The sequence below is a fragment of the Canis lupus genome, chromosome 11, assembly GCF_011100685.1.
Source record: "Canis lupus familiaris isolate Mischka breed German Shepherd chromosome 11, alternate assembly UU_Cfam_GSD_1.0, whole genome shotgun sequence".
NCBI classification, from domain to species: Eukaryota; Metazoa; Chordata; class Mammalia; order Carnivora; family Canidae; genus Canis; species Canis lupus.
Genome location: NC_049232.1, coordinates 68766736 through 69010528, shown reverse-complemented (window position 1 = coordinate 69010528; position 243793 = coordinate 68766736). Strand labels below are relative to the sequence as shown.

The following is a 243793-nucleotide window of genomic DNA, read 5'->3' as shown; positions in this document are numbered from 1 at the left end:
AGCTGTTGCCCTCAGGAGCCACAGTCACCCAGGAACCCCACAGGTCGTTCAGCAACCACCCAGTGCACCCTCACGGGCAGTAACTCCTTGCAGAAGCTGGGGCAGGCGGTGCTCCCCCCCTTTTACAGGGAGGGGAGGTTCCGCTCGGCCGTTGACGATGAAGCAACAGCACCAGACCTGCAGCCTGGTCTCCACCCCAGCGACTTCTCTGTGGGCCGCCCAGCGAGGCATGTCCTTATCCCAGCCCGAGGCTGGCACGTGGTTGGCACCTGAATGTGTTTGTCAACTGACCCTCTGACTGGCCGGCTGGCCGGGCCCGGGCTCCATGGCACTAGGGGCCAAGGCTTGCGTGGCAGCCAGAGGCCTTGCTCAGGAGAGGCTCACGGGTTTCAGGGCCTGGGGAGCATGTGCACAACTGCGGCCAGTGACCGCAGCTCCCTCTGCTCTGATGTGCAGCTGCCCCTGGTCGCAGCGAGTTTCAGCGAGGACTGAGTCATCCCAGGAGACAGGATGTTCCTCTTTGTACACCCCTGTGATTGGACAGCCGGCTGTGCCCCATGGCTAGAAAAAGCCCCTTTAAAAAGTCAAAAAACCACATGCCTCGCCAGCCACCCAGAAGTTGCCGCCAGATTTCGGGAAGAGAAAGAGCAATGGCCCTCAGCACCTCCAACACCCCCCGAAGTAGCAGGGGCCAGAAGGCCTAGTCCATCCCCAAAGGGTGGCCTTGCCTGGGGTGGCCCCTGAAATGCAGATTCCTGTGCCCTATCCCAGGGGCCACTGAGTCCGGCTCTCATTGGGTCAACCTAGGACTCTGCATTCTTAGAGAATTCTCAAGCACAGTCAAGCTAAAGGCCCGCTGGCAGGGATTCCTGAGGGGAGTACAGGCCCCCGGAGATACGGTATGGGAAGCAAGGGTTAGAGCTTCTCTGTTTTTTTTTTTAAAGGTTTTATTTACTCACGAGGGACCCAGAGAGAGAAGCAGAAACACAGGCAGAGGGAGAAGCAGGCTCCGTGCAGGGAGCCCGATGCGGGACTTGATCCAGGACCCTGGGGTCACACCCCGAGCCAAAGGTAGATGCTCAACTGCTCAGCCACCCAGGCATCCCTAGAGCTTCTCTTTAAAAGATTGATTTAATATTGCATCTTTTTTTAAAAAAAAATTTTATGTTATTTTTCCTAATACATCAGTATGAGGATACGTACCTGTAAAGGTACCGAGAGGGAGAGAGCGCATGAGAGCAAATATACTTTCCTGATGTGTCTTGTGATAGATAATTGGAGATGCCTGGCCCAAACTAATAGTTTCAGGTCTTGCTCTGTCACTGACGAGCTGGGTGATCTTGGCCAAGTCACCTTTCCAGGCCGCACTTCAGTTTTCTCTTCTGAAAAATACTGTGCCTGTGACCTACTCGCCTGCTCGGGATGAGGGCAGAGGGAGGACGCCTGGCTCAGTGCACACAGCATATGTGGTGGCGGGGGTAGGTGGGGGTCGTGGGGAGTCCCGCGGGGTCATCTGGAGGCAATTCTGGGGGGAGAGAGGCCCCTGAGCCCTGGTGCAGGAGCAGGGGTGGCAGCCAGAGGCCGTACGGTGTGGTTCCCTCCCTGTCCCTGCCCCAGCCCCGGGAAGGCTGCAGCCTCTCTTGTGAGGCACCGTTCCCCGGGGAGCTTTCTGTCCAGAAATAGCTGCCTGCTGACTTTTCTCCACCGTGTAAATCAAGGCTCTGAGCAAGACCCAAGTGCTCACGAAGCTGCAGGGACACAGACCTGCCCGTCCTCCAGGGAGGCCTGGGATTAGACACCATCATCTAAGGGAAGAGCCCCGGCCTAGGCTGTGAGGTGACCTTTCACCCCAGCCTTGTGGGTGGCTTCGGGTGCGGGCCCTGTGCTCTCTGGGCCTCAGTTTTCACACCTGTAGAGTGGGGCTTTTGCATGAGCTGCCCTGGAGCTAGGCAGGTGGGACCATCGGCTGGGTGCTTGCAGGGTGGGTGGGAAAGAAACAGGAGATGAGAGAGCGGGAAGGGAAAGAGGGAGAGGAGGAGAGGATGGAAGGAAGGAGCAGCCCCGCCAGCCGTCCTGCTCTGCCACAGGCCCCTCTGCAGCCAGACTCCGTCTTCTGGCTCCTTCTCCCCAACCAGTCACAGAGGAACTTCTAAGCAGCCCCTGTGCTGTGCTGTCCTGAGCGGGGGCTGCACTGACTGGGACCCGAGAGGCCCTCCTGGATCTGGCCGTCCCCCTCCTTGCCCCCACCCGTATCTCGTTCCAAAACATTTTCATCACCCCGAAAGGAAGCCTCATACCCGCGAAGCAGCCCCTCCCCATCTCGCCCTCCCCTGCCCCCCGGAACTGCCAGCCTGCTTTCCGTCTCTATGGATTTACCTATTCTGGATATTTCGTGGAAATGGAATCCTACGTGTGGCCTTCGGTGCCTGGCTTCTTTCACTTCGCCGAATGTTGGCAGGCTCACCCTCCGGGTGGCGTGTGCCAGCACTTCTTCCCCCTTGGCCCGCCGAGCGGCGCTAGGTCGTGCGTGTGCACCACACGGTGCTGCTCCACTCACCCGTGGATCGACATCTGGGCCCTTTCCACCTCCCGCTATTGTGAATAGCGCTGCTCTGGACGTGAGGGTACGCCTACCGGTTTGAGTACCTGTTTTCAATTATTTGGAGTCCTGGAATGTTCTTTTCACCCCCCTCGCAGTCCGCGTTCTTCAGGCCCGAGAGGGGGTCAGGGAAGGTTTCCCGGAGGAAGCGGCTTCTGGGCTAAGTCTTGCCTGCATCCCGGTCCTGCTCACCTTGATTTGTAGTTGCTGCCTGTTTGTCCACTTCCGCCTGGGCTCTCGGTTCTCAGGGGGGCAGGGCCACTGTCCCCGCACCCATGCCTGGGGCCTGGCCCACCGTGGCCACCACTAGCGCACAGGCACCTCTTGCCAGTGTGCTGGCCTCTGGCTCCTGACCCTGTATCTCGACTGATTTATGAAAGCCTTGAGGGAGAAGAGGAGTCATCCGTCATCCTCCTGGTTTCTCTAAAGAGAAGGAAGGTGGCGTGACTGGCCGGGGTCACGGGCTTCGAGGGGCTGGAGCTGGGGCTGCCTGCTGCCAGCGTTCCTGTCAGGGAGCCGCTGTGAAGCAGGGAGGGGGCTGGATGAGTGATGCTGTCCCTTGGCTGTGTCCCCCCAGGCTGCAGGCAGGATGGCTGGTACTGAGAGGAGCTGGCGGTGACTCGGGTACCCACGGTGGCAGCTCCGTCTCCTGAAGATGAAGTGGCCCAGGTGAAGCGCAGGCTGGGCCCAATGGCCAGCTCCCGGACGGAGGTGCGCTGGGCCCAGCTGGGCCTGGGGAGGGGGCCCCATCGGCGACGCTGGGCCTGGCCCGAAGAGGAAAAGGATGGCGACGGGAGCGGGGGAGAAGAGGGGCCCTTTCCCGGGGCCACCAGCCCCGAGCTCCTGGACGACTTCCGGCTGGCACAGCAGCGCCTGCAGCCGCTGGAGTGGGACCCGGGCCCGCAGCCTGCAGAACGCCAGGATTCCGCATCGGGAGAGTCTGCGGGCGAGGGTGAGACTGACCCCCCAGCCCCACCCCCGGGGGACCCGAACATGCCACCTTCCGGTGGGAGGTGGGGAATGGAGGGTGTTTGGGTGATTTTTTAAAAAAAATTAAAATGCATAAAACCTATAATTTAAAAATTTCAAAGATTTGAATTACACAGGTAGTAATGTTCATTGCAGAAAGATCAGCAAATAGAAGCAAAAAGAGGAAAATGACTTATTATCCAGATAACTGCTCTTTTCCATATGTATGTATGCAAATGTAATATGCATTTGGAACAGTGCTCTGCAATAATGATAGGGTAACCTGCTTTCTTTTGTGACTTAATAGACGTGAACGTCTTTCCAGCTCATCATGTGTCCCTCCACAAGTCATTCCTAATGCATGCAAAGCAATTCCAGGGGGTGGATGTTTTGTGATTTGGGGACCAATCTCTTGCTGGGCACTTAGGTGGTTTCTAGTTTTTGCTGTTATAAATAATGCAGAGATGAAGATCAGTGCACACGTGATTTGATAATAACCTTGGTCATTTGAAATGCTTGGTCCCGGGGTTACGACCATTGTTAAGATTTTTTTTTTTTTAAAGCCCAATTAACGATGACAATGCTGCCATCCTTTGTTTTCTAAAATGAGTGCTTCCTTTGCATGGAGACCAGCTTAGACTAAATTCCTAGTTTTGCCAAGAAGTCCCCGTCTCTGAATCTTGGTTTCCCCATCTGTGAAACGGAAGCAGTGATGCCTCTGAGAATAGCACGAGCTTGTGATGTGGTGCTGGTTGCACTCCCAGCGTGAACGAAACGCCCGGACTCAGGATTCTGTGAATCAGGCAGGCCCCTGTGGCTGGAGGCAGATTGTGGGGGCTGCTTCAAGTGGGGTTTTCCCAGTCAGGAGCCACTTCCAACCCGAAGGGAAAGGTCACTGGCGTTCACTGGGAGGAAAGGGCAGAGGCAGCTCTTCCTAAGGTCACATAGTAACCCCTTGCTATGACATAATAGCCGCTGCTGTGTCCTTTGCCCTTCCTGTGTGCCAGGCGCAGGGCTGAGCATGGAGCAAGCCATGTCTCCTTCCCTCCTCCCCACCTCCTCCCCACTGGAATGAGCTTCCAGTCCAAGTAAGGGCTGCCAGAGAGGTCAGCCACTTGCCCATGGCCCCCAGGAAGGGATCAGAGGAGTCACGATGGAACCCAGGACTCCCTGGCTCCAAAGCCTGCTTTTCTCACGCCCCCTGCATGACCCCCCATGATCGGGGACGGAATAGCAGAGACTAACTCGCTGGGACCTTGGTACTAAGTCCACGATTACTGTGAGCCACTGCATGATCTTCGGCAAGTTACTTAACCTCTCTGGCCTTCACATGTGCTGCTGTAAACAAGAGACACTTGCTGAAGGGGATTTTAAGGAGTTGAAGGATGTAGAGGTGCCCGGGGAAAGGCCACGGGGGAGCAGAGAGTAATAAAAGGTTATGACAAAGGTGTATCTGCCCGGAGCGCAGGGTCTGTGTTTGATGGTCCCAGGTTGTGTTTTATGAAACTTTGGGTCTATCCCAGAGGCTGAGACAAGTTCTAGGACAAAAAAGGTGCTCAATAAACCTTGACTGCATGGAGGATGCATAGTTGCATGCATGAATGGGTGGGTGGGTAATGGATGGGTGAGTGGGTGGGTGGAGAGGTGGACAGATGGGAGAGTGGGTAATGGATAGATGAGTGGGTGGTGGACAGGTGGATGGATAGATGGAGGAGTGGATGGATAGATGGATGGCTGGGAGGATAAGTAGATGGTTTAAAGGGGGATAGATAGAGGAAGGGAGAGATGGGTGGATGGACGAGTGGATGGATAGACGGGTGAGTGGGTACTGGATGGGTAGGTGGATAGATGTTTGAAAGGATGGATGGTTGGGCCAATGGGTGAATGAATGACGGATGGGTAAGTGGTTGGGAGGATAGTGAATGGATGGGATGGACAGATGGATGGTGGATAGATGGCTGAGTGGGTGCTGGATGGGTGGATGGGTAGATGGATGGCTAGGAGGATTAGTAGGTGGGTGGATAGGTGGACAGAGGAAGGGAGAGATGGGTGGATGGATGGATGGGTGGATAGATGGGTGAGTGGGTGCTGGGTGGGTAAGTGGTTGGCAGGATAGTGAATGGATGGGTGGATGGATATGTTTTGACCACATCATCCTCCCTCCCTCCCTCCCTTCTTTCCTTCTTTCCATTCAGTCAACAAATATTGAGCATCTACTCTGCAAATACAATAGTAAACAAGAACAGAGGTGTCCTTGCCCCCAAGGAGATCACAGTGCGGTGGGGGAGAAAAATACTAATGAAATGATCGTGTAAATACCTGAAAAACCGGAGCTGTGATAAGTGTTCCAAAGTAGAAGTATTCAGCCCTATGAAAACCTATAAAAGGGAGAATCTGACCCAGTTAGGGAGATCTGAGATTTCCCTGATGAGGTCAAGGTTGAGCTAATGCCTGAAGGACAGTTAGGAGTTAGTTAACTAGGCAAAAGGAAGGAGGGAGGAGCCTGGCAGAGAGATCAGCATGGGCAAAGGCCCTGTGGTTGGAGCAATGTGGCATGGTTAGAGCAGGGAAGGGGGGGCAACCATATGAGAGAGATGGATCAGGAAAGCTGATGGGGGGTAGAGACAGGGATCTTAGGAGCATACTCTGTCCTGGGAACAGCAAGATTTTGCTGAGTCTTCAGAGGAAGGATGAGGGTGAGGATAAAGGAGATTATTACGTGGCTACTGCAGGGGTCCAGGCAAGAGAGGATGTTGACCAGCATAAAGGTCGTGTGGGATTAAGAGTACTAGGGGGGTTTGAGAGGTCTGTAGGAAGTGATCGTGACAGGATCAGGGTCCGAATAGACTATGGGGATGAGGGGGACAGATGGCCAAGGTGCTGCCCAAGCTTCCGGCTTGTGCAACTGGATGGGGTGGTGTTTTCATTTGCTGAGACAGGAAATACTGAAGGGACAGCGGGGTTTGGGGATCAGGATTGAGGGACCGGAGACAACTAGAAGAGGTGATAGGTGAGTACCTGGCCACATGGGGGGGACCAGTGGGATTCTTGCCATCATGAAAGCCCAGCGGGGTGAAATGACTCTGGGAATGTTACACAGCGAGTCCAGAGCTGGTACATCCTAAGCAGTGACCTGTCTTTCCAGAGTTTGAAGCGGAGGATGTGGACAGCCCAGAAAGTTCCATCGTGCCTCTCAGCTGGCTCCCTCAGCAGGATCCTCAACTGGCCGTGACTGAAGAGGAACCGGATGAGGCCCCTGAAGGTCCGGAGGTGGAGGAAGCTGGAGAGAGCTCCCCAAGACTGGAGCATGAGACTGGTCTCAGCTCAGGGGGCAATGGAAACACCAGCCCCGGGGCTCTGGGGTGGGGTCAGGACACAGGCCGTGTGGCCGCTGGCAAGCAAGCCGGTGGAGACAAACTTCCAGAACATTCTGAGGTCAACCCAGCTATTGACCTCAGCTCTGCAAGGTCCTGGAGCAGTGGGACCGTGAGCCTCGACCAGCCCAATGACAGCCTCGAATCTACCTGGGAAGGGGAAACTGATGCCCCCCAGCCCGCCGCCCCGGCAGAAACTTTACCACGGAGCTCCAGCCACCACCGGCTACACGCAAACCCCAGAACCGGAGGCAGTGTTGCTTTGGCAACGCCCACGGAATTCCAGGACTCCTCGGTACCCCAGGCCCAGAGCCTCCAGCGTCCGGCCAGTAAGTGGAGAGAAAGTACCAGCCCTCACCTGGAGGACCATGCTTGGAAACGGACACGGACGTCACCCAAGCCACTCCCTTCTCGGTTCACCGGCTCCATCAGCCCCCTGAATCCACCCAGGCCAGCCCGGCAAGACAGGCTGCCGCCCCGGCAGGGGGCCACTCTGGCTGGCCACTCGGCTGCTGATGCCTCCAAGTACGGGCGGGGGCAGCTGAACTACCCACTCCCCGATTTCTCCAAGGTGGGACCGCGGGTGAGGTTCCCCAAAGATGAGAGCTACCACCCCCCCAAGGCCAAGAGCCACGGCAGGCAGCCTCAGGGCCCTGCCAGGCCTCTGATCTTCAAGTCACCTGCTGAGATTGTGCGGGAGGTACTGCTGAGCAGCGGTGAAGCCTGCCCGGCCAAGGACCCACCTCCTGCCCACCCCATCACCAGGGTGCCCCAAGAATTTCAGACACCCGAACAAGCCACCGAGCTGGTCCATCAGCTCCAGGTAAGCTGGACTCACGTCTCTAGGCATGTCACCAAGGCACCTGCCGGCCCCGGTTTGTGGCGGTTTGGGTTTGAGGCGGTTTGGGTAGGAGGTCTTAGGACTGGGCCAGGAATCCCCCGCTGGTAGATGGTTGTTAGGGAAGATAGTTCTAAGCCCTTTGCTCAGAAAGAGCAGTGCTGGGGCAGCCCCGGTGGCTCAGCGGTTTAGCACCCGCCTTCAGCCCAGGGCCTGGTCCTGGAGACCCAGGATCGAGTCCCACGTCGGGCTCCCTGCATGGAGCCTGCTTCTCCCTCTGCCTGTGTCTCTGCCTCTCTCTCTGCATCTCTCTGTGTCTCTCATTAATAAATAAATAAAATCTTAAAAAAAAAAAAGTAGTGCTTGCAGCCATGCCACAAGGATAGTCTGCGCTTTTGTTGGTTTTTAACTTCTGCTGTGAGAAATTCAGAACATACATAACACAGAACATGGTATAATGAACCCCCAAGTACCAGCCATGGGGTTCCACCCATGTACCTGCTGCTCAGCCCCCAGCAACCGTCTTCACTCAAGGCCTCGCCTCTTCTCCTACTCACCTTATTGGAATATTTTGAGGCAAATTTTCAGGCATCAAATCATTTTCCCCAGAAGCATTTGAGTGTGTATGTGTGATGATAAGGACTCCATCTGAAGCGTCACGATACCATGAGCGTGCCTGAGAGCCAGCACCAGTTCCTTAATACTGTCCATACCCGGCCCGTTATCTCCGCTCGTGTATTCTGATTGGTTCGAACCATGGTCCAAACACAGCTCACCTATTGCATGTGAGCAATGTGACTTTCAAGTCTCCCCTGTCCCCATTTTTTTTCCAAATCTCTTTCTTCCTTATAATTTTTTTAAAAGATTTTATTTATTTATTCATGAGAGACACAGAGAGAGAGAGAGAGGGGGCAGAGACCCAGGCAGAAGTAGAAGCAGGCTCCATGCAGGGAGCCCGACGTGGGACTCGATCCCGGGTCTCCAGGATCACGCCCTGGGCCGAAGGCAGGTGCTAAACTGCTGAGCCACCCGGGCGGCCCATCTTCCTTATAATTTATTTGTTGAGGAAACCAGTTCTGTCCTGCAGAGTCTCCCACATTCTGGAGTTTGCCGACACGCCGTCTCCTATCTCTTCCCAAGCTCCCCTGCCCTCTCCTCGTCCTATTTATCGTCGGCCTAGAGCTAGAAGCTTTGTGGGCTTGCAGCCATCTGTTTATTTCCCCATTTCCCCCTCCAGGCCACGAGCTCCACGCGGGTAGGGTATTTTTTTTGGCAAGAGCACGTCACAGGTGGCTCGTTGAAGAGGCACCTGCTGCTTGCTCGCCTCTCATTTGTGATGTCAGTGGCCACCGGTGGCCGTGGCCGTGACCCAGTCCTCCCTTTGGGGGTGGCAGAGTGGTAGTAACCGAATGCCACCATTCCTTCTTGCTGGAAATCTTCTATAAAGTAAAGATTTCCGTCAGCAGCTATTTGGTTACTGGGGTCATTGTTCATGTGGGAAACACAGGAGAAGTGCTCGCTTCCGTCCTAATTCCCAGTTCTCAGAGCTGTCTTCCTCGACATCCCTCAAAGGTGACCGGGTGCCTTTGTTTTTGCCTTTCCCGTGTCGCGACTTGTTTGGGGAAGCCGTTCAGTTTTGTTTAGGGCAAGCAGTGACCCCGGGTACACGCGACTGTGCTCTCCGAGCCTTCTACGGGACCCTCGGAGGACTTATTCTATCTCCCATTAAAAAAAAAAAAAAAAAAAAAAACCACCTACGAAGCCCAGGCTCGTCCAGCGCTGGGGGTAGAGGCGGGGAAGAGTCGTGGGCCTCGGCCCGCAGCGCCGACAGGTTTGCAGGGAGGAGGCCGGAGGGGCAGGTGCGGCCCCCCGGGACGGGGCCCCCACCCCGATTCACCGTCAGCCGAGCTAGCAGGCTGTCCTGCCGCCTCTCCCACTCGGACCTTGGCCCCGTCGCGGGGCGTATGTTGCTTGCGAGCCTGGGTGGGGGGCCCTCCCGGCGAGGGCGCGTGACGTGACGTGTCGGCCTCCCTCTCCCGCAGGAGGACTACCACAAGCTCCTCACCAAGTACGCCGAGGCCGAGAACACCATCGACCAGCTGCGCCTTGGCGCCAAGGTACGGGCTGCGTAGGGCGGAGGTGGGCGGGGGGCCTGGCGCCCCGAGGTGATGCTCTCCCACGGCCTTCGCTCCTGCCTCCTGAGACCCTGGGGATACAAGGACCCGGTCCTCCATCTACCAAGGTCCCTCTGTGACCTTGGACGGTGACCTGCCCTCTCTGGGCTCTATGTCCCTCATCATCGATGAGCTTTGAGGTCCCTGAATCCTAGAATCCGGGGGTTCCCAGGATCTTCACCGGAGCAGCTCTGGGGTCAGACCACCTGGGCTGCGCTCCTGCCTCTATTACCGACCAGCTGTGTGACCCCAAGCAAGTTTCTTGGGCTCTCTGAGCCTCAAGGGGAGTAGCACAGAGTTTCTGCTGGGCTCCTGGTGCTTATTTCCTGGCCCTGATCCTTCCTGAATGTCTCCTGCACAGCCTCCCCCTCGCCCCCTGACCCCGTGCCCAGGATGTAGCAGGGGGAGTGCGGAGGGGGAAATCCATCCCCCCACCACCCTGCTCAGCCCCCACCCTGACTTGGGAGGAGGCTGTGAGTTCTCACTTGGGACCTTCCCCTTTCTGGGGGTGAGGCAGGAAGTGGGGCCTGTTGCAGCCCCTCGTGGCTTCCTGCTTCCGCCACCCCCTCTTTCACCACCAGGCCACAGAGGAGGAGGGGTGCAAGCTGAGGTGCAGAGATGCAGACCTTCCCTCTCCCACCTGGCCGGCCCCTGTCCTGCTCTGGGACCCCTCCCCTGCCACGGGCTGCTCTCAAGCCTCTAGTGGCACTTCTGGGAAGTGTCCCCGAGACAGCCAGCCGGCCGAGATAAGAAAATGGAAGAGGTCCTGCTCTAGGAGCTCTTGTCCTGCGTCCCCACACCGGCCTCAGGACGCAGCAGGTCCCTTCGATTCTGGCCTCCTGGGGCGCATCTGTTGCGGGAGTTGATCAGACCTTCCTCCTGGGAGCCAGTGGGTTCCCCCTTCTAGCTCTCCAAACTACGGAGCCAGGGTCGGGGTGGGAGGGCAGGGGAAGCTGGAGAGGATGTAGGTGCCTCTGTGAGGCACCCTCCCTGGAAGGACCATGCTCACATGGCTGCAGCCTCCTAGAAGCTCCGTGGAGCAAGGCCCTGGTGATCAAATCCAAACCCTCAGCTCCCCCATCTAACAAATTGAGAATTTGGTCCCCCCCGGGAGGGGCCGAGGCTGCCAAAGTTCAAGGTCAGGGCAGAGCCTTAGAGCATCACCTCCCTCCCTGTCCTCCTTGCTTCCTCCTTTACTCACTTAAGAGAACGAGCCAGTATGTGGAAAGCGCGTACCAGGGCCTGGCAAATGCTCCCCAAGAGATGGGGACCGTTCTTCCCTGGAGAAATATGAACATGGAGGTGTTTGGTCCACAGGGCAGGCTTGGACACCGTGGGAGCACAGCCGTGGTGCCTCTGGTCATGGGTGCTCCCCAGCCTAGTGGGGACCCGGGTCTCCCCATGGGCGGTCACCTTGTCCTGGCTGATGACCCAGACCCATCTCTCGTGTGTGTCAGGAGCAGCGTAGGAGGGAAGGTGGGAGAGGCTGGGAACGGTTCAGCACCAGCTCACTCACTCTCACTTTCTGGAAAAACAACCCCTTAGTTTGGGGGTTCTCCTCAAGAGAAGGGTGAGCCTAGGTCAGCTAGACTCTTCCAGAAGCAGGATGACTGTCCCCCGGCCCCCCAGTCTCCCAGCTGCCCTGGGGAGTGGTACAGGCAGGGCCCACCATCGCAGTGGGCTGAAGAGGACACGGAGCCCAGGGGAGGCGGGGATGGCACGGGCCTACGGGCCGAGGGGGCCTGGCTTCCAGCTGGGCTTTTCACCCTGCGCCCAGTTCGGTAGCGCCTACCCTGAAGACTCCAGAGACTCCTGAGTGGCCTCCTGCGCAGAGCCCTTCCCAGGAAGGCCAGTTCCTGCAGGCAGGAGTGTCACTGCTCCTTCATACTACCTGGTGGGAGTGGACTCCCCAGGGACCTGCTGAGCTGCGCCCCCCCAATCTGCTCAGAGCGCAAGGGGGAGGCGTGGGCCCACATGGGAGGGATCAGCCCGGGAACATTGCCCTCGGGACGCCCAGGCCAGCCCAGCAATGGGTGGGGACGCAGGGGAAGGGGACTGGCATTCACAGTAAACGGGTGCCAGGCCCCAGGCTAAGTACTACCAAGGGGACCTCGCTTGAGCTTCCCAAGAGAAAACTGAGGCACAGCCAAGCTGTGGTTTGTTCAACACCCTACAGCTGGTAGGGGATTAAACCTTGGGGGATTAAACCTATGTCTGCCTGATGCCAGAGTGGGCGCCCTTGTCCCCAGGCCTGGGTGAGCAGGACTCGGCTGTGGTGCTGTGTAGGTGGCCGAGACACGCGGATGGGGTGGGGGTAGGGGTGGCGGGGGCCTGATGGGAACAGCAGCAGCGATAGTGAGGTTTACTGACCACCGTCCTGAGTGATTTACCACTGGGCGCGCGGGCTCGGAGAAGCTCAGAAACCTGCCCATCGCCAGCAAGCAGGTGCCAGAGCCGGGCTGGAGCCCAGCAGCCTGGCTCCTAAGCCTGACATCAAGCCCACCCTCTTCTAGAAGAACCAGGTCTTGCAGCTGGCGAGGCTGCCGGAGAGTCCCCAGGCCCGGGCTGGGTGGGGGCACCACTGGATCGGACCCAGGGCTGCTCAGGAGTCACTGCCAGGCTCCAGCTCAGGGCCAGAGTTGGTGGTGATCTCACCGATGCGCTGCCGCGCCGTCACCTCCCCCCAGCTGTCCTTGGGCTCAGCTGCAGGGGCATCTGGATCCGGGCCAGACCAGATACTCCCCCAGAAAGAATTGGGGGCAGGGAGTGACATAAAGCTGCTTATCCTAAAATGTGCGTTCTGCTGACCACTCGTGGGTGGGTCCGGGAACCCCGCTAATGGAGGTGGAGGCAGGGGGCCTGGAGGTTAGTCTTCAGAGGAGTCGGGGAACATTTCCTCTTCTCTCTACTCCCCCCTCCTCGCCCCATTCATAAAGCCCATTAGCATTTTAAAGGCTGTGAGAAGCCCATCTGTGCGAGACTAGCCCGTTACTTAACCCCGTGTCTCCCACACTCGCTGGTCTACTGTTCACGGATTAACCCCCCTGAGGGAGCCGATCCAGCCTCAGGGAGCTCCGCGGGACACCCTGGCTTAAAAGGGGTGCCGGGGTGCTGGGGCGGGTGCTGGCTACGGCCAGAGACAGATCCCCAAAGGGAGGGGCCTGAGCAGCTTCGAATTACCCACACTCACCCCCCATCCTTCCCAGCCCATCCCCTGAAACAGCCCGGTCCTGTCACTCGCAAGGTTGGGCCTTGCTGGGCCAGGCCTGGGGCTGGGGGAGGGGCGGGGTGGGCAGGTGAGGCAGGCAGGAGGGCTGGGCTTTCCCCAGATTTGGGTCACCCTGGGAGGAAAGGGGTGCTGATGGAAAAGCCCCCACAGGCGGGTCTGAGCAGATGGTGGAGGGGATTATTAAAATCCAGCTTTGTTCTCATCAGAGGCTGGGTCTGAAGGAGGGGGAGGCGGTGGGGGCCAGGCCATGCTGGGCCATTGTCCCTCACTTTGGAGTAGATTTTTCTGCCACAGCCAGGACGTGAAGAGCAGCTTAAGCAGGGAGAGGCTGCCTGCCAGGGGGCTAGGGAGCGCCCTTTATCAGGCATACCCTGGGGCAGCAGGGGGCAGTAAGATAAGCAGCCTGTAGGGGAATAGCTTTTCCAAGGACCTGCCTCCTTGATGGCCGCATAAATGACAATGGTGATGGTGATGGTGATATGATGATGAAGATAATGATGATGGTAGTGATGGTGATGATGGTGATGGCGATGATGGTGGTGATAGTGATAGTGGTGGTGATGGTGATGACAGTGGTGGTGATGATAATGGTGATAAAGACGGTGGTGATGGTTATGACAATGGTGATGACGATGGTGATGACGATGGTGACAATGGTGATGATGGCGATAATAATGGTGATGTGCAATGATGGTAACAGCAGTAATAATGGTGATGATGAATGTGAGGGTGGTGGCTTCTGTTTATTGAGCACTCACTTTGTGCACAGAGAATTAGCTAAATCACCTGTTCTAGGACTCGAATGTGGGCAGGGGTAAGGCCCACTGGTCATTATTTTAGCTTTGTGGGCCAAACAGCCTCCGTGGTGATGGCTCAACCCCACTGTTGTAGCCTGAAAAACCATGGACAATACATAGGCAAGCATAGCTGTGTCCACTAGAACATTGTTTCCAAAAACAGACCATAGTTTGCCAAACCCCCACACTGGACCACCGTGCGCACACGGTCTTCTGTGACCTTGGCCTCCCCGGCCATCAGCCTGACTCCAGATGCTCCCGCAGACACTGGGCTGCTTACCATTTGGAGTCCACCCTCCAATGCTGGAGACCTGCGACGGGAGAGATCGGCTAGTTCACTTGTTGGTTTACTCACCCATTCAAACAACCCTCAATTGCTGTTACTATCAATGTGATAATTATGATTGAAAATGTTTTTATTTATGAGAAATATTATATGGTTGTAATTATAATTGCAGCATATGAAATACTACATTAATTATTGTGGTTACATTGTAAATTATTGTAACAAATGTTAAAAATTACTAATATGGAAAACCATAGACCTTAGGGTCACAGCAGGATTATAATCTCAGCCCAAGGATTTATAGCTGGAGATTTTGAGTGAGTGACTTAACCCGAATCTCCGTTTCCTCTTCTGTAAAATGGGGATGATCGTCCCTGCCCTGCCTCCCCTTCAGGATTGCCGTAGAGAGGATGGAGGGGCATATAAGTCCTTGGCCCAGTGTTTGGTTCCCCACCCAAGGGCTCCACTAAAAGTAGTATTTATCATTATGAGGCATGTTTGTTGAGCGCCTAAGTGATGGTGTGAATGAAGGTGAGGCCTGCTGCGGGGTTGCCCCAACCCTTACTTGGCTTTGCTCATGTCTCCCCTTCCTGGCAGGTGAACCTGTATTCGGACCCGCTTCAGCCCAGCCACAGCATCCACACAGGGACGATGCCCCAGGGGACCAAGGTCTTATCCTTTACCATCCCACAGCCCCAGTCGGTGGTATGGTGGTCAGGCTCCACCGAAGCCTCACAGATCTCTGGGGCCTCAGGTGAGTCTGCGAGTGGAAATGGGACTGGGGAGCCTTCTGCCTGTTTTTCTGCTCTGGGGGTACTTGGGTCACCTTGGGGTGGCACTGGCTTCAGGCCAGGGGAGGGAGGGAGATGAGGCCCTTCTCTGGGACCTATGACTTGAGGAGGCCAAATGGAGATGTGGAGAGCATCTTACCCAGAGCCAGAGCAGCCTGGGGAAAGCCCAAGCTCTGCACTTAGCGGTTGGGGGATCTCAGGCCCAAATGCATAACAGAGGACCCCACATGGGGGCCAAGGCTTGCTGGGTGCATGATCCCAATTAATCTCCACATCAAGCCTTCTGACAGTTAAGGAAACTGAGGCTCGGAGGGGCGAGGACATGCTACAGGTCACACTGCCGCGGGGGAGCGGGGAGGGTGGGGATTGGAACCCGAGTCTTTCTGAGTTAGAGCCTGAACTACTGTGCGGGAAACCAGAGGCCTGTGTTGGCTCCAGCTGTGTGATCTGGGGCAGACCCAGACCTCGTTCTCCGCCCTCCCCCGTGCACGGAGTCTACACCGCGCAGCCTGCTTCCTGGGGCCCCATGTAAAGACAGTGGAGGGTGTGTGGTGTGGAGGCGCGGGGTTAGGGGTTCAAGCCCAGGCAGGACAGCTCCTGGCCCCCGCGCTGACTGGTGGTGTATCCCAGGGTGGCCGTCCGCTCAAGGAGACCTGAGCCCCTGCTCGTCTGCCCCAGCGTGGCCCCCGGAGAACCCAGGCAGCACCCAGGACCAGCCCTCAGCAGCGCGGACCCAGGAATTGGCTTCTTGGGCCAACCAGTTCCTGGCCAAGGTGAGGACCACCCCAGCCTTCCCCGGGGGGCACACAGGACTCACCCCGAGAGAGCAGAGCCTCAGCCCGCTTGAGGGAGAAGCTCTCCGCCAGGCTGGCTTGTCCCTTCCCTGCTGGGGGGATCTTGGCCATCTCGAAACCGTGAGGCTCTCCCCCGGTTTAGAGCCCCCTCCTTGTCACTCAGCGCTGGGTCTAACTCCCTTTTTTGGCCCCATGTCTCATCCGACTCCCTCCAGTTGTGCTTGAAAGCATCTCCCGGTTCACCCCCCGCCCCAGGGGAGACTCCCCGCTCTTTTCAGGATTCTGGAAGGACAACGGATCTCCGCTGTACCTTTTCCTCTTTGGCGTAAATCACCCCACTTTTTTAGCTTATTCATTACAGAAATCAATTCTCAGTCACTTGTCAAAGGGCCTTTATGTTTTCACCAAACAGTCCAAATAACTGGGAGTTGTTTGCAGGTCTATTTATAACCATACACTTGGCCTTGTGCCAAAAGCGCTTTAAAGGGGCTGAGAAAATACTTGCATTTTAACCGTATTCTGGAGACGGAAGTCTGGAAACCAGGGCCAAGGGGAAGTAAAAGTAGAAAAAACTAGTGTGAACTTAGCGTAAAGTGACGAAACAAAATGCCCCGTCGGACCCTTTGGCAGGCCCAGGTTTGGCTTTGAGCTTCCTAGCTGTCGATGCAAAAAGGGAAATGCAACAGTTACACATATTACCACGTCCATAAAACAGTTCCCTCAGAGAAATACCGCCATGCTTTTGTTCGTTTATTTTTCTGGTAAGTTTTATTGAAGTAGAATTCACATGTCTCACACTTTGCTCCTTGGAAGTTCATGCTTCAGTGGGTTTCAGTGGACTCAGTCATGCAGCCATCCCTACAAGTCACTCTACAAACACTTTCATCCCCCCAATAAGAAACTCCCTATCCATGAAGCGGTCGCTCCCCCCCCCCCCCCCCCCGCCCCAGCTCCTGGCACCTGTGCATCTACTTTCTGCCTCCAAGAGTTTGCTTGTTCTGGACATTTCCCATAAATAGAGTCACGTAATATTCGTCCTTTGGTGCCTGGCTTCTGTCACTGAGCAGAACATCTTCCAAGTTCATCCATCACAGTAACACGAACAAGGACTTTTATCTTGTTCAATCACCACCGTTCTGAGTCCCGTAACTGGAGGGATATTGCTTCTTGTCCTGAATGTTGTTTTTTTAAAGATTTATTTACTTATTCATGACAGACACACACAGAGAGGCAGAGACACAGGCAGAGGGAGAAGCAGGCTCCATGCAAGGAGCCGGACGCGGGACTCGATCCCGGGACCCTGGGGTCACGCCCTGAGCTGCCGAAGGCAGACGCCCAACCGCTGAGCACCCCCAGGCGTCCCTCACCTGTTTCTTTTTTACATTTTAAATATGTCTGCTAGAAAATTTTATTTTGTAGAAAATTTTAAACTTCAGGGCTCCTGGGTGGCTCAGTGGTTGAGTGTCTGCCTTCAGCCTGGGGCATGATCCTGGGATCCTGGGATCAAGTCCCGCATCAGGTGCCCTGCAGGGAGCCTGCTTCTGCCTCTCTCTGTGTCTCTCATGAATCAATAAGTGATATCTTTAAAAAAAAAAAAAAAGAAAGAACATTTTAAACTGCATATGTAGCTTACATTATATTTCTGTTTTATATATCATATAACTTATGTAATATCACTGTATTATATCAACTTCTATATTATATTTTGGCAGTAACCTAGAGCTTTCCTAGAAATCCCAGAAAGCCCCAAATCCCCTTGGCCCCTTTTTTCCCAGTTAAAAAAAAATTTTTTTTTTGTTAAGGTAATAGATGCACATGGTGCAGACCCTCACAGAGTACAAAGGGCATATTCAGTGAAAAGTCTCTTTTCCCGTACTTGCCTTTCTCTTTCATGCAAAAATGTTCAACACACACATACGTGTTTATAGAAATGGTCACATGAGTATGTACGCTGTGCTGTACCCTGACTTCTCCAATATGCTGAAGTTGAATATTTCTGGGTAGGCAATGAATTCACTTTGTTCAAAGTTCGAAAGATGCATATAGTAGAAATGCCTGCTCCCGCCCCTGCCACCCAGTTCTCTGCCCCGGAAGCAATGAGCGTTTAGTTCCCTGCCTCCTTCTAGGGGTCGTTTATAATCTACAAGCCAACGTGTTTATATTTGTCCTTTTTAATTCTCGCTATATTTTACACAGATGGTAGCATAGCATAGAGCCTGGGCTGTACCTTGATTTGACACTGAGAAGTGGGTCTTAACTTATAAGAAAGCACCTGCACCTACCCCTTCCTCTTCTTGATGGCTGCATACTATTCCACAGACAGGCTTTTAGATGGTCTCCCACTGCGCCCCACTGATGCTGCAGCGAACAGCCCTGTCTCATAGGTCTCCACGCACACGAGTGAGTGTGCTTTGCTATTGATAAATTCTGGGAGGCTCCGCTTGGATGTTTTTCAAAGGCTACTGTGGCCGAGGCCAGTGGTGGAGTCAACTTCTGGCATCCGCCTTTCCGCGCTTGGCAGGCAACCCGCATCCGGAGGCGGGACCCAGCTCCCCGTGCCAGAGTGTGAATGTGACTAAGTGTGTGTGTGTGTGTGTGTGTGTGTGTGTGTGGTGGGGTGGGGGTGGGGGCCTGCGGGACTCCTCTTCCGGGGTCTGGATTCACGGAGTGTGTTTCCTTCCCCTCCCAATGTCCAGGTGGAGTCCTTCGCAGGACTGCTGCAGGCAGGACGGCTCACGCCCCAGGACCAACTCAAGGTACTGCCCCCTTTGGGAGATGCCCTTGGAGCTGCCAGGCAAGGCAACCGCCCAGCTCCCCCGGCCGAGTCTCTGAGGCCTCGTCTGCCACGAGACAGGCCAGAGAATCCCAGACACACTGTCTCCGTTCAGAGCAAACAGCCCTGGCGCGGCTTGTCGTGATCACGGTCGTTGTATCACGGTATTGCCACTTCTCTGGCAGTGGTGCTGGCGTGCCAGGCGCCGTGCAAGCCTTTGATGCCCCTGATTTCATTTTCTCATAGAAAGCCGGTAAGGCAGTTACAGTCATCGCCCCCATGTAACTGGAATGGAATGGGGCGACCCCACCGGCGACTGGCAGGCCGCTTAGCTTGTAGGCAGCAGAGCCCAGACCCAGGTCCATCTGATTCCCAAGTCCAGGGGGGTCATCGCTGCCTTGCACCGCTTGCTGCGGGGTATCCTGCTTCTCAGCAACCAGAGGAAGACTCTCTCTCTCTCTCTCTCTCTCTCTCTTTTTTTCTTACTTCTCCTTATTATAAAAGTAATTGCCCAATATTTGAAAGCCAAGGGGAAAGGGGGAGGAGAGCCCTAATCCAACCCCTACTGGCTTATTTCCTTTTGGACTTCAGTATTTCTGGGTGAACTATCGTCATATGTAAAATCTAGATTTCTGCTGTATCAGCCGGGATCCTGGGAAGAAGCAGGGGGAGCTCTCAAAGCTGGGAGTGAGGGGGTCTGTGAAGGGGCCGTTAGCAGGGCTGTGGACGGCATCGGAGGATCTGACAAGAAACGGGGGCTCGGGGACCGGCTGCTCCCTCCCAGGTCTCTTTCAGACCCCACTGGGGGCACAGAGGAGGGTGGGGGGAGGTGCTGAGGCGGGGCAGAGAGGGGCAAATGCAACACCCCTGGTTTGTAATAAATACTGCATTTTCACCACGTCATTACTATGTTACTAATGACTCTGTTACCACGGAGACATCATCTGTTTTCCAACTGCAAAATGTGCCCTATGTGTCACAGTATCTCAGTGAGCAGATGAGCAAGGACCTTGAAAATCAAAACCATTCTTTTTCCTCCCCTCATCTTAACTCCCCCCATACCCGGGGAGGCGGAGAGCTGCTGGAAGAGCACGCTTCCCCGGGAACGAGACTTGAGGTTGCCCTTGCACTGTCTGCTGTCTTCATAGAAGGAGTGGGATGGGGACGATAATAAGCCAGGGATGATGATCCGACCTCCCGCAGTTTTAGCCATCCGTGAGCTATCACCACCTTTGCTCTGGAGGCCCAGCATCATCGTTTGGCCCACGAGCCCTGAAGCTAGAGCCCCCGGGTTCAAACCCCGATTACAACTTGCTCGCTCACTGTGTGACCTTCACCAACTTGACCTCTCTGTGCCTCAGTTCCTCCTCTTCAAATGAAGATGATAAGTCACCCCTCTCACTAGGATTGTGTTGGAAATTAAATGAATGATGCAAAGCGCTTTAGCACAGAGCCTCAGGGCTCGCTCGGTAGCTGTAGCCTGCTGTTACCAGTATGGTGGTGGTAAGATCACCTGTCGTGACAGTCTCGAAGGATTTGGGAACAGACTGACTCATGTTCCCAGATCCACAGTTTTGAAACTAAGCCTGAGGATCCCTGGTCTCTCAAGAGCTAGGTCCTTATGGGGACAGAGTGATGGCACATTTGCCACTATGACCACCATGAAACATCAGAGTACTTGTAGCTCTGTCCAGGAGAGACTGGTGCTCTCTGGAGCTGGGACCAAGGCTCCAGGCCGTGCCTCCGCCTTGCCAATCTGATGGCAGACAGCTAGACCGGGGCGGGCAGGTTTTAGGGTTTGGACTCCAGCCTTCCAGGGACCTGGGAGCCCAGGAGATGGGTCTCTGCCGGCCACCCCTAGCCCCCACCCACCACCATGAGCTAGCTATCTGCTTCCCTGGATCTGCAGGGAAAGAGCCCAGCGGGCCTGGGCACTCAGTCCTTCTGGCCTGGTCTGGTTTCAGGGCTTCCAGCGCCTGAAGGCTGCCCACGCAGCCCTGGAGGAGGAGTACCTGAAGGCCTGCAGGGAGCAGCAGCTGGCCCAGCCGCCTCCCGGCTCCCAGGGGATGTCTGGAAAATTCGATCCTGGCAGGTACGTGCTGGGGAGGGAGGCCGCTGGTTCCCTTGGCCATGGAGAGGGGCGCACTTCATCCTCATGATTCATACACTACGGGAAAGGGAGATACCCTACCCCACTTAGCAGCATAGCCAGGTCAGGGGGACACTGGAGGCTGAGATTTGTGTCCTTTTAGACTCACTGCAATGAGATGTGACCTTGGAGATGAGACCTGACAGGCCAGAGTGGGGAGGGATTAGCCAAGTCCCCACAGCCTGCAGGTGCACGGGTTGGCGGGGGGGGGGGGGGGGGGGGGGGTACTCAGGTAGAGGGCTCCTGGTGCCCAGTACAGTTCCCTTTTCACCTTGTTGTTTCGAGTCCCCCACGTAATCCAAATCAGGGCATTAGGTGGCCCCCTTGGGGGCATCCTCTGGGGTTTCTGCCCTGAAGCACGGCTTCCCCGCCCTGCCCCCCCTGGGGCTGCTGTCACAGGCTCCGGGCGCTGATGTCTCCCCATTCCAGGGAGCTAGAGGAGGAGATATTCCAGCTGGGAATTCGCCTGGAAGAGCTGAAGGACCGCATGGAGCAGAAGCAGCCAGAGCCTGAGCGAGCCGGGTCGGACTCGGCACCGGACAGCCCCCCGGCCACCACGTCCCCGCACCAGCCGGCCGACCTGCCCTCTCTCTCAGGCCCAGGCCGCACGCCCGCCGGCCAGCCCCGCCGCCCTCAGGTACCTTCCTCCCAGCCATCCTGACCGTTCCTTCTCTTCTTCATTGATTGACCTCCTCACTACATACTTGCTGTGAATTATGTACCAAATGCCAGCGCGCGTGGCACACGGCGCAGCAGGGGAAACAGCCTGTGCAAAGACCCTGTGGCTCCAGTATGGAAAGCGAGGGGGCTGCTCTCTGGGAGCTGCGGCCGGAGAGGCAGGCAGGGGCCCCATGGTGTTAGGGGCCTGCGAAGCAGGGCAAGGGTTTGGCCTTAAACTCTGCTGGGTTTCTCCAGTAGGGGGTGTGAGAAGAGGGTGTGCGGGGAGGTGGGGTGGGGAGCAGGGAGATGGAGGCTGTGTGTGGACCTGAGTGAGGTGTAGAAGGCACGTTCGCCTGGCCTTGCGGTGCTGGTGAGAGGAAGGACGGGGGAAAGGGATGGCCTCCAGCGTCCCTGGGGACTGTTCAGAGATCAGGGCTCTCTAGATAAGGGCCATGTGCAGAAGGGACTTTTAGAAGTCTCTCCGGCCCTCGTCACCCTGCAAGATGGTGAACTTCATGGCGTTGTCGAGCAGAGTGAGCGTCCAGCAGTCACGCCAGTGACAGTAGTAGAGTGTCCCTGTCTGGCTGCCCTACTGCACAGATGTGTCTGTCGGGGACGGAGCCAGAGGAAGGGCCGGCGTGGTGGGTGAGGTGGGCAGATGGGGGGCTGTGCGAAGGCTCCCCCACTGGGGAAGGTCCCCCAGGGGCGCTGCATGCACTAATGGGCGAAAACCCAAGCACATCATCCCGAGGGGTCCCGCGCTCCCCCAGGGATGGTTGTTTTGGAGGCTGGGTGTCCATATCGGAATGGAGCGGGGCAGGAGAGGCGCTTCTGTGGGAGATCTGGGTTCAGATCTCAGCCCTGCCCCTCGCCTCTGCTGTAAGTTCAGGCAAATCATTTGAGCCTCGGGTTCCTGTCTGTAAAATGGGTTGCAATAGCCGTCGCTGCTGGGCGCATCATGCAGTGCTGTCTGGACAGAGCCTGGCGGGTAGTAGATGTTCAGTTAACGGCCCTCGGTAGTAAAGATCGCACAGTCCAGCCCCTGCGTTCTGCACACACGTGAAAGGGTGAGAGGGTTGGTGAGTCTAACCTACTGTCGGCATCCAGCATGAGCCTGTATAAGGCAGGTCCCTAAAACAGTAGTGTTAGGTTATCTGCTACATCTCTGTCCCTCCGCCTTTCTGGTCCCAGCCTGACGCTGCCAGCTTAGGCCTCTGTGTGTCGCACGGGAACGTGGAGCTTAGCTCCACCAGCAGTGAGGTGGAGGACAGGCCCCTGGGCCTCCCGGCCCCACTCAGGCACAAGGAGCTGCAGGTGGAGCAGGATTTCCATGGCCTCCTGGAGCGGTGAGTACCAGGACCGAGGCCCCGGTGGGGGGAGTCCGGCCCCGAGAGCCAGGGACTGGATCTTGGCTGGCTCGCCTGGACCGAAGTCATGTTCCTCTCTGTGCTCTGTAGGTATCTCAGCGTGAAGTCTCTCCCAGAAGCCATGAGGATGGAGGAGGAGGAGGGGGATGAGGCGGAGGAGGAGGAAGACGGCCAAGGCCGTATCCTGGAAGTGGATGGGCCAGCTCCAGCTCCGGGAAAAGCCGAGGCCTCCAGGATCCCCATAAGGCAGCTCCCAGCCCTGGCTGAAAGAAGTCACAGGGCCCCCCCCAAGTACGTCAGGGAGCCTCCCCGACTCGTCCACGCACCAACCCCGAAACCCCAGGGGTGGTAACCGTCGTCGTGAGCTAGACGGCTCTCCAAAGGGACGTGCCCACCCGGGACAGCGCTTGCAGTGATTTCGGGTGGCGCGGGGCAGAGGCAGGGTTGGATGGTATTACGCTCCGTTGCAGTCTCAGGCCCTCCAAGCTCATCAAGGAGGAAGCTTCAGTGCTCGTATGTCCTTAGTGCCTCTCTTGATCTTCCTTTAAAAAGAAAAAGAGAAAGAAAGACACAGAACAAGGGAGCAGGCCTCGGGCCCAGGGCCTCTGGCCGCCAACCAGATCTGTCTAGAAGAGAATAATACCATTTTCATGTTTCTTCCGTCCATTTCCGGAGTTCATTTCTCTTTGTCACACGAAATAGACTGATCTTCCATTTCTAATGAGGCCCTAAGCCTTTGAGTAGTTGGAAGTTTATAAAAGTGGCTGAAGTCGGGAAGGGGGTACCCAAGTTCCTGAAGCCTGAGAAATGGCACCGTAGCGCATTCGTTTCCCACACTGTTTCCACGGTGGTGTGTCGGGTGGGTTTCGTTGGCCATCCCCCTTTTATGTGAGGTTCAGAGCGAGGTGGTGCTTGACCCAAGGCCACGCAGCTAGAAGATGACAAAACCAGGGTGGGTGGGCAGGGGCGTCTGGCTCCACAGCTTGTGTCCGGAGCTGCTTGGCTCCCAGGACAGGGCTGCACCCGGGCTCAGAGTTGGTGTACCTCCCGCCCCCCCCCCCCCCCCCCGCCCAGGGAGACGGTGGAGCAGTTGGGGTCTGTAAAGCCAGCAGGCTTCCATGCATCCGCGGCCAGAGATGGCTACCTCCAGGGCCTGGACAAAGCCGAGGCAACTCCTCCAGGCCCTACCCGGCCGCCCCGCCCCCGGGCCACCAGGACTGCAGCATCCCACCAGAGCAGTCTGACCAGCTTGGAGGGAAGTGGCATCTCTGAGCACCCTCCGCAGAAGTCTCTGCACCAGGCTGGGGGGCCTCACCTAGAGGTAAGCATCTGCATGGGGCATGGATCTCCCGGAGACTTCTGCCCCAGGGCCTTTGCTCACACCCTTCCAGAAGGCCTGCTGCTCCCAATCCCAGTCAGTTATAGTTCTGCCCAACATTCAGGACTTATGCCCAGTGCTGCCTCCCTGGGCTGGGGCTCCCCCTACCCCTGTTGCCCTGCCAGGAGCTCTTGCTTGTCCTCCAAGAGCTTGTGGCCCATTGTCTGTATTTCACTGAGTCTGATTAGTGCAGATGGGGGGGGGGGGTGAGGGACAGTCCTTGACTCCATTTGACTCCATGGCCTGTTTGTGACATTTGAGCAGCAGTTTTTAAACTGTTGGGGAGCCACAGGTCACTATGGAAATGTCACTTATGCTGTGATCCTCCCATAGAACTGTGCTTCTACATGCCTGTGTACACACACATGCACACACACATACACCTGTGGTCCTGATGACCCCATAGTAAGAAATCTGCATTAGACTGTGAACTCCTTGAGGGCAGGCACCTGTGCCACCTGTTTGTATCTTCCCTTAGACCCAGTGTTGAGGGGGTATACACGTTTGATGAATTGGGCACGGGCATGTCTACAGTCAGACAGGACCGTGGCTTTCCAGGCCCAGGCTGGAAGACCTGTGGAGGTGTGAATCGCATCCCCAGCGATGGGCCGGCTTTCTTCTTATCCTTCCCCTCTTCCTCAGCTCGGGAAACCTGCTACAGTGTCCCTCCCAGGGCCTCGAGGGCCTCGGGGAGGCAGGACTTGCTCAGGGTCCTCTGGGGCATGGAGTCCCTGCTGTAGGCCTGAGGACCCTCACACCCCAGGGCCTGGCTGCCAGGAGCTGGGCCAGCCTCCCCGCCTGCCTGTGAGCCTCTGGAATGTGAGGCCCAGGCCAGGACGCAGGCACATTCCTCAGACTTAAAGGGACACTGCCTCTCTCAGGAGCCCTGGATGGCGTCCCCCGAGACAGACAGCGGCTTTGTGGGCTCAGAAACCAGCAGAGTGTCGCCCCTCACCCAAACACCAGAGCACCGGCTCTCCCACATCAGGTACCCTGGGCCCCCGCCACCCCATTCCCCATCAGCATCACACATGGAGGGGTAGCCTGGGAATCAAGGTGCCGTGAGCCCCAGAGCAGGGGTCGATGGTCTGGGCATTCTCAGAGCCCTCACCTCATCCCCCAACCATGGTTCCTTGCCCCCATCTTATCAATAGAGGGGAACCAAGGTGTAGAGACAGGAAAGTGACTTGCCCAGCATCACTCAGCCAATCCGCGGCAGACCAGGGAATAAGTCTTGTTGAGTGAATGAATGAGTGGATGGTGAAGGAAGATCTACAGGAGGGCGGCGCGGGGTGAGCAGTAGACGAGGATAAAGGGCAATCGGGGTGACTACCTGGGAAGAGACGAGGCTGGAACCCCAAGGCAAGGACTGAGGCAGGGGACTCAGGTGAAGGATGGAGTGACAGACAGGCCACCATGTAGAGTGACAGCCTCCAAAGCTGGTGCAGCCCCCCCGCCCCGGGAGGCCTGCCTGGAACCCCAGGGCTGCATGGGAAGGAAGGGTTAGAAATTCTGTATATTTTCTAAAAAGGAGCTTGAGCTTTATAACCTGTGGGCAGGCAGGTGTACAGCTCTGCACTTTACCCAGAAATGCATGTATAATGTGGGTGCAGCCTCAGAAACACTGTACTGCCGGGGGTGCCCAGGTCCCAAGGGTCAGGAGCTCATTGCCTTAGCAGGTGGAGGGGTTCAGAGGCCAGGGCCTGTCTGTGTGATCTCGACACGTCTCTCCCTCCACGGCCCCTCAGCACTGCAGGAACACTGGCCCAGCCTTTCACTTCATCTGAGCCTCAGGACGCAGCCTCCCACCCCCAGGACGCAGCCTCTCCCGCCCCAGACCAGGGGTCCTCCAGTCCCCAGAAGAGCCACGGAGCCCAGCACACCCAGGAGCCGAGCCCAGAGGCGCCCCTCGGGCCGGGACAGCCCTCTGCAGCAGAGGGCACCCAGCTTCCGCCTGGAACGGGCGCTGGTGGCCGAGATGGGTGAGTGGATGCATCCAGGGTTGGCCAGAACCTGGAAGCGGCCCGGATGGCCCGGATTGGAAAATCAAACCAACAACAACAACAACAAAAAACACTTGCATTACCCTTTAGGGTATGCTAATACCCTACAGGTTCATAGCAGGAAAATTTGAAACTACAGGGCAAAGAGGAAAAAAAATATGCTGAAAACCATCACTGCTGCCTTTTGGTGTCAAGCCTGCGGGCTGTCTTCTGTGCCAATGTGTGCGTGTTTATTTAGATACACTTGAAACAGAAATGGGATCAAACAGAAATGTGAGTGTTTCATGACCTCCTTTTTGCACTAAACATTGTGCCACAAACACTTCGGTGTCTATGAAGCCTGTGATTTCAGTTTTTACCTTTTTTTTTTTAGGTTTTAGTTTTTTTTTAATTTTTTACCTTTTAAGAAAAAATGCATGTATGCTTTCTAGTGAAATCACACACACACACACACACACACACACACACACACACAGGAAAGAACATAAATTGATGAATTTTCACAAAATGAACACAGACCAGCACACTCCGCCTGACCGGAACCCCAGCCCCTCCCAGAGGTGACCACTGCTCTGACTTCTGCACTGCAGATTCGCTGTGCCCCTTTCAAAGCTCATCATGGAAAACTTTTAAAATTAAACTTTAATTAAATGTTCGAGCAATCACGGATTCCCGTGTAGTTGTGAGGGATAATCCGGGGAGATCCCATGTGCCCTTCACCGGGTTTCCCCCACTGATAACATCTTGCAAAAACCGTGGTTCAGAGTTTAACCAGGATCCCCCAAGTTGCACGCTCTCCCCAGCAGCATGCAGGCAGGTGTGACTGTATTTTAGCGGGAGGTGGGGGCCGTGGAGCCGGTCCCCGAACAGCCTGGTGATGCCTGGCAGGGTCTGGGCTGGTCCACGCGAAGGAGCGATGAGCTCTGTACTGGGGAATGTTCCCAAAGACTCACATCCGGTGCTGAAGTGGTGGACAGATGGGGGGACGTCTAGGTAGAAACAGCTCTGCAGGCCCAGCTTTGCACCCCAAGCTCCCAGCAGAAACCACATCTCCTGGTTCTTTCTGAGGTCAGTGGGCAGTGACCTCACTGGAAACTTCCATTATGACCTCAGCTGGCACTCTTTGTCCATACCTTTCTGCCCACAGAAATTCGTGCTTCGAGGGTCCTCTCTGGGTAAACTCACCTTGGTCTCCTTCTGCCTCCCGTAGAGGTCCCCGGCTCAGAGTTCGAGGGGCGGAAGCGGATTTCCAAGCGTCTCCCCTGCAGCACGACAATCAGCCCCCCGCCCGCCCTGGACCCTGCCGCCGCCCCTCTGCCCCATGGAGCAGCAGAGAGCACCCACACCTTCCTCCTCACCAGGACAGGGCGAGAGTAAGTCGGACCAGCACAGGGATGGCACAGGATGCCCGAGGGAGGCTGGGGGGTGGGGTGCTCAGCAATCACATCTGGGGGTGGCTGTGCGGCGGGGGGGCCCGACGGACCCAGCTGTCCTGCCGGCCAGCACAGGGCCACTCTGTGGGACCGCACTGATGTGGACACACTGTAGAGGACACTTCTTGGCCGGTGGGAAGTGACCTAGAGGTTCACCTTCCTGGTGCTGAGACCTCGCTCCCTGTATTTCTCCTCCAAGGCGGGTCTCCACTTGCCAGGCCTGTGTTTCAGTGGGTGGTGCTGTTCCTGCATGAACCGAGGAGGGCCTGGTCTTCAGTTCTCTTCTTTTTAATCCAAGCACAATTGTTCTACTACGAAAGTTGCTCCTTGTGTGAGTGAACAGCAATGGGAGAATAGGTTGGCCAGCCCTCTTAGCTCTCCTTTGAGTTGCTTTTGGCCAATAATCGATCACATGCCTCTGCTGGACCGGGTGTCCGTCCCAGGTACACGGGAAAGACTGCTCCGCAGGACTCCCTCCGAGGCCCTGGGCCTGTGTCCCTCCTGGGGCTGGCGTGTCACCTATGTGCAAAGGCGGGCACAGGGCTGGCATTCGGCTCGCAGGCCTGAGTTTAGTACGTGCACTCCTGCGGTGTCCTGTGGCACCGGCGGAGGAATTCCAGGCTTACGTGTCAATGATACGCTAGGCCCTGGGAATACAGCAGTGGGGGAGCCAGTCCTTGGCCTAGGAGGCTCACCATCTTGTAGGATGAACAAAGAAACCCCTGGTCACCCTCCCCAGTGTAAGTGCAGAGGCTCCAAGGACCGTGGGAACGCCCACAAGGGACATCTGGCCCACTCAGAGGCTTCAGGGAGGGCTTCCTGGAGGAAGTGGCATCTCAGCTGAGAACAGAAGGAAGAGAGACAGAGGAGTGTTCCTGGGCAGGGCAAACAGCATGTGCAAAGGCCTATGGGTGGGTGGGAGAGCACCCATCACCTCTGCAGAGCCAACCATTCGTTTTAGCTGGGTCCCCGAGTGTGAGTGCAGCGGCGAGTGCTGAGCAGCAGGGAGGTAGGCAGGGGGACCTGGGGTAGGTCTCCCAGGGCCTTGAACACTGGTGGTGAACACCATGGTGAGAGATTTGGATGGTGGCTCAGCCCAGAGAAATGAGGTCACTGAATATTCACGAATGCATAGATGCTGCTGAGGAGGGTGAGGGGGATTTTAAAAGGGAGTGGCAAGGTTGGGTTCACATTTTAGGATTTCCCTGGTCCCCAGCAGGGTGAGATGGAGGCAAGGCGGGAGACGGCCACCAAGGCCCTTCCCCCAGGACGGACATGCGGGGCCAGGCAGACGGACGGAGGAGGGTGCATTTGAGAAGAGCCGTTGAGGCATTGGGCCCATAGGACTTGGAGTTGGTTAACTTCCGGGGGCGTCCAGGGAGGGAGGAGGGTCTTGAGTGACTCAGACCTCTGGCTGGCCAACCAGTGGATGCTGCTGACACAGAGCTGGGGACCTCAGGGGGGGAAAAGGTTTGCAGGGAAGACGAACTTGAGGTGCCAGCTGGCTCCCGGCACCAAAGAATTAAGTCAGGAAGACTGAGATCCTGATAGAAACACCCAGAAAGTGAGTGTTCTGGGTCCCTTGCCCGGGACAGGAAGGCGGCGCGGCCTCCAGGCCTGCACGCAGGAGTTAACTGGCCACGGGAGCTCTGGCTCTCCCGCAGGCACCCTGCCGTTTGCCTTGGAAACGCCAACAAACGTCTCCCTGGGGACTGGCGGCCCTGGACACACAGTGCACGGGCCAGAGCTAGAGAGTCCCCGTCCCTGGCACCCCCTGGGAGCTGGAGGTGGCGCCAGGAGACGCTCAGCCACGAGTCCAGGGCCACCAAGCGAGAGGGGACCCCGAGGGGAGCCCCGCCCCGAAGCCGGCCCCAGGAGTAGATGGAGAAGGTGCACCCAGCCGGGCCAGGATGAGCCCCGACTCCGGCGCTCCGCATGTGGGGTTCGTGCATGGGGATGTCGGGCAGGAGGGGCGTCCGTGACACCTGCGTCCATCGAGACCCCAGGGATCCGGGTGCTGGCTGGACAGACGTGCAAACCGTCCTTGCTCCATAGAAACCAGCGGCTCCTTGAGATGCGTTGCCAGTGAGAGGCTGGGCCGTGTTTGGGGGTCCCCCCTGGGGGTCCGGGCAGCCGCCGAGAGCGCTGTGCATGTCCAGCCTGCCTGCCTCCGGGGGTGACGGGAAGCGCCGCGGCGTCCCCTTAGCCCCGCTCCCATAAGCCCTTCGTCTGCTGCCGCTTGGGGCCTGGAGTCCCGTGCAGGACCATTTCTGAGCATCTGTGGTCTAAGGGTCTCAGGGGTGGGGGGAGGCCCGCCCACTGCCTGGCGGGGAGACAGAGAGAAGGCATCTTCTGCCGTCTGCAGACAGACGGACAGACGGACGGACGGACCGGCGGGCGGGCGGGCATGAGCAGTGCGGGGGATGTTCAGGGAGGGGCTGCCTGAGGGTGGGAAGGAGGCGGCCTGGGCTGGTCCTTAGCATTTCTGCAGACAGCGGAAAGGAAGAGGGGGCGCCCCGGCAGGGCACAGCTCGGAGTGTCGAGGGGCCCTTTATTGTGCATCCACCCCTCGATCCTGCCGGTGCGCCACTGGGGTTTGGGAAGGGCTGTGCACGGGTCCCCGCAGGACGGGTGGACGCACGAGGAAGTTCCAGGATCGGTTGAGGGCAGATGGGACGCGGTGGCCGCAGGAGAGGGACAGGGTTGGGGCGCCGGCGGGGGCTGCAGCTCAGCCCGTGGTTTATCTGCTCTCCGCTTCTGCCCTCGCCCCCCGTCCCCAGCCAGGCCATCCGAGAGCTGCAAGAGGAGGTGTCTCGGCTCCGTCTGAGGCTGGAAGACAGCCTGCACCAGCCGCCCCAGGGCAGCCCGACGTCCCCAGCGGCCGCCTTCGACCGCCCCGCCCGGCCCCGCGCCCGGCCACTGGACCCCCCAGCTGCCTGGGGCTCCCACTACGGCAGGTGGGTGACCCCAAAACACTCGCCCTTGGGCCCTGGTGCCAGCTGCAGAGGAAAACTTGGCCGCCTCTGGGTCTCTCCAGACGTGTGAACTCACACCCCTCTCCTACTCTCACATTTTTTTTTTTTACTGTGCAATATTTGATGCATGAAATAGCCAACGCGTAATCTGAACTCACCACCCAAGTGAAGCGCAAACATTTCGGGACGTCTGCTCCTTGGCCATACGTCTGTGATGACTTCTCAAACCAGCTCAGTCTTGGTTTCTAAGTGTTTCTAAGGGAGGGCGCTAGGTTCAGGTTTCTGTGGTCATTGTCTCCTTCATCCTTCCCAGAACCCTCCGAGGTATTTGCTGCTCTTTTCCCCTAACAGATGAGGAAACTGAGGGGCAGAGAGCTTGACTCATGAGTCTTTGAGTTCGACGCTCATGCTTTCCCCGGAGGTTGGCTTCCCGGCTGATCATCTTGAAAGTCTGCGTAAAATCTCACCCACTGACATCATCATCTCTCTCTCTCTCTCTCCTTTTTGCTAGTAAATCCACAGAGAGATTGTCTGGTGAGCCCGGGGGTGCGCAGCAAGCTGACCCCGCAGGAAGGCGGCGAGCCAGGTCTTCCTCAGCGCCTCGGGAGATGCCCCAACTGTCCGTGAGTAAGTGGCCGCCCGCCTGGCCTGACTTCTGGAGCCACAGTCTGGGCCTGAGCTCAGTGGTCAGGGACCCCAGAAATAGCCTTAGGAGGAACCCGGAAACGGTTCTGTGTGTCTTGTTTAGCCCGTCGTAGTGCTCTTAATATAAACGCGCTTCCAGCGATAGCCACTGTAAGTCACGCACCTGCTACGTGCAGGGATTTCTCTAAAGGCTTTGTAGGGCCTCCGTCTCCGGCGGTCGGTGCGAGGTGGGTCATGTGACCCACGCCCTGCAGACAAGGACGTGGATGGACGCCCCAAAGTGCAGGGGGATTGCCTGATGGAGAAGGGGAAGGGGGCTCCAGCCCGCCTCCTTCCTTCCTGATGGGGTGACCTCGGCCAGGTCCTTGCCCCGCTCTGTGCCCTGAGAGGGCCAGCTGACCACACAGCGATAATAGCATCTGCCCCCTGGGACGGCCGTGGGGGTGCACGCGCGGCAGGGGCAGCTCGGCACAGGTCAGGAGTCCGTGTGCGTCGGCTGCTGTTACTAAGGGACACACCTGGATGAAAGCCCAAGCTGTGCCTCAGAGCCTGAGCGTGGGATTTGCTCACTCCCTGACCTGTGCGACACCCCCATCCCCATCCTCTAATGCCCCTCTTTTTCCACCCCAGGTTCTGAATCTGAGCCAACCCCCCCGCAGCTGTTCCCTGAGAAGAGCCGGGCGTCCACGGACAGTGCAGAGGCAGCTCGGGACGGAGTGAAAGGAGCAGGGTCGGGCGCCAGGCGGCCCGACAGGGTCACCTTCCGGGGCCAGTACACAGGTGGGCTGCACGACGGTGGGCGGGTGGGGTGGCCCGGCCCCCAGGGAGGACTCCCATCACGGAAGCCTTCCCCACCTCCCCGGGTGCCATTGAAATATCGTCATCTTCCGTGACTTCTGTGACGCAGGGAGCACCGGGGAGGGGCGCCTTGATCCCGCCAACAGTTTCTGATGCGTCCCCTGCCGCCGGGGCCCACGTGTGGTTCCGGGGGAGCCCCGTTAGCTGGCCAGTCATACGGAGGGCCATGAAGCACCTGCCGTTTGCAGGGTGGACACCAGATCCCTTAGCCCTGGCCTTCCTTCAGGTCGCATTCCCCAGGGCGCCCTGTGTGTCAGGAACTAGGCTCCCAGCGCCTAGTAAGACTTCACGTGACACACAGTAGGACTTCAGAGCGCGTAACATTCAAACCAGCGTGGACACGGCGCCAACTCTCGTGAGTCTGCGTAGCAGACGATAGCAAATAAGCAATTATAGCAAGTGTGTAAGTCCTAGAGAGTCGATTATAGGTGTGACTGTCACCCCTAGCACGCTGGGAAGGAGGGGCGTTAACCCCAGATCCACGTGGCCAGAGGTGAGAGAGGCCTGTCTGCCCTGACAGCTGAGGGGTTAGAGGCGGGAACGGCGGGCCCCAAGGCGACACACACACACCCAATAGGACTCGGGAGCCCTGCAGGCCCCGGGGAAGAGGAGAGAAGTGATCGGACCCCATTCCGAAGGTATTTGAGACGGAGGGATAGACGAGGCAGCAGGTGACAGGGCGCGGTCAAAACCCAAGCATCTGTCCAACTTCCTAAAAACCTCTAGACCTCTAGCACTTTCCATCTGCCGGGCGCCGGGCTGCGCGCCTCGTGGATGTGGCCCCCAAACCCGTCCTGGGACTGCCCCCGTTTCACAGCCGCTGGGACAACAGGGAGAAGACAGGGCTGACCCCAAGGCCAAGCCGGTCCAATCTACCCCCCCCCCCGGCGAGGGGGGGCCCGGGGGCGTAGTGGCCCTGTTAGCCGTTGCTTAGCCGGGCTTCCTGGCCTGCCTCCCGGCCTAACGGAGCTTGGGTTCGCCCACTGCCTCCGCACGTCGGGGAGAGGAGACGCCTCCCCGACCTTCCCAGCCCCGAGCACCCGGAGCTAACTGTCTGCTTTCCTCCCCAGGCCAGGAGTACCGTGTTCTGACCCCCACGTCTGCCCCAAGAGGCGGTGGCACGATCTCCTGTCCCCACTGCCGGCCCCCCAGGACTCAGGACTCAGGTGAGGGGCAGGCGCCCGGAGAAGGGGTCAGCTGCCATTTATCAAGCCCCTGCTGTACCAGGGCATGATGCTAAAGGTTTTATGAACGTTAATCCTCACGACCCTGTGAAATAGGTTTTGTCCGTTTGATTATGGTGCCTATTTCACGGGTGAGGAAACTGAGGCTCAGAGAGCTTAAGTAACTTGCCCAAGGGCACTCAGCCTCCTCGTGGCACAGCCCGGGGTTGCACCCAAGCTGTGACGCCGGGGCGCTGGCTCTTCGCCATTACACTGCTTTGCCTTTGCTCAAGTGCCAGCGGGCCTCTCTGTTCATTCATTCACTCAGGCATCGAGCACCGTCCCCTACTGGGCCCCGGGCCTTGGCCCCAAGGAACCCTCAGCTAAGCAGATGGTGACAAGCGATCTGAGCCGGGCTAGGAGAGCACAGGGCGGGCAGGGAGCGGGAACCCCGCCAGGCGGGTGGGAGGCCTTCCAGCTGAGCTGAGGCCTGGAGGGGACGCAGGGCCAGCCCTGGGGAGGGGTGTGCGAGGAGGGGGAGGTTGCCCGCTCTCCGCCTGTCCCCTTTGGCCTCCAGTCCCCTTTGGCTGGGGCCTGAGGGGCCGCTGTGGGCCAGTCCCTCGGGAGAAGGGGCCCGTCTCAGGGTGAAGCGCTGGGCTTGGGCGCCCGGGCTTGGGCGAGCGCACTGCCCATTCCCCACTCAGACCTTTCGGCAAATCATTCAACCTCTGGGCGCCTCGATTTTCCGGGCTGTCAAATGGGGGAGCGACGATAGTAGCCAGCCCAGTGGCTCTCTGGCTTTGATACAACACGGCACGAAGGCTCGCCGTATGCTGACTCTCGCTGTCACAGTCCCCAGCGGAGGCAGCTGGTGTCCTCCCCGTGGCCTCCCCGAGGGAAGCTCGGTGCTGACGGAGGTCGGCTGGGGGCACCAGGCCCAGTGACCCAGACATGATATCTCTCTCCCTCCTCTCCTAGGTGGTACCGTCACCAGGGACCCACGGGGACCGTCTCCCACTGACACTGTGCGATGTCCCCTGTGTGGTCGAGGCGGGTCCTCCCCAGAGACGGATGGCCCAGACTCAGCCCCCAGTGGTAGGGACAGATGCCCACTGTCTCCTCCCAGACAGACCGCCAGCTGTCCTTGATGGGGGCTCGGGGCCCCGGGGTGGAGGTGCTCAGCTGGGGTGGCGGCTCTCCCAGTCTGGGACTGAGCAAACCGGGCGGGCGCAGGACGTGCTTCCCAAAGCGACACGCTCCCCGGGGTGGCCAGCCCTGTTCTCTGCTACATCCTGCCAAGCCGTCAGCCTGTCCCCTCTGCTGTCCCTCCCTCACAGGGCCAGAAAGGGCTGCCGCAAGGAGAAACGCACGCAGAGCCAGCAGCCCCAGCCAGCGGAGCAAGCGCACGGGGTCCCCGGCCCGGCCGCCCCCCGGACTGTGGTATCTGGCTGCAGCGCCCGCAGCGCCAGCCCCTCCCGCCTTCGCCTACATCTCCTCGGTTCCCATCATGCCTTATCCGTCAGCCACTGTGTAAGAACCTTCCTCTCCCACCTTCCTCGCCTACCTGACCCGCTTCATGATTCCCGATCAGACCCGAGCCGGGCAGCTGAGACCCCGGGCACCACGGCCTCCCGCGTTTCCCCTGCGGGTACAGTGTGCAGAACACCGAGTGCTCCCTGCCTACCACGGAGTGCGCTTGGCCCTGGCCGGGGGTGGGGGGTGGAGGGGCAGCCGTGAAGCAGCCCGGCAGAGGGCCCTGCCCTCTAGGAGCTCCCAGGGGACGTGCAGGGGACTCTTCCCCTTCCCTGTGGGTCTTCCCAGCAAGCAAGTACTTGCACACTCAGTGTTTTCCAATAGGCTTGACTGTTTAGCACAGGTTTAGATGTATAGGGAAGTGGGGCAGGGAGCACAGACACCGCCCCTGCACGCCCCCCCACCCCCGATGCCCTCATTCCTCCCATCTCACTAGCATGTGGCACATTTGCACACTTAGTGGGCCGATGGGAATACGTTATCCCTACTAACTCCCACCGTGTGTTCGGGTTTCTTCAGTCTCTACCTACGCTGCTTTTTCTGTTCTGCGATCCCATCCAGGATGCCACACCGATGCCCCTTAGTTCACTGTCACGGGCCCTTGGGGGCCTCTCTTGGCTGTGACCGTTTCTCAGACTTTTCCTTGTTTTTGAGGCCCTTGAGCTCTGGGGAGCGTACCGGTCAGGCATAGGGCAGGATGAGCACTCCGCGTTTTACGGGGATTTGGCTAGAACACCTGCCAGGAGAGAAGAGGCGCGGCGCTTGAGGCAGAAGTGGTTCGTTGGGCTTTAGAATCGGAGCTGCAGTGGGATCCCGTCTCCCACTCCCTGCTTGCTGGGGCCTCGGTCGAGCTACTCCCTCTCTGAATCTGTTTCCCCATCTGTCAAATGGGGTGACAGTCTCGACCACATACGGTTGTGCGAGGGTCAAACGAGGTGCGTGGCCAGACGCACAGATGTGTGGGGAATTGTGTAGTGCGGTGCCCGCAGGGGCTCGTTGCCCAACGAAAGGGCAGCGCTGTCATCCCTGCAAAGAGCGCCACCGCGGCGCAGTACTGTCATTGGGAAGAAGAAAAAGGAGTCAAGGTGGCTTCCACAGGACAAGCTCGTGCAGCAGGGGAAACACAGCACCCTGTCTGCTGGCGCCAACTATCACCGGCGAGTAGTGTGCCTCAGTTTCCCTCAGTGGAAGATGAGTCAGTCGGGAGTCTTCTTTGTCAGAAGCCCGTGTCTGTGGGCAGCAAGAGGCCAGTGTCGCTATGGGGCCTGGCACTTGGTGGGAGCAGGGGCGCCCGGGGCCACGCGGCCCCCAGCCCCTGTAAGGACTGTGGCGCACAGTGGTTTCTCGCTGCCCTCGGCTGAGTCTGGGAGCTCCTGGGAGCTAGGAGAGGCCTGCATGCTTGGGCCTCACTGGGCGGGAAAGCTTTTGCCTGGAATTCGGTGGCCCCGGGATAAAGCCCCAAGTGCCCACAGTTAGGCCTGGGTCTCTCTGCTGCTGAGGCTGTTCCGTATCCCTCCAGGCTCAGACCTGTGGCAGACCTAACCGGGTTGTGTCCCCATGCCTGGCCCCAGGGAAGGGGAAAGGGCCTGAGCTATAGTGCCCGACAGACCTGGCCCGTGGGGGAGCCACAGGACTGCGGACAGGGGCCACTTTGGTCCTCAGTGCCTCAGTTGTTTCCCCTGTGAAACGGGTTGTGGTAAGGACCAAGTGAGCTAATGCACGGAAAGTCCTCAATACACAGAAGTTGGCCAGGAACCGTAGTCCCGGAGATGCTGCTGGAGGGCGGGCGATGCTGCTGGAGGGCGGGCGTGATGCCCTGTTTCTCCCGCGGTCACCTGCAGGACTGAGTGGAAAGCTTGTGGGCCTGTGCTGACACCTGCTGGCCACCTGCCTTCTAGCCCCGGGACCAAAGGCTTTGTAGCTAGAAAGATTTTCTGCTTCTGTTTGGGTAGAGACCGGGCGGGGGGGGCATTGTTGCTTCTGCCTGAGGGGGACTTTGGACGACCTTGAGGCCAGGTGAGCAACAAATTACTGCCAGGGAGGGCTGTGTGGAAACCCAGCAGTTAGAGCAGAGTGTCCCCGAAGGAGGGAGCTGGAGCCAAGAAGCCTATTCATTGGGTCCAGAGACAGGTACTGGCGTCCGGGGAGGGTGAGTCCACGGCGCCTCTTCCAGCCTCTGACTCTGAGCTGACGTTTACAGACGCGCTGAGAGTGGCCGGGCGGCGCACAGAGCTTCTTACCTGAATTTTCCTATTGGGTCTATGCATCCTGGGAGGTGGCCCTCGGTGGCTCTGAGGCGGGGGAACAGTCCTTAAAGGGTCAAGCCCCGGGGCCAGCGTCCCGCAGCTGGCTAGGATTCGGGGCAGGCCGCCTGCGTCACTTGGCCCCGCTGTGCCCCGCGTGCCAATGCGTGCAAGACGCAGGACGGTACCCACCCAACAGACAAGCTGCTCAGAGCGCAGCACGCGGTCCCCAGGGGGCCCCGTCCGCTCCGGGCCACGCGCTGCGTCTAGGTGGTTGAGGAGCCGCTGGACCGTTTTCCAAAGTGGCTGCGCCGCTGTGGGTTCCCGCCGGCAGTGCCTGGGCCTTCTCGTTTCTCCAGCTCCTCGCCAACATCTGTCCTTTTGACTGCAGCCACCCCGTGGCCGGCAGGGGACAGGGGCTGGACGTGGCCTCTCCTGCGGTTTGATTTGCATTCCCCCAGTGGCTGATGTTGTTGAGCATCTTTACAGGTGCTTGTCATCCATTTGTGTCTCTTCTTTGGAGATAGAACCCCCCTTCCCCACCCCCCCATACAACAGTGTGGGTTGGAAGAAGCGGAGCATCAGGGGTAAGACCAGAGTTTAAGTTTGCCAAGCAAGACGCCAATGACGGGCTTCTGGCCGAGTCCTCGTCAACTTATCCCTGGTTCATTTTGGCAAAACCCTTTATCTCCTTCCCTCAGCCACTCACTCCGTCCCACAACACGGAGGCCACAACCCTCTTCCCGCCCGTTGCGGGTTTGGTGGCTCTGGCCACGAACCGTAGGCACTCCTTGGAGAAATCCGTGCTTCAGCTCCTGGCTCGCATGCCGTTTTCTCCAGCACTTTAAATGACACCCCACATTCCTGTAGGGCCGGGCCAGGCCGGGAAGGACACCTTGCCACCTGCTGCCCCAGAGGAGTGAAAGCAGACCCTCCCACTCCTCCAGAACCCTAATTCTCATCACGTTTCTCCACCGCTCCCCGCTTGGCAAATGGACCATCTGTTACCTCTCTGATGGAAGGGGTTTGCTACAGAGCCCCGGGGTGATCGTGGTCTCCCTGAGATCCGGCTCTCGGATGAGAGGCCCCGGGAAGGCAGCAGGTCACCAAGTAACCCCAGGGCCTGGCACACGGGCTGGCCCGTACTCTAGGATCGATAAATCTTTATTAAGGGAACAGGTAGATGGAGCTGACCGTCTGAGCACCTGCTCTGGGCCAGGCACTCCCGTTTTACCATCCTTCATCCTTCCAACACATCCCTCGAAGCAGCTATTTACTATTCCCATTTTCGAGGTGAAGACACTGAGACTCGGGGCCAGTGGCCCAGGTGGGGCCAAACCTGGTGTCCGCGGTCAACCAATGCAGCTGCCTCTCTCCTCAGGTACTACGCGCCCCCGGGACCTACCTCAGCTTCCTCGGCCCAGCCGGCCCCCGCCGAGTGGCCCCCCCCAGCCCCGCCCCGCCTGCCCAGGGCGCCCCGGCACTCCATCCAGCTGAACCTGGAGGACCTAGAGGAGCTCAACAAGGCCCTGAACCAAGCCGTCCAGGCTGCGGAGAACATCCGCTCCACCACCAAGCAGATGAGCCGCTCCCTGTCCGCCGACCTGCGCCAGGCCCGAAGCCTGCGGGGCTCCTGCCTCTTCTGACCTCACTGGAGACTCAGCAACACAGGGTGGCTGGGTGGGCAGGCGGCCTGCTGCTGTCCCCCGGGCCAGGAGGCTGGAGCCACTCCCGAAGGCCCCACAGACCCCTCCTGAGTCTCCTTCTAGCCCAAGCCCTGCCGGCTCCGTGTTCTCAGCGCGGACGGGGGGTGGGGGTGGGCCTGGTCATCGAGAGGAGCAACTTCCCAGGGGACCAGCCCCTGCAGGAAGTGCTGGACCGAGGCCGCCTTCTGCCCAGATGGCCTCTGGGTGGGGAGGGGGGTCTCCTGGTCCTGCACTGTCCACCTCTGGCTAATAATATGTATTTTATATACAGATGGACAGATTTTTTTTTTTAAACTGAGTTTTCCTGGCCTTAGATCCAAGCCAGAAGGCCAAATAAGAAGGGACACGGCCAGGGTCTGTGGTGCAAACCTGCCTCCTGCGACCAGCCACTCCGGAGTAGGCATCTCTGGGAAGGGACGTGGCTGTGCACTTTCCTCCTAGTGACTGGTGGTCAGTAGGGCCCTTCGACGCCATTGAAACGTCCAGATGTCGGGTCCCCAGGATGACGTGCACCCCACTTCTCCGCGGCTGGAGAGGCCTTTCCCGTGGACCTGCTGGGGAGGGAGCCCCCCCGGGGAGGGCCCAGGAAGCTTGTCCCCCATGGTCCCTCTCTGTACCTCATCCCAGCACCCTCGGCTCTGTCCCTGGGATCCCCGTGGCATCAGGCTAGCGGCCAGCGACCTGCCAGGCCCCGCTCTGCAGCCGGGAGGCCACCCCACCTCCGGCTCCCCACCTTGTAGCAGCGCGTACCTCAGCTTCTCTGGAATGTGTATGCATCGGTGATATTTGTATATTTGAGGCATTTAAAAATCTATTTTCGTTATGAGGGCAAATGAAGAAGAATGAATATTGATCTTTTAAAAAAGGAGAAAAGAAAAAAAAAATTCCCAAAGCTGCCCACATCTGTGGTGTGTGTCGTCGTCGACTCGTGGTTTCTTGACTCAAATTTGTGGGGCGGAAGATTCGAGGAGGAGGACCCTGACCCTTCCCCCGGGGACACGACCTCACGATGTCTCACTCTGAAGTCTCTCTTGTCACCGCTCTGGCGTTCCCAACCTCTGAGCCTTTCTCCCCAACACCTGCTGGGCCTTCCCTCCTGGGGTCTCTCGTCCGCCTCCCCCATTCACTCCTGCGCCCCACCCCCCACCGCCCACCAGGACACGCTCCCATTGCACTTGTCAGCAGGTCATCATCTGGAGTTGAAAGTGGCAATTAGCCGAGAAGGGATCTCTTGTAGGCTCTGAGCGTCCGAGGCCAGCCCGTGCTGGGTGCCAGCAGGCTGCTGCGGGGTGATGCGGACGGGAATGGGGAGCCCAGGCGGGGCGCAGGGGTGGGCCCCGGGCACAGCGTGGCTCCAGCTGTGAGCAAGGGGATGCGGGATCCTGGGCCTGGGCAGCCCGGCTCTCGGGAGGGCCACAGGACTGGGCGTCGGGTGCCCGGGCTCCGATCGGTCACCCTGGCTGGCTGAGGCCACGTGCACGGACCTGCCTGAGCCCCAGGGCCCGCCTGCCCGCCCCCAGGTGGTGCTGCTCCCCTCCCAGGGTGGCCCCCTCGACATCGTCGGGTCTGTGAGGAAGCCGCCCTCCTTGCTGGACTCTCGGCTTCGGGGGGCTCGGTTCTCTTCGCCGCACGAGGTGGGCCTGCCTCCGACACGGCCCCCTCTCGAGGGCTCCAAACGCATTTGCAGGACGGCGGGCTTCTAGGGGCCGATGTCACCCCAGTTTCCTTGTGGGCACCGGACGGGCCCCCCGAGGATGCGTCACGGAGCCCCTCCGGCTGGGCCCCCGGGCCTCTGCGCCTCCCCGTCCCGCCCCTGCCCGGCCACCCTCCTCTCCCTGGGACGCTCACAGCGTCCCCGCCAAAGCCTTTCTGCCTCCAGGCTCCCCAGACGACCAGGGTAACGTCTGAGGTGAGGCCCCTGGTGCTTGGCACCACCACTCGCCTGGCTCCTCGCTGCCCCCACCCCTCATTTCACCTGACTCCCCACCAGAGCCCCTGCCTCGATGTTTCTCCAACCCGTCCTCTCAGATCCTTGGCCTGCAGCTGGAGCAGCAGGTGTTAGCAGCTCCAAAGCTTTCTAGGCTGGCTCAGATGCCCTTTCCAGGAAGCCTTCCCAGCCTTCCGCTGCAGGAGGAACCTCCCCAGGTGCTGGGCTCCCACAGCATTCGGTGCCTATCAGGGTGCGGGCTGTGCTGGGTGTTACAGCGGGGGGCAGGGGCACACCCCGCGGCCAGCCGGGGCCCGGCTCAGGCCGGCAGGCTGCCCCACGTACGAATGAGTGAGCGACTGAATGAGCCAACGACGACCTGCCTGTTACAAATGCAGAAGCTTTATTGATGCAACTGAGACCAAAACCTGAGATGTCCAGAGGGTGGGGGCGTAGGGCTGGGGATGGGCCCCACCGTCCCCAGGGTCCTAGCCCAGCGCCGTGTCTGCCTCCTGTTCCTTCAGCCTCTCCTCCTTGTGCCGCTTCTCCACCGGCCCACACAGATCCTAGAGGGCGGCAAGCGGGGTGCACGGTGACGCGGGTTGAATGGGAAGTATCAGGGAGACTACTAGGCGGGTGATTCTCGCTCACAGCAACAATCCTTGGGGCCGTTTGGGCGAAGCTAACAACCGCAATACCAGCTGCCACCCGCGGGGGTCGGACGGCTGGGGTGTGGCCGCAGTCCTCAGTGGTGATCACCCTCGGGTGTTTCTTTGTCCCGTTCCCGCCACTCCCTCCCCAATCCCTGCCATCCCTCCTCCCTCCCAGGCCTCACCCCCGCCCTGGACGTCCTGCCTGCTTCGCAGGGACTTTTCCCTCCTGGGCCCCCATCCCCGTGGACCTCCAGAAGGCTCAGCCGTCCCTGCCGTGAGGCAGGTGCTTGAAGGTAGGACTTGGTGCCTCAGCGCCGTACGGCCGTGGCCGGCAGCTCTCCCTGTCTGGGCCCCTGGGGCTGCCCCCCACCCCGGGCAGGATCGCCCCGATGCCGGGCACCTCTAGTCCTCCTTGTGTTCACCTTTTTCTCATCGGTGTATGCGATCTCCGACTTGTGCAGGTCCATACATGCGAGAGCTTCGTGGAACACCGTCATTTGCTCCTGGGTCACTTCGGGCTTCCTGGCTGCAGGAGGGAGCAAGGGGGCTGGGTATCCCTGGCGGGGTGCGGCGGGGAGGCCTGGGGTGCTGGGGGCCCAGCTGCAGGGGCAGGCGGTCTGCTGGGTGAGGCCTGGGCGGGGTGGAGGTTGGAGGGGCACCTACTGTACAACGATAGCCCCTTGTGCTGCTCGTCTTTCAGGGAGAAGCCAAGCATGAAGAGCTCAGGATCCTTGGTGAGCAGGAGTATGCCAAAGTTTTCTTTCCCATACTCTAGAGAAGAGAACTCTGGGTGAGGCCGCACGGCACGATGGGTCCTGATCCCAGGCGAGGAACCCCGGGGGCACCCACGGCCACGAGTTCACCCGGGACGCGCACCCCTCGCTCCTCCCGTGTGCCAGGCCCTGCGCTGAGATGTGGAGTCGGGGGAGCCTTATGCGGACCGTGACTGTCAGGGCCTTTCTCCCCATTTTCCAGACAGGAAAGTAAGGCCCAGACAGGGGCCTCGGGGCTGCTCAGGGCTGTTGGTTTAAGCCCATCAGCATTGGTGTGCCCCTCCGATGCGCCCTCTCTGGGGTGACGGTGGGGGCACGAGTGAGGTCACTGCCTGCCTGACACAGACTGCCACCCTCTGAGCCCAAAGGATAAAGAGTGGTTGAGAGAGGCAGGACTGCAGCCAGCCTTGACTTTGCATTCTAGTTCTAATTATAGGCTGCGTGACTCCAGGGAAACTGCTCGACATCCCAGTGTCTCATCTAATCCCGTAATGTCCTCCTGGGGTTGTTTGTGAGTATTAAGGGATTAATTCTAGTAAAGTACGGCGAACAGCGCCTGGCACATGGAGCGCAGATATGTGGGCAGTCCTTACCGGTTACTGCAGCGTGTGGGCCCCAGGACCTCGGGAGCATGGGCCTGTCCCATGTTCTCCGAGCCTGAGCCCCGGCACTTCCCTGCTTTGGGCGGGCCCACCCCCCCCATGATGCCCAGTAGCCCTCCTGCCCCAGCGCTGGTCCTTACCATATTTGGACACGGTCCCATTCTCCCGCTGGACATTCAGAAAGCTGCTGTTATAGACGCACTGGTTCCCACTAAAGCCAGACAGAAGAGGGGAGAAAAACAGGAGAAATATGGATGATCACTGGTCACTACCATCGAGGGGCAAGAGTTGCAGGCGATTTGTCAACCCTCCCCATTCTGTGGATGGAAAGACTGAGGCCGGGAGAGAGCAGGGACCTGCTCAAGGTTTTCCAGCAGCTAGGAGCAGGTGCCTGGGGCCGGGGGTGAGCCTGCAGGTGGGGGTCTTACATGGTTAGGTACTCTCTGAGCAGGATTGTGTCATCTGTATGGTTGACATCAAAGTAAAAGAAGGCCGCGTGGATCGTTCTAGCCGAGTGATTGAACTCCGGGTCACGGAAGGCCGAGCCCATGTAAAACCACTTGCCAGAGATCTGGGGGGAAGCCAAGAGCCGGATGATGGAGGCCAGGAGCCGGATCCCCCTGCTAGCCAGCGGGCAGGTCTCACCGCAGCCCCCCCCCCCTTTTGCAGCCAGGGAGTCTGGGGCCCCCGGCGAGGAGCTCACGGTGAGGTTCCTCCTTGCCCAGGACAGAATGTCCCCTCCGAGGGACCTTGCAATGAGGCTTCTGAGTTTGGAAGCAGAAGAATGCTGCCAGAGGCTGGTCGGAATGTCGCCCCGGGACCCGGGAGAGAAATGGGCAGAACCAGGCCAGGCGGCTGACCACAAGCCAGCAGGAGGAAGGGAAGCCCGGGGCGCTGGGGGCCCAGGGACGCACCTGCTCCAGCGTGGCGTTGGTGATAGGCCTCGCCGTGAGGTTGGCGCACCCCGGGCTCTGGGCGTCCAGGAGGGGAAGGAGGCTCAGGGCAGCGAGGGCCCAGGACAGCGCCATGCCTAGACGACGGGTCCCGGAGCCGGCCGGAGCTGGCGGCCGGGCGGCGCAGCGCCCTTTATAACGGGCTGTGTGTGGGCAGAGCCCTGGGGTGCCCTTGTGACACGCTTGCGAAATGCCCCACACGCATCCTTCCCGCCTTTCCGCACAGCCAGCGCTAGCCGAAGCCTCCGCCCAGCCTCGGTGTACTCCGGATCGCTGGCCGGAAGGCCTACCGGGGCCCCAAGGCCTGGCCAGTCAAGGCCAAGGTGGGCGTGGGCTGGAGCGCTTGTTATGAAACCTGTGTGGCAAGCCCTGGGGTGGTGGTTCGGTTTTGTTTTGAGAGCTCTTATGTTCCGTGCCCAATCCGCGTCCCACTTGGGCAGCCAGACTGGGGCGGGCCCACCTGTAAATCAATTGCTGAAGGCGATAGTTCCCAGGCTAGGTGGGGTGCGTGGGCGATGGGATGGGGAGCGGGCGGGGGTGAAGGCAAACCTGGATTCTATCCCAGCTGAGTGTGGTAACAGCTGGGAGAGCAAAAGTCCAGTGACGGGGACGGTGGGCAGCAGGCGGCGGGCGGGGGGTGAGGGGGGTGGTTGGTTGCCCAACGCAGCCTGGAAGCGGGGAGCCCGTGAAGCAGTCCCTGGGAGGCAGGGATGCTTCCCAAAGCAGGAGGTGTCTAAGTTATATGTCTATTACCAGTAAAGGCAGCATTACCTGACCGAGCTCCCAACATCTGTAGCGGGAACGTGTGGTCTCCACCGCCTGCCGCGGGTGTCATCACCAGCAGGTCCCCCACCCTGGACAGTGCCCCGCGCTGCAGAATGAGCACGTCCACAGGGAGCGTCCGCCCGGCCGGGACAGATCTTTAGCCCCACGAACAGATACTTCCCCCAAAAAAAGCCTTATCACGTGACGCTTTCAATTCTGTATCCTTATTCATCTCATAGATTCTGGGTCATTTTTCATGTTTCAGTGGAAGTTAGTGGTTGTAGTTGTAATGGACGGATGACCCCATTGTGCCCCTCCCAGCTTCCAACGTCCTTAATCATGTGCTCGCTCTCTGTCTCTGGTCTCTGATTTTATTTTTCCAGCTTTATTGAGCTACACTTGTCTATGACTTTTCACATGGTGAGGTTTCCTCAGATGCTAAGTGTCGTGTTGGAAAAGTGACCAAATCGCCTTCTCAAATTACCCTCCCATTCAAGAGGAAGAAAACCACGTCATGTACAAGACTACAGTGTCATTCAGAATAGCCCAAGACAAGGAACAACAGTTCAGATGCCCGTCCTCGGGAAAATGGGAAACACGCGTCGTGGCGTCTTCATAAATGGACTATTTCTCAGCGATAAAAACAAACTACGGGTGTAGGAGACAACACGAATGACTCGGAAAATCTTAGGCTGGCAAAAGAAGGCAGACTCAATAAGGTACATAGTGTCTGGTCCCATTTAGAGAAAGTTCTAGCATGGACCAAAGGAGTCTACAATGGGAGCTATCAGATCGGTGGTCGCCTAGGGCAAGGAGGCCAGTCTAAGCGCCCAAGGTGGTAAGAGCACTTTCTGGATAAATGGGGTGGTTATGCGCATGATGTGCATTGGTGAAAACTCAGAGTTTTAGGCTTAAAATATGTGCATTTTATTGTATACCAATTATACCTCAATTAAGTTGATTAAAAAAAAAAATCTCTCCCCAAATGGAGAAGACAAAAAAAATAATAATAATGCTGTTTAATGTCCCTTTCTCCACATCCTTGTCAGAAGTGGAATTCACTTTCTTCTTCTTTTTTTTTTTTTTTTTTGCCAGCTCACTTGGTGTTTTGACTTTGCACCGCTCCCATCTGAGTCTTGAAACAAGGATCGGAGCTCGTGGGCAGGGAAGTGCGGAGGTGAGAGAGTGCGTGGCGCGTGAAGGACGTAGGGTCCGTCTGTCCTGTCCGTGAGTCCAGCAGTGGGATGACTGGGGGCTGGGGTGGGGTGGGGTGGGCGGTGCCGGAGAGGTTGGCAGGACCAAGCCTGCAGGGCACAGAAGCCGGGCTGGGGAATTCGCAGTGGACCCTGCAGGCATTAGGAGAAATGGAAAGAGTGAAAGTGGGGCGGAGATGAATGAATAATCAGATTTGCTCTTTAGGAAGATCCCTTCGTCTGCAGAGGGCAGAGGTAGGGGGACAACTTGGGGCTGTCGCAGCAGTGGTCCAGGTGGGAGACAGCAGGACTGGGGACACATTTGAGACACTGCTTGTCTCAAGGAGAAGCTGATGGTTATATGGGGACAGCACCACCACTGCCCCGGGCCACCGGGGCTCCTGCCCAGAGCCCAGAGCTTTAGAGGCTCTCGCATATCGCACACGCATCCGTACCCACGCGGGCACACGTACATGCATGCACGCACAAAACTTATTAAATAACACGGAAGCACCTCTGTCCCTTGGGATCTTGTGCCCTAAACATCCTTCTTCACGACCGATGCTCTTCAGGCCCCAGGGAAACCATTCTTCCCTCTTACACCCTCTCCTTGCATCGCATGTGACAGCCCGATGTCTGGTGAGTAGCGTGGAGAGAAAGGAATGCTTTCTCTTACAGCGGGTAGATGGAGAGCCACTCCCCAGGAGTGAGCGGTCCTCACTGTCACTCAGGGGACCCCTCGGAGAGGTGCCCTCCCCTCCCGAGAGCCTCTCCAAGTGGTTCCTCCAAGTGCACCCAGCGCTCCCCCGACACAGTGCGATTTTCTCTGTCGTCTTACATTTCAAGGATGCTTCAGTACCTCCGTGGATTGAGGGTCTGGCCAGCCCTCCCGACTGTGCCCCTCCATCTGGCCCCGGGCACAACGTCGAGACAAGGTTGGCGGAAAATAGAAAAGCGATCAGGGTCACGCAGGATGGTGGTGAAGTATCGTCCTGGCTTGACCACCTGTGAGCCATGTGACCCTGGGCAAGTTACTCAGCTTCCCTGTGTCTCAATTTACCCCATCTGTAAAACGGGGATATGGATTGTGGCTAATTGAGCAGGTTGTCAAGCGGACTAAATCCGTTCACGTTTGTAAAGTGCTTGTTACACGAAACACACTTGTTTCTCAGAGTCCGCCGGCCCTACTAACCATCACCGTCAGTGTAATGTCAAGCTGGGCTAAGGAGAAAAGAAGACAGCCTCCTGCATTACAGAAATACTTCCAGGGTTGCAAGTTACATGCCTCATCTAAAGACATCAAAATACAAAAAAAAAAAAAAAAAAAGTCAATAGTAGGCTCCAGAAAATCGGGTACTTTCCCCATCGGCTGGATAAGGAAAACAAAGGACTCAGAGCGGTCAGGTGAAAGGTGAGGTTAGATCATCGGGGCAATGCACCCGCTTGACAGGACTCATCTCCGGAAAAGCCACTTGATACGGGTTTCTCCCTCCAGGTCAGGGCTCAGCTCTGTGTCGGACGACTGGTTCGTGGTCTTCCAAGTGAACAGCCGCCGCGACTACATCGGCAGAGCAAAAGATCCTAATTAGGACCTTTGTGTCTGGGCCGAGAAAACACTCGACAAGACTTGCTCATGTTCAGACCATGTGTTGTGATCTTGGCCAACTTATTATTATTTTTTTAAAGATTTTATTTATTAATTCATGAGAATACATAGAGAGAGAGAGAGAGAGAGAGAGAGACAGGAGGAGGGAGAAGCAGGCTCCATGCAGGGAGCCCGACGTGGGACTCGATCCCGGGTCTCCAGGATCACGCCCTGGGCCGAAGTCGGCGCTAAACCGCTGAGCCCCCCGGGCTGCCCTTGGCCAACTTATGTAACCTCTTCAGACGTGGCTTCCCTGGTCTAACGAGCCGGTGCTGTGACATGTGTCTCAAGAGGGTCGCCCACAAGAACGAAAGCGTACTGCGCTCAACCGGGCTCCTGCTCGTCCCAAGTGTGCAAGACTCCGTAGCTGATATTTATGCGGAACCATCCGACACCGCATTCTTACGGAGCAGGTGGATGTCATTCATACTCAGACGAGTCGCCCTGCTGCTAGAGAACAGCAGCTCCGTGTGCGGTAGCAAGCAGGAAAGGGCATAGCACCCCCATTTTGCAGAGGGAGCCACTGAGGCCCAGAGAGAAGGAACGACCCAGCCAAGGCCACGTCCCAGTCAGGAAGCTGGGACTGGAATCCACCTGCCAGCCTGTCCCCTTCTTGCTCGCCCCCCCTCCTCCCAGCACGGGCGGCTGGTCACCAGGGGCAAGCGACGGTCCATGGCCGTGGCTCGAGTCGCTGTGGACAGAGCAAACATAGGATTGGCCCCACCTGGGAAATCCAGTCTGTCTGCTTCCTGACACTCGGTTGTGCAACAGGAGACAGGGAACCACAGCCGCTGCCGGCCCCCAGGAACTGCCTTTTCTGTTCCCCGATAACTTCTTACCCTGCCCCTGCCGGGAAGGAGCTGGCCCGGCTTCAGAGGCCTCACTGGCCAGCTCCCGGGGCCCCTGGAATGCCCACGGACAGTTGTGAGTGTCGCAGTTTTAACACGGCCATCCTTCTCGTCCCCCATCTTCCTGGCCCTCCCGTCCCCTCCGGCTCTTCAGAGCCTCGCGGGGGCTGCTGACACCTCTGGAGCTCTGACCGGCTCAGCCGCCACCCCCGGGACAGCCCTGCAGGGCCCCGCTGCAGCTCAGCCCGGCCCTGCTGTCCCCTGCCACCCGCAGCCTTGTCCTCTTCCCGGCCCAGGGCTCTGGCATCATAATGAACGGCAAGTGTACTGTTCCCCAAACACAGAGGGCCACCTTTACTCCCCAGCCTGGGCGGGCGCTGGTCCCTCTCCTCTCCGTGTCCTTCCCCCCGCCACCGGCAACCCTTTATTCATCCTCTACCGGCCTCAGCGTGGGATGGCTAATTTTACGTGCCAAGTTAATGGGGCCACGGGGCACCCGAGTACTTGGCCAAACATTCCGGGCGTATCTGTGCGGGTGTTTTTAGGTGAGACCGACGTTTGAATGGATAGCCTGCAAAACAGATTGCCTCCCCCGCCCCCGCCCCCCACCCCGCCACCAAGTGTGGGTGGGCCTCGTGTCATCAGTGGAAGGCCTGAATAACACTGAAGGTCTGAGGAAGGGAGAACTCCTCCTGCCTGACTGGGTGAGGTGGACGTCACTGTTTCCCCGCCTTTAGGAGACACCGGTTCTTCCTCGCTCTCCCGCCTGCGGGCCGTTACGTTAGAACGACGTTGTCGGCTCGCGTGGGCCGTGACTTGGCCAGCTCGGTCTGCAGATCTTGGGACCTGCCAGCGATCAAAGTCACGTGAGCCAATTCCTTACAATAAATCTCTTCAGGGCGCCTGGGGGGCTCAGCAGTTGAAGGTCTGCCTTGGGCCCAGGGCGTAACCCCGGGGTCCCCAGGATTGAGTCCTGCATCAGGCTCCCCGCATGGAGCCTGCTTCTCCCTCGGCCTGTGTCTCTGCCTCTCTCTCTGTGTCTCTTGTGAATAAATAAATAAAATCCTCAAAAAAAAAAAAAAAGTAAATGAATCTCTTTACACACACACATCCTACCGGTCCCATCTCTCTGGAGACCCTGGTTAATACGAGTGTCACCCCTGACTACCCTTCTGCGCCGACGCTGCCTCGGGCACGCTCTCATTTTGCTCCCACGTCCTCAGCCCCCCATCGGGCCTCCTGCCCCCGGCTCTCCCTGCCCTTAACCACACGAGGTCCCCCTCCTCCAGCTGCCAGCCCCGGCCCCCAGCCAGAATCAGAGCCCCTGAACCCCCTGCCGGGCCCGTCCCTGTAACTCCAACGCCCACATATGGCGCAGGAGGGGAGCTGCTGAGACATGTCAAGGGGCTGTTCCAGGGAGCATAATAGCTCAACCAGTTCGAGTGCCTCCAACGTGCCGTACTCCGTGGCTGGAGGGAGGGCAGGATCCATCCCTGACCCTCACAGAGCTTCCCGCGGGGACAACGCACGTCAGAGTGACCCAACCTTCCCATCTGCAGAATGGGAAGCATGATCGAACAGCGGGGCAGGCTCTCTGGGGGCGACCGCACAGGGCAGGCCTCAGGAAAGGATTCAAGAGGCGGGACGTCCTGTCTCAGTTTCATTTCTGGTGAATTTTGAAAGAAATGAAAAGAACATTCTTTTTTTTCTTTTTTCTTTTTTTAGATTTATTCATGAGAGACACAGAGAGAGAGGCAGAGACACAGGCAGGGGGAGAAGCAGGCTCCCTGTGGGGAGTCTGATTCAGGACTCGATCCCAGGACCCTGGGATCACACCCTGATTTGAAGGCAAATGCATGACCGCTGAGCCCCCCAGGTGCCCCCCAAAGAAATTAAAAGAACATTCTTATCTCATTTCCAAGGCTTTTTCTCCCCCCAGTTTTGGAAGACCATTTTCCAGATTTAGGAAATAGTGTAAGGCCCCAATTCTTGGGACTTGAACAGGCTCTAGACTCTTCAGGGAGGCTTATTAAATCATGGATCGCTGGGCCCCAACCTGGGACCTTGTGATTCAGTAGGTTTGGAAGGGGGCTGAAAATTTGCATCGGTAACCAACTAGCAGGCTAATCCCAGGGGGCCACGCTGAGCCCCACTTGTCAGCAGTGTGGGGTTTGAATGGAAGCTTCGCCCCAGCCTTGGGAGGTGACCTCGGGCACTGCACTGGGCTTCAGTCACAGTGTATGTAACGTGACAGGGTGTACCTGGGACGTGGGACTCTCCAAGCCCTTCCAGACCACGAATCCCGGGCTCTGCAGACGGGACTCTCTGATCCACGGCAAAGCAGCAGCACCTGGTGCTCACTGCCCGGGGCAGGTGCCAGGTGCAGACGGAGGAGGGGAGGCCCAGCTGCATGTGTACTAATGACCTGGATACTTAGAGCAAGGTTTTGGGGTTTGTTTTTTTTTTTTTAGATTTTGTTTATTTTTAAAATATTTTATTTACTTATTCATGAGACACAGAGAGAGAGAGAGAGAGAAGCAGAGACACAGGCAGAGGGAGAAGCAGGCTCCATGCAGGGAGCCCGACGTGGGACTCGATCTTGGGTCTCCAGGATCACATCCTGGGCTGAAGTCAGCGCTAAACCACTGAGCCACCCGAGCTGCCTAGATTTTCTTTATTTGTTTGAGAGAGTGAGCACAAGCAGGGGAGGGGACAGAGGGAGAGGGGGAGAGGGAGAAGCAGACTCCCCGCTGAGCAGGGAGCCCAGTGCAGGGCTCGATCCAGGACCCTGAGATCATGACCTGAGCCAAAGGCAGACGCCTAACCCACTGGGCCACCCAGGTGCCCCTCGAGCAAGGTTTTAATACATAAAATCCCAGCTATGAGTTCAACTGCTTGCAATTTGTTCTTTCTCCTCAGGGAGAAGGGCAGAAAGGCTCGGGTTCACTCAAGGTCCCACGGTGGGAGGACCAAGCTGAGGGAGGAAGAACTCTGCACCGAGGGTCAGAAGATACGGGTTCCAGGTCCAGCAGGTATAAATATGTCCTAATCTATCCCGGGTATCACATGGGGGCCACACGCATGCTAAAAATAATTAGCTATTGTGTATCTGAAATTCAAATCTATTCAAATTTATCTGGGTGGTCCTGTATGTTTATTTGCTAGCTCTGGCTAATTATCTCTCAGATCCTCACCGGCTCCAAGGCAGGTGTCGCCATGGCCTGTCTCAAGCATCTTCCAGGTAAGGAGCAAACGCTCCTATTTGTGGAAGCACCGTCCACAAGCCCCGCAAGAAGGAAACAACGCAAACGTCCGTCAGTGGGTGAATGGATAATCAAAATGCGTCCCGTCCGCACAGTAGGATATTACCGAGTCATAAAAAGGAATGAAGTACTGGACGGCTACATACCGCAAGGACGAACCTTGCAATCCCGCTACGGGAAAGAAGACAGTCACAGGAGGCCATACATCGTGAGCTTTCTATGGTGGGGAGCACACGTTAAATTGAACTTTCCCATGTGCAAAACAGGATCCCGTTTATCTGAGATAGGATTCCTCGTCTGTGAAATACCCGCAGTAGGCAGAGTCGGAAATCCGGTTAGTGCTTTTCTGGGGCTTGGGCCGAGGGAAATGGGGAGTGACTGCTTCACGGGTATGGAGTTTCCTTTTGGGGTGATGAGAATGTTCTGGAACTAGGCAGTGGGGATGGTTGCACAGGTTGTAGGTGGTGAGTGTACGAAATGGTAAGTCTCATGTGTGTGTGACTACGCTAAAAAAGAAAAAAGGAATCGCTCAAGTTAACCTCAATATACCTCCTCCCTGTGGGTCATGAGTTGAATCGTGTGCCCCCCACCCCGAAAAGATACGTCAAAGTCCTAAGCTTATTACCCGTGAACGTGGCCTTACATGGAAATAGTCTTTGCAGAGGTAATCAAGTTCAGATGAGGGCCCCTGGGGGGCTCAGTGGTTGAGCGTCTGCCTTCGGCTCAAGGCCTGATCCCAGGGTCCCGGGATCGAGTCCCGCATCGGGCTCCTTGCAGGGAGCCTGCTTCTCCCCCTGCCTGTGTCTCTCCCTCTCTCTCTCTCTCTGGGTGTCTCATGAATAAATAAATTAAACCTTTTTTGAAAAAACGTTCAGATGAGCTTATTAGGGTAGGTCCTCACCCAGTAGGACTGGTGTCCTTATAAAAAGATGTGAGGACGGAGACGGAGCCGCACAGGGAGCAGGAAGGCCGGGTGTCTCCAGAGGCAGAGACTGCAGAGCTCCTGCTAGGCCTGAGGAACGCCCGCGGCCACCAGAAGCTAAGGTCAGGGGGCTCCCCTGGAAGCGCTGGAGGGACCACGGAGCTGCCACCCCTTGGGTTTCAGACTTGCGGCCTCCACCGGGGAGAGAATGCATTTCTGCTGGCTGCAGGTTTGTGGTACTGTCGCAGCAACCCTAAGAAACACATGCACCGTGGGACCCCCCCCCGCCACCCGCCTGCTCCGGAGGAAGCAGCATCCTCTGAGCAGCTCCTCTCCCCTCCAGCCCCCCGCCCGGCCAGAACCTCCTCCGTCTGGGCTTTTCAAAGAAGCACACAGCACCGATGCGTCGTTCCATTGCCTCAGTTTTAAATATTTATTTAAAATCCAGAAGGGAAAAGGAGAAACGGAACCCACTGGGGGTTTAACACACTGACATGTGGACAGACATATAGGAGGACAGGAGAAGATCCCGAGAACGAGACAGAGGCCAGGCGGTCGCTGGCGGGGCTGGGGGGGAGCGGGGGCTGAGATGAGGCCCGAGCTGCTACAACACACTTCCGTGGGGAGCGTCTGGGCTGGGGCGGGAGGGCGAGGCGCACAGGGAGTGTCTGGTGGGGAAGGTGGGCCGGACTGAGGTATTAAATAATGAAAATCAAATCCAATTCCCAAAGAAACACAACTTTAGAGAGAGAGAGAGAGAGAGAGAGAAAATAAAAGACACAAATAGACGTTCACATAAAATTTCCCCTTCTAGAAAAATAATTCCATACTTAAAGTAACCTCCAAATCCAACCTGGGTGCCGCCTGGTTCTCGGATATAGGACGGCTCAGACTGCACTGAGTCTCCCGATCACACTGAACCCCGAGATCCCCATAATTATTCTTTCTCCTCAGTCCGCAATTACATTTGGAGCTAATGATGCTGGGTTTCTAGAGGATTGAGTGACGGTGGAAAAGCAAGAGTGACGGCTGCATCTTGGAGGGGACAAGCTCCTGGGAGGGAGGATCGTGGGGAACGGTATTTGGGGAATGGTACGGGGCCTTGTAAGGCGGCTCCCGGTTGGTAGGTCACCTCCAAGGCCAGCACCGACCCCGCACCGCTTTCTTCGAGGTCCAGGCTTCTCCCAGGACCCTCCGGTCTAGATCCCACCTTCCAAGACGAGCCTAACTTCCCTCCAAGGGGCCATGAGAGGCCAAGCCAAATCCTTGATGCTCAGGCCTCCCCCTGCCTGAAGAGGACAAACCTTTCAAAGTCCATAAATTAAAAATGTAAATCTTTCTGCTTCTGTTTCTGGAAGGTTTTTTTTTTTTTTTTTTTTTTCCTTTTCCCTTTTTTTTTTTTTTTTCCGGCTTTGCTTTTTTTGTTATTGTTGTTTTTTTTTTTCTTTTTCCTTCCCCTCCCCCCGCTGAGCTGATTACCTGACACGAGGGCGACACTAAGGACATTTTTAGATTCCCCAAACTTTGTCATTTGGAGGAGAAAGCAAAATGTGGACGATACTCCACATCAGAATAAATGGTTCTTCGAAGTCTGTAGCAAAAATGGTAGCACCTTCAAAATCTTAAATAGGCTTTTTTTTTCCCTTAAAAAAAAAATCACATACACTATGAGACAATTGCGAGCACCAGCGATTTCACAGTGGGAGGTAGCTAGCATGGGCACCCCCGGCCCCGAGGGTCGCGCCGCCCCCCTCTCGGCCTCCACAGCATCCCACCCTCTGGCTGCTCCTTCTCTCACCTCTTTCCCAGGTGAAAAAAAAAAATAGTAATGCACCTTCTTTGTGTTTGTTTAAATAAAATATATATACTTCTTTCTTTCCTTTTCTCCTTTTTCATGTCTCCTCTCTAATATTGCACATCAAAGCTCCCTGGCAGGGACCAGCTGGCGAGATGCCCCCTCCCCTCAGGCGGGCTGGAACGTGGGGCTCTTTGGGCAGGAAGCTGGGGAGGGCAGGGGGTGGCCGCAGAGCTGGGAGACAGGCTGCGGGGCTCAGGCGGGTTGCAGGCCCAGCTCGCTCTGGCTGGCTCTTTGGTTGGTCTTTGGGGGACTGAGCCTGGATCAGCTGGTCCCAAGGATACCCAGTTCCCTGCCACTGCCCCCCGCCTCACCCCCCCCCCCCGGCCACTCCTACAGGGCAGACAACAGCTGGGGCCTACCCAAGGATGCTTGGGCAGGTGAGCTGCCTCTCCTGGGCCCACCTGCCCCTAGGTACCCTCCTCTGGCCTCCTCCTCCTCCTCTTCCCTCCCCGTGGAGGCCTAGAAGAGCCAGGAGGTCAGAGGTCAGAGGAAGCACGCAGGTCCAACTTCGAGGCGGTACTGCTTCCCTGATGAGGCAGGAGGGAGGTTGTCCACGCCAACAATGGGCAGCTGCTGGGGGTCCTGGGTCCGGAAGGTGAAAAGCGTCTGGTGCCAGCGGCCGTCCTGGACCTGAGGGAGGGAAGAGCATCACCACCCTCATCGTCGACACGTGCGCGTCCCCATCCTGTTTCCCACCGTGCAAGGGACCCCTGGCATGTCGCTGCAGCCACGACCTGCATGCGTCCACTGAGACTGCTTCTGCTACCTCCACCCTGGGAGGGAATGCACTCATGAATATCACCGTAGCTGCCTCCTGGGCTCCTTTCCTGATTCCCCAGGACACAGTCTAGAAGCGGATCGGTGGGCTCCAAGGATCCGTACGTTTCTGAGGCTTTGCATCTCTGTGGGCTGCACGGGCCTACCTGGTTCCATTGCTCTGCCCTTTCCCGAGCTGCCCAGATCTTGTGTTTTTTAATACATTGAAATTCAGTGGCAACCTTGTATGGAGCAAGTCTGTCCCGTCATTGTTCCAACAGCATTTGCTCACTTTGCCACACCTTTTGAGAATTCTTGCAATATTTCAAACTTTTTCGGTACCGTGACCTTTGTTCTGGCCACCTGTGATCAGTGATTTTGACTCACTGCGAGCTCAGGTGATGGTCAGCCTCTTTGATCGGTGACGTATATTTTAATTAAGGTATGGACATGGCTTTTTGTAGGCACGGTGCTGCTACACACTTAGTAGACTGCACTGTAACGTAGACGTAACTCCGATGTGCGCCGGGAAACCAAAAAATCCATCAGACTTACTTGATCGCTGCCTTCACATTTTTGCCGTGGTCTAGAGCCAAACCCACAATCTCTCTGAGGTATCCTCGCGTATACACAGCTGCAATCCCGAAAGCCTCTCCCAATTTTTTTTTCCCCCCAAATAGCTTTGTGCAAGAGTGTGGCTTTCCCCACACACTCTCACTAACGCCGTGCATTACTAGTTTTGTTTAATCTTGCGAAACTCGTTTTGGGGACAAATGTCTGACTCCCTCTCCACCAACAACTCACACACTTGGCGGTATTGAAAAATAAGCAAAAATGTTAACAGAAGAAATTAGCCTGGCCAGGGAGGGGGCCGAGAGCATAGAAGTACATTCTTCTTCTACAAGCAGCCTGGCAAAGAGGTACAGCATCTATCAGCCCGTGCTTTTTTTTTTTTTTTTTTTTTTCAATCAGCTGGATCTTCTCTCAGTTTGCCCAGAGAGGATAGTGGATAAAAGGGATTTTATAAAACTGTTATAGGGACGCCTGGGTGGCTCAGCAGTTGAGCACCTCCCTTCGGCCCAGGGTGTGATCCTGGAGACCTGGGATCAAGTCCTGCGTCGGCCTCCCTGCATGGAGCCTGCTTCTCCCTCTGCCTGTGTCTCTGCCTCTCTCTCTCTGGTCTCTCATGAATAAATAAAATCTTAAAAAAAAAAGACTCAGAATCTCTAATAATAATAATAATAATAATAATAATATACTAATACAATATACCCTTCATACTAACATACCAAGGCAATACAGCAGTATGTATTGTGCTGTCATATACGATTTTATTATAAAAACCCATCTTTTCAACTTGAGTGGCCCCACGGGTTACCTTGCAGCCATCCATCGATACTTCTGGCCTGAACTGACCCCCTGCTTCAAAGATCTGCCCGTTCCAGGCCCGGAAGCGCACAGCCCGCTTGGCTGGGGCCTGCCCGGTGCCCTCCTGCCACACGGTCATGTTAAGGCAGTGGATGGTGATATGCTGTGTCACCTCAGAGCTCAGCAGGTGCAGAAAGTTCATCTGAACCCGGCTGACAGCAAACTCGACCTGTGGCAGGGACACGGCAGTGAGGGAGGGTCAGGCCTGCTGCCCAAGGTTCTCGCAAGCCCTCCCCTCTCCCTGGAGGGCGCGCAGAGAAGCTGCTTCCTCGTAAGCATTTCCCAGCTTTGCTTCCAGACCAGTGGCCATCGAGTCGGGGAATTGAGGTCTGTGTGAACTGGTCCACAGCCAAGGGGGAACAAGGAAGGGAAAAAATACCAAGGCCTGGCCGACTGCAGGGCCCGATCTACGAGGGTCCTGAGGGAACCCGAGCCACCCTCCACTGCATGGGTGCAGCCAGGAGAAGGGGAGGGCATTGTGTTTGGAGCTGAGCTGGGATCCCAAAGCCCGGAGATGAAGAGGAACTAGCCCAAGGTCTGGAGGCTCTACAAGTGCAGGAGAAATGAGAAGTGCCCTCCCCACTCTTTCTAAGTCCCAAGACGCCAGAGATGGCAGGGACACCCAACAGGGAAGGGATCTGCGACTGGAGCGGGTGCAGCGGGTGCAGCGGGTGCAGCGGCAGCCCTGCCGGCTGGCTTTTCTTTTTGTAAAGGACGCGCCTGATTGAAGCGTTCATGGTCTGGCATCCACTTTCAAAGACTGCTATGGCGAACGAATGGAATAAATGCGATGCCAGCCGCAAGGCCAGGTGAAGAGCCCGCCCCGCTGCCCTGAGGCTCCTCTGTTTTATTTTTCTTTTTTTAAAGATTTTATTTATTTATTCATGAGAGACACACAGAGAGAGGCAGAGACACAGGCAGAGGGAGAAGCAGGCTCCATGCAGGGAGCCCGATGCTTCAGCCCGGGCTGAAGGCAGATGCTCAACCACTGAGCCACCGAGGCCCGCTCCTTTGTTTTAGACACCAGGATTGCCAGAGCTGCCCATTTGGGCCACTTGTTCTCTCTCTTCCTATGCTTTACCTTCCCGCTCTCCTGTTTTAAATTCACCAATTTAAGAGCAAACCCGGGAATCCCTAAGCCCTCACACTGGACCCCAATAGGAGCAGAACCCCAGGCTCCTACTCTCTCTCTCTGTGTCTCTCTCTCTCCCGGTGACCTGGCTGTGTGGTCCCCAGTGTGCTGTGTCATTTCCAGGTCCCGTAATCACAGACCTCTATTTTTTCAAAGTTTCTGGATAGCGAAGGGCATCTTGCAATCATAAGAACCAGGAGGGCTGGTCCAGCCACCACGTTGGTTATTGGTAGGCTGAGGCCGGTACGAAACAGGGGTCATTGCTCCTCATGGGGATGGCGACCCGGGTGGGCAGTCGTGCCACCAATGCAGGTGCCAACTCTGACCTCAGCCCTCTGCCTGCCAGATTTGCTGTGGGGACCCCAAACCTCCGAGCCAGAGTCAGAGAGGAAAGGGCCTGACTGGCGGGGCCCGGGGTGAGGCGGCCCCAGTGCCTGACACAGCGTCCGGCACACGGTAGGGACCCAACAAGGCTTGCTGGCCAGCTGGCCCACATGGAGATGCTCAAACCCTGGGTCTGACCCAGTTGGCATGAGGCACCTCCCAGAGCCTCCCCAGGAGGGCTGATGGGATGGGAGGGGCCTCTGGGTTCCTGCCTCCCCCCTGCAGGCAGGTGGGCTCCTCTCCCTGCAGCATGAATCCTCCCATATGGAGGACTTGCCGCTACTGGAGACCCACAGTCCACTGTGGGGTACCGTGGACGGGGGAGTGACCGCACCCCACTGCCCCGCCTGCCCTGGCTTGTGGTTGAGCTGTCCTGAGCCCCCTCAAGTGCTCAGCCCAGAGACAGGCACATGGAAAGCAGGCACCGAACGTTAATTAAATATCTGCATACGCGCCTCGGAGACCATGACTTATTTTGTCCTGATGGTTCATGGTTCTCTGAGCCCGGCCAGCCTGGCCAACTGTGCTGTTTTAGATATTAGGCAGAAAGTTCTATCTGAAATAGGAACCATTAACATCACATGTCTTGAAAGGGTTTAGAAACCACAGATTTAGGGACGCCTGGGTGGCTGAGCAGTTGAGCATCTGCCTTTGGCTCAGGTCATGATCTCGGGGTCCTGGGATCCAGTCCTATACCAGGCTCTCCACGGGGAGCCTCCTTCTCCCTCTGCCTGTGTCTCTGCCTCTCTCTCTGGGTCTCTCATGAATAAATAAATAAAATCTTAAAAAAAAAAAACCCCACAGATTTAGAACAAACCATTTCCCAATTTATAGATGAGAAAGAAAACCGAGGTTCATAAAGAAGCCATGGTCATGGCCCAGACCAAAATTTGGGTGGGCAGTGGCCCAGGGCAAGGTGGGCACAGAGAGGGCCAGTCGGGGTGGGGGTGGGGAGCAGACTGCTACCTTGGAGGCCGTGATGGGCTTGAGACACGTTTGTCCACCGTGCGTGAAGTTGCAGGAAACTTCGATGGTGTCGGATGAGCAGCCAAGGTTTGGATCCACCCAGTAGGTACCTGCAGGCAGCAGGGAGGGGGGCGGTATATGTACGTGAGGAGGAGCCCAGGGCCTGCTTCTGCAGGTGGACCCCAACCTTGTGACCCTCTGAGCCCCAGTTGGGCAATGGCGTCAAGAAAGGACGTGGAGAAGGATGCCAGGAGCCACTGAGATGGCAGGAAACGCTCAGGGCAGAGCTCACGGCTGGCGGGGCCCCTGGCGGAGCCACACGGCTGAGCACCTGCCCGTGTCCATCCTACAGAGGGGCCAGCTCAGGCTGAGAGGCTGAACCACTAGCCCGGGGACTTAGGGATCATCCAATTGAATGGGGTCTCCCCCAAGGCTGGTGATCCTCCCAGGGCTTGCCGGGGGAGGAGGGGGGTCAGGCTTCCACCCCGTCAGCTGGGCACATCTGCTGGCATCTGGTTTCCCCACTGGGCTCCCAAGGGAATGCACGGCCCCACAGCTGAGAGGACCGGCGCCGGTCCACCTTCTCGTCAGTGGAGGGAAGACGTGTGGACAGAAAGGGGGGGACATCCTGGCTCTCAGGGAATCCGTGACAGCCTCCTCCTGCCTTGGGCGCTTGGCCTGCCCAAGCTCTTGTCTCCTTGCACTGGACGGTCGTCCCCACTTTCCCACACCCCAGGAGTCACAGGGTCCGTCCGCGTGTGAGGCTCGGGGACTGTCGAGGGGAGAAGTGACTGCCTCACGCGCCTGTGTCCCCAGGGATAGACACTTGACCCCGATGAGCCAAGACGTGAATGCTCCACGTCCCCAGCCCCTCCTGGAAGGCCCCTGCCCCCCCCTCCAGCCCCGGACCCCACAGGCCCTCATACCATCCACCATCTTCTGCTCACAGTCCATGAGGTCCCGGCAGACCCGGGCGGGGTTCTCTTTGGTGCCCAGGGGCGTCTTAATGCTCTGGATGAGGTTGCTGAGGTAGTGTAAGGTTTTAAAGATCTCCCCTCCCTGGTCCAGCACCAGCCGGTCCGGATGGCTGTAACCCTGTCATGGAGGAGAGCGGCTGGCCAGCGGCCCCCGGGGGCCCGGCCCCCCCAACCTACTCGGGAGATGCCCTGAGGCCCCAGGGGCGTGAAGGGGCTCCCTCCACCTGACAGGCAAGGAAGCTGGGTGCCCCCCGGGGTGGGGGCTGCCGTGAGAGCTGGGAAGCTTGCCCGGGAAGGGGGCCCAGGCGGGCGGGCGGCCGGAGTACCTCTGCTTTCAGTGCTCCATTTGTGTCCATCCACGTCTGGAAAGCTGCGCCCAGGTCATCTTGCTGCTGTGCCCAGAGAAGACAGCTGTGCATCCTGCCCCCCGGGGCCCCCCAGACTCCCCGGGAGGGAGACCCAGGGCCGGAGCACGAGCTCTCCCACCCACCTGCCTCCTGTGCAACTCTCTCGTCCTCCCTCCATTTACGGAGTCAGGGCTGACCCTTCAACTCTCTTTTATCAGGCACTTCCATAGCTCTTCATCGCCCTCGGGATTAAGTCCAAATTCCTCCACCCACGTGGTTCCAAGACCTGGCCTGAGGACTGCGGTCTCTGGCCCAGCCTCTCTTCTCTTGCCCACATATGCTCCACACACCAGACACACTATGAAACAGCTAAGTTGCTAAGCATCATGCTCAATCTGGCCACAGGACCTTTGCACATGCGGCTCCCAATACCCGGAACATTCTTCTTCCCACCTGCCTATCTCCTACTCCAGTGGTTCTCAATCAGGGGCAGTGGTGCTCTGTAGGGGCTATGTGGTTATGTCTAGAGACTTCTTGGCCGTCACAGGTGGAGAAGGGGGTACTCCCGGCATCTAGTGGGTCGAGGCCAGGGATGCTGCTAACCATCCTACAATCACTTGCAGCAAAAAAATCATCTGGTCCCCCAAGGTCCATACATGTTGCGGTGAGAAACCCGGCCCTATACTCATCCTACAGACGTCCACTTCCGTCGGAACTCGTTCCTGGTGCGCTCGCTCACCCCCAGGCTGGGTGCGGCCCCCTTCTCTGTGTACCCACGGGCCCTGAGTTTCTCCTCTGGCTTGCGGTGTGACTGTCTACCCCACACCTGTGCCTCTGACCCTGGCCTGGGGCTTCCCAGAAATGGCCTTGCTGGGGAGACTGTGACATTGAGTGAGGCCCAAGAGGTCCAGAGCCCCGACTCTAGAGGTTGTTTCTCAAGTTCACATCTCAGCCTTGCTCCCTGCTAACTGCATGACCCGGGCAGCCGGCTTACCGCCTCCCTACATCTGAGGGTGGGCACGACGCTCAAGCTCTCGGAACCTCGAGAGGAATAAATGAGCGAATCCAGGAAGAGCCCACCTCCCAGTGTCCGCGTGTCACAGACACTCGGTATATCCATTCCCATGCAAAACATTCAAAATCCTCGAATTTGGGGCACCTGGGCGGCTCAGTGGTTGAGCGTCTGCCTTTGTCTCAGGGCATGATCCCAGAGTACTGGGATCGAATCCCGTATGGGGCTCCCCGCAGGGAGCCTGCTTCTCCCTCTGCCTGTGTCTCTGCCTCTCTGTGTGTCTCTCAGGAATAAATAAATAAAATCTTAAAAAAAAAAAATCCTTGGGCAGCCCGGGTGGCTCAGTGGTTTGGCCCTGTCTTCAGCCCCGGGCATGATCCTGGAGACCTGGGATCGAGTCCCACGTCAGGCTCCCTGCATGGAGCTTGCTTTTCCCTCTGCCTGTGTCTCTGCCCCCCCCCCTCTCTCTCTGGTCTCTCATGAATAAATAATTAAAATCTTAATTTAAAAAATCCTCAAATTTTCCTTTTTTTTTTTTTTTAGAAGGAAAGGGTTTTTTTTCTGGATCTCTTCACTTTCCCCCAGCTGTCTGGCTTCCTTAGTGATGAAAGGGCTACGGAAGCTGTGGAGGGGAGGCTGGGGCCAACAGTTCATTTTCGTGAACGATGCCCGGGTGGGGGAGAGGGGGTGCTGGACGGAAGCTGAGAGATGAGAAGAGCAGAGAATCCAAGGGCCTGGCTCAGTCAATCCGGGGGACACTGTCAGGGCCTGGGCGTGACCATCAGCTGGCGCAGTGGTAACACGGGGAGGGCCCCTGGTTGGGGTGGAGGCTGGGAGGGGCCATACTTTCAGGCAGGCACCCACCAGGGAGGAACGCAGCCTCCCTGCCCCAGTCTGCTCCCTTGCCCGGCCCTCTTTGGACTCAATCTGAGATGAAGGGACCCTATGATGTTGTGACCTATAAGAAATATATTTTGGGGACGCCTGGGTGGCTCAGTGGTTGAGCGTCTTTGGCTCAGGGTGTGATCCCAGGGTCCTGGGATCAAGTTCTGCATCGGGCTCCCTGCATGGAGCCTGCTTCTCCCTCTGCCTGTGTCTCTGCATCTCTCTCTCTGTGTTTCTCACGAATAAATACATAAAATCTTAAAAAGAAATATGTATTTGGTCTTTGGCCCTCTTCCTGGCACAGTCTCTCGTCATGTTACTGAGGGGACTCTCGCAAAGCCCCCAGGTAACCACGGGGTAGGGGGCCTGATTGCTGAGGGAAGCAACCTTGGGATAAGTGGGTTAGAAGCTGTAGTCCTGGCCCACCCGCCTCACCACCGCCACCTCCGGGGAGGGCAGAGGGGCTGGAGGGTGAATCAACCACCAATGGCCAATGATTTCATCAGTCACACTTATGTAACGAAGCCTCCATAAAAACCCAAAAGGGTGGTCTTCAGAGTTGGCGACCACGTGGAGATCTGGGGAGTGGCCGCCTGGAGAGGGCTCGGGAGCTCTGGGCCTCCACCGCACCTGGTGCCCGTCTTCCACCTGGTTGTTCCTGAGTTATTATTATTAGTTTTTTAAATAATAAACCGATAATCTAGTAGGGAAAATGTTTCTCTGATCTGTGAGCTGCTTGAGCAAATTAATTGACGCTGATGACAGGGCGTGGGAACCCCTGGTCTATACCCGGTGGGCCAGAAGCCCAGGTGACAAGCCGGCATCTGAGGTGGGCAGGATGGGGAGTGCGTCCTGTGGGGTTGGGAACCCGTGGGGTCTGGTGCTTCGTCCTGGTGCACAGTGTCGGGATTGAGTTGACCTGCAGGACCCCCAGCTGGTGTCCCATAATCACTCTTTGGTATGGGGAACACCCCACCCCCGTCCTCCAAGCTTGAATTAATACCAGGACCTATGTAGACCCTCGGCAATCGGCTGATCTGCACCAAGGACGCCGACCAGACCAGGAGCCCAGCCACTGGAGGGTCTTCCTGGGTTCACAGTCAGGGGCACATCCTGGCTAGAACCTGGATCCCCCCATCCCCTGGCGCAGGGCTCTTTCTGCCGATTCAGAGCCCGGGGCCCGGCATGGATAGACAAAAGCACACGGGCATCCCTGGGCCTGGCTGAGGGTTCCAGCCATTGTGAACAAAAAGAGGTCAGCGGCCAACCACCCCCTTGCCCTCCCAGGCCTTACCCCAAGCCGGCCAAAGAGAACATTCGCCAACTTACAAAGTGGAGAGGGCTCCCCGGAGGACCCTGCAAAAGAAGACGCTCGGTCACTATTTGGCAGGCACTGGGTGCTAGGGCCCCAGGGGCTGTCAGGAGCCGGGGGGGGGGGGCATCCGGGCACGAGAGGGCACACACAACTGGTCTCTGCTCTTCTAGGGGCCTGGTCTTGCCAGGGCGGCCCTAGGCCTTTCTAGAAGTCAGTGGAGGCTTGTGAGGTCAAGACAGGCAACTGCCGGCCAAGCCCGGGGTCTCCTTCAAGGGAGCTCTGCCCCCCTGCCCTGGAGTCCAAGGGGCCGCTGAGCGCGAGTACCTACCGGTGGGCCAGGCCGCCCTCTGGGACCAGGAGGACCCTGGAGGAAAAGAAGAAGAGTGAGGCCCTGGCCAAAGGCCTTCCATCTTCCCCACCCGGGCCTCCCGGAGCAGACGTGCGACCCAGGGACAGTGATGGCTCCAGCACAGAGGGGTACACAGGAGGACTGAGGCCCGGGGCAGAGAACACGCCCGAGGGCTCCAGCGCTCATGGGCAGGGGAGCCCACAGCGCCCACCCGTCCCACTCCCCCATCCCGGCAGCCCTCATCCCCCGGCCCACTCACCCTCGGACCTTGCAATCCCTGGAGGAGGACAGAAGCAGAGAGACAGTCAGGGGGTGGGGCTGAGCCATGCCCTCCACCCCTCCCCCACCCCACCCACTGCAGCTCTGCTTCCCCCCTCCACCCCCCGCCCAGCCCATCAACTCACCAAGTCCCCTCGGCTGCCTTTGTCACCCTTTGGACCCTGCAATAAACCATGGCCCGGTAAGAGAGGACTCAGACAGGAAGTTCTAGTCCCGAGATGGGGACACTGAGGCTCAGACTGGCCCTGGGCCGTAGAGATAAGCTTGCCCCCGCAGTCCTTCTGGCCGGCCCCCTACACATACCGGGCGTCCCGAAGGTCCCAGGATTCCGAGGGGCCCAATGATGCCTTCCTTTCCCTAGAGGAGAGAGAAGGGTTTGTGTGCCCTCATTGCAGGGCCTGGGGGCCCCTCCTGTGTGACTTGGGGTGGGGTCCGAGGGTGGGGGGCGAGGGGGCAGGGGAGGGGGGCGCGGGAATGGCTCAAGCAAGGGGCTGGAAGTGGGAAGGAAGGCTGTGGGCAGAGAGGGCTCCAGCCTGACGGAACAGGGGGAGTGGGGTGTGCCTCCACCCGGCGGCCGGCCGGCCAGCCCTGGGCCCGGGCGACTGGCCCTGCTCGGACCGACCAGGAGGGGACTCACCATCAAGCCAGGGGGCCCCCGAGGGCCCTGGATGCCTTTGGAGCCGACGTCTCCGGGGGGGCCCTGTGGGAGGCAGAAGAAGGGCTGTGTCTGGGTGGCCACCGGGTCGGGGCTCCCGCGGCTCCACGGCCCCTGGGCGCTGGCCACACCTCGCCCTTCCTGTCAAGAGAGGCCTTACCTGGAGGCTCCGGGAAGAGTCACAAATGTCCACAATTAGCAAGCAGGTACCAGCGCTATATGCCGTACGCCTCTGCCACAACAACCCTCTACGGGCATCCCGCCCATTTCACAGATGGCAACACTGAGGCCCAACCGGAGGTACAGAGTCCCCTGCCTAACGCCCAGAGCAGGAGAGCCGGGCTGGGGACCCAGGTCCGCTGGAGAACGCGGATGCTCGCGCCCGGTGCAGGCGGCCTTCCAGCCCACGTGGGAGCGCTCAAGGAGTATTTGTTGAGTAAATGGATAAACGAACAGGGGGGTGGATGGAGGGGACCCCAACAGGAACCGGGTGGAGCGGGAGCCCGTACCTTGGGTCCGAAGAGGCCAGCCATTCCTGGGAAGCCCATCTCGCCAGAGTCACCCTGCGGGGAGAGCAGAGCGAGATGTGGTGGGTGCAGCCAGGGCGAGGGGGCCCAGCCCATCACCCGGGACCCCAGGGCTGGCCTTCCCCCACGGACTTCGGCGACGCCACCTCCAGGCAAAGGCTCATATGCTAGACAGCGGTCGCCTGGGCTCCGAGCGGGCAGGAGCCTGTGCCCTCTGCGGAGGCCAGCTCAGGGATTCCATGAGGAATGTTCTAGAACACTGGGGGTCTCCTGTCCCACGTCTTCAAGGAAGTGAATGAAAGGACCTGCAAACGCTTCCCTGGACCCGTCTCAGAGGCTCCATCAAGGACTAGGCCCCCCAGAAGGAGCTCATGAGCTGTGGGCCCCGATGTGCCAGGTGCTTGCATGCACCCCCGTTCCGACTTCGGCCCAGGGAGGCGTAACAGGCACAGGTGAGAGGCCTGCGGCTCAGGGAGCAGGAACGTGCTCGTAGTCACACGGGTGCCATCCTTACTATTGAGTTTTGAGGACTCTTTACATATTCTAGATACAAATCCTTTCCTAGCTATAAATTTGCACGTTCTCCTACCACATGGCTTGTCTTTTTATTCTCTTAACAGCGTCCTTGGAGGAGCCAAAGCTTTACATTTTGATAAAGCCCCACTCATCACTCCTTTTTGGTGTCACATCTAAAAAATCCTCGTATAACCCCAGGTCTCGACGATTACGATTTTTCTGCTACGCTCTCTTCTAAAAGTTGAGCATTTTAGGTTTTACATTTAGGCGTGTGGTCCACGTTGAGTTCATTTTGTCCACGTTATAAGGTGTCCAGTTGCTAGAAAAGACTGAGTTGCTTCTGCAACTTTGTCAAAAGTCCGTTATCCACGTGTGAATATATTTCTGGACTCTCCATGCCGTTCCTTTGGCCTATTATTAGTATGTTGATGGCGGTGCCTCCCCTCTTGGTTGCTGTTCCTATATAATGTCTGGAAATCAACTACTGGGAGTTCCCCCAAAAGAAAAGCCTTCTCTTTTCGAGTTGCTTTGGTTATTCCAGATCTTGCCCACTTGCAAATAAATGTGAGACTCAAGCTTGTTATTTCTTCCACGAGAGAGGCCTGATGGGATTTTGGTTGGGATCGTGCTGACTCCATATACCAACTGGGGGGCAACTGCCATCCTAACAGCACCGAGTCTTTGACCACTGAGCACAGCACCTCCGCTTACTTAGGTCTTCCCCGGTTGATTTCAGAAATGCTTCGAAGCTTTGCAGCGCACCTGCCTCGTACGTACGCCCGTCGGCATACGGATGTCTAAGAGTTGACCGTTTTCTCGCTATTATAAACAGCACTGCTTTTTGGGTCTCAAGTTCTGACTGTGGCTAGCGTACAGTTCCTTCGTGCACTCGGAGCTGGTGTCCCGTCGTCTTGCTGTACCACTGGTTCTAGCAGCTTCACTGCGGATTCCATCCGGGCTTCTACACAGACGGTGATTCTATCTACCCATGAAAAGAGTCGCTTCTTCCTTTTTTGAGATGAATGCCTTTTGTTTTTCATTCCTTACGGCACCGGCTCGAACTGCCAGCCCAACGCGGAGTAGAAGTAGTGAGAACAAGCATCTTCGACTCGTTTCTGCTTCTTGGACAAAAAAAAAAAAAAAAAAAAAAAAAAAGCGAAACACAACACCACGCCATTCACTATTAAGTGTGATGCTAAGTGTCCGTTTTCCACCAACGCCTTCCTCCCCGTCGGGGAAGCTCCTTTTCCGTATACCAAGTTCATGGAGCGCTTTTATCAGAAATGGGGTTGCGTTTTGGCAAATGCTTTTCTTGCATCCACGGAGGGGAGCAAATAGGTTTTCTTTCTCAGTTTGTTAAGATGGTGAATTATGTTGACTTACTTTCAAATATCACGCCACCCTCGCATTCCTGGGGTACATCTGGTCTCGGTGTCCTCCCCCCCTTTTTTTTTTTTTACACATTCTTAGACTGATTTTTCTACAATTGTGTTGAGAATCTCCTTATCTCTATTTCTTTTTTTTTAAGATTTTATTTATTTATTCATAAGAGACACAGAGAGAGAGGCAGAGACACAGGCAGAGGGAGAAGCAGGCTCCATGCAGGGAGCCCGATGCAGGACTCGATCCCAGGACCCCGGGGTCACGCCCTGAGCCAAAGGCAGACGCTCAACCACTGAGCCACCCGGGCATCCCTCTATTTCTGAGCTATATGAGTCTGGAGCGTTCTTGCGATGCCTTTGTCCAACTTTGACATCAGGGAGATACTAGCTTCATTGAATATGCTGGCAAATATTCCTTCCTCTTCAATTTTCCGGAAGGGTTTATGCAGAATCGGCATTACTTCTTCCATTCACTCTGCCTAGAATGCTCCAGGGAAGTCATCTGAGCCCAAGGTTTTCCACGTGGGATGCTTTTTGAACCACGGGTTGGATTTCTTTGATAGTCGTAAGGCTATTTCGAGTTCAGGTTGGCACCCGCCACCTCTCCTCTTCCTGAAGGGACCACTCAGTTCTCATCTCTCAGCCTCCCCCCTCCAACCCTCCCCACTCAGGGGAGGCCGAGGAGCACCTGGGGCTCAGAGAGGGTGTCGCCCGGTCCGTGTCACAGGGCCGGCAGGAGGCTTCTGGGCCCGTGTGTGCGTGTGTGGACGTGTTTGCGGGCGTGCGAGTGAGAGAACGTCTGCCTTCCCTGGGGCTCACTCACCGGCTGGCCTTTGGATCCAGGTTCCCCCCGGTTCCCAGGAAGCCCGGTGCCTCCCGCTGTCCCTCGTTTGCCAGGAGGACCCAGCTGCCCAGGTAACCCACTTTCGCCCTTTAAAAAGAAAAAACAAAACACCAAAATGACCAATCAATGGGGTTGGGGGGGACTTGGTCCTAGAGGAGGGGGGCTTAGGAGAGACAGAGTGGTGATTCCACAGGCCCCGCTGACATCTCGGGGACGGGATGCTGGGGCTCAGATGGCGGGCCTGGCGGGGGCTCAGAACTTCAGCCCCAACTTCCCCCGCCTGTCCTCTTCACTGTTTCCCCCCAGCAGACCACAAAGTTCCCACCCCCACTGCAGCCGCCTCCCCCTCTCTCCTCAAGTAAATCCCCCCCATGGAGGTGGGGGGACAAGGCCACCTCTCCCTGCCACCCGCCACCCCATGCCCACTGCTCCCGCAGAGGGTTCCAGCCTCTCCCCAGCTAAACCTCTTGCTTGGGGAGGCCGAGAGGAGCCATGTCTCAGTCGTCCACCTCGACCTCCCCTTGGGTGTGGAGCCCTGGGCTCAGGTCCACTGGCGGCTGCCTCCCCCACCGCGGGGAACACTTTCTAAAAAGATGCTTTTTGGACGAGCCCCTGGCTGCGAGCAGCAGCCGTTGTCCCACGAAGGCCCACAGGAGGGCGCCCAAGGGAAGCTCAACGCCCTGGGCCCGAGGGTATGCACAGCTACGGGGTGAACTGTCCCCTAAGTCAGGCGCCCATGTGGGCCGGGGACCCCGAGGACCGTCAGCGCCAGGGACTCCATTTCCACACAGGCCCCGGGACACGGGCGCCCGCGTCACCCTTCTAACCCACGTCATTATAGTTAGTGCCCAGGGTGAAAGGGTGGAAGGCGGGTGAGAAGGATCTGCAGGTGTCTGACCTTGAATCCCGGGGGCCCCTGCGCTCCAGGCAAGCCGGCCACACCTGGATTTCCTCTCTTCCCGGCAGGGCCCACGGGGCCAGGGTCCCCATCGTCTCCCTGCTCCCCCTGTACAGAAAGAGGGCGAAGGAGGACCCCTCACGTTGCAGGAAACAGGCAGCCGGGGGTGGGGGGGGGCGGTGCAGGACGTCTCAGAGTCTGGGGTGGACTCTGAGTGGAACTGGAGGGAGGGAGGTCATCCTGCTAAGATTTTATTTATTTATTCATGAGAGGGCGGGGAGGGTCGGGGGCAGACACACAAGCAGAGGGAGAAGCAGGCGCCATGCAGGGATCCCGACGTGAGACTCGATCCCGGATCCCAGGACCACGTCCTGGGCCGAAGGCGGCGCTGAACCGCGGAGCCACCCAGCTGCAGATTTGTGAGTTCTGGGCCCACGCCCGAAACTTCTGGACGTGTTGGACCTGCCCCGTCCAGGCTTCCCAACCTGCTCCTCCTGGCCCGTGGCCTACGGCAGGACCACTCCCGGCGCCCCAACGCACACAACACACCTGGTCTCGGACGGAGACACGGTCTGTTAAGCCCCGGTGCTGCTCACCTGCTGTCCTGCTGGGCCATCCCTGCCGGGAAACCCGTCTGGTCCTGCGACACCCTCGGGGCCCTGTCTCCCCACCACGCCCCGGGGCCCCGGCAGCCCCTGCAGGCCCTGGGGGTATAAGAGAAGCGGGTGAGGGCCTCTGTGGAGGGCAGGGCGGCAGGCGGGGAGGACCGGCCAGGGCTGCGGCCACTCACCTGAATCCCCCTGCGTCCTGGAGCCCCGGCCTTGCCGTGCTTTCCCTTTGGTCCCTGTGAAAGCAAGGGGCACGTGACAGTCCGCCGGGAGGGGGGCCAGAACCCTGGGAGGTCTGGAAGGGGGGCTCAAAGGATCACGGGCTCCTGTGCGGCCCGGCCCTGCCCCTCCACCTCTTGGGCCTCAGTATCTGGACCTGCAGACGGACCCCAGCACTCCGGGCGTGGAAGCTGCCAGTGTTGTCACCGCCCCCGCTCTGGGCCCCGGGCCCCCACTGGCTCCCGGTGCTGCAGAGGCTCTAGGCCCTGCCCTTTCCCAGGGGGAGCCTGGGCCCACGGCTGGCTGGGCTCCCAGACCCTTTGATCCTCCAGAGTGTGGCTAGATCCCTGGGGGAGGGGGGGATGGAGAGGAAGGAGACAGGCCTGGGGGTGGGGGCCATTAAGACAGCACTGGCCCAGCCTCAGTGGAGGCAGACACGGGCTCTGGGTGCGAGGCGGGAAAGTCCTCGACCACCCCTCAGTTCCTGCCACCAGCATCGCTGCCCCCGCCCCCCTCCGGACCCCTGGACTCTCCAAATTTTCTCCCATTGTGTGGAATGAATGGCTGGGCTGGCTCTTGACTGCCCTGTGTTCAAATCCCCCTGCTGGCCCCACAGGTGGTCCCCCTCCTGGAGGCCCTGCCAGTGGAGCCGGTGATCCTCCCTCCCTCAGGCCCTTGGCGGGGGAGAGATCTTGGCCAGGGAGCACCCCGCAGGCCCCCAAGGGCCCAGCCTCCTGTAGCCTCCTACCTGCGGGGACCTGTGTCCGCCCTTGCCAGAGCGCCCCTCCCCCCGCCCCCTAAGGACATCAATCCCCTTACCTCTTCCCCTTTCGATCCTTTGGGTCCCGGCCGCCCCCGGGGTCCCGGATGCCCCTGCAAACCAAGGTGAGATGATGCAAAGCGGCCCCAGGATTCTCTCCCGGGGAGGGTGGCCAGTGTCCGCCTAGAGGGGGAGGGGTGGGAGGGGTTTGGGGGGGCAGGCTCTGGGGGTGCCCCCGGCATCAGGGCGGGAGAAGCCAGAGTGGACTGCCCCGGCCTGACCTGCCGGGAGCAGGGCCCCCGACTGCCCCCACTGCCCACCCGCCCACCTGGGGAAGAGAGGGAGAGGATAGGAAGCGCCACTCACTGGTAGGCCCTGCTGGCCTGGATCCCCTCGGAGGCCTGGCACACCTTCCTGACCCTGGAAGCCAAGGAGAGATGGGTGAGGGGCCCATCCTGGGGGGGCCGGGTAGCTTCCAGCCCCGGGGGAGCCCCCGAAGCCCTTGCTCCTCCTACCCAGGTGTCACTGCCCCGTCTCCTCTCAGCTTGCTGCTCTGCAAAGCTGCACAGGGGGAGGATGGAGGGGCGGGGGCAGGGAGGAGCCTGGGGGGCCTGGTGCTCCCTCAGTGGCCCACCTCCCGCTTCTGTGCATTGCCTGGGCTGGGAGAGCCATGCCCGGCCCCAAAGGGGAGACCGAGGCCCCGCCAGGAAGGGTCTCTCCATCCACCCGCCCTCCCCGCCGCAGCCCTGCCAGTGTGCGCAAGACCCGAGCCCTTTGAGGGGGCCTGTGCTTCGGGCTGGGCACTGGCAGGGGGAGGGAGGGCCTGTCTCCTGCTGAGGGCCGGGGGGTCAGAGCCCTGGTACTCACAGGGTATCCCGGGTCCCCTGGCTCCCCGCGGTCTCCTCGATCGCCTACAGAGCCCTGGACGGCAAGGACAACAACACATGAGCCACCAGGGGTGGGGGACACAGAGCTGGGCCTCACGGGCCACCCCCTCTGACGCCTGCAGCAACTTCACCCCTGCTCAGCATCCCCCGCCCCTGCCCCCAGCATCAAGCCCGGGCTCCCCCTTGGCAGAGGTCCAGGGGACAGAAACGGGGGGCTCACCCGATCTCCAGGGGGCCCGGGTGGCCCCTCGGCCTTGCCGTCCTCGCCCTGCTCCCCCTGTGGACACAACCAGCTTTAGGACCCGCTCTTGGCTCCTGGTGCAGTGGGGGACTGCAGGCACTCCACACGGCGCAGAGGCCTTCATCAGAGATGAAGTCCAGCCGACTCAGGGTTACAGACGGGGAGACTGAGGCCAGAGAGGGGAAGGGGCAGGCCAGGGCGTGCGACCAGGACCGTGGAACCCAGAACAGCGCTCCTTCCTGTCGGGCCTGCCCCCTCCACCCCGTGGGTACCCTCGGGCCGCAAGACCCAGGCGGCTCAGAGCAGAGACCGTGGTCACACCAGCTTGCACAGGACCCAGGCCTCAGACCCTCCACAGGTCCCTTCCCAGCTGGGAGCTCTTCTGCTCAGCTGGGGGATGGGGGTGAGGCGGGGCAGAGGACAATGGCCATACCCAGGAGTGAGGAGGGCGAGGATTGGGGGAGATGATGCGAGAAACCCCCGCGTGGTGCTCGACAGGGACCCAACAGCCCTGTGAAGCGTGTAATGTTATTTTCCCCATTTGACGGATGAGGACACCGAGGCACAGAGGGGCGACGTGGGCTGCTCCACTGTTGAGCTCTGAATGGGAGTCCCTTTCTCCCATCTCTGCTGGAATAGGGTGGGCAGAGGGCTGCAGCTCTAACAGGAACCTCCTACCCTGGGTGGGAGCCCCGGAGCAGGCCCTGGGCGGCCCCAGGTTGCCCTCGGCTGTGGGCCAATTCGGAGAGTCTCGTCCACAGGACAGATCCCTGGCTGCGACACAGGACTGATGCCTTGCCGGGCTGCTCTGAGGACCAGGGAGGAAAGCTCGTACTGCCCACGTAGTAGGGGCTCAGATGGCCATGAAATCGGCTGTTGGTGACAGTAACGGGGGACGGTGTGTGGCCTGGATGCAGTCAGAGGGATGGGGTGGGGGAGGGTTTGGAGTGGAGGTCCTGAGCCCTGGCAGGCCACTCCGGGCCCTGGGCCACCACCCAGCCCAGAGGCTGGATGCCATGTGCCAGCTACAGGGAAGGTGTCATCGGAGCTGCAAGTGGCAGGATCCCAGGGCTCGCAACGTTCCAGCCCCGGACAACCAGTGTCCCCTCCCCTGGGGGTGCATTCTGGGCCGGAGGCTCAGCCGGGGCCCCCCGGATGCTGGCAGGGACTGAAGGGGAAGCCTGAGAGGCAGGAGAGGGAGCCATCCCTGGGGCTGGAGCCGGTCCCAGGCCCAATCAGCCCTGAGGGCTGGCAGCCGTAGTGCCTTGGCCCAGAGCCTCTGTGGCTCCTGTGGGCAGAGACCGAAGGCGGGAGGGACTTGGCCCGAGGCTCAGAACAAGTTGGACCCGAGGGGGTGGCCCAGGGAGTGGGGATTCCCTCTCCTCCCTGACCTCCCTCCATGGCTCTCTGTCCCAAGCCTCGGTCCCACCGTGGAGGGAGGCAGCGGGACTGGGGCACTTTGGAGAAGGAGGCCGTGTCTACCGGGTGTCCCTACGGCCTCCCTCGCTGCTGTGGCTGTTGGCCCATTTTACAGACCAGGAAACTGAGGCCCAGGGAAGGAAGGGTCTTAGCCAAGGCCACACAGGAATCAAAGGGTGCTGAACCCAAAGCTGGCTATACGGATCTCCCCCGCTCGCCCCTCGACACACACACACTGTGGCTGTAGCTTGGGGATGTGTTTTTAGCACCAGGACGCTGGAGGAGCCCCGTCTTCTCCTTGTTCCCAGAGTCCCATCGCTAATCCCTCGAGACACCACCCAAGGAAGTCACCAGTCAGCAGTGCATTAGCTCACCCGGGTGCCTGTTTCCGGCCTGGGAGGCACAGCCTGACCTCAGAGTCTGAACCCTGGTCCCTGGTCCTGACCTAGTCCTTAAGCAGCCAGAGACTCCGTTTCTCCATCTGTCATGTGGGACTCTGACCCCTCTGCATGGAGATGCAGGTGAGGACCACGGCGAAGTCCTGGGGGAGCTTTGCTCAGGGCTGTTTTGCTTTGGGGTCTCCCCTGGGAACCTGCTCCCCCCTCCCAGCACCCTCCAGCTGGTGCCTGGCTATTTGCTCTTGTGTCTAGTCCCCTCTGGAGGTCTTTAGGGCATCAGTCAGTCCACAGCCCCTAGCTCAGGGCCGAGAAAACACTTCTTCATTATCATAAATCCATAAATACCTGTCAGATGCCCAAATGAATGAGTGAACCTAATACCTTATCACTAAGAAAGTGGCCTGGCTGCCATATACACGATGTCCTGCTTAGCCGCACATTCGGGAGGTACCCACCCACTTAACAGATGGGGTGATCAAGGCTCAGGAACCCTGGGGCCCCGCCCAAGGCCTTTGCCCTTAGGTTTAGGGTCAGGAACCCATTCTCAGTAGCCATAGAAACTGGGCCTGGGGCCCGCAGGTGGCTCAGAGGGACGTTCAGCCTTGTGTCAGGGTCTATGTTAACCCCGCCTGTGCCAGCTGTGGGAGACTGAGGGCCGAGGGCGGGGGACTCAGGGTACTGAGTGGCACTTCCAGCAGCTTCCTGTGGGATGCTGGAGCCCACTGATTGCAGATCTCTCCAAGCAGGAGGAAGGGGCCAGCTGGACAGCCAGCCAGGCCAGGGTGATTCACACGGCAGCGGGATGTAGTTAGTGGGTAGCTGACTCAGCGAACGAAGGGATGGCTGCGGAGGCAGGGGGGCAAGGAGATGGGGAGAGGGGTGGCCGCCTGCTAGGACGCATTCCAGCTGAGCCACCAGGGGAGGAGGGAGGCAAGAACAGGGGTGCTCAGAGTCGCCAAGGTAGGACTCAAAAGCCCAGGTCCAGGGCCAGTTTGGTGCTGCCTTGGATTGTGACCCAGGGCCGATGGCTTGGCCCCCTGGTCCCATGTCCCCACCGGCACCGTGCAGCAGGGCACAGCAATCGGCAAGCTTTCTTCTAGCAATTTCTCTCCTCCACCGAGGCTGGAGCCAAGCAGAGGGGTATGGACATGCCCTCCCTCTGCCTCAGTGGCACCCTCCCGGCTGTGAAAGGCTGGCCTCGCGGGCGGCCCTCCGCTGGCCCTCGCTGGGGGCTCTCGCTCCTGAGCAAGCCTTCAATGCCCACGTTCACACAGATGATGGAACTGCAGTTCTAGTCCCAACATGACGGGCGGGCAGAGCTGTGGTTTTGCTCCGGCGCTGGGCACAGCCCTGACACGCAGCCCACCTGTGTTCAGCGTGGGTCTAACGGCTCCTGGCTGGCCGCGGGGTGAGCTGACCGTGAACTTCCCCATCAGCCTGGCCACAGTGCCCCGTGGGCTGGCTCCTGCCAGCCGGGATGGGAGGGAGCGGCTGCCTCCCAGGCCTGAGCACCCACCTTTTCGCCCTTTGGTCCAGGAGGTCCGAGGGGGCCCATGATGCCTTTGTGTCCCTGCGGGAAACAAGATGGCAAGGGGTGAGAGCATGGGGGAGTGAGGACCGAGAGGCACAGTGATGGACAGGAGCTCAGAGATGGAGACCCTGGGCTGCGAGTTTGGGTCCTGGCTCTGCCCCAGCTCCCTGTGCCACCCTGAGCAGGCCCTGTGCCTCCTGGGGCCTGGCCTCCCGGACAGGCCGTGTCAGTCCCTCTAAGGGCTGGGCCTACTTGGATGGTCGGGGCGCGGGTCACCCCAGCCTGGAGCAGATCTGGGGCCAGAAGTCTGAGAGCCAGCTGTGTCCCCTGGGGCAGGGGCAGGGCCAAAATGCTTCCCCAGGCTGTGGCGAGAAGCACACAGGCAGGCTCCCCCCTGGGGCTTCGGGGGCCTCCTCTCTAGTTCCCATGTCCTGTGCCCTGCCCCTTCTTCTGCCCTCCTGTCCGCCTCCTCTCTCCTGCTGTGCCTCCTTCAGACACCGGATCCCACCTTCAGACCTAACAAGCTGTCACGAGTCTCCCCAAGCCTCCGTTTCCCTTTCTGAGCTAGCCCCGAGCCTCTCTGAGGACTAGTCACCCAAATGTCTAACACAGGTTTGGCTCCGCCGCCTCTAACACGGGGCCCAGCTCGGATGCAAAAGCGAGGTAAGGCTCTTCCCCTTCCACAGACAGCAGGTGCGACGCCCAGATGGGAAGCATGCGTGGCACCCGCCACGGGAAGGAAGGACTCAGCCGGGGCGCGTGGAGGGGGTGGGTGTTTCTATCTGTGCGCCCCTGCTCTGTGGGCCCCAGGAGACCAGGGATCTTCAGTGGCCCAAGGGGGGTGGTGGGGGCAGAGGCGGAGGCACGCCTGGGGCCCCGCCTGCAGGACAGAATTGAGGAGGGGGAGGTGAGATTTTCTTACATCGTAACCAGCGAGTCCCGGTTCTCCTTGGGCCCCCATCCGTCCTGGAGCACCCTAGGAGAGGAGCAGACCCGTGCTGGAACAGGCGTGGTTCTCACAGCAGGGCCTGGGCGCTGGCTCCAGCCCAGGTCAGCCCAGCAGACTGGCACATCCGCGGCCCAGAACCCAGGCTGGGGAGCAAGTGGCAACTGTCCCCTCCTCCCTTAGCTCCCCTTCTCCCTCCAGCCCTTCCTTCTGTCAGCTCCAGGGGTTCAGAGCCCCAGTGGCTAAACCGTCTTCACCTTTGTGAGCCACTTTTAAACAGAACTGCTATAGAAAGTTATACAAATTTACAGTTAAATCAATTATATTAAAAACAAAGATGAGGGCAGTCCTGGTAGCTCAGTGGTTTAGCGCCACTTTCAGCCCAGGGTGTGATCCTGGAGACCCGGGATCGAGTCCCACATCGGACTCCCTGCTGGAGCCTGCTTCTCCCTCTGCCTGTGTCTCTGCCTCTCTCTCTCTCTCCTCTCTGTGTCTTATGAATAAATAAATAAAATCTTTAAAAAATTTTAAAAAAATAATAACAAAGATGATAAATACCCAAAACTCCTCCCTTCCTAATAATTTTACTACTTTTTACTATTATCTATGCTCCAGCCTATTTCCGTCTATGGAGTTCGTGTGGCAAAGCTACCAGATGACAGACAATCCTGCGCACCTCCTCCCAACTGTGCGTTCAGGACACCGAGCTGACGGCACGAAATTGGCCGCGATGGGAGCATTTACAGCACAGATGCTGCCGGTCAGTGCCACACGCACCGGGTCAGCTGTTTATCTGTGCACAGTGGCGGCTCAGGAATGCCGTCACTTGCCTGCCTCCCCCCTGCTTGCTCCCCTAGCTGCTGGCAGACCCCTGGGACCCTCCTTCAGGGCAGGCCAGCAACAGGTTGGGCTGCCCTCAGCGTCACCTAGGGATCTACAGCCGGATCCACATGAATCTATTTCCACCCTGATCTTCATGAATCTGTTTCCAGTGGGAAAACTCCTTGTTCCCTAAAAACACTCCTGAGGGGCTGGTCTCCTCCTCCCACCCTAGAATGAGGCTTCTTAATCTGGGTCTATAAAGGACAGCAGAAGACCCACAGCCCCCTTCAAATTGCAAGAAATACTTGGCATTGTGGGTAGTTTTCCAGGGAGAAAGGCTGCAGCTTCTACTGTTTCTCCAAAGGACCCATGATTCAAGAGAAGCAGTTGGGACAAGGCACAGCCAGTGGTTTGGCTGAGAAGTAGAGCAGGTGATACCCCTTTCTGCCCCTGGACCCCCCACCCCGACCTCTACTCCGTGCCTGACCCGCCCCACCCCACCCCACCCGAGAGTTCTCACCGTTGGTCCCAGGCTGCCCCGGGACCCTTTAGGGCCTGGGGTGCCAGGGGGTCCGGGGTCTCCAGGGACGCCCATCTCACCCAGCTGTCCTTGGTAGCCCTTGGCACCCTGCAGAGGGAGAAGACACAGGCTGTCACTAGACCCCAGCAGGAGGAGAGAGGGGTGGGGTAGGGGTAGGGGAAGAGGGCCTGTGGAGATCATGGCCGTAGGAGGAGTGGAACCCACCTTGGCTCCAGTCCGGCCTTTCTCGCCTTGCTTCCCAGGTTTTCCTTCAGGACCCTGAGGGGAGCAGGAGGGAAGGAAAAGGGTGAGAAATGAGCGAAACTTGAGGCAGACCCACGGAGCATATGGAGCATTGGGACAGGAGCTCTGAGGGGGGACTGCCTGGGTTCCAAACTCACCTTGAGCTCAATACCCCTGGGACCTTGTGATGGAGGCTTTGTCTGCAAAGTGGGGACAGGAGTCCTGTCTGCCTCGCGGTATGAGGTCAACCCGGGGATGGCCTCTCCTGCTCACCAGGTGCCTGACCCTGGTATGTGCTGGATAAATCCCCCTTTCAGGAACTGCTGGGTGCCCAAGCTGTCTGCATGAGAGCAGCTCTCTGCTCTGCCACATGCCACACACTGTTCCAGCCTCCCAGCCACCCTGAGCCACAGCAGGGCGGGCACTTCCACTGGGGTAGCTAGGCCACTCCCTCCAACAGGACGCTCTGCACCCTCCCCCATAGGGCATCCCAAAATGCTACTCTCCTTTGCCCTGCTCTTGTCAGGGCCACTCATTTCAGGGAGTGCCTGTAAGTGCGCATGTGTGAGCATAAGAGAGGAAAAAAAAGGGAGAGAAGAGAATCCCAACACTGAGCCACACTGGGTTGGGAGGGAGGGGGTAAGCAGGCTGTGTTTCTGGTCTGGAAAGGACAGCCTGATGGTCTCCAGAGGACAGCCCCTCAAGACCCAAACCTCTAAGGGAGCTGGGAAAAACAAGGACATTCTTGGCAAGCACTAAAGAGCTAGTTGGATTCAATCTCTTTGGCTGTATTAACAGAGGTACATGCTGTAGGATGAGGAGGGGATGGGCCCCACCTTGGAATAGGAGGAGGCACCGACTGGCGGAGGGAAGGCAGGAAGATGGGATCTTAGAGGAGCCAGGAAACACATGTGCTAACTCAGAGGCACCTGATGGCAATCTTCAGATTTCTGCCTCAGGGCAGCTGTGTTCTCTGGGGTGGTCAGTGGACGGAAATTACAGGGAGGCCCGCTTTGATTCAGCACAAGGACAAAACATGGCAAAATGTACTGGAATAGATGATTCTCTGTCCCCAAGGAAAGTAAGTGCCAGTTAGATCACCCTGAGGCCCTCCGGAAGGAGGCAGTGGCGGTCCTAGAAGGACCAAGCACAGACTGCCCTACCTTCTGGTGCCTAAGTCCTCATGTGACCCTGGACAACCTCCTCCCCTTCTGTGTGCCTCAGTTTCCCTGCCTCTCATATGTAGGTCTTAAACTAGCTGTGTACTGTCTGTGGCCTCTTGCCACACGGGGCTACGGAGCGTGTGAAAGGTGGCTACTGGGAGGGGGAAACCAAATTCTTAGTCAATTTACTTTTAATTGAAATCAAATTTAAAGACGGATAATTCGGTTGTCGTAAAACTTTTACGTGTGCTTGGAACAACCTGGAAATATGAATCTACGTTCTCAGCTGTGTATTTTATGAAATGTAAACACAGATCGAGCCTCTCCAATGAAAATTTAGCATCCGGATTAAGATGTGCTGTAAAAGTAAATCACACATCAGATTTCATAGATTCATGCAGAAAACAAGAATGCAAAATACCTGATTAATGATTTCTATGTTGATTACATGTTGGAAGCGTTCGTATCTTGGATATATTGGGCTGGATGTAATTTACCGTTAAAATGTCTTTCACCCACTTCTCTTTACATTTTGAAAATGTGAGGATTGAAAAACTTTAAGTTGCACATGTGGCTCGTCTTCTGTCTGTACCGGGCAGCACTGAACTGGACCAGGTCCAGTAATGGAGCAGTCACTACCATCAAGGCTTCAACCACAGCCCAGGCACCGTGGCTGCGTTCTGGCCCCAGGCCTGGGAGGAAGGGGTTATTTATTCCATTTGAGGGCCAAAGACAAAGGCGCAGTGAGCTGAAGACGCCACCCGCAGGTCCCGTAACCTAGGTGGGTTTGAATGAGATGTGGATTTTCAGTTGTCCCAGGCTGGTCATATCTGGGCAACTGACACCGTGATACAGGGGCCGCTGGAACATGTCAATGGCTGAGGTGATTGTTATTGGCTGATCCCTTTGTCAGAAGGAGAAATGAGTCAGCACTGAAGAATTCAGCACAGGGCCAGGGCCCCGGGAGTCTCCCTCAGGACAGGGCGGCCGGCCACTCGTTCTGACAGGCCCTCTCCAGCTGGGAATGTCCCTCATGGTGTGGGAAATCCTGAGTAAGAGCTGGAGCATCCAGCGGGGTGAGGCTGCAGGGCCAGAATGAAGACTTTTGCTGGGCCCCCATCCATGGAGATGTGTTTCTGGAGAGGCTCTGATGGCTCATAAAATTCTATTTTTAAATACTCCACTGTTTCCTGGCCAGAGTGGGTGATGCTTGTCCTGTAGCCCTGATGCCAAAGAGACAAGCCTCTCACCACCTCTGTCACCCAACACACACTCAGTCTGGCCCCAGGGAACCTCCTTGCAGTTCCAGTATATAAAAATTGGCAGAAATAGCAAAACACGGACACTAATTCTGCTGCTACCACCACCACTGCCCCATCACCATGGCCCACTGTCACCACCACTGCCACTGCCACCACCATCATTGCCACTATCATCATCACCACCACCTCTACCATCATCACCATCATCCTCACCATCACCGCCAACTTCACATCATTACCACCATCATTAATACTATCACCTCCACCATCACCATCACCATCATCACCATCATCATTGCCACCATTGTCACCATCACCGTCATCCTCACTATCACCACCACCTTCACCATCATCACCACTATCACCTGCACCATTACCACCATCACTAATACTATCACCTCTACTATCACCATCATCACAGTCGTCACCATCGCCACCACCATCCCTGCTACTATCACCAAAACCATCACCATCGTTGCCACCATCATCATCACCATTATTACCACCACCATCACCAATACCATCACCTCCACCATCACCGTCTCCACCATCATCACCATAACCATCACCATCATCAATATCATCATCATCTTCACCTCCAACCATCAACATTACTACCATTACTACCACCACCACCACCAGCAGCTTCTAGTCGTTTTCTCCTCCAGATTCATAAAGACAACATTTGTTTTCTGGCACACTGTCGAAAGTACTTTCTTTTCCACAGTTTCACTGACTCTTTAAAGATAAGAAAACCAAGGCTCATAGAGGGGCAGCAGTGATCTGCCTAAGGTCACAGAGACAGTGGATTCTCAAGCTAGAACTCAACCTTTGGACTCTAGGCCCAGGGCTATTTCTGCTGCATGTTGCCACCCGTCCCACGGCCATGATACTCAAAAGTTTACTAAGAAAGGGCCCCTGGAATGTTGGAACCCAAAGTGATCTCAGCATGCATTCCTCCCCAATCCTTCAGCGTACCAAGCGCGTGACCCAGGGAGGGCAGCAGCAAGTTCTGGTGAGGAATCACAGATTCTAAATCCCCCCTGCTAAATTCAGGGTGGCTGAATGTGGGACAAGTTCAGCAGGGCCAGGCTTGTGGAGGGCGTGGCAGCCAGACTGAGGAATGTGATGCTAGGTCCAAGGGCGCTCGGGAGCCGTGGGAGGGTTAGGCAGGGGCGGGGCACGGGCAGACAGTGCTCTGGGAAGCTCGCAGGTGGAGGAAGGATCACAGCGGAGACCCTTAGGTAGCTGCTATCTAGAGACCTCCTGTCCAACTGCCTGAACAGGCGTGGGTGGCATGTCCACCCGGAGCCCCAAGTGACACACTCACCCGGACGCCAGTGATGCCAGGGGGGCCGGGGGGCCCGTCCTCGCCCATCAGGCCCTCCTGGCCTTTGTCGCCACGTTCACCATCAGGCCCAGGGTCACCCCTGTCCCCCTAGGTTGGAAGAACACAAGGAAGGGAGAGAGAGAGAGGCAGACAGAGAATAAATTAGTCACTAAGCCCATCAGAGATGCTAAACCTCAAGGCTCCGTTTGGATGTCCACAGCCGAGCAGCCCCTGGATTCCCTGATGGTTCCGTGAGCCACCCAAAGGGTCAGGGTGGCCTGGCCTGGCTGGCACAGGGGACACCCCCGACATGGTACCTGGGCCAGGGAGGAAGTCGCTCAGAGGGAACACGGGACCCCGACCCCTCCCGCCCCAAGGAATTCACAGGAAGGGGGCAGCTCTGGAAGCCTGGGGCTCGGGCGATTTCTCCCCAAATATTTCTACTTGGGGGACAAGAGTCTTAAGATGCTGATGGAGACTTTAAAAAAAGGAAAACAATTCACCCAATCCTGCCTCTCCGAAATGACTCCATTTTTTTGAGTTGCATTTTCAACCCCTGCTTGCATGAAAACAGTGGACAGTGATAATGAGCCTGAGGTCGCAGTTCCTGTCGCTCCGCACCAGGCTCGCGGCCGAGGCACGGGTGACCCGAAGCAAGGAAGCTCGTCAGCAGTACGTGAAGCCTTAGGGGTCTAATCCAACCGCACTGCTTAGCTCCATCTTATTTTTTCTGTTTTTTTTTTTTTTTTTTTCTACTTGTCTGACTCTACAGCGAGCACCACCTCCCCTCGCTGTCTACTCAGCCCGGCTCTCAGCCTCGCCGGACGCGGGGCCCTCCCTCCATCCAGCAGGCAGCAGTTACCACTTGCATGGCACTTGCCACGTCCAGGCCACGTCCTGGCAGGCTGAGCCGTGCCAGGCCAGGGCATGGGCTGGTGCCCTGGCAGCCACGGGCAGAGCAGGACTGAGGGGGCAGCACGGGCCGTGGGCACAGAGGAACAGGATGGCGCCCATCGGAAGGCCACCTCCATCGGGCTGGCAGGCCCGGCGGGGCTCGTGGCCAGTCTGCAAGTGGCTGAGCTGGGACTGTGCAGAGGGACCCGTGGGAAAGCGTCTGAAGTCATGCATAGGAGGAAGGGGTGGGCGGCGGCTGTCGGGGGAACGGGCTGGGAGAAGGGGAGCGTGTCTTGGCCAGCGCTGTGTCCCAGCGCCACGCTTTACAAGGAACGCTGATAAACTGGGGCGGGTCCAGGAGAAAGATCAGGGTGCAGAAGGCATGAGGCCGGAGCCTGGGAACAGGTCTGCTGAGAGCTGACCCCACAGTCCGGACCTGCTGGGGCCTGGGCTCTGGGTGCAAGACGCTGGCGCAGGGGCCTCTGCGGGTGATTTCTAGCTCAGCTGGGGACAGGGGAGCCTCCCCAGTGAAGAGGGGTCCAGAGATAGGGGAGGGACACCCCAAGCTGAGGTGTGGGCCGGCTCAGAGCAGACCTGGGCACCAGGGCAGGGTGGGACGGGTTGGTTTGTGAGATCCCGTCCCACTGAGATTCTCGGGCTCCCAGCACAGCCCGGCATGGAGACGGGGCACTGCCCCCATGAACCTGCTACAGACTCCAGCTCCAGGACTCCCCCCCCCCCGGCTCGTCAGCCCCGGCCCCCTGCTCTCCTGGCTCTCAGAGGCAGGCGGCCTGCTCCAGGCGGCTGGGCTGGTTTTCAGAGAGAAGCCCCGGCCTGGCACCTGCAGGGGCCCTGGCCCCAGGGACCGCCCAGACCCCCGCAGCCTGGGGTGGCGTACTTGAGGATCCCCTGCACAGTGGGCTCTGGGCGGGGGCACAGGGTGCGGGATCCTGGAGAATTCTAGAGTCCCGGGGCATCTGTGAATGCTCAGGAGAGCCTTAGCCATCGTCTAGCTCAACCTTCTGGAGTTCAAGCTGGGGGACTAAGGCCCAGGGCAAGGAAGAGGCTTCGCAACAGCTTGTTAGGCCAGTGGCAGAGCACGCGTGAGACCCTAGGGTTCTGGCGCTTTGGAATTCTGAGGTTCTCTGTGCAGGGGACGTCACCCCCTCACTGCTGGGGTTCTGTTGCTGAAACTGGAATCTCGCTGCCACCCCTCAAGAGCTGCGTGACCCTGGGCAAGTGTCTTCATTTGTAAAATAAGCAGCACAGGGTTACTACAGGGATTGAAAGGGCTAATCCACGTAAGTAGCTTAGCATAGCGTCTGGCGAGGGAGTTCTGGATAGACCTTAGTCTTGGCAGGAGTGACCGCCACCACCGCCACCACCACCCGCTGGCTGTCGGCAAACTCAAAGGACACGATCAGCATGGAAACACTCTATCAACTATCAAGTGCTGCGTGGTGTCCGAGAGGTGGTTTTCACCGTGAAGGTGACTCTCGGGACAAAGGCCGTACAGACGGCAGGATGGATGAGGGGGGAAGACGCTGGACGCCCGCACAGCTACTCTGGCCCAAGGTCTAGGGCTGGGCTGCCTCTGAAAGGAGAGGAAGAGGATGAAGGCAGTGCCAGGTGCGGCGCTGAGAGAGCGGGAAAGGCTGCGTGAGACCTCGAAGACCCCGCTCCCAGCCCACCCCAGTAAGAAGATCCAAGGGGAAGAACGGTGGCTGGCCAGAAGCGGAAGAGGCCCCCGCGCTGGGACTCAGTTTCCTCATCTGTCAAGTGGGGATGGTGACCCGTGTAGCTCACAGGGCAGCTGGGAGGATTAAACGGGTTTGGTCACATAAAGCGCCCAAGGCAGGTGGTGCGAGTGCACGGTGAGCACCCAGAGCATCTCGGCTGGAATGTTCTCCAGCGTCACTGCAATTCACGCAGGCACCTGGCAGAGGGTGTGCAGGGGCCACAGGGGCCCGGGGTTACCCAGCCAGGCCCCCGAGGTACCCTGGGAGGCGGCCCAGCTGGAGAGGAGAGAAGCAGGCGCTGGCAGACAGGGGGGCGCTCTCGGCCTTGCAAGAAAACCCCGGGGGTGGGGGGGATGGGGAGCCGGCCAGGGGCCTGTCCCAGGGGCGTCCAGGTAGATGGGGAAGCCCTGGGGGCCCAGAGCAACTAGGGGATGGGGCGGTGGGGGCGGGGGTGTGGCGATGGGGAATTGAGGGCTGCTTATCTGGGGTCACATGGAGAGGAAACGGGTGACAAAGGGATTCTGGGATGTGGCACTGAGCCCTGGGCTGAGAAGCTGACTCACGGGGTGACGGGCCAGCCCTGGGGAAAGCCCACTTATCCTTGTTCCAGGGCTGAGCTGGGGCCGGCTGCCAGCGACAGGCTGGGGCTAGAGGTGGAGCTGGTAAGTCGGGAGAGCGATGCCCACCTGCCCCGGGGTTCGGGGGAGCCCTGGCGCCTCCTGAAGGTGCCAGCACCTGCGGCTGACAGAGGAATTCGCGGGACGCAGCAGGGCACGGTTAGGCTGACCTACCCGCTTTAGTGCTGGGGAGCCCTGGGTTTGAATTTTGGGTTCTCCGCTCACAGCCCTAGACTCTGGATGAGTGCGCCTCTGCCTCCACTGAGCCTCAATCCCCTCACCCGTAGAATGGGTGCACGGTGTAGACGGGTAGCCGAGGCTTGGGTCTCGGCTGTGCCAATTACTAGCTGTGTGTCCCTGGGCAGGTTGCTTAACCTCTCTGTGTCTGCGTTTCCTCATTTAAAGACAGAACTTGGGACGTCTGGGTGGCTCAGAGGCTGAGCATCTGCCTTCGGCTCAGGGCGTGACCCCGGGGTCCCCAGATCGAGTCCCGCATCAGGGTCCCTGCAGGGAGCCTGCTTCTCCCTCTGCCTGTGTCTCTGCCTCTCTCTCGTGTCTCTCATGAATATGTAAATAAGATCTTTAAACATGAAAAAATAAATAAGTTAAAGACAGAACTTACCCCGTCGCATTAATGAGGTGTTACATAATACGAAGGGCTTAGCATCGTCCCGGATGCGTACGTGACTAGTCCACCATAAATAGTGGCTTACAGGTCACGGGGGGCGGGGGATTATTATTTTCCAGATCTTTTAGGATGTTTGGAAGATGACAGGTATCAACGCTGCTGGCTCTGGGCCTGGCACAGAGCGGGGGTGTTCAGGCACAACCCTTACCCCAGAGAGGCTGTAGTTTTGAGGAGAAAGGTAGCAGAGCGGAGTGGGTGGTGGGATGGTCCCATCTGCGCAGGGCAGGAGGCGGTGGTGGGCAGGGTAGGGGTGCGGGTGCGGGTGCGGGGGCTGGACAGGGCTCCTTGGCATAGGAGCCAGGGGTCTGCTCTCGGAGCTTCATGGGAACACAGAGCTTCCTGGAGACAGCTTAGGCCTTGGACGGGAGCGGAGGGGGGCAGAGATGGAAGGCAGTTCCAGAAATCCCCCCCCAGCCCCGCCAGCAGCAGGACACTCACCTTCAGCCCATCGGGCCCTGCAGGGCCACTATCTCCCTCGAGTCCCGGCTCTCCCTGCAAAGGGCAGTGGAGAAAGATGAGGAGACACTCCTGGGGAAGGGCCCAATGCGCTTTTACGCGCCCCCACCCTGAGGCAGGACGCCAACCCCCTAGCTCCCGGCAGTAGGGCCCTGGAGCGCCCGGCACACGGCAGGTGCCCAGTGAACAGTGGCCGAATTAGTGAGTGAGCCGGGGGGCTGAGGTACCCGCTCCCAGCTCTTCAGAAACGAGGAGCAGACCCCCAAGCCCAGCCTGCTCCATCTGCCGGGTTGGTCAGTGCAGGCTACATGAGACTATGAGTTACGAAGGGTCCAACTGGCTGGTTGGACTGGGAAGCACAGATGCCCAGCGGTTGCGAAAGGCTTGGATGCCATACAGACCTCAGTTTCCCCACTGGGCTCCCCATTCGCTGGCAGTGTGATCACAGCCCCCACGGGCACCCGTTTCCTCATCGGAAAATTGGGCGGATACCACGTGCTTTAAGGGTGCGTGGAAGGCGCAGGGTAAGCGCCAGCAGGTGCAGCCGTTAGGGACCTTGTTTCTGGAACTGCAGCGAGCTCCTCGCGGAACCCCATCTCTCAGATGAGGAAAGGGAGACCAGCCTTAAGACTTTTGTTCCCAGCCAGTTTGGGAGTGATACCAAGACCCTGCGTCCCCATCTGACCCCCCAGCTAGGTTCTCGGCCTGCAGTCCCTGCCCCAGAGATGCCCCTGGACTTCTCAGTTCTCAGATCAGCTGTCGCATGAGTTGGGGTCTCTCCTGGCTTGCAGAGTTCATAGCTGCTCGGTACCTGAGCCCGAAGGGGCCTCAGAGGTCATCGAGGCAGGGACAGCAAAGGCATGACAGGTGTGTAGGCCCCGCCCTCCTCGTGCCCGTGGCAGATGTCACTAATGGATCCACTAGAACGTGACTCCATATGGGCAAGGGGCTAAGTCCCCCCACTTGGACCCCACCTTCTGCACTGTACCCCTCCCAGGCGGAGACCTTATAAACAGGGCACAGAGCATAGAGGGGCAGACAGAGAGGCATCCCAAAGCTTCTCCTCGAAAGACAAGCTTTGTGGGGGAGATGACCTTCCATGGAACAGTTTCCAGGGAGCATAGCAGGTGTGTTTCAAAAAGCAGAAGGGCTTGTGGGTCAACTAAATTGGGATTAATCCAAAAGCAACCAATGTCTTGGCTGCAGGCCTTCTCAGAGCCTTGAAGATGCTACGGCTAATGTGGACGAGGGAACGCGGAGCGTGCAGTGAGTCTCAAACACTCTGACCACACAATCCTTTTCTTCCAGGAGAGCCTCTCTACGTTGTGGAGATGCTGGTTTGCCAAGAGAGGCGGGATGAGGCTGTAGGGATTCACGGTCTCCTTCTCCCTGAGGTTCAGGGAGGTTGAATAAAGCCCTTCCCCACCCCCACCCCTGACCCAAGTGCCCCTGGGGGAGGGGGTCTTCGACTTACCCGCTGCCCAATGAGGCCTTGCTCCCCAGGGGGGCCCAGAGGCCCAAGGTCACCCTAGGAGAAGCCAAACACAAGTCCGTGGGGGCGGGTAGGGCCAGTCCCGGCCCTGGCCTCGCCTTCCTGTTCTCAGCAGCTCTGACTTGGGCGGGGAGCCGGGGAAGCACCTCGTTCCCAAGGACCAAAGCGAAACGGCAAAATGCCAGCCAGAGCCCCTGCTCCTCGCCAGCCCTGGCCGCGTCAGGACCACCACCAACGCCACCACCATCGAGCTCACGCTGACACGGCGCTGCCCTATGTGCCTCTTGACTTCGCACCTAAACCCCACAACAACCCTGCCGGAAAACAGATCTTCTCTTACAAGGGACCACGCACGGGGGCTCCGTAACTGGCCCGAGCCCATGAGGCTAAGAAGGGACAGGTTCGGGACCCAAACCTTGGGTAGTTTGGCTCCAGGGAGGATCGGACGCAGGGATGGCAAGTCTGTGGCTGACCACCTTCTTTACTCTCCCCGGGAGCCTTGGAGAGAAACCCAAAGGAGGAAGAGGCCCTAAACGAGCCGGAACAAATGTCACCTGCCCCCCTCCCCTCAAAGATCACCACGTGGGGATTTCCAGACTAGTCTCCGTCCGTGCTGACGTCTGGGGGGTGGGGGCACCAGGAGGAGGTGGGGCGCTGAGCCCCCGGCCCTGCCCCGAACTAGAAGGATCCCATTTCTGTCCGTTTTTATAGACGGGCCGGTTTTCCACATTGTCGCAGCAAAGTTTTCTGGACCGAAGCCAACAACCGAAGTCCCGGGGCTGGTCCGAGTCCCTCTGGACGGCGGGAGGCTCAGCCACCGCTGGGGAGGGGGCGTCTGCCTCTAGTCCCCCCCCACCCCGGGGCCCTGCCCTAGCGAGGCCCTCAGGCCGCCAGCCCCGGGCCTGCGTCCTCCTCCACGGCTCCCCCGGAGCCCAGGCATCAAGGGGCGCCTGGTCCCCGCAGGTAGCGAGGGCCACGGGGCCCAAATGCAGAAGGTATCTCGGGAGGCCGGGAGGTGTGGCCTCCGGAGGGGGGCAGGTGCCAGAGAAAACACCGCTGGGCAGGGGGGCAGGGGCGGGGGCTCCGGGCCAGCTGGGCCCGCCCCTGTGGCCACCGCCAGGACCCGCTCCCCGCTCCCCGGCCGGCAGCGACACAGAGAACTCATTATCCCCACACAAGAAAGGCCCGTTTCTCTTCCGTGGGGAGGACGTGGCCGCCAGCTGGGAGCCGGTTTCCACAAGTCACTTTGCTCTTTCATCCCGCCTTACCTTCATCCCGGCTTCCCCAGGAAGGCCCGGCTCTCCCACGGCACCGGGTGGCCCCTGCAAGGAAATGCCATTGGTCCCCTACAGCGAGGGCCGCCTCCGACTGGGGGGAGGAGGGAGGAGGGAGGAGGGAGGAGGGAGGAGGGAGGAGGGAGGAGGTCGGTTGGGCAGGCCCAGAGAGGGCAGGGAAGGCGCCCAGGTCACAGGGTGGCCTTGGGCCCGGGGCTACCCAGAAGCTGCCAGAACCTTCTGCGTCCCCACAAGCGTGGTTTGCCACAAGAAGAGCCCTTGGTGAGCACAAGGCAGAAAAGATCCTGCTGCCCGGGACAACAGGGGAGGCAGCCAGCGGAGGCCGCGCGGGCTGGGGGTCCCGTCCTTGCTCAGAAGCGGGGCCAGGACGACAGGCATGGGATGGGGGCCCGGTTCCCGTCATCGGCATGGCCCCAGCCCCTGCGCAAAGCCTGCAGCTGGCTTTCCCCGCCCCCGGGAGAGGGCACAGGTGTCTGAGGCCCCCGGGAGGGGCCCCCGGGGAGCCCCTCCTCGCCCTACGCTCCGGGGGCGGACCTGCCCTCTCTCCTAGCGGGTCTGCCCTTGGGTTTCTGCAAGACACAGGACACGCGCATCCCCAGGCCAGGCCAGGGCGCCCCCCACCCCTGCAGAGGATGACATCTCCCCAGCAGTGTCATGGGACACACAGGGGGCCGCGGCACTCACCTTGGGTCCCATCTCTCCTGGAGGGCCAAGTGGCCCCTGGGGTCCCTGCGGGCCCTATAAGACAGAAAGGCAGGTGCGCAACAGTTTTGAGAAGGTGGCCTGGGCCCTCTGTGGGGTCGGCAGGGGTGGGTGAGGGAGAGGATCCCGGAACCTGGGACTCTGCAGCCACGCCCCCCCGACCCCCCACCCCGACACCTGCCACCTGTAGCTCCCTCCTCACCACCCGCTCTCTCACATTCCTTCCCTCAAACTGGGGGTCCCTCCCCCACTCAGAAACCTGCCGGCTCCTCCAAGCAGCCTTGCTCACTCTGTTCCCTCTGCCTGGACGCCCTTCCACCTGGGATCTGCCTGCTAAAGCCCCCCCCCACCCACCAGGCTCCTGGTCAATTTACTGTTCAATATGGCATCTCCTTGGGCCTAGAGATGTGGGGCCATGGCTCGGCCCCCGGGGGGAGGCAGGAGCCCCCGTCCTCCTCCTGCCCCATGCAGGGCTCCCTCCTGCTGGGGCCCCCCCAGACTGTCCCCTCCCATCCCTCTGCAGGGGTACCACTCACTGCCTCCCGGGCAGGGGGCTGACTCTCAGGCTGCCCCCCAGACCCCTCCTTCCAGGGAGACCTCCTGAACGGTTATCTCTGTTTCAAACCCCTCACTGGCTCCTGTCGGGACCCTGCAATTCCCATCCTGCCTCCCTTGGAGACTCGAGTACCCCGTTCCCTCAGCTTTTCACTGTGCAATGCACCCTGTATACATTTTTTTAAAGATTTTATTTATTTACTTACGAGAGACAGAGAGAGAGAGAGAGAGAGAGGCAGAGACACAGGCAGAGGAAGAAGCAGGCTCCATGCAGGGAGCCCGACGTGGGACTCGATCCCAGGACCCTCCCGGGATCAGGGCCTGAGCTGAAGGCAGACGCTCAACCACCGAGCCCCCCAGACGCCCCTACATTTTCTTATCTTCACAACAGGATGGCACAATAGGGACAATTCTTCCTGTTTCTTGCAAGAAAACTAGGCTGAGGGGCAAGTGAGCTTGGACTCCAACCCAGAGCTCCTGAGCTCTCCAGCCAGCGACCTCCCCACCCAGGCCTGTCCCTCTGTCACCTCCTTCTTGTGTGACCACGTCCCACAGCCCCGGGGCGCTGGCCCACCCAGACCAGCCTGCTAGGGGCAAAGAGGCAAAAGGAGGAGGAGAGCGAGCACTCACCGGTTCTCCTGGGAGGCCCTTGGTGCCCGGGGGGCCTGAGGGGCCCAGGATGCCCTGCAGAGGGAACCAAGGTGGTCTGAGTCCCTCCCAGGCCTCCTCCGGAAGCCTTCGAAGGGTGCGAGGGTCCCACGCCCACCCTCCCACGTGACAGGCGGGGAGACTGAGTCTCGGGGAGAGCGAGGCAGGCTGGAGGGGCTTCGGCGCAGGGAAGGGGGGAGCCAGAACCCTGTGGTTTCCGCAGTGGGATGGGGACTCGGTAACGTGGCTCTAATCTCCCGGCCTAGCCCCATGGGGCTTCCAGAACCTACTTACCGGGAAGCCTCGCGTGCCCGAGTGCCCGCGCTCACCGGCCGCACCCTGGAAACACACGTGGGGGGTTAGAGGCACAAACCACAGGGCAGGGAGCGGGAGAGGGGAGGGGGCCGGCAGCCTGGGCCCGACGTACCTGCTGCCCCGGCTGGCCCGGCCTGCCCTGCGGTCCCGGAGGGCCCTGCAGGAAGCAAAGCACGTGAATGAAGGTGGACAGGGTGCTTAGGAGGGCCCTTCTCGGGCCCCGACCCACGCTGCGGGGGAGACGGAAGGGACTGGGTCCCCCCTCCCGGTTGTGCAGGTGGGAAAACTGAGACCAGGCAAGGGGCCTGGCTCGTCACCGTCACCATCTGCTCTGGAGAGCCGGGGACCCCTGGCTCCTGCTGGGACCAGAGGCAATCTCGGCTCTCGGGGGCTCTGGAGGGGGCTGGGGGCCCCGGGGAAGGGGCCAGAGGGCACCCGAGGCTCCCTCCCCGCCCTGCCTCCTGCCTCCTCGGGCGCCCTCTTGTCCACTGCTCTCTCCCTCCCTCCCCCCCCGACTCTGCTCTTCCTCCCCCCCCACCCAGGCTCAGGCTGCAGGGCCCGGAGGAGTGGCCCGGGAGCTCCCAGCCTCTCCTGGGCTCCCTGCTGTCCAGGGCCCTAGCGCCCCGAGGAGGGCCTGAGCCTCGGTTCCTGGATTCCTGTCCCGGGCGGCGTGGGAGGCGCGAGGAAGGGCAGGCTGTGGGGTTGGTACCTTCAGGCCCCTGGACCCCTGCTCCCCGGCTGGTCCGTCCGGTCCTCGGGGGCCCTGGAACAGGAAAAAGGGACTAGCACGGTGGACAGCAGGGGTCTCCCTCGGGCTGGGAACCAGGAGCGCGGGCTGCCCAGGGCCTCGGGCCTTTCCTCCCACTGCCCGCATTCCCCCCCCCCCCCCCCCCCCCGGAGCCGGGTCACCCGGGTGCGACACGGGGAAGCCCCGAGGGACTCAGCTAGAGGCCCCGTCGTTCCAGAACAGGGCTGGTGGTTAAGGAGACCCTGGGGGTCAGCCGGCCAACGCCCTTCATGGTCGCGGAGGCTGAGGGCCGGACACATGTGGCCAGGTCCCCACAGTCAGCTCTTCACACCCGGCTGTTGCATCCTCTTCGCCGAGCACACAAGGGGCACTAACAGGTGTACACACCACAACCCTTGGGGGGAAGTGACAGGAGGGCCCGGGGAGGGTCTGCATGTGGCCGGGTGTGTGGAGCAGCCTCCTCCAGCCAGCTCCCAGACGACGGCTGGTGTTGGAGGGCCAGGTACAGGGCAGGGTCAGGCAGCTGTTCCTTGGAGCCCCGGAAGGACAATCTTATTCCTTTGGAATCCGGGAGCGCCCCCACCGTGAGGCAGGTCCAATACACCCCCTCCCCGCACTGCACAGATGGGAACACTGAGGCCCAGCCAAGGGAAGCGACTGGTCTAAGGTCCCTTAGCGCATCAGCAGGGGTATCCCCTCCAGGGTTCTACCCACAGGCCTGTGTGACCCCTTTCAGGGACGCCCACAGAGACACAGATGGAATGGGGTCCCCGGCAAAGGCCCCCCGTAGAGAACAGTGTGTTTGTGCTGGAGGGGACCTGGGCAGGGGGTCACACTGGGGAGACCAAGAGGGTCTCATGCAAGAGGCTGGCCCACCCTGGGCCTGGGAGTGTGGGGGCCAGCCACCAAAGGGGGCTGAGGAACGTGTCTGAGTGGAGCAGGTGCGGATAAGGGAGGAGAAAACAACGTGAAGAAATTTAAAAACGGAGCAAGAATGGATGCCTGGGGGGCTCAGTGGTTGAGCATCTGCCTAGGCTCAGGGTATGATCCTGGGGTCCTGGGATCGAGTCCCACATTGGGATCCCCGCAGGGAGCCTGCTTCTCCCTCTGCCTGGGTCTCTGCCTCTCTCTGTGTCTCTCATGGATAAATAAATAAAATCTTTGAAAAATAAAATAAAAACGGAGCAAGGAAATTTTCAATTAATAATTGAGCCAGAAAAAGCAACAGTTCCTCTTATCAGCTACCCGATGCCTCCACTCCAGACCAGAGCCTTCAATAGTGCCTCATGGACTGGGTAAAGCCAGGACGGGGGGCCACGCGGAGCCTCCGTTATCTTGTCTCTGAAATGGGGATGGGAATATCTCCCCGTTGTGTAGGTGGGGACATCCCGGGTCTTAGGAGCTGGGACAGAGGCTGAGCTGCTGGCTGGGCATCTGGGACCTCCTGAGAGATGGCTCCTGGCCCCTGGCCTCTGTCTCTAGCTGAGGCTTGAACCTGCCTGGAAAGGGATGGCTCTGGGCCTGCGGTGGAGGCCCAGAGGTGCTGATGGCTTGGTCTGAACCACACAGCACCCTGTTAATCCCGGGAAGCCAAGCTTTCTGAGAGACACATTCGTGATCTCCAATAGTAGCAGTAGCTACAGCAGCAGCAGCAACGATCCTAAAAGCTATTGTCCTCCTCTTGCCACAAGGAAAGAGCCTGCGGTCGCACTGCTGGGAAGTGGACCCAACTCAGCCGGATGCCCATTTCCTTCCACACCTCTCTACCTGTCACTGCTTCTCAGTGTGCAAGTGAGCTCCGCATCAGAGGGGGTGCGCAAGTCAGAGAAGCCTGGAGCAGGACGTGGAGGAGACAGTGTCCTGGGAGAGCGCACTCCCTGGGAGACCAGCGAGCTGAGGGAGAAGCGGGTGCTGCTGGGGGGTGGGGTGGGGAGCGGGATACAGGGCCAGCCTTCGCTGTCTGGAGCCACAGCCCCCTCCGTCGCTGGCTCCCCAGGGCGGGGAGATGAGCAGGGCGCACGCCAACCCCTGCTCCGGGCCACTCTGCGGCTCGTCCTGGGTCCCGAGAGTCCCCCCCGCCCCCCCGCCCCCCTGCCCCGTCCCCCGGGCCTGCTCCTTCCTTCCCCAAGCAAACACGGGTCAGCCTGCCTTGCTGGAGGCAGGCCTGGGCCTCTGGGGCTTGGTCTGAGCCGTGTGTCTGTTCTCTGGTCGCCAGTCCCCAGGAAGATGCCATGGCAGTCCCGGCTGGCGCTACCGTCCAGAGAAAACCTGGCCAATCGTAGGCCTTGTGGCAAAGGGACGGATGGCCAAGGGGGAAGGACCGCGGGCCTGTCCCCTGCCTGCCGAGCCGCTCGCCATGCGTGGAGGGATCGGACCCTGGCCCTCCAGAGAGCTCAGCTCTGTCTCCCGCCCGCTCTACAGAGGAAAACTAGAGGCCCGGAGAGAGGGAGCCAGTGGCTCAAGGTCGCAGAGGAAGAGCCAGGATTCGGGGCCAGGTCTGCTGAGCTCTGAGCCCCCTCCTTGGGAGCAGAGCCCAGTGTCAGGCACGTGAATCCTAGAATCCCCTATGACTCCCTCAAAGTGCTTGCTGGAGGGAGATAGTGGACTCTCCCAGGTAACAGGGCTTTTAGGCACTGTCTTCACCAACACCGTGCCGCAGGGCAGAGCCTTCCAGGCAGGCTTCTCTAGTCTCTGGCTTGCACACCCTCACTGATGGGGAGCTCACTCCTGCACTGATAAGCACTGACTGGTGGTGGTGGGGGAAAAAAAAAGGGCATCCAGCTGATGTGAGTTCAAATGTCATCCACTAAGTCTTGGAGGAGTGAAGAAGCTGGCCTGAGGTCCCAGAGCTGGTAACTGGGAAGGCCGAGACTTGCCCCTGTCTGAACCCAGAGCCCCCGCTCTTTCAGTTGAGGCCTGTGGACCCAGACCCTGTCAGCAGTTCTACCAAGAACAGAGGGGCTGAGGCCCTCGTCTTGTCCCCTCGTGCACACCCCTGCCCACCCCCTGTGAAGTGGCCAATGGCCAATGGTGGACTATTAGGCCAGGGAGCCAGGAGGCCCGTCCCACAGGCTTTGCATTCCTGCCAAACCCAGCAGCAGCGGGAGGAGCTCACGTCCCGAAGCTTCCCTCCCGGCCCTGGAGACTTTTGATGTGGTCGGGAGCCTGGGTTTCCTCAAGCAGGACACACATTCTCCGAGCCACTGCCGGGAAGGGGTGCTGGAGACAGCTGGGGCAGCTCGGGGAGCTGAGGACCTGAATCTCCAGCTCATCTGGCTTCCTGAGGGCAGGAGGCAGTGTGCAGGGCGCAAGTGGCTGCCAATGGGCCTGGGTCCACTTGCAGAGACCCGGCACTGGGACCCAGCACTGGGAAGGGCCCTGCTGGGCCCGAGGAATGCCTCTTAATCCCCCCTCTCCCAGCCTGCCTGCTGGCCATCTGGTTTGGGGGAAAATTTAAAACCACTTGAAATTCAGCCAAGAGGAGACTAATCACAGATCCCCCCCGTACGGAGGAGCTTGGATAGCAGGCCTGGGCTGTCCCTCAGCGCTACCTGGCCATGGCGGTCCCTCCTCCAAGGCTGCCTGGCCTAGCCCCGGTTCACCAGCTGGGAACAGAAAACCCCTCCATCGGCCCTCCCTGCACGACCGAAACTAAGACGGTGCCTGAGGGCCAGATTCCCTGGCTTCAAATCCCAGCTCTGCCACTTTCTGGCTGTGCAACCCGAGACAACTGACTCAACCTCCCTGTGCCTTAGTTTCCTTGTGCGTAAAATGGAAATCAGAAGCGCACCTTCTTTATAGAGTCGTGTTGAAGATTAAATGAGTTAACATATGTGATGGACAGTACCCGACCCGTAGGAAGTACCCGTGGTTGCCCCTGGCGACTGTGCTGAGGCCAGCCCTTGCTTAAAATCCTCTGTGGCTCCCCACTACCCTGGGAGCACAGCGCACAGGCCAGCTGTCGTTTGCAGGCTTGCCACCTGCTGGTTCCTGTCTCATCCCTCTCCTCCGACCCTCTGTTGAACCCACAGAGACCCCCAAATGTGCCTTCTCTTACCTTAGGGCTGGTGACCTTGCCTGGAACCTGGCGGCAGCTCCAGCACCCTCCTCTCCCTGAAGCATTCTCTGCCACCCTGTCCAGGCTCCCAAGCTGCCTATGCTTCGCCGTCCATGTGCCAATGCCCCCAGACAACCTATTTGACCTACTTGATTGAGCCATGGGGATAGCCATGGGGACAGCCATGGGTCACGCCTCTCCCATGCTCTGTAGCCTCTGCAGGGCCTCCACCAGTGGCTGTCAGACCGTCGGTGCTAAGTAAATGGTGCCCGAATGAACGAACGAACAAATGAATGGACAAAACACTGGTACCACGGAGCCTGGCTGTACCCACGGGATGCCAAGGCCTGCTGCTCAGAAATAAGGTGGAGGGGGGGGGTCCCAAGGCTGACAGCCAGGCCCAGGATGAGCCTGGAACCCTGCCTGATTCCATGAAAATCACAGATCTCAGGGCTGGGCAGGGGGCAAGGACTAGGAGGTAGTGTCCCTGTCAGGTGGCCCCTGCCAGGGTCAGCACCCCCTCCCCGGGGGCTGGGCCCCACTTACCCAGAGTCCCTTTGCTCCCCTCATGCCTGGTGGACCTCGAGATCCTGGAGGACCCTGTGGGGAAGAGAAAGAGTTTGGAGAAGCCTCCTTTCAGGTAGCAAGGGCGACCCGGAACGCTAGGAGTGTGGGGGCAAAGCCTGGCTGCAGCCCTCAAACAGGCCTTGCTCGGGAATGGCCCCTGCCCGGGCCCCGTAGCCTCCACATAGAAGGGCTTGGCCCAGTGGGAAAAGCCATCCGATGGGGAGAAGCAGCCCACAAGCTATACCCCAGAGCCCGGGTCAACGGCCTGGGTTCAACGTGGTGGGCCTCCAGCCCTCCCGGGGAAGCCAGCAGTGAGGAGAAGCCTCCCTGGGTGGACGAGCCATTTCCTTCTGTATCTCAAAACCAACACCCAGAAGCTCCCATGACCTTCCTGACCAAAGGGCTCCCCAGATACCCATTTCCCCGGTCTTCCTTCCAACAGCAAGGGGAACACGGCAGCCCGCGTGCTCTCCCTCACCAAACCTCAGCTGCGACATCTCCTTCTGTCCAGAAGGCTCTGACCAGGGCAGAAAGAGCCTGGGGTCCGAGGGGGAGGAACCAGACCACAGCCCCGAGGTGAGGGAGGGAGAGGCGGGGATGTGGGGTGGCAAGACACAGGGAGGGAGGGAAGGAAGACACAGGGTTTCAGAGCCTTTGTTCTTTGAGCTCTCAGCACCGAGCACAGCACAGGCCTACGACCGGGATTTGGGGATCTGTTGAATGAACCACGAACAGTCGAACCACAGAAGGGGACAGAGGGTAGGAAGGGAGCCGAGAGGAAGCAGGCCGCCTCATGCCTAATCTCTGATCCGGGGTCCCGGCCCCAGCTGCACAGGGGGCGCGGCGCCTCCCCACGCCGTCCAGCCAGGACCCCTCCAGGAGCCTCCCGGCTCAGCAGCGAGCCTCAGACTGGGCGTGCTCCTTTGACAAGGAAGAGGCGGCTTCATCCCCCTCCAAATACCAGGGAGAGGCCCAGCTCCATTTGGGGCCTCGGGAAAAACTGGCTGTTCCATTTCTCTCTGGCCCCACGGCCTCGAGGAACGCAGACCCTCGGTCAGCTGCAGCTGCCGGGCGGATGTGTGCGGCTGGTTCCCACTCGCCCCTTGTCAGCAGAGCAAGCAGGGTGTGGACCCACACGCCTGGCCCAATATGAAGGCTGATCTGACTCCCGGATGGCGGGTGACAGCAAGATTGGGTGAGAATGAGCTATTTTATAGCGGGATCTCGGACAGCGAGACGGCATGTAATGCGTCACTGGGAAATTCAGGAGCCAAGTCTTTGCTTTGAGGCAGTCGAACCGAGTGCTCACAAGAACAGACTGCTTCCCCCGAGGAGCAGGTTCAAACCCCAGCCCTGCCGCCTTCCTAATTCTGGGACGTCGGCAAGTGATTGCAACTTTTTGGGCCTCAGTTTCCTCATCTGCGAAATGGGGTTAAGAAGAATCTCTAGCTCGCGGAGCTGCTGGGACAACGAAATGACATGGAAGGTCCTCAGTAAAGGGTCGCTATCAGTTGTCTCGATGTGGGAAGGGGTCAGCGATGGGGGGGGTCCCAGAACCTGAGTGTCCCCAGTACCCCCAGGCAAACGAGGATAATGATCTCAGCTGACCTCAGTGGGCTGTAGGAGAATGTGCATGTTCACGTGCTTGGAAAAGCGGGGAGAATGCTCATCAGACGTGAACGGTGTCATCAGAAATGTCACCTTAATGGCAGTGGTCCTACTGGTGGCAGTGGTAGTTACCGCGTCTAGTAAATAGTCGTTATTACTAGTGCGGCTCATCGCACTTAGTCTGCACGTGGACGGTTCGCCAAGCATTGCACCTGGGGCGTATCTCTGATGCCTCCTAAGGGAGGGAGTTCGATGCTGGCCTACGGATGGCGAAACCGAGACACAGAGAGGCTATGAACGCTGCCAACAGTCACCCAGTGAGTAAAATTTGACTCACATTTGACTCTGATGCTGAAGCCAGGCTTCCGGGCCCTGGTGCCGTGCTGTTCCCCCAGCAGCACCAGGGCAGCTGGCTGCCCAGAGGGAGCCCCCAGAGATCCATGAGACCAGCCCCATGTGCAGCAGTGGCGGGAGGTCAGGGGCAGACCCCGGGGTCTGAAGGCAGCATGTGGCTGACCTCACTCAGAACGGTTGGAGGCGCCGAGGACGCAAAGCGGGGACGAGGTCAGGGGAGCCATGGAGTAGGGGACTCAGAGGAGGCCGGAGCTCCCTTCCGTGTGCTGCCTTAGACGTCCCCACTGTTTTCCCACCTCCCACTGGCCTTCTGTTTTGTCCCAGCAACTCCGTTCCAGGCTCCTCTCCTCCCGCTGGACAGGTGGGGAGACTGAGGCCCAGAGAGGCTGAGGTTCAGGGGCACAGGAGCTACAGTTTGATGATGGACCCTCGCCTGGGCACCTCCCACCCCGACGGTCCCCGATCACTGCATCTCCGGGAGCAACTGCTGGGCCCTGGAACTTTCATCCTACGAACGCTGGGGAGGGAGATGGGCCAGCAGCTTTCAGGCTGGGTGGGCTAGGACCCTCAGGTCACAAGTTGGGCTCTGCAGCCCACCAGCCCGCCCCTCCAGCCCCAGGCAGGAAGTAGCTTCTCCGCCTCCTTCTCGTTAATAGGGAAAAATACACCATCAGGAGCCCAGAGCGCTGGCTCTCATCCCACCTCTGCACAATCATTGAAAGGATTGTAGAGGACAGACAGCACCACCTGCGGCTCGCACCTCCGTCTTGGGATGATGAGCACTTGAGTTCAGGCTTCTCATCCCTGGCTAGTCCCTCCATCTCCCTCCTCAGGACCTAGCACTGCCCGGCACGTAGTAGGTGCTCAGTAAAGTTCTGTTAGTGAGTGAGAGGATGTTTCTACTCGGCACTCCCACTAGACAAGATCTTAAAAGCAGATATATTTCTCTTTTTTAAAGATTTTATCTATTTATTTGGGACAGAGATGGTGAGACCACGAGCAGCGGGGAGAGGAGCAAAGTGAGAGGAAGAGCGAGAAGCAGATTCCCCACTGAGCAGGGTGCCCGAGTCAGGGATCGATCCCAGGACCCTGAGATCATGACCGGAGCCGAAGGCAGAGCCTTAACCGACTGAGCCGTCCAGGTGTCCCAGCACATGTATTTCTAATCATTCCTGCACCTTTCGGATTGAGCGTAGGCCCAGAACGCGGTAGGTGCACACAAAGTCTGGGAACTGAGCTGGCTTTGTTTCCCTAATTGGCGCAAAGAACTGGTGTGCGGTGCACACTTCCCTTGGATTCAGACCCTCAAAGGCTCCCGTTTCCTCCCTCATCAGACCCCAGGGAGTCCCTCAGTTGGGCCTTTGGAGGGAGCTGGGCAGCCCGAACTCATCGTCCCCCAGCCCTGCCCCGGGATCGTGCCTGGGCTGGTCCCCTTCCTCCAGCCCCCTCCCACCTGCCTGAAGCCCACCTCTCCACCTCTCCAGATGGGGCTCCCAGCCTTGAGCCCCAGCCTCGCCTCGAGGGAGAGCCCCCCCAGTCTCCATGCTCTGTCAGCAGAGACAGAGGCAGCAGAAGGTCTGAGGGCTCAGGATGACAGTCACCACTCCCTGCCCCCAACATCACCCTCGGGAGAGTAGATGGGCCCACCCCCACCCCAGCTACCCTGCCTCTCCCACCCCTCCCTGCCTTGGGATCCTCAGGAATCTCCCCAGTTCCCCAGTCATCCCAAGAAGTCCAAGACCCCTGAGTCCTCACCCTTGTGCTCAGCCCAAGTATCCCCAACATTTCCCATCTTCTCCCCTACGCTTCCTCATAGCAGGTGTCACTTAGTTATTGGGTTCTCTCTCCCCCAAATGCCGGAATATAAGCTCCTAAAGGCAGTGGCTATTTCCCGCCTTGCTGATGGCTGCACCCCCGGCTCCTAGAGTGGCTCCAGGCACACACGACACCGTATTTCCTGAGTGAAGGGGCAAAGCAGCAACGGCACTGATGGCCAACCCGCTCCTGCACTAGCAACACCGCTACGTAACGAACACCAGCGGCCTGGTGTCATCTAACCTGCGTGATGACACGATCACGGCCACGATGAACTTCTTTCTCTATGTTTCCACGAGCAAACTTTAGGTTCGATGATCTTTCCTGGCAATTGGGAGCTGGGATTCAAATCCAGGTTTGTCTGACTCTGAGACCTGGAGATTCCTCACTGTTACTCGACAATGGGTTTGAGCAAAGGGAACATGAGGGCTTTGCTTACCGGGGGTCCAGGCTCTCCGGGGGTCCCAACAGCACCAGGAGTTCCAGGATGACCCTACCAAGAAGGAGATGAGAGAGAAGGAGTCAGGTGAAGCAGGTGGCTCTTCCTCCTTCCACCCCAGCTGCCCTGGTCCCCGCCCCGGCCCAGTGCCCCAGGGGCAGCAGCCAGGCCTCTTGGAGGCCCGAGTACATGGAAGCAGGCAGAGGAGAGCAGAGCTGTCACCACGACTGTGACAGGAGCAGGCAGGCAGCACACACTGGCTCCTTACCATCGAGCCCTTGGGTCCTGGTGCGCCTGGGGGTCCCATCATGCCCCGGTCACCCTGTGATGGAGACAGCAAGGCAGGGAGGTCATGGCTGTGGGGTGGCTCTGTGGGAGGCAGGTGCAGAGGTCTTCCAGAGGCCAAAGAGGGAGAGGCAGGGACTTGTCCAAAGTCTACAGTCACATCACCCAGGGTGGTGGCCGGGGAAGGGGTGCTGGGATTTCACTCGGCAGAAGCCGGGAACCCAGCAAGCCCCGGAAGGCTCAGCATCCACTGTGGCATGCCACCCAGCGGGCTTCCCTCGGGCATGGGCGGTCCTGATCGAGGATGTGCTGATGACATTGTCTTCTGTGATGCTGGCCCACGTCACGTGGTCCTCACTGGGCCTGGCATCCCCTGGGCGGGCCTTGCAGAGGTGGCGATGGCCGTAGAAGGCACGCTCACTCTTCCCATCCCCTGCCCAGAGAGGAGATGCCGGAGCATCTGAGACGCAATTATTTTCCTCTTGACCCAATCCAGACCAACCGGGCAGAGATGGTGGAGGGAGGGGCTCTGGGTTTGAATCCTGATTCTGTGTTTGAGAGGCCCTGTGTTTTGCATCCACCCAGACACCATTTATTGAGCATCTACTACGTGCCTGGCGCAACACCCTAGCCCCTAAAGATGCGAAGGTGAGTAGTGCAGACAGACCTTGCTCACATGGGGAGCCCTCAGAGTGCTGCAGAGAGACACACAGAGCACCAACACAGGCGCAGACAGGTCCACACAATGAGGGCGTGCGTGCTAAGGCCCTTCGGTGGGGGATCTGACCCATCAGGTGCAGGGATGTGGTGGGGCGGGCCTCCCTTGGGAAGACCTGCTACACCCAAGAGAGCAGAGGGGTGGCACTGGGGAGGGTGCACCTGGACAGGAGGACCAGCGCGGGCAATGGTCTGTAGGTGAGGAGGGACCGCAGAGAGGTGGCATTGGGGAGGAGGGTGCACCTGGACAGGAGGACCAGCACAGGCAATGGTCTGTAGGTGAGGGGGGACCCCAGAGGGGTGGCGTTGGGGAGGAGGGTGCACCTGGACAGGAGGACCAGCACAGGCAATGGTCTGTAGGTGAGGGGGGACGCCAGAGGGGTGGCGTTGGGGAGGAGGGTGCACCTGGCCTGGAGGACCAGCACAGGCAATGGTCTGTAGGTGAGGGGGGACCCCAGAGGGGTGGCGTTGGGGAGGAGGGTGCACCTGGCCTGGAGGACCAGCACAGGCAATGGTCTGTAGGTGAGGGGGGACCCCAGAGGGGTGGCGTTGGGGAGGAGGGTGCACCTGGCCTGGAGGACCAGCGCCGGCTGTGGTCTGTAGCAGAGGAGGGACCCAGAACGTTTGAGCAACAAAAGAAGGCCAGAGTTGGTTTGATATTACACTCCAGTTGTGCAAGACGTGACCACCAGTGGCAACAGGGTGAAGGGTACGAGGGACCTTTCTGCTCTGTTTTTTGCAACATCTTGTGATTCTCTAACTGCTTCAACATAACAAGTTAAATTAAAAAGAGAAGAAGAAGAGGAGAAAACAGGAAGGTGGAGAAGGAGACGGAGGGGAGCAGCTAGCGGTGGTGGCGGCCAGGGGGTCTGGGATCGGAGTGATGAGAAGTAAGGTCTCAGGAAGAGCCTGGAAAGGAAGGTGGGGCCGAACCAGGGCAGAGGCTTCCTCTCCCAGGACCTCAGGCTCTCTGTCCATCAGCTCCCCAGAAGGCCCGCTTGGGGGTTGGATAAGCCCACTGACGGAAAGCGGGTGGGAAACAGAGGCACGGGGTGCTTGTGGGCTGGGAGCTAAGCCTCGGCAGGGAGAGGTGGGGGCCTCGGGCACCGAACCTGATTCACATCCGGCGCTGCCACTCTCTACCTGGGTGGCCTGGGCCCGGTCACCTCCCCCTTGTGAGCCCCGGTTATTTGGTCTGTACAACACGGCTGCTGGGGGGCGGTCACAGGGACGCCTGAGGAACTCTGCCCTTTCTTAAAAGGATGGCTCTCCGCCTCCCGCCTGTGGCCCACACCTGTTCGGGGCCCGTGCGCAGCCAGGAGGGCCCACGCCTCGCGTGGAGCCGGCTGTCACCCAGAGTCACGTGGCGGTGGCAATGCCGCCGGGAGGGCAGGACAGAGCCCCAGGGCAGTGCCGGCAACGGGGGCAGTGGCTAAGGAGAAGCCGGGGAAAGGCGCTGAAGTCCCCACGACACCCGGCCCGTCCTCCTCTTCCAGCTTCAGCCGCAAAGTTGCACTTGTTTCGGTACCGTCCCCGCATAACTCACCTTTTCTCCCATGATCCCTGGCTCCCCGACCAGACCGATGAATCCCAGAAGTCCCTAGAAGACACGGCCCGCAAGCAAGAGAAAAGGGGAAGGCCCGTGAACCCGGGGACGCGGCGAGTCAAAGGCCACAGGCGGGCGGCGGCTCCGGCCCTGCGGCCCCTGCCCGCGCCCCTGCCCGCGCCCGGGCCCCAGCAGGCCTGGGGCTGCCACGGAGGAGCTGCCTCTCTCCAGGCACTGTCCCGACTTCCCTCACTCCTCCAGATGGTTCTGATTTCGGAGCCAAGCGTGGGGCCGCTGCCAGCATCCCTGGGAGCGCCGCACATTCTTCCCGCGCCAGGAGCAGGCTGGGAGGCGGCCGCGTTTGGGGGGTGGCCGTGCTGGGAAGAGCCCTGCCTGCTAGACTCGGTCCCCATCGCTCAGGGCTCCGGGGCCGTCTCCAAGAGAGAAGCAAACCGGCTGGCCAGGATGGAAACAGCGGGCAGCCTCGGCCAAGGGCCTTGCTTCACAGGGGGGACGCGGAGGCCTCTACGGTCCCCTGAAAGGCTCCCTCTGCTTTCTGAAGGGCGCACTCGCACTCACACTGGTTCCTGTCGCTCTTTCTAACTCCACTGGGTGATAACTCGCCTCGGGTTCCAGGGGCTCTTCTAGGTGGCCTTGGGCCTCGCTGGCCCTGCCAGGCGCACCCACGCCCGCGCGGCCAGGCTCAGCAACCCGGAGGAGACACCCGGGAAAGCAGACGATTCCTTGTCCAGACCCCAAGCCCCCCCACCCCGGTGGACGGGGTGTCTCGCACAGTTCAGAGGGGCAACAGCGGCTTTGGAAGGACTCAGGTTTGCAGCCAAGAGTTTCTGGGAGCATCAGGAAAGGCTGACTGAGAGGGAGGAGTGGATCCGTCCCCCACGAGCTGCTCCCTGTCCCCCAAGCGGATCCAGAAAGGAACGAGACCCTGAAGCTGAGCGGACACAGGTCAGAAGTTGCAAGCTGTGCGCTCAGGCAGGGAAGCTGGCCAAGCCGTCAATCAACCGGGGTGAGAAAACGGTGCCCATTTCCAAAGGCTGAGCTCCGTGGGTCTCGGAGACCTTTGTAAAGTGGCAGCTCAGGCCACGACTGTGTGTGTCTTGCAGCTGCAGCCTGGGATTCAGCTCTGGTCCGTGGGGCTCCAAGGCCCGTGCACCCGTCCCTCCACCCGGGGACCCCCAAAGCGAGTGGTCGTGAGCAGGGCACAGATCCCCTGGCACCCCTGCACCAATGCCACACGGTGGAGCGTCCTGGGTCCCTGGGCTCAGAGACCCTTCGGGGTTGAAGCATGAGGTGTGAGGGGTGAGGTACAAGGCATGAGGTCATGGCTAGCAAGTCACGGACCATGACCAAGTATTTGACATTTACAACAACTTACTTTAAAAAAAAATTAGAGCATTTTCAAGGTGACGGCATTATTAATAACAATAGCTGGCACTTACTGAGGGCCAAGCCCTGAACCTGATATTTTTTCTGGCATCGTCAGTCAGTCTTTAGGCTTGGGGACCCTGGGCAAGTCCATGGAGCCTCTCTGAGCCTCATCGTTGGCGGGGGCGGGGGGGCAGGGGGCACTTGAGATAAAGGTCTCTCCCTATCTCCCCGGGGTTGCTCTGAGTCTTGAAGATAATGCGTGGCACATGTAGGCACTCAATAAATGCTAGTTCCCTCCCATCCCGTTCTAATTTATTTTAAAAGGGCAGAGGGTTAACACAGAGGCCCGAGCGCCCCACTAGGGAGCACTCAGACATTTAGAGGATGCTGAGCGACGGGAATAAAAACGGCTCTGTTAAGAGGCCCCTGCCCGACTGGCCCAGAGAAACAGAAATTTCCTAGCTACTTTAAATTTATGAGTTGTTGGGTCCTGGAAGGCAGGCGGGTCATAAACCTCAAACAAGAAGCCAAGCAGGATCCTAATGAATAAGAGCCATACAGCAAGTGCCCCGTCTCCCCGCCCGGGCCCCCAGGACACCCATGGGGCACCGTCCCGGAAGATCCTGGCAGGCCCGTCCTGCGGGTGGAGAGGAGGCTGGCCTGGAGGCCCAGGGCTTCCACCTGGCGGGGGGCGGGGTGGGGGGGGGCGGGTGGAGGAGCAGCCCTGACCGCTGCGGGAGGACACGGGGCAGGAGGAAGCACCAGATCAGAGTCCCCGATGTGGGGAAGGGGGTGGCCCTGGTCCCCCTCCATCGTATGGCATTCTGCTCGGGCACGGAGTACACCTGAGGAGCAGACAGCGGTAGGTCCTTTGCTGGAACAGGTGTCTTGGGTGAGCGTTTGCAGCCCCGGCCCCTCCCTGGATGGACAGGGAGCTTCTTCAAGGCAAGGCCCGGCCTGTGCTCACCCTCGTGCGCCCAGCACCGAGCACAGGGCCTGCTGACGAGCCCTCTGCGCTCTGGCTAGCTGTCACCAAGGGGCAAGGGCTCAGGAGCTCACAGGATTATCCGGTCCCTCTAAGGCCCGTCTTGGGAGCCCAGCAGCCCTGGGGGTCAACCTTGGCTCTGACACGCCTGTGTTGCCGTCGAGGAGAGCCTCACAAGTGAGCTCACTTCTCAGAGCCGGACTCTCCTCACTCGTGAGATGGGGTTACCGAGCCACCCTGGGGCTGCGGAGGAGAGCGCAGGCGGTGGTGGAGAAGGCGCTGGGCCTGGAGCCCGGTCCCTAACGGGAGCCCAATCAGTGCCGATGCATACGTCCCTAAGGAGGACCTCAGAACCTTTGCCGGGACCCTCGGATTCTGCAGTGGACGACTGGTGCCTGCCCCTTCCCACCCCGGGGCCCCAGCGCTGCCTCACGGTTCAGGCGGGCCTGTTTCCAGCGGCGGTCCCAGTAGCCGGGCAGCTAGACCGGGCTGGGCGCCGCTCCTCTTGGCCACCCCCCGCTTTGCCACTACCTTACTCAGTCACTCTTGTTAACGAGATTGCCCATGTGGGCTAGGATCCCGGGGTCTACGCTGGGGTTTCCGGAAGGCCCCGTGGATGGAATTCAGGGGCAGTCCCTGAACTTGAAGAGGAAAAAAAAAAAAAAAAAAAAATCACGACTCTTCTTTCCACCGACCTCTGATGGAAATTTAGCACATCCCTCAAACCTGAGCGTAGGCGACGAACCCACGGTACCTGTTACTGTCACAGATAGGCACACGTCACATTACAGTCATTGTTGCAGATTTCAAAATGTGTCACTAAGGCTTGTCGCAGCTTCAAATTTGAGGTCGTTAGCAGGCCTGCTGCTGGATCTCGTTATGCAATGCATTAATAAAGAAGCCCGTCTGAGACTAGGTCACCTTGAACGCACTTTGACGATTGTATTTCATTATCATCGATTTCCTCTGTAATCCTTCGTTTTGCACTTGATGCATTTAAAAACTTTATTACGGGACGGGGTCCACAGGACCCCGGGACAGAGTGCTTTGTTTGCAAGGACCCTCTGTGTCCCGACATTCTAAGATTCTGAGGATCTATTTCCCGAGGGCCCTTCCCATCAGCATAAGTATGAAATTAAATTTGCTGATCGCATGGCCTTCTTCCTCTTCTTCTTCTTTTTTTTTTTTTTTTTTTCCCAATCAGGAAATATATGCAGGCCGTGACAGCCCTTCCAAACTCCTGGGCTTCCCACAGAATGCGCTCGAATGACACTGGAAAGGTTTCAAAAATCCAGTCCACCCCCTGCTTTAATTCCTTTCTTCCCGCCAACAGATGTTGCAGGCCTGGTGAGGAAGCCCATCGTGCACCGCTCTCACGCCACTGATGGCGTTTCTCAGCAGAGGCAGATTCTTCTGGGTCCCCGATGCTATCCCCCCTCCTGCACGAGGCAGCCCCTTGCAGGGTTTAAGGGAGTGCAGGAGATTGCTACCTTTCCACCTGGCCCCCAAGCCCAGAGGTTAAGCTTTCGTCCGTAGCATCCAGAACGCTGGATCACCCAAATGAAGGTCGTGATTCTCAAACCTCCCCTGTCATGACAACTTGCAAACTCTTCTCCTCTTCAGACCTTGGCCTGACTTCCCGCCTAGCCGGAGCCACTGATCTGAGTTTCACTTTCCTCTAAGTGAGGGTTGCCTGAGCGAGAGCCCCTGGCAGGTGGCTACGCTTCTCCGGGTTTCAGCTGCCTTATCTGTCAACGGAGCACAGCCGGCGAGTCTCGAAGGCTCTTCCAGTTGTAATGTTCTGGGAGCAGAGTCATGGAACCCCTTTGGGCAAATGCTCCGAAAACATCCACAGGGCCAGGCCAAGGCGCTGTGATTCGGGGCTTTCTCCCTCAGTGACTTCACCTCGCTGAGAGTCAGCGACCATCCCGATCAAAGGGGAGACAAGCTAACTGACCCCAGCAGCCTGCACGGGCACGGAAGGCGGATGCGCGTGGAGCGCTGCACCGAAGGGCTCGGCACAGAGGAAGCGCGTGATAAAGAGTCATTGTGTTCGGAGACCAGTGTGGACTCACCTGCTCACCCACATGCCCTGGCCGCCCAGCGTCGCCTGGCTCCCCCTGCAAAGAGGAAAAGAGGAGCATCACTTGGGATGGGTGATGGGAGTGTAGCCCCCCCCCCCGCCCCCCCGCCGCCGCCGCCGCACAGGGAACAGCCACAGGTAACTGGCCTCGTCCCTACCAGTAGGGAAGGACAGAAAACCTCAACCCCAGCGTCTGGCCTTGCAGAGACCTCAAACAAACGGCGGAAGCAATGGGACCCTCGCACAGAACCTCTGGCCCCAGACACGGCCCTAGCCGCCCATTCCCTGAGTGGTCCCCTTGGCAGACTACCTGGTACCCTGATGTCTGTATCGAATTTGGGCTGTTCATCAACCCGCTGCATTTTGTGGAGGCAGCGACTGAAGCTCAGAGGGGCTCGGATCTGCTCCAGGCCACACAGCAAGCTAGAACTTTGGTCCAACTGATTGAAATCTCCGTTCCTACTGTTTACCAGGCTGCCCCACCACGGGAAGAGCAGGGAACCAGAGAGTCGGGGCACTTGGATCCTAGACCCTGACCCACCAGGGCTCTGAAAGCAGCTGGCAAAAGGATCGGTGAGCCTTGTCGCTGCCCTGGGCTCAGCCTCCCCCAGCCATAAATAAGGGAAATCACACTCGTTTGTCTCGTAGGCTATTTCCAGCTCTCACGCCTGGTGGCCTCCTGTAGCCTTGTCTGCCAGCTTTGTCCCGAGCTGGGGTGGCTCCTGCTCCTTAGGCAGCCACAGCCGCCCTGGTCTCCCCCCGGCGTGAGCTGGAGAGGCGAGCAGCCCCGTGGGATAAATCCACCCAGGCTATGTCACCGCTCCCACCACAGAAACCCAGCTGGCCTCTGAGGGAGAAAGAGCGAGACCTCAGAGGGCAGGACAAAGGGCGACACTAGCCCAGCGAGCCAGGAGTCTGGCTCACAAATGGATGCGGCTCACCGCAATCAGGGTTCGAGCCTCATCTTTCCCTCCGGCTCTTCCCCCAGACCTCACGCTCACGAGAAGCAGAGGGGCCCAGACAGACACACGGGCCATGTCCCCTGCGTGGAGGGGGCCGCGGATGACCTGAGCTACCCTGGCTCTGCGCTAACGCTCGTGCGTCTGCCCAGCTGTAAACGTGGCCCAGCACTCTCCGCCTGGGACGGCTTAGAAAATCCAGCCCTCAGGAGGAGCCCTTGGAAAGCCACTAAGCGAGGCTGCCCATGTGCTCAGCATCATCACTCTCCCACCCAGGCCAGCGCTTTCCTGATAAATTAAAAAATTAAAAAACTCCTAACAAATGTAATAGACAATTACTGCACCTAATGAGGGAAAGCTGGAGACCCACAAAAGGAAACAGAACTGCCCCACCGCCCGGAGAGAGAGCCCCTGTCTACGCCGCAGCCTCTGCTCTGAGCCGACGGGAACGCAACCGGCCCCTGCAGCAGGTTGGTCCCATAACCCTCCACCTGTCACCTGCCTCCTACCACGGCCTCACCACCACCTCCGTGCGCACAGGCATCTTACCAGCTTGTAAACTCCTCCGCTGCACCGTCTTTGGTGGCTGCCCTGCGTCCCGTTATGTGACCACTACCCCACTGTTGGACATTTAGGTTCTGCTCATTCTTTCCTCTCTGTTACCACTGCGCTGTGATAAATGGGGATCACTCACCCCCTCCCCACACCTGCCCGGGGATTGGGATTCTTCACGGGGCCCTCATTTGCCAGTCCCACCTTTCTTCTGTTTCCCCGTTGTTCTATCCCACCCCCCGCAAGCCCAGTCACTCCCAGGTCCCCTCACCTTCACGCCGTCTGGGCCTGGCCGGCCAGGAAACCCCTTCCTCCCAGGTTGGCCCTGCAAACAGAGAGAGGTGAGTGAGGGGGGGCTAGGTGGGTGGGTAGTGTTGCTTGGGGGGGGGGTCCCAGTGCTGGCACAATGCCCCAGGGGGCCAGGGGTGCAGAGCCCGGAAGGCCCCAGGCTGCCAGCCATTCTGGAGATGCAGAGGTGGGGGTGGGGAGGGTCTGCAGCTGTGTGACCTCAGGGACGTCTCCCCTCCCAGGCCAGTCCTGTTTGTAAATGGGGATGTTGAAACCTGCTTTCAAGGAACAAGGAAGAGGAAGGACCTGGACGGAAGATACAGGCAGGGCCCAGGGGACTGGAGAGTCTATGCCAGCGGTTCTCAGAGTGTGGCCCGGGGACCCTCGCGGGAGACCCGTGACGTCAGAGCTAGGTTCACAATAGCGCCTAGACGTCGCTGGCCTGTGTCTCTCACTCTCATGAGTGTAAGCGGAGATTTCCAGAGGCTACATGACATGTGGTATCGTCAACGGGTTGAATGCAGAAGCAGATGGGAGATTCCAGCTGACTTCTATTAGAGCAGACATTAAAGAGATTTGCAAAACCGGTCAAACAATGCCACTCTTTTCATTAGATTATTTCGCCTCGGAAAATATAGCTGGTGGGTGTTTTGCTTTGTTATGAAACTATTATTTTTGTGAACATGGAGTGGGCTGATTATTATTTCAAATGGATTAATAAACACACTTGAAAGTTTTCAGTTTCGATGACTAATATCAATAGATGGAACTCACACAGAGAAAAGCTTTTGGGGGCTCCATTCATTTCTTTTTAAGAGGGTAAACGGGCCCCAAGGACGAAGCGATCGTGCACGGCTGGTTTACACCACCACCAGCCCGGGGAGGACCTCGTGGAAGACCACTCGGGGCAGGGCCGTCGCGGGGAGCAAGGTGAGGCTCTGGACGATGAGACTGGGCTGCCCCGCTTGCTCTTTGGGCCTGATGGCCTTGCGTGAAACTCAGACCAGCAATGCCGCTCTCACGGAGACTCAAATGAATGAGAGCGGATGCAAAGCCCATCCCACAGCAGCTGGATGAGCGCAGCCGGCCGGTTTCCTGCCTCGTCTCTATCCTGTGCGTCTGTTCCAATCCCCTCACCGGCTGGCCCAGGGCTCCCGCCGAGGACTTCTCTGCAGAGCACCAGCAGGTGTTGCCTCTCTGCACACCGCCGGCACAGGAATGACAAATCCCACCTGCCCGGCGCCAGGGACACTCACCTCTAAGCCAGGGGCCCCGGGTGGCCCCATGGGTCCCTCATCTCCCTAGAGTTGGGAGACACAAGAGAGGACAAAGGAGAAATTAGTCCAGGGAGAGACTCGGAGAGCTTGACCTGTAAGGAGGGAGAGGGGGTGGACAGAGGAGAGTCCTCCTGGACCCCGAGAAATGGTCCACTTGGTCCGCCCACTTGGACCCCCACCCAGGCTACACAGGGCCTTCCACGTGAATGGGGCTCCTGAACATGACACCTGAACGTGACAGGCCCCGGGTTCGTGGCAGTGCTGGGCAGAGAGTCAAACCCCATCATACACTGCAGGTACAGAGCCCCAGACGACAGCTCAAAGATATGAGCTCTACTCTGAGCTCCACCAACCATGCAGTGGCAGACCTTAGCCTCACCGTGCCTCAGTTTCCCCATCTCTAAAATGGTGCAGGACGGAGAGGACCATGCTAAGGATGATGACTAGCCTAAGTTGCATTCCTGGAGGACAGCGATGATCTCTTACTCTTTTTTGAGGCCCTGCACCCTACTCCACTACAAAAATCACTCAGGATGGGTGTGCAGGACCTCACGGACGTGTGGGGAGTGAAGGTGGGGTCCAGGGGCATGAGGAGGGAGCAGATGGAGAAGCGGATGAAGGCAGGGGTGGATGAATGAATCCACGGAGACGGGAGCAAGCAGCAGGCTCTCGCGCCGTAATGTGGGTGTAGACGGGGGCACGTGGCTGGCGCCGGCCCTCCATCCTCACCCCTCCCTTTCCACTCCTGGCCCTCCCGCAGGCGAGGGCAGCCTCCAAGCCGGCCTCTCCGGCGTGCCAGGCCTAACCCAGAGGCCCCCTCTGGGGCCACCCCCCAACCCAGCTTCCAGGAAAGCAGCCCCACGTGGCCACTCCCCGAGCCAGCGCTGGGGCCCCGCCAGACCCAGAACCAGCCTGCAAAGGGATCCGTGTCAGCTGGATGCCTGCCTGTGGTTGTGGTGAGTCCGGGCCTCCTGCACCCTCACTCGGGGCTGTCTGTGTGTCCCGGGGGCCTTGGGGCCGGAGCCTAGGTGGGGGGGGGGGGCTCAGGTACAGGCAAAATCTGGGGCTCGCCCGCCGGGTGCCCAACAGGCCCACCCACGGAAAACATCTCGATCCCCTTGAGCATGAATGAGGAAACAAGCAAATCTCCACTCTGCCGCTTGCTAGCTCTGCAAGTCCCGTCATTCTCTGGGATGCCCCCCCCACCACCACTTCCCCGCCCGGCAGCTCCCGGAGCACGGAGTTAACAGCACAGGGTCTATGCCACAGGCTTTGGGCTCAAGCTGACGAGGATCCGAAGCCCGACCCTGCGGCCGCTAACCGTGGTACCCAACGCGGTGTCCCCCCCTGAGGCCCAGGGCCTCCCCTCCGACCTCTGGGAACTGTGCTGCGGGCAGGAGCAGGGGCAGTGGCCTCCTGGGGGAGACCCCCGGGCGGTGGGGGCCCTACAGAGGCGGAAGGTCGCCCGCCAGCCAGGCCAGGCCAGAGAAAGACCGTGGCAAGGTGACGGGCTAGGGCTGTAAGGGATGAGCGGGAGAGCGAGCCTGAGGCAGCCCAGGGTGGTGTCCTGGCTGAAGGGACCCGGCCCCCGGCTCAGGCCTCCAGGACCCAGGCCAGAGCAGATAGGGCTGCAGGGGACGGGCGGGGACAGGGCCAGACGGTCTCACCTCGGGCCCCAGCTGCCCACGGGGTCCCGGCAGGCCTCGAGCTCCAGGCTTACCCTGGTGAGAAGGGAACAAAGAGCGGTCTCAGAGGCGGCACCTCCGTGTCCATCAGAGGCTGGCAAGGCCCCCAGCAATCCCACGTCAGGTCGCCAGCCTTGGAGGCCTGTGGCTTCCGCACAGCAGTTCGCTTCGATGGCCCTGCGCAGGGACTCACCTTCATGCCTTCTGGGCCGTTGTCCCCAGGGGGGCCAATGTCTCCGGGGAATCCCTGAGGGGAAGCAGAGAGCAGGGGTCAGCCATGGGTGAAGGGAAGTGCTTGGAGGGAGACCGACCCGGGGTTTCCGTCCCTTCCTGCATGGGACGGGACCCTGGGCAGGCCAGTTAACCACCTGGATGCCGCAGTCCTATTCTAGAACAGGGATCTGGGCGAGAGTCCGCACATCCCAGAGAGCTGCTGAGATGAAACGAGACAATGCAAGGAAGTGCCGAGCACCGGACCAAGCGCGCAGCCCCCTCCAGGTTGTGTGACCCAGAAGCTCCCAAGTGCCCTCGTCTCCGGAGCTGAGGTGCCCCCTGCATCCGGGCCGGGCGTGTTGGACTTGGCCCCGCACCACCAACGAGGCCTCGCTGCTCCCACACCAAGCCTGTTCCCGATGGACGGCTGTGCAGGGGAGGCTTCTTCCCGACACCGAGCAGAACCCTGCCCCTTCCCCTTGACAACCTCCTGCCACCCCCGTAGGACTGCACAAAGCTGCACAAAGCTCGGGACGGGGGTGGCGGGGAGGGGGTCCTTCTTTCCACAGTGGTCTTTGCATAATTCGGAGGACACTTATCCCCTCCCCCAGAGGCCTGCCCTTTGCTGGCCCTTCAGTGGCATCACGCTGGGCCCCCTCCGTTTTGCCAACCTCTAGTCGGTCGGCGCCCATTGTTGGCCATCACTAGGGTGCCCAAGCTCCTCTGGGTGCGAACAGACCAGCAGAGGCCAGCACAGGACTATCCCCTTCCTTGTTTGAGGTGTAATACCTCTGCTGATTCATCCTAACATCACAGGCACTTCTCAGGCAGCCCCTCTACTCTCTTAGTTTCCTGACAGCTAGAAACCAAAATCTCCTTACGTGAGTCCCGGAGACCGGAATGCCTCCTCCTGCGTCGCCTCCATATGTAGCTCTTTCCCTTCCTCTGATCTTTGGGTGACTCCCATTAAACTCCCGCTCTAACATCCTCTCACCCTTCTTACTGGCCAAGGCAAGAATGGGTCTGAACTCTGAGCTATCACCGAATGCCCAAGCTCCCACATATGTCTCTTCACACCGAGAGGCTCAAAGTCCTGTCCTGTCACCAACGCACCGCATGACCCCGGCAGGTTCTGGAGCATCTCTGGGCCTTGGCTTGCTCGTCTAGAAAACGGTGACAACGACGTCACCTTACAGGTCTGTTCTGAGGCTCCAAGGGAATAAGACAAGCAAAGAGGGGCACCTGGGTGGCCCAGCAGTTGAGCGTCTGCCTTTGGCTCAGGTTGTGATCCTGGGGTCCTGGTATCGAGTCCCACATCGGGCCCCCCACAGGGAACCTGCTTCTCCCTCTGTCTGTGTATCTGCCTCTGTCGGTCTCTCATGAATAAATAAATAAAATCTTAAAAAAAAAAAGGCAAGCAAAGGGCTTAGCTCAGCACCTGGCACCTGCTATGTGCACAATAAAAATCTGTATCCAGAAGGCTGCAAAGCCAGAGCCACACCCCCTCCAACCCTGACCCCGGCCCCAGGCACGGGGTCGGAAGGAGCAGAGACCCAGGAAGGCGCTGACATGCTCCTCAGCCTCTGTCTCCAGCCGGGCAGGACTCCGAGGTCGCCAATCCAAACAGAACACAAGGACGGGATCCACGCAGGGACCCAGGAGACAACCAAAGCAGAGCTTCTTTGTGCAAGTAGCAGCGACCCCGTGGAAGTCGCTTCTCTACCCCGTGACTCAGTCTCCCTATCTGTAACCCGGTGGCAGTAGTACCTCCCGGGCATGCGTGGGTGGCCTTTCCACGCGCTCTCGTCCGAGGACGCTGTGCGGCCTGCTGCCCCGAGGTGGAGCCTGAGCAACGGGAGGCGGTCAGACTGCGGGAGAGCCGGACTGTCAGAGCCTTCCTCCGCAGTGGCCAGGGGAGGGATCGGGGCCAGCTCCACTCTCTCAAGATGGGACTGTGTCACGGCCAAAGTCAACACGGCGCAAAGTCAGAGCCTTCAGGAAACCATCCCTCATCTTCTCGGGGCAACACCAGGAACGATCTTTGGAAGAGTTTGGAGAACGCGGCAGAGCGAGACTTTCATCTCTGAGATCTTGGGGAAGATGGGAAGGTGTGTGTGTGTGTGTGCGCACGGTGGGGGCTGGCTGGGGTCGGCCTAGACACCTCCCCCCAAGAGAGCCCGGGTGCTGAGGATCCCGGCAGGTGGCAGCCCTGGCACGGACCACCCTATGCTCCAAAGACGGTCCCCACTGGAGCGGCGGGTGGAAGGGCTCCACCGGCGGCCCCCGCGCCGTGAGTGACACGCGAAAGCTAGCTGGTGCACGCCGACCTGTGCTAATGCTCACGCGCATCAGGACCCCGCAGGCGGGTTATAGGAGTTGCCCAGTCATCCTTCGGGAGTTCTCATTCTCCATCCAAACACGGGAGTTTTCACATCTGCTTCTTGCTCCCCATTCCTCCCAACCCTGAGCCCTGAACGTTTTCCGCTGTGTGGGGGGGATTGTGGGCGGAGTGTGGGTGTTTGGAAACGTTCCAGGGCTCGGGCTTAGAGAAACAGGAGCTCCCGCTCAGGGCACAGGCCCGAGTTCAGAGGGCTCCCCTGATGTTTTTTCTGGAAACTCTAAAGGCGACCACAACGCTAGGGAGGGTCTCCGGGGCCAGCTTCTGTCCCGCTGCCATGGAAAGCCGCTGGGGGCATAGCGGGCAGAAAAAGGAAGATGTCTGATCTCAGAATTTCTCTCCCCAGCCCCATCTCCCGTTTGCTGTGCGCTCTCAGGGAAGGACACCCCGCTCCCCCTCTCTGGGTCTCGGATTCCCAAGGACGACACCTAGTCCCGACCGTAGCCAGACGCAGAAATACAGCCTCACATACCTCGGGTCCAGGAGGCCCAGGAAACCCCAGGGGTCCCTTGTCTCCAACTTTGCCCTGGGGAAGAGAAGAGATGGCAGGGGAGGCCAGGGTAAGTGAGGGCCCACCTTCCTCCATCCTTTGCGTTAGCCCCCCCCCCCCCCCGCTGTGGGGTGGGGCTGGAAAAGCTCAGGAGCCTCTGAAGGAAACCGGCCTCCATAACCAGGAGGTACCGTCCACACCCCACTGGGGAAGACACTTCATCATGTGGAAGCTCAGTTTCCCCGTCTGTAGGATGGGAACGATAATTCTCTAGCCCTTGGGTAGTTGGCAGCCTTCAAAGGAGGATGGGATGGGAAGGATCCAATACATTGGAACATTCAAGAAATACATGTCATGAACGCTACTGCTGTTGTCAAGGCTTTGGAAGCCCCGGATTCTGATTCTCCCCAGGACTCTGACAGGGACGGAGGCCTATCTATGACGCTGGGTGAGTCCTGTCCCTCTGGGGCTCAGTGTCCTCCTCTGTGAGGTGGGTGACTGTCATTCCTACCCTGCTCTGCTGGTCCCTCGGGGCTGCTGCAGGAGGAAATGCGGTCTGGGGACAGGACAGGGTCCCTGACCACATCTCACGGCTGCTTGGAGACTGTGAAGCTTGGGGGTATCAGAGCACAAGGTACTTACCAGAGGCCCCGGCTTCCCCCGTGCGCCTGGGAACCCTGGCAATCCCTGGCTCCCCTGGAAAAGACCAAGAGCAGGCTAGGGGTTAGCAAGGCCCAGAAACGGCCAGGCCAACAGCTGCGCAGTCATCCTTGCCCGCCCAAGGCCTCGAGAACACCCACCTCTGGGGGAGACTGAGCCCCCCCCCACTCTTCCTGCCTGTAAGCTCCAGCTGGGCACCCCCGTGGCCTGGGCCTCAGGGAGGCAAAGGGGAAACAGCAGGCCCTGTCCTCACCTAGTTGTCCTGGACCCTGGGAGCCCGGGGCTCCAAGCAGGCACCCCGTGCCCTGCAGGCCTGGGGAAGTCCAGAGACTGGGGCCCAGCCGGGGAAGCAGCCTGGTCCACATGGCTCACGAGCCGGAGACACCAAGGCTGGGTCAGGACAGGCCAGCCAGGAGGGAGGGAAGAGGAAGAGGGAGAGCTGGCCAACATCTGGGCCTTGTTGACCAGCTGGGTGAGGGCCAGATGTGGCCACATGGTGCCGGACACAGGCAAAGAGGAGCCGGCCTCGGTCCATCCATCAGTCAGTAGGGCCGCTTACTGCCTCGCTCACTCAGACATGTCCTAAATGTTCACTGTTCTGTGCAGGACTCTGGGCTGAGCTTTGTCAGGCCAGGCTGGGGCACTACCCTTAGGGAGCTGGCTGTCGGGCACGGGACTGAGCACAAGCCCCCATCAACCAGGTGCTGCCCCAGTGGCGGACAGACGTGCGGCTCGGGGCACACAGAGAGGCAAGTGGCCCCTGTCCAAGCAGGTGGAGGGAACGGGGAGCCTGTGCAGAGGGCCCGTCAGCGGAGCACAGGGCCGTAAGGGCAGGAATGGGGCCGAGGGGCTCGCTCGCTGGGTGCTGGGTGCTGGGTGCTGGGGTGAGGAGCCGTAGGGAGCCGCGGGGGGTCTGTGAGCACAGGGCAGAGCCTTGTGAGGAAGACAGACGGAAAGAAGAGGCCGGGGGCTTGGCAGTAAGTCAGGAGGCTGTTGTAAACGCCGGGGGAGGGACGCAGACGGGGGCCGAGGCTGGAGAAGACAGGGCTGTGTGAAAGCATCTGCGGCGGCCGGGGGCACGGGGGACGGGGGGATCCTGGCCCACGAGGGACCCTGAGAAGGAAGCTGGGGCCAGAGAACAGCAGGGCGAGGGGTGGGTGGGGGAATCTGCTGCAATTACCTTGTCTCCTTGGAATCCAGGGTCTCCTGACACACCTGGAACCCCTTGTTCACCCTAAATGCACACCAGCAAAGAACGTTACAATGGAGACCACGGCGGGTTCCAGAAGCCTCCCCACTCGCAGACCCACCGGCAAGGGACGGCTTTGCTGAGGCCGTTCCCAGACTGGATCGGACCAGCAGCAGCTCTGTGAGAGCAAAGGGCAGGGCCCCCCAGCAGGGAAGCCGGGCTGGGGCAGGCAGGCCCTGGGGGGCACGGAGCCGGCCTCGCCGCACACCCGCCTGGCGTTGCTCGGGTGGCTGAGCACACCGCTAACGGCAGCCGCGCTGCCTGGCCTTTCCCGGAGAACTGGCAGTTGCAGATCAAAAGGACTGTTTCCTGATCCTTCCAGGTCTTCACCATCAGCTTCATGTCACACGGGGGCAGGTGCCGGCTGTGCAGCGCCACCCTCTCAACGCCCACCCCCACCCCCACCCCCATCACAGGGGGTTCAGAGTGTTTGCATCCGTTGCTTGACATTTTTCACCACCAGGCTGGGAGCCTTCGCTTCTTCCCTCTGTGGGAGCCTCTATGCAAGCCGGCAGCGGGGGCTACTTGTAATTCGCCACTGGTCATCCGCTAAGCCCTGGTGGCTAACACTATGTGCAAACAGTGAGCAAACGGGTCTCGAGTTAGTTCTGGGCGTTGCTTTCCTAAATGACACAGATCCTGGCCATCAGGGGTCTCTTCGGGTGGGAGAACCACACGGGAAGATGCTTCCTCTCCCGGCCCGAGTCCCATCACGCAGCCCTCGTTATCTCCGGCTTGCCAGGCTGGATATTCCCCACAGCACCCCAGCCCTGCACTCGGCAAACACTCACAGCCCGGGGAGCAGTTGGAAGAATGGGGATAAAACCCTGGAGGAAGGGAGACTCTTAGAGAACACACATCGTGCAGCTAAGGCCAGGAGCCAGCACAAGAACTTCTTCAGTAAAACAAAAGCCAGAATTAAAATTAATAAATAAATAGCCTTTTTAAAAAAAAAAAAAAAAGTACTTTGGTTTTTCCAATCTGGAAAAATCTGTAAAATATCCCAGAGGTTTGGGAGCCAAGGAAGTTTCTTTTTGGTGTGTGTGTGTGTGTGTGTGTGTGTTTTAAATGCCCAAAGGAGGAGCAGAGGGGATTAAAAAAAAAAAAAAAAGGGTTTAAAAAGACACCTAAGAAATCAGGACAATGGATTCAGGCTGGAGCTGGAGTCTCGGTTCCAGAATGCGCCTCCACGCAGGAAGACAGAGCCAAGTGGTTGTAAGTGGGACCGGGGCCAGGCCGGGTCATGGAAAATCTGGGATTCTGGGCAGGACGACTGGGGAACATGAAGGGATGGCTCCGTCATCCCAGGGGAGGGCCGGCCGGGGGGTGGGGTGGGGGCGGAGGGGCCCCTCACACCCTCACCCGCTCTCAGCAACGTGAAGACCCCTCCCCAGCCAAAGGGGTGAGAAAAGAAAGTCCTTTTTCTTTCCTTCTTCCTTTTCTTTTCAACCCCCAAGACTTATTTGATGTTCTTGAAAACTATGGGCAGGAAAACAATTTCCTCCACTTCTTTTTTTTTTTTTTTTCCGGAGCTTTCACATCTCAAAACGAGCCAGGCACCAGCAGTCAGCAAGCCAGCCGAGTTCCATGTAACACGTTTATTTCCATGTTCCTGAAGGACCAAGCGAGCGGGAGGCCAGCTCTGCACAGGGGCCTATAAAAAGCTCCCCCACTTCCTTTCTCCCTTGTCCGTGACCTCAACATTTCCAGAGCGCTGATGCCTCAAAACCCCAGAGCAAACAGGTAGCTGTGCGGGAGCCCCCCCACCCCCTACCCCGGACAGGAGGCCCCTGCATCTCAAGGGGAAGGCCACAGAAGAGGGGGCTTAGCAGGCAGCAGGGCAGGGCCGGAGGGGGAGCATGGGAGCCCGAGGGGGGCCGCAGCCGGGGGGCCCCGGGCCAGGACAGTTAGGAGGTGGAAGAGGCGGAAACGGAGAAAGCGGTGCACCCCTGGCTACCTAGGGATGGGGCGGCCAGGACACTCTGGGTGTGCCCGTTTCGGCCCCCCCCTTCTCCCCGTTCCTAAGAGTCTGAGGGCTGAGTTGCCTTTGATGCATCTCTTCCAACTCTCTGGGGCTACTGCCCCGGCTGCAAATGCAGGCATGGGCGGCGGTGACCCCCAAGGGCCTCGTCAGCCCTGCCCTTCTGCCCTAGTTCTGCGCCGTGGCCGAGGTCTCCGGAGACACGTGCCTGGGTTCGCCACCTGACACTCCTCGCCGAGGTGCCGGGCCAGCTCCCTAGCTCACGGAGGCCCACGGAGGCCCACGGAGGCTCGGCGGCTGGCCGGGACAATTCCCACGGGGCCCCCACACGGTGCCCAGCCCTGATACACCTGCTCCCGTCTCTCAGGTTTATGAGGAGCGGAGCTGGTCTGAAGGCAGGTGCAGGAGGATCCCGCCCACGGGAGCAGAACTCATCTGCTCAGACTCGTGGAAACTTGGACCCGGCCCCAAAGCCCTCCCACACCCCCTTTGGGGTGCCTGCTTCACGGAGAGGCTGAGAGGGGAGGGCAGGAGGAGAGCAAGGGGCAGAGCACAGGGAGCACGGCCCCCAGCCCCTCCACCCCAGCGTCGCCATCCCTTAGATGCTGCACGACCAGGCCAGGGGCTGCCCTGGCGCCACCCCGCTCTGGGCCCCGGGGTCCCCCGACTCCCACGTCCAAATGTGGTTTGGCACCGGGTGAGTGCAGCAGGAGGACTGTGTGGAGGACACGTGGCACGGGTGGCCTCCCCATGGCAACTGGGAAGAAAGCGGGTCAGGGGCTCAGAGGCCTGTGCCAGCTTTTCTGTTGCACACTCAGACCACGTGCTCCCTGGGGTCGGGTTCCCAGTTCTAACTGGGGCGGCTTATGTGGATTCATTTCCTCCTGTGGCTGGAGAGGTCTCTGGCCCCCACACCATACCTGCCCCGGGGCCTGTCATCTCAGTAACTCCCCCACCTACGCACACCCACTCTGGCCTTGGCCGCCAAGTCCAGACACTGGCCTCAGCTTTGCTCTCCGAATTCAGAGCCGGGCCTTGCCCCCCCGGCCCACCCCGACCTGTGCCTCCACAGCCCCCCATGCTCTACCTGCCTCAGATCTGCACCTGCCTGAGCTCCACCTGAGTTACAAGGAAGAAGCTGGGGAATACAGATATAGGGGGGCCAGAGGGGAGGCAGGAGAGTGCAGGGGAGTGGACCTGGCGAGAGAGCAGCAGCCACAGTGAGGTCGCCGTGCGGGTGGGGGTGCGGGTGCGGGTGCGGGTGCAGGTGGGGCTGGTTCGCATGCAGATAAAACACAGTGCAACAAGGGAGTATTCAGATCACCTTATCACCTTTCAGTCCGGGCTGCCCCACGTTCCCCATCAGTCCCTGCAAGACAAAGGCCAGATCCTGCGATGAGAGGGGGGCTCCAAGCCGCGGAAGCCCAGCGCCCTGCCTGGCACCCACCGGCTTGCTGTGTCCACCAGTGCTGGGCGCCCCACCCAGCGCTCAGTTTTCCCATCTGTGAAGGGGCCATGACCCCCAGCTCGGAGGGCCATGACGTGGAGTGAAGGAGCACGAGAGGGGGCCGCTGACTCATGAACCACAGCACTCTGAACGAATCCAGGGGAGAAGGGGGCCGAGGGGGACAGATGGGAGCCTCGTGCATCGTCACCCGCATGTTGGCCAAACGGGATCGTTCCCGGAATGAGGTCTGAGCAGTGCAGGCCACTCTTTCCTGCACGCCCAGCCCACCCAGGGACGCACCAAGTCCACTGTGTGCCGGTACAGTTTCTATGCCCCAGGTGATGCCCCCCGTTGACCTTTCAGTGCCTCGACATCTGGCCCCACAGGAGACTCAAGCTCAGCACAAGGACTGCTGTGCAAGGACACATCAGCCATAAACGACATACAGATGATGACTGGTTCGCTCCCGACCTGCCAGCTTCCACCCAGCACCCCGTGAACCCCCGACCTCCCCTCCCCCAGCACTGTGCCCAGGCACCCTTCCCTCTGGGTTGCGGTGGGTCAGGGGGTGCCTGGCTGGGAGCAGACCCCGATTAAGGGATGGCTCTGGTTTACCTTCACGCCCTTGGGTCCTGGATAGCCAATCGGACCCAGTGCTCCCATGTCGCCCTGCCAAGAGAAAGAGAAGAGGGCACGGTGAGGAGGTGGCTCCCGGGCGTCTGGCCTGGGAGGGATGATTCCCAACATCCCCTCGCCTGGGCTTCTGAGGACACAACCCCACTGGCTTTGTCAGACCACCTGGTCTCTGCGGCTCGCTCACCACGTGCAGGATTCAGGGAGGCTCACGGCTCCATGCCTCAGTTTCCCCATCTAAAAGGGGGACCAGTGCAATGTACCTCCTAGACTTGTTTCAGGAAGAACTGACCTACGGGTACGAAGTGCTTGGCACGGTCCGGAGGCATTTAGGGCTGTTCCAGCTGAAGGGGCTCTACTGGCACCAATGGGTGAAGGCCCCACACAACACAGCCTCGAAATGCCCCATCGTGCTGAGGTGGGAAACCCTGGCTGACAGATGGGGTGGCTGGATCCTGTCCGCACAAGCCCACCCTCTCTTCCCCTCTCGGGTCCTCACCTCCTGTCACCCCCACCGCCGCTGCCCCCAGCCGCAGCCATAACGTTAAGCCCACGCCCCCTAAAAATGCTCTCTCCTCTCCCTTTTCCATCTGTTGGGACTTGTCAACGTGTCTGGCGGCTATGGGTGCTCAAGGAACGCCCCTGACCTCCCTGGGCCCCGGTTTCCCGCATCCCTGCGCCAGGCTCCGCAGGGGCCCCTGGCAAGTGCTCTGCAGCACTAGGGGAACAGCCACAGCCGGGGTGTCCTGCGGGGACTGCCCTGAGATGTCTCAATCACATCCCTGCCCGACCCGCCACCAGCAACGGGCCGTGTGACCTTGAGCAAAACACCTGTCCTCTCTGGACCTCGGGAATCCCCCACCTGATTAGGTCAAACCGAACCCTCTAGCTGAACCTCTGCCAAGCAGTGGCGCTTTCAGCTCCATCATGTAATCTTCTGGTGAAGGAAGCACGGCCTCTACAGGTGAGGAGACGACACGAACTACACTGTCCGCCAGGCAGGGAGCGAAGCACCTCACCTGCCTCGACCCAAGGACTCCTCACAGCAGCCCTTGGAGAGCCACCCTACTACCAACCCCATTTTACAGATGGGGGACCCGAGGCTCCATAGCGTTAGGACTGGGAGGAGCTGGGATTCACACCCCACCCACCCGGCTGTCCATCTCCAGACCTTCCAGGCAATTCTGAAGTCGCCTCGGGAGAGGAGGGAGAGAGGGGAGTGAAGAGGCCAGGGTCCGAGGAAAAGCCAGCCCTCCAGAGAAGCGCACTTCCCTAGGCCGTGCTCGGCCTGTCTCTCCCTCTGTTTCCCGGGCTGAAGGGGGCCGGGCTGGCCTGCCCAGGGTTCCCCGTGGTACGCGATAAGCCGAGTAGGCTCCAGCCGGGCCCGGGCGTGGGCAGGCGACCGGTCCGCCGCTGCAGGAACACGGGCTCCTCCCTCCCGCTGCAGGCCCCAAGGTGGTACCCGGCCCCGGGGCCCTGGGGAGCCGCAGCAGCACCACACTGGCCGCCCCGGTGGCCCCTCCAAGGACTTGCACGGGCCCAACCCCACGGGGCAAGGGGCTCGGCTGCGGGCGAACGGGGAGAGGGCGGCGGCTTGCTCACGGCACAGCTTCCCCTGCTGGCAGGACCCCAGGGCCGGGCTCTAGGAGCACTCGGGGGAGAAACAGAGAAACTTCTAGGCCACTCCCGCCTCCCCGCCCAGTACAGCCCGCAGAGCACCACAGCTCTGGGCTAGACCCCGTGTGGGCAGCCTGGCCGGGCGACACACAGCGGGTCACGTCCTCACAAGAAAAAAACGACGAGTCGCGGCCTGCACCGGGCCCCGGGGCCCCTTCCTAAGCTCCCGGACGCCGGCTACACATCCTGCCCTTCGTCTCGCTGACCTCACCAAAACACAAGCAGGCAGGCCGGCCACCGTCCACGGGACTCCTGCTGCGAGTGGACGCCGCGCTCCGACGTCAAGGTCCGAGCTGACGCCGGCCCGGGCTGCCGGCCCTTCGCGGCGACCCCATCTCACGGATGAGGACCCCGAGGCACACGGAGAGCGTCACTCACTCTAGACTAGGCAACAGTCGGGGGACGGGGCAGGCCCGGAGCCCAGGTCTGGCTGGCTGGCCGGCCCCGCGTACTCCAATCCGGGGCCCTGGGATGCCTCTCCTCGTGGCTGCCACTCACAAGCGACGGGGCGGGAGGTCATGCTTGATTCAGAAAGTGGCGCGAGCTCAGCTGGACCAGCACACGCCGCAGGTGTCCAGGTGGGCTGCCGGGGGCCCCTGAAAGGACACCAGGAGGCGGGGCTCCCACCTCTCTTCACACCTGTCCTACCTCCCTGCCCTGCTGCTCCTCTGCAGCTCCGACACCTGGGCCACCCGCTTCCGTACCCAGAACATTCTGCTCTGGGCTCCTGTTGTTAAAGCGCCCTCACCCTTCGGCCGGAGCGCGAGGATCCCTGCCCTGACCCCACGGGCCACTTCAGGGCCCTGTGTCAGGTCCTGCAGCCTTTGCCACACGGGGCGACCATTTCTGTGTGTGCCCAGGCGGCCACCGCCTGCCCCCCGCCTCCCAAAGTGGCTTAACCACCGGGTGCAAATGACGCTCACATTTATGAACCCTCTAGGGAGGAATCCATGGTCCTAGAACTGTCTTTGAAGGCAACAAGGCCTCTTTCAGAAACTGATGGGGCTCGGTAGCTTGGGGACAGGGACCTGGGCGCTGTGGTCTTAATAAAAGCACCATCGCTCACACAGAACATCCCCTGGCGCTGTCTGGTCCACACTTACTCATCTGCTGTCTCCAGAAGTCACACAGAGCTGAGTGGGTGATGGACACCGGCCCTGCTGGTCCAGCGCTTCGCTGTGTGACCTCGAGCAGGTGTCTCAGCCTCTCTGTGCCTCTGTTCCCTGAAGTGTATGATGGTAACCCCACTTCCTACCCTCAGAGGCTTGCTATGATCATTAAACACTTAGCACCAGGCCTGGCACACGAGGCTTTGCTAAGTGTCAGCGAGGGAGGCTCCTGAGCCTGCTTTATCACGAGGAAACAAAGCCAGATAATCACGGACCGACAATATGGTGGGCCCGTCCACTGTGCCCCATGTGCTGGATTTTGGCCAGACCACATATTCTTTGGGTCTCATTAGACCCACGGAAGAGCCAAAACTCCCTCTGTGTCACTCCAAATCAAAAAGACAAACCTTCTTTGTTCGGCAGATGCAGGAATCAGGCACACTTTTCTTGAGGGCCAGCCAAAGGGTTTCAGTTACTCAAAGGGGGCCGTTCTGAGGCGGTCTCCCCTCGGAGGCTGCAGGGGGCCAGCGGCGGCGTAGTGGCATCCGGGTCACACCGACCTGGGCTGCAAGTCCTGGCTGGTGATCTCGGGCCCCAGCCTCCCTAGCTGGGTGACGGGGCCGCCGCCCCCCGCAGGGATCTCAAGGCCTCCCGCCCACCCCCATCTAATGCAGGTGAAGCACACACAAAACAGACAGATGCCCCATAAATGTTGGTCTGCCTCCTCACACCCTTCTTCCCGCCTGCAAGGACCTATGGGGGGGGGGGGGGCTGTAGGGAGGGTGACAGGGGATGTTTTAGCTTCCGTCTGCATGCACACTGCTTCAGCTGACCAGCCAGAAGGCACTGAATCAACCTGAATCTCCACTAAAATGATTATCAATATGTGGAATTCCCATTTGCTCAGCTAAAAACCCACATCCTCTGGAAAACCAGAGGTGACTCATGATCCCTCTTCCCCCTTTAACTCCTGGTTAGAAAATTCCTTTCCTCTCCAACTCTCGGGGGAGGCCACTATTCTCCATCCGGCACCCCCGCCCCCACTCCCGGGGCACAGAAGCTGCTGTTTCCAAAAATCCAGGGCGGGCGGGGGTCCCTGGGTGAGAGAGGGCACTAGTCCGGGGAGCAGCGGTGATTTGGCAGGGTCAGGTCTGTGCCTGTGACTCTAGCACCACCACCACCATCACACAGCAGAGGGAATTTTATAACAGGGGAAGTGAGGCTGAAATGGCAGAGAAAGACACAGGCCAAGAGGGAAACTTGAGGAGGGGTAGGTCAGCAATTTGGACATTATGAGGGGGCACACGGTCTGAGGAATGCAGGGACACCCCAACTCCAGCCATTCAGAAACGGGATACACGGAGGAGCGGCCTGGATTAGGAGGCAGAAGGCGTGCCTGTCCAGCATGTCTCCATCTTCCCCTGCCTTGTGGATGATCTTGACCGGGGGCGGGGAGGGGGGGCCCAGTTTCCCTATCTGCCAAATGGGATTCCCCTCAGAGAGCCCGTGGCTAGGGCTGCCAGGCTGAGCAAACGAAAATACAATTCGCCCAGCTAAATCCAAATGTCAGACAAACACCGAATGCTATTCTAGTATAAATGTGTTCTAAATATTGCAGCCGAAATTCAAATTTCACTGGGCGTGTTGTATTTTATCTGCCAACCCTCCCTGTGGAAAGCAAAGGGGAGGTTAGGTGGGAAAGAGCCTCGGAAGGAGTCAGGAGGGCCACGGGCAGGGCCTGAGGCTCCAGAGCCTGCATTCATTTGGCCAAATGATATTCTTGCTCCTCTCGGGACCCATATAGGGGACACCAGGACAATGAGGAGGAGAAGCACGTGCCGACGATGAAAGCCAGGAGAGCTGGCTCCCTTCAGGGGAGCTTGTGGGAACCGAGAGCATTTAGCCTGAAGAAGGAGCCCAGCAAGGACAGAGGACAGGCATCTTTATCTCTCGAAGAGCCTCCCCAGGGGCAGGGGAATGACGGGGGCTCAGTGGGCAGGAAAGACACCCACAGCGAGCGCTCTGCAGAATGGCCCGGGCTCCCACGGGAAAGAGCGCCCAACACCAGGCCGCTCAAGCTGGAGTGTAATCACCACGTGACCAGGATGTTCCAGAAGGCGTCCCCGTGAGCTTAGAGGAGGCGGGACGGCCAGACTTTGGGGTCCTCCTAAGCTGGGGTTCTCTAACTCTCGTGTGGATACTCCTTTTCCAAAGCACTAGCTCAGTGCCCCGGGCCAAAGAAGATGCCCAGCAAAGTCCTGCTGAATGGACAGCGGGGATGACGGATGCCCGCCTCATGGGTGGACATTTCCCTGTCCCAAGTCAAGGAGATGTCGCTTATGTTGCTTGTCAATCACACCCCCTCCTTCCCACTAGTTCCAACGTGAGTTTGAAATCTTTCTCCACACAGTGATCTAGAGGCCTGCTACCACGCATAACACGTGTGTGTGCGCCTATGTGTGAACTAACAATAACTATTCTTATTACAACTAGCACCTCTCGAGTCCTCACTGTGCACAGAGCACTTTATATGTGCTAGCTTCTTTAAATCTTCACACCAGAAGTCTAACTTGGGTACTCATGTCATCCCCATTTTGTAGATGAAGAAAGTGAGACACAGGGAAGTTAAGAAATTTGCTCAGAACCCGAATTCAACAAGTGGCAGAGCTAGGACCCCAAACCCACATGACCTGGTCCCAGGGACAGCGCCAGACCGTGGGCATCTGTGGTCCTAATAAGAGGGATCTCATCTTATGGAGGGGGCGCCCTGGGGCCCTGGGAAGTGAGCCGTGGCTGAAGAGCACAGAAGCAGGAGGAGGCGAGGCTAGGGACCCTCTGCCTCCACCCCTATCCTGCCCAGGTTCTGCACTCACCCACCTGGGTGGGAGCATGCTGCCCCTGGGGCCCTCTAATCAGGACTGGCTTCCCCTGAACAACGGGGTCCCTGAACTCCCCCGGGGCCTTCTCCAGCCTCCCACTGAGCAAAAATTCTTGGCACAGTTGCTGGAGTAGCCAATGCTGGCAGCCCATTTGTCCAACAAGGGAATGGTCTACTTCTGTCCCTCTGGGGCCCCCCCGGACTCAAACCCCTGAGGAGTGACCAGAGGACAGAGCAAAGGGGGAATGAGACCCTTGGGAAAGCTCTTAGAGTCATTTCCCGGGCCTGGACCTCTCAACGGGCTCTTGGCAGCTTGACCCAGGGTCAAGGTCCTACTGCGAGGGCCCAGCACGAGGCCCTGGCTTTGGCTGCTGGAACCACTCCACTCGGCCTACCCCAACCTGTGGGGTCAGAGGTCGGCCTGACTCCCACCTCCCCATCCACGGGCCTCACTCCCAGGAGTATCAGGGGGTAATCGCAGTGATGAACACAACGATATTTTCCTCTGATTGCACACTTAGTAAATGCTGGGCCCGGTGCCAAGGACAGTCCGCGTAAGGCCTCGGTTACTCCTCACAACGCCCCCTCCCACCGCCAGAGTAGTCAATGATCATCGCCATCTTACAGATGAGGAACTAAGGCTCAGAGAGGGTGACTCCACGCAGGCCACACAGTCAGGATGTGGCAGGTGGTCTGGCTCCAGAGTCACTGAACTATGCAGGAAAGGGCTCAGAGAGGGTGAGCCATCTACCTGAGGACCCGCGGCAGGGCTTTCCTCCCTCTGCTTCCTGGCCAGACTGATAGTTCCTGCTCCCCAGCTCCTCCTGGGGTTTGATGAGAGGACCTTTCCCCATCAGGGCTTGTTGCTTACCCCCCACACCCTGCCTCTTGCCCCCGCCAACCAGGCATCTGGGTACTTACAATGAGGCCGGGCACTCCTCGGGGCCCTGGCAGGCCCAGTTCTCCCTGCAAATAGAAAGAGACCAAAGGGGTTACTTGCCCTGTCTCCCCTCCAGCCACTCCGACCGTGCTATCCCCCCATGGGCACCTGGCGGGATCCTTCGGAGCTGACCATTCCCTGTGCCTGATTAGTGACTCTCGGAGCCTGGCCTGAAGCTTGGACAAGAAGACCCTTCCCCCTTCTGCCATCGGCCTTCTGCATCTGTAAAATGGGGAGGCTGGATTTCCAGACCCAGGATTTTCCACTTGTCAGTGTCCGAGAAGAGGCACAATCCTGATCACGACAACAAAGATGTGCCTGGTGCCTGGCCCAGGTGTCACCTCACCTTCACTGTGCAGATGGCAAAACTGAGGCTCGAGAGGGATGGGATGTGGCCAAGGTCAAGTGCAAGGAAATAACACAGGGGCGAGGGCTCTGAGCTGAGAGCCACGGGGCCGGCCTCTGTCCCTCTGTCAGCTGGGAGGTGCTGGGGCCCCAGAGGAGCCCACCATCCCCACAAGGAGGCTGTCGGTCTCTGCCTCCCGGGGCCTCCCTTCAATGGCTTGCACCAGAAAAGACAGGTGGAGGGGCTTGGATCAAGTTCAAGATGCAAAGACATGGGGCAGCCCTGGTGGCTCAGTGGTTTAGCGCCACCTTCGGCCCAGGGCGTGATCGAGTCCCACGTCGGGCTGCCTGCATGGAGCTTGCTTCTCCCTCTGCCTGTGTCTCTGCCTCTGTGTGTGTGTGTGTGTGTCTCATGAGAAATAAATAAAATATTTTAAAAAAAGATGCAAAGACATGAATAAAAATGGGGGGGGGCTCTAGAAATGCCAATCATCAGTGAGAATTGCCAAGCCCCCTCCAGGTGATCGTCTTGCCTCCCGTGTGCGCCGACAGGAGGCCGTCACTACAGACGAGAGGGGGGGAAGCAGCCCTGCCTTTGAAATGAGGGAAGCGAGGCCCAGGGAAGGGCAGCGACTTGTCAAGGTCTCAACAGCTGCGTGGCCAAGCCGGGGCGGCTCATCAGGTCCTCTTTCTGCTCCCCTGGGACCTGAGTATGAAGACCCCGCGGTCGACCCCAGATGCCGGCCTCCGGGATGACATCACCTATTATTAGGGCGCCTGACCCGGTAACTGATACACCGGAGAGGCTCTGATTTCCCACCACCGTGCCTTCGCTGGTGACCTATCCTCCCCAGGGAATGTCCCCTCACCTGTCTCCTCACCCCAATCCAGGGTCACCTGCCCTGGATTCCTGTCTCTTTATCCCTCCTCCACGGCCCCCGGGGCCTTCAACCCCACATGTCTCACTGTGCCTGGCATGACGGACCAGACAGACAGCCATGAGCTCCTCGAGGGCAGGCGATGTGCCCGCGGTGACCTGCTGCTCACAACCGCCCCATCCCCGCTCCCAGCGTCTCGTTCTGTCCTTGCACCAGCCCTCTGACCCCCAGATTTACAGACCGGGAAACTGAGATTCAGAGAAGGGAACCGATGTGTCCGGGTGATGCAGCAGGATTCAAACCTGAGTCCGTGTGGCTCTGAGACCAGGGCTTAGGCCCCAAGGGGAGCTGGGGTTAGCCCAGGCTGGGGCGGGCTCAGGGAGCCTTTGTGGGATTGAAATCAGTGCCTAATCAGGGGCTGATGGCAGATCCAGCAGTCACCTCTACAGAAAACACAGCTGGCCACAGCTGCTGAGGTGGGAAGCCCCGGAGAGATGGGGGAACACGGCAGGTGTTTGTTCCTAGTCTGCTCCCCCCGGCAGAGAAGAAGCTTCCCCTCCCGCAGAGCCCCAGCCTGGGACAGGAAGGGGAGGGCGGGCTAGTACCTCAGGGCAGGCTGACCTGGCTCCTTGATGGGCCTCCCATTATTTACAAACTCTATAAACATGCCTCTGCTGAAGATTGTTTAGAACTCAGCTCTTCTTCCCTTACAGGGCCTGCAAACCATCTGCTCCCCCAGGGCGCTGCCGTCCCATAAACATTTCTGATGCTTTGGAAGATGGTAGTAGCCCTGGCTTCCCCAGTGGGGGGCGACCCGAGAATCTTCCTGAGTCCTTGGAGATGGGCACGGTCTGGGGCTTGGGGAGCAAGGGCTCGGTGGGCTGGAGGACTTTCCTGGGGGGCCCACGGCGGACAGGAGCCTGGGGTTCAGAGGTGGCAGGGCTGGGATTTGATCCCATCTGTCTGACCCCAAAGCCTGGATTCCTCAAACCCGCTGTGTGCTTGCTCTGGAATCTCTTTCCTGTTCCCAAAACTTGAAATACTTACGGGGTTTCCATCCAGTCCTGGAGGACCTCGTTCCCCAAAGTCTCCAGGAAACCCCTGAAGGCATAAAAGAGAGAACAAACACCTACAGATTAGTGTTTTTATCTGTGGGGCGGCTTCCATCCGAACCCCTGGGGGCACATAAGGACAAGTCCACGCAGGCTCACTCCTTGGTTCTGGGACCTGAGCAGGCGATGGGGTCACCTCCACAAACACCTTCACGTGAGGAACTTCTCAGGGACTGGCTACTGGGGAGGGGCCCACGGCTTGGGAGCCCTTTCCTTGTCTACATAGAATCTGAGAAGAAATGAATGCCTGGCTCCGCAGCATGGAAATACCCACCCCAAACCTGACCCCCCGGACGGAGGAGGCGGGAAGGACGAGAACAAAGGTCAGGAAGCGGAGTCTAGGCCTGACCCAGCAGCTGACTTGCTGAGCAGTTTATGGACATCCCTTTACCCCATGAGCCTCAGTTTCCACACTAGGCAAAGCAGGGAAGGCCTCTGCAACATTTTCCAGCTCAGACCTTCTGCGGCTGTGACATGCTCTTCAAAAGCCGCCCTATGCAATCACGATCCCCATTTTTACAGGTAAAGAAAGAAAAGCTCTGGAAGCATAACTGTCAAGGTTACACGAGGTCACACGGTAGGTGACCATCGGCCCCCACTGCTGAGGTGAGTTTCAGAGGCTCAGAGAGGGGCCAGGCCACCCAGCCCAGTCATCCCCTCCCTAACCCCACTCCCTACTCTCCCGGGAGACAGGCAGCTGGAAAAACATCAGCTGTGGGGACACCTCTGAGGACCAGGGTAGGGGTGAGTATTTCACTTCAAAAGGGGAAAAAAAAAGTCTCCAAGCTTAGAATTTAGGGAAACCTGTTCTTCCCCTTTGCTTGAATTCAAATCGTTGTTTTTCCAGGGAAATTTAATAAAAAACACAGCACATGTTTCTCTGACCAGGCGGATGCCTGAGCCGTTCAGTCAAGATTCCTCGCGGAGGATAATCTGCATCTGGTTTCTACCACAACTGGGGGGATCCGGTGAGTAGATTAAACCTAAAGGACAAGACCCAAAGCAAGGACAACGTCTGTCCTGGCTGAGCAAAGAGACCTTGAAATGGTGTGTGCGTCCAGGCCTTTGTCCTTGTCCTCCCTATCCAGCTGTCCCATTCTCCTCAGATCCCTCCTCTGCCAGGGAGCCCTCCTGGATCAGAAGGGCAGAGGTCGGCATTCATTCTGCGGGAGGTGTGGCTTCGTGCAGACAGGAGGACGCGAGGACAGAATCATGAGTTTCGGACCAACCCAGGCGCTGTGCACACAAACCTTCACTTGCCTTTTCCATCTACCCCTGGGGAAAGGTTAGCAGTCCCATTTAACAGATGGGGAAACTGAGGCTCAGAGAAGCAATGTCACCTGGCTAAGGCGAAACAGAAAAGAAAAGCAAGTTTGTGGCAGCGCTGAGCCCAGGCCCCACCTCTCTGAACTCCGTCAAGTTTGTATGAGCTGCACACAGGCCGGTGACGGCACGTAGAGGCCGCTCGAATGTGTGTTCGGCTGGTTTCAGAGAGTGGCAAGGCCACTCATCTAGGGGGTCGTGTGTCTACAGGCCCATCTCCAGGTCAAGTCTTTGCGGGGGGCCATCTGACCCTATCTAAGACTCCTCTCCCTGCAGACCTCGGGTCCCGCTAGCAAATTCCAGTCTCCCTTCAACCCAGCCCCTGTTGTCATGCTGTAAGGGAGACCCTCTCCCCCGCCAGGACCGGAGATGTCGGCTAGGTGGGCTGTGGTCAGGGAGCCTTCTGAAGGCATTGCATTTCTGCCATCACCTCTGGGGGCTGGGGTTAGGGGCCTGGCAAGAGACGAGGACCATCCATCAGGGGATAAGGCCAATGCCGTCCAGGCAGGCACCTGGCCAAGTCCACATGGCCCATGGAGGGCAGGACTCAGAAAGTCTGCGCTCTGCTCGCCAAGTCCAGTGTCTGGAGACTAGCTGTGGCTCGCCTCCAGACGGGCTGGGTGACCTTGGGCAGACCCTCACTTGACTCACTGTCTTGCTCAGGCTGTGGGCGGGGGTGGGGGGAGGGGGGTTCTCTAAGAACACGTCCCAACCTCTAGATGAGGCCTGGATGGAAGGAGCCTCTTCCCCTTCCACACCCTAAAGCCGCCCAGCCTGGGGCAAGATGAAGACCTTGTCAGCATCCCCTGGGGCGCACACCCTGGCTGCAATGCCCGGGGGCCACCAGGCAGGTGCCAACCCCATGGGCCTGCGTCCGGAGGCCACTTTAGGCTGGCTGAAGGACTCCAGCTGCCGGGCCAGCCTTCCTCCCCACGAGGCTTGGGCAGCAGAGCAGCCCGATGCCAGTCCCAGCTCTACCACCCACGGGCCTCTGCAGGCCTCAGTTTGCTCCGCTGCACAATGGGGGAGTACAAACAGGATGAGCTGAGGTGTCACACGGAGGGTAACCCTTGCTGGCAGCAGCAACGTAAAGGCACATCTCTGGGGCATAAGCAGGGGAGAGACCATCAGAAAGGTCAAAACCCCCCAGGGAAGGCAACTCTGCAGACCAAAAGGAGCCCGAATACAGCCAGTGGCCGACAGCAGCAGGGTAAGAACAAGGATGGGAAGAGCAAACTCCAGCAGCCCGGTGAGGTGGGTAATTAAGACCATAATGGTTGGGGGGGGGGGGAAGAAGTTTTAAAAAGGAGCTTTAAAAGTTCTAGAACAAACCTGTGATTGGAACAATCTCTTAGACGGAAAGACCGTAGCTGTTCTTGACACCCACACCTCATTGCCCCCCTGGGGAGACGAAGGCCCATCACCCGCTGGCCTGTCTCACCCCTCCACCACTGGAGACACAGCCCAGGGGCCGCGATGCTTCGCCCCTCCGGCTGTCAGGGAGGCGGCCGCCAAGCTAGACGTGTGGCCCCGCGTCCTGCCCCTCGGCACCCCCCTAGCTGGCCTTGTGCACCGAGTGCAGTCCCGCCCGCCCTGAGCTCCCCGCTGCGGAGGGCTGGCCCGAGGCCCAAGAAATGAGCTCGGCGCCCTGCCGGGGCCTCAGCCACGTGGTGTCTCCGCTTCCCCAGGTCGGGGGCCCCCGGGGAACTGGACGCCTTGTACTTAGAGCAGAACAAGGCTCAGGAGGAGAAAGGATCAGGCTCCAGGACGGGCCTCCAGGTTCAGTCTCAGCTACAGGAATTCAGAGGACTAGAGGGGGTAGGTGGGGCAGTCCTTGTCGCAGCAGCGTGCCAAGGCCCAAGGAGGCCGCTGAGGGCCACCCCAGCCACTCCCCTGCCTCCAGGCACCGTCTACCCCACCCATCTGCCCAGGAAGGTGGGCTGTGGAGGCAGAGGAGGCATGAAGCCTCCGCAATCAGAAGCCCTACTAATGCCTCGAAGGCTCAGCTTCCTGACCTACAAAATGGTCTGTCCTGCCAACTCCGCTGGCAGAGCTGGGCCCAAGAGGTGAGGTGTCGTCATGCAGCCCCGGCACGCTCCACCGCGCCAGGGCACGCTAGCCTTGGCTTGTACCAACAGCGGAGAATACAGAATAACCTCTCGGAAGAGCCAGCAGAGGGATCCCGGGGGCCTCCTTACACAGTTGAGATTCTCTGCAGTCGGGGAGATTCCTGTGCAAGCCTAACCTGCATCCCTCCTGCTGCACTCCCAGTGGGCCACCCTCCTTTTGCGAGCACGTGCGCACACCAAGCGTGCGGACATGGAAAGACCCCTTGAGGTCAGGATGCCGCGCAGGTTTTCACTCTGCCCTTTTGGAATCCACTAGGGAGCCCGTCCAAGAAGAGTCGCATCGGGGAACAGGGAGATGTAGGAGAGCCTGGTCCAGTTTTCGCCAGACAGGGTCACCAAGGGCCCTGGGAAGAAACCCCTTCAGCTCCAGCCCAAATTTGTAACATCCTATATCTGGCTCCCTCCTCAGGAAACCACAGGTTTTCACTCTAGCAGCGAGAGGCGATGGGAGCGTTAGCCGAAGCCTCCCTTCGGAGTTCAAGACCGGAGTGCAGAGAGGAGTGAGAGGCAGAAAGCGAGCAAGGGGCCCGGGGTCGAGCCCTGACTGCCATCGAGTGCCGTGGGACGTCGGCCAAAGGACCGGCCTCCCTGAGCTGTGCCAGCGGATGCGTCTGACAAAGAGGCTGGGCCGACTCCTCACGAAAGTGCTGTTGTGCTCTGACCTCCAGAGTCTCCACTACGGCTCCCCTGAGCCAAAGATTCCCACGCACCCGCCTTCCCGACCTGACACTTGAAATTCGGCTCACTGGAGAGAGAGGAACGACACAGTCACCCCGGCCCTGCCAGAAATGAGGCCAGCCGGGATGGCATGCGGGGATTCAGCTCATTCTCCTGACATCTCGCTAATAAATGCCTAGAAATCAGCCGGCCCAAAGCTCCGACGAGAGGGGATCTGCAGAAGGAGCGCCCCCACCCCCAGGGCTCAGGAGCGGTGGCCCCGGTGGGGGGGGGGGGCGGATGGCGCTACCAACCACTGAGGGAGCATGCGGCCCAGAGGATGGCCAACTCGGAGGCCTGGCGTGGGCAGAGACAAGGCTGTAGGGACCCGGGCATGTGGGGTCCCAGTCCACACACTCCTGAATCACATCCAAGGCCGGGGGCACCTGGGGGGCTCCGGCAGTGAAGCGGCTGCTTTCAGCTCAGGTCGTGATCCCGGGGTCCTGGGATCGAGCCCCTGCTCAGCGTCCCCGCTGCTTCTCCCTCTGCCCCTTCCCGTCCCCCTGCTCCTGCTCTCACTTGCCAGTGTGCGCTCTCTCTCTCTCTCTTTCAAATAAATAAATAAATAAAATCTTAAAAAAAAAATGCATATCCAGTGCAGACCCTCCTGCTCTTTGGCCGGCCATGGCAGCTGGACCAGGGGCAAGGGAACTGTGGGGGCCCTCGGGGGGGACTGTGCGGCCACAGCGCTGTTTTGCCGCAGAAGGGGGTTTCCTCGCCCCCATGCCTGAAGCCCCGGTGCCAGGGAACACCCCCATCAGGAAGGGCAGGGCAGGATCTCAGAAGTTAATGACAAGGAGCAAGGAGGCAGAAAGGGGGTTGGAGTCTGGTGAGACCCCCCGAGGGCGTCTGAGCTCGGGTTCCAGGTCTGGGAAACAGGTGCCGTCGACCTCACCGCGGAAAATGGGGTTCGGGGGAGAAGCATAGGCAGTCCGGATGCCACACAGGCCAAAGGGCCTCAGTGAATGTTGCTTTGGGGGATATGTTTTGGCCACAAGTGCTGTCCCCAGCACCCGGCACACGGAAGGTGCCCCGTAAATTTTTGTTGAGTGAAAACCGAAGGCCTGGTCTCATCCCACACCAGGTGGCAAAACGGCCCCGAGCACCTCCGACCCGGTGCTGCCTTCCCGGGCGAGCACCTTGGGTGGCCTTCAGCTCCAGGGAGCAGACGAGTGTGTGGCAAGGAGGGCGGATGGGATGAGGAGGTCACTGGACGCAGGAAAAGCGGGAGGTGGAAGAGGAGAGCTGGGCCCTGGGCCCGTCGGCAGTCCTCGCGGCGGCAGGGCGGAGAGGCAGCCACGACACGCCCGGGTTTCCAGGCCCTTCCCTGCTCCACGCTCAGGAGGCTCCAGAAGGCTCCAGAATCCAATCGCTCGCTAGCGATGCTCTGGGGCAAGAGGCCAGAGCTCTGGCTGCTGCGCTCCAACCCAGCAATGACCCTCAGGAGCCTCCGGGCCTCGGCCACGTCATTCACCCCCAGCCGCACGCCCCCTCTGCAGAGCAGTGGCAACGCCTGGTGCCCTGGCAGCCTCCCGGGACAGAGGCTCAGCAAACCCCTCACGGGTGGCTGGCTCTGCAGGCAGAGCTGGGTGAGGCGACAGGGCCCAGCTGACCTCACATCCAAGCAAGCTGATGGCCCCTACTCAGCAACTTAACCTTTGGGAAGACAGCTCCAGAGAGGTGAAGCCATTGGCTCAAAGTGACACAGCACAGACAGCCTCAGCCACCCAGGGAGCTCCACACAGGAATGGTGGCTGCTACTGTGCCCGAGCACTCACTGCGCGACAGGCACAATGACCTCAAGAGCTAGAAGATATTATCCCCGTTTTTCACAGGGGAAACTTGCAATTCAGAGGCTTTGAGCCAACCATGCCCCCAGGGCCTTTGCCCCTATTATTCCCTCAACCTGAAAGCTCTTCCCCTGGGAGCCAAAGGCTCCCATTCCCACCTCATTCAGGTTTCTCAAGAATTCAAGAGGAGGGGATCCCTGGGTGGCTCAGCGGTTTAGCGCTTCGGCCCAGGGCCTGATCCTGGAGTCCCGGGATCGAGTCCCGGGATCGAGTCCCGCATCGGGCTCCCTGCATGGAGCCTGCTTCTCCCTCTGCCTGTGTCTCTGCCTCTCTCTCTCTGTCTCTCATGAATAAATAAATAAAATCTTTTTAAAAAAAGAATTCAAGAGGATTCCTGGATCAATTCACCTAACAGTCTACACCCCAAGCACTCACGGTCTCCCTACCCTACTCCATGTTAACGCTCAGCACCCTCTGACATTCACTCATTCATTGCTCATTCCCTTGTCCAATCATTGTCTGTCTCTCTGTCCATGGAAATGGGAACTTGTCTTGTTCACGGCTCAGCACTAAGCATAGTGCCTGGTCCACGGTATACACTCAGTATTTACTGGATGGATGGATGGATGGATGGATGGATGGATGGATGGATGGACCTCCTTGCCCAAGGTGACCTGGCTTGAGGAGCAGATCCGGATGCCAGCCCAACCCTCACAGATGCCAGGTCCTTGCCCTGAAGCACTAGGTGCTACTCCTTGCCCAGATCCAGGTGTCAGGTGTTAGTAGGCCTCCAGGCGCAGAGGGGCTGTCGGCCACAGGAAGGTCTGGTCTGAGGACGAGGTGCCCCTCTGGTCCTTGAGTCCAGGACCTGGATCTTGCTCTTCTTTGTATAGCACACTTGGCCCCACGGGGCCCGGATCCATACACACTACAACAGGTAAGATGCCCGTGGACTGCGTGTCAACCCCAGAATCACAGACAAGCCCCTTTCTGGGCACCATGGGGCACTCCTGGCCACCTTCTAGCCACCTCTCAAGCTCCAACCTCCCTCACCGTCCCTTCTCCATCCACCACCAGCAGAGGGAAGTTCAGACCCCAAGGTGACGATGCTTCCAAGCATAGGGATGACCCTGTGGGCAGCCACACGGGGCCTTCGGCCACCAACAGAGGTCGGGCTGGAGAGAAGTCTGCCTCAGTTATAGTCTGGGGTCTCCCTCGGCTGGCAGCAAGGACGCCAGACATACCACTCCAAGGGGAGCCTCAGCCTCCCCTTGTGAGTAATGAGATCATTGGAATTCACGTCTTGCCCACCGGGTGAGGATTCTAGGGCATCTGCTTGTACAACATTAGTGCCAGCCAGGGAATCCGAGAAGCCGACTTGGTCCACCACTGAGATCAGAGGCCCTGGAGGCGAATGGGGTTGTTAGAATCCTGGCTCCCTTGTTGATTGTGAAACCGTGGGCAGGTTACTCAACCTCTCTGTGCCTTGGCTTTCTCTTCCTGCCAAGCAGGAGGAAGACGATTCCTGCGCACTGGAGAGTCATGGGCAACGCCGAGACTCTGGGGTCACGACCCTGGGATCGCACCTGCTGTGGGCCTGCTCACATGCCCCATCGCCCTCTGGCCCTGTATGTGCACGGCCACCCGCAAGTGACGTGAAGCCACCCCAAGACAATATGGAGACTGAGGGTTTTCCGAGATAGGAGCCCAGACACGGGATCTAGCCATGATCCCCCCCAGTCCAAGCAGGGCCCCAGACACTACTGACCCAGACAACAGAAGCCCCCCAGATGCAGGACCACACTGTGGAGCAACTGCTGCACACACGCACCACACACACATAGAGGAACCGTCCTGGAGGGGCCCAGAGCACGACAGGCCCCAGCCACAGCCAGGCGGCAGCAGGACACGCGGCCCAGACAGCCCCTCGTACTGGCCCACACACTCAGAGCAGAGCCATGGCCAAGCAGACAGAAGCAGAGAATGCCCGGGCTGCAGGTGGACAGGGCGGTGCGGCCAACAGGAAGTCAGAGTCACCCATAGAGTCTGCATAATAGACACGGAAAATCTTTACCGGCCTACCCATCTTGCCCCTCTTGCCAGGAACACCAGGCAGGCCCTGTAGGGGAGAGACAGGGAAGAGGTCAGGACACGATTCCACAGGGGACAACCAGTGCTGCCCCAAACCAGCCCCGGAGCCACCCACGAGAGGAAGTCACAGAGGGCCTGGCGCCTGGGCCACACATAGTAGGTGGCAGCTCTGTGCACGTCGGACGGACAATCCTTGCACTCTACGGGGCTGGGCTCTGTGGGCACCTGAGCTGGGCAAATGCCTAGGAAAGCACCCGGTGTCCCCGGTATTCAGCAGGTGCTCCCGCCGCTCTCCCGAGGTCCTCTCTACCCAGCTTGTTATGAGGTGACGAGTGAGTTCCCAACTATGGGCTCAGGCTGGGAGGGGACAGGGCAGAAAGGCCCGTGGGCCATGCGGTCCCTGCCAAGGCTGCAGGAGTACGAGGCGCTGCAGACGGCAGGTAACCAAACGAGCACGCCTGTACTCGGCACCACTGCATACACACAGACGGCTGCCGGGATCAGGCCCTCGGGCTGCAGCGAGCGGACACTTGATCCACAGTAAGAAGCAGGCCCACGTCTCATTCGCTGAAAGCCCTTCAGAAGCTGTCCATGCCTCAGAATCACGTCCCCCTCCTGACCCTGGGCCCGACGCCCACATAACCTCGCCCAGGAGCCCCCCGCACCCCCCAAGCTCGTCTCCTACCATTCCTGCCTCGCGCTCTGAGCTCTGACGGCGTAGACTGTCACACGTGCCAGTCACCGTACCTCCCCGACTTTGTCCCCACTCTCCCTTACATTGGAAGGGACCTGACTGCCTTGACTCGACCCCTTGGCGGGCTCCTATGCAACTCGAGGGCACTTCCTCCAGGAGGGAGTCCAGGACTCCTCCCAGAAGACCGGGGTGGGTAGGCGGGCGGGAGGTAAACAAACGAGGCCTACTCACTCGCTCTCCATCGGACCCTGGCAGGCCGAAGAGCCCCGGGAGTCCAATGTAGCCCTAGGAAAGAGCAGGTAGGGGGTCAGAGGGACCGAGGGGTGGGGTGTGGCTGGCCCGGCCCCGCCGCCCGCGCCCCACTGCCCTCCCACGCCCAGGCTCCTCTTCCTGCTGGTGGCAGCGGCGGCTCCGGCGACTCCTCGACGACACAGGCCTTGAGGCAAGTGTATATGCCCATGGACTGCATGGTGCTGGCTTCCACGATGTAGTCCAAAGGCACATACCCTCACGCCAGGGAAGGGCGCGGGCGCTCTCGGGGGGAGGCCCGCCCCGCGCCGGGGCTCCCGGACCTGCAGAAAGGAAGCTCTCGGCTGGGTTAGATGCTAGAGCGCGCCCGGCTCCGCCCGCCCCGAGGGAGCCTGCCGGGGGGGTCCCGGAATTGGGGCTCCCTCCACCCGCAGGGGCCTGAGCAGAGGTCCCGGCGGCACGCGGAGGCCACTGCGGCCGAGCCCCCAGCGTCGCTGCCGACTGGCTGTCAGCTGCCCCGCTGCACAGACAGGGAAACCGAGGCTCGGAGATGATGCGACACAAGCAGCCTGGGGGCAGCCAGCCGGGAGTCCGAGGCCCCAGGATGTGCCCGGTGTCCTGCCTCCGCACTGTGCCTCCACCGGGCTGGCCCTTCCCCCCCGCAGCGACGGCAGGGCCACCCCTCCCAAGCCCAGCTCGAGCTCTCTCCTCCCGGCTCGTCCCTCCACCCACGCACCGTGTTTACTCCTCAGTTAATAGGATTTACCACTTTCTTCCGATGTTTTATCTTCCATTATCTGTGTCCACGCTTCACGCCCTCATTAGCCTGGGGACTTCTCGGGGGCAGGGACCCAGAGCTCCTATCACTATCTGTGCTCTCTAGATCTTTGTGGAATGATTTAATAATAACGCTCACAAACTACGTTCTCGGGGCTTCGGGGGGCACGAAAGCATCCATTGGGTCCTTGCTGCATCCCCAGAAGCAGGTTATAATCAGTCGGCCCCCTGGAAAGGGGAGAACATTTAGGCCCAGAAGTGAAGTGACTTGCCCAGGGTCACACGGCTAGAGCACGATAGAACTGGTATTTAAGTTCGAGTCAACGGACTCCCAGGCGGGCCTCCTAACCACTCGGCTACACTGTCCCCCGACAAGCAAGCAACCAACACAGGCTCACAACCATCTCTCCTCCCCTAGTAGGTCAAGACGTCATTGAACCTCCTCACCCTCCAGTGATGAACATCCATCACCGTAACGAGGGACTTTTATTGGTCCTGCCAACCAGGGCTTCTATCCCAGATTCACAGATGAGAAAATGGGCTCAGAGAGGTCCGGCAACTTGCCCACCATCCCACAGCTGGTTAAGGGCACGGCAGCTCTCAAAGCCGGTTGCCCTGATTCCATAGCTTGCATTTTATCTCATTCATAAATATGAGGCTGGTGGTGGCAGGGGAGGGAGGGCAGCTCGAGTGCTCCCAGCTCATCCAGGCTGCTCAGGGCCCTGGGACCCAGAGAGGGGGGTGCTGGGGCCAGACCAGCTCTCTCCCCGCATGTGGTCTCAAGATGCCATCAGCATGGCAAACAGCAAGCCACCCCAGATGCCATCAGCATGCCTCTGGGGCCACAGCTCGCGGGAACAGCTGGATAAAAGTAGGGAGGCCCAGCCTCCCAGGACAGGAGCCTCCTCGGCCCCTGCATGACATCACTCATCATCATCATCACTGACATCATCGCGTCCTGAGGAACCTGCCCACCCACCTCCCTGCCCACCGCCCAGATGCTCTAACAGCCACATGTCAGCTCCAGGGATTAAGGCCCAGACTGTGGTCATAAATAGCTTTGGCTCAGGAGTGGAGGACACGTCACACCTGACCCAGCCTGCCCGAGGGCTGTGACCCACTTGCTGAGCGTTCTTGGAGAGGCAGCAAGGCCGGGCCACAGGACACCTGGGTCCCCATCCCAGCTCCACGTTAGGCGTGTAGAGTGAACCGGGACTGTCAGGTCCCCACCATGAACCCAGTTGCCTTGTGTGTAGACCACACCACATTATCTCTTAGACTTTCAAACTCCATCTACCCCCATTCCATGCACCCAGAATCTTCTCCACAACCCACTTGGGAGCCCCCACCTGATAGCCCCTCTTCAGCAGTATTTGCTTCCAAATTCCTGGTATCCCCATAACCATGCTAGAGGTAGGTATGGACCTCACTCCCATCGTAAAGGTGGGCAAACTGAGGCTGCTGGCTACTTGGGGTTTGTCCCAGGGGAGGGAGAACAGATGCTCCATCAGTCTCCAGGTCTGAGCAGCATCACCCATCAGTCACTGCTGTTCTGTCAAAAGTGGGGTCCCCCAGACCTCAGTTGGAAGGGGAGCAGGATTCTAACAGCAGACAAAGTAGCCCTGACTTAGGTCCCCTAGCTCTTGGGATGTGCTGGGGGACAAGGCAGGCAAACGTCTGACCGTGGCAGCTGCGCCACGGGCACCAAGCCGACTTACCTGGCTCAAGGATCCCCCATCACCTGTCCACCCTGCTGCCCCTTGGCTCTCCGGAGAGCACTCAGGGGGGAGGGCAGAGGCACCAGCCCCCCTGCCAGACGCTGTGTACAGACCCTGCACCTCTGACCTCCCATCAGGGGGGACAGGTAATGACCACCCAGGGCCCCACCTGTGTGGCACTTGCCAAGACCCACTTACCCGGCTGCCTTTGGGGCCAGGGTCTCCTACCGGTCCAGGTAGCCCCTGAAACATAAAAGACAGAGGGGCAAGGACATAGGGAAACGTTCTCCCTGCTGCCAACAACCCAGGGCAAGTCCTGCCTCCTCGGGGCCTCAGCTGCCCCCTACCCTGTAGAAAGGGAGTGGGGTTGGGCCTGTAGTCTTCACACTGAGGACCCCACTCTGCCCCAGAGTCCCGGGGGAGTGGATGGGGGTGGGGGAGACTGAGTGGGAGGAGCCCCGGAAGCCCCAACCCCACAGCACCAGAATCCCCTTTCTTCTGCTCTGAGCACCCCGTGCCCTACTACCTTCAAAGAGAGGGATCCCTGGTCCAGCCCCCTGAAAAGCCCTGTCTTCAGGCACCCCCCCCCCATGGGGGCGGCTCCTCAGCCCCCTGCCTGCCGCCTCCCTCTGCCTGGGGTGGGGGTGGGGGGGCACCCGTGGCCATCTCCACATCGTCATGGCCACCGAGCTTCCAGAAGCCATATACTGCACCTGCCTGCCAGGGTAACCTTTGGCCCCTGGGCTGCCCTCAGGTCCCGGCTGCCCCTGCAAAGGAATGAAGAGAAACATAAGGAAAGGAGAGACCTGGCCCAGCTCTGGGGCTGGGGGGCGGTGGGAGACGGGGGCTTACTCACAATGGACAAAGAGAAGGGCAGGAATGTGAGCTGGATGGGGAGGAAGGGGAAGGCACGGGCCTGCTGGGCCCCAGCCCACCCCTCTGTGAAACCGGTCAGACCAGCTCAGAAGGACAAAACCCCCTGTGCTGGCAGCCCAGGACTGAGAAAGCTCTGAGGAGCCTGGCTGGCTCTCCCACGCTGGCAGGGGCTGCTATTTGACTTGGGCCAGTACAGCCCGAATTCCTGCAATCCCCGTGGCGGCATGTATAATATCCCCTAACATCGCCCGGAACAGGCCAGCTATTCATGGCTCTCGCCGGAGTCGGGTGGCTCATGCCAACGCCAGGCCGGCGTGGACTCCAGCTCTTTCAGGCAGATGCGGCTGGGGGAGAGGTGGGGTCGGCTCTGGGGCCCCAGCAGGATGGGAGGCAGAGCCGCCTGGCTCTGGGGCTCACTCATGGCATGGGGCCCAGGGAGGAGGCCAGGGGCAGACAGGGGTGGAGTGGGGGGGGGGGGAGCAAGCAGGGCAGGGCTGAGGCTGCGGCCCTCACCTGTTCTCCGGGGTGCCCCGCTGGTCCAGGATAGCCCTTGTGTCCCTGTGGGGTGGGGGGGATTGAATCAGGAAGGCCTCTGGGCTTGCGGGTCGGATGGCCCAGGCCCGGCCGCCGCACCTGCCTTTGCAGCACTGCACGCTGTGTGGACGGCAGGGGTGTAGTGTGTGTTCAGTGACCACTCGCTGATCGGACCTAGGCCCGTCAGGGTCGGCAGCCTGCTGTGGTTTCCTCTGCCACCGACGGCCCTCGAGGCTGGTTCACTCCTCCGGCAGGGCGTGTGAGTGGAACTGGGATACAGCCCCTGTGTCTGTATCCATCCCTCCCAAATCCAGACGGGGGTGAGCCCGTCCGAAGCCGGGGTAGAGCGAGTTCTCGATGGATGGGTGGGCCAATTAGGACCTTCGGGTCTGGGATACGCTCAACCACCATGGGGTGCTGGGATCTGTGTCAAGACCTGCCCCTTCTCATAAACCCCCTATCAGGAAAGATCTCACACATACCGACCAAATACATTCACCGAAATAGCGGCCTCCCTTCCTCCCACTGGTCCCAGCTCCCTTCTGGGGAGGACGAGGCCACCCAAATGCCTGACTTGTGAAGGACTCTGGCTACAAGCCAGCACCAACCTCGACCCTCGGTCCGCGTGGCCCAACTACCAGGTCTCTAGGTCAAGAGAATCAAACGAGCGTGTGCTTACACGTGGCCCTGGGGCCACCCAGCAGAGCCATTTCCTAAGATGTAGGGGCTCTCCAAAGGGAAACCCCAGACTTCAAGCTTCCATCCCCTGACGGCAGCTGTGAAATAAGACCGGGCAGGGGCCTTGCATCTCAGCCAGGGCAGCCACACAGATCTCCGTTAGAGCCCCTCGCACAGAGAGCCCAGGGCTTGGCTCACACTGTCCCTCACCGCCGCTGAGAACTCCAAAGTTGTACGGCTCCCCCAGAGCGTGATAAACGAGACGATGCCTGCACACCCCCTCCCCGCACTGCGGTTTACCTGAGACTCCACCCACGTGGCCCCCTCTAGCCCTCACACCAGCCAGACGAGGTGCAGCGGGGAGGCAGGGGTTATCATCTGCATTTTCACAGAGGAGAAAACTGAGTCTCAGAGAACTGGCCCCAGTGCCATCGCTAAGAAGCAGCGTGCTCGCACCCACCCCGGGTCCTTCGGACGCCCGAGGCCACAAGGAGAGGCTTTGCCGACATCCCAGGCACGTACAGTTCATGCGTGTAAGCAAACACACACAGGCACACGCACTCAGCAACCCCCCCACCCCCACCCCAGACCCCCGGGAAGCAGGACTCTTAATTATAAACAGCATCGTCGGTTTGATCCAAGAGGTTTGGGGAGTTTACAAGCATTCCTTCTGCACCTACTCATACCTCAGCACTGCTCAGCGATACGATCACATCTCACACGCGGGGCCCGTGGGACTGATGCAACGTGGCCCGTGAGCTTCTTCCACCTGGGGTGCACGTTCTCTTCCCCAGGGAGCAAACTGAAGCGTAGGCCACAGCCGGCGGCTAGCATGCCGAGTGGCTGAGATCTGGGACTATCCTGCTTCGCTACTGGACGGCTGCATGATCTGAGGCCACTGATGTCGCCTCGCTGAGCCTTGGTTTCCCCGTTTGTAAATGGAAATACACGGACTGGCCCATGGATCACATGATATAATGTGTGTAAAGCACCTAGCACAGTCCCCAGCATTGAATTCAGAGGCCTGTAAAGACCTGCAGGCTGTTACCACCGTGAGCTTCGTATTTCATTCATTCACTCATTCATTCAACAAACACTTGCTGAACTTGTATGTGCCAGCATCACTCTAGACCTGGGATGAAGGAGGAGACAACACCCTTTAGCCTCAGTGGAGTTCACAGCCTAATGAAGGAGATATAAAAACAAATAAATATAAAAGATAACATCCGGGGGTTGGGATAAATAGGGAATTGTTTTCGTGAGTGTCACGTTTTAGTTTTGCAAGAAGGGGAAGTTCTGGAGACGGGTTGCACCACGACGTGAATGTCCTTAGCGCTGCTGAACCCTACCTGGAGACACAGTTAAGGTGGTAGATTTTATGTTGTGGGGGTTTTGCCGTAATTTAAAATTTTTTTTAAATTGCAAATGTGCGGTAGTGATGAGCATGATGAAGAAAAGTGAGCAGACTCAGAGGACGCAGAGAGGCCTACTGGGAGGGGTGGTGCCCGCTGGGCAGCCAGGCAGGTTTGCCTACGTGACTGGGGTGGAATGAGTTAAGAGAAAGCCAGAAGCCAGAAGCCAGAGCACATAAGGCATTAGAATGGAGGGAACCCACAGGAGGATTTTGAGCAGGGACGTGTCGTGATATGACTCGCGTAATCGTCCTTATCATCCTCTCTCCACTTGGAACTTGCATATGAGGAAAAACCAGCCAAGCCTTTCCCACGAAGAGTGGAGTCGAGCCTTGAGCTCAGACCGTGTGGCTCCCTCCACTCAGGGCAACTGCCCTCTCTGAGCCTCACTGTCATTCTCAGCCTGCCTCAGGGTTGCTGCCAAAAGCCAGGGCAATAACGGGGGAAGAATCCCAAGAGAACCAAGAAAGGGGACCAGGGGGCCTCTGAGCATCACCAGCGCCTTTGGCTTCGCCTGCAGCCAGGAAGAAATCTGCTGGAAACCAATGCTTCAGCAGAGAAGTGTTGCCAGGGAGATCCCAGAAGGTTTCAAGTGAACCCTTTACTCAGGACATAGGAAGAAGGAAATGTGTGATAGGATAGGGACAGTGGCCGGCCCTTTGCCCGGCCCGGTCCTAGAGCCTTAAATAAATACATCAGCTCATCAAGTCCTTGCGACCATCCCTAGCGGGTAGGAGTTACCATGCACGTGTGCCACACGAGGAAACGGAGGCTCAGACAGGTGAGGAGCCTTTCCTGCGGCTCTCCGGCCTACCAGGGGCAACGCCAGGTGTGACGCCAGTCCCTAGGTCCTAACCACCCCATCACGGGATAAGACATGCTCACGGCGGCCCGACGCCCACATCCAAGAGCCACAGGGCCACACAGGGAACGACCCCCTTATGGTCCCTCCTCCCCAGGACAGAGCACGTGGATCACCCCGCAGCTTTCCTGGGGCAGGGGACAGCCACGGAACCCTAGAGTATCTGAGTTGGAGGGGACCTGAGCCATCAATCCGCCCACCTTTGTCATTGGACAGGCTTACCAGGGGGCAGGGACTTGCCCAAGGTTACTGAGCAAATTATGGCCAAGCCCAGACCTGGACTCTAGACCCTCCCCCCGCCACCCGCCGGGCTGTGCTTTGTCCAACAGGCCACGATTCCTCGGTCTGGTCCAATCAGTGGTCCCTGAGGGCCTTGCACGTGGCTGCGAACGACCCACCCCTCCCGGCTGGCTGAGAGCAGCAGAGACGGAGCACGGCCGAGGCACGGGGTCGGGCTGGGGGGCGCAGGGGGGCTCCTGTGCCCCCTGGAAGTACCTTAACAGTGTTTACCAAGCTGGGGCCAGCCAAATAGCTTCAAATGACAGGGCCCCAGGACCTGGAAGAGTCTAAATCATTATCTTCTCCTGGGCCCCGGCAATTACGGGGTAGGCACTTACCGCAAGGTGGACCCACGGGCAGTGATTTCCCCGTGGGTGCCCGGTGCCCGGCCGGTACCAGGGCAAGCGCGGGTGCTTCAGGGGAGCTCCGGGGACCACGGAGTCTGTAAGGGGCCTCTGGCTGCCCAGCAGGCGGGTCTCCACAGGACCCGTGTTTATAATAGAACTCGGTCTATATTTTGGTTTGGGAGCCAGATTAATCATTGCTTACAATGCACAAGGAGAAACCAGACATCACCTCACTGTTGCTGCAGACAGTCTCCCCGTCGGCCGGGGATGCTATTTGGGCTTTGGGCAGGGAGTGTGGGGGAGGGGGGGTCCTGTTCTTGCCCGGGGGTCCTGGGGACCTCAGCTGTGCCCCCGGGCCCCAGCGTCTCTTTGCTATAACACGGAACTCACCCTGCTTGCTTCGCACTCCACGAGGCTCGCCAAACATCACCACAGCCCACAGCCCACCCGGGCCAGTCAGCGGGACAGAGAGCCCCAGTCGGGCTCAGCGAGGAAGAAGCGTGCCAGGAGGCAGGGTGACTTGTTACATGACACCGCACAGTCCCTGGTCCTCTCTGGACCTCAGTTTCCCCAAAGCATTGTGTTGGCTCAGAGACTGTAGGACTTGGAAACGTGTGGCTTGGCCAAAAGCACAGTCCATCATGACACAGCCAGGCACCTGACATCAAACTCCGCTCCACGGGTACCTGAGACAGGTGCGGTGGGAATGCACAATTTCTGTCCGGCTCGTTCATTCGACCAATTGTTCATTCATGCAACAAAGGCTTGGGGAGCCCCAAACGTGACCCTGTGTCAGGCATGAAGGATACACCGGTGGACCGAACAAACTCACCCCCTGCCTTCTGGAGGGCAACGCATCCTGAGTGGAAGGAAGGAGAAGCACCGCATGCTAAGACAGTGTAAACAGCCAACCGGAACGGGTGGCATTATAAACGGGCTTGAAGGAGGAGCCAGGTTGGAGAGCAGAGCAGGAGTAGGGCTCAGAAAGGGCAGTGGGCAGGGGCCCCAGAAGCCCGGGGCAGCCCAGCAGCAGGGGAGCCTGGAGAAGCCTCTTGGAGGGGGGCTCTGCATGGCAGTGGTCAGCTCAGGCAGCAGACGGAGGGCCCGTGGGCAGGGAGAGGGTTGCCAGAGGGCGCCAGGAGGGAGCTTCAACTGGAGTACCAACCTCATTCCGTTAGTCCCGTCCACGTGGGGCAATGGGGTGAGAGGGGCTCTGAGGCCACATCGGGGCTTGACCAGAAAGATCAATGAGTGACATCTGCCTCAGGCAGGGGAGGAGGGAGGAAGGGGACAGAGCAGGTGCGTGTGTCCCGCACTGTGCTAAGCCCCCCATAAGGAAGCAAGCAGGGACAGGTCCTCTGAGCACCTGGTCCCGCTGACGAACGCGCCTGGGACACCAGTGACTTTCCTGCCAGCCGAACATGCGGCGTCCCAAGGAGGCTGCGAAGGAGCCGTGACCTCTGCCTGGGGGGATGTTCTAGCCCCGCCACCAGCATGGGGCCGGCACTCGTGGGCACTGCTTACATGTTTGTTGAATGAATGAACGATCACGATGAGTGTGGAGAGGAAGCATGCCAGGGCAGCGCACAGCATAAGCGAGCCCGAGGATGGCCCAGAGGGAGGGCTTCCCTGCCGCAGAGCGGCTCGGCCCGGGCTGGAGGGCTGGAGTCTTTGCTGCGGAGGGACAGCTGCTTGCATGTGGCCTTATTTATTTATTCATTTATTTATTTTATTTTATTTTTTAAAGATTTTATTTATTCATTCATGAGAGACACAGAGAGAGAGGCGGAGACACAGGCAGAGGGAGAAGCAGGCTCCACGCAGGGAGCCCGATGCAGGACTCCATCCCTGGTCTCCAGGATCACGCCCTGGGCCGAAGGCAGGCGCTAAACCGCTGCGCCACCGGGGCTGCCCCACGTGGCCATATTTAACAGCATCTCTGGCTTCTACCTGCTAGATGCTGGTAGCCTCCCCCTCCCAGCTGTGATGGCCAAAGATGTCTCCAGACATTGCTAACCGTTCCCTGGGGGGCGAGGTCACCCCCAGTGGGAAGCACTGCCCTGAGGAAAGAAGGCAGGACGGTCAGACCAGGGGCAGCACAGGACTCCACCCTCCCACGGTGCAAATGAGGTTCTGGTCGCCTTCGTGGCTAGTGGAGGGAGGCTTCCTGGTGACTAGGCGAGATGACAGATGGTACCAGATGGGCAAGACGCTCTGCGCTTGTCCTTCATGGTCATCATGATCATTCATTCATTCAACAGATCCGTAAGCTGGGCCCCCGGGAGCCAGCCCCATGCTGGTGGCGGGGCTGGAACAGCCCATTTCGCCCAACCTCTCCCTGAAGCAGTTGAGGCTCCGTGAGGGGAGGCCACCTGCCCGGGCTCACCCAGCAGGAGAGGGGACAGAGCTGGGTCCTGTCCGGGTCCGCCGGCCTGGTCTGCGCGCCCGCCCAGCCCTCGGGAACCGGCTCAGCAAAGGCCCTCAGCAAACATCACAGGCGGATGGCAGGCAAATGAACCTTCTAGACCAGGGAGGCTCTTTCTCACTCGTGGGCCCCCCCTTATTTGAAAAGCTGTCTCACTCAGCGTTGGTGCAGAGACAAAGCGCCTGAAAGGCAGGGACCCGGGTTCAAACCCCAGCTCCGCAGCTTAGCAACGCCCGAAGGTATTTCCATGAAACCAGGGGCTCTCGGTCTCAGCTGCACAGGAGAATCCTGCACCTGGGATGCCTGGCTCAGCAGTTGAGTGTCTGCCTTTGGCCCAGGACTGATCCTGCAGTCCTGGGATCGAGCCCTGCATCGGGCTCCCCACAGGGAGCCTGCTTCTCCCTCTGCCTGGGTCTCTGTCTCTCTCTCTGTGTCTCTCATGAATTTAAAAAAAAAAAAAAATATATATATATATATATATTATATAAGCCCCCATTCTTATATATATATAAGAATCCTGCACCTGGGTCCTGCTCACACCAACCGGACCAGAGTCCCTGCCCACAGTCCCCCCTGGTTCTAATGCATCTGACACCGGTGTCAGCACCGGGCCGGTACCTGGGTGCACAGTCGCTGAACGACCGGAAGAATGACTGAACAGGCATGAGTGAGGTCGATTTGAGCCTCAGTGTTCTCAGCTGTAAAACAGGCATAACAGCGCTTTAACTCTCCGAGGCTATCGGGAGGAAACAATGTGACAAAGGACGGTCACTCTTTGTGCCACCTCTAATTTGCCACACTCTTAACCTGGGAACCCTCCCAACCCAAACTCCCTTTTCCCCTGCCTATTTTTGTCCATTTTCTATTTGCGCTTCTATTTTTACTGTTTTTCTTTTTATTATCTGTCGCCCCACCACACCCACAAGAATGCAAGCTCTGGGGGGACAGGGATTTTTGTCTATTTACTCAGCGCCACGCCTTGCATCCTGCCTGGCACATAATAAGCATTCAATCACTTCTGTGGAATAAATGAATGAATAGGCTTCTTGGTGTCACGCTGAGGTGACGCCCCAATTCAGCGTGCTGACACCACCTCTCCCCTGCACCGATCTCCCCTCGCCACCCCCAAGGCTCCCCACACGAGACGCTGCAGAAAAGCCACATAAGAGCATCAGGACAAAGTGGCCGCTGCTGTCACCAAAGACACACATGGGAGGAGAGAGTGCTTACAAACAGCGATGATTGCAGCCCATCCGTCCTCCTCCGCAGCCCCCGCCTCGGTCAGGGGTCCCTGCCTGGGACCCCGAGCTCCCCCAAGCTCTGCCCACTGGCCTGCCACAGCTCAAAGTCCTGCATGCTTGCCTGAGCCGGGGCCTGAGGGCCTCAGTGTACATGGCTTTGCCAGTTTTCCAACCACACGGAGCCTCTTCCTTAGTTTAGGAAACATGCTTCTCCCTTCCCAGGTGAGCTGGTCCCTCTTGGATGGGGGCTCTGGGCCTCCCTGGCCATCTGCTGAGAGCAGGGGGCGCTGCCATGCCAGCAGGAGCTGGTCTAGTCTGCTTTCCCATCTCCTGCCACCTCTGCTCGACTCCCACCCCATGCAGAGCGAGACCACCACTGGCTGCTTTATGAGCCGGCGCTGGAAAGAGACTTTTCCACTCACACCTCATCCATCAGCAAGTGCTGGAGCGTGGAGGGGAAGCGAGTGGGGAGAGGGAGTCCCTGTGTTCTCTGAGCCAGACAATACCAGGTTTCCCCGGCCCACAGATGGCCACAGACTCCTGTCTGGCTCTGGCCTCTCCAGAGTTACGCTCTAGCCACGGAGGGTGGAGAAGGGGATGCAGGGGACGTGATGCTCCAAGTCCCCTGTGCCACAGGGACCCTCCGAGCAAGGACAAGATGGAGCCAGGAGGCACCACGTCTGTCCAGATGAGAACCAGATGGCCCAGAGAGAGGGTGGCTGCGGCCACAGCGGGGAGCCAGGGTGGAAGCTGAAAGACATGGCCCTAAGCCGATATATACCTCCTGGAATCCCCATCAGCAGCCCTGCAAAAAGTAGCTGACGCCTGGCCTGTGTTGTCCTCCCCCGCCACCCCCATTTCCTGAACACCTACTATGCACGGGCCCTGCGCACAAACCAGGTTCGCCCACCATGGTCAGGGGAGGCTAGACGTCGGGCTGAAAATAACTAAGACGGGCTAACGGTCCTTGAGCAGAGTGGAGGCTTCCTGGACCGCAGCCTGGGGTTCCAGGAGGTCTTCCTGGAAGAGGCACAAGCATTGTTGAGTCCCGACAGGCTGACAGGCCCTGGCCGGGAAGCTAGAGAGAAAGCCCACTGGACAAGGCAAAGCACTGAAACCCAGGTGTACCTTTCGTCCGACAGGTCCCGGATTCCCAGAGAGCCCAGGCAAGCCCACGTCGCCCTGCAAAACACAGACAAAAGGGTGAGCGGGGTGGGCGGAAGAGGAGCAGAGACGCTCGTGAAACTGCACGTGTGCCCTCGCACGGACAACTGTCTGCGGACAGGACTCCTGGAGGCCCAGAGGCCTCTGCGGGTGGCGGGGAGGGCAGCCGAGTGGGCGGGTACTGCCCCCCCCAACCCAGTCCCCCCACTAGATGTATCTGCTACACCGGACTCTGGCACAGGATGCCATTTAGGGAACGGGGTCTGCTGCTAAACCCGTGTCTGGAAAACCAGTGCCCCAGGGGACACACCACCTGTCTGTCCCGTTCCAATCCGCTCGCTCTCTCTGCGTTCCTGACACTCCTTCCCTCCTGCCCATCCCTCCCCCTGCCCGGGCACGGTGGTCAGCAAGCGGCATCTCTGCCACGAGAGCCGAGAACACACAACCCAGGAGAGCAAGAGAGAAGCCCGGGCCCCCGGACTCGCTCAGACCTGGATACAAATCCTGCTCCGTCCCCGACCAGCTGTGTGACCTCCAGCGAGCCACCTGCCTCTGAGGCCCCTCTGCTTTCCCACCCGCAAGCCGGGCCCCATCCGTCCTGCATCCTCTTCATCTTCCATGAAGAGCGCACTGGCACGCGTGCGGGTGTTTACACCCGGTACACGCCCTCCGTGAGGACGTGAAGGAATGAGCCACCTGGGTCTTGAGGCAATAGAAGGGAGCTGCCTCTTCTCCGTGCCCAAGCACAGGACGCTGGGTGGAGAAGCAGGGCTGTGCCTGTCCGGAGGGCTCCTGGGCTTGGGGCCAGAATAAGCCGGGGTGTTCCTTCCAGGATGCTTGTGTCTGAGAGCCAGGGGTCTCACCTCGAGTCTGGTTCCCCGGTTCCTACCTGTCCTGTGCTCCTTCCAGGCCCCTTAACCGGTGTATGAGGGGCGGGGGAGGGATGCTTCAGGGGTGAGTGAAGTCCTCTGGGCTAATGTTCTCTTTCCCACCAGAAACTTCTGGTCCCATAGCCCCTTCAGAGTCAGGGAGCCCTGAACCTCTGGCCCGATCCCTTCCTACCTCCTAGAAATCCACAGAACTGTCAGCTCGAATTAACCTCAGAGGGGACTTTGAACATCTGTTGGAAGCTTCTGGGTGCATGCTACCAAAAAACCTTCTGGATGCCAAGGGTCGCCTAGAGGGCTCTACGGAAACGCAGGACGTCACACAAAAGGTCACTCGCTCACCAAGGGTGTGTCCACGGGCAAAATCTTTTGTCTGTTTTATTGGTTGCGCCCCAGAGAGTGTACAGGGCATGGCTTTGGGTTCTGCACAGACAAAGCTGGAAGACCTCAAAGAGAAACCCAAACCACGCTCTTCCCTTGCCACTTGTCACACAGTGACCTCCTGCCTCCGTCACCCAGGGGCCTCTGCCAAGGCCTGGCGGTTTCCCTGCTGTCACTCCCCCACTTCCCTCAATGCTGGGGTCCCTGGAAAACCTACCTTTGCCCCATCGAGGGCCTTTCCTGGTGAGAGCCCTGGGTCCCCTTTCTGTCCCTGAAAGAAAAACAATTCTTTCTAGAGTTGTCTAGAGAGGCTACCTCCCCACAACCTCTGCTCAGAGTCCTGTCCCCGGCTGCCATGCCCTCCCACCCGCCCCCCACTCGCACAGCTCCCGGGGGGCCTTCACCAGTTCCCTTCTCCCTGAACACCTTCCACAGCTCCCCACTGCCCGCAGGAGGACACCTCCGAACTCCTCCTTTGCCGTCCCACGTCTTCCAGCCTCGGATCCACCCATCCTCGGCAAACCCGGCTCTCCTTCCAGCGGCCAAACCCACAGACAGGGTCCCTCGCTCCCCGCCAGGCCACAGCCCGTCGTCAGCCGTGCCCTGAGCTCCCCGGCTGCCAGGTCCTCGCCCAGGCAGTCACGCCCGCCTAGAAAACCTTCCTCAGGGAGATTCTCCAGGCCATAGGCAGCCTTCAAGATGCAGCTGCACTGTGTCCTCCCAACCAAGCAGGAGGTCTCTGGGGACGAGGCCTTGCGTGTGCGTGTTGCTGGGACTGCCCCCAGACTCCTTCCCCTGGGCTCTCAGGGGGCTTCTGAGAGACACATCTAGGAAGAATGCCCGGAGCGCCTGGTGGCTCAGCGGTTGAGCATCTGCCTCTGGCTCAGGGCGTGACCCTGGGGTCCCGGGATGGAGTCCCGCATCGGGCTCCCTGCGGGGAGTCTGCTTGTCCCTCAGCCTATGTCTCTGCCTCTCTCTCTCTCTGTGTCTCTCATGAATAAATAAATTAAATCTTTAAATCTAAAAAATTTAAAAATTAAAAAGCATGAATTTCTCATACGCTCACCATAGTGGTCTATTTACCAAGGGTCAGTGCAGTGACACCCACTTAACGTCCGTGCACAGCCCTTCACGGTTGCAATACCCTGGTCTCACGAGATTCTCACCATAGCCTGATGAAGTGGGCAAGGGAGGTGCTATTACCCACCCCATGCACTGAGGGAGACTGAGGCAGGAGGGGAAAGGCACTGTCAAAGGCCCCCAGATGAGGCATTGGCCAAGCTAAGACTTCCCATTCCCAGGTCTGGCGTGAGGCCACGTGCACACGCACCCACACATGCACATAGGTGCATGCACATGCATGCACATATTCACACATGGGCATGTGTATACACATCCTCACAGGTGCACACACATGGGCATGCTCACACAAGCACACATGGGTGCATGCACACACACATGCACACAGGTGCATGCACACACTCACACATGCACACACTCTCACACATGAACACATACATTCTCTCTCACATGCACACGGGTGCATGCACACACACTCTCACACAAGCACACAAGGGTGCATGCATACACACATGGGCACACACGCTCACACATGAACACATATATTCACATATGCACACAGGCGTGTGCACACACATGCACACACTCTCACACATGCACACAGGTGCATGCACACACTCACACATGCACACACTTTCTCACACATGCACACGGGTTCATGCACATTCTCACACATGCACACAAGTACATGCACACACACATATGCACACACTCACACATGCACACAGGTGCATGCACACACTCACACAAGCACACAAGGGTGCATGCACACACACGTGCACACATGCTCACACATGAACACATACATTTTCACATATGCACACAGGCGCGTGCACACACACTCACACATGCACACACTTTCTCACACATGCACATAGGTTCATGCACACTCACACATGCACACAAATGCATGCACACACTCACACAGCACACACTTTCTCACACATGCACACGGGTTCATACACACACACACACACACACACACACACATCCACCAGCGTCCTACATTTCTTGGCAGGGAGCCAGGGAGATAATGGATGTGACACATGGAAGGGGTGGCTTGACCAACTTTAATTAGTTCCCATTTGGTTCCTTTCTTCGTCAGAACCCAGCCCTTCCAAATCCTGGCTCAGCCACTCTCCATAAGAAGTCACTGCATTCGAACTGGACAGAGCCTTAAAGAGAGCAGACCTTTCAGAGCCACCTACTCCATGCCCAACACTGTGTCCATTTGTCCTCTTAACACCCGCTGGTTGCAACTCAGGACTAAGACACAGGCTCAGAGGGGCTAGGTCACTGCCTGGTGTGACACGCAGGTCAGAGGTAAGGTCTTCCCAGGTCTGGCTAGTGCCCACTCTGTCTGACTTCAAAGCACTCGCTTACTTGTTTATGAATAAGCAGCCTGGATGCCTCTCTGGCACTCCCTCTGACCAGATGACAGCTGCCCCAGGCAGGAAAGCCACCCCTCCTTGCCCACTGTGCGTCCACCTGGGCCCCTCCAGGTCACTGTTGCAGAACGCGCCCTCTGGGATCTACCACCCTGCCCTGGCCGTCCTTCAAACACACTCTCGCCCTCAGCATCTCACAAGCCCCGATTCCGATGCCTTTTATGTCCATAGTCCAAGTGCAAAGCCAGGCTCAGGGCTACCGAGGATTCCAATGGCCAAAAAAGGGCAGTAGCTTCTCCCCACCCCACCCTCGCCCACCTCGGTCTGCAGCTGGCAGAGCAGCTGGGCTTGAAACACATTCAGGGTGGGCCTTCAACTATCCTTTTCTGTCTCTTTATAGAAGGGGAAACTGAGACCCCAAGAGATGACAGGCTTGCTCCCTTGTCCGGGTCCCTTACCTGAGCCATTTCCATTATTTACGGATTTCTTTCTGCATGCTCAGCAGCCAGCACAGTGCTTGGGATGTAACCCCCGCCCGAGTACAATAGCCACAAGCATAGATTCACATTGAACATTCACTCTGAGCCAAGCTTTGGAGTAAATACAGAGAATACCACAGTGGGGAACATGACACAGTTCATGCCCATGGGGGACTCTCAAAGGAGAAACCAGAGACCATCGGTGCTAGCATTTACTGGGTGCTCTTCTGAGCCCTGGACACATAAATTTGTGAGGTATCAACAATCACCATCCCATTTCATGGATGAGGAAACTAAGGCACAGAAAGGCTAAGTCCTTTCTCCAAGGTCATACAATTTGTAAGTGGGACTTAGACTCAGGTAGTTTGGTTTCAGAGCCCAAGCTCTTCACAAATCAAAAACTACCATCCAATGATAAGTAGAGTAAGGAGGAAGTCAGAGAGAACTTGACCTAGACTGAGGGGAAATCCCTGAAGCGAGTTGCAGCTAAGCTAAGGCTGGAGGAAGACAAGGAGGAAGGAAGATGACAATTTAGCTCCAAGGATGCTCGAGGCACCCCTAGTCAGGTGAAGGTGTGATTTCTGGGATGGAGAAGACTATATGTCTTCCCAGCCAGACTCCTGCAGATTCCCCAGTGAGAGAGGAGGAATATATAAAGTCTAATTAATTGCTTATACATTGGTAAGGATGAGAACCTGGTTGCCAACCCAGCTCTCCAGAATGGGAGTGGGAACTATGTTGAGCTCCTTTTTACAGGTAGGGTTGGGAAGCATAGGACAGAGGACTCTGAATGGCTGAGGTCTAGAGAGGGACTGACACAACGGAGGAACACATCATGAAGGATTGGGAAATTCTGGGCCAGAAATCCCCTGTGTAAGTCCTCTCTAATCCAAGTACTTGGCACAGGGGGTGGCCCAGAGGAGGCATCATCAAATATTTCACTAATGAGCAATTGAATGGATAGAATCTCAAGAGACAACTCTAAGACTGAGATTGGCTCAGACTGGTTTCCTCTGAAGATAACCTGGGCCTCCCACTATCACTACGTCATGTGTTTAGAAGTTCCAGCCAATGCAATAGGGCAAGAAAAACAAATGAGACAACTAGTCTTTCAGGAAAAGTAGACACAAATATGTCCTTTTTTTGCAAACAATACAAGTATCTGTCTAGAAAATACAGGAGAACTGAAATATTGTTAAAATCAACAAAATCATCCAGTACGGGGCATGGTTATAAAATAGCCACAAAAAAATATAAAAAGATGAAATTCAACAGTCCTACTCAATAGCTGACATCCAGCTAGAAATTAGAATGGGGCAAACATTTCACTCACAACAGCCACAAAAGTACAAAATTTCTATCCACAAACCAGAGCTCTGTAGGCCTTATGCCATAAAAGCTACAAAAGTTTACTAAAGAAATGTCTAAAAAAAAAAACAAATGAGAAGATATGCCATAGTTTTAGATAGGAAACTGTAATATTTTAAAACTGTTAATTCTCCACAAATTAATATATACATCTAATACAATTCCAATAAAGATCCCAAGGGTATTTTTAAGGAAATGATTAAAATGATCATAAGGCTCATCTGACAGAACAAAGATCCAGAAATATTTTAAAAGAAAAAGGGGAGAAGACACGGTAAAGATCGTCAATGTCACATATAACAGTATTTTAGCAGAAAATATACAAACAGAGCAATGAAACATCTTGAGACGGTCAGGATTAGAGCCTGGTCTATCATATAATAATCAGTAGTGTCAAGGTTATTTAATAAATGGTTAACCATTGGGGAGAAAAAGTAAAGTTACAGCCCATCTCATACCCACTCCCCATGAAGATTCATACCAGATGGTTTAAAATCTTTAAGAATACAAATAAAATTAAGAAATAACTAAGAATACAAATGAATACCTATCTGATCATGTGGTGGGAAAGAAATGCCTAAGCATAAAAGTGAAGAATGATGTATTTTACATTTGGGTGGAACCCTCTCCAAACTATCTGACATAAGTTCCTAATAAGTGTTAGCTGTTATTTGTTAGTCCAAAAAAAAAAAAAAAAAAGATAAAACTTTTACTTGTGAACATCGTCATGAATACTCTTAATAAGCAAATAAACTGGAACATACTCATAAGGTGGACGAGGGCTGCACAATCTTAATATGTAAATATAAATAAGTGTACAAATCCATAACAAAAGACAGCATTCCAACCCCCAAAATAAACAAACTCATAAATGATAAGATACAAATGGCAAACAGATGTAAGAAAAGCATTCTTCTTCTAGCTGGTCAATGAACTGAAGTGAAAACAAGGATAAATTATCATTTTAAAACAGCATCTGCTGATGCTAGCTGCAGCATGAACTGCCTCAATCTTTCCAGAAGGCAATTGCTAATAAAACAAGTAAATACATAAAGCTCTTGTTTGCAGAAAATTTTAAATTATTCATATATGTGTATGTGTGCCTGTACGTGTATATACATCTGTAGCTTTCTGTGCATGTGCAGGCATTTTGATTAATGTACATTATATCTGTGTATGTTATCACACGTATACTATGTTACGTACATGTTAAGAAATCATTCTGATTTCTTTATTTTGGTTAAAATGTTACTTATGTGTAACTCATATCTAATGTATGTGTTACATACGTGTGTGTGTGTGTGTGTGTGTGTACGTATGCATGTATGTTACGTAATCCACAGAGGAAGGCCACAGAGATAGTGAACAAACTTGCCTTATCGCCAAAAGTACGATAAGGCCAAAAGGCTTTGGAGTTGGGCAGTAGAGGATTCAAATCCTGTCTCTGACACTTGTCAGAAATGTGACCCTGGGCAAGTTACTCAGCCACCTAGACCTTCATTTTCTCATCTGTAAAATGGGGGTGATGTCATCTGCCCTACAAAGTATGCAAAGCTCTGGGCCAGTCCCTGGCCCAGTCTTCAAAATGCACTCAGTGCTCATCACTGGGCAGGGCCACTGCAGGCCGCTTTATTCTCTTCTTGATACTTTCTGGACTATTCCATGTTTTCCTTAATGAGCCTGCCTTACCTCTGTCATCAGAGGAAGGGGAAGGGGAGGCTGGGGCCTGAGAACCCTGTAGGCTTTCTCCATCTCGGCCCCGACCAGCTCTGCTAGCAGCCACCTAGATCACCAAGTCTGCTCCTTCCTGTCCACCTATCGCCCCTCACCCCTCCCACCCCCCCCAACCCCAGTGCCTGAGGGCCCATAATAATCCCGGGTAATTCACTGCAAACTGAGCAGGCCACACTGGGGACGGAGCGGCCGCCTGCCAAGAAGAGTGGGGCCAAGCGCCTTATCCTCTGGCATGGGCAGCAGTGGTTTTCCTGCACAGCTGGAGCCCCACTGGCCTCTGGCCCAGAGCCCCTCACCTGCCCACGGGCCTGCATCCCACCTGTCTGCACCCCAGTCCAGCGTCAGCATCCCCAGCAGCGCAGCCCTAGACTTCCCCGCTGGCTGCCCGCCAGGCCCTGCTTCTCAAACTGCCCGAGTGGCCTCTGCAGATCTCATCTGATCATGTCACCTCTGCTAAAAACCTTGTCGTGTTTTCTTGTTGCTGCTGGGATACAGTCCAAATGTCTTTCCACCGCCTACCAGGGCCTGCTCCCCTCCCCACCCTCCTGCCCCTGTGCCCCTGTGCCTTGTCATCTGCTGTACTTTAGACCTTAGTCCAACCCATGTGCCTTCTGGGAAAGTGCACCTCACCTCCTAGATGGGACCAATCCACCCTGTGTTAGGCATCCAAGCGTCCCATGCCTCTCTCATAGAGCCCGGGTCATGGCATAATTCTGCATTTATCAGTGTGATTAGCTTGTTTCCACGAGGGCAGGGACTGTCCTTGCTGGGGCCCCAATACAGGCCCACCCGGCTGGTGCTGAAGCTGACCCTGCTGTAGCACTGCCACAGGCCAGCACTGCTCTAAGTGACTCGGTTACTCCTCATGACAACCCAAGGGGGCAGTTACTCTCATCGTCCATTTTCTAGATAAGGAAACTGAGGCACAGAAAGTTGAAATAATGTATACTCAGCGCCAAAGAACCAGGAGGTGACAGAGCTGGGGTCTGAACCTCGATCACCTGGCTCCGGAGTCTGTGCTCTTAACCACTGCCCTTCCCCACAGCAACAAGTACAGGCTGGTTGGCGACATGAATCAATCCCATGAGTCAACACCGAGCCTCCAAGGTCAGCCAATGCCGTCCTCCCAGGGGCCTGGCTTCTCTGCCTCATTCTCCAAGTCCTTGATCTCGACTCCACGTGGGAGCTGACCCTCCCTCCTCTTGATGGATTTGAACGTGGGAGTACGGGTCTCTGGCAAGTGGGCAAAGCCTTGGTCTAGGGTGGGGGGGAGGGCAGGTCGGGCTAAATAAAGCTTGGCTCTGGCCTGTAGCAGCCCTGACACGTGTCTTCCAGCAGGCAAGCTCAAGAATCCGAAATACAGTCCTGCTACTGCTGGTCACCACCAGTACCAGGTAAGTGACCTTGGCGTCTTTGTGACCTCAAGAGGCGTGGAGTCCTTCCTTTGCTCTTCCTCTCCCCTTTGAGCCTCCTCAATCCACTGGTATCTCCCATCCCTCAGTCCTTATCCCACAAGACCATAAGCTCCCAAGGGTCCCATGAACTCACTGAAGCAAGGAGTGCACGGTGACCCACCCAGACAAAGTGGGGGCTCCTGCCACCTGGGCAGACCCTCCTGTTCGGCTGATTTCTCCAACAACACATGGTCGGTGCCCATAAACATTTGATGACAGAAGGACATGGCTGGATGGTTGCCCCCCCAGGGGTTGCTCTAGAAGGCAGCATCATGTGGAAGAGGAGGAGCCAGCACAGGGCCTGGGGGAGGCCAGCCCTACGATCCCATCAGGTCGCCTCCTTGGTCCAAGGGGGATCTGGGACACAGTGAGGACCCTCTCCCCACAATCACACCCTCTGGTGCAGATACACAACATTCCCTTCCAACCTCAGCTGAGGCAGGAATTCCATCCAGGGAGAGTCTCTGTTTTAACCTTGTCCCGGGCGATGCCACAGATCAAGGGCAGCCCAGGACCCAGCCGGCCTGTCCTAGGGCCACTGCTCACCCCTGGGCTGCAGGCCAGGTGTCAGGCATGACTTTTCCCCCTTGGAGTTTTATGCAAACACGAATGGAAGAAGCAGGCTCCCGTTCCAGTGTATTTTTTGGAGCCCACACCTTATCTGTGATACCCAGAAGCGGGCTGGAGTCCTGCCCAGGAGAGCACGAGTCTACACGTCCCTGCTACATGTGGCAGGAAGAGGAGTCACCTACTAGGTACAAGCCTCGCTCCCCACACCCAGAGAGAGCTGCTTCTCAAGATGGAAGGAGAAGCAGCTAAGGGGCCCCCGTCCTGCCTCAGCACATCTGTTGGCAGGATGGGAGGAGGCTGCGGGCCAGACCGGGGCTGCCGTGGGCCTGGGGCCGGGGCCCTGCAACGTGGGGCCGGCATGGACCGGGGCAGAAGCCAATGGACCATCTGCTGCCACAGAAGCAAGGGATCAATCTGGAAGCTGGGAGGAGTGGAAAAGAATGGGAGGGAGCGGGAAGGACCGGCCAGTCCCAGAGCCGACCAAGAAAGGCGTGTTCCCGGACAGACCTGACAATTCCCAACAGCTGTGGGTCCTCGGCATGGTGATGCAGCCCATGGCCCGGGAGGCCTGAGGCCTATGCAGAGCGGAAGTCTCCGGGGGGCTGCCTCTCCGCCGGGCCCACGGGGGCGGATCCTGGGGCCGTCTCCTGGACAGTGTCCTAACGCGCCTGAGCCTTAGTGCCCCATCCGTATACGGGCACAGCCCATCCCTTTAGGGCTTTGTGGGGATCGAATGAAGACAAGCCACATAAAGCGCATGCAGAGTGCACAGGCCCCCAGGAAGGCCCAATATAGGGTGGCTTCCAGGAGGACGGCCATGCCTTCAAACGCTGCACTAGTCGCCTTGTTAAAACCACAGCACTTCCGGGCAGCGGCTTGGCCACTGGGCACCCGAGGCCTCTGGGCTGGCTTTGCAAGGAAGGCCCCGGGCCCAGCCCCGGCCGTGTGTGCCGCACTCCCAGACGAGCTGGTGGGCGCCACGGCTGGCCTTTGGGGGCGGTGCGACCAGTCAGTTAACGGCTTTCCTTAAGCCGCTCAATCTGCACCACGGGCTTAGCAAAGAATGACCTTGGACCTGGCCACCCTGGTTACCCACAGAGGGCAGGCTGCACCGGGCAGCGTCCTAACCAGGAGCCCCTCTGCCCTCCGGGGCCTGCTTCCCGCTCCTTCGGCCCAGTCCCGGCACTCCTGGCTTCCCTGGCCCTACAGCCCCTTTCCCTGCTCCTGCTCCCCCAGCCACCCCTGGAGACCTCTCCCCATGGCCTCAGTGCTGCCGGCCCTGCGGCTGCTCGGAGCGCGGCCCTGGAGAGCCCTGTTCGCTGCCGGAGCTCTGGGCACACAGGGGCACCCCGGGGACGGAGTTCCCAGCAGGCATCGGAGCACCGCTCACTCTGGCCTCTGTGGTCTCATCTTAAAGTTACCTGGAGCACCCCAGGAAGGCTCCCTGGGGCAGGTGGCATCTCTGCGCTGTCGTCTCCTCCCCCCCCCACCCCGGGCCTCATCTCTGGCTCCTCAGCACTCTGCAGTGTCAGAATGTCTGCCCATGAATTGTCTCCACCTGGCGGGGCTCCAGGTTTCCCGGTTCACAAATGAGCATCCTCGCCTTCCTCCTCCGGGGCTCCTCGGTTGGGTCACCGAGGCTAACACCAGGGTGTCACTGGTCTCTTATCTCCCTACTTCCCCTCTGCACCGTGAATGCAGCCGCTTCCCTCCTGCCCCTCCTCCCACACCCCTCAGCTGGCTGGGCTGGCCTCATCCCTCCCCGGTACCACCCCGGGGCCTCCCTGCCTCTGCTCTGGTCCCCGCCTCCAGTCCACGTGCACACGACATCCAGTGACTGTTTCCAAACATGACCACGTCCCTCCCCAGCTCAAAAGATGACATGCCTCCCAGGGTTAAGGCTTAAGACCCAGGAAAATCTCTATCCCTAGTCTGACATTCAAGGCCTTCCCTACTTAGCAGCAAATGACCCTTGTTCCTCCTCTCCTTTGAGGGTTCTGGGTTCCAACTGCCCTTCTCTCTCTAATTCCCTACAACCAGCTTCTGCAACCAGAAGCTCCACTCTCGAGTCCTCACTGTGTCACAAGCCTGGCTCTTGGAAGGCGCTCAGGGAGTGTCAATGGCACCGAGGGCCTCTCACCAGGAGCCCCTAGGAAGCACCCCAAACATAGCCCCAGCCTAGCCCCTACTCCATGGCCCTACCTCCAGACCCCACAGCAAATACTCACCTTGGCTCCGGGAGGGCCAGGGAGGCCTGGGTTTCCATAAGGCCCAGGAGGACCCTGAAAGGGAAAAGAAATGAAGAGGTAAGGGAAAATGGGGGTCATTCCCCTTCCCACAGCGATGCCCAGCAGGTTCCTTCCACCTGCTGGCCTGCTCGCCTAGCCGAGTCTCAGCAGGACGGCCACGGCGGCCCACCTCCAGAGGGGACCCCTTGATGCCTGGCCCTGCTCTGAACACTTTCCGTGCATGACCTCGTTTTATCCAACTAACCCACGAGGTGGGGACTGCCTGCCATTCTTCCAATTTTGAAGATGAAAAGCCCGCACTCAGAGAGGGCGAGAGCTTTCTCAGGCCACCCAGCTGCTAAGGGGCAGAGCTGGAGGTCAACCTCAGATGTGTGACTTTGAAACACAAGCTCTCAACCTCTGAATTTTACTTTACAGCCTCCCCGCTCTCTCCCCCTGGCCCAGCAGCCCTTCCCAGGCTGGTTCCCTGAGGATACTATAAAGATACTACAAAGCCATAGGACTTCTTGATTTTTTAAATTGAAGGTCAGATCTGTAACCCCGTGGGCCACATGGAGTTATGTCAGATGCAACCTTCCTTGACAAATTCTGTTTCCGCTCAAAGGTTCCGTCCCCCGTGCCTCACCACTTTCACCTGTGCCATTCCCAACATCTGGCGTGCCTTTCCCAACCATCCCCTCCAGCTGACACCCCTCCTGTCCTTCGAGGTCTGGCTCAAGTGCCACCTCCTCCCAGGGCATCCTCCTAAGACTTCTGCCTAAAGGAACCGCTCCCTTTCGACTCCAACTGGACTGTGCTGTGACCCTTTGGAGTGGAGAGCCCAGTGAAGGGCGTACTTGGCGTCTTCTGAACAAGGGCCCCAGCCCAGCCAGAGAGCTCTCCCTTAGGTTCCTACAAGCTCTGAGCTTACGAGCCCTCCAGGGGCCTTGGAGCAGCTAGGAGGACCTGGCTCAGAGAGTCCAAGAGTCTTGGCCAAGTCACACAGCAGAGAGGTGGCCAAGCGAAGGCTGGGACCCAGGCCTGTTGGCTTCAGGTCCGGGGCTTATTCATGGCACTCGATTTTCCCAGGTCCTATCTTCCTGCTGTAGAACAGCTGGAGCCTGTTATGTCCACTTTCCCCAGCAAGGGCCCTGGGTTAGAGTCTTGCAGCCAGTAATACAAACAGAGCCCTAAGAGACGGGTAATTCCTAAGAGTCTTTGTCCAGCAGGAATACTCTGGGGCACGGGGGGCGGGGAGAGGCACCCCGAGGAGCCCAGTGGTGCCCCACCACAGCAGCTTCTAGACACACTGCCCTCGTCCCTGGCCCCTCTTGACTCATCTGGCTAGCTCTGTATGAACTTGCTTCCTTCCTCCCTCTCGGAGGCCAACTTTCCAGCTGCAGCCTGTCACATTCCAACCCAGGCGCCTCCCTCTTCTCTATGCCTGAACAGGGACCCTCCCCTTCTCCAAACACGTCGAAAAGGAACAGGGTTCAGAAGCTCACTGGGCCTGGGGGATTGATAACGGTGTCACTGGTGGCCCTCCCTCTAAAGGAACCCGCTCCCCGGCCCTCTCCAGGGTTCCACCAAACACGGTCTCCCGGCACACGGATGTGAACCTGGAAGCGTCAAGACCTGGGACCAGCTGTGAGCAGCCCCCCTTCCCCAGCCTCACTCTCCTCAACAGTCCTATGAGTAACTGGGACCCTGGTGGTCCTAGGAATCTGGAAGACCTCAGATGCTCACCCCAGCCCAGGCTCCTGGGGTCTCACCTCAGAGCTCACCCCTGAATTGGTCGTAAATTGGGTGGGCGTGTTTGAGGAGGGGCCCCTGACCAGCACTCCAGAAACAGGCATGGGCTGTGGGCGGCCAAGGGTGGCTGCTTCTCCCCAGTTGGGTCCCCAAAGATGGCAGGCTGGAGCGCTTGGCTCCCGGAGCTGCAGCGTGTGAAAGTGGGGGCTTCCTGCTTCCCCGCCCCCCTCCCCACCTCTCCCCGGCCATTGCCTTGCAAAGAGACGGAGCACATAGTTGACTGTGAGCCAAGCAGACCAATTCTATGAATGCTGCAGCCCAGAAAGCCGGGTAAGGGGAGGGCCCAGGGATTCCCCATCATCCTTGCACGGGCTGGGGAAGTATGTGGAGGTGGGAAGGGGCACGCCACTGAGCTTTGGGTGACCTCAGGTAAGGCCCCGTCACTCCCCGAGCCCCAGAGCCATCATTCGTGCAGAGAGGAGCTGGGATGGTCTACTCTTCGCATTCTACTATCTCTGGAATTTTATGATCTATGGAATTTCCAGCCTAGAAACAGGATGATGGCGGGGGTGGCGGTGGGGGTGGGGGGAGAGGAGCACACAGCAAGCCTGAGAAGGATGTCAGGAGAGTCATTCCCTCACTCATGGAATTTCAGAGCTGGGAGGAACCTTGGAACTATATTTCCAAGGAAATGCCTTGGGAAATCCTGGGCGGACCCCATGCTTTACAGATGGGAAACTGAGGCCCAGGGAGGGAAGGGATTTGCCTAAGATCACACAGCTTCTGGGGCGGAGTGGAATGTTGTTAACTCCCAGACCAGAACTCTTCAGCAGCCATTTGCCTGGCACCTGTTAGGTATCAGGTGAGAACGAGAAAGAAACAGGGCTTGGCTCTGGGCTCATTCAGGTAGAGAGAAAAACCAGCATAATCGATGGTTAAGAACATAGGTTCTGGGGGTCAGACTGTCTGGGTTCAACCCTAGCTCCAGCATTCACTCTCTGGTTGACTTTGTCCAAAATAACCAAACCTTTCGGAGCCTCAGTTTCCTTGCCTGTAAAATGGGGACAACGTTTTAACCTATTTCTGGGGATGGCTGGGCAGGTGGGATGAGATCATGCATAGGCAGCTTGGCCCACAGAGTGCAGCGGCCCGCGTGAGCTTTTGGAAAGTGATCCACACCAACCATTCAGAGAAGCAGATAAACGGCTGCAGGAACTCGGTGGGGGGGGGGGGGGTGGTCATTAGAAAACGAGGTGGCATTTGATCTCAGCAGGGGATGGAGGAGGAGCTTGCAAAGAAGGGCAGGCCAGGTCAGGTCAAGAGGACAGCCTGAGCAAAGGTGCAGAGATGGAGGGAGGAGTCTGGATGGGCAAGCTGCCTGCTGAGTCAAAGGGCCTCATCCTGGTCCCAGGCTGCAAGGTCCTGTGGCCAGCAGGATCCCTGGTACCTCTGTGGTCCCCAGCTCCGGGTATGTGCTCCATGGAGACTCTGGAGCCAGGAGGAAATGCCGCTTCAGAGAGCAGATTCCAGAGCCCTGGGCCCAGAGAGCACAGGGCCAGGCCTGGAGTAATTGCATAACCAGAACCATCCGCTGGGCTCCGAGCTAAAAATATGCCCCAGGCAGCTGTCTCTGCCAGAGCCTTGCCAGGCACCCAGCGTGGGAAAGGCTGATTCAGCCTGGGCACAGGTGCCAGGCGTCATGGGTCTGAGCCCTCTTAGGAAAAGGACAGATTTTTCTCCAAGAGGACCCCCAAGGGTGCCGGCATACGGTTAAGAGCCTCGGTTCCCATCCTGGCTCTTCCATTTCCTACATACTCGGTTTCCACCTCCCTAAAACGAGAGTGATTATCCTGGCCCACGGGGGTCCCGGGAAAGAGGGGCTCAAACAAGGCAGCACGAGGTGCCGTGCGAGGCATCACACAGAGGAGTTACTTTTCACACCACGGTCAGGCCAGACCATCTCAGCCGCTGCGGGCCTGCGAAGCCATCCTCCCGCCTCTGATCAACCCTCTCAGCATGGGGAGCTCACCCCCTCCCTTGCCCGTGTCGGCATCCCCACCCCAGGGTGGCCCTGCAGAGATCTGCAGAGATGGGAAGATGGATACAAGGGTCGTGTCCTGCTAAGCCAGCTTTTTTTTTTTTTTTTTTTTTTTTTTATCCTGTACAAACGCTGAGGAGCATCAGCTCAGGGGACGTGGTCTGCAGAAACCCCTTCTCCACTCCAGGCTGCCGGGCTGGTACCCGCAACGGACACCTGAGACCCTGTAAGGGATGGTTGCTCTCCTCCCATGCTGTGCCCGTCCATGCAGAGCCCCCTCAGAGCCCTAAGTACACTCCACGCATGAAGCGGAAAGTGGGCGCCCGTGAGGGGCAGGGGACAGCGTGAGGACACACAGCGAGGCTGAACTTCAGGGGCAGTGGGATACAGGCCAAAGAGCCAGCCAGGGCTCCAAAGGACAGTGTGTGGTCACTTACCCGCGGCCCCCGTGCTCCAGGGGGTCCAGGGAGCCCAGGCAGCCCAGGGGGACCCTGAAGGAAAAAGCAAGAAGACAGAGTCAGTGCCAAGTGGCAGCAGAGAATGGGTCCAAGCAGTCATTCAACAAGCCTGTCCAGCTGGGCATGGACCCTCCATGGCTGAGAAGAGGGGTCCTCTGAGGTCCCTGCCCAAGGAAATCATGCTCTTTGGGGCTCTCAGTCCTGTGCAGCCCCTGCTTCTTGGTCTTTGAAGTTTTCATCTTTTATTACTCAGCTAACTTACCCAGGGTGCCACCTCCTAAGGGCAGCCTTCCCCGCTCCCTCCCCCAGGTTGAGTCAAGTCCCCTCGTCCTCTCTATTTTCAAGGCTCCTGTATTATCTGGGGGGACTGTCTGCCCAGAAGCCTGGGTCTCCCACTAGACCATGGTCTCCTCAAAGCAACTAATCTCTCTCTCTCTCTCTCCCCCCACAGGGTTCAGGTAAATGTTTGATGAGATAAGACAGAAAGAGATCTCAGAGCTCAGCCAAGTTCTCTGCAGCCTCAGAGCCGAGAAGGGACCTGTCCAAGGTCACACCAAGCATCCTGGGGCCGCGGGGAGGCAGCGCAGCATACGGGGAGGGCGTGGGCAAAGGCTTTGCACAGACAGGCCCGGGGCCAGACCCCGTGCTGCCACTTGCCGGCGGGGCTTGGGCAAGGTCCTTAGCCAGCCTGTGCCTACCAAACGGGGGAAGTCATACCCTCTTCACGGGATTGTCACAAGGACGAAATGAGAGGCGGTAACCATTTAACACAGCGACTGGGATATAATTGTCACTCAGATGTTCCCGCTCTCCCGGTGGTCACAGCCTGGCCCAACCTTCATCGCTGCCCCCTGAGAACCTGCAGCAGCCCCCTCACTGCTCTCCCCACCTGCAGCCTCTCTCCTCTCCTCTCCGCCTCCACGCAGCCTGGTTCATCCTCCCCCCTGCGCTACACCACTCAGTGGCTCCCTATTTCCCACAAGAGAAAGGCCGAACCCTGCCGCACGCACGCAAGCGACGGCAGCCAAGCCGGACTTCCTAAACGGAGGGGGCTGACCCTCGTTCAAAATCCCAGTTTTGCCACCTGACAGCCGGGCCCTCTGTGCAGGCCCCTGGGCCGAGCGCCCACCGCGCCCCTCCACCGTGGGCCCCCCCGCCGCGGCCCCGGCCACCCCGCGGGGCTACACGCGGCTTAACGAAGCGCGCGACGTGAAGAACTGGACACGGGAGCCTTCGAAGGAAGCCTGGCTTTCGAGGATGTGTGAGGCCTGGGGAATTCATTTGTTTCAAATAACCATCAACGAGATTCCAGGTTTCCTGCCCGGAGTTAAAAATCAGTGTTGAAAACCCAGTACGGTTTGGCTGGTAATTAATCCAGATCTCACGCTGGGCAGCCCTGGTTCACAGTTCTGGCCTGTGAACACCACGTGCTTGCTCGTCCATGAACAAAAATCAGAAGAGAGATCCAGACAGGCAGATATAGGCGCCGAGGCCCCGGGGGCACTGGAGAGAGCCGGGCTGCAGGCAGGGGGGCTGCGTGCCCTCAGGCAAGTCCCAGACACCTCCGAGCCTCCAGGGACCTCGGGCCAAACTGGCAGCTGTCTTCCCTCCACCCAGAGCCCGGGGGTGGCAGGCGGGGGCCGGGTGGATGTTCGTACTCGGCCCTCTGGTCCCGCAGGTTGGGGATTCGGGGCCAGGCTCCTCCCCGCTCCTCCCCAGGGCGCCGTGGAGTGCGGGGGACCCGGGTGCACACTGGGCGGCCTTCCCTCTCTCAAGGGTAAAACGAGGACATGACGGCCCCTCGCTGACAGATAATCTGTAAAAAGTGCTAATCCCGGGCCTGGCACACAGTTAATGCCCCAAAAGTTAGCTGTTGTTTCTGTGAAGCAAGCTCCTGGAATCTCCCCAGCGCAAAATTTTAAATCCACCCTCCTCGGCATCTGTTTTTCAGGAGGAGCAAAGGTTTCCCTTTCCGGAAGGCCCTCCCTGGACCTGTTCTTCCAGGTGACCCAGAACTAAAGGGAAATGCAGGGGCTCGGGGCTAAGCATTACTGTGGGTACCACTACCATCATGAGCCCTTTTCATCCGTGAGAAACCTAAAAGCGCCTCGGTGAGAAACCTAAAAGCGCCTCGGAGCCGCAGAGTGACTTGCCCCAGGCCACACAGCTAGCAGGGAGAACCAGGACTCAACCCAGGACTTCTGAGGCGTCCTCCTCCCCGGGGCTACGTAGGTCCTGACGAGGTGTGCAACCCTGGCTAAAGCTCTCCACCCCACCCCCACGCCCCCGGGGAGGCATCTGAGGAATGAGCATCCTGGAGCCTTCCCAACACCGGGCCTTCCTGACTTGCAGGGTGGTGGTGACTTCTTCTCCAGTCCCTGGGCAGGAGAGGAAAGGAGGAGACCGTGCATGCCCATCTCACAGAGAAGAAGGCCAAGGCCTGCCTCACGCTCAGCTCCAGGGAGGGACAGGCTCCATGAGGCAGGGCTCCCTGGGGGACCCCGGTCGGGCAGCTGCCGTGGAGGCCTGGACACTCCCTCTTGGCAGTCCTTCTGCCCCAGAAACAGGGGCATCCAGGCTGGGAGTCTGACCTCACCCACAACATCTGCAGAGCAGACTCCAAGTGCCAGTTGGGACCCGCGGCCCGGCCTGGTGATGTCAGTTCGCAGCCCGGCCCCCAGCGGCAGGCCCGGCCAGGCTCTCCTCTGCCCACCCGGGGGGCCGGGGCTCCCCAGCTGCCCGGCTGCAGCCCTGGGCCCAGCTCTTCCCCGCTCAGTACCTACTTTGTTCGCGGGCAGGCGAGGGTGGGCGCCCCCTGCCCCCTCTCGCCTGAGCCGAGACCCTGCCTGTTCTCCACGCAGTGGAAAAACGTTGCCATTTCTTTCCAGGGCCTGAAGCCTGAGCGGGTGACTCTGGGATGATTCACGAGGGCCGGGGTGGGATTTTCCACTCCACGCTGCAAACAACGGGGCCTCTGAGAGGGCCCAGAGCAGGGGGAGGGGAGGGGAGGGGAACGGGGGCCACAGGCCTGCTGGGGGGGGTTCGGGGGGGGGAGAGGTGCGTGAGGCCAGGGCTCGGGGCTCACACAAACAGAGCCATGGAAACAAGCAGGCCGGGGCTCTGGGTTTCCCCTGAGGGTCCTGGCCGGCGACAGCCAGACCTCGGGGAACCCCAGCCCGCAGGAACAAGTCCACCCTTGTGTCCAGCCGCACAGCCGGCCTGCCAAGCCCCGCAGGAAGCAGCAAGTGCTGGCGGGCACGGCCCTTGGCAGCCAGCGGGGACGTTCCACGGGCCTAGGATCCAGGAGACCCGAGGCCGGGCCCGCGTGTGCTGCTACCTGCCCGTGTCCCTGTGCCAGGACTTTCCATCCCTGGGCCTCTGCTCAGTGCCTGTGGCTCGACGGGGAGAGGCAGGGGACCTCGAAGGGCCTTCCCATTTCTGACCATCTACGCAGCCCCCATCCCCAGTTCATCCCAAGGATAGTGCTCAGGGTTCCGGGCCCTTTGGCCCAGTCTCGGGAAGGGCCTCGGGGGCCAGGGCTTCTCCGTGTGGCCTGCACAGGTTATTTCATCTCCCTGCACCTCCAGGCCTCAGTTTGTCCAGCTGGAAAACGGGGCTCTCACACCCAGCTTCCAAGAGAACGTGTGAGGGTGCTGGCTGCTGGCTATCCTCCACTTGCCCCCCGGAGATCGTGTGCCCTGGGAACCCGCCTACAGGCTGCAGCCTCACGCTCTCTTGCTCTCTGCTCCTCGCTGGGTCTGGCCAATGGGAGGTCCCAGCAAGAGACGGACAAGTGGGAAAGAGGGAGTGGGCAGGGGCTTTCTCTCCAGGCGGGCTGCAGTCCCCCCTGCAGTCCCACCGCAGCCCCCGGCTCCTGCTGTTCCCACTTTAACTCTCCCTGGGTTCTGGTCCCAGTTTCCCTCCCCTTGTACCTTCAGGTCAGACCTGTGTGCATTGTGGCCACTGCCGGCTCCTTTGATGCCGTCCGCACCTCTGTAAATAGCCCCTTCCCTGAACTCTCCTCAAGTACCTGGCTCCCACCCGGAGCTGCAGGACGCAGCACGCAAAGGGCTTAGCCCAGAGCCCAGCACGTGGTCGGAGCTCAAAGACAGTACGCCAGGGACAAAGCAAAACACCGCCCCCACCCCTTCTCCTGGGTTCTAGAGGAGAACTAGGGTAAGGGATGAACTTCTCAAGACGTAGCCCCAATTCCAAACCACCAATAGCGTGAAGGCCCTCCTGGGTCCAGACACTCCCAGTGCTCTTCGTGCAACAATTCCCCCATCTCAACCATCGGCACATGAATCAATAGTCCCAGCAAACCACTGGGACCAGCTTCCCTCATCTCAATCTGCACAACAACTCTGGAAAGGTAGGTAGGACCCTATGCCTGTCTCACAAAGGCAGAAAGAGGCTCAGAGAGGTTAAGTGACTTGCCAAAGGTCACGCAGCACCTGGAACCTAGAAGGTACTCCATGCACGTTTGCGGGAAAGGATGAAAGGCTGGCTGGATACGGGAGTGGTTCAAACCCAGGTCCCTCCAAACCCAAAGTCTGTGAGCTGTTACCCTCCCCACGGCCTCGTGACCCGCCAGCAGCAGAGATCTGTGCAACCTCAAGGAGCTTGGCCTGGGAGTCAAGACAACCTTTTTTTTTCTGTAAAGATCACATTCCTTCGTTCGTCTCGCAGATAGGCATGGAGCATCTGCGGCAGGCCAGGCCCTCATCCGGGTCTTCCTGAGGTGACGCTTGCAAAAAAGTGCAAGCGAGTGCAAATGCCAGCGGCCTGATCATGAATAAAAAGGCCTTGACTCGCCTCCTCCCAGGCGTGGGGCTTCTGTGCAGCTTCTGTGCAGTCTGTGAGCCGCAGCCTCCCCGCCCCTTCTCACCCAGGGCCCAGCTCAGCTTTTCCATGCTCCCCCCCCACCCTGCCACCCCGCTGCTGGGGCTCCCACAGAGCTCCCTCACTCTGCGGCTACAACTGCTGGCAGGCCCTGCCCGAGCTGTCTCCGCCTCCGCCCGCCCATCTCGTGCCCCTCGGACCCATGAGGAACCCCTCAGACCCAGCCACGGCACCCTTCTCTGGCTCTGAAAGGTCCCACAGCCCCAGAGAGGGGAGGCAGCCCCTAGGGAGAGGAAAGAAGTTCCCCAAAGTTACCCGGCCAAAACAGATCTCCGAGGGGCCCTGGAGATCACCCAACTCGCTGCCTCTCGGGAGATGGGAGCTATTCTTAACTTACATTCTGCAGAACCAAGGCTTAGCGTGGCTCAGGGCCATGAAGCTAGTAAGGGGTGGGGTCAGAACTGGAACCCAGGTCTGCAGGTCCCCAGACGGGGGACAGTGAAGGCCCCTGCCCGGGGGCAGCACGGCTCCTGCTCTGCTGGGACCAGATCCTAAATGTATATGGGGATCGGAGGCAAATTAAGAGGGCCCGGGAAGAGCAGGAGCCCTTGCCACTGCGCTGAGAGGCACCACTTCAATCATGTGACTTCTGAAATCCAAATGACCAGTTTGTCACCTGCCACACAGTGGGCCGGAGGAAGCTTCTCAAAGTTTTCTGGGTTCCTATTGGAGTGAGGCTAAGCTCCAAGCTGAGGGAGGGTGGGATTAGGGGACAGGGTGGGCACGAGGGAGGACACCACTGGAGCAGACTGACATCGTCCCTCTTGCCCTCGGCCCTTCAGGGTTGGAGGAACGAGAAGAGCCAGTGGCCTCTCTGGAAGTCAGGGACCCAGAATCCTACCCCAGTCCCTGCAAGAATATGCTGCATGCCCGTGGCCAAGTCTTTTGTCCCTCTAACCAGTGTCCCCTCATCTGTCAAGCAGGGGTCAGCATACACACCCTGCCCTCCTGAACCAGGTCCTGGGAGGTCCTAAAGGAAGGTACCACTCATGGGACTCATACACGTGGTGGGTACGGAAACAACAGATTCTTCAGACATTGAGACGTTCCTCTGAGGCCATGGACAGGCCCTGCCACATCTGTGAGGCCCCCAGCCTCCTGGCCCTGAGCCTTAGGGTCTCAGAGTGGACGCTCTGGGGAGTGGGATGGAATGTGCTGGTCTTGGCATCTGGAGTTGGGGCATAAACCTTACCTCTGCCTCCTACATGCTGTGTGTGCCCTTGGGCAAGTCTTGGCCCTTTCTGGGCACTGTCCCAGGCTCCTCACCTGCCCAGCAAGGAGGGTTGAATGGAATGACCCCTAAGCACCCATCTACCAAACAGGTTGACTCCAGCACATTCTTTGATCATAGAGAAGCTCAAGAAGGAGATTTGGAGTGAGGCCTCACCCCTGCCGACCCACATCGCCAAACCCCAAGGGGAACGCACATGGCCTGGGCCTCCTCCAGACCCAAAGGCAGATTGTCTACCACTCCTGCTCCAGTTGTGCCGGCTTGGACACGGCTGTCGTCTCTCCACCCCACACACAGCCTTGGGAGGAGGGGTTCACCTCCACTCGATGGGGTGGAGACCCTGACCCTCACACCTTCTCTTGGGGGCAGGGTGGGGGGGAAACAATTCACCCCCTTTCGACCTCATGGCCAGTGAGCCCAGCATCCACACAGCTTGGGAAGCTGAGCTGTCAGGGCTCAAAGGCACCTGGTGCCTGAGTCAAGCCGGGCAGCATGGAGGGGTGATGAGAAGGGGTCCTTCTTTTCCTTGCTCCCAACTTCCTGCCCTGACAATCTCACAGCACAGGACTCGAGCAGAGCGTTGACATAATTGCAAAGCAATGCATACAATTTCCATAAGTTCTACAATATGGTTATAATAAAAACGGGCTCTCAGTCCCCCTGGAGACAGGCTGAATAAATATTATTCCTAATGATTATTAAAACTCATTAAGTGTGTTTGTAAGGCCTGGGAATTCCCAGCATCTGCCACCGTCTCCACATTGTAGGGGAGCCTAACCTCAAACACGGAGCCTGGTGGAAAACCCGCCCTCGGGGAGGAGAAAAACCGCACGGTGGTCATCTCCAAGGCAGGAGAACGGAGCTGAGGCCTGAGCTTTCTGGAAACTCCGTCCCCTCCATCCCCTCCATCCCCTCCCAGCCCCGGTTGAATTGGCCTCCAGCTGCAGAAAAGGTCGTTGCCCCTGGAGACAGTCCCAGGCATGCTGGAGGCCCCGGCCCTGAGAACATCTCCTGCACGTGGAATGTTCTTTCTCCTTCCCTTGACTGTCCAGGCCCACTCTGACCCTCCTCACCCCAAATCCCTAACAGAGGCCACAACTCCAACGTCTAGAGGAGCCAGGCAGTAAAATAAACGGGGGAAAGGACTGGGTGGGGAGACCCGATCGGGAGACGTGGGGTCCCGTCTGAAAGGGCAGCTCTGACCGGGCCGCAGGCCACGGGCTACTGTATCTCTCCCCTTCCAAGAGAAGCTGGTCACCAGGCCTTTTATAAGAAATCTCTCACCTTTTTAAAATGTTAGTAACTTATTAAATATTTTTAAACAATGCCGCGTGTGCCAAACAAAACACGTTCAGGACTACCCGTGGGCGACCTTTGTCCAAAACTCCCAGACTAGCTGGTGGACTCGGGAGAGCCGAGCTCTGGAGACTGCATGACGCGGGGCCAGTCAGTTAGTGGTTTTCCTGAAGCCACTTGACCTTCACAGTCGGGGTTAGCAAACAATGACCCGGGGCCCAGGCCAACGCCAGCCCAAGGGGTGCTCTTCACCCGGTGGTGGCCACCAAACCCAGGGCTGCCCCAGTGCCCCGTGGATCACAGCAGAGCGGGCGGTCACGAGCAAGAGGACGTGCATGCGGGTGGAGGCCCTGCCCAGATGCACCGCCCTGCTCTGGGTCGCTTCCCTGGGTCAGCCCTGGGCAGCAGTCGCCACTTGCCCTAACTGCCCCTGCCACCCCCTTGAGCTCCAAGCAACATGCACATCCCAACCCGTCTTACCGGCAAACCACAGTCTCCCTTGGGCCCTGGAGGTCCCATCAGCAACGGGAAAGGCGTGGGGCCCGCCAGGTGGAAGAATGAATAGCTCTGACTCGTTGGCCAGGCACTGGAGGACAGGAATCGCGCGGGGGCCACGGCCGGGGCCGGGGTGGTCGGCCGGCTGGGCCGGGACGGTCTGGGGCTGGGCCTGGTTGTTGGATCATTCAACGGGACATCCCTGGCTGCCTTCCCAGGTCTGAGGGGGACGGGCTTCCGGGGGTTGCTCTTGGGTCTGGCTTTCTTTGTGGCTTCTGATCCAGAGGGTTTCTTGCTTCTGGTGGGGGCTGAGCCAGGAGCAAGGGTGGGAGGCATCAAGGTGGCCGGTGGAGCAATCCTGGAAGAGCCAGGACGGGGGACAGGTGGCAGGGACAAAATCGTGGGTTGGGGAGGCCGGTGGGTGCCGGTGCGGGCAGGGACTGGCTCACTGGCATGACTGCTCATCTTGGCCACAGTCTGGCCCACCGGAAGAATAGGCTTTTTGGGGGAGCCAGTGGCCAGAAGGAGGGGCCGAGCACTGGGTAGAGGAGGTCTGGGCGTGACAGGGGTCCTCTGGATCGGCTTCACCGAGGGGCGGGAGGCTTTGGCAGGAAGTGGGTGGGAAGTGGGGGGCACTGGCTTCTTGGTGGGTGGGGCTGACTTTGTGAAGGAGGGCTGAGCTGCCTTCGGGGTGGGGTGGGGGTTTTTGACAGGGCCTATCACAGAAGGAGAAGGGACCGAAAGCCTGGTCGGACGACTTTTGGGGATCTTGGTGGCCGTGCTTTTCCGCAACGGCCGGACAGGTGCAGTGATGCTGGCAGGAGAGGTGGGGGGCACGGGAGGAAGCGCTTCACCGGCCGACAGCTTGGCAGGTGGCAGCGGGGTGCGGGCTGAGCCCTCGGCTGCAGCTCGCTGGCGAGGGTCTGCGGTGCTGGTCCTTAGGGGCTTGGCGGGCACGGCAGGCACCACAGTCCCCCGGGGGTCCCTGCTTGCTGGCCGTGACCCCAGGGTTGGTGCGGCAGTGGTCAGGTTCTCCAGGCCTCGCAGGGCAAGGTCGGTCTGGAAGGTGAAGGTTGTGCCCGAGTCTCGGGGAAGGAGGGGTCCCAGCTGGGGCCGGTACATGTCGGCCTGTCCACACTGCTTTCTCAGGTGGGTACAGTAATCGGGAGCGACCTGCGTCACGGGGTAGATACTGAACTGGCACAGGGCACCTTCAAACTGCACCGCGTGGGGGTTCATCTTCCCGAAGAGGAAGGAGCCCTCGGGGTCGAGTGCCGGGTCCTTGTGGAAAGGCAGCGGGACAGGCACCCGGCGCTGCCCGCACGCCGTCACCAGGGTGGCGGTGCGGCCCCGGAGCTCCAGGGCAAGGTGATGCCAGCGCCCGTCGTGCACGTCGAGGTCGAAGGCCACAGAGCGCCGAGGCCCCAGGTGGAGGACCGTCTTGCCGGGGAGGAACTGCAGGCCCAGCTGCAGCTTGTGCTTCCGGCTGCGGACGGCAAAAAGGAAGGCATGGTTCACCCGGTGGGAGCAGAGGCTCAGCACCAGCGCCAGCTCCGTGCCCAGGGTGGCGGGAATGACGGCGGCCGTCGGGGCCTGGAGCCGGGTCCGCTGCGTAAAGATGAAGCCCGATTGGAACGGAATGACCCCCGGGGGCGGGGGGCTCCGGCCACCCCCTGCCTTTGTCCAGCTGAGGCCCAGCCGCTGGAGGACATCCACATCTGCAGAGGGAGGGCAGAGGGGGAGAGGGGACGGTCAGGGCCTGCTCCCGCCCCAGAGCCCTCCGGGTGCACAGCCCACCCCCTGCTCCCTGGGGCCCCGAGCGTGGCCGGGAGCGCAGACTCCGAGCCAATCCCCTGTCTGGCTGAACGACCCTGGACGTCCTCATTATAGGCACAGACCCCGGAGCCAGACTTCCCCAGCTGACTTGTGACTTCAGTGCCTCGGTTTCCTCATCTATTAAGTGGGATAACAGGAGTCCCAAACTCACAAGGCTGTCGCAAGGAGTCGATGAGCTAACGTGCTTGAAAACAAGTGCCCGGCACCAGATAAGCCTTTTTAAATGATAGCTGCTCGTACCCAAAAGAATGACCGTCACCAGATGCTGGCACAGAGTATGCAGGCCGCCCAACATAACATGTGTCCTCCTTCTCTCTGTCTCAAAGGCCATTGCCTCCAGGAAGCAGCCCCACGACTGAGGGAGCAGGGTGACAGGAGCGGACGGGTCACAGGAGCTCGGTAAGGACACCCAGTGGGCCTGACTGGTTTCGCCACCTTTGGGACCCTCCCCAGCCCCTAGGTCTCTCTGTGGCCAGAGCAGACCAGGGAGGCTGCTATCTGCACGGAAGAGGACAAGTCCAATGACTCTCCCTCTCCCCATGTGGCTCCAGACAGAGCAGAGGAAACAATCGAGGCATCCCTTCAACCTCTGTCTTCTGGCGAGGCGCTTGGACATCCACTGTGGCCTGGCCAGGTCACATCCGCCCAGTAATTACATCCATGGGGCTTGCCAGAGCCGAAGGAGGGCTTCCAGGGTGTTTATGGAAAGGCTTCCCGACCTTGCCTCTCGCCGGGTCATCCGACTCCTTCAGCGGGCCGAGCTGCCAGTGTCTGCAGAAGCCAGCTCCAGAGCCCCGACCCGGGATGGAGAGGCTGCCTCTGGAACTGGGGTCCGGCTGGGCTCCTCAGCTCCCCACCCCACCCTCGAGCCCAGCACCTAGGCTCCGAGTGTGCCACGTGGGGTGTACATCAGGCCGCATGTGGCACTTAGCACTTAGCACTCAGCCCTCAGCAGTGAGACGGATGGGCAGACGGATGGGCTGGGAGAAAATGAGCACCGTAGCAGGCTCTGGAGTCACCAGGCCGGACGTTAGAGCCAGACAAAGCCACCTATGGGTCTGCACTCTGGGCCCCAGTTCCCTCCGCAGTAGAACGAGGCAGCCAAGACCGCCTACACCATGGGGCTTGCTGGCCCTCCTCATCATCCTCCCCCAGACACCTCTGGGCAAGTCTCTTCCTGACCCCTGGGCCTCAGTTTCCCTGCCTGTAAGACAAAGGAAACCAGACCTTCAAGGCAACCACCAAGGGCTAACGATGTTCTACAAAGCCTGGAGTTGCAGGCTGCTTTTTTGGGCTGGTTTGGCTTAAAGACCCATCTTCCTGCCTGGGATCTGCAGGCCTTCCATTCACTCCAAATCCCTCCTTTCTCCCACTTCCAGCCCCCAGAGGACCCCAGGCCTGTACTAAGTGTCCCCGCACACTGTGGCCTACGGCAGCTTGCACTCGCCGGGGGTAAATGCCAGCTGGTCAGGCCAGGCACCACCGATGAGGCTTCCCTGACTGTCCTCTCCAAAGCTGGGTTGCAAAGCGGATACCAACCAGTCTCCAGGCCTAGCCCAGAGACGGTCTGCAGGTCAGGGGCAAGCCCCAAACTCTGACACCTGGAGCTGGCGGTCATCTTATGGCCTCTGGCCACTGTGAGCCCTGCAGGGGATGGAGAAGCATGTTCTTGCCCAAGTGCTCAGGTGAATAATATCATTAACGACAAAAATAAACACTAGTATGTACTGAGCACATACTACGTGCCGCGGGCTTGACGCGTACTCTCTCGCTTGATTCTCTCAATCATCTACAAAGAAGATACTGCTTGTGATCCCCCCCTTTACAGAAGAGGGTCAGTTCGCTATAGTAACTGACCCAAGGTCACGCAGCCTATAATAAAAGGCACAGCCGGGACCTGCACCCAGGCCGCCTGGCTCCAGGGTCTCTGTTCTTAACAGTATGCGGTCCTCAGCTGGAGCCCCTCAGACTAATTGGAAAGCGGGGTGGAGACACATCCAGAATCCAGGGGCGAGGATCTAGGGGACAGAGGAATGAACGCAGCCCAGCGCCAAGCTGGAAGGACCCTGCCAGCTGGCTGCAGCGAGATCCCTTTATTACATAAACCTGGCTCCGTGCAGCTCCGGCCTCTCCCCAACACCCCCCGCCCCCCATTGCCTGACTCAGGACTCTGGACAGCTGTTCACCTACTTTGTGGGGGAAACAGCAAGCTTGGAAAATATGACATTTGCACAAAATGTTGCCGGGCAGCAGGAGTCTCTTCCGGGCATGGCCCTCCCCTCCCGGGGACCCAATCCCTGCCGGCGGCCAGGTCAGGCCACAGGGGCTCTGGGAGTGCCCGGCTGCCCGCGCCGGCACACGGGCGAGTGTGGAGGAGGGGAGGGGACGCTATTTTAGGAGGCCTTGTGGCCGCTTGACAAACAGATGTGGGAGAGGTTTCAGTTTCGCGGGGCAGCTGTGCAGCCAGCCCACCGCTCGGCCCCCTGGCCGGCTCCTTGGGGATGGCGGGGAAGAGCACGATCTCACGGGAAGGGGAGGGAGCTGGGGCCTTTGTGGCTCCTCTCAACACATGTGGGCATAACCACTGGACAAGTCGGGGCTGAGGCTTGCCCAACCAACGTGATTTCTTCCAATTCTACCCCCGCGCCTCTCCACCAGTGGGAAGGGAGGGGTCACCCCCCCATTCCTGCACGGAGCCCTCCCTGCCCCTTACAAAACTTCAAATGTGATTCTTCCCAGCCTGGAGAGGAGTTTGCCAATGATGGGCTCCCAGTTTACTGATAGGGAAACTGAGGCACTGAGTTCCAATGAGGAGCATGGCTGTCTCCTAGCCCTGAGTTCTCAGGTCTCTTCTGCCCTTCCTTGTCCCTCCCCCCCCCCCCTCCAGCCCTCTCACCACCACCACCCCCCACACCCCCCTGCACAAAGAGAAGAGAGGATTACCTTCAGGAGCTCCTTGGGTGGAGGCCAGGTGACAGGCAAACGAGACTAAGATCCAGGTGAAGAGAAACCCCCTGGAGACGGGAAGACACAAGCAGAGGCAGCATCAGCTTCCACACTGGGGCCCGGATCTGGCTGCGGAGCTGGGAGGGAATCACCCAGCCCCAGTACCCCCACCCCCCAGCCCAGCCCAGCTCGCCCACAGGAGGCAGACGCGAGGTGCAGGCTCTAGGACCCCACAGGGTAGCCCACGCTCCCAGGTTTCCAGGCACAACCTCGTGCACAGGTACAACCTTGCTTTTCCCAGATCGATAAGCCAAGGTCACAGGGCAGGAAACAGTGGGCGGGAAGCCCTGCCCCGGGCGTCAGGAGACCGGGGGTCCAGCTTCACATCTGCCGCTCTGGGCAGCGAGGGGAGCCCCTGCCCATCTCTGGGCCTCCGTCTCCCCATCTGTACTACGGCCTCACGATCCTGAGCCCCAAAGGGCGGCAGAGCCAGGTCTGAAAGGTCCACGGGAAGATCAGACCGGGCCACCTGGACGACTGACATCCTCAAAGGACAAAAGCGACGAGGTCTCCCTCCCTAGACATGAGGTGGACGGCAGAGGCCGCGTCACCGGGACCGGCGCGCACTGAGAAGCCACCTACCTGGCTTCTGCTGGTGGCAAAAGGGAGGAAAGGAAACAGAGCACACGAGGGGGCGACGGGTGGCGGTGTCCGGCCGACAGACCCCGCTCCTACCAGCCGTGCGACCCCGCAGGAGCCACCCAGCCTCCCTGAGCTGCCTCGGGCTCCGCAGCGCGGCCCGCACGCCCTGTCTCAGGCCGGCGTGAGGATGCGCTCGGGCGCGTCAGGGCCTCGGCCGGTGCCAGCGGGCAGCGCTCCGCACGCAGCCACCACCGCCCCGAGCCCGGGGGCCCGCAAGGGTTAACGCTCTGCCCGTGCCTCCTGCCAAGATGGGCAGAGGCAGCGATCCGATTTCACCTTCCTGTGGGAGCAGCCACCGGCGACACCCGAAGCCACCCGGGGCATCGGATCCCCCGCGGGCAGAGGGGAGGGCGGCACGTGGCCAAAGCCGGGGGCCGGGACGCGGGCGGGGGGTGCGGGCTGAGGCTGGGGCGCACAGGCCCAGGATCCCGTTGCAAGAGGAAAGCTAGGACGGTGCGCTCCTGGGGAATCACGTAATCCAGGAAACCCGACTGCCGGGATCCTGGGCTGGCGCCCCGCGATCTTCCCAGCTCCCCGGCGCCCTGGGAAACCAGCTCACGCCCTCTGATTCCATAGCGATTGCTCTAATTTAATCGTGGCTGTGATCAAGAGCAGTCCTGACTGGGCACCATGGGAGACGCTGGGGGTCACCCAGCCACCGCCTCCCCGCCCCCCCCCCCGCTCCCCGCACCCTTCTTGTCCAGGGAGCCGTGGACCTGGGAGGATCCTGGATGAATCTGGGTAAGTCTAAGCAAATGGTTGGATGGGGGGGAGGTAGGCATGCAGGTGTGACCCAAACTCCAAACACGGCCAGTACGATGTGACAGATGCCTCTTCTTCGGGCCCCTGGGAAAGTGTTTCAAAGCCACAGAGAGAAGGTTGTCTTCTAGCCTTTGTAGGCTACTGAGCAGGGATACGCGGCTGCTGCTGCAGCCATTTTGTGCCCATGAGGTTAACGGGCCTCACGAGCGCGTGAGGAGGACGGAATGGAAAAACAGTGGATGTTGGATGACCCCTGAAGGCTGAACTAGCCCCCCTATCACTGCTTTTCCTCTGGGCCCCTTGATACGGGAGCTCAGAACTCCCTTTCTTTGAGCCCTGTCCAATTGCATCTTCAGCAAACGAGCGGCAATAGCGCTCAGATGCTGACGGTGAGACCTTGAAAGCCTTCTCCAGCATCTGGGCCTTTGCACATGCTGCTCCCAAGTGCTCCTGACAGCACTCCTCTGCCCGGCCAGGGGCCCCGCACATGCATTAGCTTCCAGCTTGAGAGTCGCCTCCCACAGCCCCACTGCGTGCACCTCACCACAGTGGGTATCCTGCGTGTGCTCATCGCCTAGTCTCCCATTTCCCCCTCTAGAACACATCCCTGAAAGGTAGGAACCACGTCTTTGTTCACTTTTGTACCCCCAGCACCTGGCATGCGTGTTGCAAACGTGCAGGGTATCTTTGTAGAAGAAACCCACGGTACCTGGTAGCGCAGGAACCTGGACTTGAAAAGCCTCTCCCCAAGAGCCTCCCTACCTTTGACTTGTCCCAGGGTGGTTCCTGGATAACCCTCAATTCCCCCTCATCCTCTCCAACCTACCGCCAGGGCTGTGGACATGCCTTCTTCACAGGGCCAGGCCTCCCTGCCTCCATGGGCCTTGCCTCCAGCGCACTGTGAGCCCTGGCTAAAGGTCAGAGCGCCCCGCTGCCCTGCTGTTACCCGAGGAGGAGAGCAGAGGCTGACCCTTCTGGCATGACCTGCCCCACTGGAAGCCCACGGCAGCCTCATCAGCCCTGAGAAGAAATGACAGGAGGCTTTGTGTGATGTGACAAAAACTGAGGCTTAGGGAGGGCAGGTACCTCCTCAAGGTCACCCTAGGGAGGCTCTGGGGTCATAATTTTTCAGGACTCTTTCCCACGTGCACCAGGTATGCCCTCCAGGAAACCGGAGCCAGAGCCGCCAAGGGAAGAGCTGCCTCCCAGGCCTGGCGATTCCCAGAGCACAACTGAACAACTAACGGTGCACAAAAGCTCTGAGAAGTCCTGCAATGAAGACAGCGACAGTGTTTTCTGTCCATCAGCCATCCCCAGACCTAGAGGACCAGTGAGCTCATTTTTCCTGAGAGCACTTCCTCGGAAGAGACGGGCCCTCACTTCCTAGGGTTCCAACGACCTCAATCCGGTGCCATTTCCTTCCATCCTCTCTTCCCAGCCCCTTCCAGGCACGAGCCCTCACACCTTGTGCATCCCACAGTGTGATGTCACAAGCACCCCACCTAGGACACTTCCCAAGCTGATAGAGGCTGGATGGAGGAGAGAAGGTGCAAGAACCGTACACGTCCTTAGTCGATTTTTCTGGCTGCAGTTCTTCCAAGGCGACCACTCCGGAGAGAACAAGGATACACTGGGGGGGGGGGGGGGGGGGGCGCGGCATATTTTTTAAGCCCTGAAGGTCAGGAGAAAGAAGACTCACAGGAGCCATGGGCTCAGACTCTTCTTCAACGAAGCTGCCCAACACCATGGTTTCCAACTCGACAATGTGAGCCCTGAAGGCCTGTTACAGAAGTATCGGCCCTCCTCCACCCGTTCACCTGGACAAATGCAACCGACCTCTCAGACCTGAATTCCGTGTGCACACGACTCACGCGCCGCCAAAGTCAAGAGTGGCAACATGCGGCGGGAGAAGGTCCTCCGAGATCATCTGGAGGCCAGATTCGAGGCCCATCTCCTCGCTGTGGAGGCCCAGAGAGGGGACGTGATCTGCCGAAAGCCACACAGCACGGCAGTGACCCGCATCATCTGACTCCACTACTCAGCAGACGGTCCCTTCCGCTCGACTTGTCTCTCATGGAGAAGAAACTGGAGACTCACAGGGACTTCCTATATTTGCCAGAGACCAGAGTCCGGCCTTTACCAACAGGAACAGAGATGCAGCCCAGAGAGAGCCAACAAGCCATCTAAGTAAGCTCCAGGCCTGGAAAGTTGGCTCCCGGAGGGAGGCCCTGCCGATTCTTTTGCTCCCGTTCCAACGCTGTTTAGGCTACTGCTAATAATGTTTAGTGCCTGCGCTGGCTCAGAGCTTTGTTCTTCCTGACTTCTGTTTTCACCACTGACTCGTGGGCCTTGGCTCGGTGAACCCGGGGTTGCAGGATGTCGGGAAGACCACAGCCCAGGGGCCAGAGTGGACAGGAGGCAGTTGAAACGGCAGCTACGCGCTAGGGGACCCGACCTTGGGGACACAGCCTGGCCGCACAGCCCTCCAGGAGGAGAACTCCGTGTTCCCACCCCTGCAAAAGGCTCTCTGCCGGCACACCAAGGGTGGCTACTCCGGGACCCCCAGGGCTGTCGGAACCTATAGCTGCTGTGCTTGGTTTTTCCTCCATCCTTGTAACCTGGGAACACACGGGATCTTAAGAGACCCCTACCAACTTGAACATCCACCGAGAGCTCAGAGCTGAGACCCGGGGCACACAAAACACACACACACACACACACAAGGAAAGCAGCCCTGTGGACTCACAGGCTTGGCCGTGCGCTCACAGGATAAGCCGAGCGGGCACCGGGCCCGAGGACCACAGAAGAGCAAAGGGGGACAGACCTGTCCCACTTGCCTCCACGGATCGGCCAGGCAACCATGTGCCCAGACAGCCACACCCAGGCTCCTCTCTTCACACCTGATACCTCTTCCATGGGAACACAGACAGGTCATCTGTCTGGACAGGACACAGCCCAGAATTTTCCAGTTGACTCACACATCCATTCAAGAAGAAGTGAATAATAATATAAATAACAGTGGCCGTTTATTGAGCACTTACTACATGCCAGGCACTATTCTAAGCTCTTTACGAGCAAGGTCCCGCATGAATCCTCACTAAACCTTGCCAGCCGAGAACTAGAAGAGAAGCATAGCGGCAAGGGGCATGCCCAAGCTCGCGCGGCAGTGGGGATTCACGCCGTCCGATCGCAGTGCTCCCTGAGCCCTGCAACCTGCCCACTGGTGTGAGCCTGTGAGCGTCCCACCAGAGGCGGTCGGTCCACCACGATGGATACGGGACTTCGGCGCACCAGGCTGCATCGTGGGGTATCAAGAGGGTCCCTGAACACAGGTGGGGGCGGTGAGAATATGCCACCAGAGTAACAGGCAAAGTGTGCTCAGAGACAGGGAGTGGGTTACATGGGGAGGGCAGCCCCCCGCCCAGCGCACCCCACCCGAGGAGCTGATGACTGTCCAGGTGAGTGAGACCTGAGTGACAGCAGGGCATGCTGTGCTCACAGGAAGGGAGGTGCTTCAAGGACAAGGAGGAAAGGGAAAGAGAGAAGAGGCCAGGGATGTGCTCCATGGTGTCACGGAACCTGGTCTGGGAGAGGCAGAGAAGAGCGAGGCCGGAAGGCAGGCCAGAAGCAGAGGGCATGGGGTCTGGGGTGTCTGGGGGTCTGGGGCGCTGCTGGGGTGAGGGAGGCAGCGAGACAGGGCAAAGCAGAGGCCGGGCCTCCATGCAGCTTGACTGCCCATTTGCCCAGAGCTTGGGCCCCCCTATGGGGTGCTCGCCTGGCACCACTTTTCTGTCCAACCGCTGGCATCTGCCTTGGCACAGGGTCTTCTGGAGAAAGTGAGTCAGCAGTGTACTTACTGGTGCTGTGTGTGTGTGTGTGTGTGTGTGTGTGTGTTGTGGTGGTGGTGGAGGGGGGGTGGTGAATCTCAGCCAGCCAGCTTTTTCCAAGACATGGGAAGGGGGGGGGAGCATCATCCCCCTGCTTCCAGCTCAGAGGGGGCAGGGCATGGGGGGGGGGCGGAGCCACCGCCCTGACCAGCCTCTTGGGAATGTCCTGGGATTCTGGGGGCAGGCGAGACGGGGAGCAAGTTCTGTGCTGCTGGGGCAGCCGCAGCGAGCAGGAGCCACAGCGCGTAGGGCCCCAGGGCTGCTCCCATCCTTGCTCGCTCCCACGCACACCCACCCTCAGTGCCTCGCTCCTGCACTCGCTCGCCCTTTACAACCAGGCCACCAGCTCCCGGGTCCCGGCTGGGCCACGCTCCCTCCTTGGACGTTCCCTGCCGCCCCCGCCCCCCGCCTCTGCAATGCCTGGTGATCCTCGGGCCCTCTCTACTCCGACACGCCGGCTCTCGCGTTTTCTCTCTCACACGCGCAAAATGACAGGCGCCGAGCCCCCCCCCGCCCCGGCCCGGCCCGGCCCCGGAGACGCGGGGACACACGGAGGCGCACAGACCCGAGCGGACGGGCTCCCCGGAGCAGGGACGTGCAGAGCCACACAGACGCGGGCACCGGGCAGAAGCCGAAGCCCGGGGCTGGAGGCAGCGGAGAGTCGCACGGACGGACTTCCGAGCCGGGACCCGTGGGCACCGGCGTCCCCGGGGCGCCCCCCGCCCCCACGCCCGGCCGCGACCGGGGCTCGGCCCCCGCCCCGCGCCCCCCGCCCCGCGCCCCGCGCGACCGCGGAGCCCGGCCAGCGGGGCAGGGCAGGCAGTTCGCCGGGCCTCGCCGGGCCGGGGGGCGCAGCTCGCGGTGGCCGCGGGGGGCCCGCGGGGGGCGGGGGGGCGGGGCCGGGGCCGGGGCCGCAGGAAGCCGGGGAGGGCGCGCCCCCGAGCTCGTACTCACCCCCCGCGCGCCGCCGCCGCCGCCGCCGCCGCCTCCGCCGCCGCCGCCGTGCCTCGGGCCCCCCGCGCCGCTCCCGCTCCCATGGCGGGCCCCTACTTCATGCTCCCGAGCCCGGGGGGCAAGTGTGGGCGCGCCCCATGGGGCCGCCGGCCCCCCGCCCCGCCGCGCCAGGCCGGCTCACAGCGCGCGGCCCCCGCGCCCCCCGCGCAGCCCCGCGCCCCGGGGCGCCCCAGCGGGCAGGCGGCGCGGCCGGGGCCCCGCGGGCGCCCGCGCCAGGCCCATGGTCCCCGGCGTCCGGCGCCGCGCTCGCCCCTGCCTCTCGCTCTCGTCCTGCTCCACCGACGAGGAAGGAGACGCGGCGAGAACAGGCGAGACGACCCAACTTTGCGGGCGGGCTGCTGGCGGCCCCCGGAGGCCGAGCGGGGCGGGCGAGGGAGCGCGCGGGGCGGTGGAAGCGGCCTCCCCGCCGGCCTGGGGGAGGAGAGCAAAAGGAAGGATTTGGGGGAAATGAAGGCGATTTAAAGTCTCGGCCCGCGGCGGCTCTCCACCTTCTCCCCTCCCCGCGCCCGGCCGCCCTCCGCTGCCCCACGCCGCCCCCTGCCGGCCGCGGCCGCGCGCACAGCCCCGGCCGCCCCCCGCGGCCCCGCGGAGACTCCCGCCCCCGCCCCCACCCCAGTGCCAGCGGGGAAACCGAGATCCACCGGGAGGAGGGAGGCGGCCGAGGCCGCCCCGCAGGACCACCGCGGCCCGAGATGGGGGCCGAGATGGAGGGGGAAACGGGACACATCCTACGGGGAGAGGAGCCCCGTTCCCGGGCAGGTCCAGGACCGGCACCCAGTGGCTAGACTCCCACGCCAGCGACGACCAGTGTCCCACCGCCCATACACACACATGCACGGCCCTGCTCCCAGGTCAGAGCGCCCCCCCCCCCCCCCCGCCCGGAACAGACTTCCCCGGGCACCCAGTGGGTGGGCTTGCTGAGTGTTGGTCACACTCTCCCCTTCTCTGTCCGCTCGGTAAGAGTCGGGAGCTCAACGCCCCCCACCCGCACACCCACCCACACACCCTCGGGAGCCCACCGAGACCCCCTGCGGTCCCCCGCGGGAGCGCGCCACTGCACACCTTGACCCAGGCGCGAGCGCCCAGCAAGTTCGCACAACCACAACCCCAGTCCCAGCCCGGGCCTTAGAGGCCACCTCCACCTCCACCTCCACCTCCACCTTCACAATCTGCTCGCCGGTGCATACACACTCCCACGCACGTCCACGCTTACCCCAAACTCAGTCACACGCTCACACCCACTCACATGCAAGCTCGGCCACGCAACTCCTCCTGGACGCGCACAAACACACCCTGGGCTTCCCGGACCCCGACGCAGCCCGGACTCCACACACGCAGCTGCACGCACACTGGTACTTACACGCACACAAATGCACACTAGCCTGTCCACACAGCCCCCCACCGCACACACCCGCACACACCCTCCAAGTGCACACGAGCGCGCGCCCGGGCACCCCCCACTTGCACGCAGCTGTCCGCTAGTGCCCACCGCGAGCGTGCACCCACGCACCCACTCCCCACACGTGCACCCCCATCCCCGGACGCGCGAGACTTGACGCACACGCCCCGCTACCCCCAGAGCTCCAGGAGCCCCGGGCACTTACTGGGTCCCTAGCTGCGAGGCTGGACGGTCGGTCCTTCCTCGGGCGCCTAACGGCATTTGTATTCATGGGTCCCCGCAGCCCCGGGCGCGGGCGCGGGGGCGGGGGTGCGGGGTCCCCTTCCCTAAACGGGGCGCGGGCGCTCGGAGCGCAGCGGCACCGGGAGGGGCATGGGCGCGCGGGGCTGCGCCGCCGGCCCGGTCCGCCTGCGCTCGCGCTTGGTCCGCTCTGCGTGCTCGGGCTGCGGCGCGGGCTCCGGGCGCGGGGGGCGGCTCATAGGTGCTGGGGCCGCGGCGCCCGCCGGGCCTTTTGAAGTCTCCGCTGGGGGCGGGGAGGGGGCGCTGAAGGCGGCCTTTTAAACCGTGGCTGCACGCGGGCTCGGTGGAGCAAGGTGTCTGGTTTCAGCAAACTTTAGGAAAAGTCCCAAGCCGAAGCGGAGGGCGGGGGAGGGGGGGGGCCCCGGGGAGCGCGGGGGGGGCGGGGGGAGCCGAGCAAGAAAGCAGCAGCAGCGGCCTAGCTCCGCGCGGCTTCCTGCAGGGGGCAGAGCACCCAAGGCGGCCAGGAGGGCGGCCCAGGCCGGTGGGGGGGAACCCGCAGATGGCTGGGAGGCGGCGGGACCCCCACTCCCGCACCCCCACGTGGAACTGGAGTCCTTAGCCTCCACGTGGGCGAGCCCCAGGGGGTGCGGGAACACCCCAAAGCTGCCCAGAGCATTCTTCTGGGTGAGAGGGGCCACAGCCCTGGAGGGTCGAGGGCTCCCAGTTCAGTCCCAGCTGGCGGCCTCCGGAGCTGCATACCCTGTGCTAGGCGGATCCGTCCTTACTGGCATTTTTTGATAAGTTGTTCACCGTGGATTTTTTTTTTTTTTGGCATTAGTTTTGACATTTTAAAGTATTGCATTAAAATATTATGTATCTTGGCAACGTACGGGTGTTTGGGCACCCCCTTAATTCTAAAACTCCACTACTGAAGGTTGTTTGGGGTCCCCTGGAGTTTTGCATCCTTACTCGCCTCACCCAAGCCAGGTGCAGCACTGTGCTGAGTGTCACCATTTCTGGCAGGCCTGCCATCCGCATTTGCAGATGAGAAAGCTGAGATTCTGAAAGATTGAGTAACCTTCCAGAGATCTCCGAGCTGGTAGGCGGTGGAGGTAGGTAGGATTGGAAGCCAGGTAGTCTTGATGCCTGTCTTCTGCAGCTGAGCGTAATGGTCCAAATGTTAGCCTTTAAGGGATTCTGAGTGGACCCTTGTCAACCTCCCCAGCTTCTTGGTTGGCCCCAAAGCACGAGTCTCTCCGATGCCCGACCCAGGCTCAGGGCAGAGCCGGGCTACTTCAAGGCTTTCTGGGTGCTGCTCATCCTCCAGGTTCCCCACCACCACCACCACCACACCCCCGTTTGCCCCCTGTCCTTCTAGCTCAAGCTCTGCCCCACACCCAAGTTATAGCACACATCACATGGTGTTGTCATTGTCAGATCCATCTCTGTGTCCCCACACCCAGCATGGAGCCAGGGACACAATAGAGGCTCAAACCATTAATAATTTAAATGAGTTTCTTTCACTCCTACAGTGTGCAAACCCCTGTCCAAAACCGAGGGAAGAGAGTCTGCCATGAGGAGAGCCTTGCACATGGTCCTGCTTTCCGGGCACACCCACACTTGTGTCGTGGACAGAAGGCACGCTCGGTAGCTCAGGGCAAGGAGGAGAGCTGCACGGGAGACGTCAGACGCCGCTGCGCAACCACATGAAGGTAACACAAGGAGAATGTGATAAATGCTACCGATGAATTGAATTGTCAAGCAGAACTAAGGGATGGAGAGCAAGCAGAGAATGCTCCCAGGAGGAGGTGGCCTTTGGCTTCTGAAGGGTGTGTTGAATTATCATGGAGCCATGGGGGCAAGACAATTCAATTGCAAGAGTCACCAAAAGGCCAGGAGTGTGGGAGGGGAATCTCAGGCAGGTTTGGAAGGAGGAGTGGGGGGGAGGGGGCATGTAGTGGAGAAGCTATCCAACCCCACCCCCATCCCCTGTATTGTATGGGTGATGCCCCATGACTCACTGGCCACAAAGCCATTTCCAGGCAAGGAGATACATTTCCTCAAAGGTCAGGCAGTGGGTCAGTGGCTGAGCACCGAGGCCTTTCCAAATCTCCCTCCCAAATCCCAGTGTGCAATGTTGAGCCCCAGGGCCCCCCGCTCCATGGAGGGCTACTGAAAAGACCCATGAGAAACCCCTTAGAGCCCATAAAGATGGATGGTATCTTCTTCAAAGCCTCACTCTCTCCACGTATGAAATGGGTGCATCACACATGACCCTCTGCATGGCCAACGCACAGTGGTTGTTCAACAATAATCCAGTTCGAGAGGCAATTATTGAGGGCTAGCTGTGTTCTGCTAGGTTAGGAGGGAAATGAGACTCAGGGTCTTGCAGGAGCTCCTGGTCAGCTGGGAAGAGAAGTCATGGACACTGATAAGAATTCTTAGGAAGGGACCTTGCTTCCTGCATCTGTTGCCTCGTCACACACAGTCTGCCTGCCAGGTAGGTTCCTGACACCACACCAGTGACTGTGCATAAACAGTTCTGATGGAAGTTCAGTCCAGAAGGCACTGAGCCATTGCCATTGCAGAAAAGGGCACTCACCAGCCAGCCAATACTGGGCCATCTCTGTGGGGCCGAAGGCAATGAGCCTAGGAACTGGGCAGACCGTGACTGCCGGGCCCAGGTGACATTTCAGGCATGAGATAGAATAGGAATTCCCAGTCTGTTGGGGGCCCGGGGCCCACGTGGTCCACTCCCTGTCCAAGCAGACCAGCCGCAGACCCCACATCTGCCTCGAGACAAGCTATTCACCTGAAAAGCCTTCCCAGTGGACACACAGTAGTGGACACACGCTCAATAAACGTTCGTGAACGCATCGCTCGTGGAGTCTTAGCCTGCAGAACGGAGGGCTGCATGCTGCCCAGGTAGCAGTCCCACCGATCTAGCCACCAAGCTCTTTCTGAGGACTCACTGTGTGCCAGCCTCTGCTCTCCGCTCTCCAGTGGTCTGGGGAGGAGACCAGCAAGGAGACAGGCGGAAAATGCAGCTCAGAAAGCCTTGCCTCAAGGAGTACTTGCTTCCCTGGTTTGCAGAACCAGGAGGAGAACTCAGATCCCAGTTTCCCCAGATGCCCTGTCCTGCTGGGCACAAACAGGGTGGAGCTATCTTTCGTATTCAGGCCCCACACAGCCGCAGCATAGGATGTGTGCACACGGTGCACGTCTAACAATAGAATCACTTAATTGAAAAAGAAATTTTTTTTAATTAATTAATTAAAAAAAGAATCATTTAATTGAATTGTTCATTCCCGGTCGCTCAGCCAATCGGGAGATGCTGCTGTGTATCAAGCCCTGAGTGGGGCTCTGGTCACAGGCAACTGGAAGTTGTGGTCCTTGCTTGTTGCCTCCCTGACACCAGTGTCAAGTGCAGTGCCCGGCACATAGGAGGGATTCCCAAAATGCTAAGTGAAAGATGGAATGAAGGAAGGAATGAATGCATGACAGTAAAGTTTGCTGGCTTATGCCTTAGATTAGCTTTCCTGTCACCTGCTTCCTCTCCTGTCTTGTGACCTTTGTCCATCAACAAATATTTGTAGGGCAGGTGCCACGTGCAGACTTGACTTTAGGGGCGCAGATGTGCTAATCGTGCTCTGTCCGACTCATGCCTGGTTTGCCAGCAGCTCGGAGAGAGCATGTCACTGACGGGAATTGAACTGAACCCCAGACTGGAGGGAGAGGCGGCTTTCAATAGTGTCCCCTCCCCCTGTAGCTTCAGGGCCACTCCTAGCTTGGCCCATCTCCCCAAGAGAGGTGGCTGGAGCACACGCCTGTCTCCCAGGGCTTGGGCTCTGCCTGTGGGGCCACATCGCTCTGTCTTGGTGACTGCCAAGACCCCCAAGGCCATCGTTCCACCAAGAGAAATGGAGGCTGAGGCCAGGGAAGGAAGCTCCTGGGCCACCGTCCAGGAGGGTGCATCCTCTGGGCATGTGACCCCACTGTCTGGGCTACTCAGGCCATCACGGGGGCCTTTCTCACCCATTCCTAGTCTGGCTTTATGGTTTCAGGCCTGGGCCAGTGGTGGAGGCCAGTGAGATATCCAAATCCCACCACCTAGCGGTGCTGATACTGACCCACATGTCGGGGCCCCAAAAGAAATTCAAACCTGGAGGAGCCCCTAGGGCTGCCTAGCCCAAATTCCTCCTTTTACAGGTGGGGAAGTTGAGGCTGGGGGACAGGATGTGCGACGTTCACAGCATCAAGGGGAGAGCTGGGGTGAGAAGTCAGGCCTCCCACATCGCCGTCTAACCATAGAGAGTCAAGCCTATCTCCTCCCTCCATCCCTTCAGCCAATCTTGAACGAATCAGACCCGTCTTCCAGATGTGAGAGCCGTGGGGAGTTAAGATCTCTGGGCTCTCCCCGAGGATGTGTCTGGAAGCACCGCCTTCACCAAACAGGCTACCAGGGACGGGTTCTGGGCCACCCCTATAGCTGAGAGTGGAAACAAAGCAGCCGAGGACTCAGAGAGCTCTGGGCCTTCGCTCCTGTGACATCCTCTCCCTGGAGGGTCCTTCTTCACTCCGTCCCCGCCCCCCCGATCCCCACAACTGTATCACAGCCTCCCCCCACTCTTGCCTGGTCCTCAGTACGCCAGGTCCCTTCAGGGTGTATGTCTGCCTTATACACCTACTCAACTGGACCTCCTCAAGGTCATGGCTGGATCTTATCTTTGTAGAACACCCGGGGCCGCCTGAGTGCTCACTCCCAGGAGGCTCTCAGCAAGTGTGGGATGAATGGGGAGGGGAGAGCGGGAAGATGGGAGGGTGTAAGGCGGAGCTGAGGGCTGCTGGAGCCTCCTCCCAGGGCATCCCCACGACGCGCCAGGCACTGTTGTTCCGCCCTTGCTAGCAGAATTCCACCTCGGTCCGCCATCCGGGCAGCCTCATCCCCCAGTGGACACTGTGTGCTCCCAAGCCTCAAGGACCCACTGCTGCTTAGACCAAGCCCACCGCGAGGGTCTCCTCATCTCCTTCCCCTGCCCAGGGAGTGGTCTGGGTGGGACTTAAGACACAGACCAGCCACTGGGACCTGAGGGGAACCGGATATGCTTGGGCCTCCCGAGAATAGTGCACTCACTTTTATAAGCAGACGCACACCAGCGACAGACCCCATTTTCCTTGCTGCGCACTGGGGTGAGGCTGTGCGTCGGAGAGGCTGCGGTCGTCTTGCCACAGTGAGGTGACCGACAGTGAGGTCCACGGCCAACGGGCTGAGGATGCAGGCACGAAAGGAACGGGGGCTCCCCGGACATTACGGGGAGGCTCCATCAGGCACCTGGGGGCCGCCCTTTCTCAAAGCAATAGTGTCTTTCGTCACCAAGGCCATCTTTAGGTCCTGAAAGTGTCCCAGAGGAACAGGAATTTTGGTCCGTACCAGACAAACCAGGGGAGAGCAATGACGAGGACCGTAACCTCAGTGTCCGCAGGTGCCCCGCGACATGGGGCAGATATCCGCATCTCTAGCTTGGGGATGAAGGACCAACTCCGAGAAGGGAAGGGACTTGCCCGAGCTCACCCGGCAGCAGTGACCGACCCAAGGCTACAGGGTGTGGGGTGCAGTCGGGGGCGGGTCCCTTCACAGCCCGGGGAGGGGCCAGTCACAGCCAGCGGGGAGGACATCCACCCTCCCGACCCCCACCCCAAGTAAATTCCAACAGGTTGGACATGGGTCCCCAGGGTGCCTTCAGGAGACACAGCTGCAGTCAGACATAGCGGACAGACAGACGGCTGCGACGGATAGGCCATCATTTCCCCACCACCAGCTCCGGCCTGCCCTCTCGGGGCCCAGCGGCCTGGGGACCCCAGGCCCACACCCTGTGAAGTGACCCAGCCCTGCTCGCGTGTACTCCCAGGGAAAGGGGGCCCACGCGATGTCTGGGGATGCCTTTCCTTGTCACAGAGTGAGGACAGAAGCGCAGTGCACACACCCGCCCCCGGCCCTGTAAAGGGGTCTCTGCACGTGTCCCCAGGGGTCATCCCGCCAGAGCCTGTTGAGCACAGCACCTCGGAGGTCAACTGGAGCCTGATGCTGTGGCCGGGATCGCCCTTGAGAGTAACAGCCCCTGCCCCCCCCCACCCCCCACATCCTTTCTCCAGGCCCAGCCGTTCTATTTCCTCTGACTGATGCTCATCGGGTACCTGTTTCATAGCTTCCAGCGTCTCCTCCAAAAGGCGTTGCAGTCCCTCGGTCACCTAAGTGCCGCCAGTGACCACAGCAGAGCTCAAGGGTTCGGGGGGCATCTGAGCAGCGCAGAGTTTGAGCAGAGCTACCACCACCCTCCCTCCTGTATCTATTCTATGCTCCTGTTAATACAACCAGTGCGCATATTCGCCTTTTTTTTTTTTGGCGATTATACCATAATGACCATCAAGAACCTCTAGGGTTTTCCCATATGTCTTCTCTGGGGCAATACGGTTTTCTTCCCACTGAGCGGAGCCCTGGTGAAGTGCGTTCTTTTTTTCTTTTTCCCAAGCTTATCTGAATTGCAGCTTGTTAGATATGCTTCTCTGGTCCTTGATTAAGGACCTGTGCCTGCAGGACACTGGCCACCAGTCCTACAGATAGCCATAATGATGACTGGCGTTGCCCTGTAGCCATGGGCCTGAGTGTGGTCACTTAGGTGTGGTCAGTACCAAATTGTCAGCATTGTTTCCGGATCATGATAAGCCCATGGTTATACCTGGTCTTGGCGAGACCCCCAGAAGCCTCTGGCATTGGGACTGGTTTCCCAGCAAAAATATGCCCATGTGACCAACCAGAGACAAGAAACCCCGGCAGGAGTCTCCACTTTGAGCTCCCTGGCTTTGAGGCCTTCTGCGGTCGGTCCCCGACCCGAGGGAGGAAGTGCAGCCTGGTATGGCCCTCGACAGGGAGGACGGCTGGAGTTCAAACCTGGCGTCTCCAGATCCCTTGCTTTGAAGCAGACTTAGGCTGCGAGGAACATTCCTACCTTAGTGAGTTTGCAAAAAAACCCTCGATGAACGACGTGTGTGCACTGTGAGTCCTGCGAGTCTTCTTTAGCAGTCGAACCCCGTCTACCTGCTGGCGTTAGGGCCGGACCCTACCACAGGCACAGCGTCGGCTCAGGGCCGGGGGCATGGTGGTCACTGCTCTAGCGGGTCATCAGAGATGGGCCATAACCACTCCTCGAGGAACGGGCGATTTATTCATTGAGGGGCATTCTTCTACATTTTTTGTAGTTTTTCAACCAGGTTCTTTAAAAAAAAAAAAAAAAAAGATTTTATTTATTGATTCATGAGAGACACAGAGAGAGGCAGAGACACAGGCAGAGGGAGAAACAGGCTCCCTGTGGGGAGCTCGATGTGGGACTCGATACCAGGACCCTGAGCCGAAGGCAGACGCTCAAACACTGAGCCCCCCGAGCCCCCCATCAACCAGATTCTTATTTGGGGTCTTGCCTACCCAGGTATCTGGGAATGGCTGTGATCTGATGGGACCCCCAAGCCCGCCCAGCCCCCAAAGCTGGCTGTCCATTGTGGCCATGTGGACACGCCGGCGCTCATGTCACAGCGCTGCCCTGTGTTAGCGCCGTGGGACCTCATTTCCCTTCTGTGAACTCATCTGTGAACACGGGGGTGATGAGCATGTGCCTCTGTGGCGACTCCCTTTCTCCCAACCTCACCAGTCCTTGTGAGGTGAGCCATCTGGCTAAATCCAGCAGCTCTTGGATTGATGTGCCCCCCTTGGCTCGTGGGGTCTCCTGCAGTCGCACTGGGCTGCACGAGCATGCTCCTCTCCTGCTGCCCTTGCACACAGCAAGTTCCAGTTCAAGTCCCCAGCTGGGTTACACCTGGGGGTAAACCACGTAACCTCTTCGTACCGGCTTTTGTCCATCTTTCGCATCGTGATCCCAATAGCATCCTCATCTTTGAAGACGGTACAACCCTACCTTGTGCTTCTGATCTGAGAATTGAATGAACTTGTGTACATAAAGCACTTAGTATAGCATCTGGCACGTGGGAAGAGTACAATAAATATAACTTGTATTTATTACTATAATTATTTTTTTATATTCTTGGATAGTTGAGGTGCCAATGGCTTTATAATAAAACAGCATTCCTGAAGTGAGGAGGCTGTGGAACCTTGGCCTCGGGCTTGTCTTCTCCCAGGAATCTTGTTTGTTCTTGATGCTTTCGTCCCAGCAAATGCTGCATCGTTCTGGGAAGTCACCCAGAGGCTGGGATCCATGTCCCTGCTCACGGAGGATCAGGGCAAGGGGCACCTCACGATAAAGCTGGTCCAGTGTCTCAGGTTGGGAAGGTGAGACCCAGGGATTGGGCCCCCATCCCCAACCAACGTGCGGTGAGTCAGGACCAAAATCTCCTCTCCTGGTGGCTGCTGGAGCGTCTCGTACCTGTTCCTACTGGCTCGTGAGAGCAGATGGCTCAATTTTCAGGAAACTTCATGTGCTCCCAGTAAGCCATTATTAAGGATTAAGTTGCATAAGCGTATAATTGAATACATTCTGTTAAAAACAAAAGAAAGGGATGCCTGGATGGCTCAGCGGTTGAGCGTCTGCCTTCAGCTCAGGGCGTGATCCTGGGGTCCCGGGATCGAGTTCCGTATCGGGATCCCCGTGGGAAGCCTGCATCTCCCTCTGCCTGTGTCTCTGCCTCTCTCTGTGTGTCTCTCATGAATAAATAAATAAAATCTTTAAAAATAATGATAATTAATAAATAAATAAAAACAAAACTAATAAATACTCAAAACACATCTCTTTCTAGCTATCGAGCTACATTTTACTATTATCTGTGCTCTTGAGGTTATTTATTTCTGTTTTAGGTAGATGGTGGAGGTGCCACACGATGGTGTCCTTTTGAGCATCTCTCCTCAACTCAGCATCCAGGGACACCACATAAATGAAATTGGCCGTGGTGGGAATCTTTGGCAAATGCTATAAATCAGAGTTCTTTTTGCTTAGAGCTGTTGTGACACATTTACCAGCTCACCACTGCCGTCTCTTGCCTGGTCTGGTAGTCAGGACACCTCAAAAGTACGGAGCACCCTCCTCCTATAAATCTGCAATCCTGTCCCAGAGCAAAGACCAGGATCTTGCTCAATCTCAGGACATCACTTGCTGCTGCGACTTTCTCCACCGTCTTGAAGTTTCCTTCCTCTGCAACATGACACATTCCAGCCACCCTCAGCTCCTTGCAGTCGCTTAAAACAATACACTTTTTCCCCCCATTCCTCTGGTGCTTTGCATACTGAGTTTCTTATTTGCAGGGATGTCCTTTCTCACCTTTTCTAGATTCTTATTCTGCAAAATGCAGAAGGTGCCTCCTCTGGGAAACCTTTCTTGAAGGCTGCACCCAGTGCAGGTTGGATATAAATGACGTGTTGATAAATATTGAACAAAAGAGTGTGGGAAAGCCCTGATTTCTAGCGTCTGCCAGTTACCATGGTGTAAATATTCCCATCATGACCAATTTCAACCTACCACCATGCAATCCTGGGTGAGAAGCTGGGAAGGAGTGTGCGAGCCGGTATGAGTCCATTCCAGCACACCACCGGCTGGGTGAGACACCCACTTTTCTGTCCCGCAGCAGCTTGCACACATCCCCCAGAGTACTGTGCCATGGCAAGCTGTGCTGGAGCCCGAGGCAAAGGGAAAAATCATTAATATTGCTCCTGTCTTCATTGAAGAGTTTTATCTTTTGTCCGTCCATGCCTTTCTGGCATTAATTTTGAGTTTTAGAAAGCATTGCAATAAATCACTATTTATTTATGTTGATTACTGAGTTCTTTGGGCCCTGCATTTAATTTTGTTCCCAGAGCACCTGGCTGGCTCAGTCGGTTAAACGGCTGCCTTCAGCTCAGGTCATGATCTCAGGGTTCTGGGATCAAGCCCCACATTGGGCTCCCTGCACAATCGGGAGTCTGGTTCTCTCTCTCTCTCTCTCTCTGTCTCTCTCTCTCTCTCTCTGATAACTAAATAAAATCTTTAAAAAAATTCTTTGTCCCCAAGATGAGTACCACACTCACCTCACCCTGGTCCCAGCCCTGACATGATAACCCATATCACACTGCTATAATTTCTGTTGCTATAGATGTCGTCTCTACCAGACTGTGAGCTTTGGGTACAGGAATTCATTTCTGTGTTTCTAGAACTTGGCACACAGTAGGTGCTCAGTAACTATCGTCCAACAAGGGAGTGGATGAATCGTTGGATAGATCAAGCTCTCATTTCCTTTGCCTACCACGTAAGACAAGTAGATGAAAGACACCTTCTGCTCTTAACTAGTGGCAGGTTTTAAGTTTTTAAGTCTCAGTCCTCCCACCTCAATAAAGATTAACCCTGCCCTCGGCCTGGCGAGCCAGTCTCTGGACGCGGCATTTTCACAGGGACCAATCTGCAGATGCCTCCCAGCACCGGGCAGCGAGGGAAGGAGGTTGAATCTGATAAGCAGAGACCTTACTGGGACCAAGGGTGGGAAGTCACAGAGAGGCAGCTGTCTTCGATCCCAGGAGGGACTTAATATTAGTTTGGGTCACCTACCCCAGGACGTAGCTGAGTTTCTGCCTCTGGGCACACCCCAGAAGATTATCACTTGGCCAGGTCACCAGAAAGGAGATCCAAGCAGTCAATACTTCAGGGTGACTTCCAGCTCTACAATTTGGTGGGTTCTCTGCCTACCAAAGGGCACCAGGGCTTTTTCGTGTGCCCAGCCCCTTCCTTACCCTTAGGACCACCGGAAAAGTTCTTCTTCTAGAAGAACCCCTGTGTTGGCTTCTCATCCATCTCCCTGGACCCCAGCTGGGGTGGAGATGGGAGTTAAATGGTTCTATTTCTGTAAGATTGGCCACAGCCTTCCATTTCTTGAGCACTTTATATGTGCTGGGCCCACTGCAAAGGGCCTCGCACACATTAATGCATCGATTCCCCACAAACCCCCAGGGGCAGGCATTAGTCTACCCATTTAACAGACGCGAAACAGAGAGGTTGGCAACTTGCCCGAGGAGACACAATTGGTAAGTGATGAACTGAAGTTTTAACCTAGAACCATCTGATTCTAAGAGTCCATGATCTTAACCACATCTAGGCAAAGGAAGGGAGTTTCTTTTCTTGTTTTTTTTTTTTTAAGGTTTTATTTCTTGATTCATGAGAGACACAGAGAGAGGCAGAGAGAGATGCAGGCTCCCTGCAGAGAGCCTGATGCGGGACTCAATCCCAGGACCCTGGGATCACGACCTGAGCCGAAAGCAGACACTCAACCATTGAGCCACCCAGGCGCCCCAGAAAGGGAGTTTCTAAGATAAACCACTTTTGAGCACTAGTGCCTATGGAAGAAAAAAGGGGGATGATGGGGGCGGGAATGGGCAGTTGTAGCCAGTTTTTTCCTTCTTCTGACCGGGCTTCATTATCCTCCAGACATGTTCCCTGATCTTCCAGCCCGCCCATCACAGAAGCCTCCATGGCTTCCTACTCACCCTGCATCCCTCCTTCCCACCAGTCTCCAAAGAGGAACTGCGTGTTCCCAAAGGAGAATTCTTCAGCTCAAGGATCCATATATCTACATTTCTGGGGGCAGAGAGGGGGAGGAATTGAACAAGTGGGGAGTGTCTTTCATCAGGCTCCATACATACATTGTCCATCCTTCTCACCCCATGTCAAGGGGGCAGGTGCTTTCCCATCTTCATTTTTAAAGTCCCGTGTTGTCTAATATGACAGTCACTGGCCACGTGTGGCTGTTCAATCAGTTCAGATTCCGTAAAATAAAAGATTCGTAAGAAATTCCTCAGTCACACGAGCCAAATCTCAAGTGTTCACAGCCACGTGCAGCTATAGCGGCTACTGTAATGGACAGTGTGGATATAGAACATTTGCATCCTCAAGGAAAGTTCTATTGGACAGCACTGTATCGAGGGAAATGGGGACTCGAAATGACTTGCCGAAGCCACACAGTGAGTTGTAAACAGAGCTGGGATGGGACCCATATTTCTTGCTTCCCAAGCCTCTACTCCCAGAGCCTGGAATATATTTGCCACCGCCTGGCCCTAGAACAAGGAGGATTGTTTGCCTGGGATGGTAGGTCGGCTTGGGAAACCAAATAAGAGATCAGAAGACTGTGGGTGAATACCAAAGTGGAGAAAAGGAGCCAGCTGTTCCTGAGGGTTATTTTTATCCTGCCCAGATCTCCTGGGGAGCTGCCCCCCTCCCCTTAAAGCTATTTTTATCTCGAGAGCTAGAATCAGAAAGCTGTCTCCCTTGGATGGATGGAGGGATCCGCTGAGACATCCTAATGCTAGCTAGTGTCAGGACGTCCCTCTCGCTTGACAGTTCCCAAGCAGGGTCATACCCCTTCTCTAATGCCATTCTTGTACCAGTTTGGGGCGGGGGGGGTCCTGCATAGTACATGGGGAGTGCAAGCCCCAAATCACAGATGGGGAAAAGTGAGGCCTGGATGGGCACAGTGCAGTGAGCTACTTCAGCCGCCGTGCATGGTAGGGCTGGGGATTTAAACTCCCGCAGAGGCAAGTCCCTCCTTTTGAGTGGGTGGCGGATCCTACGTGACAGGTATCTGCTGAGTGATGGAAAAACAGCCCGAATTTATTGCTGAGCCCCACGACACCCCTTGCTGGATGCGTCGGCAAGTTGCTCAACATCTTTGAGCTTCTCTTCCCTGGTCCATGATAACGGGGAATCCTCATCTCTTTCCTGCCTCCTCCACGATCTTGCTGGAAGTCTGGCCAGTGAGAAAGATTTTGTTAAATTGGAAAACACCCAATGCCCAGAAAAGATGATTTATTGTCATTATTGTCGGCAGCAACAGCAGCAGCAGCAGCAGCAATGAAATCAATAATTGTGTGCAGCCTCCGTCCCTTCCCCCCAGTACAGGCCTCAGTTTCCCTGCCTTGAAACCTGAGCAGTTTGGCCGGGAGGATGTCCACGGGGCCTTCCTTCCAGCTCCGGCTTGCCATTTCTATGACCCATTCATTCAGTCAACAAGTGTTTATTGAGTTCGAGCAGCCTGACACGGTGGGGAAATGAAGGACTGGCTTCTCCAGAAGGCTCTCTGCCCAGGCTGTGTCAGCCACATACGCAAATTTCCTTGTGTTTTCAAAAGGCAAATTATGGGAAACATGTTATTCACCCTAACACACTCGCCCCATCTCTCAGGGAAAAAAAAAATCCCTCCAACCCCACCAAGAACGAAGCCAACAGAGGACAGAAACCCACCCTTGTTCCTCTGGGCAACTTTCCAGAAGCTCACGTCCCCGTTGAGAAAGGGGAAACTGTATGTAGCCGTGTCTCTCTGGGGCTGCTGTAGGCCTTGTAAACAACCTGTGTTTGCCCCAGCTCCCTCCATCCTGACAGCGTAGCCATAGCCAAGGAAAAAAACAGCCCTGTTCTGTGCCTGGCTGTCCCCAGAGTGAGGAAAATTGTCCATAAATATATTTATCTTCATGGTCACCAAGGGAGTTGAGAGGAAGGCTTTGATTCTCCAGGCCCCTGGACCACTCCCTTCCTCTAGGGACCCCATGGTCAAAGCTGACCTGGGTGTCCCATCTCCCACCCCCAAATTACAGGCTGCTGCCCACGCCGCCTGCCCCAAGGAGGTGGTGGGATTAGAAGTGGGACCACACTGTACACCATGGCCAGCCCCAGGGCTGCTGGAAACGCCTCTCCCAGCCAGCTGGGCGCCTGCCAGGAGCTGGGTGGTCAAGGCACAGGAAGGCGTGGAGGGTGGGGAGAGGGTCCCAGGGCTGGGGCAGAGAGAGGCCCAAGGTTGACATTTGGACCTTGAGTGGATCTTGCTCATCACGGGGCTCTTATGGAGGAGGCCCTGCGAGCACCACTGACCTGGGGAGTAGTTTATGGCAAAGTAGATCGTTGGAGGTCAAAGGACTTTCACGACCCAAAGAAAGAATGGCTGAGGGTAGATTTTCAAATTCTGATGGCCCCTGACAAAGGCATTCAGGGTCAGAAAGCACATCCGGGGACTCCTAACATCATCCCACACAGGGACCTCCTGGGTCCTCTTTCCCCGCTCCCAAACTCCTTGCCTATCCAAGGAAGAATGCTACCTTCTGGAACTTTCTAAAAAAGATCACTGTATCAGGGAGTATATTAGATTCCCTGAGAGTCCAAGGGTCATCCAAGTGCAAGGTTCTGTGACTCTGTGGTTCTAGATCCCTGGAGCCATAAAAGGTTGTGCCCAAAGCGCCAGACTTCTTGTGCCTTCTGATGCCAGGGCTCGAGGCTCTAAAATCCTGGAATCCTACCTGGCACTGACTTTCGGCTTCTACGATTCTATGCTTCGGAGGCTGGGATTGCTGTGATCCCTCACTCCTGTGACCTACTTCAGGACAGACAAGGACCTCACACAAGGGGGCATTCATTCCCAGTGGCGATGGCACGTGGAGGAGCCCTGCGGGGCGAGCTGACCGTCCCCCCGTCTGTGGAGGGACATTCCGCGGCTGGAGCCTCCTGGAACCCAGCTTGCCTCCTGACCTTTCCCTGACCATATGCTCACTTGGACCCCACCTAATCCCACCCGGCCCCGCCCAGCCCCTCCCGGTCCGCATCGCCAGGTGTGGTCGGGCAAGGGTCCCCATGGGCACCCACTCCCGGAGGTCGAGAGAAACGAGTTTGCTCAGGCAGTATGATCCCCAGGGACTCAGAATCGGAGAAACTGGAGAAAAAGGACTTGGCCCCCGACCCAGTGCTAACTTGGTTCACCCCGATTTACCAGCCAGCACCGGTGGCCATATCCGGTGAGCCAAAGTTCCTACCCGCCCCAAATATGGCCTGCCTTCGCTGGGCATCACACCCGTTGGGGATGCTCCGTCAGCATGAAGGCCTCGGGAAAGCCTGGGCTCGCTGGAGGGGGAGGGCCTTCGCTCCTCTTTCTTTGTCTCACTCATTTATTTAATGTGCATGAAGGCTAAACCTCAGTCCCAGCTCAGGGCATAAGAAATAGGGACTTCCTGGGACACCGGGGTGGCTCAGCAGTTAAGCATCTGCCTTTGGCTCAGGTCGTGACCTCGAGGTACTGGGATCGAGTCCCATATCAGGGCCCCTGCAGGGAGCCTGCTTCCCCCTCTGTCTGTGTCTCTGCCTCTCTCTCTGTGTCTCATGAATAAAATAAAATCTTAAAAAAAAAAAAAAAGAAATAGGGCCTTCCTTTGACTAAAGTCCAACTTTGAGTCCACCTGTTACCATGATGGGGAAATTCAGTGTTTGTCATTACTGAGACTCCTGGTTATGCAAAGGTCCTGGGGTCCTATGCAGAATAACACCTTCCAAGAGGTCTCCTTGCCCTGCTCTCATCTGTGACCACTCACGTACTCATTGTCTGTGCCGATGTCCCCTTACAGCCAATGATCTTGGTGTCATGCTTTGGACCTGTGAAGCTGAGACACCAATGTGTTGGGCCCAGCCTCCCTTAGAGACAGCCTGGAGCAGGTGTCTTGGGACTTTATCTGTTTCCCAGCCACCTGAGGACTCATTAATACCAACCGTCGTCGCCTCCTCCTTGCCTTCAGAGGTGCTCGCCTCTTCCTTCCCGCTCTGGGACCCAGAGCCTCGGCCCCTCTCTAAGCTTACATGCAGGACTTAAAAGGGAGCAGCCCCGGCTTTCAGGTCCTCCAAAACTCCAGCGACCAGAGTGTCTGGAGGGCCGACCGTCTCCTTGAACTGGGGATGAAGGAGGAAGCACCCAGACCATAGCACAAACTAGTACCTCGCTCGCTCATTGTCTGCCACACATTGATTGGCCCGAGTCTTGGAAGATCTGTTGGAGCAGCTGGCTGGCTCTTTGCTGATGAAGACGAGTCACGCTCTGGAGGGACGGGGCACAGCTTGGGTACAGTTGTGGGGTCAGCGGGGAAGTTCCCCGTGGGAGGTAAAAACTGGGTGTGGCATGGTGGGAGGGAAGGGTTTGGAAAGGGGTACTTGGGGAGGACTGATTGGCTCAGTGCTCCCTGGGTCCTGGGACAGAGACTAGCTACACCTTACGAGGAAGCATCTGGCAGCCGTGCAAAAAGCACCCAGCTTGGGATGGGGAGCCCTGACCTCTGGCCCTAGATTTTGGGACACCTTGAAGAAGTCTGTCCGCCACCCCTCCACCCATGCCTTGGCTCTCTATCTAAAAATACGAGCATTGGTCTCCCCCTCCTGGACGGCTGGGTTCTGAGTAGCTTGTGCGTATCTCCAATTGGAGCTCTGGAAGCATCCTTGACCTTGGTCTCCATTGAGCCTCTCCTGCCATCTTGACTACAGCTAGCCGAGGGCTGCTACCTAAGTGGAACCTGGTCTGGAATCGCAGCTCAAGGTTGGCGGGGGATGGTGTGGGGCACAAGCCATTAGAAGCGGATGCCTGTCCGTATACACAGCGGAGTATCACTCAATCGCGAGAAAAAGGAAATCCTGCCATTTGTGACCACGTGAGTGAATCTTGAGGCATCGTGCTAAGTGAAATCAGTCCGGGAAAGACCATACCGTATCATCTCATTTATACGCAGAATCCAACAGTCAGAACTCCTAGAAAGAGAACAGGCGGGTGGCTGCCAGACGTGAGGGGTCGAGGGCGATGGAAATGGGGAAGGTGGTCAAAAGGTACAAACTTCGAGCACGAAGATGAGTAAGTTGTGGGGAGACCACGTACAGCGGGGTGAGTCTAGTTAACAGTGCTCTATTGTATCTTTGTGGGGGTTTTCTTAAAGGTTTTATTTATTTATTCATGAGAGACACTGAGAGAGGCAGAGACACAGGCAGAGGGAGAAGCAGGCTCCCTGCAGGGAGCCCGACATGGGACTCGATCCTGGGACCCCGGGGTCATGACCTGAGCTGAAGGCAGATGCTCTACTGCTGAGCCGCCCAGGTGCCCCCTATTGTACCTTTGAAAGTTGGAAAGTGTAAATCTTTTTTTTTTTTTAATTTATTTTTTATTGGTGTTCAATTTACTAACATACAGAATAACACCCAGTGCCCGTCACCCATTCACTCCCACCCCCCGCCCTCCTCCCCTTCTACCACCCCTAGTTCGTTTCCCAGAGTTAGGAGTCTTTACGTTCTGTCTCCCTTTCTGATATTTCCCACACATTTCTTCTCCCTTCCCTTATATTCCCTTTCACTATTATTTATATTCCCCAAATGAATGAGAACATATAATGTTTGTCCTTCTCCGACTGACTTACTTCACTCAGCATAATACCCTCCAGTTCCATCCACGTTGAAGCAAATGGTGGGTATTTGTCATTTCTAATAGCTGAGTAATATTCCATTGTATACATAAACCACATCTTCTTTATCCATTCATCTTTCGTTGGACACCGAGGCTCCTTCCACAGTTTGGCTATCGTGGCCATTGCTGCTATAAACATCGGGGTGCAGGTGTCCCGGCGTTTCATTGCATTTGTATCTTTGGGGTAAATCCCCAACAGTGCAATTGCTGGGTCGTAGGGCAGGTATATTTTTAACTGTTTGAGGAACCTCCACACAGTTTTCCAGAGTGGCTGCACCAGTTCACATTCCCACCAACAGTGCAGGAGGGTTCCCTTTTCTCCACATCCTCTCCAACATTTGTGGTTTCCTGCCTTGTTAATTTTCCCCATTCTCACTGGTGTGAGGTGGGATCTCATTGTGGTTTTGATTTGTATTTCCCTGATGGCAAGTGATGCAGAACATTTTCTCATGTGCATGTTGGCCATGTCTATGTCTTCCTCTGTGAGATTTCTGTTCATGTCTTTTGCCCATTTCATGATTGGATTGTTTGTTTCTTTGGTGTTGAGTTTAATAAGTTCTTTATAGATCTTGGAAACTAGCCCTTTATCTGATATGTCATTTGCAAATATCTTCTCCCATTCTGTAGGTTGTCTTTGAGTTTTGTTGACTGTATCCTTTGCTGTGCAAAAGCTTCTTATCTTGATGAGGAAAGTGTAAATCTTAAAAGTTCTCATCACACACACACAAACGGCAGCCGTGTGAGGTGATAAATACGTTAACTGGACTTCATCACTTCGCAATCACACACACAGCAGATCCCGCTATCCCTTCAACTTCTAGAGTGCCGTGTGTCGGGCCTGGGTGGCTCCGTGGTTGAGCACCTGCCTTTGGCCCAGGGCATGATTCCAGGGTCCTGGGATCAAGTCCTGCATCGGGGTCCCCGCAGGGAGCCTGCCTCTCCCTCTTGTCTCCGGGTCTCTCGTGAATAAATAAATAAAATCTTCAAAAAAAAAGAATGCTGTGTGTCAATTATGTGTCAATAAGGCCAGGGAAAGCCGTGGCTACAGCTCCTGGCTCCTTTTTCCCCGAGGCAGAGGCCTTGCAGTACTGCTCTGCTCTCTACACACAGATACACGCGCGCACACACATGCACACACACACACACACGCAGCCGTGCACACAAAGCCTGGTGCTCTGGGAGAGAACACGCACTGCCTAGCGTGGAGGTCGGCTAAGGAGAGGATGCTCCAGGCCCAGGGGACCAGCATCCAGGCACCTTGTCCCCCACCGGCAGCGAGCCCTGGGGAGCGCTCCTAGCGTCACTACCAGGAAAGGAGATAGACTGAGAGATGGAGGTGGACAAGAGGAGGCAGGATTCGAGAGATTCGGGGACAGCAAGGACAGCAGAAGGGAGAGGAGGGGCAGAGAGGGCCAGAGTCCTGCAGAAGGAAAGAGAGGATGGACAAAGATAGACAACGAGCAAGACAGGTGGCCCCGGGACAGAGATTGGCCGGAAAGGGAAGGGAGGGAGAGAGCCCAGGGTAGAGCAAGACAGGGCGCAGAGACACCGAGAAGCAGGAGAGACGGGGGGAAGGGAGAGATGCGGCCCAAGGAGAGGCAGGACGACAGTCATGGGTGCACACAGGTGCATGCACACACGCACGCTGTCACGGGTACACGCGCACACAGGTACACACGTGGCCCCAGGCACACGGTCACACAAGGTCACACAGGCACATGCACGCGGTCACGGGTACATGTGCACAGGTACACACGTGGTCCCCAGGCACATGGTCACCCATGGTCATACACGCCACACGCGCGGTCACGGGTACGCGCACACACTCACACGGTCACACACATGGCCACAGCCCTACATGGTCACACACACACGGTCACTCATGCACACACCCATAGCCACCCACACCCAGTCCCACACATACAGAGTCACACACACCAAGGATGGACCAGGAGACCAGCCGGAAGACACGGGGACTGAGTCTGTAGCCAGGAGGGCCCGTCACACTCACTGGGCCCTCCAGGACCCCCAGAAGCCCCCAGAGGCTGCAGACCCAGCACGGCCCGCTCACCTCAGCACGTGGGGCTCCCCTCCACCTGCGCCCACCCAGGGTAACGCGAGCCTGTGGCCTGCCTGGAGGCCAGGGTCTGACAGGCGGGGCCAGGGCTGCGGGGCTCGCTCTGCACGGGCTGCAGGGCCCACCGTCTCGGCCTGGCCCTCCCCTCCCGCTGCCCTCACGGCCCCCTCCCCGCCAGGCTTTCTCGGGAAACCACAGCGTCTGAATCTCTCTCTCTCAGGCTTTGTTTCCAGGGACCCTGGCCAAAGACGCTCACCTCTCAGCTTCAGCTCTTTCTGAAATTAGGAATCATCAGACTTCCTCCTGAGGTTTGTTCTGAGGAGTAAAGGAAAGGTGCTATGCAAATCACCTGCTATTTGCATATCGGGCCTGCTGGCCTGAGCCCTTGATAAATGCTTTTTGTTACACCAGGACCGTCATCGCTGTCACCAACACGTCGCCACCACAGGGGGGTTTGGGGAAGTGGGGGAGACAGGCCAGGCGGGTCCCCCTGGCTCCGGCCCGGCTGGCTCCCCCCGACTTCCTGCCCGGCTATCCAGCTCCCTGGAGGTCCTCCCATCTGTCCCAGGGACACCACAAATCCAAGCTGTCCAAACCTGCACTGTCGCCTCCCTTACCCCAACTTGCTCTCCCCACCCCCCCAGTGCTCCTCTCCAACCTCCTGTTCCCATGGATCATGAATGCTTTGTCATTTATTAGTATTTCTGATGACGAGGACAGGGCCTGGAGTAGAGGTGACAGTGTGTGGGTGGATGAACGAATGAAGGAATGAAGTGCGGACACGGGAGACATCGGCGAGGCTGGACCCAATCTGCCCAGACGCACACCGCGCATGGGGACCAGGAGCGCAGGCCCAGGCGTCCTTCTGCCCCAGCTCGGGCCCTCGAAGCTCCTCCTGCCAAGGCCCAGCCTCCCCGAATTAGGGCAACAGGGGGCCGCAGAGGCCCGAGGACGCCCACTAGGAAGCCGCGGCCGCGTCCTCTGCCCGGGCACCGAGGGCGGGCGAGGTGGGCTCCCTGCAGCAGGCAGGCGTCTCCTGCCGTCCTTGGGGCCGGCCGACGGCTGCTGTGTCACCTCGCCGGGCCCCAGGGCTGGAGGGCTCTGGGCTGCTCCCCACTGCACAGGTGGGGAGACAGAGGCCTGCGGGCTCCCCGAGGTCACCCCAGGGGTTGGCACAGCGCTTTGCCGGCCACATGCTCGGGCCTCGGGAGCCATTCCCGGGCGTCGGTCTTATTTACCCCGATTTTAAATACGGGGCCATGTGGCCTAGCCAGGCTGTAGGACTCACTCAAGGTCACAGGGCTTCAAGTTCAGGCGGGAGCACCGCACAGTCCTGGCAGGTCCCGGAGTCAGCTGGGACGCAGGTCCTGCTCCCTGTGGACCTGGCCTTTGCCCTGGGGGGCCCGGGCACAGGTACCCAGCTGGTGCTGGGTGCAGAGGCTCCCCCTGCCGCAGCCCTCACCCACCGGCCCTCAAAGCCCCTTTCATGGGCCTGCTCCACACCCCACTGGGGCGGCCAGACAAAACCGCTAGTGTTGGGATTATTTTTCTATTTCCAGATGGATCTGTTTGCTGGCTCCATCCAGGGCCTCCCATCACTGCGTGGGGGCTGGGGGCCCAGCGCCAGGTTAATATTAGGAGGCAGCAGGAAAAAAGGCAACCCAGTGCAACTCCTCAGAGTTCTGGGCTGTTTTACCAGGGCAGCCTCTGAGGAATATTCCTGGGGCATTTAAGGGGGCCTGGCAGTCAGGAGGGCCACGAGGAAAAAAGAATTAAAACAAATTTTTTTTCAGGGAAGCTCTTAAATGTCTTATTTTGGGCTTGGGGCTGGAGGGGGGTGCGGCACGGAGTCCCCAGGTGATCCGCGGAACTGAGCTGAGGACAATATTTGAAAATCCAACCAGGCAGTCATTCCTCTCACTCACATTTTTTGAGCACCTACTATGGTCAGATTTGCACCACACCCAGAGGAAACGAAGCCTTCGACCTTGACGGAGCCCGTGGTCTAGCGGGGAACGGGGCGAACGGAAACTTACCGCTGTGACAAAGTGCTATGGGAAAGAAGGCCCAGATACAGACCTGTATCTGCCAGACCTGGGCTTGTTCCCCTGTTTTAATCGCCCAACCTGGACGAACTCATTTTGCAAGAGAAGAAAAATCATTGCAGAGAGGAACAGAGACTCTTGGGCACCCAGACAAGGCCCCGGGGCTAGAGCTGTCCCCTCCCACCGGGGCTGGGCCATGGCAGCCTTGGCACGGATGGCGGTGAGGTCCTGGCAACCTTGTCCCCGATCTTGGGGCGCTCCATGGAGAAGATCGGGGTGTAGGGAACTCTCTGAGCACCATGAGCAAAGCCAAGTGTCAGAGAAAGTTATCTCCGAAGCTCATTAAGCCCGTTAATGGTAACGTGACTCATTACTGTCGCAGGAAAATCCCAGTCCCAGGCCCCTCTTGGCCCCCAATGCCCGCCCAGTCAACAGATGTGGACAAACCAGTGTAGGGCTGGGTGGGATGTTGGGGTGGGGAGACTGAGTAACACCCCTGTGGTCCAGGTGGCCTCGTGGCGGGTTGGGCGGGGGTGGGGGGGACTCCTGAGGGAGACTTCAGCCCCTGGGGCCATAAAGGAAGTGGTCCAGGTTCAAAGAGCAAAAGGGTAAAACAGCAGGTGGTAAAGAACCAGTCCTGGGGCGGAGGGCCCAGGGGAGGCGGAAAGGGGCGCTAGGAGAAATCAAGGACTCCTTGGCAGAGGCTTGTGGGGAGACCTCTTGGCCGGTTTAGGGGACTGGGTCTGAATCCAGGGCCAGATGAGCTCTATAGATGTCGTCACACGCAGGATCCTGGCAGGAGGCCGCACGTGCTAAGGGGGTCAACCGAGAGAGCATTGAGGGTCCCAGGCAAAAAAAAAGACCAAGTAGCTTATAATTAATGATACTGCTACTACTGGTAATAATAAAGAAGATTGGAACCCAACTCCTTGGTGGAAATGTTCAAGGCAAAGCCGTGTCCAGAAGGGTGGGCAGGGTTTGGGGGAAGCAGCCCTGGGCTGGAGAAGTTGCTGGGGCCGGAGACAGGGAGAAAGAAGCCTTCGCTGTCCCAGCCTGGAGGGGGCCTGGGGGAGGGAATGAGTCAAGGGAGCCTCGGCCTTAGGAAGGCGACCGGGCCACAGCTACAGCGGGGCAGGGCCCAAAGGGAGCAAACGCCCCCCCTTCTCTCCCCCCCTGCCCTCCCATCACTGGGCGCCCCCCACAGACCAAACCCATTCAGACATTAGGGGGCAAGGGAGCCAAGGCAGAGCGGTCCAGCCTGTAGAGGTCAGCTTCCCAGGGCAAAGGGCAGGACAAGAGAAGGCAGAGTGTGGACGGAGGATCCAAGATGGGGAAGCGAATAACAAGGGGAGGCATCTTTTGATTGGTTGTCCAAAGGCATCTGCTTTTTAAATTAAAAACATGCCTGGAGGGCCCCCTGGGTGGCTCAGCGGTTGAGCATCTCTCTTCGGCCTGAGGCGTGATCCTTGGAGACCTGGGATCGAGTCCCGCGTCGGGCTCCCTGCATGGAGCCTGCTTCTCCCTCTGCCTGTGTCTCTGCCTCTCTCTCTGTCTCTCTCTCTGTCTCTGTCTCTAATGAATCAATAAATAAAATCTCAAAAAAAAGAAAATGCCTGGAGTGGCAGGGCACGCAGTTTCCACCTGGCCGCGCCCAACAGCCTCGCCGTTGAACCAGACCAGTGTGTATGTATGTCCCCCGCTGGTTCCTACGGGTGTTTGAGTGTGTGACCCCCAAAAAGATGAATGCAGGCTTGCCTTCCAAGCCCCCTCTGACTTCTCGTTTCTCAGAAGAGAGTCACTCGTTCAACATGTCCTGAGCCCCAGCTCCGTGTGGGGGCCCTGCTGGGGTCCCTGGGGACCCAGGGATTGTCATACAGACCTGTGTCTAACCTCCAGGAGCTTTCGGTGTGATGGGGAGACATGAACTTCCTCATCGAATACGTATCCGGGGGGCGTGGCTAGGTGTCGGGGATACAGCAACAAGCCTCGATTCTCCTGACCTTCTATTCCAGTTGGAAGAGACAGAAAACAAACAAGGAAACCCCTAAATGTATACTAGGGTTTCGTAAAGTACCGTGAAGGAAAACAGCAGGTGAAGTGGTTTGACTGTGATGAGGAGGATGGGGCTGGTTGAGACGACCCATTGCTGCGTGAGAAACAGCTACAAGCTTCGTGATGCCGCACGGCAGCCACTTCTCTGCCCAGGGGTCCTGCGGGTTAGGAACTTGGGCAGAGCGCAGCGGGGAGGGCTTGTCTTAGCTCCGTGAGGTCTGGGGGCTCAGCTCAGACTCGAATGACTCTGGGCTTAAAAGACTCAAACAGGGGCCCCTGCATGGCTCAGTGGCTGAGCATCTGCCTTTGGCTCAGGATGTGATCCCGGGGTCCTGGGATCCAGTCCGGCATCGGGCTCCCTGCATGACCCTGCTTCTCCCTCTGCCTGTGTCTCTGCTTCTCTCTTTGTCTCTCATAAATAAATAAATAAAATCTAAAAAAAAAAAAAAAAAAAAAGACTCCAACAGCTGACAGCTAGAACCATCTAGAGGTATCTCCATTTGCAGGTGGTAGACAAAGGAATGTGTCCCCCACACAGATGTCCTCATCCTGGTCCCCAGAACCTGTAAATATACCACCTTGCCTGGTGGAAAGGATTTACAGGTCTCATTAAATTAAGGATTTTGAAGGGAGGAGAGTATCTTGGATGATCGAGATGGGGCGGATGGCATCACAGGTCCTCATAAGGGAACAAGGGAAGCAAGGGAGTCAAGGGAAATAGTTGTGACAAAGGGAGCAGGGGTCATAGGGAGACATTGCAAGATGCTTCTCTGCTGGCTTCGAAGATGGAAGAAGCTCAAGGAAATGGTCTGTCCCCCCAGCCGCCAGGACCCCAGAAAGGTCAGCCAAGCATCTTGAACTCAGCCCTGTGAATCTGGGGTCAGGTGTTACAGCAGCAATAGGAACCCCCCCTCCCCGACGGCTGAGGCAACGGGGAATGGGCTCAGCCAGGACAGCCGACCTGAGCACCCACACGCCGCCCCTCTCCGTCTCCCTCTCCGTGCAGAGTGGGCTCCCTCCCAGCACGGCGGCCTCCGAGTGGCTGGACTCTCCCCAGCGGGACTCACGACCAGAAAAGGCGGCGGCTCCACGGGGCGGCCCCTTACAAGCAGCCTCAGAAGCCCCACGAGGCCGCGTCCCCCCGACCCCTGTGGTCAACACAGTAGCAAACCCGCCCAAATTCAATGGGAAGGAGGACAGAGGCACACTGCCTCCTGCTAGGAGGAGGACCAGCGAACCTGCCGCCACGTGTCAAGCCCAGGTTAGGTAGGCCGGTCCGGGAAGGCCCCCCGAGGAGGTAAACGCAGGGCAGAAAGTCCCCAGGAGAGGACACAGAAGTGCCAAAGCCCAGAGCTGGGCGGTGGCGGGCAGACACAGGCTGTTTGGGTCTGAGTAATGAGGCATCATTAGGGCGCAAGGGGCTGTGGGAACCCGGGTCCTGGACCCAGCCTCAGAAGGTTCCAGAAGGAAGGTGAACTGGGGCCGAGATGGCCCGTGATGGAGGACTTGAACACCCTTATCATGGAACTCCCACCTCATGGGGATCGAGGACGGGTCCCTGTGCTTCCCGTTCTGGCCCCGCTGGCCCGGGGACCCCCACGGGCCCAAGCAGATCTCGGCCAAGGCCTCTACTTCCTGGGCCCCGGGTCGGCTCTCTTTCTGTGACCCGCGGCCCACCCCTTCCTCCCAGACGTCCTTTCGCTGGCTCCGCTAAGACCTCGACAAGGACACTTTCTCGTTAGGGCAAGTAGAGCCAGAGGGGAGCAGGGTGGCAGCGCGTTCCCGGGCACCTGCCTCTGGAGCAGGGTGCGCCCCAGGCCTGCGCAGCCACCCACCCTTCCGGGGCCCAATCGAAGCTTTCTTCCCTTTGCCGCTGCAGCCGGGGGACGTGGGAGGAGCCCCAGGTCCCGCTGCTCCCCGGGGTCCGCACCAGGGGTCCAGCGCCCGGCGTGGGACCCGGCACGTAGGAGACGCTCAATAAACAGTCAAGTAAAGGACGGAAGCGTTTCCTCCGTGACACGGCCGAGACGGGTGAAGCACACGGCGCCGCGTCTCCGGCCTTGCCTTCAGATCTGAGCCTGGCCTTCCCCTCGTTTACTGCAGGTCAGCATAGGTCCCTGAGCCTCGGCGTCCTCGTCCATAAAGTGGGGATAATCGTACCAAGTCCCAGTTCAACAGGAGGGTCCCCAGAAAGGGCTGACGAAGAAGAAGAGGAAGCTGGCGGTGATGGTGAGGCAGACCACGGCGGCTGGCCCGTCCAAGCCCCCGCTCGTGCCCGGTGCAGCTCTGAGACCTCTCCAAGGATCCGTGCGCTTTGTCCTCACCGCTCCGGGGAGCTATTACAGACGAGGACACTGAGGCACAGAGAGGTGACTTGCCGCAGGTCACGCGGTTGATGGGCCGAGGGGTGTGGATTCAGGCCCCGGGAATGTGGGGCCCCGACTGCCCCGCCCACCCCACGCGCAGAGCCCCGCACCCAGGAAGAGCTCCTTAACGGACCAGTGCTCCGCCTGCCGGGCGGGCTCCTCTCTCCCGCACTGGGTGCTGGGCCCGGCCGGTGGGGACCGCTGGGCTCTGCCTCTTGGCTCCCAGCACTGGGGTGAGGCCTGCAGGGGTGGCAGGGAGGAGGGGACGGGGCCCCACGACACTGTCACTCCCGGGGATGAGACTGCTCTCAGGTCAGGCTGCTTGAGATCGAGTCCTGGTCCCCCGCCGTGTACTGGCCCTGAGACTCAGTTTCCCTGAGTGTCAGTGGGGAGAACAGGCTGCACGATGGGGAGTGGGGCCGTAGCAGAGAGCCGAGGGCCGGTCCCTGGCCTTGTCAGCGCTCTGTGTGCCGCTCTTCCAGCCGGGTCTTCTGGGGGGCCCCTGGCTCTGCAGCGACCAGGCCGCCCTCCTGGGCAAGGAACAGTTAACGGGGCTCCTTCTAGGGACAGGCAGCCTAAGCCCCATCCCAGATGCAGAGGTGGACGCCGACGTAGAGGTGAGGCTGGAATGCCAGACGGGTCTTGGGCCATGTGCTCCCCGGCCAAGCGGCCAGACCTTCGCCCACATTCTTTCTTCTCCTGCCTTCCAGAGCAGTGGGTCATAGATACAGGGAAACAAGATCAGCCTCCATGGGACTGGGGTTGGGAGCATGTTGGCAGCGGGCGGGTGGAGGGCGGGGAGGGGGGTAATACAGCCCCGGTCGGTGTGCACGCAGATGACACGGAATCTGCCCTCTGACATCCCCAGAGGCCCAGAGAGGGTAAGGGCCGGGCTGCTATCACACAGCTTGTCTGGCAGCCAGCTGGACTTTCTGAACCTGGAGGCCCCTAATTCTAAAATTCTGTGACGGCCCCCCTACCCCATCATCCCGCCCAAACCCAGCCCAGCCTGACATCACCTCCCGGGGGGACCAGGGGGCCATGATGGGGGTTCCTGGAGCTTTTCACATCGAGTCAGGGAGCCAGGCCAGAGCCTCCGGTGTGGGGAGGGCGGGGAGCCTCCAGGCAGCGGGATCCAGTACCAGGCCCTGTTCCTTTAGGTCTCGTGGGAGGATCAATTGATCAGAAGAGGGGAGGAGGGCCGCGGCTCCAGGGATGGAAGGCACTGGAAAGCCATGTCTCTAGCGCAGGCCGAGGGCTCTCCCAGCCCCAATCCCTTCTGCCCTCGGTACCTTGCCTCTTGCTCTGGCCCCCTCTGTCTTGTGGCCTCCGTGTCTCTGTCCCTGTCTCTGCCTGCCTTGCTTGCATGGCTCTGTCTCTTTGTCTCTGTTTGTCTCTCTGTCTCATTCCTTGCGTCTCTCTGTCTTGTCTCCCTGACGCCCCCCTCTCTTGTTTCTTCCCGCCTCTCCCTGCTTTTCCCCTCCTTTGCTCTGACTCTGCTCCCCTCTCTCTGTTATGCAAGATCCTACTCCCCTGTCCCACATCTCTCTTGTTTCTAGCCCTCCCCCTCTCCCTTCCCCTCTGTCTCCCCCCTCCCCCCCACCCCTGGCCCTGTCATCCAGCTCAAGTGGAGGGAGGTAACAGACCTGGAGAGGAGAGCATCACAACAGGCCTAGCCCCAGGCCGGTGCGAGTGAGGGGGAGCAGGGCAATGGGCAAGAGGCTACTGCAACAGTCCGGGCAAGAGTCAGCCCCGTGAAAGCTACAGCGTGGGGAGGACAGGACGGTGGTGAGAATGATGGCAAAGGAGGGGCCATGGGGATGTTGTGGGCCTGGGAGAGAGCTGAGTCCAGGAAAGCTTCCAGGAGGAGAGATGAGAAAGGCTGCCTCATTGTGAACGTCTGCAAGGGGATTGTTCAGGCTGGACTTTGGGCCTGTCCAGGGTGGGGTGCGGTGCGGGTGAGCAAGAAGGGGCAGATGCTGAGGCCTGGGGTTTTGGCCGGGGCCACGTTGGGCAGAAGCCTGAAGGCCGGCCCAGAGCCTGGGCTTCCGCCCTCGGGGTGCCAGCGTTTTATGTGAATGTGATGAAACTCTGGAACTCTCCCCAGACAAACATATATACGCCCCATGTTTGGCACTCAAGTCAAGGCTTCTGGGACCCTCCATGAATGACAGACACCCCAAGACTAGAAGCCAGTTCCAGGCCCTGGGGAGCCATGGAGGGTCTTTGGGCTGAAGAGCTGCCAGACGAAGCTACGGAGGTGAGGCCTTGATTATCAGGCGTCGGGGCCTCCAGCAGCCTGGGGCCCGGGGCCCGGGGCTTCCCAGAGTGCCCTCTGCTTCCTGGGGACCTTGAAGGCTGCTTGGACCTAATGCAAATGAGCAAATCCGAGCCCTGAGTCGGGTGGGGGGCTGCGGCCAGTCCTGCATACTCAGCCTCCCAGGGAGCCGCTGAGGCCCTTTCCTCGCTGTGCTGAATACCCTCGGTCCCCAGCGCCTGGGCCTGGCCCACAAGGACTCACTAAGCCTTCACTGACGATCGGCCTGGGGGCTGGAGGTCCCCGGAGGTCCCAGCCCGGCCCAGCCCCTTCCCTCCCACCCGGTCCACCTCCCGCCCTGAGTGTGTGCTGCGTCTCTGCCTCCTCAAGCAGCCCCAGGTGGGCGCCGTCCTTGCCTCGCCAGCCGGGCCAGCCTGGGGTTGGCCGCAGTCGGCTCAGGCCTCCGGTCCAACAGCCACGGTACGGATGGGGAGCCTGGGTCCTGGGGAGCACCGAGGCTCTCCCGCTGATTCTCCGGTGAGGTGGTGGTGACCTGGGAAGGCCACCGGGTTTCCAGCCTCAGGTGACTTCAGCCTGTGCTCAAAGGCTGGTCCTCCGGCTCCTGCACCTCATCCTGCACCCCCTGACTCCAAAGCCTGGGGCCTGTCCCAGCCAGGCCTCCCCACCATGGTGGTAGCTGCCTACAGCTACGTACGCCTCCTGTGGGCGAGGGTGTTATCAGCTTGTGCAGACCAGGATGCGAGGCCCAGAGAGGTTAAGTAACCGGAGCATCCTGATAGTAAGGGACGGAGCTGAGACTGGGACCCGGGTGTGCCCAACTGCAAAGCCCAGGTCTTTCCCCATAGTTCATCCTTTTCTCTCCCTGTCACCCAAAAGGGGCATCGAACTGGTTGGCCTGGGAGACCCGGGAATCTGTCCCAAAGGTTAGATGTCCAGGCACACACCTGGCTCCCAGAAGGCCAGCCCGGGGGCTCAGCTGTAGCAGCCAGGGAGGCCGGCAGCTGCTCCCCTTCCATTAGCAGAAGGACCAGAGGGAGGCAGGAGACGTCCGTGACCTGGTCTCCAGGGCTTTAGCTCTGCCATTGGCGGCGGCCTCCTGGGCTCCCTTCCTTGGCTGTGCCCCTGTCCCCCCCTCTCCACCTGGGGCAGTTGGGCTCGAGGCTCCGGGAGGGCCATGCCAGCCCGAGTGCCTGCGATTCCTTGGCTGAAGGGAGACGTCTTGGTGCCCTCTGGGCAGAAGCCTTGCCAAGGGAAGGGTTTGGCATGCCCTCTTTGCCTGCTCTGTTCGAGGGTGACTGTCTTATTCCAACAAGGAGCCACCCCCCAGGGTGGCCCACTCCAAACCCCAGTGACTCACTTACAGAGTGAGGGGCAGGCAGGCGGGAGCTGTCTCTGTGGCTCTTGGCGTCGGGCTGAGCCCACGGGCCCACGAGCCCACGCCGGGCGGGAGCTTGTGTCAACCACTGGCTCCTATAAATCGCAGGGCTAGGACAAGGTGGAACTGTAGGCAGCCCTCGGAGAGAAAGCTCAGCCTGTGTGCTCTGGGGAGGTGACCCGGGGGGACCCTGGGCCACTGCTCGGGGGCGTTAATGAGAGCTCCAGCTGGTGCCATCCTCAACCACGAGCTGACGCTGACACAGCATTTCGGCGGGGAGAGAGAGAGTGTGTGTGTTCCAAGGCTAGCAAAGGCTCAGTTTTTCCGATCCGGAAAAATCCGTTCAAAAAAGGAAAATTAAGGATGAGGAGCCGAAGATAGCTTGATTCATGTTTCCTCGGGCTGTGCCTTGGATGGTTCAAGAAGATTATCTCCCTCGATGTCCACCTGGGGAGATCGAGGCTCAAAGAAGGCCGAGCCTTGTGGGCCAGAAGTGAAACGTGACCTCTCACCCGCCAGCCCAGAGGCCTGGCCCTTGTGCTGTCCGGCCTCCCTCAGCCAGAAGCCAGCTCTGCCTCTGGCCCCAGGTGGAATGTGCACCCTGACGCCCTGACCCTGCTTTGGACTCACGGTCTTCCCGCTTCCGAGAGCACAGCATCAACAGATATTTTCACCCAGAAGCACCCCAGGGCGGGGCACCCACAGCCCTGCCTTCAGTGGGCTTATCGTCCTTTCCGGAAGATGAGGCAGTTTGGAAGTGAAATCAGAAGAATGATGCTTGCTCCGTGTTTACGATGCATCACGTACGATCCCCTTTTGAAGGGCTTTTCATGGATCAACCCACTTAACCCTCACAACAACCTAGAAAGTACTACCTGGGACTTATTTTACAAATGAGGAAACTGAGGCATCTGGAGGCCAAATAACGTTTCCCCTCTGTCACATAGCTAGAGAGTTGTGTAGGAAGGCAGCCTGGTTCTTGAGTCCACACCACCAAAGAAGACATAGTGTGGCAAGTGTCAGTACCTCCTCTGTGCCAGGAACCATCTTCAGTACTGGGGACCCAGGGATGGAAAGAATAGACATGGGGCTGCTCTCCAGAAACTTGTCATTCTTCCTTCATTTACTCAACCATCCATTCATGCATCCGTCCATCTATCCTCCATTCAACCATCCATCCATCCTTCCACCCATCCATCCATTATCCATCCATCCCTCCTCCATCCATCCATCCATTCATCATCCATCTATCCATTCATCCTCCCATTCATCCTCCCTCCAACCTCCCTCCCTCCCTCCACCCATCCATTATCCATCCATCCATTCATCATCCATCTATCCATCCTCCATCCAACCACCCATTATCCATCCATCCATCCATCCATTATCCATCCATCCATCCATCCATTCATCATCAATCTATCCATCATCTATCCATCCTCCAACCATCCATCCTCCATCCTCCAACCATCCTCCATCCTCCAACCATCCATCCATCCTCCATTCATCCTCCAACCATCAATCATCCATCCACCATAATCCATCTATATCTATTTTTACTAACTATTGTATCCTCCATGCTCAGCAGTGTCTGGCACATAATAATATTGACCCTGAACCAGTACTTGCTGCAGGAGCAAAGAAAGGAAGACTGATTTGGGGGCCTAGGAGCTCTGGGTTCAAGTCCCTTAGCCTCTCCCAGTCTTGGTACAGTGAGTAGTAAACACTGCCCTGGTCACTTCCCAGGATTCTTGAGAGGCCCTGATGGTGAGTAGGCAAGTGCTTTGCAGACACGGTCAGCCATCAAGCTGCTGAGCGGCTGTGCAGGCGCCGAGGCCTGCAGGGCTGTGTCTCTCTCGGGTCTGGCTGGTGAGACCTGTCAGACACTTCCCCTCAGCCTGCCAAGAGGCCCAAAAAGGAAAGGAAATTGACATTTAATGAGCATCCACGACGTGCCAGGGCCTTCACACACGTTAACTCTCTCTTCTCTTGGACAGATCAGAGAAATGGAAGCCCAGAGAGGGCGGTCGTTTGTCCAAGGTCACACAGCCAGCGAGGAGCAGAGCCTAGGTTTGAACCCTGGTCTGTGAGCATCCCCAACAGCACCTTCCTTTACAGGGATGCTGCCAATTTCCTCTTTCCAAATCTCCTAAAGTCCCCACAGTTCGAAGTCACATAGCAAGCTCCTGGCAGAGCCTTTCAAAAAAAATGTTTCCATCTAGTTTTTGCATTGATTATTTCCTTTCTGCTTTATAAGAATTTTCCCCCCTTTTTTATTTGCAAAGAAAAGCCAATGTAAATGTTCTCCCCACACACGGGTTAACCCTTGTCCGACAGGCGCGGATTCTGTGCAGCTACCTGGGGGACAAATGGAGGGTCAGCCGCTTGCCCAGCTTCCCTCAGGGCCTTTTCACAGACCCTTGAGATAGTTCACACCCAAGTGCGGCCGTGCCACCTAATGCCGTGTGGGGCAAAAGCCCCCGACCCCCAATATTTCAGCTTCCTGTGACCCTCAGCACAGGCCAGGCTTCTAGGACCCAAGTAGAAACCACTTTCTGAAACCTAGAGCCCAGGGAACAGTCTTCCTGGAGACCCGACCCACAGGCTGGGACAGAAAAAGAAACCCCAGAGCCACTGTTCCTGGGCCACCCACCGAGGGCCTGGCACAACGCTGGGCACCTCACCAACATCCTCTCCTTGAGTCTTCTCAGTGGGAGGGGCTGGTCTTGATGACCCCATTCTACAATGGAAAGAGAAGCTGTGTCTCGGAGAGTCCAAGTCACCTGCCCAAGGCCACACAGCTGGCCAGGGGCAAACTGGCTAAGGCAGGACCCAGGCTTTTAAATTGCTTTCAGTCCAGGGCTAAAAATAAGACATCGTAAACGTGAAATGGACCCCGGCCTCATCCGTACCAGGCCCCACGCTCGGTCCTGGGGACCTGATCCAACAAGAAACCGGTGGAAGCCAGGCCCAGTTCTTCTGAAGACTTGCTGAGAGACCTTGGGTTGGTCAGTCTCCTTCTCTGAGCACAGAGTTGGCCCCGCGTGAAATGAGCAGGTTGGCCATCCCAGCCTCGTGTGCTCTTTCTCGGGGGTGGTTTGGGTAACAGTGTGCAAAAGAGACCTCAGCAGCCGGGGGAAGGCTGAGCTCTGGGGTGCACGGCGTGCCTGCTGCGGGTCACCACCGAGCCCTCCTCCTGCTGCAGGGACCCCATCCCCAGCACCCCGGGGGGCCAAATTCCCAGAGGGGTTGGGGTACTCTGGGCCGATCGGGCCCTGCAGCCTCACCCCGCTCCTGACCCGCATCACCGGGCCGGGGGCCGATTCGAGGAATCGCGAGCCCTGAGCCAGACACCGACGGAGGAAGGGAGGGCACCGGGCGGGCCCTCCGCGCCGGGGCGGGGGTGAGGCCGGGACTGCCTCCGAGCCCCCTCGGGCGGCTCCCCCCTTCTCCGGAGCCAGCCCCTGCGCCCCGCACCAGCGCCCCGAGCCCCCGGCCCAGCCCCCCGCACGCAGCTCCGCCCGGCCTTGGCTGCGGCTCCCGCTCCGGCAGGCTGGCCATTTATAAGGCTCCACCTCACCCCCTTTAAATTCTATTTTTTCAAACCACATTCTTGAACTTGGCAGATAACGTGGCAGCCCGACAAGAGCCCTATTTACTCGGGGAGCCGTGAATGGGCCCTTTATAACAAGCTTCATTAATATTTCTACCTATTGGCCAGCTCCGCGTTTCCTCCCCCTATACAAACAGATTCTCCACACAGAAAGACTTTTCAAATGCGCTTGTTGACTTTCCCCAAACAGGGAGGGCGGCCTGGCCGGGGCGTGCGAGTGTGTGTGAGTGTGCGCAGGGGAGGGGGCGGCCGTGGGTGTGCGCGGCGGGGCAGGCGGGACAGAGGCCCGCTATTCACGGGCGGGGGCGGCCCGGGTGAGCGCAGGTATGCCGTGTGCACAAGGGCGCACTGGATTCCAGAGCCCTGGCCGAGGGTCCAGCCCCTGCCGCCTGGCTGGGTGACCCTGGGCGAGTCCCTCATTCACTCTCTGGGCCCCCGGCCTCCTTCGGCGGTCGGGTCTACACCGCCCGGCGGCCGCCGGGCATCACTTGAGAGCCGGCCAGGAGGGCGGACCCTCTGCCCGGAGCTGCTGTCCCCGCGTCTGCAGCTCCGGATCGGGATGGGTGGGGGTGACGCGGGTGCCCAGTAGGCTTGCGGGAGCGTCAGGGGTGCGGCACACGGGGCCCCCACCCACCAGCACCACCAGGGCCGCCCCGCGGCTCGGAGGCCACCACGGGCCTTCAACACCATCGAGGAGGCCAAACAAGGCTGTTTGGCTCTGCACTTGGCGACCACAGGCGGGGCCCGTGCCTGGCGCTCAGGAAAGAAGTGAATCAACAGAAAAGTACATTGTCCGAGTCTGCAGTCTCGTGCTGGGGACAGAAAGTCGTCCTCTTCGGCCTATGAGACATTGCGAGGAACAGTCCATTCTGTTGTTGAGACGGTCACGGGGCTTCGGGAGGGAGCGGTTTGTTTTTTTTTTTTTAAAGATTTTATGTATTTGTTCATGAGAGACACACAGAGAGAGGCAGACACAGGCAGAGGGAGAAGCAGGCTCCCTGCGGGGGACCCTGCTGCGGGACTCGATCCCCGATCCTTGGATCGTGCCCTGAGCATGATCAACCACTGAGCCCCCAGGGTCCTGGAAGGGAGCTTCTAATCTCACAATGGATGGGGCGGGCTCCCCGTCCTCTGGAGACAGGCAAGAAACAGGAGGACGTGTGAGGGCAGCCGGAGGAGGCGCTGAGCCCTGAGTGCGAGGGCCGGGCCTCCGAGCTGAGCAAGAAGCACGAGGGAGCGTGGCCTCACCACTGAGCATGCTCACAGCGGGCACCGAGGCGCCTTCGGAGCAATGCACGGCCGAGCTCCACTGCTGACGCTGACGAAGCAGCGGGGACGTGGGCGAGTGCCTTCCCCTCCCTTCCATCTGTCCGTGGGAAAAACATTTATTCTAGGTGTCAGACCCTCTGCTGGAGCCCGGGGCAAGATGGTCAGTAACGTAGACTTTGCCCTAAGAAAACCACAATGCCGGAAGGAAACAGGGGAGGGTGACAGAGGCAAGGTGCACGTACGGGGTGGGGGAGCCCATCAGTCCCTATGATCCCTATTAGGGAGTCTAAAAAGATGTGACTGGCTTTTCACATTGAAACCAAAGACAGAGGAGCCAACCACATAAAGAGCTGAAGGAAGGGCACTCCCCGTAGCGTGAGAAGCATGTGCAAAGGTCCTGAGGCAGAAAGTACTGGATGCTTTGAAAGGAGGTCAACGTGGCAACAGCATTTCTCGTAGGAGAGGGAGAGAGGGGCCTCTGGGGGTGGTACTTTCCACCTTGGAGACCTGCTGGGAGGGAGGGTGACACTAAGTAGGTGCTCAGAGCACAGTGTGTTTTTGCTCTGATTTCCAGAGCCCCGTGGCCGCATCGGGCCCCTATCAGTACAGCTGCCGGCGCTTTCTCTCTCGGGAGCAGCAGGGGTAGTGCCTCAGCCTGGGCCTCGGCCCAGGACAGGGTCAGCTGAGCTGGAGGGGGTTGAATGAGCCGCCTGTGTGCAGCTTGGCTACCTACATGGTACCTTTTTGGGGAGGGGGTGGCCTGCCCTCTCCTGGGACACGCGCCCAGCTCTGGCTAGCCCAGGCGGCTTGGACGGGTCCCCTGACCCCCTGCCTGGCTCTCAGCAGCCCCAGGCCAGACCCTCTTGGGAGCGCAGAGTCCTCTGGCCAGCCCACACCCCACTCCCTGGCCAGCCCTTAAGTACTGGGCTGGAAATAACTAGCGCTCCCCGCCCCTAGGGGCCGCGGGCTCGCCCACCACAGGGGCCGAGGCGGCTGGGCACAGTGGGGCAGGAGGGCTGTCCCAAGAGAGGCCTTTTGGATTCCTCCAGCTGGGAGGCCCCTTCTCTCGGGCTGCGGCTGCGGAGGGGGGATGACGAATTGGTTCGAGTCCCAGATTCGCCCCTAACTACCCAGGAGCCCTCCAAAAGCCGCCTTAGCAAGCTGAGCCTCAGGGTTGGTTTTGCTTTATGGGATTTTTTTTTTTTTTTTTTTTTTTTATCTATAAAATGGAGTTGCGGCACCTGCGTGGCTCAGTCGGTTAAGCATCTGACTCTTGATTTCAGTTCAGGTCATGACTCGAGGGTCGTGAGATCGCGCCCTGCGTTGGGGGTTTGCTCTTGGGGTGGGGAGCTTGCTTAAGATTCTCTCCCTCTGCCCCTCCCCCTGCTCGCACCCTCTCAAATAAATACATACAATGCTTTAAAAAGATAACATGGAGTTGATCACCCTCTCTGAGGGCTGTAGAATCAATTAAATAAAGTGTAACTATAGAGCGTAAAGTGCGATGCACATGGAAGAGGTCGTGGCTGGGGCGCACGGTTCATGCTGTATTCGGGGTCACGGAAGGGGCATCCTGCTGGCTAAGCCCCTGCTCTAGCTCTGGATGGATCGCAGCCCTCCTGAGAGCCTCAGTTTCCCCAACTATAATCTGGGTTCTTTTCCCCCGACCTCAAAACATTGCTAGGATCCAACTAATTCACACAACCCATGTATTGAGCACCTACTGTGCACCTAGCTCATGCCATTCTAGACCTCTTGCACAGCTCAGGTCGTCTCTCCTTCTTCGACTTCAAGGAGCCTTTTCCGGAGGACTCCGGATAAGCCAAGGGTGTGCCTAGAAAAGCAGACCAAGGACAGAGGCGGAGAAAGATTCTAGGTCTCAGCCCTGGGCCTCACGGTCAGATTGCTGGCCAAAAACCTGCTTCAGTCTCTTGCTGTCCCTATGACTTTGGGCAAGTTACTTAGCTCTTGCAAGCCTCAGTTTCTCCATCCGTAAAACAGGGAGGATATTAATACCACAGAAGTCTCTTGCTGTGATTAAACTACATCAGTGACCAGAGATAGCTCAGGCCTTGGCCCATCGTAATCCGTAATGTCTGCTGCTTCTAGGAGGACCAGTATATAAATAAATACTCATTCGTGACTGTGGGAGGAGCAGTAGTATAACAGTGTGGTACAAATACTAGTAGCAGCAGCAGTGGTCATGGTGGTAGTAGGAGTAATTGGAGGAGGGGCACCTGGGTGGCTCAGTGGTTGAGTGTCTGCTTTTGGCTTAGGGCGTGATCCCGGGGTCCTGGGATCGAGTCCCGCATCGGGATCCCTGCATGGAGCCTGCTTCTCCCTCTGCCTCTGTCTCTGTGAATAAATGAATAAAATTTAAAAAAAAAGAAAAGAAAAGTAATTGGGGCAATAGTAGAAGGACCACCAGCAGACGTACTGGTGATAGTAGTAGTAGTAGTTAGAGGTGCCAGTACTAGTAGTAGTAGCAGCAGTAATGGTGCAAGTACTGGCGGCGGTGGTGGTAATAAGCAGTAACCGTAGTGAGAGCAGGAGAAGTGCGGGTGGTAGTAGCAGTGCTAGAAGCATAGCTGCACCAGCGAACAGTGGCAGCCACACCAGCAGGGCGGCAGTAGCACCGATATTGCCGAGGTGGGCACGTGTGCCAGGGGCGAGGGGAGCTCGGAGAATCCAGCCCCTTTAAATGCATGGGAGGAGGGACAGAGGTCGCTTCCTCGAGATGAGGAAGGAGAAGGAGGGGGCAAGAGGAAACGGAGGGGGGCAGGCCCTGGAAACCCGCACAGATCACGTCCTCCTGGTCTTGGTGAGAACGTGACTCTGGCTCTGGCCACAGTCTGGGGGCTATGGGGGCTGCATCCCCCACCCCGGCTGCCCCCAGGGAGGCAGGGACAGCGCAAGAGGCAGGTCCCCGCTCCTCCTCACTCACGGGGAAACACTGAGGCCCTGGGGGGGGGGGGAGCAGGGGTGCCGCTGTCTCCGGTCACGGAGCAGGGATGATGATATACCCACGGGAAGTGCTTTCTGTGGCTCCCGCGGGACCAGCTCTGAGGCTGGCCTTGTGCAGAGGCCCCAGAGCCATGTCCCCGTGTCTCAAGCTGCCAGAGGGGCGAGTCAGCAGCGGGGCCTGGCACCCTCCCAGGCCTTGGGAACTCAGTGTCCTCTGCGCTGATGCAGCGGGTGGGGCTTCTTAGGAAGAGCCTGGATGTCACAAGAAAGGGGGCAACGGGGCATCCCCAGGCTCAGCTCATCCAGAGGGGTGAGTAAAGACAAATTCTGAGTCAGGACGGTCGCCCAGACTTCTATGGAAGATACAAACCGGCAGTTTGTAAAGATAAACTCCGGCAGTTTGGAGTATGAGCCCAGCAATCTCCCTGGCCTTTGACTCTAAGAAGTAAGAGTTCGTGCCTCAACTTGCTCCACCCCTGGGCCTGTGTTCATGCCACTCCTTTTGCCTGAAATGCTCTTCTCCTCCCTTCTTTCTGCCCCGATTTCTACCCAACTTTCCAAAGCCTGTTCCAACGCCACCTCCTCCGGGGAGCCTTCCCAGATTGCCCAGACTGCCCTGGGGGCTCTCTGAGGGCAGACAAGGGGTTGCCACCCCTACCCCACCTCCGCCAAGCGGGTGAAGGTCATGGGGGTGGGAGGTGTGAGAGGCTGGAGGTCCTCAGGGGCGTCCTCTGGATCCAGGAGGGCCTCCCGAGAGGGGACGCGGCCACTGTGTTCAGAGCCAAACGATACGGCGCGGGTTGTTAGCACCTGGCTCGTGACCCAGCACGTAGGCAGGTGCTCCGGGCATGTTTAACGGACATTTGAAGCGAATATGTCGCTACTGACACCCTGGATGGCGGCGCGTCTCCTGTATGGAAGAAAAGGAGGGGAGAAACATCTGGAAAACTCTTCCCGGATCGCACAGGCCTGTGGGGGGTTCCACTCCATTTGGCCTATGAATTCTCAGCGGATTCCAAGCTAGACGTGAAAGGACGAAACGTGAGTGAGGACGGCGGCGCCACGGCTCGTCAGGAAGCGGGGTCCCACGACAAAAGGCCACCCTACGGAAAGCTAACACTGGGTCCCGAAACGCCCATCTCGACCCGAGGAATGGCTGTGTCCGTCCCCGCAGCCCCACACGTGCCAGACGGAACGACGCCAGCCATCCAGAAAAATCGAAAGCAACTCTTGACCCTGCGGTGCACTGGGATGATCTGGGGTGCTCTCTCTGAGACCCCTGAGCTGGGGGGCCCCACCTGCAGACCAATTCCTCCGAAGCTCTGGGCGGGGAGGGGAGGGCTCCTGACGCCCCGGGCGGAGCCCCACAGCGCCCCGCGTGCCCCAGGCAAGGGGCAGGCAGGGTGGAAGCCGGCGTGGGCAATGGGCGCGACTGGGCCGAGATGACTGAACTGAGGCACGCTGGGGACCCAAAGGGTCAACTTCGGTTATCCAGGCTGGGCTCTGCGGGACGGCTCATGAAGGAGCCACGCAGAGAGGACGCCGGCCCGCGGGCTCCTGACACGGACCCCGCGGCGGCCGCTTAGTGGGCGTGGGACCTTGGCAAGTTGCTGAACATCCTCAGGCCCCGGATGCGTCCTCTGCGACATGGGGACACTCGCAGCGCCGGTGCCAGACAGGTGGCTTGGAATTTGAATCATACAACGAGGTAGGAAGAGCACCCAGGGTTCAGGAAATGTTACCTCCCAATCCTCTGTCCTAGATGGTTCCAGACACACGGGGCGTCAGGGTGCAACAGATGGCACTTGACACTCCTACGTGTCAAGTGTTCGATGAAAACGTCCCGCTCATAGGTAAGTCATTCCTGACTGACGCTGACTCAGGGCAAGCCGCTGACGTTTTTAGGGAGATGAGCCAGGATCCTGGAAACAACGGGGGGTTTCAACAACCCTGGGGCCTTGGATTTCACAACCACCCCCGAGAGGCTCATTCTCACCAAAAGACCAAGCTTGGCCTCCGGACGCTTCACTTCCTCTTGGTGGACGGTCACGTCTTCACCAGACAGGCCCGGTGTGGGCCCTGGGATGAGCCCCCCACCCTGGCCGAGCTCCTGGTCGAGCGGGAAGCCCCGCCCGGCTGCCAGCACCCACCCTCCCCCGTCGGAGGAGCCGTGCAAGGTTTCGGGGGAGAGGAGGCAGGGATTTAGGGGGAAAGTGTGGTGGCCTGGGGGTGAACTCTCTGCACCTCAATTTAAAATCACTGGTCCTGGGGGATGCCTGGGGGCTCAGCAGTTGAGCGTCTGCCTTCAGCGCGGGGTCCGTGGATCGAGTCCCGCATCGGGCTCCCCACGGGGAGCCTGCTTCTCCCTCTGCCGTGTCTCTGCCTCCCTCTCTGTGTCTCTCATGAATAAATAAATAAAATCTTTAAAAATAAAGTAAAATAAAATCACCGGTCCTCACCGCGCCGGGACGGGTGCCCCCCTTCGGCTCTCCCGTCTGTACATGGGGCAGGGGACCAGAGAGAAGTCAGTGCAATCATCCCTTTGGACAATTCCTGCTTTGGACAATTTTGTGGAATGAATCCCATGGCCCACATTCGCGTTTTAATTAACGATTACATCAAGCTCTGTTGGAAAATTTCACAACAAGCCTTGGACCCATCTGGCTTTTCCTCCCCTGGGGGGTGAGGGTTACGAGAGGAACAATGAAAGATGAGTGTCATGTGGCAAAAGGAGACCTTTCTTCCTCACCATCTTCCTCCTCCTGTCTGTTCCACCTCCGTCCTGTGCGAGGCTGTCCTGCAGGATGCGAGCCCCACACCGGGCTCGGCCTTCTCCCACCCGGGCCTCGGTCCCGCACCTGACAAATGGGGATGAGCCCTCCGTGTCATGTGTTGGACAGAGCAGAGGGCGTGGACACTTGGGTTTCCAGGGGCCCAGCGGAGCCTGTCCCCCACCCTCTGGGAATTCTAAATTTGTAGCAGATGGTGGGGTCCGAGAGGCCAGCTTGGCCAGGGCTGAGAGAATGTCACCCAGCTTCTGGGCACATCTGAGAGCCGCTTTGTGGCAGGAGCTGATGATTTCCATGATAAACGAGCCCTAAATGAATCCTTACATCATGAAGTTCAGTGTTTGTGGTTAGCCTGGCGAGGAAGGGAGAGACCGAGGTTAGGGAGGGATGCAGGGATTGCACCCAGCAGCCTGCCCACCAGCCTCCCTTCCTCCCTCCCGGCCCCTGACCTCCCTTCCACCAACATCTGCTGAGCTCCTACTGTGTGCAGGGCCCCGTGCTGGCTCAGGGACCCTACAGGGATGAGGCCGACATAGTCCCCGACCCCCGCCCCCAAAGACAGGAGGCAATGGGATCAGTACATAAGAAGAGAAGCCCAGGAGGCTGTGGGGACAGGGCGGCTCCAGCCTGACCTGTAGGGTAGGGGTCCGGGGAAGACTTTCTACAATAAGGCTTGGGGGACGGATCACCAGATGGAAGTGAGCACTCCTGGCAGAGGGAACGGCAGGGGCAAAGGTGGAGAGGTTCGAGCAGGAGCGCAGGATGCAGGGGAGGGGCGGGTAGAGGAGGGACGCCGCAGGGGCCAGCAGGAGGTAGAGCACGACTGGCCCAAGTCCAAGTCCCAGCCTCCGTAGCTCAGACTTTAATCTGAGGCCCCAGGGAGTCAGGGTAGGACTTCTCTCAAGGGGCATGTCTAGGGCTGAAGCGGGAGCAGGGGTGGGTGGAGGAGGGTCCCTGCCGGCTCAAGCCTGCTTTCCTTCACTCCACGGGCGCTTCCAGAAGGCCTGCTCCCCAGGCCACCGCAGCAGGCCGGCTAGCCTCTCCCCAGCGCACACGCTCAGGACAAAACCTGCGCAAAGAGCAAAGAGCGGGGCTTCGCAGGACAAAACTCCTTTGTGATGAGCCTCGGGCCATGGAGGCGCAGTGCTCTGCTGCCCTCTGGTGAGGACTGGAGATGCACCCCTGCAGGGCTCCCCACCACCCCCCTCCCCGCCCCGCCCCCGCCAGCTTCTAAAATCCTGAGTTTCCTCCGGACACCTTCATCCCTCCATCCCTCCCTCGACCACCACGGGGAGTCCCAAGGCTCCCAGCAAACAGGTGCAGAGAGCACAGGCCCAGGACAGGGTGAGGAGGGGAGGGGGACACAGAGGGACTCAGCCCCAGCTGTGTCAGGGGTACCCCTGGATGGGGGGGGGGCAGGGCCTGTGTCTTTAACTTTTACAAATGAATAGTCACAGATGGCATTTACTCCTATCACCATCATGATGGTCATAGTCATGACGATGGTGGTGACAGTGGCAGTGAGGGCAGGCACTGCTCTTTCTGTAGCAACTGGTGGCCGTGGCAGGACTTGGGTGACGCTGGTGTTGGGAATAGAGTGACGGTAATGAGGACCAGGGTGGAGGCAGGAACCGTGGTAGTGGTGATGGAGCTGGTGGCTAATATGGCCTGGCTGTCCCTGTCTGTGTCCCTGGGGCATACGTCCAGCTCTAGTGGGCACACACCTAGGGAGGGGGAGAGTTCTAGATCCCGGGATAGGCACAGGTTTAGCTTTACTCGATAAAGCCAAAGAGTTTTCAGAATGCGGTTGTCCTCACACTCTTTCCCGTCACGTGTGGGAGTTCCAGACGCTGCGCATCCCCACAAACGGCATTGTCTGGTTTGTTCACTAATGTATCTCTCGGGGGCCTAGAAGCCTGGCACACAGAGGAGGCCTCATACAGAAGAGCTGCTGAACGAATTCACAAGTGAAGTGTAGCAGACGCCCTGGCTCCCTGTTAGAGAACAGAACCAGAACTCTGCGCCTGCTTGCGGACATCCAGCGAGGGACACATCCTGACCTGCAGAAGTCACACCCAACAGCCCATCACACCCCATCACGCACATATCCTTGGCTTAGCACTTGTCTCAAAACCCTTACAGTGTGCCTCATCTTGGTCTGTTTTTTTTGTTTGTTTGTTTGTTTAGTTTAGTTTTGTTTTGTTTTAAGATTTTATTTATTCATGAGAGACAGAGAGAGAGAGGGAGAAAGAGATTGAGAGGCAGGGACATGGGCAGAGGGAGAAGCAGGCTCCGTGCAGGGAGCCCGACGTGGGACTCGATCCCGGGACCCCGGGATCACGACCTGAACCGAAGGCAGATGGCCAACCACTGAGCCACCAGGGTGCCCCCCATCTCAGTCCAGTTTTGAAGAGGAACAGCAATTTGATTAAACCCAGCACACAAAGATGTGAATGACTGGTAGTCCTTAACCCTTTTAGGGACATTTAAAGGAGCAGCTTGTTCTCTTACCCAGTTTACAAGTGAGAAAGGCAACCTGCCATAGCTCCCAGCACCCAGGCCGGCACCAGCTCACAGCTCTGGGTTTTCCTCAGTTCTGCCATGTACAGCTGCTTTCCCCTTAGACAACCTCCCCTGCCTGCCTCTCTCTTTTCTTCCTTTTTCTTTTTTTTTTTTTCATCTGCAAAACGGGAATAGTAATTCTTGTCCTATCCACCTCCAGGATTTAAAAAAGAAAAAAAATATATATAACCGATTACGGAGCTTCACAGTTGAAAGAAATCTTGGAGATCATCTAGGGACTTTTATTTTTGCTATTAGGTAACTCTTTACAATGTATGAATCACTTTCAATTACACTGGCTCATTGAAACCTCAGAACAACTATGTGAAATCATTAATCTCTTTTTATAGGAAGGAAACCAGGGTAAGAAAGGGGGAACTACTTGCTCAAGTGGCAGGGCTGGGGGCAGTGGCTCTTTGCCCTACCTAATCTCCCTAAAGATCCACCTGGAGGGCCCTATGACTAAAAGGTTATCTGGCTCTTGCTTGCACTCCTCCGGTGCCTGGGGAGCTCACCGCCACCCAAGATGAGTCCTGCTCTAGTTGGGTGGCTCTCATAGTTGGCTATCATTCCTGGTGGTATAAGGCATGTTACACTGAAGGGGGGGGGTGATTATTAAGACTTTCATGCTAAGGAGGGTCAGGGAGAGGGGAAGTTTAGGGAAATATTCAGAGACCGTACAGAGGCAGCCAGAATGGCAATAATAATAACAATGCCTCTCTGATAACGTCATTTCCCCATTTGTAACCCTTCGACGTCTTCCTGGTTCCCTAAGAGGGAGTCCAGGCTCCTTCGTGTACCCTCCATGAGCTCGGTCCAGCCTCAAAACACCTCTATGTGTCTCACACATTTCCCCACCCCACCCAGCCTTCCTGTACCGTGTTCCCTCTGCCAAGAACACCCTTACCTACGGCCCTCACCTGCCTGCTGCTACAGGGCTCTGAACCACCCCCCAAATCCCTGCACACTGGGCTGTTCTTACTTGTGTCCCTGCCCAAGACCATGGGATTCCTTTGCCCTGGTGCCCAGCATGGGCACCGTGACTGAATGGGTGACTGGCCCACCCCAGCACGGACGCTGAGAGCTCTGCTGCTCCTGACAGCCAGGCCAGGAGAGGGTTAAACAGCTGCCCTGGCCTCAGCTCAGCCTTGGCATTGGAGAAGCAGGTGGTCCAATGTTTAACCAGGTTCTTTATGGGCCTTCGGTCAGCTTGGCTCAGGAACTCAATCCAGCCAGGTCTTCCGAGAGCCGAAACCTGGGCTCCTCTCGCCCCTTTAGGCACCACCACCACCCCACACCTCTGCCTCCTCCCTGAGGCCTGGGGTGCCAGGCAGCTGGAGCTGCCAGGGAGGGGAAGCCGGGGAGGAAGATCACAAAGCTGGAGGAGGTGTAGGTGGAGAGTAGGAAGGGCCTGGTCCACGCTCTGCCCGGGCTTGCTGCCAGGCCCTGGTTGAGCCCTTCGTATCCCTGCCTCCCCATCCCCACCTGTGTAGGGAGGAGGCCGGGCGGGGTGGTCCCTCCTGATAGGAATGGGCAAGAGCAAACTCCAGAACCCCCTACCTAGGGGTCCCCTCGCTGGAGCCTTTCTCCACCAGGGCTGGAGGTGGGTAAATCTTTAACCAGCTGGCCCAGGGCAGGCCCGAGCCTTTCCGGATGGATGGCTGCCTGAGAAGGGGGAAAGGGGGTGGGGGATGTAGGGTGTGCAGAGCCAGTCCCAGCGCGTGGAAAAGGGAGAGAGTGGGGGAGAGAAAGGAACGGGGCTCGGGCGGAGCCAACTCCGCGTGCACAGCAGGACATGGAGAAGCGTGGCTCTCCCGACGGGTAAGCACAGATCCCGGGGGTTCCGGAGGGTTCCGGGGGGTTCCGGGAGTCGCCGAGCTCCGGGATGGTAACTCACGTTGCTGCCGCAGGGACCCCGCGCGGAGCCTGGAGCAGGGGCCAGAAGGGCTGGAGGGGCCAGAAACGCCCATCCAGGTGGTGCTCAGGTAAGTATGGGTAGGTTGGAGCGGGGAAGGGGGGCGAGGGCGAACCCATGGCCACGACGGGATGGACCATCTGCCTCCCCCACGGACCCCAGGGTGCGCCCCATGAGCGCCGCCGAGCTGCGTCGAGGGGAGCAGAGCGCGCTGCACTGCTCGGGGACCCGGACTCTGCAAGTGAGGAAGCCCTCCCACCCCAGCCCCAACTCCCCCCAGCCCGCTCCCCCGCCCCAACCCACCTGCAGGCCCCTCCGCCCCTTCCCCGGGGCGACAGTGTCCCAGGAACCCCTTCCCCCCACCCCCGCCCCGTGAGCCCCGCGAGCCCCGCCCTCCTAGGCCCCGCCCCCTCTGCCGTCCCCTCCCGACTGTGTCCCAGGCCCCCGCCCCCCGCCAGTGAGCCCCGCCCCGACTGTGTCCCAGGCCCCGCCCCCGGCACAGGCCCCGCCCCCCGCCAGTGAGCCCCGCCCCGACTGTGTCCCAGGCCCCGCCCCCCGCCAGTGAGCCCCGCCCCGACTGTGTCCCAGGCCCCGCCCCCGGCCCAGGCCCCGCCCCCCGCCAGTGAGCCCCGCCCCGACTGTGTCCCAGGCCCCGCCCCCGGCCCAGGCCCCGCCCCCCGCCAGTGAGCCCCGCCCCGACTGTGTCCCAGGCCCCGCCCCAGGCCCCGCCCCTGCCGCCCCCGACCGTGTCCCAGGCCCCGCCCCTGCCGCCCCGACAGTGTCCCAGGCCCCGCCCCCAGCTCGCCCCGCCCCTTCCGCCCCTGACCGTGTCCCAGGCCGCGCCCCGCCCCTGCCACCCCTGACCGTGCCCCAGGCCCCGCCCCCTGCCGCCTCCGACCGTGTCCCAGGCCCCGCCCCAGGCCCCGCCCCCAGCGCGCCCCGCCCCTGTCGCCCCAACCATGTCCCAGGCCCCGCCCCAGGCCCCGCCCCTTCCGCCCCTGACCGTGTCCCAGGCCCCGCCCCTGCCGCCCCGACCGTGTCCCAGGCCCCGCCCCAGGCCCCGCCCCTTCCGCCCCTGACCGTGTCCCAGGCCCCGCCCCCAGCGCGCCCCGCCCCTGCCGCCCCCGACCGTGTCCCAGGCCCCGCCCCTGCCGCCCCTCCCCCAGGTGAGCCCCCCGGGCGGCGGCCCCGACGTGGCGTTCCGCTTCGGCGCGGTGCTGGACGGGGCGCGCTCGCAGGAGGACGTGTTCCGGGCGTGCGGGGTGCGGCGCCTGGGGGAGCTGGCGCTGCGGGGGTGAGTGAGGCGGGCGCCCGGGCCCAGCACCCCCCCCCGCCCCGGGGTCCGCGACCCCTGACCCCCACCCCGCCGCCCCGGGCCCAGCCGCGCCCCTGCCGCCCGCAGCTTCTCCTGCACCGTCTTCACCTTCGGCCAGACGGGCTCCGGGAAGACCTACACCCTGACCGGGCCTCCTCCGCAGGTGCGCCGAGCGCAGGTGCAGCCCCGCGGGCGGGGGGCGGGCGGGGGGCGGGCGGGGACCGGGCCGGAGCCCTGGGGAGCCCTGGGGAGCCCTGGGGAGCCGCGGGCGGGCAGGCGGCGCAGGCTTCCAGGGGGGCAGGGCCTGCGTGCAGCCCGGGCCCGTTTACTTGCAGACGAGGAAACTGAGGACCCGGAGAGGTGAAGGCACTTGCCCGATGCGCAGCCACCTTTGTCCGCTTTACTTAGTGGCCGTCGGTGCGGGCCTCTAAGCGCAAGTGACGGTTCCGACCGAGGACTCGGCGGTGCCTCGGAAGGGGCACGGTTGGGGCGCAGAGGGCAGTCCTCCACGAGGGCAGTTACGACTGCTGCTTGGCGCTGCGATGATCAGGATCCAGCCCCTGGCTCAGCTGTCTCTGCCCCCAGGGCGAGGGGGTGCCCGTGCCCCCCAACCTAGCTGGCATCATGCAGAGGACCTTCGCCTGGCTGTTGGACCGCGTGCAGCACCTGGGTGCACCTGTCACCCTCCGGGCCTCCTATTTGGAGATCTACAATGAGCAGGTGGGAGACGGAGATGAATGACAGCCCTCAGGGGAGAGGGGGCATTTCTCTCCCAGGAACATGGGTCAAGGGACAGAGGAGGCTGGGGGACTGTCGTCCGTAAGGTCTGGGGGCGGATGGAACGTGGGCTCAGGGCCCTTCCCTCACCCACCACCCTTGTCTCAGGTTCGAGACCTCCTGAGCCTGGGATCTGCCCGGCCCCTGCCTGTCCGCTGGAACAAGACCCGGGGCTTCTATGTGGAGCAGCTGCGGGTGGTGGAGTTTGGGAGTCTGGGGGCCCTGATGGAACTTCTGCAAATGGGTGCGTGCGTACTACTGCAGGGGTGCTCTGGGGTGGGGGGCACCCATTCCTCAGCCGTTCGGAGCCCCTGGCTGGAGCTGTGGGTTGAGGTGACCCGTGCAGGAGAAAAGGGCCAGCAAGCCAACAATTCAGACACAGCCCAGAGATGTTCACCCCACCCCACCCCAGGCTTGCAGATTCTGCTGTCCAGACTCTGGGAACCCTGATGATTCCGACCACCCTCGGCAGGGTGTGGTCAGGGTCATGGTCTCTCCATCCCAGGGCCCTGCCCTTCCAGTCTGTTCCCCCGCATGCTGCAAACCACATCCCTCTTCCTCTCCAGGCCCCCGGACCTCTCCGGTTTCTTGATGGTACAGGTCATACCTCTTGGGCCAGCCCACGATGTCCTTGCGTCCCATGCATTCATCAGATATTTATTGAGCAGCCACCCCGTGGCAGGCATCAGGGACAGCGGACTCTGGTCCTGGCCCCAGAGTTGTGCCCAGAGCTGGTCTTTCTGCCTCAGTCTCTCTCTCCACACAACGGGAGAGGTGTTCCTAAGGCGTGAATCTGACTGACGTTCCTCTGCTCAGTTCTCACCATCTTCCTTTCACGCGTCCGTGCTAGAGGCAGCCCCGCACCTTTGCCCGGGCCCCTCTCCCAGGATGCCCGCGCTGCCTTATCCGTATCGGTGAGCACCTGCTCTTCCTGCCGGGTGCAGCTGCTGCTGTTCTCCCCTCTAGGTCTCAGCCGCCGTCGGAGCTCAGCTCACACCCTGAACCAGGCCTCCAGCCGAAGCCATGCCCTGCTCACGCTCTACATCAGCCGCCAAACTGTGAGTGTCCCCACGTGGGGAAGCAGCTGGCCCGGGGCCACCCACGAGGGTCGGCCTCTGGATGTACAAACCAACTTGGGCATGCGCGGAGGTAATAGTGGAAATCCTCGGCTTTGTGACTTTGGTGGGGACGGCCGCTCCCGAGTCCCCATCGAGCCCCGATCCCCCTGCCCCACAGATGCCTCCAGCGGACCCCGGGGAGCCCCCCGTTGGGGGGAAGCTGTGCTTTGTAGACCTGGCTGGCAGCGAGAAGGTGGCGGCCACAGGATCCCGCGGGGAGCTGATGCTCGAGGCGAACAGCATCAACCGCAGCCTGCTGGCCCTGGGTGAGACGTGGGGCCGCCGGGCGGACGCCTCGAGTCCCCTCTGAGCCTGACCCCCAGCTGTGGGGGAAACCAGAGGAGACGGAATGCAGGGGGCTTGGGAGGGTCAAGAGCAGTGACCCAGGAGCCACATGCCTCCCTTGTCCTTCCCCCGCTATTGGCTGGTGCCTCCCCTCTTCGGACTTCACGAGTCTGTGAAGCCTGAGAGTTTATAAAGGTACATTTCTATTTGAGAGAGAAACACTCGAGTGCAGAGTACGAGCCCTCCGACCTTCAGCCTGTCCCGTGGGCGCTGGGGGAGACTGAGGCCCAAGGGGGGGAAGGGCAGTGACCCTCCCACGCCCACCCCTGGCCACTGGGCCCTGAGCTCCTTCGGGGCTGGGCCCCCAGCCTCCCTCTGCGGCACGTGTGGGGAGATTTTCGGGGAACTCCTTCATTCAGTCCGTTTGTCAGACATTTCCTGCACCCCAGCCCGGTTCAGGGGTGTTCAGGTCTGTTGGTGGCCCTGGAGCTCGGGGGTGGATGAGGCCGTCTCTGCCCTCAGGAGCCCCAGTCTGGTGGCAGAGGCCAGTCTGACCGAGTAACCAGATCTTGTGGGAAGGGGGATTTTCGGGTCACATGGGCCTGGGTGGAGATCCCAGCTCCGTGCGTACTGGCCGGGTGCCCTCGGATGAGAGCTGTAACCTTGCTGGCTTTGCGCCCCCACCCAGGTCACTGCATCTCCCTGCTGCTGGACCCACAGCGGAGGCAGAGCCACATCCCCTTCCGGGACAGCAAGCTCACCAAGCTGCTCGCAGACTCGCTGGGGGGACGTGGGCTCACCCTCATGGTACCTGAGGGGGGCTGGCAGGGAGCGATGGCTCCAGAGGGCGGGGGCCCGGAGAGGAGCACTCACAGGCGGACCCCCCGCAGGTGGCCTGCGTGTCCCCTTCAGCCCAGTGCCTTCCCGAGACTCTTAGCACCCTGCGATATGCGAGCCGAGCTCAGCGGGTCACCACTCGGCCACAGGCCCCCAAGGTGAATGGAGGGGACAGGTAGAGGAGACAGGTGGGGCTCGGGCAGTAGCCAGAGCCTGTGTGGTGTCATGGGAGGTCTGGGACTGAGTCAGAGCCCTGATGATGGGGCTGTGATTGGGTAGGGTGGGGTCAGGCTCTCGGGCCGCGTTAGGGCACGTCTGGGGGTCTGGTCTGATCTGGGACATGATTCAGGGCATAGCCAGGATTCCAGTTGGTACCACGATTAAGTCTGAGTTGAGTTGAGGTCTGACGTAGTGTCTCGTTTGGGGTCAGAATCTGGGCCAGGGTTTGGAACAGGGTCCCGCTGGGAGTAGGCGCTCCCGGCATGCAGCTAAGGCTACTGGCACTTTGATACCATCAGGACAGGGTGCCTCCTGCAGGCGGATGTAGCCTTGTGCCAGGATGCTCAGGCTGCCAGTGAAGCGCGGCTCCTACTCGCCCACCCCCGGAAGCCCTTGTGCAGTGCACAGCTCGTACAGCCATAAACAGCAGCTCTGGGCTTCCTTCTCTGCAGTCACCTGTGGCAAAGCAACCCCCGCGTTTGGAGATTGAGATGCTGCAGCTCCAGGAGGAGAACCGTTGCCTGCGGGCCCAACTGGGGCAAATAGACCCCAAGGGTATGAGCTCCCTGGAGGCAGGGGTGGGGCGAGGAGAGGGTCTGGGGCTCCTGTGGACCCAGCCGTCTCCCCCTCCCCTGCAGCCTCAAGGCTCAGTGGGGCTCGGGTGGCCTGGGCCCAGCGGAATCTCTATGGGATGCTACAGGAGTTCATGCTGGAGAACGAGAGGCTCAGGTAGGGCACACCTGAGCCGGGGGGCTCCGTGCCCCATCCCAACCCCCTGGGCTGCCCCTGCTGAGCTACCCGCTCCCTACCCGTGGCTACCCTTCTGTCCCGCCTTGCTCCCGGGGCTGGTACTCCCCCGCAGAGAGGGGGCCTCACCCATACCCCCGGCGGTAGCTGTGCCTCCTCTCACCTTCCTGGGGCCTGCTCCTCCCAGGAAGGAAAAGAGCCAGCTGCAGAGTAGCCAGGCCCGGGCCCGGGATGAACAGCGCCTCCTGGCCCAGCAGGTCCACGAGCTGGAGCGGTGAGCGCGGCGGGCAGCGCGGGAGGCGGGCCTCGGGACACAGGGCAGGCGGGAGAGGGTGGCCCGGTGACCTGGCCGGTGGGGAGTCTGACCTCCGGACCCAGACCGCCTGGGTTCACTTCAGCTCTGCTGTGTGACCTTGGCTGAGTCCTTTCACTTCTCCCTGCCTGGGCTTCACCTTCTATAAACTGGGGATCGTGCGGGGCTTGCTTTGTGGGGCTGTTGTGAAGCTTGGACTGACCGAGCTCGTGTGTAAAGCCTTGAGAACGGTCCCTGGCACGTAGGCCCTGGTGCTGGCCTGCGGGCTGTAGGCACAGACGCCCCGTTCCCTCCAGGCGCCTCCTCTGTGCCTGCTACGGTCCCCAGCCACGCCCTGGCCCGGCCCCACCGTGTCCCTGTGTGATGGTGCCAGCTGCCCCGTGCCCCGTGAGTCTCTGCCCAGCTGGGAGGGGTGAGCGGCAGCAACGGCCCGAAGCGTCTAACACGCCCTCCTGCAGGCCCTGCCACCCCTCTGCTGCTGCCCCTGCTGCCACCTCTGTCCCCTGTGCCGAGCACCCCTGGCCCACTGGGCCTGCCCACGTAGGGATTTCCACCTGCCCCAGGTAGGAAAGGGGGAAGCGAGGGGGTGGGGGAGGCGGGGAGAGGGAAGTGGGGGGAGCTGGAGACTGATCCAGGGGGTCAGCAGCCTGGGGGGCTCCAGAATTCTGGGGTCCTAGGCTGCATCATGGGGTGAGGGGGGACCTTTGGGCTCCCATGCAGGGTTCAGAAGGGCTGGTTACCCACCCCCCCACCCCCCACCCCCGCCATCCTGCCGCCTTTCAGGAGCCCACGGAGCCGCTGGCTCACTCACCCTTTCCCTCGCATGTTACCCACTGACGTGTTCATCAGCTCGTTCAGTCCCTCTCCCCCAAGTGCCCAGCTTTGTGCCAGGCCCTGTTCGGGCACCGAGGATTCAGACATAGACCTGGTGTGATTCCTGCCCTCAGGGAGTTCCTCATCTCCAGGGAGGACAGTATGAAGGGAGGGCCACCTGATGCCTGCAGAAAAGGGGACCCAGACCCTGCCCCTTTTGAGGTCACCTGATATTCCTGGTGCCCCGCGGAGGCAGGCTCGGTCAGCGGAGATGGTGGAGCCATGGGGGCGCCAGGAAGGTGGGGCCCGCAGAGGCAGGGTCACCCAGTGCGGGCTCTGGTCTTTACTGCAGGTGATGAGCCCTAAGGCCCCAGGTGACATGCCCCTGTGTGCCCAGCCCCCGCCCTGGGCCCCCCCAGGCAACCCTGGCTCTGCCAAGTGTCCCAGAGAAAGGTGGGCCAGCCCTGGGATGCTGGGGGGGGAGGGAGAGGCTTGGGACCTCGAAGGCTCACCTCCCACCACCCAACCCCCCCTGGCCCAGGAGTCATAGCGACTGGACTCAGACCCGAGTCCTGGCGGAGATGCTGATGGAGGAGGAGGTGGTACCCTCTGCACCCCCCCTGCCCATGGGGACCCCGAACACACCACCAGTGCTGAGAGGTGAAGAAGAGAGAGAGGGAGGTGTGTGTGTGTGTGTGTGTGTGTGTGTGTGTGTGTGTGTGAGAGAGAGAGATCTTGGGCCAGAACCCACCCTCTCCAGACCTCAGTCTTCCCATCTCTGAGGTAGGATGTGTGTTGAGAGGCGATTGTGACATCTTCCCAGTTCCCAAACTTGGGAATTCTCTTCCTGGGGCCACCCGTATGTCCCGATGGGTGCAGGAGCCCGTGGTGTATGTTGAGGGGCGGGGGCCCACCTGAGGCTTCCCCAGAGAGTGTGGGGACGCTGATGGGTCTGGGCGGGGAGGGGCGCAAGGGAGCACGGCCTCGAGTCTCTGTCGCTGTGCTCCCCAGGTGGGGCTGCAGTTCCAAACCTGGCCCGGAGACTGGAGGCCCTCAGAGACCAGATTGGCAGCTCCCTGCGACGCGGCCGGGGCCAGCCACCCCCCAGCGAGGCTGCACGGAGCCCCAGCCGCGTCCTCCCGCCCTGCTGAGGGCACAGCAGGAAGCCAGGAGTGCACCGTGTGACCTTGGCTGGGCTCTGCGCTCCCGGGCTCGGTCTCCCCGTCCGCTCAGTGCAGCTGCTCTGGGCAGAGGGTAGTGCCCGGGGGCTGCGGGTAGGGGCTGGTGGGAGCAGAGGGGAGCAGAGGGAGGGTGGGGCCCCAGACTGTGGGAGATGACACTGGATTTGGGAGAAGCCAGGAACAGGTGATGAAATAGATGAATAAACAGAGGCGTCGGCTCTGAGTGTGGCTGGTCCTGTCTCGGGTCCCGGGTCCCGGGGCCACACCTCAGGCACTTCCTTCGGCCTGGGGCATCCCAGAGAGGAGGGGGCCCTCGGGGGGGGGTGGTTGAGGAGGGGGCAAGGACTCTCGGCAGAGGTGCGTGACCCTTCTGATCAGGAATAGTCCAGGTTGCCATCTCCTTCATATGGTGCCCAGGTCTCAACTGAGCAACTACTACATGCACCTGCGCGGATGTGGGGAGATCGAATGACGAGCATGTCCGTGCGGGAGGTCCGTGCAGGAGGACGGGTGCCAGCTCATGCCTGTGCCAGCTGCACGTGCCCTGGTGCCGGAGGAACCACGAGATCCGAGTTCTGATGCCACAGACTTGCCGTGACCTCGGGCAGGCCTCGAACCCTCCTCCCAGAGTCACTTTCTGGCATTCAGCCAGTTAGCGGGGGGCGGGGGGGGGGGGTGAGGCTCCCTGTCTCTTGAGTTCAAGGAGGGTCAGGAGGTGAAGAATATCTGAATCCCAGGAGGAAGCAACGGGTCTACAGTTTGGGGAAGGTCCAGGCGGGACATGAGACACTGGGGGTGCTGGTGGCAAGGCCTCACTAGAGAAGAAGCCACTGGGGCTAATCTAACGCCCCCACTTTATAGTTAGGGAAACTGAGACCCGTAGGGCTCATTCATTCATTCAACACTACGGGCATGGATGCAAACCGGGGCGGTGAACAGGCCTGACAAGGGACAAGCTGGCTCTGCCCGGGAAGCTCACAGCGGCCGGGTGTCCCACGCTACGGGGTTCGGCAGCGGAGACGCCGTGGAAGGCCATTGCTCTGGGAGGCAGAGCCCAGGACGGGGGCGGGTGGGGGTGGGGGTGTAATGACCAGACCCACAGGCCCTGGGCGGGCAGAGTGGGCCGCGGTTCGTGGAGTCCAGAGAGTGAACCACACATGGTCGCATGTCACCTGCCCCCGTGACAGTCGTGGGGATTGAATCCACTTCCAGATGGAAAGAGTAGGGCACCAGGCCTTGCTTGGGGCAGATGGTTTAGCCAAAGGTACCTTTTGGTCAACATGGGCCATTTGACGAAATCGATGATCTGGGTGCAAAAAAAAAAAAAAAAAAAAAAAAAAAAAAAAAAAAACAACCATAAAAATCCGTTCAACAGATCCCCTTGGGGTTGGGGGACCCACCCTGGGCCAGCATTGAACAAAGCCTGAGAATCCTTCCCTCGCAGAACACAGACAAAAACAAGCAAGAAAAAGAGCGGAGTACAGGGAACTGGGTGATAAATGCCATGGAGCAAAATCTAGCGAGAGGTCCACCTGCCAGGGTGGGCGCTGCCCTAAGCAGGGGGACCGGGAGAGGCCGCGGGCAGTGACGCTCGTGCAGAGACCTGAAGGTGCACCCGGCTGTCACCCGGCTGATGCCACACGGCCGCCTCTTTCTCTCTAAGGAATTCTGGTGCCATCTGGGCTCCAGTGGCGGTGGCTCGGCAGGTCCGAGCCTGGGCTCCGCCCCTCCCCGAGCGCTCATCTCTCGCTGTGTCGGGCCGCGTGCTGGGAGGTCTCCAGCCCCAGGCAGGGACGACCCCTGGCACCGAGCGTGAGAGCTCTCCTCCGGCCTGGGGAGCGTGGACAGGACCACCCAGGGGGACCCTGGCTATTGCTGGTTCAATTCGTGTTTGGAGGAGTCCTCCTCCGGCTGGAGCCAGCCAGGATTTTCCAAGCTCCTAGTTCCAGCTCAGCAGAACCGCCACTGACTTCCGCAGAGAGACACTCAAGGACACGAGTCTCCAGCGCCCCACCTCACAGGCCGTGTGCCCGTCTCCGGGTCATCCTCACTCTAGGAACGGCCACGTGTCCAAAATCCTGAATCCCTGGGGGAATTCCAGAGGACCCCAGTAATGCATCAAGACTCTCCTGGCGCAGGGGTCCTTGCTGAGAGCTTGAGGACTCCAGAGGGCGCTTTTGGAGGGAGGCCTGAACCCTACAGGCCTTCCACAGGACGCTGGAATTTGGGGGGGCAGTTCTCTGGAAATAGGGTAGCCGTTCTCCAGAACTGTCAAGCCTGGAAGGTGTCTGTCACATGAAGAATTGAGGGAAGCTCTAGGGAATCCTAAAGCACTGTAGGAATTTTCCAGAATACCAAATCCTTAAATGATCTCTCGGAAACCTTACAACGCTGTGTAGAAATTGGGAGGGATTCTCTGGACTCTTTGGCTCGGGATGAGGATGTTCAGCAGAGCTTGGAAGGCCATCCAGGCGTTTCTAGAATGCTGGCAAATCTGGAGACGGATCTAGAAGTCTAGAGTCCTAGCTGAATTCTCCAGGCCCCTGTGGACCCCACCCCTCCAGGCCGGCGCGGGAACAGGGGCATGGCTGGCGGCGTCATCGTGGGGCACACAAGCTGACGGAAGAACACGCCTGCGGGTCCTTGGGTCGCCTTCGAGTATCCTCTGGGCCATGAGCCCCAAGCTCGACCCCCCGAGGTGCAGACAGCGTGAGAGGGTGAAGAACCGACTGCCAATCCGCATGGACCCCCTCTGTCCGCTGTGGCCGCACCAGCCTTCGTTCCGACGTGCGTCCCCCCTTCTCCCTGGGTCTCTCCCCGTTGTCTGATGATGCCTTTGCCCCACATTCACCTTCAGTTTGGTGCACAACGGGGTGCGCTCAGCCCCTCTGAGGGAAGGTTTTGTGTTCCCGCAGATGACTTTTTCCAGGGCCGGGTCCTTGTCAAGCTGCCCAACAGTCCTCTTCCTTTGTTTTCACGCTGGTGCAGGTGGGCGCGGGCCTGCCACGACCTGGGAGCTGCAGCCACCCTTGCAAACAGGTGGTGCTGTAGTGACACAGCAGGACCCGAGTCAGGAGCGGGGCCTCGAAGCCTGCCCCGCAGCCGACCCCCCGTGGGAGCCAGCCTGGCCCGGCCCTGCCGTCACTGACCGGATTCTTGCCAAAGGCCGGCAAGGCCTTGATAGTATCAGGGGGAGGGGAGCTTGCTGGGCTGAGCACAGTTCTTTGCTAAAACGTAGGCACAGGGGCGCCTGGGGGGCTCAGTGGTTGGGCATCTGCCTTCAGCTCAGGGTGTGACCCCGGGGTCCTGGGATCGAGTCCCGCATCGGGCTCCCTGCATGGAGCCTGCTTCTCCCTCTGCCTGTGTCTCTGCCTCTCTCTGTGTCTCTCATGGATAAATAAATAACGTCTTCAAAAAAAAGAAAAGAAATAAACTGCTGAGGCCGAGCCTGGCACCCGGTCCGTGCTCTACGAATGCTGACTATTATTAACGACGGATGCCGTCCGCACAAACAAGCAGCGTTCCTGTACTTGCAGGAGAGGAATTGTGGCAGTATCTGCTCTCCGGTCATTTTGGACCCGGGAACTGGTGGGCGGCCACCCTGCCGGCTCCTTCCCCTCGGTGGCTCTTCCAGCGTGGACCGTCGCGGAGAGAGAGTGGCCGTCCCGCCGTCCGGTGCAACAGCCGGGGACAGCCCGCGCCGCCCTGCCGGGGCTCAGAGCCATTGACTCATCTTCATGGACGGAGGGCCCCGGGGACTTTCCAAAAAGGCCCAGCTTGCCTCGAGGCTTTGGAAAAGAGCTATTTTCATCTGCCCGAGGACATTGGGTGATGAACTGGGTGGGCCAAGAGTCAGGGCAGGCCCCTGGAGGCCCTG

General features: G+C 58.9%; 4 protein-coding genes, 3 long non-coding RNA genes and 1 other non-coding gene across 16 annotated transcripts; 5 read left to right on the top strand and 3 right to left on the bottom strand.

Annotated features, from left to right (window-relative positions):
• Positions 1 to 1009: 1009 nt before the first annotated feature.
• AKNA (AT-hook transcription factor) lies at positions 1010 to 39637 on the top strand. The gene is given in 23 exon segments (XM_038553208.1): positions 1010 to 1071; positions 3177 to 3551; positions 6714 to 7765; positions 9823 to 9897; positions 14864 to 15020; positions 15688 to 15830; positions 18548 to 18607; positions 20589 to 20716; positions 21203 to 21410; positions 22625 to 22779; positions 22891 to 23091; positions 23875 to 24121; positions 25060 to 25166; positions 25927 to 26008; positions 26010 to 26160; positions 27392 to 27554; positions 30395 to 30571; positions 31101 to 31216; positions 31865 to 32014; positions 33163 to 33258; positions 34234 to 34350; positions 34593 to 34785; positions 38413 to 39637. Coding segments are annotated over 22 exon segments (4305 nt in total). The 5' UTR covers positions 1010 to 1071; positions 3177 to 3289; the 3' UTR covers positions 38678 to 39637.
• A 1407-nt stretch (positions 39638 to 41044) lies between these two features.
• LOC100685620 (alpha-1-acid glycoprotein 1) lies at positions 41045 to 43770 on the bottom strand. The gene is made up of 6 exons (XM_038553207.1): positions 43607 to 43770; positions 43121 to 43263; positions 42833 to 42903; positions 41981 to 42088; positions 41740 to 41843; positions 41045 to 41230 (listed from the first exon to the last, which is right to left on the bottom strand). Exons 1-6 carry the CDS (start codon positions 43718 to 43720, stop codon positions 41153 to 41155), a joined length of 618 nt encoding a protein of 205 aa, XP_038409135.1. The 5' UTR covers positions 43721 to 43770; the 3' UTR covers positions 41045 to 41152.
• Positions 43771 to 45736: 1966 nt separating this feature from the next.
• LOC119876773 lies at positions 45737 to 52120 on the top strand. Its single transcript, XR_005366443.1, has 4 exons — positions 45737 to 48641; positions 48834 to 48962; positions 51016 to 51128; positions 51283 to 52120. It is a non-coding gene; the product is annotated as an uncharacterized LOC119876773 (long non-coding RNA).
• Positions 52121 to 52687: 567 nt separating this feature from the next.
• COL27A1 (collagen type XXVII alpha 1 chain) lies at positions 52688 to 187814 on the bottom strand. Of its 4 annotated transcripts, none has more exons than XM_038553205.1 (61): positions 187704 to 187782; positions 179732 to 179802; positions 174938 to 176670; positions 167008 to 167061; positions 162781 to 162834; positions 152697 to 152750; positions 151176 to 151229; positions 142783 to 142827; positions 142107 to 142160; positions 141592 to 141636; positions 138881 to 138934; positions 137939 to 137983; positions 129841 to 129894; positions 127552 to 127596; positions 120949 to 121002; positions 120211 to 120255; positions 116837 to 116890; positions 115639 to 115692; positions 114979 to 115032; positions 112089 to 112142; positions 111878 to 111931; positions 110190 to 110234; positions 108917 to 108970; positions 107127 to 107171; positions 102678 to 102731; positions 100398 to 100451; positions 100130 to 100183; positions 95893 to 95946; positions 91251 to 91304; positions 90654 to 90698; positions 90521 to 90565; positions 90209 to 90262; positions 89006 to 89059; positions 88295 to 88348; positions 87009 to 87062; positions 85517 to 85570; positions 81141 to 81248; positions 77368 to 77421; positions 77143 to 77250; positions 75777 to 75830; positions 74840 to 74893; positions 71486 to 71542; positions 71246 to 71299; positions 70745 to 70798; positions 70438 to 70491; positions 69582 to 69635; positions 69388 to 69495; positions 68792 to 68899; positions 67873 to 67980; positions 65134 to 65187; positions 64607 to 64669; positions 64273 to 64326; positions 64095 to 64130; positions 63950 to 63967; positions 63670 to 63705; positions 63356 to 63382; positions 60109 to 60171; positions 59732 to 59900; positions 58806 to 58915; positions 56274 to 56492; positions 52688 to 54769 (listed from the first exon to the last, which is right to left on the bottom strand). In XM_038553205.1, the coding sequence occupies exons 1-61, from the start codon at positions 187757 to 187759 to the stop codon at positions 54623 to 54625; spliced, it is 5532 nt and encodes a 1843-aa protein (XP_038409133.1). In that variant the 5' UTR covers positions 187760 to 187782; the 3' UTR covers positions 52688 to 54622. The 4 variants fall into 4 exon arrangements, 3 of the variants coding, with proteins under 3 accessions (XP_038409133.1, XP_038409132.1, XP_038409134.1); XM_038553204.1 differs by having other exon boundaries at positions 60109 to 60174; positions 187704 to 187781; XM_038553206.1 differs by lacking the exon at positions 152697 to 152750 and having other exon boundaries at positions 60109 to 60174.
• On the top strand, positions 65425 to 66822 carry LOC111097888. The gene is made up of 2 exons (XR_005367186.1): positions 65425 to 65603; positions 66404 to 66822. It is a non-coding gene; the product is annotated as an uncharacterized LOC111097888 (long non-coding RNA).
• Positions 139097 to 139154, bottom strand: MIR455 (microRNA mir-455). The gene has a single exon (NR_049230.1). It is a non-coding gene; the product is annotated as a microRNA mir-455 (primary transcript).
• A 457-nt stretch (positions 187815 to 188271) lies between the features above and the next one.
• LOC119874049 lies at positions 188272 to 190969 on the top strand. The gene is made up of 3 exons (XR_005366442.1): positions 188272 to 188850; positions 189271 to 189450; positions 190131 to 190969. It is a non-coding gene; the product is annotated as an uncharacterized LOC119874049 (long non-coding RNA).
• Positions 190970 to 231593: 40624 nt separating this feature from the next.
• KIF12 (kinesin family member 12) lies at positions 231594 to 240139 on the top strand. Of its 6 annotated transcripts, none has more exons than XM_038553199.1 (19): positions 231595 to 232217; positions 232307 to 232381; positions 232474 to 232552; positions 233478 to 233605; positions 233714 to 233789; positions 234212 to 234346; positions 234512 to 234647; positions 235370 to 235461; positions 235640 to 235787; positions 236495 to 236613; positions 236697 to 236801; positions 237315 to 237417; positions 237501 to 237591; positions 237797 to 237883; positions 238219 to 238309; positions 238381 to 238485; positions 239088 to 239188; positions 239277 to 239416; positions 239747 to 240139. In XM_038553199.1, the coding sequence occupies exons 1-19, from the start codon at positions 232192 to 232194 to the stop codon at positions 239884 to 239886; spliced, it is 1977 nt and encodes a 658-aa protein (XP_038409127.1). In that variant the 5' UTR covers positions 231595 to 232191; the 3' UTR covers positions 239887 to 240139. The 6 variants fall into 6 exon arrangements, with proteins under 6 accessions (XP_038409129.1, XP_038409130.1, XP_038409127.1 ...); XM_038553200.1 differs by having other exon boundaries at positions 233714 to 233804; positions 239277 to 239395; XM_038553198.1 differs by having other exon boundaries at positions 233714 to 233804.
• Positions 240140 to 243793: the final 3654 nt, after the last annotated feature.

What these genes read in the sequence shown, in the direction of transcription:
- LOC100685620 (XM_038553207.1), bottom strand. Translation starts at nt 43,720, where the DNA reads ATGGCGCTGTCCTGGGCCCTCGCTGCCCTGAGCCTCCTTCCCCTCCTG. An exon ending in CCAACGCCACGCTGGAGCAG is followed by an intron (nt 43,264 to 43,606) that starts GTGCGTCCCTGG and finishes GCTTCCCCCCAG; the next exon opens with ATCTCTGGCAAGTGGTTTTA. An exon ending in TGGGACCGTGTCCAAATATG is followed by an intron (nt 42,089 to 42,832) that starts GTAAGGACCAGC and finishes TCTCTTCTCTAG; the next exon opens with AGTATGGGAAAGAAAACTTT.
- COL27A1 (XM_038553204.1), bottom strand. Translation starts at nt 187,759, where the DNA reads ATGCCGTTAGGCGCCCGAGGAAGGACCGACCGTCCAGCCTCGCAGCTA. An exon ending in CTGGCCCCAAAGGCAGCCGG is followed by an intron (nt 138,935 to 141,591) that starts GTAAGTGGGTCT and finishes GCTCTTTCCTAG; the next exon opens with GGCTACATTGGACTCCCGGG. An exon ending in AGCCCATCACGGCCTCCAAG is followed by an intron (nt 56,493 to 58,805) that starts GTAGCAGTCTGC and finishes TCCCTGCCACAG; the next exon opens with GTCGAGTTTGCTGTCAGCCG.
- KIF12 (XM_038553198.1), top strand. Translation starts at nt 232,192, where the DNA reads ATGGAGAAGCGTGGCTCTCCCGACGG. An exon ending in CGGGGACCCGGACTCTGCAA is followed by an intron (nt 232,553 to 233,477) that starts GTGAGGAAGCCC and finishes CCCCTCCCCCAG; the next exon opens with GTGAGCCCCCCGGGCGGCGG. An exon ending in GATGGAACTTCTGCAAATGG is followed by an intron (nt 234,648 to 235,369) that starts GTGCGTGCGTAC and finishes TCTCCCCTCTAG; the next exon opens with GTCTCAGCCGCCGTCGGAGC.